The following is a 288,358-nucleotide window of genomic DNA, read 5'->3' as shown; positions in this document are numbered from 1 at the left end:
TCAGCAGTGACGTTGAAACCCATTTGATTGATGGCGCTAAACGCTAGCTGTCTGCACACCATCAAACCACTGGTGGGAGAGAAAGAAAAATTCAGTTAATCCACGGGGTATTCTGTCCTCCTGGAATCCACCCAAGTGAAAGAAACTGAGAGAAGAAAATACTGCTTTCTAGAGAATTGAGTGAATTGTTTTCCCCATTGAAGAAAGTTTGCCTACTGAAGGTTGTTGTGGGAAATACAGTATAACCAGTGGTGAGATGGCAAATGTTACAACAGACTCAGGGGAGGAGGGAGCCCTGATTTGTAGAAATTGCTCTTTTCGGTGGTATGAGTACTCTCGCCATAGCCTATTTCAAGCTACCAGCATGATGGCACTGAATGTGATGTTGGGAAGAGGTGTGCATACCATGTTACTGAGTTTGTCCCATCTGGATACAACAGATGTAAATAAATGCAAGAGCGTAGATATTAGTAAAATGTAGTAAAATAATTGGAAAGTGGAGAATTTTGAGTATTTATTGCCGTTTTAAAATATAACTTATTTAGGTGCAAGTTTATATAATTTAATTCTAAATTATGGCTGTGTTTAGTAGCCAGCGCTCAAAATTCCCTTGTGGCATTTGCAGACAAAAGACCACATTTTCCTGAGGAATTGGGCATGGGAGATAGGGATGAGAGGCATTGAAGCTTCTCTTGGGTCCAGGCCCTATTCCTAACCTGTGAAATAACCACTCACTCACTTATTCATCTTTTATTTATTCAACCAACACTTATGGAGCATCTGCCAGGCACTGAAAATATTGAAATGACCAACAGGAGTTGAGATAGACAAGGGAGCTGATTACAGGGGAGTGGAATAAGATACATGACAGAGATAGAAATGGGCAAGGTGACATGAAGGAAGGAAGAGTGACCTCTTGGACTGGGGCCCGGGGAGCTCTACTAGCCGCTCAGCCCTCTGGCTGCTTCACCAGAGGTTTGACCTCTGAGATCTTTTTAACGCGGGAGATTGTTCCCCTTATTGATACACTGTCTTCCCTCAGCTTCCAGGACACTACCCTCTCCTGATTTTTCCCCTACCTGTTAGCTGCTCTTTCTCAGTCTCCTTTGCTTGTTCCTCCTTACCTCCACGACCTCCAAACGTTGCAGTGTCCCAGCTTCCAGTCCTTGCACCTCTTCTCTTTCCTACTTCCCTCACTGGATGGTAATTTATCCAGTGTCATGGCTGTAGATCACCTCCCTTTCAGCTCTGACCCCTTCTCTGAACTCGAGACTCATCTTTCCAATTGCCCACTGAAAAACCCTACTGGATGGCTAGCGGACATCTCAAACTTAACATTTCAAATCCCTGACCTTTTGTCCTCTGAAATTGCTCCTCCTCTATCTTCCCCATCCCAGGAAATAGCAACTCCAGCCTTCAAGTTGTTCAGGAACTCAAAACCTATACAGCATTCTTGACTCTTCTCTTTCTCTAGTACCCCCCAAATCAATCCATTGGCAAAGATTGTGGACTTTATCTTCAAAACATCCAAAATGCAACCACGTCTTACCACTTCCACCACCTTCATTATGGACCAAGCCATTATCATCTCTCACCTGATATTGCAGTAGCCTCCTAATGTCTCCCTGCTTCCGCTCTTGTTCACTCCCTCACCACCTATAGTCTATTCTCAACATAGCAGCCAGAATGGGCCTGTTGAAAAATAAGTTCGATCGTTTCATTTGCCTCATAGGATTGTTGTGCATATTACAGCGCCCATCACATGGTAAACTTTCAATTTTTGTTAACTATTATTGTTGCATTTAAATTTACAGGCTATTTATTTTACTATGTGATACTATGATTTCTAATGTCAAATTTTGTTGGTTCTCAATGACAAATGGCTTATGCTTAGAAAAGGGCACCCATGTTGTAGCTGAGTAGGTCTTTAGTTTCAGAGCAGAGGAGATGCTGGGCTGCAGTACAAACAATGCCCTTGGACAAGCTGTTTTAATAATTGAGACTAATTTAGTTGTTTTATTTAGAGAGTGAAAACTTTCCAACTTAGCAAAATGAAGAAGGTCTCTCTGTCTTTTTTTCCTTTCCATTTATTCAATATCTGTGCCCATCTCAGCATTCATTTTTTAAAAGTTGTGGTATAATTTACTTACAGTGAAATTCACCCTTCCTAGTGTTCTATGAGTTTCAACAAACATGTACAATCAAGTAACCACCACCACAACTTGACCAATGAAGTTTACGTTTCTCTTGAGTAGAATAGGGATTTGTGGGTATACTTGTGTTATTGAAAAGCCTATATTTTAGTCTTTTCTTGAATAAATGCAGAACTCTGACTCTCAAATCCCTGACAAACACTGATGTAAAAGGTAAAATCACTGTATGCCTTGGAGGATCTTCTGTGTTTCAATCAATAAGAGGCGTGATTTGTAAATTAGCAAAGTCATCATTTGGTCAAATGGCTCTATTCAAAATAAATTTCAAGTACTTAAAAATAGTTTCTTGGCTTTCTATTTTAAGAATAATCAACACTTCCCTTGTTTACGTAATGATTTGCATTATCAGCATGCCCCCACCTCCCCATGAGAATACCAAAGTCCAACAGCTGGAACACTGATTACCTTGTGGCAGGTGAGGTCTTGCCATGCTCTTACGGTTACTCTGCCATGAGCAAATTGGGCCCAGGGTCTTAATCCAGGCTAAGGTGCTCCCTGCTCATTTTTATTTTTGTTTTCTCTTGGACAAGATAGTTCTTTACGGATGTAGAGAATACACTGAATTAACAATAACAATGGAAAAAGACACAAACACTGATGTCCAACACCCTGGCATAAGCAAAACCTGCCCCTCCTTAACTACCATGGTCTTTTACAAGCACAGTTACTATTATTGTTATTGTTGTTATGCAGTAGTTCTCAACACTGGTTGCATATAAAAATCATAGAGGAATTTTAAAAGCAAACAAGCAAAAATGATGCCAGGGCCTATCCCAGAACAAGTGAATTAAAATCTCAGAGATTGGGACCCACAAATTAGAAATCTTTAAAAGTCCGCTCTAACATGTCACCTAGATTGAGAACTACTGTTCTAGCTGTGCATAAAACTTGCTGGAGGTAGTCTGTTGTTGGGGGAAGATTCTAGACCAGGGGTTAAAGGTCCTATATTAGTTCCAGCTCTGATGCCAACTAGCCAGGTGAATTTGGCCTCTCTGGGCATTAGTTTCAGGACCAGGACAAGGGTGAGGCGAGTGAGGTGCACCGGGAGCAGAGCTTAAGGAGACCTTCTCAAGGCTGACTGCACTTGATCCTGACAATACAGGCCTCCTTAAATTTTACCCTCCTGGTGTCTCACTTGTCTGCCTCTAGTCCCTGATATGCTCAGTTTTCTCGTCTGCAAAATGACGAGATGGGCTTGCCTGTCTACTATCTTTCCCAGTGCTAACATTTTATGTCTCAAACCTAAAGCTTAGGCCAAAACAGAACCAGTAAAAATAAGACTCATTTAATTATCCAGTCGAGTTTGGTCAATAGCCAAGTTGACTAACTCAGACCAAAAGTACTCTTTTTCTGCAATAGGTGGGTAGATTTTCCTTGTTTTATGCTTCAGGAAGGTTATATGAACAACACTCCATCACCTTATACCTTAGTTGTGTCAACAGTCCTTAGCCCACTGGCTCTGGTGCTTTTCTTTGAGTTTTAGCCCAGGCCATCCACAAATTGCTGTGCCTTCTCATACTTCATGATGATACATTTGCTTGTGTAAATTCTCAAAATGTGTTTGTTGGTCAGGGAGCCAAGTGTGAAGGTGTACAACTAGTTGTGCCCCCTTGGGGTCATATTTATTTTATTTTAAATAACTTGACAGGAGGGCTTGGGTTGGGAGCTGCATGTAGAGATGGCTCCTACTGACTGGTGAGAGCCAACGATTAAATTTCCAAGAATTTGGTGAGCTGCAGCCATCATTAAAAATTAAATTACATAAACCTACAATCAAATAAATTATATTTAAAAACAAAGGTAGTAAATACGCAAAATTCTTAACTTCCTAATTATTTTACTATTACCATGTTCTTGAGGTTATGCCTATTGTATCTGTTTAGTATAAATACTAAACAATGGTGTGCTACTGCGCATCTCTTCCCAACTCTGCATTCAGTGACATCACGTGGGAGCTGGAGATCAGCTGCAGGCGGGTGTTTACACCATGGAAATTGGCAAGTGCTACAAATCAGGGCTTTTTCACTTAAGGATCCAGTTGTTACACATTTACCCATACACCACAGGCTTGGGTTAACTAAAAAGTTGAAAAATATACTACTTGTGATTTAATCTTGCCCCATATAAAGTAGCTTCATGTAGTGGAGACAAGCGCTGCATTGACTAGTTCTGCAAATAATTTGAGATCCTATCTCTGTTTCTCAATTTCCCCCATCTCTGAAGCAGGCAAAAGTATAATGTTTGCCCTTGTTATGCCATAAGAGTATCATGAAAACAAAAATTTATTTTAACTCTTAAAAATAGTTCTGTGGTTTACGATTTGTGGTTTAAAGAAAGGGCATCAAAAAAGCGAATATCTTATATAAACGGAAGGCATTGTTACAGAAGATCACAGAGTCTCAAGACAACAGTCAACAGATATGAAGACTGATTTTTCTATTTTCTTTAACTTAGTGTTTGACTGGATGAGAGGAGTGATAGGATAGTGTTCCAACACCCATCTCTGGAATCTGTGCCCTTTTGGGGGAAAACTTGGTACACTGATGCAGTTTTGAAGGTGGCACATTTTCGTTGTGTTGGGATACCTGAGTGGCTAAATTAACTCATGGCTAGAACTAAGTGTTATTAATAACTCAGAATTTTATGTTAAGATTATTCATTTGTAGGCATCTTTTTTTTCACTGAAAAATATGTGTGAACAAAATGTAAAGTGTAAAACAAAATTTAGCACCAAATCCTGTGATTTATTTGTTGGGGCAAAGTGGTAAGGTGGCACCTTACCGCCTTGCCCAATTCTCACACTTGATCTGCAGTTGTGAACTGAGTGTAGGCCAGAGAGGGACAATGTCTGTTCCTGATTCCTGCCCTCTTGTGGCCATTAGACACAACTTTCAGTGGTCTGAATCCCATCTGTGGGCTACAGACCCTTGGAGAGGGGTAATGTTGTGGCAAGAAGTCTCTGAATCCATTTTAACTTTCAAGGCCTTTTTTTTTTGCCTTGTCTGAAGAATAAAGAATGACTATTTTTCAAATTCATCCAGACACTGTTGTTGTGAACCAAACACAATTTTTTTTCAGTCTTACCGAATCCACAGAGTCTTTGGGTCCTCAGGGCCTCCTTATGGTTGTATCAGTTGGTCCTTGGCCAAGGGCGCCCAGCTGAGCGGGCTCATATGAGGGCTGAAAAGCAGCCCCACTCCCTTCCATGAGCCATTTGTCCTCCTTTAGGGCTGAGTCATCCATGAGAAGTGGCACCATTTTCTAATTGATCCATCTAGAAAGCCCTCTTTTACCTCAATTTCATAAAGGCATATAAGTCCTAGCAGGTGCCCTGTGGACATTATATATGTTCTCAATCAACAGATAGATATTAATAAATAACTACCAGAGTATAGGTGTCCAAGTGCTTTTGTCCATCAGAAAAAGAGATCTTACATCCCAAAGGGGTGGAAAATCCTGCATGTCATTCTCAGTTTGTCTGGATCAACATTTCCAGTTCTCCTGAGTTGTGGGGTGTGTGTGTGTGCGTGTGTGGTGGTATGTGTGTGTGTGGGGGGAAGTGTATGTCAGTGTATATATGTGTATGAATGAAGTTACAAGCTCATCCCTTAAGAGAGACAGATTAACTGGATTTTACTAGTCTCCATTCTTCCGTAGACTCTGGTGAAGATTCTGCTAATATCATGGTTGTCATGGACTCATCCATACTCTACAAGTTAACTTTTGCTGCATAAAACACCCAAAACTTATGTTAAAACAATAAACATATTATTTCTCATGATTCTGTGGGTCAGCTGGCCAGCTCACTTGGGGCTGGATGATCTACAATGGCCTTATTTGCATATCTGGTGGTTGACTCCATGTCAGCTGGGGCAATGGGGAAAAGTTGGCAATGTACCTTTCTCATCCAGAAGGCTAGCTCGGGCTTATTCATTTAGTAGTGGTAGCAAGGTTTCCAAGAGAGCAAGCTCTGATGCACAAGTAGTTTGACAGCCTCTGCTCACGTCATGTTGTTAATTCCCATTGGCAAGGCAAGTAACAAGTCCAGCCCAGAGTCACAGCAGGAGGACATGACCAAAAGGCATGGATAGAATTTGTGGCCATGTCTACAAATTACTACACTCACTGATTTTAAAGACGTTAAGGGTACAAAATCCTACTTTCAGTTTCCATTAGAGAAAAAGAACTGTTCCCTGCTCTGTCTAGAATCGTGGCTAGGTAATTTTAAATTTTCTAGTAGCTACATTAAAAAAGGTAAAAAGAAACAGATACAATTAATTTTCATAATGTATTTTGTTTAACCTAATAACTCCTACCTTATCATTTCAGCATGTTATCAAGAATTATGAGATATTTTTCTTCCTTTTCTTTTTTTCATGCTAAGTTTTCCAAACCTGGTGTGTATTTTGTACTTACAGCACATCTGAAATTGGACTAACTATATTTCAAGTGCAATAGCCACTTAGAGCATGCGGCTATCATACTGGACAGCACAACTTTAGAATATAGACTTCATTTCTTTCTTTGCATGAGAAAACTGAGGCTCAGAGAGGATAAGTAGCTTTCCCAAGGCCACAGGGCTGATAAGTGGTTGAGCCAGGATTCAACCCCAGGCTGGTTGGACACCATAGGCTTTACTTTTTCCACTACACCACACTGGCTGCTTTGACAGGCATGACTTTTTGGGAGGTGGGAAGGAGAAACCTGTATCACACCCCTGCTTTTGAGATGTAGACTATTTCCCTTTTCTTTAGCCCACTGGGTCTAATTCTATCTCTGACTTCCAAGGCCTTCCACAGTGTAGCCTTTCTTCTACTCGTTCCTTCCCACTGCTCTTCATTCATGCCAGTCTCCCTTCCCATCCTGCACGTATACCATGTTAACCTGGGAATTAGAAGACATATTTCACTCCTGCACTACCTACCCTTTGAGTCTCAGTTCATCAACTCTTAGAAATGTATGTTCTCTTCTTTCTTTCCTGGTGGTGCAGTATCTCCAGGAAAGCTGTGAGGGTCTCAGGAGCAAGAGCTGTGTCAATGATTTCTCTCTTATCTTCCCACGTAGCATTTTGTACTGTTCTTTCTTGGTAGCGGGAGCTCAGTAAGTCGGTGACCTATGTGAGCTGACATCAGAGGAAGGATCAAGGCTGCTCAAAAGAAGGATATAATGTCCCTAGGCCATTGAATGGTGGCCTCCAAGGCAACCTCTTCTCAGAAAAGGAAAGAAAGCAGCTGGCTGGCCACATGACTATGCTACGGGCACAGGGCAGCCTGGTACCTCAGAGGCCCTCAATAGATGTTTTGTTGGAAGAATGGATCAACTGTACTTCTAAGTCAAATTGAGCCTAAAGCAAGGAGGGATTGACAGACTGCTCACCACACTCACAAAACTGATAAATTCTGAGTGTCAACTTGGTGGCAGAATAAAAATGGATGTTAATGATTGACAAAAACTACTCAGCCTCTGATCGATCTTTTCCAACATTATATCTATTTTTCTATCTGAAGAGTATATCTTCCAACTTCATTTATGTTCCTCTGGTGAAAAAAAATAGCAATTAAAGACTGTTTCACTTTTGATCGATCCTTTCCAACATTTTGCCTGTTTATCTGTTTGAAGGAAGTATATTTTTCAGCTTCTTTCATTTTCCTCTGATGAATCAGTGGAGCAGTTTTCGTTCTGGAGGGTTTTTTTTTTCTGTGCAATTAAGCTGATTACTATCCCATATGGAGTGGAAACAATCGGTCTCACGTATGCTGGTGTACAGTGACCCACAGACCTGTAATTGTTTACATGTTTCTCATTTCCTTGTGGGAATTTTTAGACTTGGTTAGATAAAGATCTGACAGACTTGAACTCTGTGAACATTACAGCCTTTGGTTATCAGACATAGCTGTATCCTGTTTCGTGGGCTCCAGATGAAATAGGTATTCTAATATTTAGTATGGAATGAACTTTGAAGATGCCTACCCAGCATCCACTTCCTCTGCCTGTTTCTGGCAGCACCCTGATTTTTGCTCAGGGTACCTCCCCCCTCCCGCAGGCCTGAGGTTTAGAGACTCTGACTATGCCTCCATTTGCAGTGTGGGCTTGATTGGTCTATGTGTAATCCTGCCCCCCGCCACAGAGATTAGTTTAGGAATCCAGATCTTAGAATAATCAGTGTGTGGGATTCCTCAGGCCAAGGGGATTGGTTCAGGTGTGAGCACTTGACCAAATTCTGGCCAAGGAGACGAAATGGAAGGTTTGGTAGGAGTTTCTGGGTAAGAGGGTTCCTGCACTTAGGAGTAGTGTTGGGACGAGATGGTCCCTCTTCTTTTGGATATTGTTATGGCCAGACTGCAAGGCCAGGAAATGCTACAGTCCTTACTGTTAGCCTGAGGACACAGCCAACCGACAAAAGAGGGAGGGGCCGAACAAATCATGGAAAGGCAGATTTGGAGGCAGAAGGAACAGTACCTGACGGCTACCCGTTATCCGGACTTTTTCAGTTACATGAATCAATAAGTCCCCTTTAAGTATGAGCCAGCTGTAATGGAGTTTTCTGTTATTTGCTGCCAAAAGCATCACTACTGATATAGACAATGTTATCAAAGATACATGAATCAAAAAATAAGAACTCAGTCTTATAAAAGATAAACACAAATGTGTGAGTACATATGGAAAATAAAATACAGCTCAAGCCTGGATGTAGGATGGGCCTCCCCTCTTCTATCTTCCAAATGAAGAAATAAATTCCAAGAATCAAAGTAAGTGGCAGAACCCAAATTCCTGCCAGGTTTATAAACCCTAGATGTCAACAAAAAGCTGTACTTGAAGCACTTCCTTCAGAGAAGCCCTGCGGGCAAATTGGTCCCAGGTCCACTTTCACCTAATCGTAGCAGCTCAGCCCAGGGCCTCCTAGTCTTTTGCTATAGTTCTTATAAAATAACTGAACCAAAAATAGTTCTGTTTGTCTTCTAATTTTCTATACAAGATTCTGTCTTGATAACATTGCCATTTTTCTTTAAGCAGTTTGGTATTTCTTTATGAGGAAATGGTTAAGAAGGTAAGTTCTCCACTTACCTAGGTAGAAGCATGGCACACTGCTACAAATAGTGTGGTTAAATTCTGTCTGAACCTCACTCTCCATCCCCAAGCAATTTGTCAAGATATTTTCCTAAATATAGAGAGTTCTCCTGCCAAGAACTCTGATGGCAATTGTCAGGCAATAAAATTGCAACCTCCTGGCTACGAGTGAAAGAATGAAGGAATGGTGTCCCCCTGATAGATGACGTCAGAGTGTATAGATCTAATGGTACTCTTTTGAAGAATCTGCTGCAACCGTGGTTTAGGGTACTACTGCTTTTATCTTTTAAAAGGGTTTTGAACTTTTGGGAATTTAATAATTAGAATGGAATAGTTAAAAAACTTTCCCCAATATTCAACAGTATTGGATCATTATTTACCATGCAAGTATTATTGTGGCGCATCACAAAGTACAGGTAATACAGCCACAACAGAATTACACTTGCATCATTATTTAACCCTAAAATTTCTTTTTAAAAACTGACTTATTGGCCCAGCCCGATGGCGCAGTGGTTAAATTCGAACGTTCTGCGTTGGCGGCCCGGGGTTCGCCGGTTTGGATCCCGGGTGTGGACATGGCAGCACTTGGCAAGCCATGCTGTGGCAGGCGTCCCACATATAAAGTAGAGGAAGATGGGCACGGATATTAGCTCAGGGCCAGTCTTCCTCAGCAAAAAGAAAAGGATTGGCAGCAGATGTTAGCTCAGGGCTAATCTTCCTCAAACAAACAAACAAAACTGACTTATAATTCCACAAGCATGTAGGATTTCAGAGGAGAAAACAGTCATGGTAGCCTAGGATATTTAAGAAGATTTCAGCAGTGAGCCATGAGTAGGCCAGGTAGGATTCAGATAGGAGAGAGGGAACACAAAGGTATTCTCATCTTGGAGAATGGTGTGGACAAATGTATGGTGTTGGGAATGCATAAAGCATATTTTGGGGAACAATGAATAGACCAGTCTGGCTGGAGCAAGAATAATGGGGAATCCTTTTCAAAAGGTGATGTAGAAAATCTCAAAACATAAACTAAGAAGTTTGGATTTTCCTCCTATAGACATATGGGAGCCTAGTCCTAGACAAGGGAGAGATGAGGACTGTAGGCTTTAATAAGGTGAATCTCGCTGCAGAGTGCATGACCCTGGAGGCTGGGGCCCTTTTCAGATGAAATGATGTGGTCCATGTGCAACTGGAACAGCATGACTGAAGGAGTAGCAAGAAGAGTGGAAATGATGAGCCTGAGTGGGAGACCTTAGGAAGATAAAAAATTGAGTGCTCTTGGGGACCAACTGGGTAAGGAAGTCCAGACAGAGAGGGCATCAAAAGTGATTTTGAGGTTTGCAGCCTCCATGATGGATGGATGAAACAACTACTGGAAAAGTCAGGAAATGCAAAAAACGGGAGGCAGTATTAGGAGATAAGAAAAGGAATTTGTTCCCTGACAGACTGAGTTCCAGGTGACAGTAGGACAATGAAGTAGTACTGCCCAGCAGGCTGTTGGGAAGATGTAACTGGAGGTGAGAAGAACAGGCAGGGCTAAAAATAAGGATCTGGGAGCTGTTGCCCCATCAACAATTCCTCTTTCCTTCTGAATAGAATCCCACCTGTGTTTGGGTTGGACCAGATGGAGAGGATAAGTCACCATTGGCCTAAGTCCAAATATGGTAACTTGTTTCCCTTTGATTGGTCAAGGGATGGGCACGCAATCCAGTTCTGGCCAATGAGGCTAGGGGGCTTCTGGGAAGGATTTTCTTCCTGATAAAAAAGACCTCCATGAGGAGAAGGACTGTTTTGTTTCTATCTCCTTCTTTCCTGCTCGCGAACATGTCAGGAGAGAATGGGATTGTTGGAGAGGTGTGGCTTGAGAGATGTGGCTTGACATCTTGATGTGCTGACACGCTGATGGTCACAAAGCAGAAAGATGGTAAGAACTTTTGGTCACTGGTGCTCTTGTTGATCTGCTGGACAAAGTCTGGAATGGCTGACCTCCAGACTTCTTGTTGCACATAAGTTTATTCAATGTCTTTGTTATTGAAGTCACTATGAGTTGGTATTTTATTACTTTCACCTGAAGATATCTTAATTGCTATAGATGTAATTATTAACGCCTGCGAGAATGCATGTGCCCTGAGAGGGAGTAAGTAAGAGAAAGAAAACCCCTGGAGATATACCATTAGGAGATGATATAAAACTTTAAGGTTTTTAATTAAAAAAGCCACATAGAAAACTTATTTTAATCATGAAAACATACCAGACACACACACACAGAGCCCTACAACCTCCCTCCTTGAACCACATTTTCCACAGAGTGTATGTTCCAGACAAAAGGTCAAGAAGGAGATCAGTTTCAGTTTGGAGCTACAGGAGGGTGATGATTTCTCTAATGTGATTTGCTTCCTGTTGCTAAAACAGAGTCCCTCCAAATGAGATTGTACGCTAAGTGAGGCGTCTCCTTCCTCCTCCCTTGGATGAATTAGAGAGTAAGAGGAATCAGTCCGAGGTTCCTCACTGTGATGGACTGAGGAGCTCTATTTATTCCCTGTAGATAGTGGCCTGCCACCAGAGAGGCCACAGGCTGGAGCAAGGAGCTGACTCATGGGGTAGGGAGAAAATGGCCTGGATCTTTGACAGAGGTGAGCAGTGTCCGATTCCGCTGGGGGAGGAGGGAGAAGTTATGTCAAAGGAAGCCATATCTATTCCACTGGACAATTAATGCCATTATTTTTCTTGAAAAAGCATTTTCTCTCAAGCCATAGAAGATAATTTAGCCCCCATCTTGACGGAATGTACTAATGACTGCTAATGGATACATTCTTTTAATAAATGAAGAGGCACAAGAAAACTGTCACATATTAAACAGAGTCCCACATGTCTTATCTGAGTCTATAATGGCCCTATCAAGTGACCTATGTGAAAGAAATGTGACTCTTCGGGGGTTAAAGGAGTCTATTTTCCTAAGTGCATGTAAATTCACTGCTAGGAAGAACAGTAATTCCTTGGTCTAGCCTAGGAAATGTTTAAAAGGGGGGCATATCTCCAGTTAAATGATGCATTTCCTATTGGTAGCAAAGAAAATATGAAATAGAACCTCTGTGCACTGTGGATTTATGTAAACAGCCTCTTACCTGGCAACAGAGCCCAAGGTTCTGTCAGGTCTCTGATCCTTGGGATTTTCAGGCAAGGAGTCAAAGAGCCTGTTTAATTTGTTGTTAATTTTGTTCATTCTTTTTTTCAATACTTTCAGGGTGTTTTTTTTGTTTGATTTGGTAATTTTAAACTCTTCTCTTGGAAATGTTTCTCAAGATTCAAGTAATTCCTAGTATTCTACTGCTGAAGGACATTTCTGAAAATTTAGAAAGGATTCCAAGAAATCAATAAGAAAAAGACGAGCCAGCCCTGATGGTCTAGCTGTTAAAGTTTGGTACACTCTGCTTTGGTGGGCTGGGTTTGGTTCCCAGGTGCAGAACCACAGCACTCACCTGTCAGTAGCCATGCCATGGTGGCAGCTCATATAGAAGAACTAGAAGAATTTACAACTATGTACTGGGGCTTTGTGGGGGGAAAGGAAGAAAAAGGAGGAAGATTGGCAACATAGCTTAAGGCAAATCTTCCACCGTAAGAAATAAAAAAGAAAAAGACAGCCCAAAAGAAAAATGGACCAAAAAAAAAACAAGAACCAGAGACTTGAAGAAGAAGAACTGGCCAATAATCATATGAAAAGATGAGTGATCTATATTGTAGCCTTCTGCAACTTGCTGTTTTCAATACAACACTATGCCTCTAAGCTTTGTCCATCTGTGGTATTGTGTGTGGCAACATTCATTTTCACTGCTGTAATAATATTTCATTGGGTGAGTATTCCACAATTCCATTCTCCCTAGAATACATGTAGCATGAATCTATATTTATGAAGCTCAAAAACAGCTCAAAATTATAAAATAGACTGCAAAAGATTTACATACTTGATAGAATTATTTTTAAAAAGCAAAGTAATGATAAAGACAAATTTCAAGATAATATTTTCTTGGGGGAGGGGGAGATCGACACTGGGGATGGAATGGGAGAATATATCAGTTATCTATTGCTGCATAACAAACCATGCCAAAACTTAGTGGCTTAAAACAAAACCCAGTTATTGCACATGATTCTCTGGGTCGAGACTTCAGGCAGGGTTCAGCAGGGCTGGCATGCCTCTGTTCCACATGGAACCATCTGGCTCATTCATGTGGCTGCATTCAGCTGGGCTTGGCAGGAGGATCAAGAGAGCCTCACCCTCAAGGCTAGAGCACCTCAGACCTTTTCCGCATGGCTCTCTCTCCACGTGGTGTCTCATCCTCCAGGTCCTCTTTCCACATGGCCTTTCCCTCTAGCAGGATAGCATGGAGATCTTTACAAGGAGAAAACACTCAAGTAATACTTACATAATTAAAACTTGATGGCAATTAAAATATATTGCCTAATGAAGGAGTGCTCTGTGGTCAAATACTTTTTGGAAAGGCTGTATATGGCATCCCCTCTTGGAGATTCACAATGCAAAAATAGGCTTGCTAAAAGCTGTGAGAGGTCCTGCGGGGAGCAAAGAAGAAAGACCTTTTTTGGTGAGAAAAGTCAGAGATGTTCCATCTTCTCTTTCTTCTGGGATATGTGAAGGAAGGGCTGCTTTAGAAAAAACTAGAAGGCCTGCCTTAAGAGAACCTCCTCATCTGAGCTCTGCTATTCCTGCCCCCATCGGAGTCACTGTATAACAGCAGGTGGCCCTTTCTGATTGCCAAGGCTTACCGCACACACGTAAGGCCTGCAGGAAGTGGCCTCGAGGAGGCCAGAGCATCAATAGCGCCTCTCCCGGAATCAGGTCACCTATGTCTCTACCCCTCCCCAGTGCCTGCCATGACCTGGTCTTGAGTTAGCTCACCTTCCTGACTCCTGGCTCTCTTTTGCTTTAACCCCTTTGAGCTGTTTTGGTCAATTATCCTGACCTATTTGGACTTGTCCACCTTCAGTTTATCCTTGATGGCTGGTGACCATAAGCTCCTTAGACTTTCTTTTCTCTTTTTCCATTTATTTAATCTGAGAGTCAATCCATGCCAGTTTTAACAAACTCAAATAATACCAGAAAACGAAAGCCTCTTCTTATCTATTCCACAGTCCCACTGTCAAAAGTTCTTTCCTTCCAGATGATCTTCTACGTTTATATAAACACACACACGTATGTGCATATATTTAAACCAAATGAGTTTAACTTTGTCAATATAGTTCTGTAATATCCCTTTCTGTTTGATATTTTACCAGGTACATAGAGTCTTTCCAAGTTGGTCCATATAGACTGATGGAACTCTTTGTAATAGCTGCTGTACTGCAAACTACGGAAGTTTCTTTATTTAGCTGTTTCTCTCTTGATCAACGTCTCTGTTGCTCCTTATTTTCTGTCTTTGTAACCAATGTGGCAGTGATTCCCGCTCATACGCGAATCTCTGTACTTTCACACTAGGGTTCTGAGGAAGAAGTTTCCAGAAGAGGCAATGCTGGATCTTAGGGCACGCCTGGCCTTCCTGCCTCATTATCCTCTTCATCTTGATGTCCTAGAGACCTCTGCTGTCACCGCCTGCCTGCCCAGACCACTCCATGGTTCACCCACTCCATGGCCTGTTTTCCTTGCTCCTCCCTGGAAAGCCAATCCCTCATCTCCTGCTCTCTGAAGCTTTGCCTGCCAGCCCAACTTGCTCTCATTGTTTGACAACTGTGCCTCAATTACAGCACTTACCACATTGTGTTATCACGATTTTTCTACGTGTTTCATTTTCTCTCTAGACCAGAAATTTCCAAGGCATCATCTGACACATGGCTTGGCACTCAGTAAATGAATGAAGGAATGAATGAATGAATTCATTAGTAAATTTAATTGAACTCACACTGTGTGCTAAACACTGGCACTGTGTATATACAACTGTGAACAAAACCAGACTCCCTGCTCTTGAGTGGGCAGAGACACACCATAAACCAACAAATAATTGTAGGTAATTGGTCAGATGATGATGAGTGCTATGAAGAAAAATAAGGCAGAGGGTGGCGCTAGAGAACACCATTGTTCACAGGTGGGTGATATTTGAGCAGAGGCCTAAATGAGGTGAAAGATTGAGGCTGCTGATCGTCTGGGAAGAACATTCTAGGCATGAATGTATATATGAGTGACTGAAAGGAAGCCAGGTAGAGGGCTCCCCACTCCCTGGTGTGACAGGAGGGTTCCCCGGAGGCCAAAAGGATGGAAACGAAGTTCACTTGATTACAGAGCTTAACACAAATGCCACAGCTCGGGTTCCCCAGGAAGACCCCAAGATGAAGATGACTGTGTAGGAGGTTTATGAGGGAGTGTTTGTGGGGAAAGGAGGACAGCAAGACTGGGCAGAGGAGAAAGTTGAGCTGTGACGCAGTCTCAGCGGAGGTGTCCATCAACCCTCAGGGAGTTCTGAAGCCAGATGACCCTTCAGAGTGGTCCCAAGTTGGGGTAAGGGTGTTGGACATTTTTGCCTCACCTCAGTCAGTCATTAGATATTGGCCACCACAGGAAAGGGCACAACTTTGGGCACAGTGGCTCTCCTTAGCCATTGCCATCCCCAAAGAGGGTCACAGCTGAGGGCCGTCTGCCAGCAGCACTCCCAGCTGCTGAGGGTGAGTCCTTCATTCCTGAGGGAGTTGTTGAGTGGGTCAGCACAGTGTTCATCATCATGTCACAAGGTGGCCTGTTGTGATGGGGAGCATGGTCAACAGGCCCAGGTTCTAAGCCTTGTTGCTTTGGAGAGAAGATAAGAGGAAAAGTCGCGAACAGGATTTCCTGGGCCTATTTCCTTAGAGTCCTTTTCCTTCTCCAGCTCTGCTCAAGGGCTCTGACACCTGCAGGCTGCATTCTCGAGCTCCCAGTCAGCTGTTTCTGACCAGGTCTGGCCAGTAGGAGCCACTGATCAGACATTATAAGCAGGAGGAAGGGGGAGGCCAGTTATTTCTTTCCTCCCTCTCTGCCTTGGGCAGGATTTCCTTTAGCAGCTATGTCTCTTCCTGGCTCCAACTCCCTCGTTCATGCCCAGTGTGGTTCCAGGCTCCATCAGGGACCCTCAGCCCTGGGCTCTGGTGACACTCCTGTGATGGACACAAGATGCTCAGGTCCCGTTCAAGGAAGGACTTGCTGCCCAACGGCAGGGGGTGCAGCCAGCAGCCAGCCCTCAGCTGTCAGCAACTCCAGGGTCAGCCTTTCCTGAAGCAGGCCACATCTGAGGGGCGTGGGGCATTCAATGCCCGGCCATTTTGGCTTGATGTGGGACAATGGTGGGCAACACTCCAGATGTGGCTGAGGTTTAATTTGGTCTGCATTACTGTGTACCTTCTTTCTCTGCCATCCTGCTGCTTCTCCTTTCCCATCCCAGGGGCCGACCCCTAATAAACATCTTGCACCCCAAACTATGCTTAAGTGTGTGCTTCTGGAGGACCCGACCTGCAACATCACTCCTTCCTCAGTCCTTCCCGCCTCGAAGATTAGTGGCTTCCTGAGGTGCTAAACTCTGGGTGGCCTCGCCACACCCCGTTTGGACACAGATTTTGCATTGCCTGTGTAACCAATTCACTGCATTACATTCCCATCTATCTGAATACTTAAAAGTTCTGTTTTTTCCAGTTAGACTCTGCCTGAAATACCGAGTTTCACATCTAAATTTACGTTTACATCCTGGCCTCTCCTCCTAAGGAGGAGGGGATTGTCAAAGGGCCCCCTAACTCACACAAAAATATTAAAAAATACAGTCCTTTCCTTGGCCTCAGGGCCATCTGTCAGTTGGAGACTTGTGACATTTGGCCTGTTGAAAGAAAGGGCAGAGCCAACCATGGAGGTACAGCATAAGCAAAACCCAGCAAGCAGCAGCTGAACCATAATGCCCATGATCCTCAGACCCGGTGGCCCAGTGATGCTCCTCACTGCCACCTGCTATCAGCTGTCACCTGTGACTCCAGCTGAGGTGGGACATATTCGACGCCAGTGACCCCTGAGCTGGGCTGCAGCTTCTTTGCACTGATCTCCCTCCTTCTTGCCCATTGTCACTGTGTCTGGCTCTGAGGTTGGCTGGCATCTCTGGTCCACACTTTCCCGGCTCTCTCCTGAGGGCAGGGCTGGGACTAGGGTGAGGCCAGCAGGAGCCCAGGGTGCACACCCTAAGGAGGATTATCTCGTAGAGTTGTGCTGGTGCAGGGCGGGCAGCTCTCTTTGGAGGGGTGAGATGGGATGCCGGCACTGAGCCTGGCTAGAGGCTGGGAGTAGAGGGGTAACCCCTGTACCAGCCAGGGTACAATCAGGAGACAGAAATTGCACCAGTTTGTTTTCATGACAGAGAGGATTTAATAGACATAACTGGGTTTTTTTGTTTTTTTTTTTTTGAGGAAGATCAGCCCTGAGCTAACATCTGCTGCCAAGCCTCCACTTTTTGCTGAGGAAGACTGGCCCTGAACTAACATCTGTGCCCATCCTCCTCTACTTTATATGTGGGGCGCCTACCACAGCATGGCTTGCCAAGTAGTGCCATGTCCGCACCCGGGATCCGAATTGGCGAAGCCTGGGCGCCAAAGTGGAACGTGCCAACTTAACCACTGCACCCCGGGCTGGCCCCCTAGACATAGCTGTTAATTAGGTAACTGAAAAGGTAGACCAGGACTCTGAGGTATCATGGAGGTAGCAACTGCAGGAAGCAGCCAACGCTCCTAGGGCTAGGGCGGCTAAAGGAAGAGATTGATGTTAGAACTTAGAAACTCAAAGGTGGTCTTGGCAGCTGGGACTCAGACCTCTGAGAAGCGGGTGATACTCAGCTGGTGCTGGGTGTCTCTGAGGGGCCCCGTGAGGTTGGTTCTACAGGCCTTGAAGAAACTGCAAGCTGTTTTCAGCTGCTGCTGCAGGGCCTGCTGCTTCTGGGACCACGCTTATAGGAACAGGAGGGAGAGGGAAGCAAACTGGAGGGAGCAAGTCCCTGCCTCCTCCTCCAGCCTCGCACTTGCTCTCTAACGCCCCCTATTGGCAGGGCCTGGCAGGGAGCCGCTACAAAGCAGGAATTTGGTTTGCGGAGTCCCAGCCACCAAGTCACAAAGCTGAGCACAGAAGGTGGGTTTGCAGTTGAGAGACAAGAGCTTTGAAGAACTGACGTACCTTCCAAAGGATACATATCCATGCAGTCACAGAAAGAAGTGGCCTGTGGCCTGGCCAGCACCAGCTGACCCAGGAACACAAGTCAAAGAGAGAAGCAAGACAGCAATTCTGCACCCAGCCAGTGACTGGAGATTCAGTTTGCAAACAGGCACCAGCAGCTCAGTTATCATCGCAAGATTTCAAGAATGTTCAGTGACCGGCAGGAGCACTGCTAGAGCTACTAAGAATCTGGCAATATTGATGTTTCCATGTCTTTCTTCCTATCCAGCCCCGCCACCACGCACACACCTTGTAGACTCCTCCTTCATTGCTGTGTCTGCCCTGTAGAATACAGCTGTTGGACTTCACCCCCTCTCTCAGTGACATGCCACGTAAGTACAGTCCTGAATAAGTGGCCGTATTTGCTATCTATTGCTGCATAACAAATCACCTCCAAATTTAGCAGTGTAAAACAATCAACATTTATTATTAATAAATTAATAATTATTAATAATAATACTATATTATCTCGCAGTGTCTCTGGGTCCATTGCCGTGGCTGTGGAGCTTCCCTGGTGGGCTGCCTGCACCTCAAGGCTCACCTGGGGGAGGATCCTCAACCAGGCTCACTCACATGGCTGTTAGCAAGTCTCAGGTTCTCGCTGGCTGTTGGCCAGACGCCTCCCTCAGTTCCTTGCCATGTGGGCCTCTCCACAGGGCAGCTCACAACACATTAGCTTGCTTTTCCCAGAGCAAGACAGAGAGCAAGAGAGATAGCAAGAAGGACAGAAGTCACTGGCATTTTTAACCCAATCTCAGAAGTGACATCCCATCACTTCTGTTGTATTCTGTTTGTTAGAAATGAGTCACTAGGTCCAGTCTACACTGGAGGGAAGGGGATGACATGAAGGCATGAGCACCAGGACACGGGGATCCTTGGCCGCTGTGTCAGAGTCTGCCTGCCACAGTCGCTTTTCTCACTGTGCCTCCGGCCGTTGTGGCACTAAATTTTTAACAGATATCCGTTCTGCTTGAGAAACAAACTATGAAGACTCAGTTCAATACATGTTGCATCTCCTGTCCTAATCAAATTACACTTTAGAACAAAGTTAATTTGAGGCATGTACAACAATACACATCAGTATTATGGCACCGTACGGTAATTAGGCATCCATGGTAGAAGGCTCCTCGAAATGACTGTAATTAGTATCACGTCTGCACAGCCAAACCCATTTAACTTTTCTCTTCTCATTTGCTTAGGTCGCCAGTATCTATCGTCAGCCTCCGTGTTGATAGTTTCCCCCAGTCCCACCTACCACTTAATTACCACCCCACATGCAAACTCTGACACTCACGTAAACTTAAAAACAAAGATTCTAGATATTACCACGCGATCGTTGGCTGCCTTGTCTCTGCCTCCTTCTTCCCAGCGCTTTCCGTGTCTCCCTGCTCCCCAAACAAAAACTCCTGAGCTGCAGCAGGCTTAGGGAGCAACAATTGGATAGGGAGGCTGGGAACCGAATTTCTCAAGGGAGGTGCTGACATGGCAGAGGGCCTGGTTAGAACAGCTCAAGCCCCCCAGCACTTCAGAGTGGTCTACAGCACTGCAGAGTGGCCTCTTAAAGCAGGCTGCCTCTCATTTCCCCCTCACCAGTTGTATAATGCTTGGAGTTATTTATCAGGGAATAAAGTCTTTAAACTTTTGAGAACCACCAAAAAGTAAACATGCAAACTGAGGCAAGGGAACATATTGACATTGAATGAGCTTCAGTTATCTGGAACTTGTCAGATTCTTTCTCGTATTGATGGGGAAGAATGGGGGAGAAGGTGGGCCAGAGAGGAGGGAAGGGGAAAGAAGATACCAGTGGCAGGGGTGGAGGAACTGGTGAGCTAGAGACCTACAAGGTAGGGCTGCCAGATAAAACACGGGACATCCAGTTAAATTAGAATTCCAGAAAAACGAGGAAAAAATTTTTTAGTATATCCCATGCAATATCGGGATATACATATACTAGAAAGTATTTGTTTTTTAATCTGAAATTCAAATTTAACTGGATGTTCTATGTTTTTATTTGCTAAATAAAGATCAATCTCTCACACTGCTCTCTCATTCCAGAAACTGTCATCATCTCTCAGGATCATGTTGCTATGAGTCCAAGGGGGCTTTAGTGCTCTTGCTCATGGCCATGATCCTGGCCTTAATACTGCCCTCTCCTGCTGTTCTCTCCCTCCTGCCCCTCAGACCCCCAGGCCCCAAAGCCACTATGCTACCAGTCCTAGGCAGCTGAAGGGCATGTCACAGGAGATGCTGCATACTCAGGTGAGGTCCCCCAGCGCCCCCCATGCTCAAGAGCACTTGGTCCCCCAATCCAGAAGGCTGTGCTTCCAAGTCTCTAAGCACTTGCCATGTGAGTGGGTGTAAATCCAGTGGGACAGACAGATTTTGAGATTCTGGGTATGGGTTTAAATGTGGGCAAAACATTTCCCACTGAGAAGCTCGCATTAAAAGCGGTTTAGTTTGCCCCTTGGTGAGCAGCCTGGGAGGGGAGCTGGAGGTCTACCGCTGTGGGGTTTCTCCCCAAATCGCTCTTTCAGGTTTTATAGTATCACGGATCCTATTTGAGTGGCCAAGTTTCTTGATTAACAAAGCAGATGAAACCATAAGAAATAGTCACATTTTCGTTGTGGAAGGGGAAAACAAAATTTGGGTCTCCAAGATTTCTGATAAACCAGAAAAAAGCCAAGTTCCATTAAATGCTAGTCCCTTCCTCTAATGTGCTCGCTATCCTTCTATCTAATTGCAGGATGGGGGAAACTGTTGCCTGCTCCTGGGAGCAAGCTGTTCTCTCTGCCAGTTGTCCAAACAATGGAAATTTCCAGGATTCTTTGCTGCAGTTTTTCAAAGTTAATGGACATAGCTGACTTTTGAAAAAGCTAGCTGTTACCAGGGGCCAAGAGGAGTATGAGAGAAAAATGCTTACCTCCGGACTCTCCAATGTGGAGGAAAAATTCTGTCTAAAGAGATGAGCAACAACGACAAAAATGCCCCCCTGCTCTTTATAAATCCTCATTCTGGTTCTCACACCACAGGTTACCAGGACCCAGGTGGGATGCTAAGACAGGGAGGCTAGACAGAACAAGATAGGATCTAACCATCCGGACTGGGGGCCAGTGTTGTACCAAATGGTTCCTGCTGCCGGGTTGACCATCTTCCTCCTTCTCCTCGGCTCCAGCAACTCGGCTGTTTGCTGTTCTCTGACTCCTCAAGTCGTTTCTTCCCTCTGTGCCCGTACTCTTGCTGTCCCTTCTGCCAGCTATCCCCATTCCATTCACCTCTCCAATAATATTCAATATGGGAAATGCCTCCTCCAGGCAGCCCCCACCAGAACCCTCCCAGGTTGTGTTAGGCGTCCTTCCACTGTGTTCCTCTGCCCAGCTCCATCACTGCATGAATAACAATGTATAATATTTGTTGGTTTTGGTCTCAGTATCCTCCATGGTGTCTGAGCACCTTGAGGTCACAGACCATGTCTTGTTCATCTTTGTTCATCTATGTCTAGCACAGGGCCTGGTCCACATGAGGCAGGCAGGTGCTCAGTGGATGGCTGGATAGACAATGACTTTGAAATACTTGATAATGAGATCTAGTGTGTTGGCTGGAGCTCCTCGACTCAATCATGCCCACCTGGAGATTGTGACAATCATAATGTGCAACTGTGCACTGTTTTCCAGGTTTCCTAATGCCTGTTGCATATCACACATTTACTCAGGTTAAGAAACACCCCATAGGGGCTGACCTGGTGGTGCAGCGGTTAAGTGCACAAGTTCCGCTTTGGCAGCCTGGGGTTCGCTGGTTTGGATCCCGGGTATGGACGTGGCACCGCTTGGCAAGCCATGCTGTGGCAGGCGTCCCACATATAAAGTAGAGGAAGATGGGCACGGATGTTAGCTCAGGGCCAGTCTTCCTCAGCAAAAAGCAGAGGATTGGCAGCAGATGTTAGCTCAGGGCTAATCTTCCTCAAAAAAAAAAAAAAAAAAGAAACACCCCCTGACAAAAATGTCCACTTGCATTGTTTTTAGATGGAATCCTGTCAACCTTCTCTGATAACCCCAGTTTTCTCATGAGGAACAGAAGATATAATTGGCCGTTAGTATATACTTGTCCTTTTTTTAAAAAAAAAGTGCAAATTACCACTTAAGTCCAATTTTCTTTTTTTGTAGGGAGGAGTAAGTAAAATTAGCAGCTAAGTTGCACATGATAAAAATAAATTTTTTGTGTGTGTGGTGAAAAGGTGAGGTGCCAACTTTATGCCTTTATTCATTCAAATTTCCCTAGCACCTAATTACATGCTAGACACTGTTTTAGGGGCTCCAGACACAGCAGTGAACAAGATAGAGAAGATCCTGCCCTCTTGGAGTTTGTCTTCTATGGATGAGAAAGAAATAATAAACAAACTGAAAAATACGTAAGAAAATATCTGAGAATAGTAAGTGCTGCTCAGAGAATGAAACCAGAAGGATGTGCTGGACTGACCTGGTGGCAGGGAAGGCCTTTGTGAGGAGATTATGTTTAAGCTGATACCTAACGACAAAAATATTAGAACAAAAAGCAGGGCCAGCCCTGGTGGCCTGGTGGTTAAGTTCAGCATACTCCATTTCAGCGTCCTGGGTTCAGTTCCTGGGTGTGGACCTGCACCGCTCATCTATCAGTGGCCATGCTGTGGTGGTGGCTCACATACAAAAAGAAGAAGATTGGCAGCAGATATTAGCTCAGGGCAAATCTTCCTCAGCAACAAACAAACAAAAGAATAAAGAGCAACTTCAAGAAGATGAAATTGTGCAAAGGGCTCCCAAGGCAGGAACAAATGCAGTGTTTGATTGTATTTGTGTGTTTACCTGTTTGTCATCTGTCTCCTCCACTGAGCTGCAATCCCCACGACAGGAGGGACCATATCTATTTTATTTACCAACACATGCCCAGTGCCCAGCACAGTGCCTGCCTAGCACATAGTATGACCTCAGTATGTATTATTGACAATGAGTGAACCACTCTTCTTGCCTAAGGTCGGGGCAGTCCCTACAGGTGTGGGCCATGGGCCCGTCACTTGGGAGAAGAGAGCAAGTCAGAAGCTGGTTTCTTCGTAGTATCTGGCTGTAAGAGAGGGATCAGGGACTCAGGGACTGGGTGAGTGAGCATTACATCTCAGCCACTGCTTCCAAGGCCTCGTGTTCTGATTGCTTATTTTCCGTGCTTATGGGAATCTGAGATCAGACTTGGATGAATTCATTCTTATCACTCAGCTGCACAATAATTTCTGGGCAAAAGGAAGCTTCTAATTAAGAGTTCAAATCCCCCAGAAGCCATATGCCAAGCCACATATGTGGAGCAACCCCTGATGCCTTCCTTGGTATAAGGATGATAGCAGCTAACTGGCACGCTGCTCTGGGCCAGCCAGGCCTTTGACTCAAACGAAGCAGTAACAACCACAACAGCTGCAAAAACCCTGCTGCAGCTGCTGGCTCTAGGGACGTGTGTTATTCAGAGACCTTCTCCCACCAGCTGCTTTGCATCTTTTCTTTTATTAGGACCTGGGATAGCTAAGGTCGTCGAAGACTCTTGGCTTATTTCACTCTGTATCAAATATCTTAAAATCTACCCAAATCCCACATTAGGTGTCAGGCATTTTGCTCTCGCTCTAAAACATCTGAAAGGGTTTTGTTTCAGTTAGCTAATGCTGTGTAACAAATCACCTCAAAACTTAGTGGCTTAAAACAACAATGTCTTATCTTTTGTGGGGTGGTTCTTCTGTTCCAAGGGGGGTTAGCTGGAAGAGTGGGTGACTGCAACCATCTGAAGGCTTGACCAGGAGCCCAGCTGAGGTTGAAATGTCTGGAGTGCCTGGGCATCTGGAGTCAGATGGAGCCTGAGCGGGAGTTCAGTTGTGGCTGTCAGCTGGGGGCCCGGCTGCTTCTCCATGTGGGCCTCCTCATGTGGCTACTTGCACTGCCTCACAGCATGGGGGCTGAGTTCCAAGAGGGACTGTTCTAAGAGTAAGCATTCCAAGAGGGAGGAAACAAAAGCTGCCAGATCAATTAAAGTCTAGTCTTGCAACTGGCATAGCATTGCCTCCTCACTATTTTATTAGCCAAAGCAAAGCAGTGACAGGCTCCGTCCACAGTTAATGTGAGAGGGAACTATACAAGGGCATAAATATGGGGAAGTGTATTCCTCTGGGTCATCAAAATGACAGTCTAATACAAGTTTTAAAATTATTATTTTGGGACCTCAAAAAAATTAAGCATAGAAATACCGTCTGATCCAGCGATTCTGCTTCTAGGCAGATAATCAAAAGAATTGAAAGCAGGAACTTATATGAATATTTGTAAACCCATGTGCATAGCAGCATTATTCACAATAGCCAAAAGGTGGAAACAAGCAAGATGCCCATCGATGGATGAACAGATAAACAAAATATGGTATATACTCGCAATGGAATATTATTCAGCCTAAAAGAAGAGTGAAATTCTAATACAGGCTACAACATGGATGAACCTTGAAGACATTATGCTAAGTGAAATAAGCCAGACACAAAAGGACCAATATTGTATGATTCTACTTACATGTGGTTCCTAGGTTGGTCAAATTCATAGAGACAGAAAGCAGAATAGTGCTTAGGAGAGGCTGGGGAGAAGAGGGTGTGGGGAGTTATTGTTCAATGGGCACGGAGTTTCAGTTTGGGAAAATGGAAAGGTTTTGGAGATGGGTAGTATGATGGTTGCACAATAATGTGGATGCACTTAATGCTACTGAACTACACCCTTAAAAAATGGTTAAAGTGGTAAAATTTTGTGTTATGTATATTTTACCACAACAAAAAATTATCATTTTGAGTTTTACAAAAATAAAATATTCATTTTATATTTTTGGTACCTATTATATTTGTAACGATGTAAGAGTTGAGATGAGCTGCAGTTAACCATTTCTTTGCTGTTCAAAATGTGGTCCACAGACCAGCAGCATCAGCATCACCTGGGCACTTGTTAGAAATGCAGACTCTCAGGGCCCACCCAGAACTACAGAATCAGAATCTGTAGTCAGATAAGATCCCCAGATGTTTTGTATGCTCATTAATGTTTGAGAAACACTGAATTACTTGACATATGCTATGTTTTGTAGACATTTAATTAAACATTTATTGATTTTGATTATATAATTTTCTGTTTTGCATTTTGGAGTCATTACACGTTTTTTAAAACCCTCAAAATTTTTCATAGGATTTTTAAGACCCTTCCAGGCACTAGGCACCAGGCCTAGAGTGCCTAGGGGATGAGATTCTGCATTTCTAACAAGCTCCCAGGTGATGCGGATGCTGCTGGTCCGTGGACCACTGTGGGAATTGCCTAGGAGTGGACCTGCTGGGTCATAGGGTATGTCTATGTTTAGCTTTTGTGATACTGCCAAGCAGTTCTCAAAACAGTTAGCCGTATTCTTAATCTAAGAATGAATTCTCCTGCCCCCATTCTATCCCTTCTTAGACTTGTGACAAATCTCAACCACGGCATTATTTCTCAAATACAAGATTTACAAATTTCTACCAAAACGTTGCTGCTAACATTTCAAAATAAATAAATTCATCCATGAAATCCTCAGCAAAGACAGACTGAAAAGGAAAAGAATCCGGATGACAGCTATAATACCGAGATGCTAAGACGTTTTCCTTTGTTGCCGAGAGGGTCGGGCGCCTTTTGCAAAAGCTGCTGCCAATCAGGCTTGCCTATCTTTGCAGGGCTAATTAGCAGCACTTGGGGAGGCAAGGGGGGCAGGCGCCTGCGTGGTGATGCGAATTGAGCCATCCCAGGGCTTAGGACTAATTATAAACACAAAGAGCCCTTAAAGGCTATGATTTAAAGAAAAAAATCCCAAACAAACAAAAAAAAACCTCTTCAGAATTCTATTGCCAGCATGCCTGTGATCGCGTGGTTTGGGGGCAGGAGTGCCTGCAAAAATCTCCTGCGGCGGACTAAATCACGCAGTGCCCTCGCCCTGCGTCGCGCAGCCCTCCTCCGAAGCATGCACAGGCGAAGGGCTTCCTTTGTGTCACACAGGGGTTGGGGGGGAGTGTGTCAATTCCATTTCCAGGGGCATCCTGGCCCTAGCACGATAAACCTGTTATTCCCTTGGTCTCATCAAGCATGGAAGAGCAGACTGGGGTATTCAGGCCCCTGCAGGAGTGGGTGGGGTGGGGTTATATGTGCAAGCTTTGATCTCCCTTAGCTACACACCACAAATAATCCGTAAGGTATGCAAATCAGACCCCAGTGAATAGCACCTATAGGAAAGCAACCCATTGTGCACCTCATTGCAAAAGCTCGTCGGATCAGGTGAAAAGCACTGGGTCTGCTGGGAGAGAAGAATGAGGCTGGAACTGGAAGGCGGCTCCAGTGCCCTGAGGTCATCTGGAAGTGGCCACGCGTTTCAGGCGCGTGAAATGATTGGACGTGAGATGGAGGAATCCGACAGGAACAGGTTCCCCAGCTTCCCCTTCCCTTGGGGCGCTGCCGGGTCCAGGCCCTGAGGAGTTCTGAATGCACAACGACAGGTCCTACCGCCAGCCCCCAAGAAGAGCCCAGGACATCTGAAGGCCCCCCAAAACTGGAAGAGAGGGGCTATGCTGGAGGGAGGGGGCAAAAGGAAACGAACTATTACTTAAAAGGACGGTAGGAAGCTGTTGGCACTAGTAGTCTTGCACACTCTAGAGCAGGGTGTCTTAATTTAACCTGATCCATGGATCCTGCCGGCAATGTAGTGAAGCCTTGGGACCTCTTTGCAGAATACGTTTTTAAATGCATAAAATATAACATTGTATTAAAGTACAACTATCAAAATACTTGAAATCTAATATGGTAACAAATGTGCTTCTTTACTAACACATGAAATACCAAGATCCAGTAGTAGATTTACTACCTACAGTAGTTTTAAAGCAACGATGAGCATAAGCAATATTTCAAGATATCTACAATAACTGTAATGTAATATAAAAATATCTGTAATTTCACTTAGTGACAGTCACGGGTGCTAACATTCCTGTGGTGTGTTATCTACATCCAGAATTGAAGAAAATGTGAAATTTCAGTTACAGTTCAGTGAAAATAAAGATGTAACTTTTTTCCCCATCCAAGTTTACAAACTTCTTGAATTCTCTCTACGCACTGCCTAGGTTAAGAACCACAATGGCATAAACTGAGTTTAAAAAGATGTATTTAAGGTTATTAATAAATGTTTCCCTTGCTTCAAAAGACATAAGAGCAGCAATTGAAAATGATTCTTAGGAAAAAGTTATTCTTATAGACATTGACGTTAAAAAGATTTTAATGTCTCTTTAAATTTAATAGTTGAGTTGAGATGCAAAGATTCATTCACTCATCCATTTATCTATTAAGGACTTACTGAGCCCCTATGCTCTATGTTAAGGATAAAACCATCCATAGAGATTCTATCAAGTTTAGCTGGTGGCAGAGAGCTAGCTGTTTACCAAGGATTTGTTCTCTCTGTCTATAGAGTAGAGGTGTTGCTGGGAAGTTGCTGCTAACCCAGGGACCATGTCCCCTGTATCATGTAAGTTGGGAGTGACGTGGTGAGTTCTCATCAATGGAATATGAGTGGAAGTGATATGTGTCTCTTCTGGGTCAAGACTTTTCAGGAGTGGTCATGCCCTCTACACTTTTTTTCTTCCTCTGTCTCCCACTTGAATATTGAGGAAGTCAGTCTGGATCCCAGAAGGACTGTATAGTGGATGGCATGCCCAGCCCCCTTGCACAATTACCAAGACCCGTTTTGGACTTTACAGGGTTAAGTGATAAACTTCTATTGCGCTAAGTCGTTTGAGGTTTATCTGTTAGAGCAACTAGTGTATTACTTTCATAGAACAGACATTGCTTAGGGATGCTGCCTGGGGCCCTCCATTTCGCTACGTGTCATGGGTGGTGTGGCAGGTATTGCAGACTGGTTCACTCAACTCCCTTCCAATCCATTTGTAACATGTAAGCGAAATAGGAGAAAGCCAAAGATATTTCCTTATCTCTCAGACACCCATTTATAGTTCAGGTTTCACATGAGACACAAGTTTTGCCAAGTGGATGTACTTGTGTGGGATTTGGGAAGCAGAAATGAACATAGTGAGGTGGAGGTTGTGTTCCTACTGTTTCCACTCCTTCTTCTGGCAAGCATGGTTGTGAAGCTGCAACTACTAGAGAACCCATCCTGAGTGGCTTAAACAAACAGGAGCTGATTTTTCTCACAAAACAAGAAGTTCAGATGTAGGCAGTCACTGGGCTGGTTCATGAGTTCAACCATGTCAGGATCAGCATCTGTGCAATTCTTTCAGACTTTCCCTCATGGCTATAGGCCATTGTTTCAGCTCTAGCCATCACATCTCTATTTAAAGCAAAACAGAACAAAACAAAAACAAAGTAGAAAAGGAGAACAATACTATTATCTGCCTCTTTTTATCAAAGGCAAAAGCTTTCCCTTCAGAAGCCCTCACAGCAGGCTTACCTGTAGGTCTCACCGTCCAAAGTTGGACACGTTGCCACTTGAACAGAATTAGAGTTCTGTTGGCAAGGAAGAAGGGCGAGTAGCTACGGGGTACCCCAACCGTAGACTTAGTGGTCTTTGCCCTCAAGGAGTTAATGATGACTTTGTAGAGACAAAACATATGCAGGGGTATTTGAATAATAACGAGAGTTAAGAAAAGATATAAGGAAATAGTAACATAAGTGAAAGAGCAGACGTTTTAGGGGAGACCAAGACTTTAGGGTCTAACACGGCCCACCCTCATTTTAAGGAGGGCGAGTGTGAAGGACTTGTGTGTCTCCAGCAGGATTCCGTGGCAGCCGCTTGCTTGCTGCGCTGTGTCACGCTGGAAGTTACCTGCCAGAGCAGATGGTGTTCTGAGTGAAAGTCCAGAAGAAGGGCCCTCTGCCGGGTTGATGGGCAGGGAATGGTGAACTTGACCTGGCCCTGGACAGATAAAAAGGCAGTGCAGAGATTGAAGAAAGGGTCCTGAACACAAGTCTAGGAGCTTATTTTGTGAGTGTTTCTCTGGATGCTGGAAACAATAAAGATGGCCACCTACCTGTAACTAGCCCAGGTACCCTTAGCCTGGACAGAATACAAGCTCTGAATTTACCTTCAGAGAATAAGGGGGCATCACTCTGGACTTACTGGTGCTTGCATTTTGGTGCCAGATTTATTAACGTTAATGATCCTAATCCCATATGGAGTTCCCTGGACTGTTCAGATAATGAATCTGCCTTTATGGCAGCAGTGCTCCCGCTAATGAGGAAGGAATGTTTTCTAGAAGTTTTAATTTTAATTTGGTAGCGCTTGTGATATTGCCCCTGGATCATTTGCTGTTCAAGCTCAGCTTTAATTTTCTCAATAACATGGTTCACCACCCCATTGGGATGCTGGTCTGGACAAGGATAAAATCTACAGAAGTGTCTCTCCATCTCCTTAGGGCCTTCATTGTGCCTCAGGCTGTGTTCCAACTGCCAGTATCTGCAACTCTTGCCTGAGAGCTTTCTTTGAAACCATGGGAAGCTCCTCTGTCCACACTGCAGGCCAGAAATATCAGGAGACTGATGCTACCCTTCCTCTGGAGTAGCTCTCAGCCAGGTTTGATGAGATTTGATGAGTATACATACCCTGGCCCCTCCACCCCTCTGTGGGGTAACTCCAAGGTGTGTCTTCTACCTATTTCCTCGAGTTTCTGCCTAGGATTAAGATCCAGTTGCCCAAGGTGGTTGCTGGCTTACTCCCACACCCTTGATTGGAGACTCACCTTCCATTTCACTTTCCCATGCTCACAGCACTGGTTTCCCCCCATGCAGGCTCACACATCAAGTGAGCATTGTCAGTGTTATCAATTCACTCTAAGAAAAGCCCTGATAGCCCCGGGAACAGCAAGGGGAAGAACTCTGCTGTTTCCAGGTTTTATCGATGATGGAAAGAGGGTTCCAGCCCAGGGAGCTGCCCTGAGAGAGTCAGCCAGAGGGAGAAGTGCCAAAGGGCTGATGGACAACGAGCTATAAACAGTAATACAAATGATTTGTTCTCACGTACTTTACATTTTACAATCAGCATGAAGTTAATGCTCTTGAAACTCTCAACTCTCTGAAGTAGCTGTTATCATCTGCATTTTATAGATGAGGAAACTAAAATTCAGAGAGTTTAAGTAGGATGCCCAAGGTCACTGAGCAAGGAAGTGGCACGGTCAGAATTTAAACCTAGTCAATTTCATTTCCAAGCCTTACCTGTTAGACGGTACTTCTCCCTGGTTCATTGCTATGGGTTGAATTGTGTCCTCCCCTCCCCTCAAATTCACGTTGAAGTCCTCACCCCCAGTACCTCAGAATGTGACCTTATATGGAAACAGGGTCATTGCGGATATAATTAGTTGTGATGAGGTCATCGTGGAGTGGGCCCCTAATCCAATATGACTGATGCCCTTATACAAAGGGGAAATTTGACACAGACACTCACGACAGGAGAACACAAAGAAAGAGATGTGGGTGATGTATCTACGAGCCAAGGAACACCAAACATTGCCAGCAAACCTCCAGAAGCTGGAGGAGAGGCATGGGACAGGTTCTCCCTCACAGCCCTCAGAAGGACCCAATCCTGCTGACACCTTGATCTCGCACTGTGAGACAATAAGTTTCTGTTGTTTAAGGCACCCAGTTTGTGAGCTGATGGTATCAAAAAGACAGGGTCTCTCTACAGGGAGAAGAGGATCTGAGCAATCTTCATGTCTTAATCTGGGCCCCCTAGAAGCAGACTCTGAGACAAGGATTTGAGTGAAGGTAGTTTATTTGGGTGGCACAGGGAACACCATTACTTATTACTGTTCATAGCTCGTTGCTCATCAGCCCTTTGGCACTTCTCCCTCTGGCTGACTCTCTCTGGGCATCTCCCTGGGCTGGAACCCTCTTTCTATCATCAATAAAACCTGGAAACAGTAGCATTTCATCTCCTTGGTCTTCCTGGGGCTGCCAGGGCTTTTCCTTTTTCAGAGTCAACTGATAACACAGACATTCCTCACTTGATAGATGAGCCTGTGTGGGGGAAACCAGTGTGGGCCCAGATGGGAGATAACAGTTTTTCTGAATCAAGAGAACTCATCCCATTACTTGAGCTTGGGGATTTTCTTACACACATCAAGGGAATGATGAGAAGAAATGTCTGAGTTGATGAATGTGATACCTTGCTACCAATGTTTCCTCACTGTCCACTGTCTGGGCAGGAGAAGCAGAATGTTCTGGCACATGTAGGTAGTTAGTGGCATGGACATGGCACAGAGAGTTGGTGGCCTTGAAGTGTTCTCATTGTCTGGACAAGGATGGCCCAGCAGTGCCCTGCGTGGATCAATGATTAAAGATTGTGCAGATGTGAGGATGTCTGAGCCAATGGCAACGTGGATACAAGACAAGACCCAGAGAAGAATTCTTCCCTCACCTTTATCAACTTTGATGGCTTGGTGTCTTTGGAACCCAGAGAAAACTCTGAGGAGTGATGTGATTAGGTTTCCAACACTTGAAAGTTATAAAAAAGTAAATTAAAGAACTACTATTCCTTGCAGACTTGAGTTTGTGGTCTGAGATTTGTTCCTATCTCCCTTAAATTTTTACAAAACTGGTGTTACAACATACATTCTGTTTTATTCATGAAAAAATATATGGTGGGTATTTTCCAATGTCCTTACTCTGAGTTTATGGTATATTTCATCAAATGAATGTGTCATAATTTATTTTGTCTCTTTATGTGGTACATATATTTAGTTTCCAATTTTTTATTATCATAAACAATGCTATGGTAAATATCTTCCACATTAAACTATGTCTGTCATTCTTTTGCTGCAGTGTCATTACTCCTGCATTCATTGTATCTTTCTTATTGGTACTTAATCTCTGTCCCAATTGAGCATTTAGTTAAATTTATTATTTTGCACTTCATTATATATATTTTTAATGAAGTACTCCTCAAATTCTTTCTAAAAAAAGATAAAATACAAATAAATTCAAGAAATGACTAGAATGACCACATTTATGAAACAAAAATCAGGATGCTTATTGTGACAAAGATGAGTTCAAAAGGGATGAAACTGTTCAGATATTCTAATAGAACCATGAGGTACGGAAAGTTAATCACGGAAACCTCAAAGACTCAGTCCTTTCCATCTGTAGAATAGGGATAATAATAATGTCGTCTTTATAGGTTGTTGAGAGGATTAAATGAACTAATTTGTGTACAATACTTAATGCAGTGTTTGGCTTCTAGTAAACACTCTGTAAATATTATTATTATTATTGTCATTGATGACAGTTCAAAAATAACCATTTTTCATAAAGGCAAACAGGAAGCAATATGGTAGAGTAATTAGCTGACCAGAGGATACCGCTGGCCTCCACAAAATTTTGTGGAAATCTAGCTCTTTATTTTATCCTTTATTTAGGACTTTGAAAGGCTTATAAGAGTGCTGTAGAACTAGAGACAGCAGTGCGTTTGGGCCTCAGGATCCCAATGGAACCATGGACTTGAAAATTATGATCTCTCACTATGGCTTGCCTTTGCTTTTCTCTGCTGTCTTCTCCTCTTTCCTCTCTTGTAATGGCTGGATTTGTCTCCTACTTAGTCTACACAAAGGAACATGGCCACCAACTGGACCAAACTTTTATACGTGGCAGATTCAGCAGCTTGAAGAGAGACTCATCCATTTTCCAAAGCCCAAAGTTAAAATTTCCTAGGCGATAAGATTGATTAGCTTAAATTGGGATGGATGACTATCCCTGAATTGATCACGTGTAGCTAGAGGAGCAGGATAATGTGGTACAAACTGGCTGCTTCCATGGAAACTATGTGGCTTGGTTCTTAGAACATGAGGAAGGCAAGATCCAGAGAAGGAGAGACCGTAGTAGGACAAAGCAGTAGATGTCCAGTGTGGCTGTTCCTCCCTCCCGTCTCTTATGACCATTGACAAAGAACATGGGGCAGGCCTCCCTGAATACCCACCCGGGACAGTGGACACTGGTTACCAGCTTGACCATTACTTCACTTAGCTTGTGGACACGCCCTCCGCTGAGCTTGCTCTGTTTCCCTTTCCCTGTTTTCATTCTCCAGCCGGAAGGCAGAGGAAGGCTTGTGAGGGGTTCAAGTGAAAGGCAGTAGGACCTTTTTACAAAGCCATTGGGACCATCACTTGGAACGCTTTAGTCCTTTGCCATCCTGAGAGCAGGCCCACAGGTGCTTGGTTGTGGCATCTGGAAGAGGAGTTGTCAAGCACCAGCTCTTAGAGATGGTGTGGTGTATTTTAGAAGCCAAGCTGCTGTCAGGGAACATACGGCTTTTGTCATTTCAACACGAGCAAGTTACTCTCTGTGGGTTTTGTCACATGAATTACAGAAGGATGGAGTGTTTTCCTGATTGACACTTTAGAAGTGCTCTTTGTGACGCAGTCACAAATATTTCCAGATCTTGCTGGGGATGAAGATGGCTGAGCCGCTGGAGACAGTCTATCCATGTCACTTGACACAGTGTGCGAGGTCAGGCAGGGGTAAGTGCCCTTGTCTGGACACAAAGCCAGAGCATTATCTGCTCTGTGGGGAGGCCCATCACGCTTGGTCTGCTGGGGAGAGAGACTGACACATGTGGGTCATTCCACGGAGCCTTTTCTCCCTCACAGAGCAAAGTGGGCCTGACACTTTCGGAAGAAAATGACACTGAAAGCACTCAGACAAGGGAGGAACAAACATTCTGAATGCTTTCTGGAAAGCCCTTTCTTCATGGACTCGTGCCAATCATTATTTTACTCACGTTAGCTAATCCATTTCTATTTTTGTTCCTACTAAAAGAAAGTCAACTGTCACTTATTAAATTCCTACTGTGTGCTAGGACCAGTACCATACTGGAGATGGCTTGGGCAGGTTTATGAGAGTCAATAGTTCAATTTCTAGGAATTGTGCAAGACAGTTGTTACACATAGCCATTATTAAACATTAAATTATATTAACTTGTAATTAAATAAATTATATTAAAAACAAAGGGAATTAATACTCAAAGGGAATAAATACTCAAAACTCATCACCTTCTAATTACTTCGCTCAATTTTTCTGTTATGTATGCTTTTGAGGTTATTTGTGTCTGTTGTATCTGCATGTTGGAAATCCTGTGTGATAATTTGCTACTGTGCACCTGTTTGTTCCATTGGTGGCTCGAAACTGGCCTTGGTGGGAGTATCTACACCACAGAAATCAGCAAATGCTACAAATCGATGCTTGATTTATTGTTTTGTTGATTGTCTAGGCTTAAGAAATTGATGGAGAAACGTTAATAACACAGACTAAACTTAAAAGATATGCCATGTCTGTAGCTGCTATATTAAGAATAGCACAAAAACTCAAGAAAATATTTTTCCAATATTTGAAACTATTTTGCCAGATTCAGCACAGTTGCTAATGTCACTGGCCAGTGAGTGAAGTTCTGACGTGCATTCTTATCTCACTCTTGTCTTACTCATTAACATAAACAACATAACCAATATTCATGTCAGTTGCAACCATAGGGCGGTTATGAATACAATAGTTCAGCAAAGATCAATGACAGCATTTCATGAGAATTAATTGACTAATGGAATCTGCAATAATGAGTATTGTATATTTCATTATTATTTTTTAAATAGTATGCTATACATCCTTTCTATGAGTAAAATTTACAATAAATTCATATGTATGCACACACATTCTTTTTTTGAGAGCCATGTAATTATTAGCTATTCCTTCATGTGCCATAAATTTACTTCTCTCTTTATCTCACACTCCACGACCCAGTACAGGGGCTAATCTGGCCTTTTCTTGGGGCACTTTGTTGCAGCCCTGTTCACAGTGTATTAGGGTTCTGTATAGGTCCCTCCATTTTCTAGAACAAACATAATTGAAGAGCAAGGACTTGGAATTATTCAGCTCTGAACTTTGAGAGCTGAGCTCAGTGCTTTGTACATAGGAAGTTCCCAAAAGAATTTGGTTGAAAGAAGCAGGGAGAGCCTTGGGGGCTGAGGTGAGGAGAAAGAGAAAAGGAGGTCACATAGAAAAGGGACAATGGAGAATACTATGGACCACCTCTTAAAATTCAAGTTTCCTTAGGGTTCCTAAAGGTCTGTATAAACTGCAGCAAACTTTGACTGACCAAACTACAACTAAGAAGAACCCCTGATGAAGTGGATTTGTTTGGAGACAATCATGTGTGTAGGAGGAATGAGACGGGCCACAAGGTAATCAGCTCTCTCCAGGTATTCGACATGTGACCTGAGTGAATTCACGTCTGGGGCCAAATCCTTCTGGACAGTTTCCTTTACAACACTCATTGTACACTTCCTTGACTGTGGCAGGCACTGGATTTTCCATGAATCACATGTAAACGGAAACGACAACAAAAGCCTTGGAGAACTTACTCTCCTCCCAGTCCACATGTCCTGCTGCATATTTGGCTGCAAGTTCCTCCCCCAGCCCTTTCGGAAAGGACCTGGATGCGAGTGCTCCTAGTTGAGAGGTATTTTCAGTCTTTAAAACCTAGCCATTATTGACTAGCCAACTGAGTTTCCTGTTCAAAGAGTGCACAAGCACTCAGTTCCCCAAAATACGTATCCAGCCAGGATCAGATTTCTCTGGACCGGCCAGCCACTCTTCTAAGACAAGTAGTTGCCAACAAACTTGGAAGGAAATGAGCAGTCTCCCTTTCTCCCTCACTACGTCCATCACATTTGTCATAGCCCCCAGAAAAGCTCAGCCGGGACCTGTCCAGCCTCCAGCCACAGTCTGGTGCAGAGTAGCTATGTCAAAGAGAACAAGAAAAATCATTTACTTCCTCCTATCTTTTCCCCCATGTCTTAAGTGCCATTTATTCAATGGAGCCCCACAATAGGCAAATGAAATAGGACACAGATCCCTCGTCTCTCCCCTGAATTATTGCAGTAGACTGCCCGTTTCTCTCCTTGCTCCCTGCAAGTCTATTCTCAATTCAGAGGCCAGAGGGTCCTGTGAAGAGGCACATCAGAACATGTCATTCCTTTGCCCAAAACCCTCCAATGGCTCCCACTTCAATCAGAGGAAAAGCCAAACCTTACAAAGGCTAAAGGCTCTACAGAATTGACCCTTATCTCCCAGCCCCTCATGTATCTGATTTCCTACTAGTCTCTCCCTCCCTCCCTCCTCATCAGCCACAATAATCTTCTTGTTCCTCAAACTCGCCAGGCGTGTTCTCACCTCAGGACCTTTGCCCTCACTGTTCCCTCCACCTGGAATGCTCTTCCTCCAGATACGCCCATGGCTCACTCCCTCTCCTCCTTCAAGTCTTTGTATAATGTCACCTTCTCACTGAGGTCTACACTAACAGGCTTGGTACTGTTTAGTGCTACAAACTGCTCCTCTCCCCATCTCATTCTGTTCCTCCCCACCATGTTCTATTTTTTCCAATGGAATTTATCATCTTCTATCATTTTTTTTTGCATATTCAGATTTTATCTTTAGCTTGCATGTGTACATGCACTCACCCTGAACAAATCAGTAATTTATCACCTTCTATCACACCATATAATTTACAGATTTACTGTGTTTATTATCTGTCTCTCCTCAGTTGAATGTAAGCTCCGAGAGGAAAGGGATTTTTGTCTTTTTTGTCTATTTTGTAAGCCAATATATCTCAAATACCTAAAACAGTGTATGGCACACGGTAGAAGGCCAATAAATACTTGTTGAATAAACTACTCTCCATTTTAAACATGAGAAATATGAGGCCTACTCAAAGTCACGAACATTATTGAGGCAACTGGGAGTAGAAATCAGGTTCTCCCAAACCAGAGCCCACATCTCCATCTAATCCTGGCTTTCCTTTCACTGACCATTGGATTTAGGGGAAAAGTTCCAGAACGTCCTCTAGAGCTGAGTAGATAGATGCTCTTGGGATTTGCTGCATTTACTTGTTCATCAAGGCCAAGAAAGCCATGTAAAAGTTCTAAAATGTGGTTTTTTGGCTAAATTCATTTTCTTGAAAATATTTTTATTTGGATGATTTTATATGCATATGTCATACTTGCAGAATAAGCCTCAAGCAAGGAGTTTTTTCTTGTTGTTGTTGGTGGAGGTGGGGAGAAGGAGGTGTGGTTGAGGAGGAGGAATATAGAAACATTAGCTTAATCATGTGAGTTGCTCTAATAATAAAGCCAATGTCTCCTATGACAGAGAGTCCTGGGAAACCAAAGAGAAAATTACTTTCCTTTAAAGAGACAGACTTAATTAGTCATCGTCTCTGAATTCTCTCTCTGCTGCTTCTTACTCAGACTGTTGCTGATTTCATTTTCAGTCTAGCTGAAGGAGCATTTAAGAGTTATCATCAAAATCACAGTTTCCATGAAGTCCTCTATTGCTAGACACTGGTGTAAGCTGTTGTAGTTATCTATTGCTGCATAATAAACTACCCCCAAACTTGGTTGGTTAAAAGAGCAACCATTTAATTTGCCCACGATTCTGTGGGTTAGGAATTCAGACAGGGCTCAGGTGAGTGGTCCTTCTGCTCCAGGTGATGTCAGCTGGGATCATTCATCTGACTGCATTCAGCTGATGGCTGGGCTCAGCTCTGGACTCAAAGTCAAAATTTGCCTTTGCACACGTCTCCAGTACCTTGGTGCTCTTCCAAATGGCCTTTCTCCAGAGACTTGGTTCCCTCACAGCATGGTGATCTTAAGGTTTAACCTTAGAAGTTGGACAGCAGTGGCATCTCCACTATATTCTATTGGTCAAAACAGGGCACAGAGCCCACCTGTATTCAAGGGGAGGGGTTTATCATTGGGAGGAGTGGCAAAGAATTTGTGACGGTATTTAATCCATCACATAACCAAATACAGGCAGTCAGTCTCCATCTTTGGCTGTTTCGTATTACTTCTCTGCTTGATAAAATATGTATTTAAGGAACCTTAAACATATGAACACCCAAAATACGCATCTCCATTGTTTATGAAGGCCCCCGCCTCAGTCAAGCACTCACTTTAGGAATTTCTCTGCCTCCAACTCCAACCCTGAACAGGCAGTACTTCGCTTGGAACTAGTCTGTCTTGCCACAGAAGTTACTCCCCAAATCCGAGATTCACATTATCATAAATCCTTGCCTCAGAACCAAACCATCCCCTATCCCCATTGTTTCTGCTTCTTCTGGGAACTTGGGGGCCCTGGGACATCTTTCTAAATGCTGTATTTATTGTAAGTCCAAAGAAAGAGAAAATCTAGCTACCAGTGGCTCTGGTTTTGACATTGAAATTAAGTTTCTCATGCAAAATTGTTAGATCTGCCAAGTCAAAAAATTGGGTGAGCTGAGCAGCAATCCATTCTAAGATGGAAATGGTACCTCTGGGACCCAGCCCAAGCAAGACTAGAGGGCGTGAGCAAACTGCGTGAGCAGGGAGCTCAGATCCCGCATGTCACCCACCACGGATGCACTTGCACCCCTCCTTCCGCTTACGTCTATAGCCGCATGAGGGATTCCACAAGGCCAGCTGATAGAAGAGGAAAAAATCCTTAGCTTGGTTTACATTTGGATTGGTTCAGTATGTGGATACACGCTGAAAGTGAATCTGCTATATAACAACTGCACTCAGGGCTGGTGCTGAGAGAAAGTGGAGGGGGAATAGCTTGTTGATGAGTAGACCTGCAAGGAGTGCACCTGGTGTCCACTCTGTGCGGAAATAGAAGCAGCCCAAGATAAGAATATCTACATACTCAAGAGCAATGGCTGAGGAACTGATGGGCTGTCTAGAGGTCTAGAAGGAAAGTGACTGGAAACTTTGGAACGAGAAAGTCTAGAGTAGAGGTAGGTGGACAGAACTCTGGGAGTGGGCATAAATTGTGAAGATTTTTGTATGACATGTTAGTGTCCACCATAAAATATCCACGACAGAACAGGAATTGAAATCCAAGTAGACCAAATGCCCAGCCAGTTGACATTAACCAGCCTTTGTCACTGGCCCCCTCAGAACTGGCATGACGGATTGTCGAATAGACCCCTGAATGGAGGGGCCATGGTGGCAGAAACAGAGGTTTCACATGGACCTAACTGCATGGATTCCCACTTGAAAAGACTGATATAGCTATTGCCCCCTCTGCATGTCCAACTTGTCAGCAATAGAGACCAATGCTGAGCCCCTGATATGGTACTACTCCTCCAGGAGAGCAACTGATCATTTGGTGGGAATTTGTTCTCACAGCAGTAGATACTTATTCTGGGTGTGGGTCTGCCTTTCATGCCTGCAGAACCTCATGCAGCACCATTACCCAGTGGTATCACTTTTTTTGTGTGTGTGAAGAAGATTGGCTCTCATCTAACATCTGTTGCTAATGTTCCTCTATTTTATGTGGGGTGCTGCCACCGCTTGGCTTGTGCCAAGCTTGATTGGCAGTGCTAGGTCCATGCCTGGGCTCTGAACCTGTGAACTGTGGGCCGCTAAAGCAAAGTGTGTGAACTTAACCACTATGTCACTGGGCTTGCCCCATCACTTTTTGACTCAGAGTCATTGATGTTGTATTTTCCACATAACATTATCCTCTATGCCATCAAGAGCTTTGGTAGTATAGCATTTCTTAAAATGTATCCATAAAAAATCCAAAACCATTGATGCTGGGCTCTTTTTAAGCTGAACTTTCAATTATTATTGTCAATTCTTTTGTGAAAGCTGTGATGTGCCACCCAGATTCTCCTTCAGCAAGGAAGCACTCACCCTTCAGCTGCTGGAAGTGTTCCTGGAAGACAGCCCTTACATGTCAGTCCCCTTTTGGGATTGCCTCATTTGAAGAGGGCCACTTCACCCAAGGTTGTGCCTCCCTTTAAAAGCTGGCCAACACAGGGGGGTTTCCCCAACTTGGAACTACTGTAAAGGACCATTCCAGCTTGAGAACCCCCCATGGGTTGGTCTGAGGCCTTCATTGTGACTATATAACAGCTCAATTTCTTTCTCCACCCAATCTGCTTCCTCCCTAGGTGTGATCCCAAGGGCATTCCCTAATAAACCTTCCGCATAGTTATCTCCATATCAGAGTCTACTTCCTGGGGAACCCAATCTATAATACCCACTTTTGGCTCCTATTTTAGGAATGTTTGATTGATTGCTTCTCTCTTCTCATCTCATTCCTAAGGGTAATTACTTCCCTATTACTTTGGATTTTCTTCCAAGTTGCTGACACTTACTCATATGGAAACTTCTGATTTTCACACATAAAAGTTGGCACTTCTGATTTTCACACATAAAATAGACAATGACAACTATGTCATGACTACAAACTGGCCAACAGAGAGCAGGTGTAAGAGGCCATTGATTGTAACTCACATTCCCATCTCAGCGATATTAAAATGTGAAGAAAATTTGCATCTCTCAAGATTGCCTTTCTTATTCTCCTACGTTTCTTTTGGGTTTAAAAGCCTCAGATGACCTTATGGCTTTGGGTATGTGTGGCCTCTACTGCACAGCCTTGTCCTACTGGGTCTTTGGAGGTAGCCTCCTTCCTTGGTGGCCAAAGGCCATAGCTAGTCTGTTTCCTTGGCCTGAATTGTGCCCAGGGATTCCCTGGGAGTCTCAGGCCTCACCTTAACGCTGGCAGATCCCTGAGGTCTTTCTGTGACTTTGGAGAATGCAGCCTTTGGCCCTCTAATGTGGGTCCCTACACCTCTTGCCCTGATGAACTCTCCCACTAGCCCTCTCAACTGTCATCTGAGACCCACTGGGGTCCTGTCTTTGGGCCAGCCCTACCACCATTTCTACTCCATGGTGGTCACACCGTGTTGGCCTAGAACACTGGGAGAGTCTCCTTCCTCCTAGCGCTCCAGGGAGAAGCAGGGCTTTCTTCAGACCCTCAAACCTAAGTCCATTCTTCCCCCTTTCAGGGTTTCAACAATAGGAGGGGGTAGGACCAGAGCCCCAACTCGCATGTATCTAATTTTCTTACCCTTTCTCCAATCTTTCTCCTTCCTACCTTATGCACTTATCTCTTCAAGTATAGAAGATTGGTTTTATATCATTTCTTGTGTCTTCCTAAGTCTAGGATTCGTAGTATAAATCTCCATAGTTGGCTAGTCCTCCAAAATTGGTTCTTGATATTTACGTCTTAGTTTCTGAAATTCTGAGAAAACTTTCTTCCTTTCTTTCTTCTTCTCTCCTATTGCTCTTTCTCCTTCTCCTTCTAAAATCTCACCAAATCCTGGCCCTTGCAATAAAAAACACTTCATCTGCTGTGAGTTAAAAATTCCATTCAGCTATTTCGTTGACTTGCTTGAGTCAGGTTGTGTCAAAATATTGTCCCAGTGCAGATATATGTCATGCTTGGTTCCCTGCAGAGAATCTATCCTCTGTTGTAAGCCCATGGAACATTCACTATGTTGCTATGAGTGATCAGCTATTAGTTCATAAGAAAAATTTTAACATATTCCAAGAAGAAACCACGCAGGCCACAATCTTGGACCAAAATGCAGAGAAACCAAACGTTCAGGCCAAAACTTAAAAAAGAAAAAAAAACCAACCACACACTCCTACATAACTTTTGGATCAAAGAGAAATCAAAACTGCAATTACAGATTATTTAGAAACAATGATAACAAGAACATTACATAAGTGAAACGGCCAAGGTTGTGCCCAGAGAACAACTAGGAGCTTTAAAGTCTTTTATAGTTAGACAAGAAAAAAGAATATAAATAAATTGTTCAACTAGAAGTTAAAAAGAGAGCCAAGAAAATATGACTAAGAAAAGTAGGAAGAAGGAATTGATAAAGATTAAAACAGAGGTTAGTGGTTAGAAAAGAAAAAGATCAGTGTTTGCTAAGTAAATAAAAAGGATGTTTCTTTAAAATGTAAGAAAAAAAGAGAAATCTTTTGTGAAGGGAATCAAGAAAAAAAAAGAGGAAAAGCAAACTATGAGATGAGGACAGGCATATGACCACAGATAAAGGAGAGAGACAGATTTTATTATGTAGATTATTATGTTGAACTCTGTGCTAACAGTTGTGAAATCTGGGTAAAATGAATGATTTTCTAACAAAACATAAATGACCAAAATTTATTAGGGACAAAGAAAACATTAATATACCCATGACCATAGAAGAAATTTTGAAACATGTCAAAGCACTCCCAAAATGTGCCTAGATTTTACAAGCTAATTCCATTCAAACGTCATGGAGCACATAATTGTCATGTGATTTAGACTATTCCAGAGCATAGAAAAAGATGGTGCATGTTTCACTTAATTTTACTAAACTACTGTAATCTGGATATCAAAACCTGTAGTGGAAATTTACCATCTCAGATATGAACATAGTTCCAAGAATCCTAAACGAATACTAACAAATCAAATTCAAGAGTACATCAAAAGAACAATGTAGTATGAGTAAAGGTTTTTCAAAGAATGCAGGCATAGTTCTATATAGAAAAATCTCAGACATTGTTGGTGGGGGGATAAATTGACATGGTGTTTTGGAAGGGTAACTTGGTAGAATATGTTAAATTTAGAAGTGCATCTAATCTGTGACTTAGCGATACCGCTTATAGTGATCTGTGTCCTAAAGAAATGTTCTCATATGGGCACAAGGATGTCTACAAGAATATTTACTGTTGTGGGCTTTTTCTTTTCCTTTTTGGAATACAAAAAAAGAGAAACAACCTAAATATTCATCAGTAAGAGAGTGACTAAATCACAGTGTTACTTCCATACTTCCAGCTGTTAGAAAAGAATGTGTTACTCTAACTCTATATGGACTGAAACAGAAAAATCTTTGACATATTAAGTAAAAAAAAAAAACCAAAACAGAACTTGTGGGCTAAATCATATTATTGGATGATCCCATTAATATTAAAAAATAGAACTATATATTTTTGTATCTACATATATATACATAAATTAATGTAAAGTAGATCTTTCTGCGGAAGGTAACTTGAGAGCTGAGAATGGGGTCAATGGAGATATTGGTGGGGGCCAAAGAATGAAATTTTTATTTTTTCTGTATAGTTCTGTATTGTTTGACATTTTTTACAATGAGGATATGATCCCAACTATTACTTGAGTAACTAAAAAAAATAAAAGAATCATGTGAAAATATATGATAATTTATCTTATTAATAGCCAAAAGAGAAAAACTACCTTCTTCTTATTCCCTAAAAAAAAAAAATCCATAGTAAATAAGGAACAGAAGAAAACTTTTTAAACAAATAGGATCAATAATATCTTTCTTAAACTGATAGTCATCGTCATACTTAACAGTGAACGGCTAAAGCGTTACTTAGCAAAGTCAAGAATAAGACTTGAGAGGCCAATAACACAACCGTCACTTAACATTTTCAAAATTTTGGCCAATTCAATTCAATAGGAAAATGAAAAGGACCCAATAATCTTAGTTGAAAAAAAAGAGAGAAAAGAGGATGTGAATATTGTTAAGAAGGAATATGAAAATATTACTATTCACAGCTGTGATAATCTACATGGCAAATCCACGAGGCTCGAGAATATAAAATAATTTTTATATTCCAAATGTTTCCTGCCTGCTAGGCCCTCTGCTAAGTGCTTTAGATACATTATCTCATTTAGTCCTTATAAGAACCCTATGAGGCACATTTATTATTGCTTCTGTTTTACAGACAAGGAAACAAAGTTCCAGAAGGTTAAGCAGGTGGTAAATGGTGAGTGGTGGAGCCAAGATTCCAACCTGAACCATGTGATTCTGGAGCCTGCTTGAGATTCTGCTCATTGACTCTGGAGCCCTGCTACACGTTGTTTAAAAGCCAAAGATGTTTTTCCACGAGAACTCTGCTTATATAATAAATACATAAAAAAGCAATAGCTTTTAAATACAATATCAGTGGTTTTTATATATAGTATCCATAACCAATTTGGAAATATCAGGGAAAAACTACATTCTATTAACCATGGCAACCAGAATTATGTGTTACCAAGTAGTGCACTAAAAAAGGACCAACAGGAAGAAGACTTCAAAACTTTATTGAGACACAAAGAGAAGACTTGAATAAATGGAGAGACGTGCTCACTTACAGCTTAGAAGCCAATATTGAAAACATGCCAAATATTCCCGAACCAATTTACAAATATAATGTAAATTCCAAACAGATTATTAACATTTTTGTCAGAACTTAACGAAATTATTCTTTTTAAGAAAACTATTTAATTTCAAAAACTCATTATATTAAAAAAATCAGAAGTGTGTCATATAAAATGTTTCCTTCAAAAGTAAACGCTATAGTTTGGAACACATGTAAACATGCACACAACACACACTTGGGCACACACGCACACACACACAGACACTGACAGAACACTGCTCTTTCAGCATAATAAGGTCAAAGTGGCATGTGGAGCAGGTCACGAGAGTATATTATTAAATTTTCAGGAGTTTTGTGAGCTGGTCAATAAGCACAGCCACTACTAAAAATCAAATTACATAAACTTATAATTAAAAAATTTTTTTAAAAACAAAAAGTAATACATCCTCATCACTTCCTAATTATTTTACTACATTTTGCTATTATGTTGCTCTTATACTCCATCTCGTGTATCTGGATGATGGACAGGTTATATAGTGGTCCACTGCTGTGCATCTCTTCCCAACTCTGTGATCCGTGACATCATGGTGGTGGCTTGAAATTGGCAATGGTAAGACTATTTAACCACGGAATCTGGCAAATACTACAAATCAGGGTCTTTTCTTCTTTTCAGATTGCTGGTGTTTCAACATTTAATAGCACACCACTGGGTCAAAATTATACTGGCAGGAGTGGTATGTGTTTCATCTGTAGGCCCAGTGAGGGCTTCTTGTTTTATACACATGTGTATGTATATGTATATATATATATAATATATATATTTTTTTTTTCCAAAGGGAGAGAAAAGCTAATTACAACTCTACCTGAAAGTAGAATAAATGGGGGTGAGGAACACAGCTTTTCTCACAATCAGTCCTAGGTGAGATAAAAAGGGTTTCCTTGTGGCGAAGTACTTAAAGTTTTGTCAAACTTAAACATGTAATGAATTTTTCTCTTATAAATAAGCAATGCTTTAAATCTGCTGATCTTTTCCGTGATGAAAGTGGTGTCAGTAAAATGTACCTAAAAGATTTTTGGAAAAAATAAATACACTTGTCTTTCGGAGGCAAAGGTTATGTTTTAACAAAGTGTGAGAACGCAATAGATTTTCAAAATAAACTCACGCTTTGGAGAGTTTTGGAGAACATGAGTTTATTACTGAAAATGGATGGTGACAATTTCTCCAGAGTTATGTGATTATGAGGCTGAAAATTATGTAAGTGGGCCACTTATAAAACTCACATATCTGCTTACTTTAAAAACTTGGAAACAGAATATTCTAACATTATACATAAATCTTTGAAAATAAACTTATTTGTTAACAATGTGAAAAGGTAAAACCTTCCAATTATTTTGTGGGAACAACTGATTGACTTCAGGAAAAATGGAAACCGTCAGCTGAATTTCAACAAACACCTTTGCATAAGTGGTGGATGAGAGTGGAAAATGAATATCACTATTCATTAGGTATAGTCCACAAAGAACTTCCTCCCTTTGGTACCTATGCATGTTGGTGAAGCTGCTTTTTAGTTATTTTAAAGCCAAGCACTGAAATAATCTAAATCTACAACTAAAACCTTGGATGGCTGTATCACAAAGTGCTGAACGAAGATTGTCCGACAAATCAAGCATATTTGACCTTTGCTAAACCACATTTTCTTTTTAGTGAGAGCAAAAATATGCTGTATCCTAATAATTAAAATTAAAATGTTTCTAAAAGGTAGTTTACTTGATATTTATATTTTCCTTTTAAAATTCCCAAGGGTGGCGCGAGGACCACCGGCAGCAGCATCACTTGGGACCCCCATCCCGCCCCTGATCTGGCCTCACTGCTTTGAGTTAAACGGAGGAATTTCCTACATCCATGAGTTTTGGCATAACTAGGAAAGTAGGATCAGGGGATGACAAAGCTACTTTTCTCTTAGGCAGGTGGGTGGGTGGGTGGAGGGGGTTGGTAGTGGTCTGCTCTTCAGGTTGGAGATTTTGAAGACAGAATAATTCTTGACATTTTGAAGTAAGTTTATGTTAAGACAGACTTAGTGGGAGTAAATGGAGTACCTAATTGGTGTAAACCTCAACTTTACTGTTATAATGTCACCAAATCTTCAACTTAAATAATAATCCTAGCTAATACAGCATATACTAGTTGCCAGGCATTGTCCTAAGTTCTCCTCTTGAGTTAGCTCATCTAATCCTCCCACAGCCCTACGAGGTGGGTCTGCTGTTATCCTGAATTTACAGACGAGGATGCTGAGGTCCAGAGAGGTTATTTGCTCAAGGTCACACCGCTCATAAGTAGCAAGGCCAGGATTTGGACCTAGTTGGTCTGACTCCAGACCCCATGCTCTTAATCATTACACTACACTGCTTGGGTATAGAATGTATAAATGAATTAAATACCCACATGTCAGGGATGCATACTCAAATATTTTTATTGATGGGGAACATGATCAAAGAAACTTGGAGATCACTAGCCTAGGCGATATAAGCTCAAATGCTAGTGTGATAGAAAAACTTTTCATAATCTGGCCCCAGCCAATCTCTCCGACTGACCCACCTCTTGCTTTCTTCCCTTGCAACCTGTGCTTGGAATTCCGCCATCTTGAACTAGATCCTGGCAGCTCCCCAAATTCCAAATGCCTCCTCCCACCTCCTGCTCCTATTTGAACTTCAGGACTCAGCCCAGGCACTGCATTCCCTTTCCTAACTATCCCCTCTTCCCCCGACGAAGCCAGCCCAGGTATCTCCACTCCCAGCATTTTCTGCCTACTCTCTGTGACACTTGCTCCACTATTTTGTAAGCATCTATTCACTTGTTTGTCTACCACCTATGGGGGCAGTGCTCTATCTTGTTTATTTTTGCCTGCCCAGCATCTTGTGCAGAGCCTGGTACATGGTAGGTGCTGTTTGCATGAATGAATGATCGATGAAAGAGAAAGCAACCACTGTCCTAGGAGTTGCTCTATGACCTGTTATTTGTAGAATGGCCACCAGAGGGGGGCAGACGAACAGGGTCCAGCGAACAGCACCCATCTAGAAGAACTCGGGCAGAGAATTTAAAGAGTTACTCTGGGGCCGGGAGGGAAGTTCAGTGGTCACATAGGCCATACCCCTGCTTTAAACAAGAATTAACAAACCCTTCCAGGTAAGCACAGTGATAAAGTTTGTATTTTATTTTAATTGTTTAGAACTTTAGTCTTTAAATCAGAAAACTAGGATTTTGTTTCCAACTCTAATATTTATTTCCTTAGCTTGTTGAATCTCAGACAAGACCCCTCCTTTAGTTTCTGAGTCTGAAAAAGGGAGGGTGTACTCATTTTGCCTCACTCTCAGGGATGTTCTGAGATCCACAGGTAATAATGCTCACAAACAAAAAGGCAACATGTGAGGTGTAGTTAGAATCAAGGGGCTAAGTGAAAATAAGCCCAACCACCTTTATTCAAAGTTAGCTTTTTGAAATGTGGGTTGAAAGGTAAGGTGTCCTTCTGAGTCAGTCAGCCCGGACTCATCTAGAGAGCATAGACGCGTCGAGATTTCAAGCTGCGGATTGTTTAGATCATCTCATTAACTTGGCTCCCACTTGACCATTGCAGCCATATTGCCAGGGGCCAGCTGGTCCATCTGCATCTGGCATTATCTACACTTGGGTAATTCACATTTCTCACCACACCTGTACATCCTTAAAAATTTTTTTTTGCAAATATGCATAGATAATGTTGCAATAAATACAACACAAATTCATGTAAAAACTTTCCTTTCTGGTCACATTTAGCATATCGTATTTTCTAAATCAACAAGTATTAAAAAATACATTTAGGATAGGGTTGTACCATGTGCATACTGAACTTATGCAAATTTGACAATATGGTCTCAGCAAACAAACTTAGAAACAGCAGAACAAAAATTAAACCCCAAACTGTTGAATAACGTTGGCAATTTGGCCTCCATTCCTCTCATTGAAGGAATGCCTGGGCCAAGCATGGATTGGTAGATGTGACTGCTCCCTCTCAGTAGGTGTCCGATCTGACAAAGGTCTCTCAAAATAAGTGTGTCTCTGAATTTAAGAGTAATTTAAGGGATTTTAAAGGCGAATTTTCATACAGGCAATAGGTTTGCCTTATATTTTATCTTTAGAAACTAACTCCCCATGGAAGATGCATCATGTGGAGGTCTGCGAAATTTTTTGGCACAAAATAAGAAGTCTCAGTGGAAACCACTGATCTAGCCCAGAAAAACCTGAGACCTCCAGTGGTTCCCCAGACACTGGGGTGGAACCTGGGCCTCTCACTGTGATGCTCTTTCCGCCTACAAATTGTGTGCATCACACCAAAGGACACCCTGCACCCGGCCTGGGGCGTCTGTGAGCTCCTAAACTGTGGGTATATACAGCGACTCTCTCCCAACGCACGCAGCCCACCCCCACACACCATTACCCGTGAATCTTTGTTTTCAGGGTCCCATCTCCCTATGAGAATAGCGCCCCCTGGAGTTGTATGACATGGCGACCCTTTCCTGCTTGTCATCTCCATTCTTTCTTTTGTAGCCTTTAAACTGGAGTTAGAACGTGAGCTGGAAGAGATTCTCAAGGCAGTTTTCAGCCTCAGTCTGGCCCATCAGAGGCATATGGGAAAAATCTCAGAGGCTGATTAGCTTTCAGAAGGCCACCGGAATCTGATTTCCTTCCCTCCCTTCCCTCCTCAGAAATGTTAAGGCCAGATGCATCCTCATCCCAGCAGTACCTCACCCTCTGACCCAGCTTCTGAGCTTCCTTTTCCTCTTGGGTGACGCCATGCTTTCTTGACACTTCTGGCTTCCATTCCTTGAAGGCCAGAGGATGCTCTTAGTGGGGGATGGTTAGTCTCTTGACTTGGAGTACAGGGTGCTGGGGGAGCAGTTGACAGTAGCTGGCAGGCCTGGGAGTGTGAACAGGCAGGCCTGTGTGGGCACGGGGACCCATCGCTCACTCACCCATTCACCCTCTAAACTAAGCTCGGCTCATGGTGCTATTGGAGCTGACTTCCCTTCTCTCTGGTGGGTGAAGAGACTTCTTCAGTGAGGGGGAAATTCAACACTGAGCTTCTAGAACAACAGACTCTCCAAGCCCCAAAGGAGGCTGTAGAAATTAGGATTATCAGGGCTCCATAGGCTTCCTGACCATCTTGGATGCCAGAGGAAGATAATATTAAAGATGGTGGACGATTCCTCTGGCTCCCATGGCTGGGTAGCCTGAGCTTCTGCAGGCAGAGTTTAGTTAGATCAAGGGGAACTTGCCAACGTCGAGAGCACGTAGACATCAGAACAGGCTGTGAAGGAAGACAGTGGGATCTACTTTGGAGGTCTTTAAAAATAGAATGACTTCTCTTCCCTCTGGAATGGTCTGGAAGGACAGCTATGAAAAAACTGAAAACATGACAACCGCAAAGCTCTTTATTTACACCAACCCTTGATTTTAACCTGTTTCAGATTTGTTAAAAATCCCCACATTCTTCAATGGCCTGCACAATATTAAACACATGTTGAGGATGCTTTGCAACAAGCCCAGATACTGGAGCTCCATGTGGAAGAAGGAAATTAACGTTCGGCAGGGAATGCCTGAGAGAGATCTTTGTGTGGAAAATTACATCCAACACACAAATGGAGGTTTAAAACCCCCCACTGAGAGAATGACAGGATTTGCCCCAGTAAGTAACCTCCCACCCCTACTAGTTATATAGAACAGTCAGTAACCTCTGCCTGTCTCCCCCAGTCTCCTTCCTCACCTCCTCACCTTCTTCCTAATCTAGTTTCTAAGACCTCCAGAAGACTCTCTTGCTGGGTCTTTAATCCCCTATTGCTGCTGTAACTGGGAAACTTGGAGGCAGGAGAGTGGGCTGAGAGAGGCAGCCCGGGAGGAGTCAGGGAACCTTGACCCGGAGACTCCTTACCTCCCTCTTCCTTCTCCCAGTCACACGCTTAGACCCTTGTTCTCTATTCTTAGCCATATTTTCTGAACATGCAAAGACATGGGATCTGACAAGGACAAGTGTACTTATGGGAAAAATGAGAGGCAGTGTACTTGAGAATGGTTCTGACCCAGGGAACCAGGAATTCTAGTCACGGATCACACACTAAGCCCTAACTCAAAAACCAAGTACATATGGGGCCAGCCCTATGGCCTAGTGGTCAAGTTCAGTGTGCTATGCTTCAGTGGCCTGGGTTTGGTTCCCAGGTGCAGACCTATGCCACTAGTTGGTGGCCAGGCTGTGGCAGCCACCTACATACAAAACAGAGAAAGACTGACATAGATGTTAGCCCAAAGTGACTCTTCATCAAGCAAAAGAAAAAAATCAAGCACATACCAGTCTGCTTCTCTAGACCTTGTCAGTGTGGCAAGGATTTCACGTACAGATGAGTTCACGTGTGGATAAGGCTATGTTGGTCATGGCTTAGGGACACCAAATAGCGTGAGAACCATTTTAAGATGTTCAGCAGTATTTGGTACACGACCTTTGCTAACATCCCCACCACCCCAAAGATATTAAAGTTCCTTGCACCCATTGCCCCCGGGGAAGTATATGAATATAATGCAGTGGACAAGTAGACATCATGTAATGTTTAGCATGCATTCAACTGAAACATTTAGTGAATTATATTCATTCTGTTTGAGAGACAATATCATTTTCTTTTCAAGTCTCAGATATTTTTGAGGGCATTCAAAAACTTTTGGTGCCAGATGCTCTGCCTTTAGGATCCAGTGGCTGAAATGCCCTGGACATTGATCGTTTGCTTAGAGGACCGGAATCTGAAAAACATGCACACAGCTTTGGCATATCATCTGCAAACTCGAACATATTTATAAGTGTTATCTTACAATGAATGCTTGTGGAGGTGGGAGGGCATGTGGTGGGCTGTTGAGGGAAGGAAGATCCTCAAAAGTTTCTAGTGAGTGGAAATTCCTTGACTCATCTTGACTGTCCCCTGGCTATGAATGGAAAAAATCCAATGTTGTTAATTAAAGGGCAGCAAAATGTTCTCAGCTTTGCCTTTGTTTTGGGAACAGTTTCTGTTCTATTTTTAGGGAACTTGAATATGCATCAATGCAGATGGGTCTTATGGCTTCGGCCACCCTGCCACAGGCGTCATGGTCCCTCACCACATAGTCTTCTACCGTGAAGGTTTTCGGGGCCTTTGCCCTGTGATGTGAGGCTCTCTCAATTTGTGAGGAATGAAGGGGGAAATGCTCAGCTGAAGGAACATTTATTGAGAGCTGACTGTGTGTCCAACTGTGTGCTAGGCCCTGGGCGCTCTAATGGGGAATAAGAAAGATAAGGTTCCTGCTTACACGGAGCTTCCACTCAAGCGAGAGGTGATCAATAATAAAACAAATACACAAATGAACAAGATGATTTCAGGCGGTGTAAGTGCTATCTGGTGAAGAATCTGGTGATGTGCTAGAGAGGGATGGGGGAAGGGTGCGAGGCCACATTAGATTGCGTGGTCTGGGAAGACTTCTCTGAAGTAGCATTGTAACTGAGCCGTGAGAGCTCCAAAGGAGCCAGGTGTGAGGTCTGGGGGCAGAATCTTCCAGACATAAGAATCAGTTGATGCAAACCCCTTACGCGAGGACTTTGGCAAGTTTTGGGAATACAAAGAAGGCCAGTGGGGCAGGAGCACGGGGAGTAAACGTGAGTGCTAGGAGATGGGGTCAGACTCAAGGAAAACTGTATTGTGGGCTCTGGTGTCCCAAATGTCTTGTTCCCCAGAAGTGGGAATCCATTTCTTTGTATTCCATTGACTCCATCATCCTCATGACTCAGCTGCTTCTCTCTCTCTCTGCTTCATCGTTTGCAGCTTTCTGCTTCACCACCTCTCTCTCAATTCATTTTGCCTTAACATTTCCCTAGCGTGAGGATCTGCACATGTTGTTTAATCACTAACAATAAAAAGTGGTCCTACTGGATGGAATTTCATGCTGGGCCTTCTCATTGGCTGCTGGTCTCCCCTAAGTCCAGTTTCTCCAGCCTGGGCTCCTGCATCAATCAGTTGTGGCCAGCGTCTCAAGACCCAGAGCTTGGCAATTTATTTTAAAGGAAACTATAATGACTACTATCCTCAGGGTCAGATGTGTCTGAGCCAGAATTAAAGAGACTGAAAGAATTTTTACAAGAGGAATATTTACAACCACCTCCCAGGCAACAAGCCTAGGAGGAGGTTTGTTCTTTATAAAGGGCTTAGTGCTTAGCTACTCACTGATCCTTCTCCAGGGACCGCTGAGTCTGACACTTTACCATCCAGATCTAAGCACTTCAAAGTCAGCCATCCACATAGCCTCTTCTGATGAGCTTTCCTCTTCTTTCTGCCAAAGATGGTCACAAGTGTATCCCCCATTGCACTTGCTCTTATGCAATGTGTCCTTGCCATTTCTCCATCAAGAGGTGGAGTCTATTTTCCCTCACCTCAAATCTGGGCTAGCTGTGTAACTACCTTTAACCAATAGAACATAGCAGAAGTCCTCTAGGAGAGCAGCAGCTTCCATCTTCACCTGTCGGAACATGCCTTCTTGGAACCCAGCTGCCACACTGTGAGGAAGCCCAATTAGTCACGTGAAAGGCCCAAGTGGAGGAGAACTGAAGTCTCCAGCCAACAGCTCCAGCTGAGCTCCTAGTTGACAGCCAGCACCAACTGCCAGTCATGTGAATGAAGCCATTGAGGACCCTTAAACCATCCCAATATTCCAGCCAACACCAGTGAAGCATGTGAAACCTGGTCAATCCACAGAATTGTGAGAAGTAATAAACTGTTTTAAGTCTTTAAGTTTTAGCATGGTTTTGCGTAATAGTTAACCAAAACAGCTCCTAAATTTTCACGGCATCCAGAACCCCAGCACGAGGGAGCTGTGAGGGGACAGGAAATAGGTTATATCCCATTGCATTACACTTGGCCTTTTAGAGCTTCAGAATCAGATACAGGTGACCAGGCCTGAGGAAACAGAAAGCAAAATTTTCATTTTACTTGATAATTGCTTCTCTTTGGAGAATCATTAAAAGAGAATTCCTTTATACCCTAGCGACAAGCAGCCCAGTCCACTCTTGCTTGGGAGCCTACCCTGGTGGTGGTGGCAATTTAGGGAGAGACTGCAGAGACATCCAGGAAGGAAAGCAAGATGGCATGAGAGGATTCAGTGTGATGGGGAATACTGAGTCTGACATTTCGATATGAGGGTTTGTAATTTGATACTATTGTTTTCTATAGAATTAGAGAAATTCACATGGATGTTATGTTATTTTTTCAGATGCTAATTCTTCAAATGACGAAATGAGAAACCTCTTGCTCTCTTTCCCTTTTGCTTCCACTTTCTGCTTCTCTTTCCTTTGCTCACTCTATTCCTTTTTTTTTTTTTTTAAGAGAAGAAAGAACAAAGATGTCCAACCCATTGTTGAGCTCCAGCCTGAAATTTGGATACTTGATCTTTACCCAAAGTCAGTATTTTGGGAGAAGTTTGAACTAATTCATTCATGCACTCTTGGGTTTCAAGCATGAAAAATCCCCACAGTTTTCCACTTAAGAAGAAATAAAAAGTCCAAAAACTATGTACTGAAAAGCAACCAAATGTTGTAGGCTGTAAACTTCAATCTTGGCAGGATGAAACCATCACCAAAGAAGGAAATTCAAGTCAAGTGCAAATAAAGTAGCCAAAGCTTGTAATGTGCTCAAGGCACGTAGACCAGAGCTTGTGCAGGGCACCCAGAGGGTGAAACCCTGTGTCACACTGACTTGTCGCTGAGCAGGGCCTCTGGAAAGAGCTGCTTATCTCTGGCCTGATGATTGCGGTGGTCTCTGACTCGTCTCCTTGATTCGTGTTTGTGTGTTTTTAAATCACAAATCTGATCAGTTCATTTTCCTGTTTACAAACTTTCCTTGACACCTCATTGACCTCAGGATAAATCAACACTTCTCAAGACGCCTTAAGAGGTGTCGGGCACGCTCCAGCTCTGCTTCCCACTCTGGCCACAGCTTGGGCCACACCCGAACTCCAGTCATGCCGAACTCCGTGGTGTTCCAAGAATGTTTGTTGCTCTCCAGCACGAATCTTTGTACATGCCGTTCTTTCTGCTGGAACTGCACCCCACCCCCTACTCTTATTTGTCCACCAAGAATCAGCTCAGATGTCACCGCTTCCAGGAAGGACGAAGGATACCTCCTCTGGATTCCTGTAGCATTTGGGAGTTTGTGATGCTGTGTAATAATCATTAGTTTATGTGTGTATATCTTTCATTAAACTGTGAACTCCCTAAGGGCATAGGGGTTACTAGAGATGCTCTATAAATCATTGTGAATAAAAAATAAACCAATAGCCCTAACCCTATCTACATTTTTGCATCATGGGAAGGAGCCAGAGAAATGTAGGGTAGCAGGGCTTTGAGACTGAGGGCCTGTAAAGCTGAGACTCCAAGATCTGAAGAGAATTGTATGTCCATGCCATAATTTTGCCTAGAATTAGTGCTTCCCTGTAAAATAACTCCCACATCCACAACAACTCAACACGGCAGTGTGCTTGTTTTCAGAAGTCTTGTCACAACGGACCCTGTGTCACAGAGGTTTGGAATTTACTCATTTAATTAACAATGATAGTCTGAATCCCAACTGTGCCAGGCCTTGTGCATGTTTAAATTTGAAGACAGCGTGACTTGTTTTCCTCCAGGAGTTTGTAGTGTGGTGGGGAATTGGTAATGGGATTTGGTTTTGATTTGATGCTATTGTTGTTGTTAAGACTTCTGCAAATAAAAGGTTCTTTTGGGGGAGGGCTGCCCCAATTACAGGGAACTCAGCTGACCAATGTTAATTCTGCTCCAAAAAATGTTTTTAATTTTTTTCCACAGGAAAAAAATTACGTAAAGCTCACCCAAGAGAGTAAATGGGGATGACACTCCCCACCATGGGAACAAAACCTTTTTTTTTGAAACAAATGGCACATTAACAAATAAGTAAGAAGATATAGGATGCAGACGCTTAGAAGCAGGGAAATTCAAGCTGCAGGCTTCTGACATACCTGAGTCACAAGGATGGAGCAGACTTTTCTCCCTGGAGGCACGATCTGTCTCTAAAATCCTTGAGAATCATGGTCCAAATTCTATGTGTGGTAGATAAAATGTCCTTGAGTGAGCTATTTAGAAAGGAAATAGAAGACAGTGAGAACCAAGAATTAGTTTTCTGTCTCCTAGGTCAGGCTTCAAGTACACCTAATCATGTTCAAGGCATGAAATTGAGGCTGGGAAGGATACCAGTATATAGATGGCATCAATCAATGGACCCATGTCCATGGACCGCAGGAATTTAGGATGGATATCATGGGGCAGAATTTGACCTAGAGGCATTGGGAGGAGAGCAGAGAAATATGCCTAAAATTCTCCTCTGAGCATTGTTCACTTAGTCACCTGTCCAAATCTGAAATATCCACTTGCTTTGGCTTTTCTTCTCAAAGTTAAACTTCTGAGATCTAGAAACGTGATTAAAGGAGAACCTAAGGATCGTTGCTTGCTTTTTAGTAATAGTGGTGTTAAATATTGTTAATTACTGGCTTCATTTCTTCCCTCTTCCTCTGTCTATACCCTCTACCTCCTATATTTGTATTTCCCTGACCTTGACTTGTGGTTTGGCCAGTGGAAAGTGGGTAGAAGTGATGGTAGGACAGATCTGAGCCTGGGTCTTAACGGGCAGTACTGATTCTGCTTGTCTCTCTTGCATCTCTTCCATTACCATGAGAAAAGCTTGTCCTGGGTAGTCACTGCCTCCTCATAACAATGAATACACATGGAACAAACATGAGCCCAACATCAATGAGGAGCCAAGCCCAGCTGCACCTTCGGCCTGAAGCAGAGCCACCCAGCTAATGCCAGCCTAGATCAGCAGATCCACAGCAACCCTCAGATACATGAGCAAGATTGAATAATTGTTGTTTAAACTACTATGTGAGTTAATTTGTTATGCAGCAATAACCGACTGATACAAATAATAATAATAATAATAATAGCCCAACTTGCCTACAACTTACCCAAGGTCAGTTAGCTGGTGCCCAGTGCAGGTGGAATTCAAATATGGCTCTAAATTCTGTGCTCATAATCACCTCCTTATATGACCTTGAGAAATGAACCTAGTCAATACTCTGGTGAGTTCTTCCCAGGCAAATATTTTTACCCTAGAATACAGAGAAGATGAAAGATACACCTGTTTCTTTTTCAGATGGTTTGCAGAAAGAGGAGAGCTACAATCATCCCAGAATAATGCATCCATGAGAAAATTCAATCAGAGCCCCTCAGGTCTCACAGAGAGAGGGACAAGTATATTAAAAATAGAGAAGTAAAGGAAAGTAGGATTCAGAATTAAAGAATGGCAGGTCATAAAATAATAAAGAGGGAAAGACTGCCCAGCATTACTGCTATTGTTCTAGGATTCGCCTATCGCTTAACAGTTTTGTGATCTTCTCCATGCCTCAGTTTCCTCATCTGTGAAATAGGGATAGTGAAAGCGACTACTTCATAGGGTTGTTGAGAGGATTAAGTGAGTGAATATATGTAAGGTGTTTAGAAGAGTGTCAGGCACATAGTCAACTGTATATACATGTTAGCTTAGTGGTGCCTCCATAATTGAGCACCATCCTTAACATCCGCCTGGTATTTCTGACTCCACCACTGTAATGGTTTAGTTGTTGTTGTTGTTATAGTTTTTAAATTATTTTGTTGAATTCATGTTGTGTTTTAACTTAGCTACCAGAACTACATTTCCCAGAATTCCTCTCCCTATATAGTCTGGCCTAGGATTGCCATATAAAAAAATTTGCAGAGATTTGGAAGGTAGAAGTGAAATAGCAGCTATCATGCTCTGAAGGTCAGTGTAGGGCACAAGGTGCTGCTGCAGCTCGTTGCTGATCTGCGCCTGGTTGGCGCAGGGCAGCAGGTGGGCCTGCATCTCCTCTACTCCTTCTGGACCTCCTCCTGCTGCTTCTCCAAGTCCTAACCAGGTGTGTGTGTAGCTCCATGACCACGGGTCCCAGCTTCCAGGTGGTTGAAGTTGAGATGATGAGAGACAGATATGGGTTGCAATTGATCCTCATGGATTTCAGTTTGTCCTTGTGGATTATTGTGTGTTTCCATAGGTTCTAGTTATCCTCGTTCTTGCTCTCCCCTGCTTTATGTCCTGCTCTCCTTCCAAATTGCCAGGCCTGCCAACCTACAGCGACTTCAGGACTGACCCAACAAATGCAGAGGCAGCAGTCCTGCACAGACATCTTCACCAGCTCCCACCATTACTCAAGGTCCAATCCCCATAATCTGTGTTTTTCTATATTACTCATCATGGTCCTGCTTCCCTGTTGGAACCTTGACTGATACACCGTCCCCTGCCCCCATTAACTCATACATTGGGAGATAAGACATTGGCATCATTGAAAACTCATAGTTCTTCTTAAAATTTTGCATTTACCATAACTCTAAGCATTTTGGCTCTCAGCTACATGCCCCCTTCCCTCCCCCCTTCCCAGAACTTCTCTGTAGGAGGACTTTGAGCAACAGTGACTGAATATTGGATGCTGAAATCCTCATAGAAAAAATATTCAACTCCTGGCTTCAGGGCACTGATGGGTGGAGTCAACCACAGATTTGTCATCAGATTTCAAAGTCAAAGCAGTAGGATTTCCCTAAAAATAAAAAAAAAAACTTCTATTAACCTCAATATTGCTATTTTCACAATTTCTCAGAACCGGTCGTAGAGAGTAATACGAATGCTATGAAGATAGATCCAAATGAAATACAGAATTCATAATAAGAGGATGTTGTTACTCAGAAAAAAGGCAACCCAGTGTGCTTTGGGATGGTCTTGCAGCAATGAAAACAAGCTCAATGTTCAGTGTCAGATAAACAATTGTAGTTACAGCCCTGGAAGTTTAGGAAGTGACTCATCTTAAGGAATGGGCACCGAGTAAAGGCAACCGTTTACCTCAGCTCTTTGGTGTTTGACAAAAACATTCTTCTTTCCCTTGTGACCGCCACTGGGAGATGCTGTTGCAGCCGTGTGCACCGGCGTCTCCATTTCTACTGCATACGCCGACCGCTCTTCTGCTCAATGACGCCTTCTCTGCCCTCAACCTTCCACTGTCCTTAGGAGTGACCATTATCTAAAGCCAATGGATTTCCTCCTAGGTGGAGAGAAAATACCTCAGGAAGCCTCCCCTTGCAAGAAGGACACATTGTTAAGGGTTTTTCATCTGAGATGAGTTAGCGGAGTCTGGGGCACAACAAAGAATAGAACAGGGTCCAGCCCCAGACCCAGTCAACAAGCAAAAGAGGAAAAGGATGGAAAGGGAGTTCAGAGACTCTGGCTGGGGGCAGACACAAGGGCAAAGTCAGTCGGTGGGTCCCACAACAGGAAGTGATGTCTGGGGTCAGGGCCACAGCAAGGCCAAGGATGGAGGCATGGAGCAGAGTTGGGGCAAGAGAGGCTGAGGGCCCTTGAGTCTGAAGCTTGGGCTGGAGCTGGGGCAGGTGCATCACCAGTAGGGCTCTGTCGATTGCACTGTTGTCCTTTTTTCCTTCATTTGAGTGTGTTTCAGGACCAGGACCAAGAGTTTCTACAGCCATGGCCATAGAAGGTGACCACAGGAAGCAGTGTGGTGCCATGGAGGCATGTCATCCAGAGAAACATGTGTCCTTTTGCACCAGGACTCATGAACAACAATGTTCACAGAAGCATTATCCATAATCACTCCCAACCTGGAGCTAACTGAACTATTCCAGCTACAGAATGGGTCAAGAAATGGTGGCATATTTATAAACAAATTGTGGCTGATTTCTACAGGCTGATTTCAATAGGCATACTGTGTTGGTTTCCTGGGGCTATCATAAAAAATTACCACAAACTGGGTGGCTTAAAATCACAGAAATTAATTTTCTCACAATTCAGGAAGCTAGCAGTTCAAAGTCAAGATGTCAGCAGAGTTGGCTCCTTCTGGAGGCTCCGAGGGAGAATTTGTTCTGCCTCTCCCATAGCTTCTGGTGCTTACCTGCAGTCTTTGGCATTCCTTGGCTTGTGGCTGCACCGCTCCAATCTCTGTCTGTGTCCTCACACGGTGTTCTGTTCTCTGTTTCTCTCTGTGTCTTACTATGGCCTTCTTATAAGGACACCAGTCATTGGATTTAGGGTCTACCCTCATCCAGTATGACCTCATCTTAACTGATTATATCTGTAAAGTGACCATTCCCAAAGTGACCTTATTTCTGAATAAGGTCATATTCTGAGGTTCTGGGTGGACACGAATTTTGGGGAGACACCCTTCAACCCAGTATAAATACTATACAGCAACGAAATTGCATGAGCTACAGCTACATGCAGCAATGTGGATGAAACTCTCAAACACCGTATTTAGTGAAAGAAGCTAGACACAAAAGAGTATGTACTATGATATTGCATTATAAAGTTCAAAGTAGGAAAAACTAAACTATAGTGTTTAGGAATTCATACTTCAGTGATGATACTATAATGAAAAGCAAGTAAATGATTCCCACAAAAGTCAGGATAGTGGTTACCTATAGTAGGGAGACAGGGAAAGGGGCATGAGTGGGAGTTTCTGGCATGCTGGAATGTTCTACAGTCATGCATCGCTTAGCAGGTGCACGTTCTGAGAAATGCGTCGTTAGGTGATTTCATCATGCGAACATTGTAGAGCGCACTTACACAAACCTAGAAGGTATAGCCTACTACACATCTAGGCTATATGGTATTCATCTTATGGGATCCCTGTCATAAATGTGATCTGTCGTTGACTGAGATGTCATTATGTGGTGCATGACTGTATTTCTTGACATGGCTGGTGGTTACAAGAGTGTTCATTTTGAATATTTAATTAATCCATTTTATTTTCTGTATGCATGCTACTTTTCACAATAAAATGACAGAGTGTTCAGAAACCTCTAGTTCCAGGTTCTGCCAGCGGCTGCTGGGTCTTGGGCAAGTGGCCTCTCTGGACCTCCGTTTCCTCATCTGTAAAATGAGAAGGTTCGACACGATGATCTCTGAGGCCCCTCCCAGGCCTATCATTTTGGGTTTATAACTCATTTGATTCTCCAAGCAGTTCTGTGAGGAGGGGACACCCAACATTATGTGTACAAAGAAAGAAGCCACTGAGAGAGGCATTATGGCCTCGTGGTTATACTTTGAGAGCAGAACGACTTGGGTTTGAGTCTCAGCTCCGCCCTCTCTCTTCAACAGACCAAGGACAGATTACTTCAGCCTCTGGGCTGTGGTTTCCTCTACAAAGTGGGTATAATAAAACGACCTTCCTTACAGGGTTGATGAGAAGATCAAAAAGCATGATGTATACAAATTACCTGGCTCAATGCTGGAATCCAGAATAACACTGGTAACTGGTAGCTGGCTAAAATGGCAGAAGCCAAACGATTCAGATCAATTCAAGAAACTGTTCTTGAATTCTTATTGTGTAGCTGTGAGTTTTCACATAATATGAACTCCTTTAATCTTCACCTCAATTCTGTGAGGTCGCTTATCCTTCTGGTTTTTTTTTTTTTTTAAGGAAGATTAGCCCTGAGCTAACATCTGCTGCCAATCCTCCTCTTTTTGCTGAGGAAGACTGGCCCTGAGCTAACATCCATGCCCATCTTCCTCAACTTTATATGTGGGATGCCTGCCACAGCATGGCTTGCCAAGCGGTGCTATGTCTGCACCTGGGATCTGAACCGGCGAACCCCGGGCTGCTGAAGTGTAAAGTGCAAACTTAACTACCACGTCACTGGGCCGGCCCCTTATCCTTCTGGGTTTTTACGGATGATATTGTTGGGGCTTAGATGGAGGGAGTAAGTAATGTGATCAAAGCAGTTCTTTAGAAAGATTCCTCTGGCAGCTGTGGGGACGGAATAGAAGGAGTAGAGAAAGGGTGTGGGTGAGAAGACCTGCCTGTTGGTCAAGGAGGACCTGAACAGGGCCAGGGCATGCAGGTGTCACAAGGCAGGGTCACACTGCTCTCACTCACTACTGTGGTCAAATCTCATTGCCTGTTTGCTGAGTGAACCGGTGACTGAATGGTGTCCGAGAGAGATCTTGTGGGTGTAAGGTGGGGAGAAGACGGGCTGGTGACAACTCATTAGCTTCCAGATCAGCCTGTCACAGGGGGAGCAATTCAAGAGGAGAGGCAGGTTTGGGTGAGGTGGGGCTGCATCTGGTGTTAGTACGACACCATGTGGAGAGCCTGGCAGTCAGAGCAAGTGCTGGGTGCTCAGCTGGGGCTGGACTAGGCATGGAGAACCTGAACTCAGGTCCTCTGCTTCACGGCCCAGGGTGGTTCCCAGCTGCAGGGCCCACCCTCTTCACTCTCCCCTCATGGGAATGTTTAGTGATTGGGGGTGGGGGTGACTTTGTAATCAACCCTTCTGCTATCCTTGTTTCTATCTGGACTTGCACTTCTCACAAATGGGCCACTGCTGGTTCTTGGTCAGCGATGCCTCTGGTTCACGACTGCTTGAGGACTAACTTTATGAACAGGTCATCAAAATGGCAGAAACTCAAGTCCTCAGTGCCTCAAATCCCTCTCCCTATGGCCCTTTAAAAAAGGCAAATGCCCCAGATCACAGAGACAGCATAATTCTCCAACACGCCAGTAGGACGGACATCTTAGATGTTTCTCTCTGCGGCAGGAGAGTAGGATACAGGAATACCCTGGGCATCCGGGCAGGAGAGGGTGGTGGGCAGTGAAAGGGACCAAAAAAATGTGTTCAAAAAAAGGCAGACTCTGTACAGGCAGAGAAGATAAATTTCATAGGCCTTAATATCCTGACAATTTTCACACTCCATATTCATCTTCCACCACTTCTCATGTACTTACTTGACTGGGGGAAAAGGCCTTATGTGCCAAGCACAGTGAGGCTCTTTACAAACATCAACTCATGCAAACATCAGAACAAACCATTTTATGGATGAGAAAACTGCATCTCAGAGGGGCCGTTTGCTCATCCAACCAGTGGTAGGAAGCAGAGCACGGTGGTAAAGCATTCAGCTGTGGTGGGTTCAAATCTGTGCTCCCTGCTTACCAGCTGGGTGAACTTGGGAGAGTTACTCAACATCCTTCTGCTGCTCTTTCCTCCTCATCCTCTTAGGGTTGGAGTGAACATTAAATGGGAAGATGCATATGAAGGGATCAATGTAAACATTAGCTGTGCTCTCAACCATGCTAGGCAGTGGGTAGGCCCTGTGAGCAAAGACAATAGGGTATCCCAGATGAGCCCAAACTGGATTCAAAGTATGGCTATTTGTGGAACTGGTAGGTTGTGACTTCTTGGGGGCCTATCCCTGAGTCAATATGTACTAAGACTTGCTCTTTGGCTGAAGGAGGAAGAGGGATGAATTTCCTTGGAAGGGGTTGGGAGAAGGGCTTAGAGATGGACTAGAGACAGTCTAGGACGCTGTCTGCCCCCCATACAGCCATGAGTTGTAGAGCCTGGACGGGAGCCAGCCCCACAGCTCCATATGTCTCCATATGTCTCCTGAGGGAGAGATGCACAGGTTAGGAGCCTCTTACCCCTCCTCTCTCTCCCCTGCTGGCCCAGCAGCCTCAAAGCAGCAGAAACAGTGTCCAGAGCCAAGATGCTCACATTGAGATGACTGACTGACCCTCCCAACCCCAAGCCCCACCCTGGTGTGAAAGAAAAGGCCAGTTGGCACAATCAACAGCTATTCAGAGGCAAAACAACCATCCCATTGATCAACGAGGCTGCTTTTCTGCCAAACACTGGGAATACTTCAAGGCACATTCTAGTCAATCCTGACTAGATTCCAGGGCCAGCCAGTCTGGCTTGGTTCTCCTTTCTCTGTTTATTTTGTTCTGTAAGTGTGGAGGGGATGCATTCCATATATCTGGGTGCCCATATCTGGACAGGATATCAGACTGGACCGGCCAAAGGAATCCACTTTAAAGACCATCCATGGTGGCTAGAAGGAAACTGATGAGCTCCTGAATACAAAAATCGAGGTCTAACGCCCCATGGAGGCTTTGGGGAAGAAGACAGGGCTCATGTGGTTGGCTGGACCCCCAGTGGCAGTCTTCCTATTTCCTAGGCATGTCATTTCTCTTTGGACGTCCAGAAATTTTTAAAGCACTCTTTCAGGACTGTGATCGAATATTTGGGGAGGTCTATGGGAAGCTGCTGTGCGTGTGTCCTTGGAGTACAGCTGTGGGGGTGCTGACACTTCCATGCTGAAATGGCCCCTTGCTCCTTTGCCTGGAGACAGCTGTGCCCAGCCCTGGCAGGGGTATATTTTTCCATCCTCCTTGGTGTAAAATTCTGGGGTTTGTTTTGTGTCATTTTGGATCTTGGTAAATCAACATGCAAAGGGAAGATTAATGGAAAAACTCCGCTTCCAACTGCCAGGAAAATATTTTTCCCTTTTCATCATGAAAACAAAGAGGAGTGTCAACTGAGTGGTCTGGAGAGAAGAGGAAGCTAACGTTCCCTGTTTTAGTCCAGGCCCCTGCTCTGCCCTTTTTCCTGGGCCCCTCTCCCAGGCAGGGCTTCAATTTTTTCTCTAAGGGTCTCTCATTTGACAACCTGAAATAGAGACCATCTGCCTGCAAGTGACCTCTGTCCAGTAGCCCCTCTGTGTAGGCTACTGTCCTGACACAGGCCCACTTGATCTGTAGGACAACACCACAGCAAAGAGTCTGCTAACCACACTTTACAGAAAAGGAAATTGAGGCTCAGGGCATTAATTAGCTTCCTCAAGGTCACACAGCAACTAACTGATGGAGCTAGAATCCAAATCCAGGCCTCCTTGTCATGAGTCCTTTCTATAATGCTACACTGCCTCAGATGTATGACAGAATGGAGGAAGGAGGGAGCCAATGAATGAAGGCCTCTTCACCCTCAGATGACCTGGGTTGACCTTATTTTACCATATTTACTTCCCATGAGGCCCTCTACTCAGAATGTCTCAGGTAACTCACTGGCGGAAGACATGCAGATGCTTGCTCCTGCCTGTGAATTTGGTCGGTGACCTATGGGAGGCCCATGAGGACACAAGTAGCATTCATGAGCTAGGATAGTGAAACCACTCAGCTGTGTGACCTCACACACGATACCTAACATCTCTGAACCTACACGGAAGGCAAGAGTAGTCCCTTCATCTTGGCATTTTTCTAAAGATTAAATGAGATGTAGTTTATGAAGTCCCTGGCACCTGGTGGCATTTATTAATTGTTTTGTTTTATTTTGGCTTTATTTTAAAGACTTTAATTCAGGGAGTCTCGAGCCTGGGGGAAGGATCCAGGGTATGGACATTTTGCTTGGCGTGCATTTGTCTGGGAGTTGGTCCACAGCTTTCATTTGAGTCTCAAAATGAGTTCATGACCCAAAAACATTTGAGAACCACTACAGTCCGATCTGATTTTTGACCCATGGTTAGAAACCCCTGAGCTAAGAATATATTGAGTGTTAACATGTTCCTGGAATCATGCTATTCAAACAAACAGAAGAGGAGGAATCTTTGCCTTTTAGAAGTTCACTATTTAAATATGGACCAACTTGCAAGTGGATGCACTGACAGAATTATGCCATGTGACAAGAGATGATGTGAAGGCTGAGTTAGGTGCGTATGTGGATAAATATCAGACATGATGTGGGGGGAGCACAGGAAGGATTGTTAAATATCCACCAGCTGCCTAAAAGCAATAGATATTCACTTTTTTATTCTATTTCAATTTTTGTTTCAAGAGCATATTTAACAGCCAACTCTTAGTGGGTGCTTACTATGTGGTTGGTGGTGGGTTGTTTGTTCTAAATACTTGATCCTGTTTCATCCTTACAACCACGCTGCAGAGTAGATACCAGTATTATCTCTATTTTGCATACGAGGAAACTGTGATTCAGAGAGTTAGATAACTTGTCTAAAGTTACACAACTAGTAAATGGCAATTGTCAAAATCATGGGTTGTCCTGCGACTTTTCTTTGAAAATATCCTCATTCCTTTGGCATCTTTTTCAGCCCAGAGTAGTGAGTGTATCGTCAGGATGCTTTGGCTAAAAGTAATGGAAGTCCCCAGTTTGGGCTCTCTCTTAAACGATAGGAGGACTTATTGTCTCCTTGGCCAGGACACAGACACATGCCCATTCCTAAACCGATAACTGACAAGAGGAAAGAGATTGCCCTGATGGGCTTACTAATCACGTGCGGGTGGAATGGATATTGGGAAGTCAACTCTACAAAGTAGCATCTTTGAAACAAGAAATTCAGGGGGACTGGGCCAGCTCCTTGGTTTTTGCTGGATTGTGCCTCAGTTTTTTCATTTGTATGACAGATATAGTATTTACCCCACAGCCTGTCCTAAAGATTGAATGAGGTGGCTAGTTGGTAGGACAGCTGCAGCAGAAGCCCTGTCCTTCCCTTCACTAAGGTGGGCATGTGACCCAGGGTAAGCCAGTTAGATTTGTTTTCTGGGAAATCTGAATCTTCAACATACTGGAAAAGAAGCCTTGAAAATGGCTGGAGCTGCTTCATCCTGAGGGAGGCAGACTGAAGAGATCATCCCTCAGCTCCTTCTCCACAGACCCCAGGGCTGCCGTGGGTCCCGTCCTCTCCATTCTGTGGGCTTTCCAGTGTCTTTTTGTCTTAGGTCGTGGTCCCTAAAGCAGAGCCTGAGGTGAGGATTCTTGGCAGATGAATTATGGATGCTCTCAGGAGAAATCTACAAGGAAGAGAGGGAAGCAGCATGGGGCAGGGGAAAGAGCTAAGTAAAGAAGTGATCCCAGCTGGACCCTAGCCTCAGCCTCGTGTCTGGGGGTGTGAATTGCACCCCAGAGCAAGTCCTACCTTGAATGAAGGTGTTGGCCTTTTTGATCCCCAAATCAGTTAGTCCTTGGGCAGCTGCGAGGTGCAGGGTAATCCCCCGGGTGAGGAGGCTCCTGTTGTCAGAGGGCAATTTTCTGGAGAAGGGGACAGCTTTGCACTGTTTGTAACCAACATTCATAGGGGCTAGTGGATGAACGTGCCAGAGATAAAGAGGATCTGAGTGGAACACTGATAGCATCTATTACAATTCCCAATGTCTCCCTTTTCTGTTTAAGTTAGCCAGAGTTAATTTCTGTTGCTGGTGATCAAAATGCTCTGACTAAGGCATTCTGTAAAGAGCTTGGTAGCTATTACTATATTCCTCCTCCTATCACTCTTATTGTTATTAGATTCTCCCCCCAAATCTACTCAGAAGGTACATGGCTTCTAAAGAGTAAGGAATGAAGAACCTGCTATAAATCTTAAGTTATCAGTTCAGTGTCAGACTCTTTGTATGAGAAAAATTGCAGAGGAAGTATGAAAGCCTTTGAGTTGGTTTCTCAACATTCCACTGACTTTTAATCGGAAAGGAAAATGGAAGTAAGAAGGGAAACTAAGGAAGCGTTGGCTCTGCAACCACTTCTCTCGAGCCCCCTCCCACGACTGATATAATTAAATGAGAGAATTTACTCTTTTAAGTGGAGAGTCGATCTGTTTGGATTCCCAGAGTTACTCTGGGCCCCAAGTCGAAAGAAAGACAGGAATTAGAATATAAATATTATTTTACTTAGTGCATCAAGCATATCACCTATTCGGCAAATATATTATTTGCAATTCCCAAAGGTTTCCTAACCAGATATTGCTTTTTTCCCTGTCTGTGTAAGTATACCCTCCTATTTCATTCAAAAACACCCTACATGCCAGGCTCTGCTAAGCAAATTTGAAGACGCACAGTTGAATGACTGTGACTCAGCCTTGATGAACTTACAGACTAGAAAAGGAAATGTGAACATAAATATCCATATCTCAAAGAAGAACACAGCACATGTTCTACCCAAGAGGGGTGCAGACAAACAGCCTGCAGAGATGCAGGAGGGTCAGAGGACTTCCACTGAGGGCTCAGGGAAGGCATCAAGCAGTGGCTACATGGTACTGTGCCTGAACAGTGGATGGCGTTTGGGCATTCAGAGATAAGTCACTTATGGTGGAGAGAAGAGCAGGATCAAAGACATCAAGGCATGAAATTATGTGGGTGTTTGGGGAGCATCACGTAGCTCAGCTCAGCAAGCAGCCCTCTGAAGAAAGCTGTGACACTCCTGAGGCACCTATGAGGGGTGCCTGCTCATCTATTGCTGGTCTAGTTGAGAGACATCCATGTACACTTGCCTATGATGGAGTTGGTAAGCAAAGTTCTGTGCAAGGGCAGGCAGAGAAGGACACAGGAGTGTGAGACCTAGGGGCAGTGGGAGGGTGGAAGGGTCTGTAGGGTCTTTCCTGGGGAGATAATGAATTTGGCCTGTGATGCAAGGGCAAAGTCAGGGGAGGCCTTTAACAGGAGATAAAACCCACTGCAAAGCTGAGAGCAGGGGAAAGAGCTGGGTTTGGAGACTAAGAAGCACAGTCTGGTGTCCTGATAAACTCTCCCCTGGGCCATCCATGGAAGATCACACCCTAGGATTTGAGGTCTAGGGTAGGAGTGTAGCTACAGAATGGAATTTTGTCCATTAAGCCAATGAGAACTCTGTGGAACTGAGACCCATCAGAGCAATTCCTTTCTCAACCAAGCCTGCTGACCAGCCAAGTTTGCCTATATGTCGAATGGAGTAACCCGCAGGCTTTTCCATTTTCTGTTGCTCAAACTGCAAGTTCTCCTATCTGAGAGAACTCAGGCAAACGACTAGACTTTCTGTATCTCAGTTCTCTCTTGAAACACAGGGTTAATAACAGGATTTACTTCATGGAATTATGAGGATGAAATGAGTTAATACATAGAAGGTGCTTAGCACAGACATGTTGATCCATCTATTTATATATCAACTCCAAATTCAAGTGGTGCAACTGTGAGCCAGATTGTCAAGAGCAGGCAGCCAGAGGGATCAGATTCATCCGCCAGGAGCGGGGCACCCCGCGAGCCACAGGGAACAGCCAGCACCACAGTCCAGCTGCACACCTGGCATTCCTCTGCACCGCCGACACCACACAGGAACTCCCATCTCGAATCCAGGGACAGGGGTTAATATGTGCACAGGGAAGGGAAAAAAATGTGAGTGTCCTGTCCTTTCTCAGCACCATCACACCCAGAACACTTCCTCTCAGCAGCAGTTCCTCTTCAACCGTGCGTGCGAAAAAATAGAGTGGCTTTCTTGATTTTCTTGAAGAGTGAAAGCTCTTTTTAGAGGAGAGAGGATAAAACGATAGATGTGGAAGCATCTGAAGTGGAAAGGCCTGGGTATTAAAGGATCCAGGTTTCTAGACGATATCCTTAGGGGCTGACAGAGAGAGTATAAATGTGCTGTCAGAGGAGGTTTGTCTGTTTGTGCAGCTACAGAGAAGAGCGCATTGACATCACTAACGGAAGACGAGGGGAAGCAAGAAGTGGGTGCCCAGCGATGCTGTAAGAGGAGCATCTCATTGACTACAGTTGACGGGATTGCTTGCAGCCTTGGAGCCTCGAATAACGGAAATGCACGAGCCTCACTTTCCTAGGGGCTGGACATTGACCCACTTCTTATGGTCCATTCTCCTCCTGAGATATTTTCCCGCTCTTGAGCTGACATATTCCTTCAGAGCCCTCCAGGTAATAGGGCTAGGGCACAAATGCTCACTAAATAAAAGGCATGTTCACTCTCTGCACGTCTTCACTCTGTTACTAAAAGGAACTGGTATTTGAATCTTACATCTCTCTCCTCTGCTCCCAGTCCATCTTTTCGAAGGAGAAGCATATAACTATGGAGGCCAAACCTCCAGGTATGCAAAGTCCTGCTTTGTGCCATTTGTCCTAACATAATTATTCGCAGGGTCCCCACCCCTTTCCACTCTCACAAGGGTCCTAGTTTGGGCCATGAAGTACAGGACCACCCGTCTTAGCTTGGTTTCCCTCAGAAGAAGACACTGAGACAAGGATTCAAGTAGAAGTAGTTTATTTGGGAAGTGCAGGGAACACATTACTAGGGGACTGGAGAAGAAAAACAAGAAAAGGAGTGCAGCTACTAAGGATGACTGTTAAGCCAGCCACCACCATGGGCACCTGGAGCTTAATCTTGGGGGCAGGGGGAACTGAGAAATGGGGCCAAATCCATGCCTCAGAATTGCCCCAGCCCAGAGGCAAAGCGAGTGAGCTGGGATAGTGATACACCAAGTTCTAAGTCAAAGGGCAGCTCCCAGGAGCTGCTAATACCCTACTACTTCTGGCTTGCCTCAGGGGCAGAGTGGCCTTCTGTGGTTCTGCGAAAAAACTCCCTCAGGCACAGAGATGCAGATTCCACACTGGAAAGTCGGCAGGAGCCCACTGGAAAGTTCAAGGAATGTGGGTGGGCACCGACAGTGTACATCAGCTTACCTATAACCTCTCCCCATCATTCGGCTGGCTTTCTGCCATGTCCAAGTTCATTCACCAATAACTTCCTCCTCCTCAAATTCAGATTCCATAGACTTTCTCATCAACCTTCTCACTGGCTTCCCTGGTCCTTTTCACTACTGCTCGACTTCTCCTTCTTCAAATTCTTTGCTTACCTGGCTTTAGAGATCCTGCTTTCTCTTACTTCCTTGATGCTCTTATTGTCTTTGATTAATTGTGACATTTATCCCAGACTCTCCTCTCTTCCTTCCCTTGAGAATTTTCTACATCTGTGACTTCAGCCGTTACCTCTATATAGCTGGCTCCCAAATTAATAATATTCTCTTAAATTCATGAATCACCTTAAGCCCTGCAAAAGCCCCTTCCCAATGGAGTCTTCTTGAATCTGTGGTACTCTTTTTGCTATAGTTGCATCAGCCATAATTTCTCTCTGGAGACCCACTTTTACATCCTGGTTGCCTACTCAGTGTCTCTGTTGACATGTTCTGCTGTAGTCTCAAGCTCAGAGCTTGGTATTCCACTCTCCTTCATGCCAATCCTCAGCTCTAGAATCACTGGTTTCTTCACTGTCCCCATGAAGTCTTGTGCCACCCCATTTCCCATACAGGCTCATTTAGTAGCTTCTGCCTAAGAGAGGGCAGCTTTCCCTATTCCCTCCACTTATTCTCACAGTCAAGACTATGTTTGCAAGTGACATGGGCCCCGCTTGACCGCTGTTGGGGAAAGGAGAAAATGATTGGCTCAATGCGACAATAGCCTTCAGGGAAGGCAAGGCCTACTGAGCTTTGGAGACAACTGGAACCACGTTGCCATCGTCACCAGGCCTCTCTTGCCCTATGTCTCATCTCGGCTGCCTTGTCTCAGCCCAGTCTCCTCCACAGCAAGACCCATGGCCACCAGCAGCTTCTCCTCACATCTGCAAGCAGGACTGGCTCCTTTCTTTTGGTTCTGTTTTTCTTAAGTGAGTTCTAATTGGCTGGAATTTGGTCCCATGCCCACTCCAATGGTCAAGGTGCAGGATGCTATCATTGGCAGCCTCATCTAGGATCAATCTCAAGTGATTGGAATAGGGAAGGAGCAGTTCCCCAAAGAAAGGGGATATCTTTCCAGAAGAATAAAGGAGGGATGCTGAGAGGATAAGACCATTCTTATTATATAATTTCACCCGTTCTGAAATCCCAATTCCTCCATTCAGCCTTTTTGGGTATTCTAGCCCAGTGTAGTCTTTCTCTCTTCTGAATGGCCATCACTTTTCTTGGACATGCTGCCTATTTGTCATTTAGTCCCAACCTGTCTTACCTCATCTCTTCTGTTATTAAGAGGAGTTGCTACTTTAATATTTTATTGTTTTTAATCACCTATTTAAATTATTTTCTCCCTAGCTGGGCTGTTGTTGGATTGTAGGACTGTGTCTTAGTTTGCTTTTTATCCCATAAGACACCCGAGCATGAAAACTTACCCAAACTGGGCTCCAAAACAGTTTGTCTATTTGATTTGGTTCCTCCTGGCCCATCATCCCTGTTGAACACAGATCAACTTGGGAGGTCTAGTGGAGAAAAAATCCATGCTGAGAGTCAGGAGACCCGGCTTCTGATTGTCACATGAGCCATGAGATGTTGGCCAAATCACGACTCTCTTTATTTTATAGATTTTCCACCTGTGAAATGATGACAATAAAATGTGCCCTAACTCTTAGGGTTGTTGTGAGAACACACTGGGAGAAACAAAAAGAAAAGTGCTGTATAAGTGCAAGTTATGTTCATTCGCATTGAGAAGTCAAAGAGAAGACTTGGATGTTACTGATAAGGCGTTGTTTTCAGGTACAGTTCTTGCTACCAAGTCTGCATTTATATAATTCTTTCCTCTCCTAGGTTATTCCACTTCATGTGTTAGAAACCTGAACCAGCGGTTAAGCCAACCATAAATTTGTCAAAACTTTGCGAAACTTTAAAGAAAATGTAATAGCAAATTTTGGTTTCCAAAACTTTGTAATGGGAAAACTTCTTTCTTTATGCTTCCATTTGGCATCAAAGTGACGAACTGGCAAATTATGACCTCATTGCTAGGTGGGTTTTTTCTTTTTGGTACTTTTGACAAGTGTTTAAATAACCATGGTAGGTAATGAAGCATTGATGTAGTATTCTTTTTCAGCATCAATCTTTTTTTTTCCTATTGCTAAAGAGTCCGGATTCTAATCTCTCCTCTCAATCAAGCTTCAGAAAACCAACTGAAATTTACTCACTGCTTTCTGTGTACCAGACCTTGTAACGCACTGAGTCAAAAGGGCCCAGTCCTTGCCCTCAAGGACCATCAGTCAAATGGGCAAGACAGATGGTAAACAACTCTTTATAGTTACCTATAATTATGCACATCAAATTCTCTAAAACAGAGTATGAGTCAGGGTGGGCTAGCTGCAATTATAGACAGCTCCAATTTTCAGTGTCTCAATCTAGTAAATGTTTATTTCCTACTCACACAAAGTCCAATGTGCATGTTCCCAGTTAAGTGGCTCTTTTCCAAGTGGTGACACAGGGATCCAGGCTCATTCTGTCTTGTGAAGTCCTCATCTTCAACTTGTGGCCTCTAAGATCACCATGAAAGGCAATGATAGTGTGGGCAAAGCACACTGGACACTTAGCCACTTCAGCCTGGTAGTGACACATATGACCTCTGCTCACATTTCCTGGGTCACATTGGTCCATCCAGTCACATAATCCAACTTAGAGGCTGGGCTGCTGCTTCTCAGCAGTAACTTCACTATGCAAGAGGAACACACATCTTTGGTAGACAACTAGCTGCCTCTGCCACAGGTAGGTGCTATTTTTACAGGTGACAAAATTGAGGAGTGAAGAACTTACCCAAGGTCACACTGCCAGTAAATGGAAAAACCAGATTTGAACCCGGGTTTCTCTGATCCAAAGACCATGCTCTTGTCACTCTGTTATTCTAACTTCCTTGCCATGACTGTGTGACAGGCTCCAAGCCATGGTTGGGCTCTGCGTGCACAGTCTGCCCATTGAACCCATTTTTCTTGGTTTGGGCCAGTCTGGAAAGCTGGTCTTGTTGCTGCCTCACTTTCTGGCCTGATTGTCCTGATCCCCTTGGCTGTCACTGGAGCCACTGTCACTGGCTAGTCTGCCACAACTCTCTCCTTCCCCAGATGCATTCATGGCAGTAGGTAAAGTTTCCATCTTTGTGACACAGAAAATAAAGAAATAGGATTAGAGTTTTCACAACTGCTGTTGAAGAAGATAGCAGCAATTTGCCTACATAACCTCAGGTATCTTTGGTTATAAAGTAGTTGCATTACTTATGGTTCCATTTCCTGCAGGTATAAATGGTCAGCGTTAAAGAGCAGATAGGGCTTTAGGAGTTTGCATATAGGAGACCACTTTGGGTTTGAGCAATGGAATCAATTCATTTTGTGAGCATGAACATGTATACCAGGCTCCAATCACAAGCAACTGGAGAAATGTGTATAGCAGACTCTCTGCCTTTGAGCATTGGATGGAACAAAGCAAGGAACTGTGCTCACATTCACTCTGCCTGATGCAGATGTATGCAAGAAATGTCAGCCCCATCCACAAAACCCTGATTACATTGAGTCCTAGTTATTATGGCTATGTAACAAATTACCCCCAAACTTGAAGCTTAAATAACTATTTATTATGCTCGCAAATTCATGGGCCAGGAATTTGAACAGAGCACGACAGGGATGGCTTGTATTTGTTTCCCAGTTTCTGGGGCCTCAGATGGAAGACTCAATGGCCAATGGTTGGGATCATCTGAAAGCTCATTCATGCACAAGTCTGGTGGTTGAAATGGTTGGCTGGGGGCCTCAGTTCCTCTCCATATAGTCTCTATATGTGAATGAGTTTGGGCTTCCTCAGAGTGTGGTGGCTGGGCTCCCAGGGTGAGTATCTTATGAGAGAGAGAGCTAAGCAGAAGAGGTGTTGTCTTTTTTCACTTATCCTCAGAAGTTATCTAGCATTGCTTATGCCACATTTTATTCATCGAGGCAGTCACAAAGTCCTGCCAGGTGCAAGGGGAGGGGAGATCTTGATGGGGAGTGGCAATGTCCTGAAAGAATGAATGGGACTGGAAATATTGCTACAGCCATTTTTGGAGACACTAATCGGCCACAACTTGCTTTTATTCTGATCCTTAAATATGACTTAAATATTAGTTACGATATATTTGTTGCCCATGTGTGGGGAACTGTATATTCATGAAATCTACTCTGGACTCCAACTCTGCAGAGTAGACCACCTTGTTCCTCTTACAGATCAGGAAACTCAGGCCTAGAGAAGTTAGCTGACTTCCCCAAAGACACGGAGCTCACTTGTGGTACAGTCAAGCTGTAAGGCCAAGCCTGGCAGACTCCAAATTCCATACTCTTTCCAACAGTTCCTATGTGATCCCCGATGGGGATGACTCATTCCTCTAATGAAAGGAAAGTTTGGCAGAGGAAGCCCAGAGTGGTGGAGATGGGGGTAAAGGGGAGTTCAGATGCTTTGAATTAATGCTAGTTTCCGTGAAGGGGTTTGCTCTAATAATTTCCACCTTCCAGAATCCACACATCCTCCGAGCCCATCAAGTCAAGCCGATATAATTTAACCCTCTCTGGTTTCCCAGCAGCTGCAGTACGTTTCCTGTGATTCTCCAGTATGGATAAAATATTAGTCAAATTACAAAATTTCAGAAGATGGTATAACGTTAATGGAAAGTGAAATCTACCCTCCTCCAGGTGGGGTGAGGAGAAACTCTGGCAAGACTTTACTCCAGTGACCAAAGAGTTAATCATTCAAACCAAGATATGTTTGGGAGTGAAAAGGGGAAGAGTGTGCTGGAAATGTACTATGTCTTGATCTGGAGGATAGCGACATGGGTGTGTGCATATGTAAAAAGATCATTGCGCTGTGCTCTCAAACGGTGTGCTTTATGGATGTAAGTTACACCTCAACCACAATATCAATATGCTTACAAAATAATGATAATTATGCCAGTGTAACAGGCATAAATGAGCTCTGTCTTGGGCAAACTGGGACATATGGTCATCTTAGCCATTACCAATTGCCAAGCCAGCCTCACCGGGGCTGGACAAGCTGGTGTCTGTGCTCAGAACTGATTGATTTTCAAAGTCAAGATCTTGTAAAGTTGCACCCCCTGGATCCTCTTTCATAGTAAATGCACACAGTCACACAACTTACCCTCACACACACTCACATTCATACACACAATTTACATTCCTACACACACACAACTTTTCCTCACACAGTCACATCAGTAACACTCATACTCACATACAACTTAAACTCACACGCTCACACTCACGCTCCTACGACTTAGGCTTGCATACATTGCATCTTTACTCACACAGTATGCACACACATTCATATGCACACTCACACAACTTATATGCACACACATTCATGCTCACACTCAGACAGTGTTCACTTACACATTCGTATTCATACAAACTACAATCATACACAAATACACTCACCTCTACACTCACTCGCTACCCAGACACACATTCCCACTTCCACACTCACACAATTACATTTATGCTCACACACATTCACATTTACACTTATGCTTACACTCTTGTGACTTGCATTCACACACATTCAGACACACACACACACACACACAATACTTTATCTCAGATCCCTGAGGAGGAATTAGCTGGAACTAGAACAGGAGGCCTTAGAAGTTTTTTCCCTAAATTCTACTTTATGGGTTGTTTAGGGATCTTATCATTGCTAGATTATTTCTCTTGTGCTTATTTGTGCTTTTCTTTAAAAGATCCTCAGGGCTTTTTGTCACAAAATAAAAATTTTGAAATGCTAGTATATTGCACATAAAATTTGCATAAACACAGCAGAGATTCTTGCTAAGCCTGATAAAATTAAAAACAAACAAACAAACGAAAATAGTCCATCAATGCAAAACTATGACATTCATACCCTGATTCCCTTTCGTGTGTATGCCTTACATTTTAAACGGGGCCTCTTAAGGGGGTGGCTTTGATATTAGGGACCGAGTGCTTTATAAACTAAAAACTCCTTAAGCTGTGGTCCAACATGCCAGCCCCAGGCACTGGAGGCCTTCGGGACACAGGTCTGCTGGGCACCTTTTGTGTCCCTAATTGTGCTCATAGTGGCAGCCGCCCAAGTGGTGTCTTGGCTCCAGGCTGAATTCCTGTGTCCCAAATGAACCGGGGCAGTGTGTGGGCTGGAGAAATGCCTAGGTAGGCTGCACAGAAGTGGGCCTGAAATAGTTAAATAGCAAAACATAAAACAACACCTTGGACAACTGTGGCTGGTGGGTTGCGAGGGCAACATTCAAGTCTCCCAGAGCCACCGAGGACTCAGGAGAGGCCTTTGCTGGCTGCTTACATCTCTCACAACCCAATCAGCAGGGCAGGCTTTAAAATCTCGTCTTCCTGCAAGGCAGCAGAGACTACACAAGGAGGAAAAGAGAGGCAGAGGGCCGAGCTGCTCAGGCCGTGCAAGGCCATTCCTAGCAACTGGAGGGGCAGGCATTTCACAGCCCACTTGGGAAAGGTGGGCAAACTTCCTCAACATCCCAATAGCAAAGGTAGAATTCAAGCTACGAATATCACAGATACAGCTCTGTACCTTTAGGCCGGAACCATGAGCAATTGAAGTTGAGAGAATGGGAATCTTGAGCAATCTCAGTGTAAAAGCCAAAATACACAAAACATACTTGTTCAAGAAGGTGCCCTTCCTAGTGCCTGAAAACTGGGGATGTGGAAGGCATGGCACACGAGGGGGATCAATGAGGACTGCAGAACCAGGGGATGGAAGAAGAGAGATTGGACCAGGACGCCGATGTCCCTGCCCGCTCCTCAGCGAGGATGCCTTTGGTTCTCAGGTCGTAGAGGTTGGAAATTCATACCAGAATCACATAGTATATTAATCGCCTCTGATTAGGATTTTTCTTTCTCTGACTCTCTTTCTCTCTCTTTCTTCTCCTTATCGAGGCAGGATTAACATGTCATATTAGGCTCTAAAAGGAAACCCTTGGGCCTCCTCCACTTCCCGGGAAGCTCAGAAAGCCCAGACTTCGTGTCTGACCGCCGTCAAGGCTTACCCTCTCTGGGGGCCATTTCCCTGCATGCCGATCTCATTCTGCAATTTCCTTTGGTGACAGATTGTCCTACAAGGGTAGAATTGGAGCAGTTTTTGGAGTCTATTTGCCTAATGAGCTGGTTGGCTTAAGATTGACGGATCCAGCCTTCTTTTAAGAAGGAGATATACTCCTTTTTCTCTGTTAAAAGGGCTCCTCAAGCCTTAAAGGGTCTGAGCTCCCAAAGGTCAGTTGCCATTTTTTTCCACACACATGTACTGCTCATTACCAGGGTGTAAGAAGACCCTAAGACCCATGGCCTCAAAAAGACAAAACTACCGTTCCTCGTCCTCTCTTCCCTTTTAAGGTCAAAACTAGTCCACTAGTTCTCTCTCTCTCAGCTTTATTTTAGGGTTTTGGGCCAATGGGACCTAAGCCAAGATCCCCTTTTCCAAACTCTGAGATCTGAATTTCACAGGATCGAGTGCTGGTGAAGGTGGGGGCGACAGTAGTGGTGATGGGTTGAGAATGGAGGTGCGGATGGTGATGCTGTTGGTAGTGACGACATTGGTGTAGAGAGTAATGGTGGTGGTGCTAGCAGTGCGGGGGTGTTGATGATGGTGGTAATATCCATCATGAGAATGATGTGATGGTGGTGCTGGAGATGATGATGGCAATGAACTGTGTAATGGAGGTGGTAATGGTGGTGGTGGAGGTGGGAACGGTGGAAGGCATGATGCTGGCGATGGTGATAGGTAGTATAATAATGGTGGAGGTGGAGTGGTGATGGCAGTGATGACTGTGGTTGTCATGATGGTTAGTAGTGTGGTATACGGGATTCTATATGGTGTGATAACGTTGGTGGAGGTGGTGGTGGTGGTGCTCATGGTCAGTGGTGTGATGGTGGTGATAGAAGTGGGAGTATTAGTGGTGGTGATGGTTGGTGCTGATGTTGGCCATAGTTGGTGGTAGTGAGTACAATCAATCCTTTCCTTCCCAGGACACCATGGGGGTTTTTGTATAAATTGTGCAAATCTTCCTTGGACCTTTGCATGTCGCAAGAGGAGCAGCTTCCCTAGTCAAATAAAAGGTGATTTTCCCCATGATGGGGGTTTCTCTGGCATACATCCTCGTAGAAAGGCATGACCCGGAAGATCTGCTCAACCGTGACTTGACAGTTTCTTTTGCTGAAGAAGAGGGGAAAAAAATCTCTGGTAGGCCACTCCACTACCCATATATATATTTGTGTGTGTGTGAAGAAGATTGGCCCTGAGCACATCTGTCACCAATCTTCCTCTTTTTGCTGGAGGAACATTGTCGCTGAGCTAACATCTGGGCCAATCTTCCTCTATTTTATGTAGGATGCCACCACAGTGTGGCCTGATGAGTGGTGCTAGGTCTTTGCCTGGGATCTGAACTCGCAAACCCCTGGCTGCTGAAGTGGAGCGCGCAAACTTCACCACTAGGCAACGAGGCCGGCCCCAATACCCATTTTTACTCAGCCACAATTTCCAGTTAACTCAATTTTTAGCTGGCCACCATAAGCTGTCTATAGTTTCCATGCCATTTTGTGGGTTCAGACATCCCTTGTGAGACCTGTGCTTGTCCTAATAAAATCCCTAGTAAGTGAACCTCTTCAGATATTAAAGTTAGAGGGCTTGAGCAGGATGGTCCTCGTGGACAATTATGCAATAAGGAGGCCGATGCCCTGGGTGACAAGCAGTCCCTCCCTCAATCTCCCTCCTGCCTCCCCTCCCCCACTGAACCTGCATACAGGCCACCTTCCCTGAAACTCTTGCTGTAACTCCCATTGGTTGATTGCCTACTATGTGTCATGCATCATGCTAGGTGCTTCACACGAATTATCTCAGTGCAAATATTAACAATAATGGTATGAGGAAGGCAATATTATCCCTGTTGTAAAGATGAGGAAACCCAGGCTCAGAGAGGGGCAATAACTTGCCTGAGATCACACAGCTAATAAACGGACAAGGCCTAACACATCCTATTGGGCCTCACCTCATTGTTGCAGTTCAGTCACAGAATGAAACAGCCAACAAGGATGTTTTCAACCCAGCCAGGGTGCTTAGAGCAGCAATGGATTTTTTTCTGCCCCAAAGCCCAGCATACCAACTGGGGCCTCTTGTAAAAGACAGAAAGACAAGGAGCCACCACCGTTAACGTGAGTTTGCAATATCCACTTAAAGCTGACATTGAATTTCTGACCCCCCAAAAAAAAATATTTCTGTGACTGGAAATCAAGTCATTCAGGAATTGTTCCCAATGAAAAGATCTCAGCGTCCCTTCAGAATAAGATAGAGGAAAGGCTGGTTTGGAAGGAGTCTATGTTTTTCTATTAACTCTTATTTTAAAACAAATATTTAAAGAAATTTCTGTTTGTAACATGTTTTGTTAAAAGAAATTCCCTCTCTTAACAAAGCCCCGGGTCTTCCCTGGGGAGCCTGGGAAACGAGGTGTCTGCCAAGACTGATGTCTGAAGCAAGGTCACCTTGAAGCAAGGGCTGCTGGGTTGAGCGAGGCAGACAATGGGGCCATTTTAGAAAGCCAGGAAACACGGGGCTGTTCTTCCCACTCCAGGCTCAGCAGCCATTGGGGTTGGGGTCAAGCTTCGAGAGAGGGGAACAGTGAAGGCGGGAGCACCTTCAAGGTAAAACTGAGTGTTAGACAGCGTGACCCCAGGGAAGCCTGAAGAGAGCTGCAGCGACTGCAGGGAGGGAAGGAGGCGGGAGGTGGAAGAGAAACAGAGGGTGAGAGGAAGCAATAAAAGGACACAGCTCTTGTGGATGTGGCCGTGGGATCTGCCAACAGGGCTGACACCGCTTCTTCTGGCCCTGTGGTCCAGGCCACTGGGCTGAGAGGGAGATCACAGCTAGAGAACAGGGAGCTGCCTCTCAATGCCACGCCACTTGCTCCCTCGTACTGTGAACAAGTTGTAGTGATTACCCTGCCCGGCAAATGCCCGGGAATCAGTGACAACTCATGGGCTGAACCAAAGCTGGCATCTTGGCATTTTCTGGTGGCCGTGCTTGCGAAGGGTTTGAGGAGAGGCAAAGGGAGAGGGAGGTGCAGGGATGAATGGGTTCTGAGAGCCGTGAGTCCCAAGGGACCGGAGCCTGGAGGCTACAGTGGGCCCTCCTTGGGTCTCCCTGAACTGTGAGCACCAGGTTTCTCTTTCTCCCTCTCCAAGGGGGGGAAAGGATACAGGGGGCACTGAGTTATAGGGGACACTCAAGAAATTTTTTAGAAAGTCAGCATGGCCTGGTAGCACAGTGGTTAAGTTTGAGCTCTGCTTTGGAGGCCCAAGTTTTGCACATTCAGCTCTCGGTGCAGACCTATGCACTGCTCAAGCCATGCTGTGGTAGGTGTCCCACATACAAAATAGAGGAAGATGGGCACAGATGTTAGCTCAGGGCCAATCTTCCTCACCAAAAAAAACACAAAAAAACAAAAAAAAACACCACAAAAGTGATGTTGCCTGGGAGCAGTGGAAAGGTCCAGAAGGGCCCAGAGGTGTTTGGGGCTGTTTCCTTAGTAACTGCTCTCTTGTAGCAACAGGCAGCAGGTCTCCAGGCCCTCCTATTTCCCTGAAGAGCTTTGGTAAGCCTTTCTCAGTGTGTCAGTGGAAAATGCACTCATGATTTTGTTTTGCCAAAGATTTCACTTGTCTCCTTAGGTCATTTTATGGCCACCTTTTCCTATTTTACTACGTGCAGAAAAGCACTCAACTCTGTCGGATCTTCATCCGTACATCTGCCCTGGAATTATTCATTCATTGATTGATTTATTCAACAATTTTTGATGACGTACCTCCCATGTGCTGGGAAATTGCTAGATGCTAGGGTTACTGTTAATCATAAAATGTAACACTGATTGGGTGCATTACTATCCCCACTCTATAGGTAGGGAAACTGAGGAACAGAGAGATGTTACAGCAGTGCATGTGGTAGATCGATTCCTTGCCCTTGGGGGCTTTATATCCTAGTAGGGGAGGTGGGCATCAAAAAAGTCATGACACTGGGGCCAGCCTGGTGGTGCAGCAGTTAAGTTTGCACATTGCACTTAGGTGGCCCGGGGTTCGCTGGTTCGGATCCAGCGTGTGGACCTACTTGCTGCTTGTCAAGTCATGCTGTGGCAGGCGTTCCACATGTAAAGTAGAGGACGATGGTCATGGATGTTAGCTCAGGGCCAGTCTTCCTCAGCAAAAAGAGGAGGATTGGCAGCAGATGTTAGCTCAGGGCTAATCTTCCTTAAAAAAAAAAAAGAATAAACAATGTGATAATAAAAAAAAAGTCACGAGACAATTATTTAACTATAATTGTGATCAGTGTCATAAAGGAGATGGGAGTTTGTTATAGTCTAGGGAAAAGATGTGAAAAGAGACTGAAGAATGGCTTGGAAGAACTAAGGGTGAGGACCAGAATGAGGTGCACGCTAGAATTTAAGGATGTTCACAGGGGTCCAGGGGCCTCTCTCGCTCCACCTGGTGCTGGCCTTGCCCAGACACAGGATGTGGTGAGATCAGGGAAGTTCTTGGGAGATCCTTGGGGGAAGCACATGGCTTTAAAGTTGTCCACAGAGTTAGAGAGAAGGAGTAACTGCTGTGGTGACAACCTTGAGAAGGTGAGTGGGAGGTGCTGGCTCTAGACGGGCACAGCGACACTTCATCTCCTTTAGGGGAGGGAAAGCGGAGGGTTTGGGTACAGATAGATGCAGGTAAACTGGGAGGTTTGGCGTTGGAATACGCGAGAGTTGTCTGACTGCTTCTATTTTCTCAGTAAAATATCTGGCAAGACACTCACCTGGGAATGAAGCAGGAGGGGATGTGGGCAGTTTGAGGACAGAAGAGAAAGGCCATGGTGGGTATACTCTAGGGGGGTGGAGCAGTGGCCCGCCCAGTAAGGCTCGCTAAGACTTGTGGTCTTCATGAACTTAATGTGAGACCAGTTGCACAGTTGTACCTTTTGTTTCAGCAGGAGTCAGCTACTCAGATGGAGGTGTGGAGCGGGTGGGTGGGTGGATTTAACCTGAGCTGGGGTTTAACCAAGTTAGCACGTGGGAAGGAGAGAGGGGTAAGGGAAAGGGGGAGGTTGCCAGGCAGTGAGTATAATGATGGATCTTAGAAGGTAATTTGGGGAAAGAGAAGGGTAAGGACTTGAGGGAGGAAATGGATAAGGAAACAGTGACTTCTGGACTGAAAGTCTCATGGAGGAGCGGGCTTGGTGGATTGGAGCGGGCTGTCTGTGAGTGAGCGAGTCAGAGAGCAGGAAGGTTTCTGAGGCGGTGCTTTTATCAGTTATGACAAGGTCAGGAGATCGACTATGGGAGAGAGTGGCATTGGCGGAAGAGATCAACAGAGGTGAAGAAGTGAAAGAGTAGAGAGGCCAGGTGGTGGCTGAGTCGTCTATTTATGTGTTGAAATTGGCAAGAAGGGTTACAGAGCCAGGGTGGAGAGAAAGATACAGAGCCAGGTGCTAGAAACTTCCACGATTAAGGGTGATCACTTAGGATTGTTAGATGACAGGACCAGAGAGGGGTTGGGGTGGTCTAGTTTGGAAGCATGAACTTCAAAGCAGCTGGGGGTTTGCAGGTAGAAGGATGAAAAATGGCCTGGAAGTGGTAATGGGAAGCAAGGAGGACAACTGTGAGAGAACAAAACAGCCTCCACTTAGTGGGGCTGAAGGGGAGGTGGTGGCTTCAGGGCAGACCCCCGTTCCAGAGTTAGCCCAAGACCCTGAAGGGAAAGCTCAGGGAAGGTGGCAAGCCTCTAGAAGTTTCTGGCAATGGCAGAATGTGGGCTCTGAGGGGCCCAGTGGAAGGGTTTAGGGGCAGAGTGGCACAGAAGATTGGGGTGAATGTGTGCATGCCCAGAGCAGTATAGTAGCATGGTCTGGGGGTAACAGCTGCTCCGGGGGACTGAGATATGTGATGGTCTGTAAAACAGAGATGAATTTTTTGGAGGTGAGGGGGACAAAGTGCTAATAGCTCTGCCAGTAATAATTTATGTATTTTTAAAAAAAATTATTTCCATTTATAATCCTTCAATTGCAAGTGCTGGTAGGAAACATCCTCTCTTCAGCTCCCCTTGGGTTATAGTTTTCCCGAAATTGCTCAACTGTGCCCTTTTCTGTGGATTTCTCCAAATCCCCTGTTCCTTGGCCTCTGCCCCTCTGAGGGTCACACCGTCAGGATGAGCACAAGGAAGGAGCTGTGTTTGCAGGTTTGTGTGGAAGTCGCCTCATCCAGGGCGTCACTCTCTCTCAACACCCACGGAAGATGTCATCCTGGATCTTCGGGCCATGGTGCTAACCAGAAGTGGTGTTGGAGGTCCAGAGAGTGAGCTGGTGGGAAAGATCTGGTCAGAATAGTCATCGCCATGCCCCACAGTTCCCCTCCTCTCGCTCAAGTTCATTTTTCCAAAACATTTTCCCCTAATGGGCAGGAGAGGAAGCAATGGAGGAATTTTATATTCAGGATCTCAAGCAAATTTTTATGATTTTATGATTCTCCCCTTTGTCTCTTTAGCATTGGTACGTTTATCTTGGGGCCAGGGACCCTTTCCTTTTGGAGTTTCTGTCCTGCACTAAAAGGATGCACGTCAGGAGTGCCAGGGGAAGAGAGCTGACAGAACCCCAGGTGAGGTTTCCTGGGGCAGCAGCTGGTGGGCGAGGCAGGCAGCTTTGTGTGGGTCTGTGAACCACTGCCAACTCACTAATGTAAAGATCGTGCATGGGAAAGAACGAGGTAAAGTCATAGAAACCGCAAATGCAATCAACATACAAGGACCAAAAAAAGCTGGTCACAGAATGAACACTCAGGACCAGCTTAACACCCTCAGAGCCTTCTACCGACAGCTGTTTGTTGAATGTCTACGAGAAAGAGAATGCAGAGATGAGTGCAGCGTGCAGGGGCCTCCACTGAATGTCTTGGAGCGACAGTTGCAGCATCCATCGAGTTTTAAAATGTCATTAATCAGAGTGACCCCAGTGAGTGATTACCTCTAGCATTCAGGAGTACACCTGCACATGTGTGTGCATGCGTACACGCACACACACGCACACGCCAAAATGCTAGAGGCAAAGCTGCCGAATCTGACTCATTTGCTAGAGCTCCTGGTCTAATCATAGCTTGGCTTGGGGATGAAAACGTAAACAGGGAGCTGGAACAAGATCAAATACTTCCAGTTCTGATAATCTATAGTTTTAACAGCAAACTTTGAGTTTGCATGTTGTGAGTTTATGTGTGTGGGACAAGGGGAGGAGATGGGAGAGGAGGGAAACGGGTTTTGATAATCTCTTTCTTGTGTTTAGCACCTTGCAAGTTACAAAGCTCTTTCATCCACATTATCCATTTGATCCTCACAGTACCCCTACGAGGCAGGTGATTCCATGTCCTCTTTCTGGAGGAGGAAAGCGAGGTGCCAAGAGTGTAATCTCTGCAGATTCAGAGCAAGGTCTGGGGGCTTCAGCCTCACTGACTTTCTCCCTCTTCAGCTGTAATAATGAAAAAGTCAAATACGATAAATTCTTGAAAGACAGTCACTAAACCTGGGAAAAACTCCATTAAAGGGTGTTGGGTGAATTGATGAATTTTACCCAAGCTGTTTACACAAATGCCATTACCAACTTTTGGAGATTCTCATTTGTTGCTAAGAAGCCCATAGACAACAGACTGTGGATCTGAGCTGAATGTTCAGTGCACCCTATAAGATTCTTCATTTTCCAGAACATTCTAAGAAGGGGTTAATTCATGAACGCTAGAAGGAACCAACTTAAACCAGCTGAAACAGCTACTGAATCAGCCATAAAATCAAGTGGCTGTTTTTGCCAACCGTGCCCTGACTGCCACCCTTCACAGGAGCCTATGTGCCTCTCCCCAGAGAAACTGAACTGTTGGGAATTATCCACCATTCTTGGGGTTGGATATGGCATGTCAGTGCCTCGCCACAGCGTGTCCATCACTAAGGGCGTATCTCCAGGTGCCCTGGCTGTCTGTTTGGCTTCCAACACAGCTCAACCCTTTAGCTGCACAGACCTTGCCATGGGCCATCCTGGGAACTGACCCGTCTTGGATAAAGACAAGTCTTGCTGTGGGTTGGAAGTAATTTAAATTAAAAGCTGCCCTGTGGGGGAAACCCTATGAATCCTCCCAGAAAGAAAGGCATCTTTTTAATTCGTGACCTCATTCTCAGTCACTGGCTTTCCACTTTTCTTGTTTGTCTTTGTTCCATCCTAGCCTTAGGGAGTGGCACACCACCACATTTGCATTCCAGCCATAGGAAGCAGAAGATGGAAGAGTTGCTGGCAAGGGCGAGGAAGATGGCCCCAGACGACTGGGGTGTGGTTTAGGGGAGCTGGAGTGGAGATTGGGACCTGAGGCTCTGGCCCATCACCTTGATGGAGGAAGCCCAGCAGAGGTGAGGGAAAGGGGGCTGCGGGGTACTCAGATGCCCAGCTTGCACCAAGACTGGGCAGCAGGCAGCAAGACTCTGCTTGAGCTCCCCTTCGTCCAGAAGCTGCAACACCCTGCTTCCCGTGGTTGGGTAACATCCTTTGGTCTGTGCTTCCCACGGCTGAGTGGGGCCTGGGAAAGGCAGGGGCTGAGAAATCTAGAGGAATGAAAAAAACCATCTCAAATTATTTCAATCACTGAAAAGGAATGATAATTATGTAATGTAATAGAGATGTTAATTATTGCTACAATGGTAATATATAAACGTGCCAAATTAACATGTTGTACACCTTAAATTTATATGTTATGTGTGAAATATATCTCAACAAAAAATTATTTCAAAAAAATAAATATAACAAGAAACACATCTCACTTCTCTAGGAGTGCGTGACATTGTTACAACACCAGGCTTCTCCCAGCCTGACTTTGCCAGCGTGGAGGGCCAGCTGTCTCCCTGGGAGGGGCTGACACAGCAGCCAGGAAGGACGATGGCGGGAAACAGGAGGGAGGTGAATTCGGTGATAGAGATGGTGTAGGGAATCCAGGTGGGACAGAGACAGACAGTGGTTTCTCTTCTCTGGTGACTGTCATGCCTACAGGCTGTCACCAATTCTGGGAGAGGAAAAACGTAACATGGAGCTGCAGAAACACGAGCACTCAGAGTGGGCAGACAGGAACAAAGTCTCCCCGGGCGCAGGGAGAAACATGGCACCAGACTAGCATGGTAGCCAGTTCAATATGGGAAGGGTCTCAGAAGGCCAACGTCTAGGTTTCTAGCCAGGTCCGGTCACCTAGAAACTCCTCTCAAAGTAGCTTGAGGACCAGCATCTCCCAGCTGTCTGCCCTCACCCTCCACTCTGCTCAGGTTGGTGACCACGGAGCCCCTCTAACCTTTTGCCTTTCGATGCTTCCTCCACCTGCCGTGGCCTCCATCCTCCTTTCTCCATCTCCAGTGTGGCCCATTCTTTAAGGCTCAGCTGAAGCCCCATCTCCTCTTATTGAGCTTTCTGCCTCAGTTTCACATCTGCAATATGTGAGTAAAGATTCCTATGTACCTCATGGGGTTCTTGCGTGGGGAAAAATGAGGCCAAGTATATGAAAACACTCTTTAAACACTAAAGAGCTGTGAAAATATGAGAAAGTTATGTTTTATTAATAGTCATTGTAATTATAACTAGAGTATATTCTATGTACCACACAATGAATAATTTACATTATATATCAATATTTCACTTGCATTAGCCTTCTTAGCTAGACGGTGAACTCCTTGAGGGCAGGAACTCCATCCTGTGTCAGTAAAGACTTGCTTCTGGCCACGTGTTTCTGAGAACAAGGTAAGTACCACATTGGCCAGTTGACTGATTTCTTCCCTCCACCAGAATAGCCTGCTTCTCAGATAAGACAGAGAACAGAAGTCCAAGAGATCCCTCACAATGCTATTCAGGGGGCTGATTTACTCTCCCAACAGTGTAACTAAGATTAACTGGATTAGTCTCTGTTTGCCCTAGGTAAGGATCCCAGCTTGGAATTCAGCATGGTGGCTTGGTTCCAGAAACAATTATGCCAATAATTGCTGCATGACCTTTTATGATCCAAATGCATGGCCTTTTATGATCCAACCTCAGAAGTCACATAGCATTACTTCTGCCATACTCTGTTGGGTCGAAGCAATCACAAAGTTCCACCCTGGTCCAAAGAGAGGTAACATGGAGCCCCACTTCTTGATGGGAGTGGTAAGGTGGTAAAGTTCTAGAAAAGAGTTTGGCAAATATTTTCTTAAAGGGCCAGAGAGTATTTTAGATTTGCATGCCGTATAGTCTCAGTTGCAACTATTCAACTCCGACGATGTACCAGCCGTAGAGAAAATAGATATGACTGCTCCAGTAAAACTTTAATTACAAAAACTGGCAGTAGTCTGCAGGCCATGTTTTGTCAACCCCTATTCTAGAAAAACATGTACAATGAGAGATGTTGTAGCCATTTTTGAAAAATACCATCTGCCACAGTCTACCCTTTGCTCTAAAGGAGAGATAATTCCTTCATATCATATTAATGTCACAGGTTCTGGAAAATTCTTCTGAGTGGGCCAGGGATCAGGCTGGCTCACAGAACCCTGGGAAACTTGAATGACTTTTTGACCCTGCACCACATCAAGGAGGTGTCCCAACTCCAGCTGAAAGCTGATCCGGGCCGATGAAACCCTTCTCCCTCTCTGTTTCCCCTCCTTCCCCGTTGCCACTGCAGAACATATCCTAGGCCCTTCTCAGGTGAGACAGAGGAGCTATGCTTCCTTTGCTCCCAATTTGGACATCGTCATCTTTGGCGGTCCCCAGGAATCTGCTCTGCCTCTCCGGGGCTCCTGGCATCCTATGGCCTTCACCTGCCAGCCAAGAGCCCTGGATCTGGAGTTGGCTCAACATCTTGCCACCAACAAGATTGCTTGGGTCCTCCCGTGAGGTCAGAACCAGACGAAGACCAAAGCTGCAGAAAGATAAGGTGAAACATTTGAAGGCTGAAAAGCAATGTGGGTCTTCACCAGCTTGTCAGGGGATGCAAGATGCTGCTCTCTGTCACCTGTCTAACCCAGACATGAAAGGGGACGGAGAGTGGCCAACCCAGGAACCTCCAGGACTCTGCCCCACCCCGTGCCCCTGGATGGATTGCTGTATCTGCCAGAGTACCACCCAGTGCTCCCTCTTACCCTCCCTCACATAGCTGCCTTCCCAGCTGAAGGCTCAACTCTGATCCTTTTCCTCAGTGAAGCTAAGAAAGAGAACTCGTTGGTCTCCTCTCCCTCCATCTGTCTCAATGCTGCTTTAATTCTGTTTTCTCTATTCTTTCTCCCATCCTTCCTCTCTCTTTTATCCCAGCACACACTCAGACACACACATTCACTTTTTTCACACAAAATGGCTAGAATCAGAGGCCCAAAGACTGCAGCTAAACCCACAATAACAGACAGGAACTGATGACTTTAAAAAGCCCCGATGTCGAATTATGTTACTGCTGAACACAGACCACAAACAGGCTGCTAATGAGCAGCCAGGATGGAGGTCTCAGGTCGTCATGTCCCGATTCCTGAAGCCTCTTGACGCTGGACCACACTTGAGTGACGGAGTGTGGGCAGCCGTGCCAGGAACACCTCCGACCACGTTATGTTTTGAGATTGGCCCCAGGGGAGGGAACGCTGGAACTGAAACTCCCTACAAACTCGGGGATTTGTCTACTTTCCTTCTCTTCCCCTAGGAGTTCCTGTGACAAACTGACTTTCTTATTTGACTAAATACATTTTCTCCTACATCTGATTATACCGGAAAACATATGCAAAGTGGAAAAGACCATGCAATTTTTCCCATACAAGCCTGTGAGCGAATGGGTCCAGGAAGAATGGAGACAAAATTTAGCTTTCTTTCATGTGGGCTCTTGGGACAAGGGCTTATAGATACCGGGATCTGGATCTCAAACACAAATCTATTGCAAGCCAAACATGTATGGAACATGCCTTTCACAGTAACGACCACGCCCCCTCCCCTCTCCAGGGCCCCAGTTCCCTCAGTGGATTTCACTCACAGACGGCAACGATTTATTGAATCATTTTGGCTCAGGCCCGACAAGCAGGTGCTGCTGTTGGGCTGGCAGGAAAAGCAGCCTCATCTTGGAGCGGGATGGATGGGACCTGGCATGATGCAGGAGAAGGTCAGAACGTGGACTCCTCCACTCCACTCCAGGCTCTCCAGGGATGCTGTTGCCAGGTGCAGTCAGAGGCCCATACCTGTGGGGGAGCCAAGATGTTTAATTACTGGGACCTCACTGGCACTAACTAATCACAGTGCCTCTGCCACATGGGCTCGAAGAAGGTCTCACAGGCTCCCTCCTGTGCCAGGCATCAACCCTTTGGTTGCTGTATTAGTCTGGGTTCTCCAGAGAAACAGAGCCAGTAGGGTAGATAGATAGATAGAGATAAAACCAATACATATATAAAACACATATGTCTCCAAACCAAAGACACAAGGGATTGGCTCATGTGATTATGGAAGCTGAGTGCTCCCAAGAGCTGCAGGTGGCAAACTGGAGACCCAGGAGAGCTGATGGTGTAAGTTCCAGTCTGAGTCTGAGCCTGAGCCTGAAGGCAGGAGAAGACCAATGTCCCAGCTTGAGACAGTCAGTCAGAGAGAAGTTCCCTCTTCCCTCGTGATCAAAGGCCTCTTTGTTCTATTCAGGGCTTCAACTGATTGGATGAGGCCCACCCACATTAGGGAGGGCAATCTGCTATACTCAGTCTATTGATTCATATGATAGTCTCATCTAAAAACACCCTCACAGACACGCCCAGAATAATGCTTATCCAAGTATCTGGGCACCCCAAGGCCCAGACAAGTTGACATAAAATTAACTGTTATGGTTGCTGAATTGAGGGAGTGGTCCAGGGTGTCTTCGGGGAGAACTGGGAAGTCCTGGATGGTGGTAGGCACTGGCCACTGGGTATAGTGATGACTTACTGACTAGTATGGAAGTATTTCAACATTTTAACACCTAGTTTGGCTATATTGTTGTGTTCCAACCGAATAACAGCTCTGCCTGAACATGCTGTGTGCATCAGCCCAGGTCAGTGGTTACAGATTTTCCTGCTCCCTATGTAAAAATCCCCAGAACGTCTTGGAAGCACCAATAGCTGTCTTGGACTTAGTTAATAAGATGCATCCATAGCCAAACCAGGAGATGCAAAGAGCAAAGACGGCAGAGAATTCATCTGGGCTGCCGTGGCAGGAATTGCCCATTTCCCTGGGCACAGTGGTGGCATCTAATAGCACAGGTGGCAGCTGTGTAAGTGTCTACCACGTGGCAGGTGTGGCTCTAACTGTTCTCACTTCTGTTATGTCCTCAAGCCCTGTGGTCGGTCAAACCGAAGTCTGAATCCTCACTACCTGTGTGATCTTGGGGACCTTCCTTAGTGTCTACAAGCTTCAATTCCCCCCTCTGAAAAACTTGCATGATGATAATACTTACCTCACAGAAAGTCACGGGCAGAAATGAGGATTTGGGCCAAAAAAAAAGTTGAGTCTGGGCTTTTCCAGAAGATCATCAAAATATCCCACTGGACTTGCCAGAGTTCCGATCTTATACTAATGATGTCATCTGAGTCCAAGAATGGGGGCCTATGAGCACCTATTGGTGGACACCAATTTGCAAAAAGTGGAAAGGTATTCTCTTTGATAATGAAGTGGTGTCCTGGAGTTTATTTCAGTATCCTCTGAATTTGGTTATAGTATGCACTAATTTCCTGGCCTGTGATCATCTCCAGGTGTTCTAACAAAATTGAATGTCTGAACCTGCAAAGTTTAGAACCAACGCTGCAGGGCACCTCGCGGAGGTGTGGCTCGTGTCCTGAGCCCAGCTTGAGGAGCCAACTGGTGCTGATCCGTGAGTCTCTGCCTCTCTAATACCGTGTCTTCTGTCTTCCTCCTCTCTTCTCGCTTGTTCTGTCTTGCCCATTTTCCTTTTTTTCCTTATCTTCTTTATCCTTCTTTCCTTTCCCCCTTCAGTTCTGTCTTATTTGCTACTATGAGAATTTAGTCAATGTCTCTTCTTCTTCTCCTTATTCTATTCACCTTCTTTTTCCTTCTATCTCTCTCTCTCTATCTCCCTGTGTGTGTGTGTGCACGCATACACAGACACCAGTTGCTAATTGTCGACTGCACCTTCCACTTTCAATACATCTAGAAGATGAAGACAAACTGCAGGAAAAACTTATATAGATACCATTTAGTACACAAATACTGAAGGTTACTTTGTACTTTTTTACAAATGAACTTTGAGAAATGAAGGGCACAAGATATGATTATCTTGATTATTGTTAGCCACTCTTATCATGGCTCATCTCACTTCTGCACACCCTGACATTTCCCCAGAATCCCCATACATCACCAACAATGCCCTGCGCCCCCAAATTAAAGCCATTCTTTGACTACAATTGAAGAGAGAGGGTAAAGGATGGAATTCTGGGCCACTGAGCTGTGGAGATGTGTGTGGAAGGTAGGCAGCTATTTATATCTCCTCCTACTGTCCTGCCTTCTGAGGGACTTCTTTTGGCCTCTTTGGGGTGTAACAGACATTGAGTGGCACATTCTTACATGGCTAACTTTGCAAGGAGTTAGGTGAACCTAGAGAATTCTGTGGAAGGGAGTGGAGCCCCAGGCAGCCATCCTGAATAGAGACAGCTAACATTTTACAGCTCCATTAGATTGCAAAACATCTTCACCTTCAGCCTAACGACCTTGGAGGGTCTGCCTCTGCAAGGGGAGGGGGCGCGTTATCCCTGTTTTAAAGATGGAAAATTTAGGCTTAAGTTTTTCAGCCAGGGTCATCCAAGAAGCTGATAAGGAATGAAAACTCAAACCCATCTCTTCCAATTCCAAATATTCTTCTAATGCTCCTTCAAGTGTATTACTTGAGATTAGACCAAGTGTAATATCCCAAGCGGTGGTAGTCAAATTTCTTTGGCTACACAAAAGCAATTTGGCAAGGGGCATTCACCCCATCTCCAACAGTTGAGGTCCTCTGATTCCTCTAGAGAGAACACAGCAACACCAAGGTGTCAGAGAATAAGGGACTCCGCAAGTGTCCAGCACAGGCCCAAGAAAAGAGACCTGGTCTCAAGCACCATGTTGTGTAGTCACTCATCAGACGTCCATCTCAGTCTGGTGAAATAACCCTCAAGAGTCTTCATTTTCCTCTTGTTCTGATTCTGAATTTGCCAATCTTAGAACAAATTTAGGTCCTCAGGGGCCACAGTATTGGGAGAGTGGAAGCCCTGGTTGTGGATAGGAGCCGCCCAATCCTTGGCCTGGGGAGCTACAGCATAGATTTGATTTACATCACTATCTTCCTATTTCTAGTTCATTCTAGAGCATCAGCATAGTTGGGTCCCTCAAACTCAGCAAGGATGGAGACCGCTCACTCAACAGTCACGAGATCACCAAGGCCAGCTCATCTCGAGGCCTGCCAGGGCTCAGCAGGCAGGCCTGCGGGCAGCCGGGCCTCACCACCACCCTGTCATGCTCAGCACACAGTGACGGTGTTTCTAACCACAGCAACCTGGAAGCATGAGAAATGGTCAGGATTAAGCAAACTGTGGCAGAGATGGCCTGAGTTCACAGATGACCCCCTCGAGAGGGGCAGATGAATGAGGTGCTAATTTGACTTATATGATGACTGTGTAGCAGTAGGAAAAGTGTCTGACATGGTGCTAAATAGGAAGAAAATCAAAGCCTGAAATGATAGTGGCACATAATTAAACAACACTAAAAAAGTATGTACGCATCAGGATCAAGACTGGAAGAATGGAGATGTGAAAACAAAACCAGTTGATTATTACATTCTGAGTGAAAGTGTTTTAAGTATTTTTAAGGTTTGCATTAGGCAGCTGTTACTGTGATAATGCTGTATGACAAATAACCCCCAAACTTCTAATGGCTTATAAAAACAATTACTTATGCTTGCCAATTGGTTTACAGGGTGATTATAGGCTGGATGTGGATCAGCTTGCCTCAGCTGTACTCACGACTTCCGGTCAGGTTCAGGTCTACTTCACATAGCTTCATTCTGAGACTCTGACTAAAGTCACCATGCTGGCCTGGTGCATAACTTTCTCATTGCAGGGATCCCAAGATCAAGAGGAGCAAGTGACAACACGAGATGTCTCTTAAGGTATTGTCTTGGAACTGGAATGTGTCACTTCTGCCCACACTCCATTTGCCAAGGCAAGTCACGTGACCAAGCCCAAGATAAATGGGATGAGGGCGTGTACTCCACCCAGCGCAGGTGTTGAATTGTGTCCGCCAAAACTCGTATGTTGACATCCTAACCCCCAGTACCTTATAATGTGACCTTATTTGGAAATAGGCTCTTTACAGAAGTAATCAAGTTAAATGAGGTCATGAAGGTGGGCTCTAATCTAAAATGACTGGTGTCCTTATAAAATGGGGAAATTTGCACACAGAGGCACAGACAGAGGGAAGACAAGGTGAAGACAAAGAGGGAAAATGGCCTTTTATAAGCCGAGGATAGAGGGCTGGAGCAGATGCTCCTCTCACAGCCCTCAGGAGGAACCGACCTGCTGACACCTTGGTCTTGGGCTTCTAGCCTCCAGAAGTGTGAGGAAATAAATTTCTGAGGTTTAGGCTGCCCTAGCAGACTAATACAGAAGCCATGGCAGGAGAGGAAAGGAAGGAAGAATTAAGGACAGATAATACAGTCTATGACAATGTTATTCCACTAATCATTTTATATTCAAATTATAATAATATAATGAAGAGCCCCTTGAAAGTCCTTCTTTCATGAGCAATAAGTCTATAATGATAACAATAATAACATGTCACAGTAACAACAAAACAATTAAAATGCAAGCACTACCAGATGCCAAGTATTGTTCTAAGCTCCTCTCTCAATTTAATCCTCAAACCAAAATAATATCAATTGTTGTCTTCAACTTAGAAATGAAGGAACTGAGGCCCAGAGAGGTTAAGCCACTTGCCTAAGCTCACCGAGCATAGTGGTAGAGCTGGGAGATAGACCAAGAGAATTCTGTTTCCAGAGCTGGACCCTAACCACTCTATTATATGCCCTCCTTCACACTCAAAACTGTATTTTCTCTCCCTTTGGGGCTCCCTGATATATTTTAGTGGACTGTCTACATCAGGCAGGTGATTTTTATTTCTTTTTTTTTTTTAAGATTGGCACCTGAGCTAACAATCATTGCCAATCTTTTTTTTTTCTGCTTTTTTACTCCCCAGATCCCCCCAGTATATATAGTTGTATATTTTAGTTGTGGGTCCTTCTATTTGCGGCATGTGGGACGCCGCCTCACCACGGCCTGATGAGTGGTGCCATGTCTGCGCCCAGGATCCGAAAGGGGAAACCCTGGGCCGCCGAAGCAGAGCACGCAAACTTAACCGCTTAGCCATGGAGCCAGCCCCTGATTTTTATTTCTTATCACAGGCCACAATCTTTCATGCTCTAGCCTCTACCTACCTCTTTGGTCTCATCTCAAAGCACTTTCTCCTTCACTCTGGCTACACTGCCCTTCTTTTGGCTTCTGAGTAAGCAGGCTTGACCCCACCTTCAAGTCTTTGCACTTCTTGTTTCTTCTGCCTGAAATACCCTCCTCCATATCTTTGCCTGGATATGCTTTCTCGGTATTCAAGTCTGAACTTAAATGTGATGTTCCCCAGAACGGTCTCCTCCTGCCACCCCGCCAAGGCAGCTCACCCCACCTTAGCCACTCTTCCTCTCATCACATTCTTTCATTTCTAGTCACAGCTCTTATCAATATCTCAAACTATCTTTAAGAGTGTGTCGGTCTATGCGTTCATTGTCTATTTCCCTCTCTCCAGAATCCCTGTGAGAGAAGGGACTTTATCTTGTTCATGACATATTCTCAGTACATCGGGTGGTTTGTGGCACAGAATAGGTGCTCAGTAAATATTTGTTGAGTAAATGAATAAAGTTCTCACTCTGCCATGACATTAAGTGGACTTTCTAGAAGCACCTCGTCTCCAGGTCTCCCTCTGTCTTCTAGACAGTACAAGGATATTTGGAGACATATAATCCACATAGAGGCAGAATGATGCTCCTGAAGCTAAATTTTACTTCCAAGCAAACACAGTCTTTGAGTCTTAGTCATTGTGGTTGGAGGCAAGTGAAGTCATCCATTCCATCCAAGAAGAAAGACCAGAGCGAAAATAGTCATACAAGATGCATGAAGAACAGATGTCAAGTCGAGTTTCCACTGCTTTGGCTTCACACTGATAATTTACTGTATTGGATGAGGTTGAATAAATCTGAGCCTGTCTAGAGAAGGTGCTACTTCACTTGTCTGGGTTTGGATTAGATTTGGGCAGCCGAGCCATCTAGAGAGGCTTAGGTGCCAAAGGTCTGATCTTTACTTGGCTGCAAGCGCCTCATTGCTCTGTCGCCTCTGCTTTATGGGCTGGATGTCAGTCCTTTTGACATTGTGTGGGAGGAGATGGACTCTGAGTTGGTTTCTGTGAAGCCATCCAGGGGACTGAGGTGAGGGGATAAATCACTGAACTTCTGAAGCATAGCTTTAAATACAGTCCAAAGGGTCTGGGCTGACTACAGGACGTCTCAGACTGTGAGTCCTGAGACTGTTGGCTGATGATCCGGCTGCCAGCATCCCCAGCCCCCACCCCAGCCAGATGAGAGATGCTGCTTCCTCTGTGCGGAGGCGGAGGAGTTGGTGGCTGAGTTGAGACTGTCATGTCTGCCATGTCAGACCTGGCCTCTGTTTTGGAGTGACTTGTTAGACAGGAAAGTCACTGGTGATTTAGACGTTCAGGGTATCTTTCCTCAAAGGACTCAAGATTCTTAGCAGAATTTGATAAATGTTGAGGTTTTGTCTTGATGGAATACTAGAATTTGACAATTTGAAGATTACTTAACTTTCTGCAGAGAATAGATTCATCTACTTTTGGTGATGGCCAGGATCGGGGGAAGGGAAAGAAGGAGTTTTGGGCCCCAAATCTCTGTCACTGTGGAGGGATGCCAATACAAGGAGCTTGGGACTCAAGGACTGATCTCCCAGTCTGAAGAAACCCACTCAAGAGAGCTTAAGTTCAAAAGAGGAAAATTTAAATAAGAATAACGTTTATCATTCTGTAAGGGAGGCTACTGACATTAGCAGACGTTCATCTCTCTGTTTCTACGATCATCTAAAATTTTTTCCCCCCAAAACCCCGCAGTACGTAGTTGTATATTCTAGTTGTAGCTCCTTCCAGTTGTGCTACTGGGACGCTGCCTCAGCATGGCCTGATGAGTGGTGTCATGTCCGCGCCCAGGATCCGAACCGGGGAAAGCCTGGGCCATCGAAGCAGGGCGTGTGAACTTAACTACTTGGCCACGGGGCCAGCCCCAAAATTTTTTAAATTAAATTTTTATGTGCTTAAAACTTTTGATTGAAGTGTAGTATATAAACTGAAACGTGCACGTAACGTAAGCGTACAACTTGATGAAGTTTTACAAACTGAACGCACCTGTGGAACCAGATCAGGAAACAGAATTACCGCCAGCGTCTCAGAAGGCCCACTCTCCTTTCCACTCACTATCCCGCAAAACCAACACTGTCCTGACCTCTAACACGTGGATTAGTTCAGGGCGGCCATGAAGTAGATGTTGAATGCTTCAAAGTCATCTCATCTCAAGATAAACGTGTTCTCCTCCTTCTAGTTTTACGGCTATTTATGTATTTACTATTAATTACACTTACTGTTAGACCTCCATGTGATAATAAGTAACATAACTCAACTGGAATCTCACCTCCTGCTTAAGTTCTGCTGAATTAATAAATTTATCCCTTTCTATTACTACTAATAAAAATGTTAAGACTTCCACCGTGTTACTGCACGGCAGGTATTGTTCCGATTACTTTACATAAACGGACTCCTTTATTCTTCACAATAGCCTGATGTAGTATTTTTATCATCCCATTTTATAGCCGTGAATGTCAAATGTGCCCTTAGTCTTGCTGCCAATCACACAGTATTTCCTAGTTCATTTACTTTGCTACACAGTGATTTCATATCCTTTCCTCTCTTCTCAAACCTCCAATTCCATCCCCTCCATCCTTACCCTTAGCTGAGGGCCTAGTTTCCCACTTCACCATCAGAGAAGAGCTTCCATGAACTCCCACCAATGCATCTATCTGCCAGCCTGCCAGCATCTGCCGTCCTGCCCAGTAATACAGCTGGATCATCTGTGCTCCACTAGAAAGAGATCTCTTTGTATGGGAATTCCTGATCATTTTCCTCTACTCAAGGACCTCACACTGACCATTTGTCTCTTCTCCTTTATATTATTAATTTTTCACGATCTTAAGGATCATTCTTATTCGTACAAATATGCTGTTATTCTCCCATTAAAAATATCTTCTTTTGATTATATTTTCTTTGTTTCTCTTTGCAGCAAAATTTGAAAGATTTTTCTAAACTGATAGAATCCAATTCCTCTTCATCCCTTCTCTCTTAAACCACTCCAACCAGGATTTTGCCCCTGGCACTAAACTAAAACTGTGCTCATCAAGGTCAACATGACCTCCTTGTTGCTAAATCCAATACTTGATTCTCAGTCCTCTTTCTTGACCCATTAACAGCATTGGGCACAGTTGATAATTTCCTCCCCCTTGGTTCTCTTTCTATACTTGGTTTCCACGCCACTGCACTCTTCTGGTTTTCTTCCCATTTCTCTGTTTGCTCCTTTTCCTGCTCCTTTGCTGGTTCTGCCACTTTTCTCTAACCTAACATTGGAACACCTTAGGGATCTGTCTTTGATCCTTTCCTTTATCTATATTCACCCTCTTGGTGATCTCATCCAGTCTCACGGCTTTAAACATCATCTATATGCCGTGACTCATGAATTTATATACCCAGAACTCTCTTGAAAACTCCAGAGACATTATACACAAAGGCTGTCTCAATATCTACACTTGGATGTCCAATAGACATCTTGAACCTAAGGTGTATGAAATTGACTTTGTGAGGCTATGGCAGTAACACACAGACACACTTGTCTTGCGACTGTGAGGAGAGCTAGGATGGAGACAATGCTGCTGTCTTTTGGAAGAGTAGAAGATGGAAGAGTCAATGTTCTTGAAGACGTTGTTGGACCATTCTAGTAACTGGCCTGTGACTGCTCTGATTATAGACTTCTTGTTGATTAAGATCATAAATTATTTTTTGAGTTAGTTTTTTGCTATTTGTGGTCAAAATCAGCCTAATTTATTACACAGCCCAAACTGGAGGGCAATTTAATGGAGATGTCAATATTTTTGTTCCTAATTGTCTTCCTTAATTGGTTCTTCATTAAGAGACTAGAGACAATGCAAGTACTTTAACGAGAGGAACATTTAAACAAACTCTCTGTAAGAGGCCACCTGAGATTCTGTAGGGACACTTCTTTCTTGTTGAGGGAAGATATCTTTTACTTTATTTCCTTCACTAACAAAATGCTGCCAGTTAATGTAATGAGTTCATGTCAAGGATACGGCTAATGTATTGGGTATGTAATGGGGCTAGTGTCATCCTGGAGTGGGAGCTTCACATATGAATAAGGATTTATTCTAAACTCAGTTTTCAAATACTCCTAGTCCCTAAAGTGAGTGGGACAAGTTCTAAGCATCAAAGTTAGGGGTTAAGTTCTAAGGATGGGGCCTGGTGATATGATTCAGGAATATAGATTGGCCACTAGCTTTAGAAAAAGATATTGCTAAGGGACTATAAGATGAAAAACAGTCCAAGACAGCAATGAGAGTATAGGAAACTTGAGCTCAGCACCTGGACCCTGGTATAACTTTTCTGGAAGCAGTTTGGCAATGTGTATCAAAGACCTTAACAATGTTCACATCTTTTAACTCAGTAATTCCACTTTATTGGAATCTAGAACAAGGAGATAATCCTAATGAAGAGGAATGACATCATATCCACCCCCATTCTCTTTGGTTCTGCTCTTCTTGGATGCTCAGCTAGAACCATTCTCAGCTAATTTGGCAGCACTTATTACAAGAGTAGCTGAAGACAAAGGTGAGAGGGCCTTAAGAAGTCAATAGGAAGAATATGCATTTCTCATTTGAGTCTACATTCTGTGCTCTTGGGGGAAAAAATTATTGCTTGCTGGGTGAAGTGTGCTTTCCATTAGGTAAATCGGAGGAAGCTGGCTGGTGCTCTTGTCGCTGGAAAGGCTGAATGTATTGTGAGCATCCTGTTACACAAGGTCACAAGACCAGAACCCTCCTAACCACACTGTAGAGCCTGTGACTCTTGCGTATAGCAAACCTCTATTAAGGTCTGACCCAATCGGAGGCACTAGGGTTTAGAAGACACAAGAAGAGACTGAGCGAGGCCTTGGAAGTGGAGTGTGGGTGCACGCGAGAGACAGGACCCCCTTGTTCTCCAAGCAGCCTTCTCAGTTACACTACTTTATGACTCCAGGGGCCTTGAGTTGTCCTCTGTGCACCTTCCTCACAGCTTAACTGGAATATTGGTGTGTCTAAATAGGTGCCTACCTCATCCTCTCAACTCTCTCTCAACTTCCTGGGAACTCATGGGAAGTTCTTACCATGTGCATGAAAAACATTAAAGCTCTCAAAGGCCTTAGGGACATTTGGAATTTTAGGATCTCTTCCTCAATGTCCCTTTCCATCTCCTGTCTGGGATTCCCACTGGTGGAATAACTCAACGTTAGAGGTTGGAATTGACTGAGGTGAGTGTTGAATTAAAGAGGGGCAAGTGGAAACATCTGAAAAATCCAGAAACTTTGGCTCAGGAGGTACAGGAATGAAAAAAGGACTCATTGATTCCAGTTAAGGAAGAGAAACTCCTAATGTATCAGGAAAGGCATCTTTCCCCACTAGTTCCCAGAGGAGGAATGTGGAAGACACTGGACATCTGTGCATTGGCTAGAGCTCCAAAACCAGCCCACTCACCCTTCTTGGCAGCATCCTCCAGACTCCCCATGTGGTAACACAGTAGACATGAGGGCCACCACAAAACTATGCTAGTCGGGGCTATAACCTCCCTCTCAAAGATCTCAGGTTTCTGCTTGGAATTGGAACATTCCTAAATGATAGGATTCCTTCTTTCCCTACCCTGGGCAACTTCTCCGTCCACCACAGAACCCACAACTTGGTACATACAACAGCCCCAGGGTTTTCTCCCTAGGAGGTTCTACTCCACAAATTTAACTCACATATGTTCTCCCTAGGATTGTCAGTGAGTCCCAAAAAAACAGGATTTGAAGAAAAGTATGTGGAACTGCAATAAACTGCCTCTAGAATTTGGAGACAAAGTCAGGAAAAGAGAAGACTCTCAGATAGGAACTAGTACAAATTAGTAAAAATGGAGGAAAGTGGCCTCTTCAGAAGACTTCAGATGGCTGTACGACATAGCCTCATCAATTTATAGACTTTCAGAGGTAGAAGGAACAAGCCTGTGAAAGTTCCTGGGTAGTGTCTGGCACATCTCAGGTACTCAACAAATGCTGGCATTTTTTTGGTCTCTTCTAGCCCAAAACGCATCTGAGATATAAACCATTTTGGACCTCTCTGCTAGAATCTTCTTGTCTTATAGTGAACACAAGTATATTTCCCTCCTTATCTTATATCTATTCCTGGAGACTTTACAGAATAAACTTTATCTCTTTTCACCATGACATACTTTAAAACATTTGAAGGCAGCCATTCTGTTTCTCAAATATTCCCTTCAATGTAAAAGGCTCCAAGATCCTCAACCATTCTCCTTCATGACTTGATTTTGAGGCCTTCATCATCCTGTTCACTCCTTCTGAATATACTTGTGTTTGTCTCTGTCCCTCCTGAAAGGGGACCATGAACTGGACACTATACTGTGGAGGAGTGTTAAACAGCACAGACAAGACAGGACTATCACATTTTCTCATTGTTATTTATGCAAGCTGGCATAAAATTTGTTTCACTGTCTAATTTGTTTTCAGAAACTATGTTTCTATAACTCATACTATCTTCCCATCCATAAAAATCTTCACAGATTTTTAAACCATTTTTTTCCCTTCCATAAGTGGAGATTGCTAATTGTTCATCAAAGGCTGTTTTCCTCCTCTTCCATAGTAGTTAGACACATGGCTACTCAGCTAGAGATTACATTTCCCAGACTCCTTTGCAGCTAGCTGTGATCATTGACTACATTCTTGACAGTTAGATGTAAGTGGAAATGATGTATTCAGCTTCCAAGTTTTAGCCTTTGAATATTGCCTATGTGTTTCTCCATGCATTTTTCCTATTCCAAAAGCTGGAACCTGAACAGGCCTGTGACCAGGCTGCAAACATGCAGTTGAGGACCATACTCTAGGGGTTGGTAAAACCACAAGATGAAGGAGACTGAAGCCTGAGTGATCAGTGGAGCAGAGACTTGGCCAACCATGACCTTTAACATTGAGATTTGTATTAGTCAGCCATTGACGTAATAATGTTGCATAACAAACAACCTCAAAATATCAGCGGCTTACAACAAAAATATTTATTCTCAGGACCATGGGTCTGCTGGTCAACTGTAGTTTGGCTGATCTGGGCTGGGTGCCTCTCCAGGCTCTGCTCCAGAAGTCTCTTATCCTCACTGGACCAGTGGTTACTCAGAGCACAGTCTTCTCTGGCAGATCACTGGAGTAAAAGAGGATGAGCTGAAACATGTGATATCCACAAGTGAATAAGTTATAGTATTTATTTATTTTTCTTAGCCCTCTAGCACCTCATTACTTGCCACATCTCCTTAAAAATCCTCAAATATGGTCTAGTAGTTTCATTCTTCTCAGGACTTTGGGATATATTTCAGAAGACTTAGCTCGTTTTAGAGTATCCAGGAGATCTTCTATAATTTATTTACCAATTTAGATCTTAAGCTTTCAGCATCCCAACTCCAAAGTCACAGGAGAGAATCTGATTGGGCCAGGCTAGCAAATGGCTTGATTTCCCCTAGGTCAGGTGTCCATTCTGTTCCAATCATCTGTGACCAAGGAGATAGGAGCTTGAAATAAAAACATGACAACCTAAATTCATTTCTTTGGCAGGGTCTGTGGATGAAAGGCAACTTCAAAGAAAAGGATGGGGCTAGATCCACCCCTAATCACATGGAATTTCAGGGACTTCAAAGTCATAGGCCACACATTGGGTCATGCATCCTTACCTAAGCAGTAACCACTGGGGAGACTCAGCCTGCACAGCTGCCCTTCTCTCTTGGGGTAGACTGTTACACTGGTGGCCTCCAATGAGCCAAACCTCGTGGTGTTTACACCTTTGTGTACTTCTCTCCCACACTGACTCTGGACTTGACCATGAGACTTGCTTTGTTCATGGAGATGTTAGCAAAGTGATACCAAGAGAGGCTTGGTAAATGAATTCACATTATCATGTGAACTAGAAGCCAACTGCTATGCTATAAAAAAGCTTGGGCTAAACCACTGAAGGGCAAGAGGTCCTGGAGGAGGAGAGGCTGTCTTGGATATCCCAGACCCAGCCACACCCCCAGCTTAATATAGCCCAGGAGTGACCTCAGCTATACTATGTGGAACAGAAGGACCACTCAGCTGATACTAGTCAGTCACAGAATCATGCAAATAATAAATTGCTCTTGTTTTAAGTCACTGTTTTGGGGTGGTTTATAAGGCTGCCAAAGATAATTGAGGGCTGGCCTGGCAGCATAGTGGTTAAGTCTGCACGCTCTGCTACTATGGCCTGATGTTTATGGGTTCAGATCCTGGGCGTGGACCTACACACTGCTCATCAAGCCATGCTGTGGCAGCATCTCACATACAAAGTAGAGGAAGATTGGCACAGATATTAGCTCAGGGACTATCTTCCTCAGGCAAAAAGAGGAAGATTGACAACAGATGTCAGCTCAGGGCCAATCTTCTTAGCCACAGGAAAAAAAAAGATAACTGAAACATGTCTTCCCTCTAAAATTTCCTTAGCCATACTCATCTGGAAATCCAGATGTCTGGCCCAGGACCCTTGGAAAAATTTTCTGGCACTGGGAACGTAGCCAAAGGGCCCTGGGAAGGAAATCTGGAGACGTCTTCATTCTCTACTGTCCTCCTGAAAATTAAGAATATTTTACCTACAAGTCCTGAAAAGAAAAAGAAATTTTTAAACCATGAGGCATAAAATTGTTTGACTAACTAAGGGATAAGACCAGGCTCTCACATAGTGCCTCATGCTCCTTTCTTATACATTTTGTTTCTTCCTCAATAAATACATCAACTTTAAGAGAAGGCCGTAGATGTTTTTGGTCCTGCTGAGACACTGAGAGAAAACTCCCTTCGAATGCCTCCTGTTCTATTGCCCAGTCTCCTGTGAGGTGGCCCAATGATAATGGGTATGTCCCAAATTCTAAAGGGGAAATTTTCCTGGTTAATGCCAGAGAAAGTTACCCAGAGAGGTACAAATCACCATCTTCTGAAGTCGTTAAAAATAGTACTGGGTATAACATCTCAGGAATAGTTTGGGTTTGTCCCTGGCTGAAGGTACGTGAGTTCCTAGTATCCCCAGTTGCTTACTGATTCCATGACACTAATTCAGGATATATGGTTCCGAGTATTGTTAAATGCATCAAGAGATTTATATTCCCAACCACCACGACCAGCATTTACAATCTCTTCTCTTTGAACATATGTCACTGAGCAAGCTCTGAACTTCACCCAGAACTGAATTTTCATTCATTCATTGAACGAATGTTTTATTGGGTGGCTACCCCATCTGGATGCTCAGCAGGGAGCAGTACCACGGCCCAACAGATCCTTGTTTGAGGCTGGCCAGCATGTATTCTCTCCTTTGGAAGAACAAACCAAGCCACTCTTTTTTTTTGAGAATGGGAGATTATTTCCTTTTTGTCTCTCCCTCCCCACACCAAGGGTGAGCCCACGATCCAAGCCAGGCCAGTTAAATATTCTCACTCTGGATTTTAAATCAAAATACATTAATAAAGAGGCTGAAAACAAGTTGGCATTTGGGACTCTCACACCTCAATCAGGCTGTTTTTGCTAGAACATTTCCTGTCATTTTAGCTTCCTACTTTTTAGAGGTGCCTTTCCTTGCCTGTTTCCAAGTCCTGTTCTCTGGCCTGACCATCAACTCCAGATGTCCTTCTAACAGACTCCCTTTTTCTTAGATTAGCCAGACTGTTTCTGTTGCTTTCATCCAATACACCCTGACAGAAGAAATGAATGAAACAAACCTAATCCAGCTTTTAGAGCCTATCAATTTGGTCGGGAAGACATACACTAAACAAATGTAGAAATATGTATGACAAACACTTGTGAGATAAATGAACAGGGTGCTATGAAAGAGAATAATAGGATGATCTAATTGAGATTGTGGGGTCCTTCAAGGCTGCAGCCAAGATCTGAAGGATGAGCAGGCGTGGACAGACAGAAAGTGGGGGAAAGAGGCTTTCTGGGAGAGGACAGAGAACAAGGACCCTCAGGCAGGGAGAAGTTTGTTGCATTCCAGGAAGGAATGGATCCTGGTTTGTTTGGGGGGAGTGGCATGAGCCAAGGCTGGAGAAATGGGCTTGGGCCCAATTGCACACAGTCTCGTAGATTGTGGAGAGAACTTAAATTTGATTTCAAGACAGTAGGAAGAAACTATTGGAATGTTTTAAGTCCATGAGTGACATGACCTGATTAGATTTTTAAACAACCCCTCTGGCTGCCGCATAAAGAGTTGCCTTGGAGGACAAGAGACGGGAGCTCTTGAGTGGTCTGGGAGGGCGATGATGCTGTTGAGGGTAGAGGGTAACAAGCAAAGTCCTCTTGGGATTTACAGGTATTTGTAGCAGAACTTCTTGTTCCAGAGTATGACTGCCTGTGAGCAAGGATGGAGCCCTGCCTCGTTTCTACATCCCCAGCAGTACCTAAATAGTTTGCGCTTCTGAGGAATTTCACAATTTACAAAGTGTCTCTTTATCCAAATCTCACTCAATCTTTTCAGGAGTCCTAGGGGTTGTTGAAAAGAAAGTAAATAAGGCCTGAAAGGAGAGGTCAAATGGCCAAGGCACACAGTTGATAACAACCAAGCCAGGACTCAGATCCTACTCCTCCTCAGTACGACTTGCTGCCCCTAGCTCAGTGTCTAACCTATAAATTGTAGAATCCTCAGAATTGTTTGCAGGTCTGAAAATGAACTGAGACCTTCTCCACTGCCCTTTGGTGGTCAGTCCTTGTCCCACTGAACCTGGGCTCTGTAAGGCGGCCTTAGAGCTTCATTTGCCTGCATCCCCATCACTCACCCTGTGGCCACTGTCAGGCTTTGCCCCGCACATGCCAAGCACTCTTTGGCCAAGTCGTAGATTCCTATCACCCTTTATCTCGTTCTGCCTGGATCTCCTTCAATGCTCTTTGAATCATTTCTGTTGTCCTTTCCTGGAATGCCTACTTCCCTTTGCCTGGATTAGTGTCTGGACTGGCAACATTAGCATCACTTGGCAACTTGTTAGAATGTAAGTTCTCAAGCCCCACCCCCGACCTTTTGAATGAGGAACCATGGGGGTGGCCCAGCCATCTGTGCTTCAACAGGCCTGCCAGGTGATTCTGATGCATGCCAAAGTTTGAGAATGACTAGCCTAAATCTTTCCAGGAACAACCCCTGAAGCTGCAGACAGCTGAAGTCAGTGAGGGTGTGTTTTCTATAAACCCAAGTCAGGGGCTGAAGTCACTGATGGATCTTACCCAAGCTCTGGGCCCACATGAGCCCACATGGCTGAAAGGTGATGACAGCTCCAAGCTGAAGAACCTAATGAAGATCTAAGGGGTCTTGGTGGGACTGGGCTCTGCTGATCTTTAACCCCTTGCTTCTGTGGACTACACCAGACCTTCAAGGAGGAGGCCTGGAAGAGAGTAAAGAAGGCAAGTTGTCCAGCCCTTCTTGCCTTCACCCTTTGCACTCATGCCTCCTCTCTCCCCTAAACATTCGCCGAGCACCTGCAAGTGCCTGGGACTGTGACAGGCTCAAGGAATACAAATTAGAGCCTTCTTGGAGACAGGGATCAGTCAGGTAGATAGATGGCTACAAGGAACATTAAGAAGTACCCTAGCGGGGGTATATATTAGTCAGCTTGGGCTGCCAAACAAAATACCACAAGCTAGGCGGCTTAAACAACACAAGCTCATTTTCTCACAGTTCAGAGGCTGCAAGTTTGAGATCAAGGTGTCGGCAGGGGTGGTTTCCCTGAAGCCTGTCTCTCGGGCTTGCAGAAGGCCACCTTCTCGCTGTGTCCTCTCCACATGGTCTTTGCCTGTGCATGTGCATCCCTAGTGTCTCTTTTTGTGCTCTAATCTCCTCTTCTTATAAGGACACCTGTCCGATTGGGTTAAGGCCCAACCATACGACCTCCTTTAGCCTTAATTACATCTTCAAAGGGCCCGTCTCCAAAAACAGTCACATTCTGAGGTACTGGGGGTTAGGGCGTCAACATATGAATTTATGGGGGGACAGCCCTTGACACAGGGTGACCAGAATTCTCCTCAGTGGAGCAGGGAGCAACTGCATGAAGTGGTCAGAGAGAGTTTCCCAGAGAAGGTGATATTTAAACTTAGTCCTAAAACATGTTTCCAAGTGGACAGGGAGTTGGGAGTGAATTCTGGGCAGAGCAAAGTTACCGTGAAAAGACAGGGAAGTGGGGCCATCTCGATGAGCTTGGAATAGGAAATATTGCACTGTGGCTAGAGTGTGTAGTCCATGATGTTGTATTTCGCTGCCCAGGTCAGGTAAGGTAAGTGGCCCAGTCTAGAGTCCCCAGTGGCTTTGGCTAATGCATCAATTGGGTTCTTTGGTTACAGGAAGCAGAAACTGACTCAAGTTAGCTTAAGCCAAAATGGTGCTCCAGGGACCACGCATCAGGAACTGCTTAACTACACTGACAGGGTGATCCCATTGAAATGAACAAGCTCTGACTGTTTTCTCTGCCCTTGGGACGCTCCACTCAAAATTCAAGAGCCTTATTAAAAACACAGATAACGCCAAGTGTTGGGGAAGATGTAGAGCAACCAGAAATATCTAACAATGCTTATGGGAATGTGGACTGGTACCAAAACTTTGGAAAGCTGTTTCACAATGTCTACTAAAGGTAAACATACCTACATACCCCATGACTCAGCAATTCTGCATTTTCGAATATAAGAACTTTTTGGGACACTTGAAGGAATTAGATTGTACCAAGCTATTGCACTAATTACTTGCTTTTCCTTTAGCATCATCTCCTCTCAGTCCTCTCTCATATAATCCGGAGGCATGCCAGTAAATACACAGGGTTTCTGTTTATGGTGAACCACCTCTTCTCCATAGCCAGTTGTACCCTGAGCATAGCACACAAATCACTCAACTCCACATACTGACAGTTTTCATGGAACAATGGGTATGCTCATCATAGAAACATAATAATTATAGATTTCTTACATGGATAAAAACTTGACAGCAGCACCTGATGGGTTCTCTGTACACCATTGTGCCTCAGGCAGGGGTTGAAGATCACTGAGCTAGTCTTTGTATCCAGCAGGGGCTAAAGTACATATCATAACATGGTATTTGTTGGATTGAATGGAGTCCCCTTTGATTTGCTTAGGGCAGGCTCTGCGTGACTTGTCTCATTGGTCTGATTCCAGGCTGGATAGCTCGACCACTGCTCTGGTGACTGCTCTGCTCAGTTGAAAAGTAAGGTTCAATCAAACCCTTTGCTCAATTGAAAAATGATGTTCAGTTTGCCTCTTCTGACTTCTTGGCCAATTTTTCCAGCCTTTAAGCTAAAATCTGGGGCAGTTGTCCTGTATGTGCCATTCACAGGACTTCCCCATTATGATCATTTTTGGAGTGGCTGGGCAGAGCAGCATGCCTGCCGTTGGTTTAGACGAATATACAGTAGATTCCTGTTATTTGTGGTAGTCACGTTCTATAGTTATGAGGAACACTGCCTTTGGGAGTACTGACACATCACTCCTAGGAGACATACATGCACGTGCACACAAACACATTTCACATAGATTATAATCCTAAATCTTAGAAACAATTTGTCCTGGTAGATTCTATTTTCTTTATTTTACAAAAGGGAAAACGAAGTTTAGAAGTGTTTAGTGACTTGCCTGAGGCCGCCCTACTAACAGGTGCCAGAGCTGGGATTCAAACTCTTTTCATTGGGCCCCAGAGTCTGAGCTTCTTGCACTACACTGTGCTGCCCCCTACCAGGTCCACCTTCTGGTCACCTCTGTACGAGAGCTGAAACAAGAGGGCAGAGGGCCACCTTGGCCTACCATAGCTAGGAAAGTGCACATTGGGCAACTCACATTTTTCTCTTCTCTGCACATGTCAGCAAATAACTATAAAAGCACTGCAAGTATTTAATTTGGGGGTTACAAATAAATTTTAGCGAGTAGGTGCTATTTGCAGATACAGAATCCGTGAATAATGAGGATCGACTATATATTGTTCATATTCCTCATGAGAACTTAAATCTTGTATGCCATCTTTCCATCCCTGCCTTTTCTCCCCACAATATGCTATGTCCTCAGAACTCCAAACTTTTCAATAGTCATTCATTTTTATTAATGATTTCCAAAAAATGACATCAAAATGTACATCTACAACAATCTTAAAGAGACAAATAGACGTGTGTGGACATATGAGGCCACATTTGACCTCAATGGGCCCAGCCAGCACCATCCTTCCTGGCTTTGTGAGGACCTTGAAGGCATGGCAGACCAAGTGAATGTCTGTGGCCCACATTATTTGGCCTTTAGAATAAATAGGGAAAGTGAAGTACCAACTTTAGGCAAGGAATTGCACTGCGTGGAAACATATGGGGCTGAATGAGGGTAATCTGCCCCGAACAGACAGAATATTCTGCTAAGGCAGGGTAATTATTGTGGGATTTGGGGAAACAAAATAATGTCCCAGCACTTGTATCTTGATAAATTGTACAATAATTCTCATACCGTTGTCCTCTGCCCTGTCCCTTCTATTCCCCTGTCCAATTTCTTTTCACAATGGAATAGTAATTGTTTCTATCTTATGGGAATTAGAAACGTCTTTTTTGTCACAGTATGTTTTTGACCTAGTCAGAAGTAACACACCATCACATCCTCAATGCTATTGGCTACATATGTTGGCCCTATCCAGAGGGGAGGGGACTCCCCAAGAGCATGGAAGCCAGAAAGCAAGAATCACTGGGGTCATCTTGGAGGCTGGCTGCTGCAAGTGCTACCCTGAGTTACTCCTGTGCTCAAGGACTGTCCCTGGTTCCTTATTGCCCAGCGTCATGGCACCAGTGCAGAACCCCACTGAACCCCTTTTATCAACCCCAGTTCTCTAAACCCCACTTAGAAGCTCTGGGTCGTGTGAGGTTTTTGGCCTGCTGCTCCACACACGTCATCCCACCTTTGCCTGCGCCATTCCCACCAGCCTGAAGCATCCTTCCTACTCCTCTTCACCAAGCCAAGATTGTCTTCCTAGAGTTCCGAACAGAGAGTAGGGACCCCTGCAAGCCTTCTGGGAGACCACTTATCTTAGTGGAAGAAGGAGCCAGGCTCCTAGGCTTGTTCCAGTGATGAACCTTAGTGGTCTAAAGGGAAAGACAATGCAGAGCCATTGTGGCGGGTGGGGGAGAAGGAGGCTGCTGTCCTTCAGATTTGCCCTCAGCCAAGTCCCTTGGAGGTTTATATCTGAGTCCTGAAGAAAACTGAGAAGCTGGGAGCAAGGAAGCACTTTAAGAACTGCTCTCACCACTTGCACTGTGAGCCACAAGGATAAAAGTCACATGGAGTTGGTCCTCGTGTAGCAAAGTGTGATTCTCAGGGCACTGGAGTCACTAGCAAGGACAAGCCAGCACAGGGTGCATACCCTGGGAATACCTTCACAGGCACTGTGGACATCACCAAACAGAGTCAGAGCAGGACTGGGGAACATGGTGGGAGCCACAGGGTGGCCAACAGGGCTTTCCTGAGGGCACATCTGAGACATCCTCTGTGGGCTCCCAGAAGCGATTGCCTTGCAGGAGGCTGGAAGTCCTGAGAGAGAGAGCTGGATAGACGTGGGTTTTCATTATTCATGTGATTCCACTTTTACTCCCTGGAGGAGCCCAGGCTACAATTTCTCCAGCTGAGGCTGACAGAGTGTGGACAAGCTCCTCCCCTTTTAGAGTTTCAGGAGGTTTGAGAAGAACTAGGGAATTGTGAATGATGCTGGGAGCCCCTGCTCATTTAATTTCAGTAAACAAACTCATCCTCTGCATCCTCCGAACAAAACCCTTCGGAGGGGTCCCTGTGTTAATGACCGGGAGAAAGCAATGTTCCCAACGTAAAAGGAATTCTTCCTCAAAGGCAGGGGTAAAAAGGAGTGGAGGGGGACCAACTCTACCTTAACCTCTGTAAGCAAAGGTGGAGAACAGGATGCGTGGCATTTCTTCGTGTCATTGAGGATAGAATCAGCATCTTAATTTATCATCTATGATAACAACGGTGAGTTGCCATTGACTGAGCTGGGTCACAAAGAGCCCTTAGCTCCCAAGAGATTTTAATCTAGAATGGAAAACTCTCACAACAGTATTTGCGGAGTGAGCTCCAAGGTGGTGGTGGCGGTGGGGCGGGCAGGAAGTGCAGGGGCCTCAGACAGTAAAGGTGGTGGAGTTCCCCAGAGGGAGACACCTCTGGATTCAGGGGTCCTTGGGGGGAGGGGCAAGGGGACTGGGTCTTAGGGGCAAGTTTGGCAAGTGGAGGAGTGTGGAGGGCGGAAGGGAAAGACACTTTGGGCCTCATGGGCAAAGGCACAGAAGTTTCCCTTTTCAGCCCAAATCCAGTTCATAAAATCTCTACTAGGGCCTGAGAGATACTCAGCCAATGCCTTTCTTTTGATGTGAAAGTGCAAATACTGGGTCCAGCTCAGGGTGAAAACTGTGTGTCTCCCCCGCCCCTACTTTGTTTCCATTAACTCATTGCACACCAATCAATGACAATTATGCTTTCAGGCCACTCACATGTTGTAACCATCCGACTGTAATAGCAAATACAATAAATCTCCACTGTGACAACTAAATATTGATTTTCTTCTGCAGAAATCTTGTCCCTCTGAGTCATGAAGCTGCAGATGTGAAGCCTGCTCTGGCAGATCTGCTAGGCCATGCCAGGAATGGGTCAGAAACCATCCTAGAAAGAATGTGTTCTTCAGATGTTGTGGAACAGTATGGCGGCCATATAGAAACTCCAGACCTAGTGGGTGGCACTTGAAGACACGCTAGATGGCAGTGGGTGGGAGGTTTGGGATGACAGCAAGGCCCAGGCATTGGGAAGTGATGTCCATGTCTACCAGTCACCGATTTTCCAAAGGAATGAGCGTGTGTGGGATTCATTTGTGCTATGAGCGTGTGTGGGATTCATTTGGTGTTATGTCTTGCCTTGTCTTTACCGTTACTCATCAGGCCAAGGTGTGTTGGGCCCTCCCCAAACAGGGCGAGGTCCAGGGAAAGCCCCTCTGTATGTACCCACACTGGGTTGCAGTGCACATTAAGGAGGAAGCAGTCCCACCCACCTTTGCCAAGGGGAACGTGGAGAAGAAATGTGGTTAGAGGCTCATGGTGTGCACGTGAATGTTTTCTACTATCAGCCACTTGGGAACTTTATTTTCCTTTGCTTCAATTTTTCCCTGAGTGAGTGCCTAGTCATGGTGACTTGAGGTCAAGGTGCCCACCTCATCCACTGGACACGAGTCTGGGTTTCAGCTGTCCTTGCCAGAGACACTTCTTGTTATGGGTTCCAGGAGCCTGTGCATGAGCCTCCACAGTCCCATGGCGCCTCACTGGTCTGAAATGGCTCTGTGTACCACCAGTGTGGGGTGCAGGAGGCCTCAGCACCTGTGTGAAAACAAGTGTGGGAGGGAGGAGGGGAAACCACCAAACTGCCTGCCTCCCACCTGGCTTGGCGTCATTCCATCTTCTGGAGCCCAAAGACACCTGAGTGACACGGTTCTGAAGCTAGATTATTCTGCCTCTTTCCTAGCAGCCTGGAGCTCCAAGTGGAGATGATTTGTCCTGAATGAAATAATTTTGATGGACACAGTTTAGACTCTTAAAAATTATAAAATGCAAACAAATAATGTCATTTCTCCAACTGTAATAGAAATTTTCTTTCCTACATTGTTTTTCTGTTACTTAAATCCTATATTCCCTCTTCTATTAATTGGAAAGTCAGTGGGATCTTCTCCCATGCTCCTGGCTTCTGGTTGGGTTTGGCCAATGAGGACCCCTGGGAGGAGATGGGAGTGAGGGAGGATATTTGTCCTTCCAGCCCTCCTTGGGGAGTCTCTGTGGGCTGCTTGTCCCTCAACAGAAGGTCACAGCTCCTGTCAGGAAGCCCTGGTCACTCAGTCCTTTCTTTCTCTGTATTCTGATATGTCCACATTTACCAGTCCCTGATAAAAGTCTTGTATAGAGTGGATTATAAAAGAAAAATCTTTATCACATCCTACGAGGCCCAGCCTGATCTGCCGTGCTCACCGCTCTATTCTCAACTTATGCCACTTACCCTTTTGCTCTCTAAACTTCGGACCATCTATCCTTTTCGTTTTTCAAACATGCCAAGCTTGCCCCTACCTGGGGTCTTTATACCCGCTGACCCCTCTACCTGGACTGCTTTTGCCTCATCCTCCACTTCGACAGCATCTGTCCATCCTTCAGGTCTCAGGAAATGTTACTTCCTCAGAGAGTCCTACTGGACTCCTCAGTTGGGAATATATTTGAATGCAAGTTAGAGAAAACTCAACTTGTCTAGCTTAAACAAATAGGGGTTTATTTTTCTCATTTAAGAGGTCAGAGGTACACTGTTCGGGGCTGATGCAGCAGCTTGACGACGCTGTCAAGAAATAGGCTCTTCCAGTCTTTCCATCCTGCTAGCCTTAAAGTACTTGGCACACCGCCTCATGCAAGATGACTGCTGTACCTCCAGACATCACTCACATATTTCAGTCTGATAGGAAAAGGAAGGACAAAGAACACATGCCATTCCAGCTGGGTCTGTCCATTTCTTTTTTATCAGAAAAACAAAATTTTCTAATAAGGCCTAGCATACAGACTTTGACTTTCATTTCATTGGTAAATGACCTCCCTACAACCAATCACTGATCAAATGAGAGGTCAGTCAAGTTCAATAACTGATTAGAACCACTTCAAGTCATATCCAGGGCCCAGGAAAGAGATACAAGGATTTCCAAGTACCTGAAATAATGAGTCATGTTAGTAACAAATGTCGGTTACACACCCTCCCTGACCATCCAGCATAAAGGAGGCCTTTGTTATATACTCTCAAGGCACTTCCTGCAATTTGCCATTATATGTGCATTTATGTGTTTACTTCCTTAATGCCTAATTCCACAACTAGACTTACAGCTCCCAGAGTAGAAGGTACTATTCCTGCTTTGTTCACCACTCCGCAACCAGCACAGCACGTGGCATGTGGTGTGCTCTACAGACATATTTATTGAATGTAAAAAACATCCTTGCCAAAGAGGTCATCCAGGCAGCACATAAATAGCTCCAGTGACGGGAAACTCCTTCTCTCCTTTGGCAGCACATGACGTCTGTGGTCAGAAAATTCTTCCTTATGTTGATTTGATTTCTGTGTCTTTCATCCCACATAGAAAACTAGTCTAATCTGTTTTCTCCACGGTAAACCTTCACACACTTCAGGATACCTATTTTATCAGGTCTGCAACATCCATTTTTATAAGCACATCCTGTAGCAGGGTACCAACCAAGCTCTCCTCTACCCACCAAAACTTGCATCCTTTCTATCCTCAAAGCAGCCAAATGGATGAGAATCAGGGGTTCAATTTGCTTGTGTGCAAATTTCTTTCCCCGAGACAATAATAACGCTTTGCATCCTTCACTGTCATTTATGTGTAGTAGACCAGTTCTCACTTGAGATTTTTTCAGAGCATTCACGTTTTAGCCTCATTTCCCCAAGTCTTATGAACAAATAATAGCCAAATTCATTGTTGCTCAAAAAAGTTGATACCAAGGATGGGTTTATGGAAGTGTCTCTGGACAAAAAGAATTTTCCTTAATTACTGCTTTGTGGTAGCTAACGTCAAATTCACTTCAGCAAGATGTTGGCTCTCCGTTCGTGGGTGGTGTATTAGTCAGCAACCACTATAATGTGCTGCATAACAAACTACCCCCAAACTGGATTTAATGCCTGTGACTTGACCAAGGTAGCTCTACTTCAAGCTGAGGATCAAGTTTACATCTGCCCCACATGTCTGATTCTGGACCTGAGATGAAGGGACAGTGGTGACCTGGGGCATGATCTCTCACGGTAGAAGGCCGAATCTCCCAGAGAAGCAGGTGGAAACGTGATGACCCTGAAGACATAGGCTTGGAATGAGTAAATTTTATTTCCGCTCCCACTTCATCAGCCAAAAACAAGTCACATGACTAAGTTCAACATCAACGTGCGTCAGGTATCCTCCCTCCAGGGAGCTGGGGTAAAAGGAGTGAATTTTTGCTGGAAAGTAATCTAATCCACCACAGGTAGTCAGGGGAGGGCATCAGCCTGGGCAGGATCCTGGAGGCTAGGGTCCCCTCAAGTAGAGGTGCGACCCTAGGGAAGTTGGCAGTGGATAGATCCAGAGAAGGAAGCAAACCTCGTCTGAGGGAGGGTACAGAGAGTCAGAGCTGGAGCAGTCAAAATGGTGATGAAGTCTAAGAGGTCAACGATGTATCCAAGAAGAGCAGGAGCCTGAGGAAAGACACAGATGGATCCAGGATTGTAGCCTGGGGAGCCTGCGGCGTTTTGAGAGGTACAAGCTGCCTAGTGTGAGGGTATGTAAACCTGATGGAAGGTTGTAAAAAACACTCCCAAGATCCATTCCTACCCCTCCCTCCATACAGTCCTCTTCTTCACGTTTCCTCTCCTTTCTTCTCTTTGCACTTCTCCCTGGGGTCCACTCTCTCTCCTTCTTACCTAACCCTATCTTCAGACCACATCCCTTCTCCAATTACCCATGCCCCTTCTCCCAAAAAGGCCCATGAAGGCTTCCCTATGACACTTGGGCATCCTTTGGAGAACTGATCACTTGCAATTTGTGTGAGTGAAGCTGCACAGCTGGCTGGTGTGTGACTCTCTCCTGACTTGGATGATGGGGATGGAGAGGCCCTCAGAGTAACGAGCTTGCAGAGGCCCTGATGTCAGTTAAAGCAGGACTGGAACCACCACTGTTGTTTGGGGACTTTCCAATTCTACTGCTGCATGGCACATCACTCTGAAGCTCAGTGGCTTAAAACAACAAGCATGTATCATTTCTCATGAGTCTGCGGGTCAGCTTGGGGTCAAGGACTGGAGGCTGGGTTCAGCTGGGTGGTTCTGCTGTTCTCTGTTTGGCTCACTCATGCACAGCCAGTTGGGGGTAGACTGATCTAGGATGGACCTATTGGAAGTGGCCCTGGTCCATAGGTCTGTCTTTCTCCTCCTGGACTAAGGGTGGACCCAAGCATACCCTTCTTAAGGCAATTTCATGAGTGCAAGAGAACAAGCAGAGATGCTTACAAGGCCTTTTGAGGCCTAGGCTCAGAATTGGAATACTTTCTGTAGTTTGGGGGTCACCAAGGCCACCCTTAGGTTCACTAGAAGGAGTCACAGAACTCAGCAAAGCTTTTATACTCATAGTTATTACAATTTACTATAGCAAAAAGATATAGATTAAATCAGCAACGGAAAAGAAGCTCATAGGGCAGGGTCCAGGAGACACCAGGGGCAAGCCACTAGTTGTCCTTTCCCAGTGAAGTTCTACAGACAGTGCTTGTTTCTCTTAGCAACAATGTGTAACAACATACTTAGAATATCGTCAACCAGGGACATTCACCCAAACGTTGGTGTCCAGGGTTCTTATTGGAGTTTGGTCACATAGGCATGGCTGACTGTCTTGCGACTGGCCTTAGTTTCCAGCCTCTTCAGGGGTTAAGCTGATACCATGTAGCCCAAGACTCCCACCAGGAATCACACTGTTAGCATCACCATCTGGCCTGGCCCAAGGCCCCCAGGTAAACAAAGACCCTCTTATCAGGCATGATATTCTGAGGGTTCAGAGGTTACGTCCCAGGAACCAGGACCAGCCCACAGCCAAAACATCCTTTAAAATGTGCAGGGTTTGGACCACTCAGACTTGCTGAGTTAATCCTTTACTGCACACCATCCCTTCTGTCTCATTCTATTGGCCAAAGCAAGTCACACAGCTGAGCTCAGAGTCAGAGTGGGAGGGCACCACAGATTCTTAGCAAAGGGTGCAGATGCAGGAGAGGTGAAGAACCAGGGCCAGTAATGCAATCCACCAGGAGGGCCCTGTCTGGGCTGAGGGCTGGGCCGCACGAGGGCAGGCATGGTGGCCTGTCATGGTGTCATCGCTCCTAGGACACGACACCCGTGCTCACACCTCCATGCTTCCTATGTGCTGTTCTCCACTTCCCCACAACCCCTCATCTACCTGGAAATTTCCAACTCAGGTTGTAAAATTTCCCTCCCTGCTGAAGCCCTCCCTGACCACCCCTGGCAAAGGCGGGGCCTCCTCCTGCGCTGATGATGGTCAAGGTCGTGCATCATGGTTCTGCCCTGCCCAGTGCCAGAGATGGGGAGACGGCACCTTTACTACCTTCTTTCTGATTCTCCCCCTATCCTCTTCTCCTGATCATCCTCAAATTCACTTTCACCCAGGATAATGATTTACCCAGCCCCGGAGACTCCCTGGCCCAAACATCTGCTTATATTCCGGACAGACGTGCTCTCTGCCAGGAATGGAAAGTGCCGATCAATTCTTCTGACGGCTGTTTCCAGGCCCCGGTTGGCACATTACACGCTCGGTTCTTCTCTGACATGCTGAAGCTATTTCCACTGCAACACCGAATTAGTTAGACTGCTTTACAATCCACGCCCCATTGCCCAGGCTTGTAAAATGCTTTATGAGCAAATATATTGCCTTCTCCTTGGTGTCTGCGATGTGGAAGTTGCATTGCGATAAACATGGTCTGAATCAGAGCAACTCCCGGGCCCGTCTCAAAGCAACACCAAGCCACCTGATTATTTTAGCTGGTCCTGCAGATGTTGACTGCCTCTGCCCAAACATCACCTCCTCCATGAAGCCTGCCTTAAATGCTTAGTGGGAAGTGACTTTTCCCCAGTCTGGAATCTCACAAATGTCTTCAAACACATTCCTCCTGGTGTTAATTCCTTTTCCATAAGTGCTTCATCTCCTCCCCCGTGTCATAGGTAATGGAAGGCCAGGAACCACGTGTGTCCCCTCCATGGGACCCAAGGCGTAGTGCACAACAGTTTCCGTATAAATGTTTGATGAATGACTGTTTAGTGATAGCTGTAGATGGCCCCAAATAGACTCAGTTTCTAAAAGTTAGGTCTAAACTGGAAAGAGAAAGAAGAGCTCAGATGAGCTGTGTGTCCAACCCAACCTTGTAGGTCCAGAGCCAACCAAGGCGTGGGTGGGAACAGCAGACCACCCCACAGGGATCCTGAGGGGGTACTTAGGATGCTGGGAAGGTGGTCAGCAGAAATAGGGAAGCTGACTGCAGGCTCCTTGAGGGCAGGAATTTGCTTTTAAGTCACTTTTATATCCTGAGGACTTAGCAAAATGCTGCCCATCAGAAATACCGAGAGCAAACAGCCGGGAGCAAGGAGCAAGCCCAGGCCACAGGAGCACACAGTAGGAGGCACTACAATCTGAGATGGGACTGAGGCCAGCGGGTTCTGAACAGCACGTTTAAAAGGCCGACGTGCGGGTGGGAGAGTGGGCCAGAGAGAGGCTGGTGGGTTGTGTTTCTTTTCTGCACCCTCCAGGGCTGGCGCTGTGGTCTTGAAGCAGCAGCCCACCCCCCGGCCAGGCTCCACTGGCTCCCACAGCACCGGGGCTCCAAATCACCCACTTGGTGCCGTGTTCACAGAGCCACGAGCAGCCAGGGGAGGTGGGGAGGAGCCCCCGGCCCTCTAGAGCAGGGTTGTGCAGACTTCAGTGTGTGCATGGATCCCTGCGGAGTGTGTTAAAATTCAGACTCTGGGTTGGTAGGTCCGGGGTGGGGCCTGAGGTTCACATTTCTCACGAGGTCCTTGGTGATGCTGGTGCTGTGGTCTGAGGATCATATCTGAGTGGTGAGGGGCCAGCCTAGCAGTGGTTCTCATTATGATCATCTGGTGGAACTTCAAAATACCAATACCTATTGCCAACAGGTGGGATGGCTGGCCTGCCATCAGGTCAGCGGGTCTCCAAGGTCAGCCCCTGGGCTGGCAGCATCAGCATCAACCGGGATTGTGAGAGATGCAGACTCTCGGGCCTCATCCCAGACCTCCTGCATGAGAAACTGCGGCAGTGGGGCCCACCAAACTGGGATTGTTTTTTCTTTTTTTTTTTGAGGAAGATTAGCCCTGAGCTAACATCTGCTGCCAATCCTCCTCTTTCTGCTGAGGAAGATTGGCCCTGAGCTAACATCCATGCCCATCCTCCTCTATTTTGTATGTGAGATGCCTGCCACAGCATGGCTTGATAAGCAGTGCGTAGGTCCGCACCCAGGATCCGAACCGGTGAACCCCGGCTGCTGAAGTGGAACATGCAAACTTAACCACTGTGCCACTGGGCTGGTTCCCAAATTGAGTTTTAACAAGCCCTCCAGGTGTACACTCAAGTGCGTGAACCACTGCATTTTTTTTTTTTAAAGATTTTAATTTTTCCTTTTTCTCCCCAAAGCCCTCCAGTACATAGTTGTGTATTCTTCGTTGTGGGTCCTTCTAGTTGTGGCATGTGGGACGCTGCCTCAGCGTGGTTTGACGAGCAGTGCCATGTCCGCGCCCAGGATTCGAACTAACGAAACACTGGGCCGCCTGCAGCGGAGTGCGTGAACTTAACCACTCGGCCACGGGGCCAGCCCCAAACCACTGCATTTTTTGCCTCCTGCTGTGATGTAGTGGGAGGTACAGAACATCACACAAAATCCCCTATGTGGCATTCTTGCTGGAAATATTTAACCTGAATCTAATCACAAGGAAACAGTGATTTTTGTCAGGCTTGGTAACGCTGGGTGGCTGTGTAACAGAAGGTCCTTTTTCTTAGGGGAGGCAAACACTGAGGGGCAAAGAGTCAGGTGTCTGCAGCCTACCTGTCAACAGTTTGGCTAAAGGGAAATGTGTGTGTAGTAAGAGAGAGACTGTGGGTGTGGCGAGATGTCAATTGCTGGTCAATCTAGCTAAGAGGTTTAAAGTAATCCCATGAACTCTTCTTTGAAATTTCCTCTATTTTTGAATTTTAAAAAATAAATGCAGAAGTATTAACCATGCTGAGCCACGCCTCTACTGTTTTCCGATCCAGTTGGTTTGGGGTAAAAGCTGACTATATTGCAAAATCTGCCCTGGTGATTCAAATGTGTAGCCAGTATGGAGAACCTCGATTCTGGGGAAGTTTCCTTAAACCTTAGTTATAAAAGTACCCGCATCAGAACCCTCTGGGCTGCTGATTTAAAATGCAAATCTTGAGCCTCATTTATGCACAGGAATCGAGACCTCTGGGGCAGAGCCTCAGGCAAGCACCATGGAGGATTCTGATGCTAATATTTAAGAAGGTTATTTGACATCCTTTGTGGAGTATTGGTCACTAGTCCAGATTGTTCCAGGGCCCAGGAGGTAAACTGAAGAAGTGAAGCCCACTGAGTACTAGGCAATAGGGAGCAGTGGGATGAAAGCCCAGGGAATGGGTGCCCAGTGTAAATCTCCAGCTTCTGACGGACTGTGGCAAGAATGGGATGTCAGTGATGCCGTTGCCAGATCTTTCCTTTGCTTTTTTTCAAGAGACATTAGAAATCTAAAATTTTTAATCTCCCAATCTTAAAATGTTGGTGACTTACTCAAAAAATGTTTAAACACCATGCAAGCTAAACAAAACACTCCTGGAGGTAGTGTTCAGCCTACTGACCATTCATTTGCAACCTCTCACGTGGACTTAGCTAAAAAGTCAAGATACTATGAAGTCCATGGTTCAAGGCTTCTAGAGCTCCTCAGAGAAAAATCGCACAGCCCGCATCCTGATCATGATGCCAGGTCCCTGAACAATGGCCTCCTCTGCAGGAATCTTCCCAAATACCCAGCCCACAGTTCCTCTATTGTTCTTCAATGGCATGGTGCGTCCACAGTGTCCTTTCTGGGGAATTAGTGGATTGAGAGAGGAATATTTAGCCAAGGTGAAATTCCGGCTGAGAGCTCAGTGGCACAGCATACCAAGTGGCCCTCAGCCAGCAGCCCAGAACCCACTGGTGCTCCAGGACATTTTCTTGGACCGCAGTGCCTCTCGTTCACTGGAACCATTACAGAACAAACAGCTGGAAAGCTGCTCACCGAGCCTGACCTGGGGTTGGGAGAGGAGGAGAACGTGTGTGAACAGCACTTTCATTCCAAAGGGTTTTTGCCCTTTCTGGGCGCTTTCTGTGGCTCCCAATCTAGCAACCATGCCAACTGCCCATCAATCCTGGGTTACGAGGCTCTGGTCCCAGCAACTCCACTCCCCTGCTGTGTGAGCTTGGTGTCACAGCCCCTGTCTCTGCACCACCAGCTCCTCCTTTGTGGAAGGAAACTATTGTCACTGGTTTTTCAGCAGCAGAACTCCGTTTTAAAATTCTAAGGAAATTTTACAGCAAAACCCAAATATATAACAAAAGCGATACAGCGTTCAATTCTTCCAAGGTTGATTGGAATGTGTTAATGTTGGCCAAACCCCGCATGCAGCCATAAGGTTCCAGATAATAGAGTTTGAAAACTATGGTGTTTGCTTATTTTCAAGTAATTTTTCCAATTTAGAGATTTGCTTATTTTTCTTAATTGGAAATGCCGTGTGTAAGGAGTTTATGAGCAATTTCCTCTAAGTCTCCCATTTGTTCATATCGTATCTACAGCTCTAGGTAAGGCCACTTCTCCAAGGCGTTTACTGAAGCCTCCTGGTTACACAGACTGTGCTAAATGCTATGGAGGGAAATAGCCATGGCCTCCAACTCTCAGGCATCAGGATTATAAATCCTGGGAGGTCAAAGAGGATCTTGGACAGATTCTAATCCTATATTTATCACCTATTCTAACCCATGGCCTCTTTCTGATAAACATAAAAATCTCACAGACTGACAGTTTTTGATATAATCTCCACCCTCTGCTTTGAGAAAGCTTTGGTCCAGCTTTGTTTTCTATAATTTATGTTATGAGAAAAAAAGGTATTGTTTTTTCATGTTCCAAATAAAAATTCTATAATAACAGTGCATTATTGACTTTGTTTTTTCCAAAACACGCACATGCCACACCAAAGAATGTGACATACTTTTGCTCCCCTCTGTACCCCCCATTCATTGAGAAAAACTGACCCAATTCATTCTTCCCCATTTATACTTGAGCCTTAACTTCCTCAACTAAACTGTGAGGACATAGTATGGGGAGTGGAGTATGGGTCGGGGGATTGGTGGGGGGATAGATGACACAAGATTAGCCTTGAGCTGGTAATTGTTGAAACTGGGTGATTGATATATGGAGATTCCTTAAATGTTCTCTGCACTTTTGTATCTTTTGAAATTTTCCATAATAAAAAGGTTAAAATGAAGATAATATGACCTACCTGTGGGTTGAAATTGAGCATTTTACCCAATTGCAAACCTTGAGGCCCTTTGAATGGCATCTTCATTTGCTGCAGCTGCATCTGACCTTGGTTCCAACACTGCATCTCCACTCCCTGATGACCCATTTTGTTATACAAGAATCTCACACTGTACCCCCTGAGGACAGATGAGGAATTGCAGTGGCCCAAATCCCAAATTGAAGGAAGCCCCTGACTCTGGTACTTATTGCCTCACCAACTCTTGCTAGCAGCAGATGGAGCTGGTCCTGGCCACTGAAAGTTCTCTCCAGCCCCAAGCGCAGAGGGTTAACACTCTGTCCCTGGAATGACTGAGTTTCCCTTTGGTCACCGTTGTCTGTCAGGCTCATGCCTTCCTGATGATTCAGTTGCCGATCAATGTGACCATGAATTTGTGTTTTCTGAGTATGTGGTAACTGACTCAGAAAACCAAAAATCGAGAACTGGTCACACTTGGCTTCTCCATCTAGGTTGAAATAACTCACCTGTTTCCTGAGTGGTGGAGGAAAGGCTTCTGTAACAAGGTGCCTCAGAGGATGGGCAGCACAGCCTCCAGAAAAAACAAATCACAGGCTGCTACTAAAGAATCTGTGGGACTCAAGCACAGGGCAGAGGGGCCAGGGCACCAAAAGGACTGACACGCGAATAATCAGTCTGTGACAAAATGGCTTCCAACGAATTAAACATAGGAAAATCTCCTTTAGAGAGGATAATCCTATTGGATCAACTTGCAAGATTTTTCCAGCCCCCTTCTGCCTCTTGGAGCTTCAATTAAAAGCTGTTTCGCAGATGGCAATTTCTGAGTCACAAAGTTAGACTCTCTGGCAACCATGTGTGCTTTTGGTTTCCCAGGGGATCCTGGCCACATACGGCCCTGGAAGAGGTGTGAGAACTCTTTCTTGGCACACAGTAGAGAGCTCTCTCCCACCTTAACATACAGATGACAGGCATTTAAATAGAACCGTCAAGGGCGATTAAGATTAGTAGGGAGGATGTTCCAGATCATTCAGGACTTTGGGGGCTCTGGAAGTCATACTGTATCAGGGCCAGAAAAGCGTTTGAACATCATCTAGTACAATCTCTTCTTTCTACAGAAAGGGGAAACTGAGGCTCAGAGAGGTTATGTAATCTATATAAAGTCACCCAGCAAGGGAGGGGCAGAATCAGCACAGTCTCATTCTTATTTACTATAGAGACAACTTCTCTACCTACTTTAGGGGCTTAATTCATTGCCTGATCCTTTCCTTATACTCACGGAGCTCCCAAGGGATATTTTACCAAGGATCTGACAAATTGGTCAAGAGAGGGGCTCAAAAAGTTCACTTTGTCCACCTCCTGCTTTGTTGCAGGACAAAACCAGGACCTGCCGAAGTGGAACTTCATTGCTCTTTTCTTCAAAGCTTTCGACCAGTGTTGAAGTCACAGCTTCTCTTGAGCGCCGTCAAAGAGAAGCAGAGCTGGACGTGAGTTAAAGGCCGTAAGATGGATGTTATTCAGTGCTACTGCAGTAGAGGAGGGACCTCAGTTCAACCCCACTGAAGCAAAAGGCAGGCTTCCTACATGCTGCGGTGGGCTAGAGGAGAAGCACTGAAGGACGGGGGTGGGCGGTGATTGACTTGACTAGGCCTCCTGTGTTTGCGTGTGGAAGTTAGGCTCCCCTCTCCCACAGAGACTGGGAAAGAGGAGCCCCATCTTCCTTGGTGATTACATTTCAAAGTGATGGCTCCCAGGTCCTTGAGAAAAACATTCCTGGCTTGCAGAAGATACATCGCAAAAGGATGGAGAAAGAATTTACAATTGCAAGTTTTCAAAAATAAATGCTTCTAAGAAAAGGGAGGTCAGGGTCTACAGTCAGGTTTTAGAAGAAACAGTAAATTCTTTTGGCAGCGTTAAGCTTTCTCAGGCAGGAACTTAAGGAGACCAGGGCTCTCAACCTAGGGACACAGCCTTGAGCTGTGGGAAACCATGCTGGTGTTGTTCAAGTCTCTTAATGTCGAGGGTGGACAAAATCATTTGTGCCTAGAGTCTGCAGTTCTCATAGGCCAAGATTGAGGCCTAGTTGAGAGGAAGGCTCAGAGGAGCTTCTCTCAAGTTTGGTCAAAGACAGAGTTTTTGTCACTGCTGATGAGACTTCCGCCGTCCTGACAGTCAGGAAGTCAATTCAAATATTTTCCCATGTCTCACTATCGTTTAAGGCTATTTCTTCCTGTTCTTTATCATGACTGGAAGTTGATTCGTGTTCTACTTGGAATGGCTCTTCATACATTTATAATCAATCTTTCCCAAACTGGATTTTAGGTTGTTTGAAGACAGAGTCCATGTATTATATTTAAAAAAATCTTCCAGCTGGCCCACTGGTGTAGTGGTTGGGTTCTCACACTCTGCTTTAGTGGGCTGGGTTTTGCTAGTTCAGATTCCCAGTGCTGACCTATACACTGCTCATCAGGCCATGCTGTGGTGGTGTCCCATATACAAAGTAGAGGAAGACTGGCACAGATGTTAGCTCAGTGAATCTTCCTCAAGCAAAAAGAGGAAGATTGGCAACAGTTATTAGCTCAGGGCCAATCTTCCTCACCAAAAAAATCTTCCATTGTACCTTGTAAGTAGCTGATTGGATAATCATTCATTGACCAAAATCCCAGATTATATTCCATTTTCAATGGTGCTAACCAACATTCTAGGGCCCATATCCTATTTCTATAATCATCTCTATGATTTTTTTTTCTGATCCCTCTTCCAACATGGGAGGTCGAAATAAGGCTCATCCGTTCACCTCTGTACATTTCACAAGCACATTCTCTTTCAAAAGGTCCCCAAGAGTTCAATTCATCAAACTTTTTAGTGAGCATAAGCTATAGGCCAGACAAACGCTGTCCTGGGTCCTGGGGAGGAAGAGATCAATGGGTTAGGGCTTCTGCTCTCAAGTAGAGTGGTGGGGAGACTGACAAATAAATCAATGATTCCAGTACTCAGTGAGAGGCTCAGCAATAGAGGTGTGTGCGTAAAAGAGGGTCCCTAAGTCAGTCTGGGTGGGAAATGGTCGGGAAAGTCTCCCTAGAAGAGACAACATCTGCTTGGGTTCCCTCAAAGCAGAGCCTGAGAGGGGAAATCTTGGACCACTGATTTATTGAGGGAGATCAGAAGAAACCTGTAAAGAAATGAGGGAAGTCAGACAGAGCAGGGGCAGAAGCTAGGCAAGGCTGTGGTTTCAGCTAAAGCCTAGCCTCAGTCTGATCCCAAGAGGATATCTGGAGGGCATGTGAACTGCACCAGAGTCATCCTTCTTTGAGTCGAAAAGGCCAGACTTTTGTACTTCTTATCAGTTAGTCATTGGTTACAGGCTGCTCCTGGGTGGAGGGTGCATAACCTGCTACATAATTCTGGGAGAGGAGGCTCCTGTTGACAGAGGACAAGTCTCTGGAGAAGGGTCTATCTTTGAGCTGTTAGAAACCAACACTCACAGTAGCTAGGGGGTGGGTGTACCCATCCAGCTAACAGAGATCTGGGTGGGGTGCCACCAGCCTCTACTACAATACCTGAACTGACTCTTGAAAGAAGAGAGTGGTTAAAGTTGGGTAATTGATGTCTACCCATCTCCCACCTCAAAGGAGACTCGAGATATAGTCACTGGAGAAACTGAACCAGAGGATGGAAGAGGTCTCGGCTCCAGATACACAGAAGGATGACCAGGGAAGTTATGTGACATTTCAGTGGTTCCAAGTCACAAGGTTGTGTGACTTTCTGCCCCAGGAGTAGGAGATATTGATCAACTCTTTGCAGACCCAGGTCTTTGAAGAGGCATTTGATTGGTTCACCTGCAGTCCAAGGCTGGAGAAATGCAAATACAGTCGTTCATAACTCTGCAATTGTTTACACAGCCTGTCACTCTCACTGAGGCCGCCAGCTGGTCTTGGCCTTGAATCCATCTTCTTCTAGCCAAGCCGGTTGCTCAGGATCTTGAGTTCTGCCTGGCGTTCACAAATTGACAAATTGATGTTTTGTTCTGTTTTTCTCCTTTCTTAAGGATTTATTTCCTTTTGTAAAGACGGGCGCCGTTGTAGCTTTTCCCTGCCTCTGGGACCTCAGTCTTTCACATGTTCTCAAAATAATAGTTAAGTGTTTTGCAATAACACTCGTCAACTTCTTAAGTCGCCCACTTTGCTGGTTTGGATATAACCCTTTTCCTCTATGGAGTTTAATTTGACACATGCTTTTCCTCCTTTGGGAGATGATACTTGTTTTGTTTTGTTTTGGTATGTAATTATAGTTAAATCTTTTATAAATGCATTAATGAAGTGGCGTGAATCAAGAATCTACTCTGAACCTAACTCTTAAAGGTGTCAAAAGATTTTTAAAAGTTTTTATTGAGATAGTGTGTGTGTTAGTGTGCACCCACATGTGACTGGATGGATGATAAACTGAAAACTTCAAAGCAGCATCCACGCTCCGCAGATGTTTTGTATAAGCAGCACACCCTTCCTCACTCTTCTAATAATCAAAATAATTTTTTCATATCCTCAAGAACTGTTCTGATTTTCATTTTCACTTTGGTGGTATTCCCATGTACCAGGCTGTTATATTCATCCATTCATTCTGTAAACATATTTCAGAGCACCTGTTATGTAGCAGCCACTGTCAGGTTCTGGGAATGCAACAGTGGACAAGGCACTCAGGTCCTGGCTTTCACGGAGGTTACAGTTTAGGATGAGAAACAGACATGCAGCAAATCATTTAAAAAATATTTATACAATCACAATTGGGACAGTTTTAAGAAATAAAAATATTGTGGTATTCTGATTATCTATTGCTGCTTAACCAACCATCCCAAAGCTTAGTCTTAAAACAATGACAATGGGCAACATGTTGATGAGCACTCCACAGTGATAGCTCCTACCTGCTCTAGTTGACATTGGCTGGGGTGGCTCAAAAGCTGGGCCCTGGAATCACTTGAAGGAAAACCCACTCACCTGTCTGGCAGTTCATGATGGCTATCTGCTGAGACCCCAGCTGGAGCCATCAGATGGAACATATATGTGGTCTCTCCGTGTGGCCTGGGCTTTGCTACAATGTGGTGGCTGGGGTTCCCAGGGTATGTCTCCTGAGAGAGAACAGGATAGAAGCTATATCATTAATGCGGTCACAAGGTGCTGCACGATTTCAAAGGGAGGAGGGAGAAATGGTTCCCACCTCTTGATAAGAGAAAGACACAGTTTCGGAACAGCATGTAGGATCAGATACAGCTGTGGTGATTTTTGAAAAATATAATCTCTCATAAGTGGCTATGAGAGAGCTAAGACCTCAATAGAAAGATCTGAGAAGGGATTTTTCAGCTGGGACCTGGAGGACAGGGAAAGGAGCCGTGGGGAGAGGAGCATTCTAGACAGTGGTTCCTGGCTCAGAAGGAGCTTGGCTGTAGGGAGAACTGAATGAAAGACCGGTGCAGCTGCAGCACAGTGATCAAAGGCTCATGACAAACAACTGGCAACAATCAGTTTTTTATTTATTAAACTTATCGGCATAAAAGAGCAACATCATTTATTATTATCTTCTTTCATGGTTCTGAAGGTAGCCTGCGCTCGGCTGGGCAGCTCTTACGAGGGTCTCCCATGTGGCTGTAGTCAGATGATAGCTGGGGCGGGAGCTGTCTCGAAGCCTTCCTCACCCATGTGTTTGGTGCCTGGACTGGGAAGACTCCAATAGCACAGCTGGGCTTCCTCACGGATCGCTCACTCTCTTGCTCTTGCTCTCTGGTTTCTCCACATGGTCCCTCCAACATCGCAGCTCTTGGTAGCCAGACTTCTTACAGAGTGGCTGACACCTCCCAGAGCAAGTATCCCAAGGCAAACCAGAAGGTGCCTGGCCCTTTCTAACCTAGATTTGGAAGTCAGGTAGTGTCTCTGCTGCCACATCCTGTTCATCCAGGCAGTCATAAAAATCTACCTGTTTTCAAGAGGAAGGGATAGACTCGATGGTAAGAGTGTCAAAGAACATGCAGACGTATTTTAAAACCGCCACACTGGGGGTGACCATATAACTCACTATCCAAAGCAAGACATTTTTGAGAGTGAAAGTGGGTGCGTTTCAGGAATGACCTGGGACTGTCCTTGGTAAACCAAGACATATGGTCACCTCTTCTACAGTATCCACCAAGTTCTCTTAAATTCCTTTGCTTTCTGACATTCATTGTGTCATTTTTCAACATATTTTTTACTCATTGAAATTTGTGTTTTAAAATTTACTTTCTGTTTCTTGATAATTTCTTGCTTCCAGATCATGAATATTATCTTGAGGTTGCTTTTTCATAATGAATCTAGAACTTGATAACTACGAATCTCGTCCCACAGTATCTTTGACGCAGACCGGGACAGCTTCTAGCACTGCGGACTTAGGTCGCCTTCTCTCTCAGATGAGAGAAACCCTAGCAATGGAAGAATTTGCTTCAAGAAATGCTTTTTAAACAACCTCACTTTTTGGCGAAGTGGTAAAAAAACACAGTGATGAGTCATCAGTTGAAATCAAATCCTTCATCCCAAAAAAGTGTTTTTATAAGAAGTGGGTGTTTTTTCCCTTCTCCAAAGGCAGACTGCATAATAATATTTGGTGCTTCTCTTTTCTGAGGAATATATTCCATCTCAGTGGAAATTGACAGCTTCAGACTTGAGCCAATAACATTTTATTTTCAGAGCTGTGCCTGATACCCCCTTCTCCACGGGTCTGCTTTTGTCTTCATCCCTAAGAGGAGTTCAGCCATGGACCATTCCACACCGACACAATCCCTCTTTTCTTCCCTTCCCTTCAGCCAGCTATTAGCCTGTTTTTCTGAAGATCCTGGAGCAGAGTGAATGCCCAGAGACAGTATTTGGACACAGCACCCAGGTGTAAACAAGCGTGGAAGTTTATTGTCCTTTGAGTCCAACCACAGTCAGCCTCTCTCTCCTAATCCCAGTTCCCCATTCAGGAGCCTTCATTCCTTTCACAGATCTCCAGCAGAAAGCATTTTCTTTCTGTTGCTTCTTTCTGAAGACTCTATAACTCTGTGTCATTACTGAAAGAAAGTGGTGTGATTCATTGCTGATCCATGAAAGCAAACATCCCATTCTGTTCCATTTGTCTTCTTGGAAGCTTCCATAAATATCTCCTTGCTGGAAAACAAAAATGCAAAACTTTGATCCATTTCTGTTCTAGACTGAAATACACAGGAAACTCTCATGAGTCCTGAGCTACCGCCTGAGTCTCACAAGTTAAAAGGGTGTTTAAGAGAGACACAACAAGAGAGTTCCAGCTAGGAAAACTGAGGAGGATGAGTTAAAAGAACCATCAGTGGGAGCAGTAGCATCCAACAGCCACGAGAACACAAGCAGGACTGGACTCAGGTTGGCCCAACTCTCCCTGTTTGCCTAGGACTGAGGGGGTTCCTGGGATGTGGGACTCTCAGTTTTCCAATCTAGAAGGTCCCAGGAAACAAGATGACTTCGTCACCCTAACTGGAGTTCTCTTCCTTATCCAGAAGCTACCCCCACTGTTGCGGCAAACAGGTAGGTGCTGCTCTGGAACAGGAGCAGGAGGTAATGATGACCCCAGGCCAGGGCCTGGAGGGGAAAGAACAAAGCCAGAGGGACAGCCAGTCATTTAGGCTTCTAGGTGCAGCGTACTGAGGGATGTTTGGGATAAGAAAGTGGCAGTGTTGAAGGTGAACAATACTGTCAATGGCTCAAAGGCTACGAGGCGGAACTCCACTCTGTAAGGAAGGGATCGCTCAACTTCGTAAAATGAACAGGTTCCATTGGCGCTTTTAAGGTCCCGTCCAGGCAGCCTTCCAAAAGAGTCCTTGGGAGTTAGGGGTGCTCTGGGCCTCTAGCCAAACCCCAGGACTCCACTCCAGTTTCTCTCACAGGCTCCGGGCCCTCCCTCTCCATCTATCCCCAGTGGCAGGGCACTAATTATTCAAGCTTCCTTTTTTGTCCTCACTGGCCCTCCGTACGCCATGCTACTTCAAACCAAGAGAACAGTCTGGCTGTGCTGCCTGCCCCGCTCTGATGTAACAGGAGGGGGCGGTTAATACCTCCATGGAGTCTCCGGGTCCCTACGCTCTTCAAGAAAAATGACATCCAAAAGTTGAAATAAGGCAAAAAAGATGCATGACTTTTATTGTTAAGCCTGCCTCGGGGTCATTTGATTTCTAGTAGGATGTACCTTTGACTCACTATTTACTCGTTTCTTTTTTTAAACATTGGCACCTGAGCTAACATCTGTTGCCAATCTTCTTTTTTTTCCTTTTCTCCCCAAAGCCCCCCCGTACATAGTTGTATATTCTGGTTGTAGGTCTTTCTGGTTGTGTGACTTACTATTTACTCTTAATTCAATATTTTACAACTCTTTAAGATGAGCTATTAATTTGTTGAAAACCATTAAGATATAAATAGTTTTTATCCAATAGTGGTACAAATGATTTTTTTTCCTGTAGAGAAAATGACTTCTGTTTGATAGAGAAGATACAACACAGAAGGTTATAGTTTTATCGCCTTGAAGAAAAAGAACCAGCTTCATATCTAACGTAGCAATCTTATTCCACATTTTTTTCTTTTACTAACTCTCTCTCTCTATATGAGTTCCTCTTATACACCTGATTCTCTCATTAATGAGTTAAAATAAAACTTTGACATGTACTCATCATGTATTTGTATGAGAATTATGTTTTTTTTTAACATTTTAAAAATTATACTTTGGGCAGTTGCCCCCACCCACACCTCTGCTTTTGGTTCCCTTGGAGCCACAGAAATGCAGTTCTAAGTCATAAGTCCTCTTCATCTTTCTGTCCTTCAAACACTGACGACACCCTGGGCCTCCCTCAGCGCTGTCGTAATTGGCACTTTTGGGTAAAAATTCTTTTAAAAGGGATTACTCAATTGCAGAATTACAAATAATAGCAAAATCTGAACACTAAAATGTCCAGCAATAGAAAATCATGGTGCATCAACATTCAATATTACGCAGCGATTAAGTGTAATTGTTGCCAAGAGCATTGCAGCAACATGGAAAATGCTCAAGCAAACACGTGGGAGGACAGAATACAAAATGTGAACTGGAAGATAAGACAAACGTGAAAATATCTGTGAGGAGGGGCTATTAGGAAGGTTTCTCATTTTTTTTCCAAATTTGACTTAACATGGTTTTTGTCCTTTCAAGGAAAGAAAAATGTAAAAGAGAAAATTTAAATCCCTAGCAAGGAGAACATTAGTATTATGTGATATTATTGAAAGGCCATGGATAGTTACCACTAACATGGTTATAAAACTATGGTTAGATTTCATCAAGTAATTCTCCTGAAATCCCCTCAAACTCACCCATTCTATCACCCCTTCCCCTCCGAATGCTTAGGAGCTCCAAGGTCACTTTCAATCCTATCACGCTATGTGACTAGGGCAAGGAAGTCAAAGACCTGAGACAACAGATGGCTTGGTGGGTAGGACTTTGGAGGCTGAGCTTCCAAAGCTTTATGAGGACACATGGGACCTCCACACTCAGACTCATGGACAGGGATACTGGCAGCCCTGCCCACAAACCCCTGGAAGGCTCTCAGGTCCCCTTCCGGGGCTGTCAAGTTCTGGGCACCCATCCCTGCTCTTAGGGCACTGTCCCTGGTGCCGAAAACTCTACCTGACTCACCCAAATCCACTCTTGGGCCAGAGTGGCTGAATATGCACCCTCTAGACCCAAAACTAGACCCAGAACCCATATCCCTTTGCCTACCCTGCCTTCCCACCACTTGGAGCATCCATGCCTGGCCACAGAGAGCCCTTCCTAACATGCATGTGGCGCCTAGCTGTCTTTCTGAGAACGACCTTTTCCTCCCCGCCCTCTTGGAGGAAACCACAAAAACAAAGCAGGAGCCAGCTTTGTTCCAAGGGGAATGTTTTCACTCTGCTCCCACTTCATGAAGCTCTTTGGCCCAGAACACAGGCAATGAAGCATTTATGAGGCTTTCCAGAGGTACCCACGCAGTAGGTCCAATTACCTGCCAGCTCCAGCCTCACTTGGAGGTGGTTTTGTTTCTCTGGCAGCTGATATTTTTAAGCTGGTTCATCTTCTAACTGCGTGTATTTACAACAGACTTCACTGATGTTCCTTAAAAAACTCCCTCCTTCTGAGTCCCCAACTCAGTCTCTGTTCAACGAATCAGACTCATAGTTGCTTGATATATTGGTGTGTTGTTAGGTATTTTTCAAGCACAGATCCCAAGCATAAGCTCCTGATGCGCGGGGACATATTTTACATTTCTTTATAGCCCAGCAGCTAACATGATGCCCTGCACAGAATAAATGTCTCTTAGAAAGTTGGAAACAACCCAAATGTTCAGCAATAGGAGAACGGATAAACAAATTGTATGGTTTATTTGTACAACGGAATACTACTCTGTAATAGAAAAGAATGAAGCACTGGCACGTGCAGCAACATGGTTGAATCTCAAAAATATTACACTGAGCAAAAGAAGCTGGATACAAAAGAGTGTATACCGTATAATCCCATTTATATGAAGCTCTAGAACTAGCAATGTTAATCTATGTGATAGAGGTCTGTTATGGACTGAAGGTTTGTGTCTCCCCCGAAACTACGTATGTTGAAGCCCTAACCCCCATTGTGGCCATATTTGGAGATGAGGCCTCTAAGGGAGGTTATATGAGGTCACAGGGAGGGGCCCTGATCCTATAAGATTACTGTCTTTATAAGAAGAGACATCAGAGGGTTCACTCTCTTTGCACACACAAAGAGGAGGTCACAGTGAGAAGGTGGCCATCTGTAAACCAGGAAGAGGATTGCACGAGGAACAGAATTGGCTGGAACCTTGATCTTGGACTTCCAGCCGCCAGAACCATGAAAAAATAAATTTCTGTTGTTTAAGCCCACAGTTGTTCTAGCCTATGGGATTTCATTATGGCAACCCAAGCTAAGACAAGATCAGAATAGTCGTTACCTCTGGGGAAAATGACGTTGACTGGAAAAGAACACAAGGGAGCTTTCTAGGGCAAAGGAAATGTCCCACATTTTGACAGGATGGTTGTCACATGGATATTTACATATGTATGTACAAAAAAGTATTGAGCTGTACAGTTAGGATGTATGCATTTTACTGTAGTATGTAAATTGTAACTCAACAAAGAAAACATAAATAAAATAAATGGAAAAAATGTCTGTTGGTAAGAATGATAATCTCCTCACTGTGACTCATGCCCTTTGACTGATCAACTCGGGATGAAGGTTTATCAAGCACCCACTGTGGACAGATTCTTGCAGTAACCACAGGAGTAGCAAGAGATGGGGGGAGAAAAGCAACCGCAGCCCCTAGTTCTCAGGGAGCCTTGTCAAGCTCCAAAAGCAAAATATGGAAGTCCTCAAGCCACAGCCACTAAGCCAAATTGTACCAAATGCTAACAGCTCATTAAGAGACTTATTGACACTCGGGAAACCACATTCACTCCGCGTGCTTCCACTGAGGCAGCTGTTGCCTGGTCCCTTGGAAAACCAGCCAGACCCCAGATCTCCTCAGCTGCTGGCAAATACCACCAGGAAAAACAAAAGAGAAACGGGAAAGCGGTGCAGAAAGTCTTAATGAGGTATTCAACTGCGCAATTCTGACCTTAAAGACTCTGTATACTCAAGCAAAAGAAGCTGAAAAACTGTTTACGCCCACGTTTCAGCAGTCGGCTTTTCTGTAGTGTGCAGCATTAATGGAGTTGTCAGCACCTTGGGACAAAAATGAGAAATTTTTCTCCAGGTGGTTCCCACTGCTTTCTTTTCAGGACTTCGGCAGTGTTAATGAGATGCAGTCAGACACCACAGCAGAAGCATTGCAAACTAGGAGCAAGATCTACATGCACCCTCCCAGGGAGAAATGTGCCATTTCTTTTGGTGATACCAGGCTCTTTGTAGTTAAAAAAACAAAAGTTGTTTTCATAAAATCACTGACATTCTAGACGACATAAATATGTGGCACATGTGCCACCTATCTTCCCTCCTGTGTCCTTAGCAGACATTGTTAATTGATCACAGCACTGTTAATTACTGAACTCAGTTCCAGACTCAGTGATGTGCTGGACCCAGCTGGTACTAGCTCATGAGAGCCAATTGTTAAACTTCAGGAATCTTGCTAGCTGGTTCTTAAACATACTCACTCTTAAAAATTAAATTATGTAAACTTAAATGAATTATGTTAAAAGAAAAGGTAATGCGTATTCACAATTCATCACTTCTTAATTATTTTACTACATTTTACTGTTATCTGTATGCCTGCGTTTATTTACATATATGGCATCTGGAAATACTATATACTGGTGTGCTACTGTACATCTCTTCCCAACTCTTTGTTGAGAGATAATGTACTAGTAGCTTGAAATAGACTACAATGATAATATTTGCCTCACAAAATCAGCAAATCCTACAGGTCAGGGCATGCTTCTCCCTTCCCTGGGGAGAGCCAGTTGTTAAACATCTACCAGCACACCATCATCATCACATGTCAATATCAGATGTCAACATCAGATGACAAGAGACCCCGGGGGGGAGGGAGGGGCAGACCATGCCAATCAAATTCCTACAGCCTATGATGAGGGAAGAATTGTTGGCCACTGTGCCTCTCCTTTGGCATGGAAAGATGCAACTCTGAACACTCATGGAGGAGATCAAAGCAAAGAGATGGAGAGAGCCCCTAGATCCAGCCATATACGAAGCCAACACTGCTGCACTTTTTACTAATGTGAGACTTGCTTAGGGGCATTGTTTTCTCACTCTCACAAAGTGACCATGTGAACTAGCAGCTTGGCCCTGGAGGGACGGGTAAGTGTTTGCCCTAGATCCTTCCGTGAGGATGCCTGAAGGAGTCATTCAGGGACCACAGACCAAAGTCAGTGAAAATCAGAAGCAAATACGGGGTGGAGGGGCTCGGTAGAAGTTTGGTATTCGGAAGGCTGTGAGACCTGAGAGTGGTGCGAGCCAGGGTGTGAGGCTCCAGAGCTGACCTGGGGGTTCTTCCTAGGCAGCCTTGCCTGGCTGCAAGGGGTGGCAGAGGCTAAAAGATCAGCAGAGTGCAGGCCCGGGGCTCAAAGGACTTCCTCACAGGAATCATAATGGAGATACTTTTAATTTCAGGCAGTGAAACACATGAAGGAGAAAAATCCCGACAATCGGGGACCAAATTGGGCAACTGTAGGCTGAGCACAGTGGCTTGACCTGCCTCCAGGGTCAGCTACTCCAAGCTGTTCCTACCTCTCCCTTTCCTTGTTTTCTCTCTATTTATTTTGACTTAAAATTTCACCTCTGCTCTAAAATGCTGGACCCTTGTCATTCATCAGAATCACCTAGGAGCTTCTCCTGAAATGCAGATTTGGGGTCTGTGCCCCTTGGAAATTTGATTGAGAGGTTCTGGAACGAAGCCCAGGAATTGTCCAGGCTTGGAGTCCTTTAGATAAAATTTCCCCCATTTTATTGTTGGTTTTTTCCATAATGGCACCCCTGGTAAAGGCAGCAGAAGACAATTTGTTGGGGTTGCCTTTGGGATGGGGTGGCAGGCAGGACTGGCTGCATAATTTGCAGGGCCCAGGGTAAAACAAAAATGTGGGGTCCCTTGTTCAAAAATTATTAAGGATTTCAAGATGGTGACAGCAGAACGTTAAACCAAACATGGACCCTTCTGAGCATGGTGCCCTGTGTGGATGCTTGTGAGCCCAGCCCTGATAGCAGGTCACCATTTCCCTGTGGGGATCCTGTGTTATCTGAGTATCTGTAACCAGCGCCTGCCCATCTGATTTTCAAGGATGAAGTTTCCAGGTGAGAGGCAGTGAATCTTGAAGGTCTGTGTCCTGACTTTGGGGGAGAGCCATGGTCCTAGAGGGTTCCAGAGGGCACATCATCAGGGCTTGGGGAAGTTCTATTTCCTCCCATCCCCAGAGGTTGCAGAGCCCCTGCTGGGGCCCTGCTGGAATCTGGAACAGACACAGAAATATCTCAGGGAGATAGGAACAGAGATACAGGTAGAGGACCCCACATTTTGTAGCCCAGCTTGAAAGGAGACAACAGTTGACCAAATAAACATGGAGAGGACCACAACCTACTCTGCCTCAGAATCAGTCTTGAGCATCTTAGGTCTGACTCTTTCTCTATGATCCTGTCACCTGATAAATAAATGACAAGCAATAGGATATATTGGAGTATATGAAGAAGTCATTTTGGTGTAAAACTAGGTTGGCCTGAATTTGTTTTTCCAAAAGGGGCTGGTGTGGCCGTTGAGTGTGCATTGTATATCTGCTTTAAGCATTTGCTATGGCTCAAAGACGAGAACAAATGTCCTTAAGATAAAGATTCAACTTCCCCCACATTGGCATTTCCTTAAGGATAAGCATCTCTCCCTAGGCTAGGAATTGATTGCTGTGCTCAGCTGTGATCACCCAGCTCAAGACAGCAGACCTGCTACCTGCCATGTGAATTGCTGTGCTGACTAGGGAATCTCGTGACTTTTCAAAAGGGACATTCCAATCACTTGTGATACATGCTCTTTGACAATATATAACGATTGTGTACCCGCCACTTCCTTGGGAAAGGAAGGCCCCAGGCTAGTCCTCAGATCTGACTCATAATAAACTCACCCCAATTTTGATTTATAGATTGGTTATGGATTATTTGTGTTGATATTTCCCAGTATAGTCATGGCAGGATTTCGGAGAAACCCACCGGAGACCACCTGGAATGTACACTGAACCGGCATTTGGTACCAATAGGGGCCCATTGAGCCGCCCAGGTCACTGCATTCTTTAGGTGACCCTGGTGAGTTCTCCTGAGAGCCAGACCTCCTTATTTTAAGTCAATGGTCCAGAGTTTATATGAGCTGTTTCAAACCTTAAGACTAGATGTCTTAAGGGGGTACCGGTACATATCCTAGGTAAGAGGAACCTAGGGGGAATTTCCTAGGCCAGGGGAGCCAAGAGAGAACTTTGGAGTGAGTGGGGCAGGCTGAACTTTTAAATCTGACTTTAAATTGAAAAGAATTGTGTTTATGAAGTCTGAACAAACTGCTTGATAGAGAAATGAGAGACTGAATGTGTTCAGCTCCGAAGAAAAGGGACACTGCTCCTCCTGGCCGAAAGATGTTCTCAGTGACTGAGGACCTCAGTGGGAGTGTTGGAGGATCGAATGCCTTATGATGTGTAGCAGTCCCGTACAGAACTCCACTATCATTCACGGCAATTAAAGGCTTATCTGGGGAAGCTCACATGAGGGTTGGTCACCCATGCTCTGAGCCCCACGGCAGTTTTAGGCTGCCAGCAGGAGAAACTGAGGCAAGTAAGAGAGTGTTTATGACCTTTCTTTAGGGAGTAACACTCACAAGCAGCATGCTTCTGATCCGCTACACTGTCCTTAGGAATTGTTCAGACTTGACAGCAAAACAAAACTAAAAGAAAAGCTGGGAAATCGAGCTTCTAAAAAAGCCCGACCAATTCCTGAATGGATGGCCTCCCCTCTGAACTCTAATTGGCTTCATGCTGTGACTTGCAAGTGCTTAACAAAAGGGGACTATTCCCATCCCAGATTCCTAAGACTGAAAGAAAGAAAAAAATGGGAAAAGAAGTTTTTGCAGACACAGTCTGCTATAAAAGCACCCTTGCCCCAAAATCTAAGGAAAATCTTTGCTGTATCTATCTGTTGTTTATGTGTGTGGCTATATACGTATGTTATAAATGTGTGATATTTTACCTCTGGATGGTATAATTTCTAAAGAGCTCTATTCAACTGACTTAAAGTAAGTGCTTAGAGAAAATTTTTTTCTAAATGCAACTAACCCAAATGTCTTTCAAGTTAATGTGATATGAAATAATCTTTGGTGATTAAAAGCTTGTTTCAATTTGTTGGTTTGATTAAAATAGGCATGCTCTCAGAGTTATCAGCATTGGATATGATGCAGATATGCAGCCTTTATTCTACATTTATTGGTCAAATAAGTTGATGTTAGCTCTATTACAAAACTGCTTAACAAAAATAATAACTTAAAATGACAGTTGATTTTGTCTGATGTCTCAAAGCCTTTACAGGTTGGAAACAGGTAAACTATTGGGAACAGGTAAATTATTGGAAACAGGTAAACTAAGTAGATGTGGAAAAGGTACGAGTGTTGGGTGAACTTTTTAACAATAATTATATGTTGTGACATGGGTATTTAAGATAACTTCCAAAACTTCTCTGGTAACTTGAAACTTTGAAGTTTTGCTAGGTTAATTTAAAGGATGAAAATTCACTGAGTATCTAGATCATTTCCAAATAAGATAAAATATTAGACACTAATTATTAAATATAGTTTTACCTACTTTTGGCTTCTTATAACAAAGAAATTAAAAGGTGTTCGGATCTGTTGGTAAACATGGCTTGTATTTTATTAAAAGACTGTATTATGAAGTAATATGTTTTTAGAAATGATAAAAGGTATTTATAAATTTGCCAAGCCACAGAATGCTAATGTAAAAGACATTTTATAATTGCTTACTTCTTAGTTTTCACTAAAAATTAAGGTTTCTAATATACAGATGGCCAATAGGCACATGAAAAGATACTCAATGTCACTAATCATCAGGGAAATGCAAATAAAAACTACAGTTAGATATCACCTTACACCCATTAGAATGGCTATAATCACCAAGACAAAAAATAACAATGTTGGAGAGGTTGTGGAGAAAAGGGAACCCTCATACACTGCTGGTGGGAATGCAAACTGGTACAGCCACTGTGCAAAACAGTATGGAGATTTCTCAAAAAATTAAAAGTAGAAATACCATATGACCAAGCTATCCCAGCAGTGGTATTTATCCAAAGAACTTGGAATCAACGATACAAAGAGATTTATGCACCCCTATGTTCATTGCAGCATTATTCACAATAGCCAAAACGTGGAAGCAACCCAAGTGCCCATCAACTGATGGATAAAGAAGATGTGGTATATATATACAATGAAATACTACTCAACCATAAAGAAGACAAAATCATCACATTTGCAGTAACATGGATGGAACTTGAGGGTATTATGTAAAGCAAAATAAGCCAGACAAAGACAAACACCATATGATTTCACTCATTTGTGCAAGACAACAAACTTACAGACAAAGAGAACAGTTTAGTGGTTACCGGGGGAAGGGGGTTGGGGGCTGGACACAATGATGGAGGGGAACATTTATTTGGTGACTGACAAATAATAATGTACAACTGAAATTTCACAATGTTATAAATTATTATGACCTCAATAAAATAAATAAATAAGTAAAAAGTTAACATTTCTAGGGGTTAAAAAATTCTAATATATGTCATTAAAACTACTAAAAATTGAGGAAAATATATTTGTATTCAAGGAAAGATGTATGTTTTCAATAAAGAAGGTATAAAAAATGGAAATATTTCATTTGTTTTGTTAAGAAAGATAAATTTGTCCCAAAGTACTAGGAGGAAAAAAGAAAGGCATGGGACAAGTTCTGAATGTAAAGAGAAAGTGACAGAAAGTTGACGGAAGTAAAACCCTGAGCAGTTTTGTACATGGTCAAGTCGACTAAGGTTGAAATGAATCTAAGTAAGTAAATGAGTTTTAATACAAAAAGTAAGCTGCTACAAGAATTAGAATTTGGCTTTCTCTCTTGAAAGAGATAACTTTCTTAACTCTCAGTCTGCTGTTGATAAAGAGATTATAAAAGGTTTTTCTTTATTTTTGAGTCAGTTTACCTATAAGACAGAAGATCTATGTTTTGTTAAAATAATTTCCTGTGTTCAAAAAGACTGAGGTCTCTCAATTAAGATTTTTGACTGTTTTCACTCTCCATTTGCCCTTGACTGTTTCTTTGTCACTTTGGTTGAATGGATAACTAAGCATTGTTTCACAGCAACCCTGGTTTCACGGAGGCAAGATCAGCAACTCCTTGATCTTGTTTGAACAAGCATTTTAAAATCTTTGGATATTTTTACAAACTCCCCATAATTTGTATCTTAAATTAAGTCTTTATTTTGACCTTATTGTTTGAGAATTTTCAGAGGACCCCTGAGACTTTTCAAAGAAATTTGTTCTCTCTTCCTGTAAAGGAGCGGATACTACTTAGGCTTGTTTGGTATGCTAAATTGCATGGGAAGCATTGTCAAGTAAATGATGATAAGCCTTCTTAGGTTATATTGCGTAGGTAAATATTATTCACTATTTTAACCCTGCCATCTTGCTTCCAACATCACAAGAGGAAAAGACCACAACTGCATTCTATTATCTAATTTGGTTTACAGATGAGTCTTACTTAAATGACATGCAAGGATGCTATCAAGCTGGATATGCTGTCCAGCCTCAAGAATGCTCACTACTTTCTATGAACTCTGCTAACCCAGTAAAAGATTTCCTTCCATGGGCTCAAGAAATCACCATGGAAGAAAAGAAATAAAGGTGGCAACAAAAGGGGAAAACAATACTTTTGGAAACCTTCTCCCACAGTGGCTTGTAAAGCCTATACTTCTTGGGCTATATGCCCAAAATATAATCAAGGGAAACTACTTCATGAATCACAAGGCTACTTTCCCCTTCCTAAGGGACCCTTTGAGGTATGGTAATTGGACTTTGGATAAAAGTCCATCTCAAGGATAAACATATCTTGTAATGATCTGTATGTTCTCACGTTGGGTTGAGGCCTTTCCTTCAGAAGAGCAATGGCTTTAGGCAAATTATTATTGAAAAGGGTAATTCCTGTTTGAGGAATTCCCACCGAGTTACACAGTGACTGGGGAACTCATTTCACTGGACAAATAATTAGATCTATTTGTAACATTTGGCCAATAATGCAGCATTTCCACTGTGCTTACCATCCTCGATCCTCAGGATTGGTGGGAAGAACTAATGGCACAATCAAAACTCAATCAGCAAAGGTTTCAGAAGCATTTACTCTCTCATGGCCAAAAGCTCTTCGGTTACTGCTCCTTAATCTTAGATTTACACCTTTTGGTAAACATCAGCTGTCTCCTTTTGACATAATGATAGGACAGCCTATGCAATTAGATGAGGAAATATCTTATTGTCAAGGTCTCATTGAGACACTTAAAAAAAATGAGATATTGGTAGCTGATTCTTTTCACAGAGAGCTCCCAGACCTTAAGGATTGTGGACTATAACCTGGAGAATTTATTTATCAGAAAAGGTATCAAATAAAAGACTCTTTGCAGCCCTATTGGAAAGGACCATACTGAGATGAGAAGACGATAGCATCTGTTGTAGACAGCTGTCCCAAGACTCCGGACCAGGTCTGTATTCCCAACCTTATATCCACTCATTTAAACCTTTGTTATGCTTAAACTGTATACCTATTTTATAGTTGTTCCATTTAAGGTTTCAAAATACTATCATACTTAAAGTAAGTGATTGATTTGGGACAGACTGGTCTTGAAGGCCAGGCATTTATTGGGTAGCTCCTAATGCAACTCAGTGGTTATGTGGAACAAATCTCTGACCTTGGCTGCTGCCTGGATGGATAAAACACTACACCCCGAACTTCCCTTGGAAGCAGGGAAGGACTCACACTGAGCTAACACCTGTTGCCAATCTCCTTCTCTTTAAGGTCAGATGGGCTCATTCAGTGTTCCACTCGTGGCCTCCAAGTGGCTATGGTTGTTCCTTCTTTGTCATGTTATATCACATCCACAGCTCTTAATGATAGTCAGGTAGGAATAGCCTTATTAAATACTAAAATGTCTTTAATGAAAAAGGCTGTCCTTCAAAGTAGAATGGCTTTAGATATTTTAACTGCATCCCAAGGTGGTATACACAATTGCTCAAACTGAATGCTGTGCTTTTATACTTGATGAATCTTCCAATGTGTCATCTCTGCTAAAGCAGATGAGAAAACAGGTAAATGCCTTAAGAGATCCTACACCTAGTCTTGATTTGTTTGGTTGGCTTCCTTCCAGTATCGGTTCCCTGTTTCGATCCAGATTGCAATTCCCATTTCTATTACTTCTTGGAATTCTTGTACTAATCATAATATTCAAACTAATTACTGTTTTCTTTACTCAGTGTTGTAAGACTGGCATGCAAGCTAGAGCAATGGTTGCTCAGTGACTTGAGATGGTCAATTGATCTTATAACCCTGAACAAATTTCCTTTTCTGATAAGAGCTATGCCTAAGAACTCATTTTAAACTAATGTTTTCAAAGATGAATTATTATCATTGTTACTGTGCTTGTTCTGTAATTGTGAACAATGTAAACATAAGGAGTCATAGAGAAGCACATGTTCAACAATCTAAAATTAGTTGAAAATTATATAACCTATGAAATACTTCCTCTGTTAATATATATCTCTATGCTTGTCTGACTATTTACCCCTATTGTGGATAACTGGGAAAATAAATGAGATAAAAGCCTATAACTGAAGGACATGATGGACCCAGGGCAGGCAGCAACCACCCTTGTGCCAAGGGACAATATTTTGATCATCAATGCTTTCTATCGAAAGATTATAGATCAAAAGGGGAAAAATGATAAATAAATGACAAGCAATAGGATATATTGGAGTGTATGAGGAAGCCATTTGGTGTAAAACTAATTCGGCCTAACCCTGTTTTTCCAAAAGGGCTTGACATGGCCATTGAGCATGCATTGTATACCCGCTTTAAGCATTTGCTATGTCTCAAAGACGAGAACAAATGCCCTTAAGATAAAGATGCAACTTCCCCCACATTGGCATTTCCTTAAGGACGAACATCTCTCCCTAGTTTGGGAATTAGTTGCTGTGCTCACCTGTGACCACCCAGCTTAAGACAATAGATTTGTTACCCGCTGTGTGAATCGCTGTGCTGACTAGGCAATCTTGTGACTGTCGTGTGGTTTTTCTTGTGTGTGTGTGAGGAAGAGTGGCCCTAAGCTAATGTCTGTTACCAGTCTTCCTCTTTTTATCTTCCTCTTGCTTGGCTTGAGGAAGATTGTTGCTGAGCTAACATCTGTGCCAGTCTTCCTCTATTCTGTATGTGGGATGTTGCCACAGCATGGCTTGATGAGTGGTATGTAGGTCCATGCCTGGGATCCAAACCTGCAAATCCCAGATCACTGAAACAGAGCGTGTGAACTTAACCGCTAGGCAACTGGGCTGGCCCCTCATGACTGTTGTAAAAGAGACATTCCCAGCATATGTGATACATGCTCTTTGACCGTATATAACCACTATGTCCTCCCCACTTCTTTGGTGCCCTTCCTTGGGGAAGGAAGGGCCCTGGTTAGACCTCAGATCCGGCTCATAACAAACTCACCCAAATTCTGATTTACAGATTGGTTATGGATTATTTGCATCAACACCCTTTCCACTCTATGATCCTGCCTTCAGAAGAACTCAACTCAAGAGGGTGACAAACTCATCCCAGTTTATCTGGAACTTTCCCTGTTTTAGCAATGAAAGTCCTGTGACCTGGTTAGCCTGGGTTAACCAGGATGGCTGGTCACCCTACATAAACCAAAGTCACAGCAAATGTCACAGGGGGCCCTATTCTGAAAGGGCTCAACTCATTCCTGTGGGCAGGTGTCTTCCAAGACTAATTGGCTAGGTAACAACAATCTGACACAGCGGGTCAACTCCCTTACTATCTCCAGGTACATTTCTCCTCAGGGTTCACCAGGATCTTCCATCACTCACAGTCAGATATAGCAAGGGCATCTTACTAACTAGGGCTGTGGCCAGTGATTGCTAACAGCTGCTTTTGGTTTTTCGACCTGAAACAGCCCCCTCGGTGCTCTGGTCCCCATCTTTGGCTCTATGTTAGAATTCTCTTGGGGGCTGAGCTTCAGTGTTGTTCAAACCTCCCAGGTCAATCTGGGATGCACAGCCAGGGTTAAGACCCACTGCACTAGGACCTAGAACACTGGGGCATTGGATTGCCCCTTTGTCCAAAGCAGTTTTTTGAGGAAAATCTTGGCTCTGCCCAGGGTCTCCTTCAGTCCATCTCCCTGCAGGAATGGATGGGCCTCCACTCAGGCATAAAGCCTGGTTTAAGCAATTTTTTAACCCCAAAACAATATCCGCCCTATGTTACCTTTTCTTGATTGTCAAAGCATTTGGCACTGCCTTTACTGATCAACATAGACATTTTATCTCCAGATACTTGCCATTTAAATATTAAAACTCTGAATTCCAGGGTTCATGGACAATGACCAGGAGGATCTATGGGTTGTTCAGTTGGAATGTTCTTCTGTGGATCCTGTGAATCTGATGACTAATCATGTTTCCTTCTTTCCATTGGCTGCCAGAAGCTCAGAGTGGCTCATTTTTAGCAATTCATAGACTTGATGACATACACTTCATCTGCTAACTTTACTTCTGGTTTCATCTTCCTCCCTAAACTTACTTTCCCTTTGACTCAGTGTCCTTAGCTATTTATTCTGTCCTATTTAATGGAATGTACACACAAACTGCCACAAATCCTTTCAGAAGGAAGGCTTAACATATAAACAGATAAAATGCAAATGATAATTGCTATTATTAGGAAGAGGCACAAACAATATTGGACAGACTCTGCAAAGCAGATCATGCTGATTCTCACGATGCAAGGCTTCCAATCTGTGATGCAAATCGACCTCTTCAAAATGCATGCTTTTCCCCCTGACTCGTGCAGGACAAGTACTAAAGCCCAAATACATACCCAACCGAGGGATGGCCCTTCAGCCTTCTCTCTGAGACTGTCTTCCGGCCTCTCCACACTATCCCAGCTGAGGAGCAGACAATTGCCTCCAAGAACACACTTATCCTCCCCAATCAAGAACGCAATTATCCTGATCGGTTTATAAGCTCAACTTGGCACTCTATGAGTGATTTCACTGCGGGGTTGGAGTGCTACTACACTCAGTTCTAATTAACTTACTTGATTTATTTATAAAGTTGATGAGGGGGCCTTTTGAAATCAATATGCAAATATAATTTAAAACATAAATCAATATTTTGAGCCAAGAGCATGGGCATTTTTTTTTTTTTTTGAGGAAGATTAGCCCTGAGCTAACTACTGCCAGTCCTCCTCTTTTTGCTGAAGAAGCCTGGCCCTGAGCTAACATCCGTGCCCATCTTCCTCTACTTTATATGTGGGACACCTACCACAGCATGGTTTGCCAAGCGGTGCCATGTCCACATCCTGCACCCGAACCAGCGAAACCCAGGCTGCTGAGAAGCAGAGCGTGTGAACTTAACCACTGTGCCACCGGGCTAGCCCCAGAGCATGGGCATTTTTTTTCCATTAAGGTTATGATAGTTAACAACCTTGTGAAATTACAGTTGTACATCATTATTAGTCATGTTGTAGGTACACCACTTCACCCCTAGTGCCCTCCCCCCACCCCCCTTTCCCCTGGTAACCACCGATCAGTTCTCTTTGTCCATATGTTATCTACCACTTATGAGTGGAGTCATACAGAGTTCGTCTTTCTCTGTCTGGCTTATTTCACTCAACATAATACCCTCAAGGTCTACCCATGTTGTTGTGAATGGGACGACTTTGTCCTTTTTTATGGCTGAGTAGTTTTCCATTGTATATATATACCATATCTTCTTTATCCAATCATCAGTTGCTGGGCACTTAGGTTGGTTCCATGACTTGGCTATTGTGAATAATGCTGCGATGAACATAGGGGGCATGGGACTTTTGGAATTGCTGATTTCAGGTTCTTAGGATAGATACCCAGTAGTGGGATGGCTGGGTCATAAGGTATTTCTAGTCTTAACTTTTTGAGGAATCTCCATACTGTTTTCCATAGTGGCTGCACCAGTTTGCATTCCCACCAATAGTGTATGAGGATTCCTTTTTCTCCACAGCCTCTCCAACATTTGTCACTCATGGTTTTGGATATTTTTGCCATTCTAACAGGTGTAAGGTAATATCTTAGTGTAGTTTTGATTTGCATTTCCCTGATGATTAGTGATGATGAGCATCTTTTCATGTGTCTATTGGTCATCCATATATCTTCTTTGGAGAAATGTCTGTTCATGTCCCCTGCCCATTTTGTAATTGGGTTGTTTGATTTTTTATTGTTGAGTTGTGTGAGTTCTTTGTATATTATAGAGATTAACCCTTTGTCAGATAAATAACTTGTAAATATTTTTTCCCAATTAGTGGGCTGTTTTTTTGTTTCAATCCTGTTTTCCCTCCAGAGCATGGGCATTTTTAAGGAGAATGCAGGGTAGTCTTAAACACCTGAAGTTATGGCTCTTTGTGGCTGATGACTTGGTTCTCCCTGGGGTTATATTTGCAGATGCCAGAAACTTGGTTATTCCAAGAACTCTCTTGTTCAGAAAGTAGGGAGGCTGTGTAGGATGTTCAAGATTTCTTCACTTTCCTCCAGCTGCATGACTATTCAGAGGTTCTGTATAAATGGCTCAGGCAAAATCTGCATGTTATAATGCATGTCCAGCTTCCATCATAGAATCTTAGTGCCGAAAATCTCTGGGGAACATCTAATCTAGCCCTTTCCTTCTGCGAATAAATAGGAACTTGTCCAAGATTACACAGAGGATGAGTTGCAGAGTTTGGACTGGGATCCAATCTCCATAACACCTTTGACCATCCCAGAATCAGGTGCATACACCTCAATTTCAACTTCTAAGGCTCTAAGACAACCTAACAAAGATTTCCTCCAAACTCTACCTCTGTCTTACTCAAGCTGTTCAAGGCGACTTCAGACGACTTCCTTCTCCCAAGCACTGCAAAATTGCCTGGGGGATCTATGTCTCCAACTGTCTGAATACACTCTGAACATGAGGTTCCTGCAGCAACAAGAGTTCTCTGTATGGGAATCCAGCCCTGCCTGCTTTCTAAAGTCAGGGAAGGCCTACATTTCTGCCTGCCTCACTCTTGCTTATTAGCAAACCACTTTTGTCAAGAGTCATCCCCAGCCTGTACGCTCTCCCTCAGGAATCATCTCATGTTTTCAAGGAGATTATACAAGGTTTTCAAAAACCTCCTTTAGAGACCGTCCCACCCTTACAAAGTGAGACGCAGCGCAAAGAACATCCAAAGAGTAAAGCCGGCTCCACCCTCCACCCCCCATCTTGGGGACTATTGAACCCAATGTCTTCCTACACCTGAATGTCCTACAGCACCACACCCCTCCCCTTCCAGGCACTGCACAGTGCTTAGGGAGAATTGGGTGCTGAACTGACAGCATCTGGATCATATCAGATCTTTAAATGTATTTTCTAGTCTTTCCCCGAGGGCTAAGATTGCAATGCTTATAAATTCATCTCCTCCCTTCCCACTTGGATTTTACACTGTAGATGTTCACAGACTAGCTGTTTCCAATGTCTTCCCATCTCAAAGGCATATAAAAGTGGAAGAGCTCGGGCTCAGCCAAGCTGCCAAGAAGTCACGAGCTGTAGGCGTGTGACCCATTGTTTGGGTGTTCAAGATTATAGTAACACTGGCTGGAGTTTATTTCACACATCTACCCTGCTGTCTCCGGCTCTGATCCAGCCTACAGAGGGAGGCAGAAGCTTTTTAAAATAATGATAAACAATGAGGTCATAGCTGAGAACAGCCAAGCCTTCCTTGACCCAGCCAAGAAAAAACAGTCTTAGTGGCTACAGAAGCCCTGGGGGGTCACTATGAGCATGGTTTGTAGGACCAACACAAATTGGGAGATCCACTTAAGGTAATGGACTAGAATTGAAGAATCTCAATAATAGTCCCAGATTGTCCTTTCTCCTAGGTTCTAATCTCTAGGACTTAATGCAGTGCCTGGCACATAGTAGATGGTCTGTAACCCCAGACAACTTTCCCTATTAGCCTCTAAGTTCCAGTACCTAAAGCAGTGCCTAGCACATAGTGGTGGTCAATAACCCCAGCTACCTTTCCTACAGGTCTTTGATTCCAGAATGTAACTTGGCACCTAGCATATAATAGGTAGTTCAGTTAATGTTGGTTGAAGGACTGCGTTCATAAATGAGTAAGCAGATGGACAGGTGCATGGAAGGCAGGCAGGAAGCAAGGGAGGATGGGAGGAAGAGAGGGAGGATGGGAGGATAGATGGATGGATGTTATTGAATCTCACTTAAAACTAACAAGTCATAAAAAAAGAAGGCTCAAATAAATAAAATCAGAAACAAAAGAGGACACCTCAGAAATACAAAAGATAAGAGAATACTATGAAAAGCTATACGCCGACAAATTGGATAATCTAGAAGAAATGGATAAATTCTTAGAAACATACAACCTTCCAAAACTGGAGCAAGAAGAAGTAGAAAATTTGAATAGACCAATCACCAGTAAGGAGATCAAAACAGCAATCAAAAACCTCCCAAAAAATAAAGTCCAGGACCAGATGGCTTCCCTGGTGAAGTCTATCAAACGTTCAAAGAAGACTTAATACCTAACCTTCTCAAACTCTTCCAAAAAATTGAAGAGGAGGGGAGGCTTCGTAACTCATTCTACAAAGCCAACATTATCCTGATACCAAAACCAGACAAGCAAAACACAAAAAAAGAAAATTACAGGTCAATATCACTGATGAACGTCAATGCAAAAATCCTCAACAAAATACTAGCAAATCGAATACAACAATACATTGAAAAGATCATACATCATGATCAAGTGGGCTTCATTGCAGGGATGGTTCAACATCTGCAAATCTATCAACGTGATACACCACATTAACAAAATGAAGAATAAAAATCACATGATCATCTCAATAGATGCAGAGAAAGCATTTGACAAGATACAGCACCCATTTATGATAAAAACTCTAAATAAAATGGGTATAGAAGGAAAATACCTCAACATAATAGAGGCCATATATGACAAACCCACAGCAAATATCATTCTCAATGGAGAAAAACTGAAAGCTATCCCTCTAAGAACAGGAACCAGACAAGGATGCCCACTGTCACCACTCTTATTTAACATAGTATTGGAAGTCCTAGCCAGAGCAATCAGGCAAGAAAAAGAAATAAAAGGGATCCACATTGGAAAAGAAGAAGTGAAACTGTCACTCTTTACAGACGACATGATTTTATATATAGAAAACCCTAAAGAATCTGCTAAAAAACTTTTAGAAATAATAAATGAATACAGTCAAGTCACAGGATACTAAATCAACATACAAAAATCAGTTGCATTTCTACACACTAACAACGAAGTAGCAGAAAGAGAAATTAAGAATACAATCCCATTTACAATTGCAACAAAAAGAATAAAATACCTAGGAATAAACTTAACTAAAGAGGTGAAAGACGTGTACACCGAAAACTATAAAACGTCGTTGAAATAAATTGAAGAAGACACAAAAAAATGGAAAGATATTCCGTGCTCTTGGATTGGAAGAATTAACATAGTTAAAATATCCATACTTCCTAAAGCAATCTATAGATTCAATGCCATCCCTATCAAAGTTCCAACAACATTTTTCACAGAAATAGAACAATGAATCCTAAAATTTATATGGAACAACAAAAGACCCCAAATAGCCAAAAGAATCCTGAGGAGAAAGAACAAAGCTGGAGGTATGACACTTCCTGATTTCAAAATATACCGCAAAGCCATAGTAACCAAAACAGTGTGGTACTGGCACAAAAACAGACACACAGATCAATAGAACAGAATCAAGAGCCCAGAAATAAACTCATACATTTATGGACAGCTAATATTCAACAAGGGAGCCAAGAACATACAACAGAGAAAGGAGAGTCTCTTCAATACATGGTGTTGGGAAAACTGGACAGCCATGTGCAAAAGAATGAAAGTAGACCATTATCTTACACCATGCACAAAAATCAACTCAAAATGGATTACAGAGTTGAATGTTAGACCCGAAACCATGAGACTTCTAGAAGAAAACATAGGCAGTACGCTCTATGACATTGGTCTGAGCAACATATTTTCAAGTCCCATGTCTGACTGGGCAAGGGAAACAAAAGAAAAAATGAACAAACAGGACTACATCAAACTAAAAGCTTTTGCATAGCAAAGGAAACCATCAACAAAATGAAAAGACAACCTACCAATTGGGAGAAGGTATTTGCAAACCATAGATCAGATAAGGGGTTAATATCCAAAATATATAAAGAACTCATACATCTCAACAAGAAAAAAAAACCCAACAACCCAATTAAAAAATGGGCAAAAGATCTGAACAGAGATTCTCCAAAGAAGACATAGGATGGCCAACAGGCATATGAAAAGATGTTCAACATCATTAGCTATCAGGGAAATGCAAATCAAAACTACAATGGGATATCACCTCACGCCTGTAAGAATGGCTATAATTAATAAGACAGGAAATAACAAGTGTTGGACAGGATGTGGGGAGAAGGGAACCCTTGTACACTGCTGGTGGCAGTGCAAACTGGTGCAGCCACTACGGAAAGCAGTATGGAGTATCCTCAGAAAATTAAGACTAGATCTACCTTATGATCCAGCTATTCCACTGCTGGGTATTTATCCAAAGAACTTGAAAACACAAAGATATAAAGATACGTGCACCCTAATGTTCGTTGCAGCATTATTCACAATAGCCAAGACTTGGAAGCAACCTAAGTGCTCATCAAGGGACGAATGGATAAAGATGTGGTATATATACATAATGGAATATTACTCAGCCATAAGAAATGATGAAATCTGGCCATTTGTGACAACGTGGATGGACCTTGAGGGTATTACGCTAAGTGAAATAAGTCAGAGGGAAAAAATCAAATACCATATGATCTCACTCATAAGGAGAAGATAAAAACAAAGCAAGGCAAACACATAGTAACGGAGATTGGATTGGTGGTTACAATAGGGGGATGGGGGGAGGGCAAAAGGGGGGATTAGGCACACGGGTGGTGATGGACTATAATTAGTTTTTGGGTGGTGAACATGATGTAATCTGCACAGAATTTGAAATATATTACAATGTACATCTGAAAGCTATATAGTGTTATAATCCAATGTTACTGCAATAAAAAAAGTTTTAAAAACCCAAAAAATTAAATAAATAAATTGTGCAATAAAAAAAACCACTAAGAAGTCAAAACACTCGGCTCCGTTCCTCACCAGGCAATCCCTAAAGCTGTCTAATCCTTACTCTAATTGTTACAAAGTCCTCCTACTGATTCAGCCCAAAACTGCCATGCTGTAACTTGCCCATGGCAGTTCTAATTTTCTCCTCTATGTCTTCCTGCTCTTGCTAGAGGATCTTTCCCAAAAGGAATCAGACCTTCCTGTCTGTATTCTCTCTCTTCGTTAGCGTTGGAAACTAGCAAGAAACACCATGGGTTTTTAGATGCGGAATCACAAGAAGGGGGAAGGTTTTAAGAAATCAACAAGACTTTATTTCCTCTAAGAATCCGTCTCCTCTGGTTTTCCCAGGCATCCGTGGAACAATTTCTTTGAACGGACCTGGGTCTGGGATCTTTGATCCCTTCACTAAGAGCAGGCCTCTTTATACCCAGATGGCAGCCACAGACCACTGAGGTCCGTGGACACTTTGTTGACCTCATAATGTGTCAGTTAGCTAGGCTGACCTACATTTCCCAGAATTCTCTTTCTTATATGTTTTCAGTTAGGGTGATTATATTGTTTTTCCCAGTTTAGATATTTGAAAGGATTCCCCAGTCTCCACAGCGTATTCTCACATGAGACTTGTATTTAAGGCACAGAATACAGTGCAGGGAGAGAAAGAGAATGCAGGGAGGCAGTGTAGGTCCCAGAGACATTCTGCAGCACCAGGTCTGTGCACAAGGGCCCACTCTTTGTCCACATAGACCACACTGAATCTCTAAATTGAATGGCCAAGATCTGTGCTAGGAAACTTAGCTTCAGGAGAATTCCCTGAAAAGAACTAGGTGGCTCTTTAAGTAGTCAAGCCAGGCTTAGCCACCTGGCGAGGCCAGCTGCAAACCACCAGTGAAGATGATAATTCTGGGGCTTGCCGGGAGAGTTTCAGTCCTTAAACAGCATATCATATGTCCCACTGCCCTTATCTTAGTTATAAGTCACAAATCAGACATTCAGGCATCCCCAGAGGTAAAGATGGAGCTGCCAGTATCTCCACAGTGGGACATAAGAGAGATCCTTGGGAGATCTGGAAGGCAGAAGGGAAGCAACAGATGCTATGGAGCTCACACATGTTGTGGCCGATTTGCTAACTCACCACATTGGCATGAAGTGGCTGCTGGGCCTGTGACTGCTCTACCTTGCCCTGGATCCTCTTGCAGCTTGTCTGCTCCTATTTCTGGGCCAGGTGTCTGTGTTTAGCTCCATGCCAAGGGGCCCCAGCTTCTGCAGAATACCATACCACCGCACCACCTACCTCAGAGGCAACCAGAATTGATACGGGTTTAAACCATCCTTATGGGGTTCCAGTATTTATGGGTTCCAGCTTGTTCTTGATCTCCTCTATTTCGTATCTTTCTTTCCTTTCTAACTGCCTGTCCTGTGGACTTCAATTTCTGGCATCATATGTGAAGACAACAGCTTTACAGGGACTGCTTAACCAGCTCCAGTGATTATGTAAGGCCATATCTCTGCAACAAATCCCCTAAATGTAAATCCCTATCTTTCTATGTACCTATCTACCTGACATCTATCTATCTATCTATCTATCTATCTATCTATCTATCCACCTATCTAATCTCCTAGTGGTTCTGTATCTTGTGTTGGCTCCAGACCCCTGACTGATTAGGTACTCTGCCATTCCCCAGGAGCACAGCCATTGGCTTCTCCCTCTCTCTGTGTTGCAGAAAATGCCGAATGGTGGCCAATTCCCTAGGCTCTGCTTCTGCACACACTGCCACTTGACTCGCGAGTTCCTTCTGACAATCTCTATTCTATGTGCAGGTGGAAGGCTGGGCAGCCAGCACTGTTCTCAGCTATGGAGTGGGCTGATGGGCTGTGCAGACTAGCAGATGCCAGACGAACAGCCAAGTAGGCTCGGCTAATTTCTCACAAGAGGGAAAATGCCAAAACAGTGACAAGAAATTACTGGAAAATTCCACTAGCCATGACAAATGGAGGTCCTTGGACATCTAATAAACCTCGACGCAGGAGAATGAGGCGAGCTTGCTTGACAGAAACAGAGGTGCCTCGCCACGCGGACATCAGGGCAGACTTCTAGGCATCTCTTGGCATTCCCAGAATGCCTTAGAGTGCACACGAGATAAAGATATGTTTTCTCCGGGCTCATACTCAACAGGTGGGTTTTGCACATCTTCTAACAGAGAAGTTGCAAATTGACAGTCCGTGGGCTGACATTGGCCTGCTAACATGTTTTGTTTGGCCTTAACAGTGTATATTACAATTTTTGAATTTATTGCCAACTTTTACTAATTGGGGATTTCACATTTTAAAAAATCTAGATTTCCCACTTTTCTTGAAAAAAATCAGAGGATTTTGCAAGTATAGGCCTATCTTCCCACATGGTAAAAATTGGCCGGAGCTGAGTAACAGCCATTCTTGTCAGACAGGGATAGGAACTCTCAGCTCACACAGTACCACCCAGCCTACTGTTCTTGCTTATGTTACCTGCTTGGCTTCTGGAAGCATCTAAGTTTACAAGCCCTGGTCGTCCCATCTGTATAAGATGCTCGTATCCTCTCCCACTATAGTAGAAACCCAGGCTGGACTTCAATTGCCAGCGTCTATTCCTCGTTGCCTGAGGACTTGCTTTGGCAGTCAGACCCTCTGTCTGCTCCCCAACAGGCCATGAGTGCCCCTTCCCAGGGGTCCTCAACTGATGGGAGTTCGGATCACTCTAATGCACATGCTGTGCCCTGGCTCCCAGAGGTCCCCAACGATGTGGAGCTCTAGGTACCCACAGTGGTAGCTGCCTTAATGACATGCCCTTTAAAGGCTCCTCATCCTCCCTATCTCCCTTCTCCTCTTCCCGACCAGTGGCAATTTTTTTTTTTTGCCATCTGAATAAACTTCTTGTACAGTTTATAGTACAATAACAAGAATTTGTAGTAGTTACGTTCTGTAAAGTTGCCATGAATGCTGACTTTGCAGATACTGAGCTGTTGCTCCCAGGGGAAACAAAGAGTTAGGTTCCTGTGAGCCTCTGCTCACAACGTTTTGGTCAACCAATCAGTGCAGAACCTTGTTCTATGTGTTCATGTTCAAGGACCCCTTATTTAATGTGTGCTGTCGATTCGTTGACATTGAACCCACAGCCAAGAGCACTACGACTTGTGCCTGAGCAAAGCTCATCTAAGACACGTATTTTCTCCATCAGCCACATCGCAGCCTTCTTGCATCTAGGGACACTAGACAGCACTTCAATACCAGGTTTGGGGGCTGTTTTAAACAGCAGAATCGCCAACACAAAGCACAAAAACGTGAAAAACCTGGCAGTAAATAGACCGTGAAAAGGACACTTGCTTACGATATAAGAGCTGAAACAAGAAGGCAGAGCGTTGCCTTATTTGACCTCAGCTTGGAACGTGCACATCATGTAACTCAAATTTTTTGTCACTCTGCACATGTCCACAAATGACTGTGAAAGGGCCATGAATGTTGACTTTGAGATTACAAAGAAATTGTAATAGCAAGTGGGCAATTCACAAATACAGAATTTGTCAATAATGAGAATCAGCTGTCTGTTTAGAGGCAGAGTCTGCTTCTAAAGGGACCCCAAGTGAAGACAACATCATAGAAGTGCTTTCCTCCTCAAGTAATTCAGGGGCAACTAAGAAATGGGAAGAAATATAAAACAACCGTTTTCAGGAATTGGCCATCAGGTAGCACAGGATAGTGATCCCTGAGAGAGGGGAAACAAATGAGGTGAGCCATATGATTTCCCCAGAGCATTGCCTAGAGACTGTTTCCAGGCTGTGGTGCAGGAAGGAGGAACCCACTTGGAGCCTGGAGGTGGCCCTGAGTTAAGGAGACAGAGCTGGGAGACTGCGGAGGCCAAGGCAAAACACTAGAGAGCTGAGAGCTGTGCACAGAGAGAGCTCCAGAGATCTGCAGATCTCCCTGAGTCTTCATAGGAGCTCTGATCAGAACACGCATGTGAGCAAATGACCCAAGGCCAGGGAAAAAACTACCTGGAAAGAGCAGAAGGAAAAATCCTCGGAGTTCGCACAGTGTTCCCACCAGCCTGAGTGGAATACCTCATAAATCATGGAGCATTAACAGAGCACTCATAAGAGTCTTGCCTCAGCAGTGGGGAAAAAATTGGCCCTCAACTAAAGACTGCTCAGAAGATCAAGTCGTTTCCAACCAAGTGAACTAACTTCCAGAATAAAGCTCAACAGTATTTATAGAAATACAAAATATCCAACATCAAACAAGATAAAATTCACAACATCTGGCATTAAACTGAAAATTACCAGGCATGCAAAAAAGCAGTAAAATATGACCCATAATGAGGAGAATTAATAGAAACAGATCAAGAAATGACACAGATGACAGTGTTAGTAGACAAGGACATTGAAGTCATTAATATAACTATCTCCCATATGTTCAATAAAGTAGAGAAAAGATTGTTGAGACATAAAAGATATTAAAGAGGTCCAAATAGAACTTCTAGAGATAAAATTAGAATGTCTGGGATGAAAAAGGAAAAATACACTGAATGTGATTATTAGGAGATTAGATACTGTGGAGGAAAAGATGACTTAACTTGAAGACATAGCAATAGAAATTGGAAACAGAAAATGAAATTTAGAGAGAAAAAAGCGAAAGATAAGTTGGAGGCTTTATTAGAGTGTGGCTTCTAATTGCAGGTCATTCAAATCTGTCCCTGCGACCTGACTGGGAGGACACAAGACCGAGAAGCTGGACCAGCGGCACATTTCCTAGATACACTGTTGGTAGAAAGGGCGCCACTCCTGTCACCGCTCTGACTCAAGATGGCTTCCGGCATGCCCCAGCTTTCTTCTTTCAGGCCTGAGAGACTCAATGGGTAGCTGCTTCTGTCTACTCTACTCTTAAGGTATTTTCTTCCCAGGAAATGGGAAGAAATGACTATGAAGTTTCCTATCTCTCCAGGTCTTTCCTCCATTTTTGCCCTCCAATAAACACAGGCACTTTTTAGGACTTGCTACTCATTAATGATAAATGGACAGGAGACAAGAATAACAAAATGAAAACAAAATAAATGTCCTAAATATCACACTAAGTATAGATCTTCTTTCTACCAGATGGTAAAATATAAAAATGGGGTTGGGTTTCTCTTTCTCAACAGACATCTCTGAGCCCCTTCTCAGATGATACTAAATATACTCTGAATAAAGACTGGGACCCTGCAGAAATGGATATTAAAGCCTCAATAAGATACTGTTAATTTTTTTATTATTAAATATCTCAAACATACTGAAAATAATATAATGGGCACCCACATATTTACATTCCAAGTTTTTAAAAAGATATGTTGTCATATTGGCATCAGAACTCTTGTTTCAATTAATGTTTCAAGTTACAGATATAGCTAATACCTCCTTTCCCCACTCTGTTCCCTTCTTTCTCCCCATTCTCAGCACTATTCATCTCTTGAAGGGGTTGTTCTTTTTAATAATTTTTGTTTTACCACATATGCATAGTATGTGGTACCATTTTGACTATTTTAAAAAATCACATAGATATCATACTATGATTTTACAACTTTTTCACTCAATATTATATTTTAGAGATTTACTTGTGCAGATTCATGTAGATTTCGTTCACTCATTCTAACTGCTTGTATAGGACTTCCTCATGTGACATTATATGGACATTGGGGTTATTTTCTATTTTTTGCTATAACATGCTTCAGTGAATAACCTTGTACATGTTTTTTTGTGAACATATATAAAAGCTTCTCCCAGAAGTGGAAATGCTGGGTTGGAGAGTATGTGCGTTCTCACCATTACTGGATATTGCCAGAATCCTCATCAAAGGTACCAGTTTAGACTCCCACAAGTAGCATCTGAGCAGTGCCTTCCTCCCACATCTTTGACTGAATTGGTAGTATCAAACTTTAAAATTTTTTATCAATCTGTATCTAGACTTTCTATTCTGTTCCACTGATCTGTTCCTCATTCATATACCAGTACTACACTATTTAATGATTATATCTGCAAATCTAGCTATCTCATGAGAGGGATTTCCTTCTTTGTTCTTCATAATTATCTTATCTATTCTTGGTTCTTTATCCTTCTGTACTAATTGTAGGATAGCTTGTGAAGATACATGGATTTTGAATGTAAAGACAGTGAATTTACAAATGAATCTGAGGAGGATTGACATCTTTATGATATTGAGTCTTTTCACCCAGGATTATGCTATATCTCTCCAGGTTTACTTTTATTCTTTCAACAAAGTTTATAGTTTCCCCCATAAATTTTGTGAGATTTATTACTAGGTATCTGAGAGTTTTTGTTGCTGAGACACCATTTTTCGCTTGTCAGGTAGGTAAAGACAAAAAAGGTTAACAACACTCTATACTGGTAAAATTATGGAGAAGTAGGCATTCTGATATTTTATTAGTGCAAGTGTAAATTAATACAACCTCATTGAAGTACAATTTGCAATAGCTCTAAATTTTTTGATGCATGTTCTATGTGACCCAGAAATTCCATTTCCAGGAATTTGCAAATATATGCACATATATACATGAGATTTTGTGTGTATAGGGATATTTAAGGCAGCATTATCATAAGAGCAAAAAGTTAGTAACAACCTTTATGTGTATTGGTAAAGACTGGTTAAATCAATCATTAAATAGTTTATTCATTCAGTCAAATACTATGTAGCCATTAAATAAAATGAGGCAGCTTTATCAATACTTACGTGGGAAAATGTCCAACATTTTAAATTTTTTTCTTCTTCCTGCTTTCTTTATGTTTAGTTTGCCCTTCTTTTTCCAGTTTCTTAAGGTGGTAGATTAGGTTATTGATTTGAAATTTTTCTTCTTTTTTAATATAGGTATTTATAGCTATAAATTTCCCTCTAATACCGCTTTATCTCCCTCCCATAAGTTTTGGTATATATCTTTACTTTCATTTATTTCAAAATATTTTCTAACTTCTTGTGTGATTTCTTCTTTGATTCATTGGTTCTTAAGGAGTGTGTTGTTTAATTTGAATATATATGTGAATTTCTCCATTTTTTTGTGTCATTGATTTCTGTTTTCATTCCATTTTGGTTGGAGAACATATTTTGTATGATTTCAATTATTTTAAATCCGTTGAGACTTGTTTTATAGTTTAGCTTATGGTCTATCCTGGAGAACGCTCCACATGCACTTGAGAAGAATGTGTATTTTGCTATTGACGGGAGAAGGACAGTGATACCTCTTAAATTCCTGTCTTCTCTTATCCTACTCTCTCTTCCCTACAGTTATTTCAGCGCATCTCACCCTCAAACTTGAAATCTCTCACTTTTGTGCCTAGTCCACAGGGATTTCTTAGTTTTTTTGTGTTTTTCCTTTTCTCTCCTCTTTCTTGCTCTTTAGTTTATAGACCAACTTAGCCTCTCTCGTGGTGGCTCTACCTTCTCCTCCTCCTCTTTATTCCCCACTTTTTCTATCATTCAGATTCTCCCAGGACAAAATAGAACGGAGAACTGACCCAAACATAAGAATACATTCCTTTTCTATATGGCTCTTTAGTTTAGTCTCTCTCTATCCATTTCCCTGAATCTACATTACAAAAAGTCCAGGAACCAAGTTGACAGGGAGAGAATTCCACATATGATCAGATCTCTCCATATGGTTAAAACGAGCTGGTGAAGACAAAATTTTTCCTTCTATAACCACCTTTCACGGATCACAGACCCAGTGGGAGATCCCTGTAAACAAGTCTTAATCAACTTGGTACGATTATCCTTCGTCCTCGAAGTCACCTGCTGGAAATTCCTCTTAGCTCCGTCTAGGTCTAACAGAACCAAGCGCAAGGCTTTGACAGTGGCCGTCTCAAAATTGGAATCAATTTGATTTTAATTCATTATTAACACACTACTCCTAGTCCTTTGAAATCATAGCACCAGCAGGTGCCAAGAACACAAGATCTCTCACAGCTTTCTAAGACCTTTCAGCCTGTGAAGGGGTGGAAAGGTAATTGCACTTTTGCCGTTTATCTCCAGACTCAGAGAAATGTCACACCTTTACATTTTATTTTGCTTTCTTAATATTTACCCAAATATTAGTTTGTACACGTCTCTATAATTACTCCTAGAACAGTATATGGTTGAAATTATTTGCAAAACTGTCTTCCTGGCCATACCTTGCTTATCTTTTTATCTTCTGTGCCAAGCACCTTGCCTGGGACATAGTTGGTGTTTAGTAATGTTTGCAGAACAAATGGAGACAATACAATAACAAATACACCCAGTAGGGCTTCACAATGCTTTTCCAAAGGAATAATTATAGGTATCACAAACTTAACATACCGGTAACATAACTCATCGTCTATGTTCAAAATCTGTTCCAAGCCCTGTGTAATTATTCTTCCAAGTACTGTCTCAAAAGTTTGGCAGCCTCTTTAATCCGTTCAACCCCACTTCCGGTCAGTGCAACTACCTGCAAGGCTTGTTTCAAGTGTACACTACAAATGCTCATGTATGCACGCACGCACGCACATGGCTACACGTTTCTAATTTGACTACAGAGGATGGTGCATTCACCCTGCTTTCTACACCAGGACAGGAAGTGGACCTTTATTCTCAGAATTAGAGGAACAATGAAGGGCAGAGATGCGCTGCCCTCTTAGATCACTCAGATCTTCAAGACACCTGGAACTCAAATGGCAGGATAAGGTTTTGGAGGTACTAACTGATGTGTTTTGCTCTCAAAATGTTGATTTGTGTCATGGCCAGCGCCCAGGTCTAGGCCCCCCAGAGAGGCAGCATCAGGGGTGCCCTTGCCTCCCCATCACCCTGTCTGGCTGGATCCACATGGGATAAGCTTAGTGTCCAGGACCTCCCTCCCAGTTTGACCTCACCTGGTATTACTGAGCGGTCTCCTGGGCAAAAGGGGTAAGTTTCTGAAAACATGTTTTTTCAGAATAAAAGATGTTACCTTTTAAAATACATATAATTCATGACTTGAAAGCAAAATAACAGGATTTTTTCCCCCACATTTTGTTAGAAACTGTTTTTTTAGTGAAATTGGGTGATTAGACTCAATTCCAGAATACTGTCAGTGTCACTGGGATTAACTGGGTTTTTAAGACAGGGTGGCTTTACAATGTCAGACATGGCCTTTGCCCTTCAACAGATTATTCTAGGCGTAATATAGAATATACTGAAGAATGTTTCACTTAGGGTCTAAGAGAGTACCGATTACGTAGTTATACGCTTTATTGCAGAGAATACAGATCAGGAAACTTGTCATAGTCAGACTTAAATAAAAAGAACAGAAATAATCTTGCTGAATACTATAGGAAGTTATTTTTCTCAGCAATTACTTTACGCCACAGCAGAAATCCAAGAAAGAGATAAAGCGTTCACGCTGTTTGGCATCTCCGTCTGAGTTTGGATTCCCCTGAAAGCAAACCCTGAGATAAGGACTTGGACGTACGTAGTCTATTTGGGAAGAGAACTCAAGAAGCACAAGTGAGGGGGCGGGGAGAGAAAGATGAAGAAGGGAGAAAATGAATAAACGCTGTGCTGACGAGCAGGTTGCCGCTGCGGACAACTGGGACCTCAGTCCTGCTAGGAACTCTTTCAAGAATTATGCAGACCATATCTCAGAATAGTCTCATGGAGCCGGTTCAGTATTATCTGATGAGGTATTTATCCACCAATTTCCTTTCCCTTATGATGGAAGTTGCTTAATGATTGAAGTTAAATCCCCAGCACTTCTGGCCTGCTGGGCATGAAAGGTGTGCAAGCTCCATGATGCTGGAGAAACCCTCAGGCAGGCAGGAGATGCAGGCACTTGAGGGGGAAGCTATCTACGTGTCCACCTGCAGCCGCCCATGAACTCAGAGCTGGGATGAGGGCGTCTAGAGCAGTGAATCAACCAGGGCTGCTACAATCTCCTTGGGAATTAAAAAAATGTTAAATATATTTTTTAAATCTCCTAGGCTGGGAGAGGAATGGTTGAAGGGAAAGCAAAGAGATCTTCGATCCCCATGGGTCCCTGAAACGTGTCCTAAGCCCCTCCCCTAAGCCAAGTCTCAGGACAGGAAGTATATATGATGGTAAATGACAGAAACCCCAGAAAGAGGGGACCAAAGTCCCCATCTTCAGGTACAACCCAGGGCAATGGCAAAACCCCAGTGTCCTCTTCAACCAGCATGGGGTGGGAGTAGAAGAAAAGTCTCATGTGGATTTAGGCAGGTGGGTGTGAGACAGTCTCGCAGAGTTCCCCATGTCCCCAACAAGAGTAGCATGGAGTTGTCACAGGAAGCCTGTGACCCAAGAGGCCTTGTGTTTAGAGAGCAGGTGGATGCAGCAGAACCTCTGCAGGAAGTGTCTCAGGGCCAGACGGGAACAGGGCCCTTTCAGAGGACTCTGGCATAGATAGAGGACAAGGATGAGGACAGGTGTGCTCCACCCCAATGCCCGAGCCCTGTGTAGCACCCACAACTTAGACTCTGCCCCAGGAGAGTGAGGCGATGGAGAAACCTTGAACTTCCTGAGACTGGCTCCACCACTGAGGAGAATGTGGGTTCCTAAGTTCTGTTTTGGCAAAGATAAAAACCGCCTTCTGGCCTTGCACATCTGAGTCTGGGCCCTGCAGTTTAAACACACAAAACTGAGCTGCCTTGCTTCCCCCTCATGCTGAAGCAGAACTTATCTTGGACCAGAGAGAAGCAGCTTGAGCTTGCATCTCTTCCTCATCTTCTTCAAGGAGATGGATTCTTTCTGAGAGTGCTCTTGAACCTTAGCAGACACTTGAAGCATCTGGAAGGCTTGTTGAAACACAGATGCCTGGGCACACCCCATAAACTCTGGCTCAGTGAGTCTGAGAATGGCCTAGGAAGGACCTAGATTCTTGGCCATCTTTGCATTTTTGAAGATGGACCTGCCAGTGATGGTTGGGCACAGAAAGGGTGCCTACCTACAAGCATCATGGATGCCAGTCCTCCCCAAGTTAGCCGTGTGTAAAGACTGCTCCGTGTCAGGGCTGGCCATGTGGTAATTAGACACTTTGGTGCCCCAGTCAGCAGCACTGTTCTTCCCCATACAATCCATGCCCAGAGGGAGCACAAGGAAAGCAGAGCCGTCTGGGTTGTATCAGAGCACCAGGAAGTGGGGTGGGCCACCTCAGGCACAGTCTTTCAGGTGGCCTGAGGGAAAGGAGGAGGTGGAGTTGGCTGTTTGATATGTGGTGGCATGTCCTCCCATTTCCTTTCTCCCCTTTCTAAGGCCAAACATAGATACTGATCCCAGGTGTTATCTTATTGTCAACAATTTACTCAGTGCGTATGTATAGTGTACACCAGATCTCATCTCTGAGAGCCATTTATTTGACATGTGTTGCTGAGCCAGGTGCTGTGCTAGGTGTGGGAGAGACAAAGACAGAACCACTGTTCATAAGGAAGACCAAAAAGCAAATAGCCATCGCCGCATGTTATAACAAAGTCAAACAGAAGACACTCCTGGTAAGTGCCTCGGGGAATTGCCTCATCGCCCTCCTTGCTTCTTGCTCTTGTTTTCACCTGAGCTTAGGATGGGAACCAGACTGGTGACCAGGCTTACAGCTGTCAATGGCATCTTCTTGAATTGCCTGGGCCAGGTCTCCCATTGCATGGCAGTGTTTACTTACAAGCTCGTGTCCCCTGTTCCCTCAGTGAAACCTCTTGGTCCCTGATTTGTTCAGGCACTTTAACCTGCTACCCAAATGAACTGAAAACTTCCAACTTTTTTCTAGGCAAATAGCAGACTTTTACACACCAAAGGTGCTGTGGCCTGTGACAAAACAGGCAAGCGAAAAGCTAAAGCAAGCAACATGCAGAAACCCCAGTGACTCTCTGACTGGGGTGCTCACTGTCTCAGCTCTCTGAGCTTTGAGCCTAGATGGATGATGCTCCAAGCCTCATGAGGGACCAGAGGTCCGCATCTGGGTCTCCACCAGCTCTAGCTTATCTTAAGCTGGGACTGAGAACCCCAGGCTAGAGCCAAGCCAGATCTAGTCCTGAGAGGAGCCTTTCTTCAGGGTTGTCTCTGTCATGGGAAGACCAGGCCCAAGACCCTGGACTGAGGAGGTAGTATGACACAGGGAAAGAGATGGAATGAGAGAGAGAATGGAAGGACAGAGGGAGAGGGAGAGTGGAGGGAAAGGAGGGAGGGAGGTGGTCAGGTGAAAGGAACTGTACTAGTTTTCTGAGCTGCTGTGACGAAGTGCCACAGCCTGGGTGGCTTAAACAACAGAAATTTATTTCCTCACAGTTCTGGAAGCTAGAAATCTAAAGTCAAGGTGTCAGCAGGGTTGGTTCCTTCTGAGGGCTGTGAGGAGAATCTGTTCCATGCTCTCCCCTGGTGTCTGGTGGTTTGCTGGTGATCTTTGCTGCTTCCTGGCTCATGGATGCATCACCCCCATCTCTGACTTCTTCTTCACATGGCGTTCTCCCTGTGTGCATGTCTCTGTGCCCAAATTTCTCCTTCATATAAGGATATCAGTAACGTTGGATTAGGGGCCACCCTATAACCTCATCTTAACTTGATCATCTGCAAAGACCTTATTTCCACATAAGGCCACATTCACATGTACTGGGGGGAGGACTTCAACATCTTTTAGGGGGACACAATTCAACTTATGATGGGAACACAGGTGAGAAAGAGAGGAGGAGGGACCCTGATGATGGGGCAGGTACCACAGTCCTGTGTGTAGGCCCTTCTCCCCCAAAGAGCCCTGGACAGGGGCAGTGTAGCTCCCGTGTAGCTTTGGGCAATGAGTAACAGACAGGATGTCCCTCAAGGAAGTCTCGTTTCTGAGGCTGAGAAGAATAAGGTAGAGGTGGAAAAGATTTTTGTGTTGTGTTTGGGGATCCATGACTTGCTTGGTTTGTTTCTGAGCAGAAGACATAGAGAAGAAAATTCCAGCTACATGAGGACAGAACTAGGAGACAGGGTTGTAGACTGAAGATGCGTTGCTGACATCTGGGTGATAAAGGGAGGATCAGGCTATGAGATGGTATATGAGCAGCAAAGTAACACTCCTGCAAGCCAGGAGCTGAGAGGGGGCAGAACAGCATGCAGGTGGGACGTGGCCCTGGTGGCCTGGGGTCAGGAAAGCCTGCTGCTCCCCCCAGACCTGGTGACTTTCAAAAGCCAGGGGATTTGTGGGGAAGTCTGAGTCCTGTGCTGTGGGGAGATGTAACACTTATTACATTGCCCAGGAGAGGGGCCCCTTCCTTTAACTGTGTAATGGACACTTTGGTGGGGAGGCCATCAGGGATCCGTTAGAGTGAGTTTCCCCAGGACTCTGGTGGGAGTCAGAGCCAAGGGCAGCACGGCCAAGCCCCTCCGTGGTAGTCATGCCAAGATGGTCCATTCTGACCCTTAACCATCCCAGCAGGTGTGGACCAGTTCAAGGGTTTTTGAGGGACCTCTGTCCATTTGAAGAGCACCTGGAATTTTACGTCCTTTAGGGCAGCCTTAAAGTATCAACCTGGGATTATGGGCTGTATAGAGTCCTTTTAGGGCTGATCCAAATCTCAGAGTCTCAGGGGACACACAGACCTTGTTGACTTGAATCAGAATAGCCATCTAGTTGTCTCTATATTCATTTGACAAACATTTTTTGAATGCCTAGTTTGTGCCAGACACAGGGCCAGTCTCTGGGGAAACAGCAGTGGACAGAACCCCTCCCCATGTAGGGTTACCTTTTGGGGTGAGGTGGGGGCATAGACAGTAAAGGCCTGAGTATCTTACTTGTTGAGTGTTGAGAAGAGCCACAGAGATTCTCAAAGAGAGCAGGGGACGAGGATGGAGAATGCCACACGTAGATGGAGGGGCTTCTGATGCCAAAAGGTGGGCCAGGAGAGGCCCCACTGAATAAAAGACAATCAAGTAAACACGAAAGTGAAGAAATAAGCCACGTGGCTGGATTTCCAGGGCAAGAGCGATCAAGTGGAGGGTCGTACAGATAAAGGCCGTGGAGTGGGATGTGCCTGGAACCTTCGAGGCCAGTGTTGCTGGAGAGGGTGGGGGAGGGCGCTCTGCCGCAAGGGTGGAGACTGTGCACACTCAGTTCTCTGACAGCCTCCTGGAATTGAAGCTTTCTATCTCATTATCCTCACGAAACTGAAAATGTCCCAGAAATTCTGAACTTCATCTTCCAGGGTGCCTGCCTCTTGAACCTGAAAGTCGCACAACTCCCACCCCCAATACACCCTGATGTGGGATTTGGAAAATGCAGTCTAATCTAGAAGTTTGCAAGTGGCATTGGGGCACTGTGCTGGGCTCTCAGCAGAGCAAACTCATGTAACCCACCATGTCACCTCTGACTCTACAGATGGCTTCGAGGACCACACACACACACACACACACACACACACACAGGAAGAAGCAAGTGAGTCAAAAGGAAAAACATTTTTTTCTATAAGATGTTTAGGCTCACATTCTAAGATCAAAATCAAAACGGAAACAATTAGCAATTTGCTTCAGGAACCCCCAATGTCAGTTGTCCCCACTCCACTCCTGGTTACAGGACAGCCTTGCTGCTTTACAGCTGTCAGGAGAAACCCACCTCACAGTGATGGGTAGGTACCCAGAGTCAACCTGTTCCAGCCAGAAGCCAGGAGCCCGAGCGCTCTGAGCATGCTCGATTCCCTTCTCTCTCCTGTCCACATCGCTGCCCCCGGATCTTGGGTCTCACGGCCTCAAACGTCTTCTGTGTGCCACTGGTGTCCAACTTCACATCTGAGGCCAGACCTCTCCCCTGACCTCCAGCTATCATACATCCAGCTGCCTCCCCTTCAGCTGCCCTTGGCTGTCTAAGACATCTCCAACATCGCATGTCCCAAGCTGAGCCACTGCTCTTCACCTCCTTTTCTCTGCTCCCGGCTTTCCCCATCTCAGTTGATGGTAACTCTACTCTTCCAACTGCTCAGGCAGTTGGAAACTTGAAATCATCCTTGACTCTTGTCTTTCTCTCATACAAGACATCAATTCATTAGCAAATCCTATAGGTTCTTCCTTAAAGTATGTCCAGAAGGGGACCTCCTCTCACCACCTCCACTGGTACCAGGCTGGAACACGTCCTCACCTGTTCCCACTGAAGTGACACTTTCATGGGCCTCCCTGATGCTGCCCTTTGCTCTCCCACTGTCTCCTCTCAGCACAGCAGCCAGAGCGAGCCAGTTAGAATCCAAGTCGATCGTGTCTCTCCTCTGCTCACCACCCTCCAAGGGCTCTCATCTCACTGAGAAGAAAAGCCAAAATCCCCAGCATGCCCTGCAAGGTCCTACCCGATCTCCCCTGCCCTCTTTCCCCTCTTACCCTCTCATTCCATTTCCCATCACACTCCACTTGCCCACTCTGTTCCAGCCACCTGGTGCTCTGCTGTTCCTGAAACAGGCCAGGCACTCCCTCACCTCAGGCCCTTCCCGTTCTTTATCCTCTTTGCCCAAAATGCTCATCCCTGGACAGCCGCCTCGCCCTCCTCCTTCCCCAGGTGCTAACTCTCCTGTGAAATCTCCCCTCTCCACTCAGCGTCAGTTGTCAACTGCCCGCCCTCGCTCCCAGCCCCCTTTCCTGCTCTGTTTTTCTCCTTGGTTCTTATCACCATCTCACCCACTGTATGTTTTAATTGATTATCTATCTGTCTGTCTCTCCCACTTGAATGTAAGCTCCAAGAGGCACAAATTTTGGTCTGTTTCATTCATTGCTGTACTCCCAGTCCTGAGAATCGGTTCCGCATAGTAGCTGCTCATTAATATTTGTTGGTTGAATGAGGAAGTTTTCTGTCTGAAGGAACATTCCACGCCTCTTCCGACGTCCCTCCATCACTGGCCAGTGCATCATAGGCATTCAGATGCTCCTGTGGGCAAAAAGGGCTTAAAAGAGCCTCTCCCATAGCTTCCCTCATTTTCAGAAAGACAAGGACAGTGGTCCTCAGGAAGGGAGGGAGAGTCCTGTCCAGCTTTATGGATCACCTGTGGGAGGCTGAGGATGCAAACAGCCAGCCAGCTCCCCGCATTTACGTCACACGTACAGCCTTTCTGAAGTCGGGAGGGAATACTCTGTCCTGCCCCTTTGGGTGGGGAAAGAAGTCATCCTATGAAGGAAATTCAAATCCGACCTCCTGGAATGTTCCTGTTTGGGTTTGGTGCCAGCAGTGACGGCTTTTATCCCCCCTACCCCACCCCCGCCCCGCCCCGGAGTTGTGTTCCGTGTGGTTGTGCAGAGCCTGGGAACAGTGAGGGCATTAGGACCAGGGGCGAGGCGCACGCCTGGCTCCCGCGGTGTCTGGCAGAGGCTCTCTGGCTGAGCGCAGAGCTATGTGTGAAAGGAAACCAGGCACCGCCTGCCGGCTTCACATCTGTTGATCTGACCTGACTTGCAGCATCCAAAGGAGCACGGCTGTCACCTCTGCTGGACTGAGGACCCACCAGCTCCCCCCAGACATCGCATAGCAACCTGACCATTCGTGCAAGGGGGGAAACGAAATACACGGGACTAAACCCCTGAGCAGAATGGAATAATGATTTTTTTTCCCAAGGAGAAAAAGGGGGGCAAACAATTCCATTTGAAGTCCCTGTGAGTGGGCTTTCAGAAGGCAATTAAAGAAATCCACTCAGAGAGGACTGGGTGGGGCTTGGGTCCTGTGACTTTCTGACTATAAGCGAAGCCAGTCTTACACCCGCTGTTGGCAAAGGTCAGATGGGAAAAAAAGGAGCAGGTTAAGTGACGATCAAAGAACTTCCAGGTGGAACCAGGAACCCAGGTTCTGCTGCCAGCTTGAAGGAACCTGCAGCAGGAAGAGAAAGTGAACTTGAACATGACCTGTTGCATTTGGCAAGTTCCAGCAACATGCTCCTAAGGAAGCGATGCAGGCATGGACCATGCAGACTGCAGTTCCTGCTGCTCCTCCTGATGCTGGGGTGCGTGCTGCTGCTGGTGGCCATGCTGCATCCTCCCCCGCATGCCCTGCACCAGGCTGTCACAGCCCAGGTCGCCGAGCACAGCCCTGAAGCTGGGTACCGCCTGAACTTTGGGGAATCCCAGGAATGGGTGCTGGAGGCCGAGGATGACGGCCAAGAGTATGACTCCCTGGAGGGCCTGTTGCCCTTTATCTCGCTGCAGGAGGATCAGCTCCTGGTGGCCGTGGCCTCACCCAGGGTCAGGAGGAACCAGAGCCAGGACAGGAGAGGTGGCAGCTACCGGCTCATCAAGCAGCCGAGCAGGAGGCAGGACAAAGAGGCCCCAGAGAGGGACTGGGGGGCCGAGGAGGAGGACCAGGAGGTATCTGAAGATGAGCTGACACCTCTCAGCCTGGAGGAGGCGCTCAGCGCCCGCATCCCCCTGCAGAGGGCGCTGCCGGAGGTACGGCATCCGCTGTAAGTAAGGCCCTTGCTTCCCTTCCCTGGTACTGGAGTGCAATCAGCAAACACCAGGATGCGAACTTTCTGCACCCTGCCTCCTCTGTCCTCAGGGCAGCACTTCTCAAGGTGCGGTCCAGGGACCAGCAGTGGCAGCAGCATCACCTTGGGACTTGTTAGAAATGCATAGTCTCAGATCCCATCCCAGACCCGTGGAGTCAGAAGCCCTGGGGGGTCCAGTGGTCTGTATTGAACTAGCCCTCCAGATGAGGACCACTGTCCTAGAAACAGAAAAGGAGGAACTTGTACTTGTTCCTTCTCTTCCCCATCCCGGGTTCTTGGCCTCCTGTCTTTGGATTATGGGGTCAAACAGCTTCATCTATATAATGCAGAGGGGGCTTGGAGCAGACACTCTCCAAGGCACTTCTGACTCCAGTGCCTTTCAAGACTATGGCTGTTGTTAGTGTTTGCTTTTATTTTGGATCAAAATAACGATTGCAACTAACATTTTTGTGGCTCTTGCCATGTGCCTGGCGTTCTTTGAAAAGCTTCTCATGTATTAACTCATGAAGTCCTTACAACTCTGTAGGATGGGTGCCAGTATTACCGTCATGCCTATTTTATAGGTATGAAAATAAGGAACAGAGAGGTCAAGTGACTTGCCCACAGTCAACCAGCTAGTAGGTGCCAATGCAGGGATTTGAATCCAGGCAGAAGCTCCAGTCTACCTGAACCACCACTCTATGCCACTAGACTAAGGGGACAGTTCCAGTGCCCAGGAGCTAGAATACTGTGCTGATGCAGCCTAACCTAGCTGGGTGGTCCCACTCCTAGGAGGCAAGCTGGGAGTGTGATGACATGCAGGCTGTGCCCAGGGGAATGGCCGGCTCATCTGGTACACCCCCTGCCGTCCCACACCATCCCCATGGCTGGCCACAGAGGAGGGAACCTGGTTACCAGCATCCAGGGGCAATGCAGCTGGGTGGTTTGGTGATATAGGTCCCTTCCCTATAAGCCACCGCTCTTCGCAGAGTCTAGAGAGTTCCCGGGTGAAGATCTGTGTGGAGCAGGAGTGGGAGCAGGACCACTTGCTCCTTGGATCCCTGGGGGAGTTCCTCTCAGCCTGGCTGCCTGGCTCCTTGGCCACTCACTGTCTGGGTCATGTGAATGCTGGAGAGCGGAGCCTCCTGAGCTGGTGTCCCCAGTGCCCCACACACCTCTCCCTGGTCCCAACCCTGCTGCTCTGACTCCAGTTCTTGGCCTAAGGAGCTCTTTCCAGGAAACTCGTAGACCCAGCCAGGCCTACCCCGTTGCAGTTTTGTGGTCTCTGGAGTTTTAATTCACAACATGCATTCCAACCGGAGATGAATGGTCATTGATGCCATGTGGGGAACCCCCAGGTCCAGGCACACAGTTGAGAAATGACTGCTGAATTGAAGGAGTATATAGTTTTCAAATTCTTGGATACATCTTTTCATTGGCCTAGAGCAAGGATGAGTATCCTCATCTGCCAATCAGAAACATTGCCTCAAGCAAGAGGGTCTCTGGCTACCAAAGGTGCTGGTGTGTATGTGACCATGAGTGTCTGCATTGTGCATGTGTGTTGTGCATGTGCATATATGTGGGTGCATTGTGTTGTGTGTGTTAAACAGTGTTGTGTGTAATGCATCATGTGGTGCCTGAGTGCCTGGTGTCTGTGTATGTTGTGGTGTGATATGCACAGGTACAAGCTGTGCATTGTGTTGTTACATGTGCATGTGTGTTGTGGATGTGTTAATATTTATGTATGTATGTATGTCTATATGCATTATGTGTGATACATGTATGCATTGTGTATGTTGTGCATGTGGTATGACACACATTGTGCATGTGTGTTGCAATGTGGTACTTGTTTTACTTAGGTTTTTGTGGCACATGTGTGCATGTATATTGTGTTGTGACTGTGTTGCATGTATAGGATGTGCTTGTGTATGTACTATGTGAGTGTACTGCATGTGTTATAAACGTATATACATTTATAATGTACTCATGCACATCACATATGTTGTACATGTGGTCTGATGTGCACATGTACTGTGTTTGTCTGTACATGTGCATTGAGATGTACTGCTTGTTTTGCACGTTTATGTGGTACATGTGTGCACATGTATTTGTGTGTTGCACATGTGTATTATGTGAGTGTTGCATGCGTGTTACAAATGTGTTGTGCAAGTGGTACACATGTACATGGGCAACTGTGTTGTGTGTGTTATGCTTGTGGTGTGAAGTACATGGGTGTGCATTGTGCACATGTGTGAATGCATGGTGCGACTGTGGGTACCTTTTGTGTCCTGTGTGTGAGGTGCACATATGTGTGTGTATGCCACTTCTGTGGCGGCCTCTTCCAGTCAGGGTAACAAACTCATCTCTGTTTGCCTGAGTCTTTCCTGTCACAGAAACCCCTCAGTCCCAGGCAAACTGGACACTTGGTCCCCCCACTCCCAGCCTGCCTGGTCCTCACAGCTCACCTCAGCCTCAGCTCTGTCCCGAGGTGTGTGGCGCCCTCTGCTGGCCTCAGGCTGGCTCTGCAGCCTGTGAGCCCAGGCCTAGGCTCCCAGACGCCAGTCTCCCATCCGCGCTTCAGGCCCTGGCTCCCCCCACTTCCTGGCACCTCTCCAGGATATATGTGGGATTGTCTGCAAAGTGAGGCAACAACCCTCACCTTCCCTCCGGGGTGGCAGGACTCTCCTCCTCCCACTGCTTTAAAACTGGGCCAAAATACAATTCATAACACAACAGCCAGGTCTTAAAGCACCTGCTCTGGCGAGTTCTACACGGCTGCTTTCCCGCAAGGGCCGGGAGCATGCCAACATCCACTGGCCGCCTCCCTCGTATCACCAGTGCCATCAGCGGCCCCAGAGCTTCTTGCAAGCCCACCCTTGACTCCTTCCCAGACAAGCCCCCCGGCCCAGTTCCTGCACCAAACCGGCCTCAGGCCTTCTCTGAGTGCCTTTAGGGTCATTGCTGGAGGTCGGTTTGCAAAGGGGATATGCGAGGATAGTTACTAATAATGCAAGACCAAAACAGAAAACAAAAATCAGTGTGAAAGAGGTCAAAAGGCAGTTTCTGGAAAGAGAGGTAAAATTACAGTGAACTCAGAGCACTTACTACGTGCTAGGGACGCTGCTAAGTGGTTGTCATTCCTTTAATCTTCATAATAAACAGATAAGGTGGGTAATATTATCATCTCCATTTTATGGATGAGAAAACCAAGGCCCAGAAAGGTGAGGGGACAGGGGCCAGGTCACCCGACCGAGTGTGTCTGACACCAGAGTCATGCTCTTAACCACTGTGTTGTACTTCCCCGGCAAGTCACGTGGTTTGGAAGCATTTCAAGCTTTTCCATCTATAAAATGGGAGAACTCACACTGGTCCACAGGGAGACGCAGAGGACGATGTTTATCACAGCGCCCTTGGTGGCACTGAGGAGTTGGAAGCCACCTGGGCATCTCGTCACATGGCGCTGGGGGAGCTAGACGCAGCCCAGAGATACTTGGGGGGCAGGGGGGAAGCAGCGAGAGACTCAGTGAACGCTACCGATGGAGGGGGCCCTTCCAGGGACCACGCTGAACGATAAAGATGCAGAAAGAGGTCCGTAGCACATCGTGAGGGAACGTGTGAACTCTATGCGCACAGACAGCCCATGCTTTACAAGAACAAATGAAAATCAATGGAATGGCTGTGCTGTGGGGAGGGGAGGGTCCTGGGGGCAGGGGCAGGGACAAAAGTGAATGATACATAGATGATACACGATGGAGCCACAGGCTGAGGAATAGGATTGACTCAGCCCTTCAAAGCTGCTGTCAAGAGGGGGGGCAGGGAGAAACAGCCTTGCCCGTTCAGCCTTGGGTGGCATCAGCAGCTTCCACAGCCCTCCCAGGCGCAGCTCTCCTTTGATCATCCTGGCTTCCAGCGCAGGGCAACTGATGCCCAGGATCAAAGAGGCTCCCGACTGGGAAAGAGCTTTGTAATCTCTGTGTCCAGGCAGGCAGTGGCTCTCAGACTTGAGTGTGCGTCAGAGCACCTAGAGCGCTTGTTAAAATACAGATTCCTGGCCTCCACCCCTGCAGTTTCCGACTCAGTAGGTCCAGGGTGGGGCCCAAGAATTTGATTTCTACAAGTTCCTGGGTGACGCTGATACTGCTGATCTGAGGACACTTTTTACGCCTAACAGGTTGGACAGAACGAGCTTCTCAAACTTTAACACGCAGGCAAATTGCCTGGGCATCTCATTAAAATGCAGAGTCTGACTTAGCAGGCCAGGGGTGCACTCCAAGATGCCACATTTCTATCATGCTCCCAGTTGGTACCAGCCCTGCTGGTCCACAGACCACACTTTTGAGCAGCTACATCGCTGGTTCCTAAAACTATGTGCATATGAGATGCCCCCATATTGCTTGTTAAAAATGGAGATTTTCACACCCCATTGCTAGAGCTCTCCATAGTGCTGAGTTGAAGCCCTGTGATCTGGATTTTTAAAAGCTGATGCTAGACAGTTTGGGGACTCAATGGTATAGACAGTAACTGGAGAGATAGTAGAGTTCTGGAAGGTTCCATGGAGAAGGTAGTACTGGAATTGGAAAATAGAGAACAGAGACAGAGAGGAACACAGTTCCCTTCATGATCTGGAGTTTCGTACAAACATAAACATCAGCTCAGCTATACCTGGCTTTGTGCTACCTGCTTGTATCAACTTATAAATTGCATTTATGGTTTGACCCATGTTTCTCCGGTTTATATACCCACGACTGTGACTAAATCATACAGCCATAGAACAGTGGACCCAGGGTTGAATTCTGGCCCACCTCTTACTGTGTGACCTTGTGCAATCACTCAATCTCTCTGAGCCTGTTTCCTCAACTGTACAATAGAGATGATAATAAACCCTCGCATAAGGTTGTAGATCAAATGAGACAAAATGTGTGATGATTTTCCTCCCAGTGTTCAAGTCCAAACTGAAGATGCCTTTGTCATATTCTGGAATATAGGGTCTAGAAGTGAGTTGGAAAGATGGAGGAAAGCTGGAGCAGGCAGCTGTGGACATCGCATTATTGTCTTTTCTCTGATCGAAGAATTACTTTCTGCTCCTGTGGGCTGCTAAATCGTCACACACTTGGCAGCACTGTGGAATTATCCGGAAAGTCTTAGAAACTACTCATACCCAGGTCTCACTTCCAGGAATTCTGATTTCCTTGCTCTAGGGTGAGGCCTGGGCATCCCCAGGTGGTTTTGCTGTGCAGCCACAGCTGAGAGGCACTGGGTGGGCGGTGGCATTTCACAGCCAGTGGGGAGAGAAAGGAAGCACTGTCTTCTTCTTTGTTCCCTCCCTCCTGCCCCGAGGCCACTTTGCTGGCAACTTTGTTGTCCTGGAGAAGGTGGTGTTGCAATCCACAGGTCAGGTCGGTTCCGCCAGGCACTGAGCCACCCCAGAATGACTCCCTGCCCGCTCTGTTGGCTGGGATAGCCTGGGCTGCAAGAGAGAGGAGACAGCTGCCGGGGCATCAATAAACCTGAGCGGGTGGGCACACCCCTGAGCGGGGGTTGAGGGTGAGCGGGAACAGGGACAGGCTGGGGCAGAGGCAGTGCAGGAGCTCAGCTCATCCCCTCCCCAAGAAAGGAGGGAAAACCACCCAACGTGGTCAGTAGGAGTGCTGGTCCAGGACCTGGCCGGCCATGTCACAAAGGGAACCCACAAGCACCAAGCTTTCAGCCCTCGAGTCCAGCGTAGCCATGGCCGTGGGCAGAGCCTCCTAGGATGTCCACTCTGGATCCGTCCACCTCAGTGAAGTTGTGGTATAGACAGGGCCGAGATCAAATATACCCATGGCAGCCAGTGCAGTAGGGTTTCGCTTTGTGCTTCGCTCTAGCCCTGGGGATTAGATTAGAGGTGGTCAACCTACGTCTTATCTTTTTTAATTACTAGGGAAAATAGGTATTATTTACCCCAGTGCCACTCAAAGTATGGTCCTCAGATCTGCAGCATCAGAAATGCAGAATCTCAGGCCCCACTCACACCTACTGGATGAAAATCTCTGTTTTTTAACAAGCCCCCTTGATGATTTATATTCATGTTAAAGTTTAAGAAACACTGATGAGGCCATTGGTTCACAGCCCTGCCTGCACGTTGGGATCAGCTGGAGAGTTCTGCAAATCATGGCGCCCAGCCTCCACCCCAGACCAACCAATGACATACAATTCACGGGCTCACTCTCTAAGTGATTCTAATGTGCAGGCAGGCTGAGCACTACTGATCAGGCCCTTTCAGGTGAAAAGGAACAGAGACGCTCATGTTATGGCAGGTGGCGGGGTTACTGCGAGTCTGCATAGGAAGTAAGGGACAGGAACCATCCAGGGAAGATGCAGGAGGTGCAGGAAGTGCAGGAGGAGGACAGGAAGGAGGCCCACAAGCCACAGTACTCCAGCAGCTGTTCTCCCCAGCACCTGCTCACTTTGCCCTCATAGCAACTGATCTGTTAATGTCTTGCCACTAACAACCACTGTCCTCCACTCAAGCTGTGGTCCAGGGACCACCAGCATCAGCATCGCCTGGGAGCTTGCTTACTAGAGATGGAGAATCTTAGGCCCCACCCCAGACATCCTGGCTCCAAACCTGCATTCATGGAGATGCTGGGTTATGTGGGTGCACATTCACGTCTGAGAAGCGCTGGCCTACCTCTTGGCTTCTACTGCCTCATCTTCAGCTTACTGCCCACTCTATGACCTGCTACTAACACTGACCCTCTCTGCATGTCTGAATATCAAACTCCGAGGATCTGGAAGGTTCACCTGGCCACTATCTGGAAGACGTCATCCCTGTTAGGGGGATCTATTACACCCAGATGCTTCATAGGCTCTGGTCAGTGTTGAGACCAGTGACTTCCAGTTGGTGCCCATCTTTAGTCCAGAGCAAGGGAGTCAGGATCACAGCAAAGCCCAGGATGCTCGGAGCTCCTCAGAGAGAGTCTATGAGACTTAGAGGACCTGCACAAAGAGAAGGGGACTGTGTGCACCTCGTGTGACTTGTCCCCACTGTGGGGAATGACAGGCTGGCAGCATGAGCCTCAACTGCAGGCTCCAGCCCTTCCCACGCCTCTCTCCCCTCCGTAAGCTTCATTGTCCATCCCTCTAAGGGATCATCCCCAGGCTGTGTCCCAGCCCTTCCACCCTGAGGCCTGGCCTGGAAATTCATCTTCCCAAGATGAACTCCACCAGTTAGAGACCAGATGGGCTGAACATTGGGATTTTCACAGGATGTAAGAAATTGCCTCTACGGTATTACTCTCCTGTTTATTTAGAGAACCAGCCTATACACTTCTTGAGAGCAAGAACAGTGTCTGCTTTCATTCATTGAACAAATATTTATTTAGCAACTATTAAAGGTGAGAAGGTGAGCAAGACCCAGCCCCAACTGCAAGGAGCTTTGAGTGCACTGAGAGATGCAGACAGGCCACCAGGCTGGTACATGGGTGGGCTCAGGGCTGACATTTGGAAGCTCACCTGAGTGAGGGGACTCTGCTGATTTGGTAGGAGTTGGGGGTCAGTAACCCCAAAACAGCTTTAGAAAAACCGGCAGAAACTCTTCTCCTCTGGCCTGGTGAGAGGAGGGTGGGAGCGTGTTTGCGCCACAGCCAGGCCATCTGGCGCAGTGCTGTGACTCATTCTCCTCAGAATCGTCATCCAAATGCAAGTTCCGAGTTCACAGGGGATCCTGGAGCTGCAGGAAGAGGGCGAGCATCTGCATGTAAACGCACCTGGGCTTTCTGATCTTGGAGCGGGAAGAGACAAAGCCAACATTTACTGAGCAGCTCTCTTGGGCCAGGATGGTCCCCCTTTAACCCAGACAGCACGCCTGCACCAAGTCATCAGCACCCGGTGTTGGCTGATTAGGGGATGTAAATAGCAGAGCCAGGATTCAAAGCCAAGTTGATTCGGTTCCAAAGCCCTTGGTCTTTCCTTCCCCTCCTGCAGCTCAGAAGACAGACAAACGAGGTCTGGGGCTCTGGACACTTGTGTGATGTATGTGAACAGAGATGGTACAATACTCACCCTATAGGGTTGAAGGACAAAGAAAGTAACCCCATTTTTTCATAAGAAAACCAGCATTTCTTCATGGATCCTTTTCCGGAGAACCTGGCCACATCGGGGCTCTGCTTTACAAGGTCCAGAAGCCATTTCTGTGTCCCGCCTCGTCGATCCCTCAGCACAGACAGGGCAAGACGAACGCGCGTCTCCACGACAGACAGACTCTGAGGGCGCAGAGGCGGAGGGACAGCCTAGGGCCCCAGCATGGCCTGCTGACCTTTTCCACGTTTGTTTGTTTACCTGCCCGACTCCCTCGAAGGATCTGAAGATACATCGTCAAACAGAATGTTGCTAGCGCTATAATATTCAGTCAAGGTAAAGGGAGATAGACTTTGGAATACCTTTCCTGCAGTTCCTGGTACTCGTCAAGCCCCTTCCCACCGCCGGGCCTGATCGGAGGCTGTGCCATCTGCGAGGAGCACCGTTCCCCGCCCATGCTCCTCCTCTCCTCTGCGTGCTACCCACCCTTCAGGTCTTGGCTTTCGTCTCACGGCCCTCACTGTCTCCTTGGAGCGCTTGCTACAGCTGTCGAATAATTATTTAGTTATCTGTTTAATAGGATATAAGCTCTATGACGCCAGAGACTAGCTTGGTTTGGGTTCCCCCACAGCCGACCTGAGATGAGGACTGGTTTCGCAGGTGGGGCCCCGGAGCGCTGATGGGGCCTGGGATCAACAGAAGGCAGCCTCCGGAAGGTGTGTTTTCCTGGCGGTTACCACTGTGCGCAGCTAGAGCTCAGCCCTGCGGGGGATCCGGGAGACGGTGGGGGACATGCACCTCAGCGTACCCCCCCCCCTTCGGGTGGAGGTTGCTGGATATCATCCCGCCAACTGTTTTGAGTCACCGGCTGAGGGCAGTGCACAGGAGTGGGTGGGGGGTTAATTCTCCAGCTCTTCAGGTCAGCGATGCTCAGGGAGAGCATGTCCCACAGTCAGAGCAAGCCCTCCAACAACTGGAAGTCAGGCTGTCCTGTATTATAATGACGTGACCCAAGGGGCTACCGGCAGAGGCACCGCAGATTCTGCTTCAAGGATCTTGTCTATTTAATTCATTTTCAATCCTCACACATAGTAGATTTTCAGTAAATATCTGTTAAATGACTGGATGGAAAGATGGAAGGTCAAGATCAAAGAGAAAATTGGAATGAAGATGGACAATCCACAGAACCCTTTCAATGACTAAATATCCTATTTCTTTACTCTGAGCTTCTGGGCAGCCAAATTGAATAAAGAAACACAATAGATATCATGATTCTTATTGCTCACAAGGAGGAAACACGCCAGGTTCTCGGAGGAGGAAAAGTTTTTCCTGGCACTTGTATCTGACAGGAATTTCCCTCCCAAGCTGCTTAATGGGGATGTAAGTGATAGAGTGGACAACATCCTCAACAGGTTCCCTGTGTAATAGCAGCAGGTTCACAAAACTGATTCTTGTACTATTCTCTGATGAAAGCTGAGAGCGTGCTGCCCAGCATGACTCCACATAAGTGAATTTCCAAGGTGCCCAAGACAGTGGGATCTAAGTACGGTGCTGTCTGAGGACCTTAATGAATCAGTGTGGATGGTCCAAACATGTGACAGAACCGATCTGATGCATTGCACATTCTTCAAATAATCCTCCATCATTGTCACTTTGATCTAGACACTTGAACCCAAGCCTTATGACTCTGAATCCAGAACATTGTGTTAGCACTTAGTCCAAGATGGCAATATATATATTTGTTAAGAGCAATATGTTTAAAGTCAGACCGACCATCAGCTATTTGCTGTGTAACTTTAAGCAGGTCACTTAAGCTCTCTGGGCTGTAATTGCCTCATCTTTAAAGTGGGAATGTGTATCCATTATCTAGTGCTGCATACACACCACCTCAAAATTTAGTGGCTTAAAAAAAGAGATAAATTGGGGGCTGGCCCCATGGCCAAGTGGTTAAGTTCGTGCGCTCTGCTGCAGGCAGCCCAGTGTTTCGCTGGTTCATATCCTAGGCGCGGACATGACACTGCTCATCAAGCCATGCTGAGGCAGCGTCCCACATGCCACAACTAGAAGGACCCACAACGAAGAATATACAACTATGTACCGGGGGCTTTGGGGAGAAAAAGAAAATAAAAAGAGAGATAAATTGGACTTCATGAAAATGGAAAAGTTTTGTGCTTCAAGAAAATGAAAAGATAACCAGAAGTGGGAGAAAATATTTGCAAATCATATATCTGATAAGGGATTTGTACCAGAATACATAAGGAACCCCTGCAACCCAACAATAAAAAGACATCCAATTTTTTAAAAATTGGCAAAGGATTTGAATAGACATTTCTCCAAAGAATACATTAAAAATGGCCAAAAAGCACATGAAAAGATGCTCAAGTCAGTAGGGAAATGCAAAGCAAAACCACAATGAGACAGCATTTCACCTCCACTAGAATGGCTAAAATAAAAGACAGACAACAACAAGTGCTGACAAGGATGTGAAGAAGTTAGAACCCTCACACATTGCTAGCGGGACTGTAAAATGGTGCAGCTGCTTTGGAAAACAGTTTGGCAGCTTCTCAAATGTTAAACATAGAGTTACCATAAGACTCAGCAATGCCAGTCCTAGGTATATACTCAAGAGAATTGAAAACATGTTCACACAAAAACTTATGCATGAATGTTCATAGCAGCATTACTCATAGTAGCCAAAATGGAAACACTCAAACTGATGGATGGATAAATAACATGTGGTATATTCAAACAACGGAATATTATTTGGCAGTAAAAAGGAGTGAAGTACTGACACATGCTACAACATGATGAACCTTGAAAACACTAGGCTAAGTGAAAGAAGCCATTCACAAAAGGCCACATATTGTATGATTCCATTTATACAAAGTGTCTAGAGTAGGCAGATCTATAGAGACAGGAAGTAGGTTAGTGTTTGCCAGGTGCTGGGGTGGTTGCCTGGGGAATGGGGAGTAAGTGCTAATGGGTAGTGGGTTTCTTTAGCGGGTGATGAAAATGTTCTGAAATTAGATAGTGGTGATGGATGCACAACCTTGTGAATATAGTAGAAACCACTGAATTGTACACATTTATATAAGGGTGGATTTCATGATATATAAAATATATCTCTATAATCTTTAGCTAGTCCTCTAAAGTAACTCTACTTGTTATCCTCATTTTACAGATGAAGAAATCGAGGACTAGAGAGGTATCCAGGCACATGGTGGCTTGCAAGAAATAATAATAATTAACATTTATTGAACTCTTACTACAAACAAGGCACTGGGCTAAGTACTTTATGTGTATTAACTCATTTGATCCTCCAACTACATCATTTTACAGATGAGAAACCGAGGTTAAGTAAATAGCATACTCAAAAAGGGCTTATTGGAATCAAAAAGATTGCAAAAATAAGAATCAGTTACTCTAGGGGCTGGCCCCACAGCCAAGTGGTTAAGTTCACGCGCTCCGTTTCGGCAGCCCAGGGTTTGGCTTGTTCGGATCCTGGGCACAGACATGGCACCGCTCATCAGGCTACTTTGAGGCGGTGTTCCACAACTAGAAGGACCCACAACTAAAATATACAACCATGTACTGGGGGGATTTGGGGAGAAAAAGCAGGAAAAAAAAGAAGAAGATTGGCAACAATTGTTAGCTCAGGTGCCCATCTTAAAAAAAAAAGGAATCAACTACTCTAGATGTAATGGGTCTGTGGATCTGGAAATTGTTGAAAAGAAGGATGATTATCAGAGAGCTTATGTCACTTGGTCAGATGAGGGCAGATCCAGAATTTGAACTCAATGCCAAGGCTTGATCTCTTTCCACTTGACATACAGGCTCTTCCTAAGATGCCCTAAACTGACACAGTTTTTGAGCAAGGTGGATGGAGTTGCATTTTGGCTGCTCTTGGGGCATCGCACGTCACACCCTCCTTCTCCACTCCACGCTATGACCTGGGCCACGGGTGTAGAGAGGGCTCCGTTTGCCCATCCTCATAAGGCTCGGTGCTGCCCACAGGCTGTCAAAGCCCATCCTGGGCTGACGACCATGGACTCCTGTAAGTCCATGTATTCCTGCTTTCCACTGGTGTCTGGGGGCTCACAGCCTGCACCATCCACAGGCCCCTCCTCCTGGTCATTCTACCCACCAGAAACAATTAATCCCTGGCTCCTCTGAAAAACCTCTAACAGGCCTGAGACACAGGCCTTGCCAAACTTCTGTTTATAATATTTAGGGCTGCACTCCAGAGCCATGTCAAATGTATTGGGCCTTCTCATAACCCACAGGATTCACTCAGAGCCCACAATTGTGGCCCTGGAACACTGGATTATTTCCGTGGTTAGTTTCAGTTCTTGTCTCCCATCAGTTTTGCAGTTGCCTGAAGAGATGCCCCAAAGCTGTCTGTTTATGTCTTGAAGGCTGTGTGAGCTTCTTCCCGTGGAGTGGGCGAAGAGTCCTTTCTGAGCTGAGGCCGGCACATCCACCTCCACAGCTCGGGAAGGCATCTCGCTCAGCCTTGTAGCAGCTTTCAAAAACCCACTTAGCCTTTCAAAAGCCCCAGCAACCTATTGGGTTTATCCAGGCACACTCCTTGCCCATTCTTCGGTTTGCCACCCTCTCTCTGTGAAGAGAGAGCACGGTTCTCTCTCCACAAAGCCTGGAAAATCCTGGAGCAAGACAGCCGGACAGAGAGGAGGGGAGTCTTGTGAAATTCTCTTTGAAACCCTTTCTTCTCTGGATTTTCCTCTTCCCTTCCCCCTCTCCTACCTGAAGAGGGCCCCAAAGAGTTCAGAACACAGAATTTCAAGGCTGGAGGAACCTTAGCGATCCATCTTGTAGTAATGGTACATCTTCTAATAATGGCAGCAAACGCATGTATGGTGCTTGCTCCATGCTGGCCACCATCCTGTCGATGCAGGTAATCCATAACCAATCTATAAATCAGAATTGGGGTGAGTTTATTCTGAGCTAAAATGTGAGGACCATATAGCCTGGGAGAGTCCTTCCACAAAGAAACAGAGCATTCCAAAGAAGTGAGGGTGTACGGGGTGGTTATATACCCTCAAAGAGGATATTTCACGTATGATTGAAATATCCCTTTTACAGTAGTCACAAGATTGCCCTGTCAGCACAGCGATTGAGGGACACAGCAGGTAGTAGGTCTGCTGTCTTGGTGGGTGCAGCAGGAAGCAAGTCTGTTGTCTTGAGCTGGGTGGTCACAGGTGAGCACAGTAATAAATTCCTACTCTAGGGAAAGATGCTTATCCTTAAGGAAATGTCAATGTGGGGAGAAAGTTGCACCTTTATCTTAAGGGCCTTTGTTTTTGCCATAGGAAATGTTTAAAGCAGATATATAATGCATGCTCAATGGCCATGTCAGGCCCTTTTGGAAAAACAAAGTCAGGCTGAATTAGGTTTACACCAAGTGGCTTCCTCGTATACTCCAACATATCCTATTGCTTGCCATTTCTATTTGTCAATCCTTAGTGCTGTAAGAAGTGCGTCATCTTCACAGCAGCCCTACAAAGTACTACACTCTGAGGAGACCAAGCCTCCAAGAAGCTAAGCGCCTTGCCCAGGGTCATTTACACAGCTAGGAAGTAGGGGGCTCCAGTGCCCACAGCCTGAATCATCAGGCTAGACCACTGCTCTGCAGAGAATGTTCCACAAGGCCAAAGAGAGGAAGTCGGTTGCCCTGGGTCACCAGCTATTAGGCAGAACAGGAAGCTCTCCTATCTCCTGCCTTTGAGCAATGTGCAAAGAGTGTGGGCTTAAAGAGCTAGAGTTTCAATAAGAATCTCTTTCATTACGGATCCCTACTATGGTCCAGGGACTGTGCTAAGTGCTGGTCCCTTACGAAAGCTTTGAAGTGGGTGCTGTTGGCGTTCCCAGTATGCAGATAAGGAAAACCGAACTTCCGAAAGTGGTTCAGGAGGCGTCTTATGCTGTACTGTAGGGTGGTTGTTTAAAGATAGCTATATTTAACAAAGATGATACACAGGCTCATTACATCTTATCTTTTTCCAAGATAGCTATAAAATAGCCACTGTCCATTGAGTGCCTATAATTATTCTCAGATTCTCCCAACAGGCCCAAAAGGTGAATATTGTTATCTTTATTTTCCAGGTGAGGAAACTGAGGCTTTTAAATATTGAGTATAGTACCCTAGGAGACTTAGGAAGTGGCAGGGTGAAGAGTCAAGTCTGAATATGTCCAATTCCAAAGTCTAAGCTCTTTTGGCCATCTACTACAAGGACAGACACGCACACACGCGCATGCACACACACGCCCCCCCACACTGTGTTGTTTATGGTCCTTATATGCTACGAATTCAGGTGGAGAAAGGGGCCAGACCTTTGGGAAGGCATGGCGCTCTTCTGCCTTGAGGGGACAGACTTTGGTCCCTATAGAACTGTACCCATGGGAGTTCCATATGCAGCCCTCTCTGTCCCCAAATTCCTCTCCTATCCGAGAGAACAGTCAGCCCCCCAGCAGTTGCCCAAGTAATATTTTAGGGTTTTTTTGTACATACTGAATTCACTGAGGCAAGATTTCTTTTCATGACTGTCTGAGGCCCCAGTCCCAGGATCTCTGAATTTGCCTATACCCACAACCGCAAAGGAAATGGAGAGAACTCAAGGAAATTTTGAATCTGTTTGAGAGCCGGTCTAGAGCAATTCTGAGGGCAGAGTGGAAATTCTCAAAGTCTGGTGGGTGAATTGTTGGAGGAGAGGTCCACCAGGGCATGGGGAGAGAGGAGGGGGAGCGAAGCGAGGGGGAGGATGGAGGAGTTAAAGAACTCAGCAAAGGCTGCGGCATGCACTGGGGCACTCAGTTATCTTCCTAAAACCTTATGGGGAACTGGTTCCACTTTAGACATGTTATTTGAACAGCCCTGAAATCAGACTTAAGGATGCTTCTAAGGACACTGTCATCCATTTAGAGACTTCTTTCTGAAGTCCATAGGAATTTCCTTTAAGAATTAGTGCTAGATGTAAAAACTGGTGAAATCCAAATAAAGTCTGTATTTGAATTGATCGTATTGAACTATGTCAAATTCCTGGTTTTTATCACTGTGCATGGTTATGTAAGATATTCTCACTGGGGGAAGCTGGGCGAAGATAACACAGGAACTCTCTGTACTATTTTTGCAACTTCTTGTGAGTCTTAAACTATTTCAAAAAAAGAAATAAATCATTTTTTAAAAAGTACTAGAAAGAGCATCGCTTTCCCTAAAAAATCTGGTATGCAACGTCTCTGATGGTGACAGTTCTGCTGCAGAATAAATCTCCCATTTTACTTTGGCTACCAGAAAGCTCAGAGTCAAATTTAAAATTTATTCTAGAAATACCAAGGCCCTTATGGCCTATGTGTTTATGGTCTTTTTTCAAAGGTTGACTTTCTACAGTTACTTAGATTTCCCTTCTCCTGACTTTTCATCCTTATTTTTCTTTCACCTTGATTTTATTGTACACATTTCTTGTGAGTGACTTCAAATCCTTTATGGGAAGAACTAATGTATAAATACATAGACTAGTAAAAATAATTGGCACAGCTAGTTTATGGGATGGTCAACTTTTTTAAAAAAATTATCTAGGAATTCTGTTTTACTGTTATCTTAAAGCACTTACCTAGTATCAGCTCCCCCTCCCCCATAGGATTTTGCACTGAGAGTCTTGTGCAGGTTTCCGGAGCATTGAGAGTTTCAGCCTTGGTTAGGACTCTGCCAGGCAGAGGGACACTCCGCTAATGAGCAGCACAGGCTGATGCCATGTCAGATGGCCTTTCCGTTGTCACCCTGCCTGCAGTTCCACCATCACAGATGTGGATGTGTTGGAAGTCTGGGATCCTCCAGACAACCCCTATTCAGATGCAAATACTCCTCTGAGGATGGACACAGTTTTGACAGCTACAACCTAGAAAGAAGTGCTTTGGAAACGCATTTTAGGAAAGTGACTTTGTGGACAATTATGAGCCACATGCTGCTCGATGTATTGGGCTGTTGTTATAATTCCTTCCACTGTGGGTTTAACTCTCAACAGACCCAATGCAAAGCAAACACAAAGCATCCTCTGCACCTTGAGAGGAGGAGGGAGCCAGACAGCCTCCCAGTGGAGGTAATGCCACACACTCTGTCCGTTCATCCAGGAGCCAGCAGAGTGGAAAAGGTGTGATAGCTCTGAAGGTGTGATACCTAGCTCTGCCACTTACTGGTAACGTGGCCTTGGATGTGCCTTGCTTCCTTTCTGAGGCTGAGTTTCCTCACCTGTAAAATGAGGGTAAGATGGCCCACCCACAGAGTTTTATGGGGTGAACACGCAGTAATGTATGCAAAGGGCCTAGCATGGCATCTGGCAGGTTCTTGGCATTCCCAAGTGTTCAATCCTTGCCCCTTATTCAATAATAATATAATAATAATAATAATAATAATAAACATTTATTAGGTGCCACATGCTGTGCTAAGTTGTAGGAATACGAAAAATAAAGAAAATAGCATCCCTGCCCTTAAGCAGGTGACAATTAGTGTTCATAGGACTCTTACCAGCCTATGTAAGGCTCACAGAGCCCTATGAGATGGGTAGTATTGCCATTCATCCCCATTTTACAGATTAGGACAGTCACCTGCTCAGAATGGGGGTGACACCTCTCAACTGCTACGAGAGGTGTGGATGAAACACTGTCAAGAGCTCTTAGGCTCTGAGGACTGGGAGGTAGCAGACAGCACTCCTGTTGGGTGTCCTGGGCTCTCTGTCTGGAAATTGTCAGAAAACACAGTGAGAGCTGTTGAGTTGGGAGGAGCAGCCGCAGCCCGGGTCTGGGGAGTGAGTGAGAGAGGGCGGGATGCTTCCTGCGGCCTTCTCTTCCTCAGGGCTCCCTGGTTCTCTTCCCTGCAGGTGTCTGCAGCAGCATCCTGGGGACAGCCTGCCCACAGCCAGCGTCATCCTCTGCTTCCATGATGAGGCCTGGTCCACGCTCCTGAGAACCGTGCACAGCATTCTCGACACAGCCCCCAGGGCCTTCCTGAAGGAGGTCATCCTGGTGGACGACTTCAGCCAGCAAGGTGGCTGTGGGCTTCTTCCAGCCTCCCTTGGGTGGGCCTGGGCCCTGTGGGGGGTCCCAGGCAAACACTGGGGTTTGGAACCTGTTTAGACAAGGTTCCCAGAAGCAGACCTCCGATGGGAATTCAGGTGCAGGTAACTTATTTGTGAAGAGCCCCCGGGGGCAACCAGTGAGGAAGTGGGGGCAGAGGACAGAGAAGGCAGAGCAGCTGGCACAGCGAAAGTCCCGGCAGGACCCCATGGGGTTTCCCCCAGGCCCCAACCTCCACAGTCCGATAAGCTTCTCCCCAAGACGCTCAAGACAAGGGGGTGGCCATTCTGAGTGCTTCCTGCCTCCTAGACACTGGGTGGAGCACATGTCACATATTAGTCATTAAATCATTTGAATGTGCATCAGACTCACCTGGCAGGCTTGTGAAAACGCTGACTGCTGGGCCCACCCCCAGAGTTTCTGGATCTGGGAGTGGGCCCAGGAATCTGCATTTCTAACAAGCTCCCAGGTGATGCTGATGCTCCTGGTCTTTGGACCACACTTTGAGAGCCACTGCTCTAGTCTTTGGCTGGGGCCAGGGGTCTGTGTTTCTGGCTTAACTAAATGGCCTGCAGAGGCCCCCCTGGCCTTGTGGGAAGATCAGACTGCACGGAGGGGAGCTGAGTGTTCACTCAGGTCTGCAAAACCCTTTTCTAAGGCGAATGAGAGAGGATGGGATAGAGGCCAGGTGCCTCTGTCAGTTCTTCCTGAGGGCCTCATGTCAGGAATTTGCCCCACCTGGCCCTGGCACTGAGTCAGACTAGCAGGAGGCCCCAAGGGTGTGTGGGGTTACTGAGACCCGTCTGGCTGCATATTAGGCAGGATGAATAAGCAGGTCCTGGGCTGGGCTGGGTTGGCCAGAGACTCCCCAAGCCCTCGGCTGGGGCAGAGTCCTCCCAAGAGCACACTTATGGCCCCTCCCCCATCAGCTGATGGACTGTGCTGTCAGTGTCCCTCAGGAGACTTCCCTTCTCCTTGTGTGTGTAGAAGCAGAGGAGCTGGGTGCCAGGGATGTGGGCTGCCTCCCATGTCCTCAGCTCTTTCTTGTTCCCTTTAGCCATACTTGGAGGGTGGCTTTTGGCCTCATAATCACAATGAGGCTGCTCTACCTCTGGACATCACATCCACATTCCAGGAAGGAAAAGGATGGAAAGCAGATAGGCAGAGGCTAGCCAAGTGTGTCTTTTTAGAAAAAATCAGTGAATCAGTAGTTTTTCCAGAATCTTCTCATCCATTATATTTCTACCAGAATTGGATCAAAAGCCTACCATTAGCAGGAAGGGAGTCTTGGCAGGTGAGTGCTTTTAGCTGCCTGAACAAAATCAAGTGTCTGTTAGTAAGGTGGAAGGGGAGAATCAATGTTGGGGAAAATGACTAGCAATGCTCCACGCGGTGGCATCACTGATGGGCTGGTTCTCAGACATTCAAGTTCAGAAATTTGAACAGCTTCACTAACAGAGGCCCTTCTCTAGAGAATGGACTTGGAGCTCCAAGCTTATCAGAAAAATAATTCCAAAGTAATAGACCAGTACAACATTTTACCACTGAGAAATGCAACAACCCAGCGATTGGGAATCCTTATATCCACCGCTCAGGACAGTTTCCCCTGAAGAGGAATCTCCCTGGGGAGCCACATGCCACTAAGAGGGCAGCTTCCCAGGGAGTCTGTGGGCCTTTGGGTGAGGCTGCCAGAGCCTTCCCTGCCTTTCTGGAGACCCAGCTACCACTGCAGCCAGGCTAGGTGTAGCCCAGCCAAGACCGCCTCCAGGCTGGAGAATAGGGGTATCTCGCTCTCTGGCTCAGTTCTCTTCAACACACATGTATCGAGTGCCTACTGTGGGCCAGCCCTGTGCTTGGGGTTGGAACAGCAGAAATGTACGAGGGAAGTTCCCTGCCCTTGAATCTTACTCCAGTGGCTGGGGCCTCCCCATTTCCAAGACTTCACGAGGACACTGCTTCTCTGCCAACACATTATTCCTTCCATCTCCACTGGCTTGTTCTTGCAGGTGTGTGTGCTTATGCGCACACCTGTGCGCACACACACACACACACACACACACACAAACAGTTACCTTAAACACAACACTTGAGAAGCTTCTCTTGTTCTTTACTGCCTTCTCCTTAAGGCTCTTTCTCTCCCTTGCCCTATAGAACCACTGTTCCTCAAAGAGTGTCTAGATGCCTGGTCTCAGTTTTCCCCTTGCAGTTTCTCTCTAATCCACTGCATTGCCCACTCAGCCCCCCCACTGCCATGAGACATCTTTGGCCGGCACCACTGATCTACCAGTTGCTGAATTTGACGAGCCCTTCTGTCTTTGACTCCCTTGACCACAGTCTCAGGTTGAGTTCCCTAGAGTTGGAGCCTGAGATGGGGATTCACGTGCATGTGATTTTGGGGGGCTGTACTCTCAGAGGAACCCTGTAGAGGAGTGGGCGAAGCAGGAGAGGCAGAGGAGGCGGTTGAGCCTCGATGCGGTTTCAGATGAAGTCCAGCCACGGCCTGATCTCGTTGGGAGCTCTGCACGTTGTAAACTGCCCCTCAGGGTGTGTCCTGCCCTGAGGCAAGGGGGCCAGCTTTTGTACCCCTGCAGGTGGGTCATGGACTCTGGGCACGTGGGGCCAGGGATGGCGTCCTGCACGACTCCCTGGTACTTTCAAGAGAGGCAGTTCCAGTACCAAGGGCACATCTCCAGGGAAGGATGTAACGAGTCAGCAGCTAACCCACAGCAGCCGGGGCGAGCCAAACCAAACCGAAGCCGTAAAGGGGCCCAGGGCACCTGTGTAGGGCGCCAACAGGGCCTCGCGGCTGCATTTAGGAAAGGTCAGCACATCTTCTCCTGTCCTGGTTTTATGACACCATCCTTCCTGGTTTTTGATAGAGAGAACCCTGACCCAAATTAATGAAGCAACTTCCATCTTAGCAACAAAGACACTGTAACAATGTATGTGATTCTCCGGACCCTTGTGCTCACACAGCTCCCAAGAGAGAATTGCCGACAATGATCCTAGAGATGGCCTTCACAGTCTCACTGACTGTGGCATCTGTGACCCCACTGACCACAACCCTGTTGATTCCAGGACAACTCAAGTCCGCTCTCAGCGAATACGTGGCCAGGCTGGAAGGGGTGAAGCTGCTGAGGAGCAAGAAGAGGCTGGGCGCCATCAGGGCCCGGATGCTGGGAGCCACCAGGGCCACCGGGGACGTGCTGGTCTTCATGGATTCCCACTGCGAGTGCCACCCGGGCTGGCTGGAGCCCCTCCTCAGCAGAATAGCTGGTGACAGGTAACTCAGCCCCGGGGTCTGCAGACAAGAGGTGGGAGTGGCAGAAATAGTCTACTCCCTCCGCCACTCACGGAACATCTGCCCACCATCGCAAGAGTGCCTGAGTCTCCATCATTAGAGAGTGATCTCTTCCTTTTGGCTTTTCAGATGTTTGAGTCTTTTAAGAAGTATAGAGAGTTAGGGTCTTCCAACCCATCTACCTTGTTTCACAGATACAGGAACTGAGGCCTGGAGAACAGCTTCTATTAAGTTGCAAATACCCCTGGGAAGGGTAACACCTTATCATGGTTGTCACTACCTTTGATGAAAAATCAGCAATTTTAATCAAGATTGTAGCATAACCTGGGGAAAATCTCTAAACTTTGTTAGGCCATAGGTTACTCCCCCGTATAAAGAAAGCCTCAGCCTCTGATTGCTAAAGTTCCTTCGAGAGCTAGCATTCTTTGGTTTTCCGGTTTATACGAGGGGTCTCTAACTTTCTAACCAAGCCAGCCCTGGGGAATGTGAAGCTGGAGAGGGTTGCATCGCACACCCCATAGTCAAGCATTTAAAATCTTTCTTTGACCAGTTCTCCTTTCTCCCTTTCCTGTCTTGCTGTCACTCTGTCCCCTACTTCCTTGATCCACTCAAACAGTTCCTAACATGTCTTGTCAACTGTTTCCTTCAATCTGACTATCCCACTCAGGAAAACCAAAGCCTGATGGCCAGCCCGCCTTGGACCCCTTCAGGCATTCCCCTGGGGCTCGTGGAGGCCTGTCCCACAGTGGGAGCTCAATAAATGGTGGTTTTGATGGTGTCCAGCCAGATAGGGCTGGTGCTGGGACCAAGCCTGTGACTTCTGTTCTTGTGCTCCTTCCTGTGGTAGACGTTGACTGTCTCGTCTGAAGTTGTGGATGACCACCTATAAGAAAAACATTTTGAGGGGCTGACTCCGTGGTGTAGTGTTTGGGTCTGCCACGCTCCACTTTGGCAGCTGGGGTTGGTGTGTTCAGATCTGGGGCGTGGACCTACACCACTTGTCAAGCCATGCTTTGGAGAGGACCCACATACAAAATAGAGGAAGATTGGCAACAGATGTTAGCTCAGAGCCAATCTTCCTCACTAAAAAAAAAGAAAGAAAGAAAAGATTTCTGGACCAGGGAGTAGAGGAGTTAGCATTCCACCAGATGGTGGAGATTTCAAGCAACACAAGGTAAATCATTACTAGTCCTGTGATTCCTTTGTAATAAAGAAGAACGATCAGAGCTCAAGTGAAATCAAGAAGGATTAATTTTGCCCAATTCCAAGACACAGATTACAGCCCACTCATGGTTCACATCTCATGAGAAAAGGAGACGTGTGTGAATTCAGCACCAGAAGTAGGACAAGCAAATGCACAAACCCTACAAGGCTGCCATCTTGGATTCTGTTCTCAAAATCACAATGACTGTGTATCACCAGAGCAGGACCTAAAATTGGTCCTGCCTGTTCCCTGTCAAATTCCCATCCTCTGTATCACAGATGGATGGCTCTCAGAGAGACCTTTAGGATCATCTAGTCCTATCTCATGATTTCACTATTGAAAAAACCTGAGTTCCAGGAAGGGCAAGGAGACCCCCCCAGGGTCACACAGCCACTTCACAGCTGGGCTCTTCTCTATGCTTCTTTTATGCAGACATTTAGGAATTCAGTAATTAATAATATTAAGCCTTAAGTACGTGTGACCCTAGCAGACTTTTTTCATACAGTGTCTTCAATGACCCCCCTGTGAGATACCGCAGGCAGATTTTTGCTTCCCTTTCACAGAAGAGAGGATTGGGACTCAGAGAAGTAAAATGGTGTGAAAGAGCACGCAGAGATTTTGTAGCTGAGTCGGGTGTTCTGACGCCGGGTCCACTGCTCTTTTTATTGTATACGAATTTTTTATGAATTGGAGAAGCTGAGCAGGGAGAGACATTTAGTCATCCCCACCCCCACCCTGGTTGTGACATGTGTTAAAACCTTGATTAGATCGAGTCCCTCGTGTCTGCTTCTCACATTGGCGCCACCTTCACAGATCTGGAGATTTCTCACTGTAGGCTGAGAAGGACTTGGCAATGCCTCAGTGTCCTCAGCTAGGAATAAAATGGGGCTCCTGAGAAGCCTTCTGTGGTTAAGAGGGATGAGTCTGTGAAATTCTAATTTCCTGGGTTCTTCCCCTCCCCTCTTTAGTAAGCTTTCTCCCCACACCCTCTCTCCCTCTCATTCTCTCTGTCTCTCTCTGTCTCTCACACACACGTGCCCGCACACACACACACACACACACACACACACACGACCTCTGGTCCTAGACCCATGCTGGCTTGGCTTCCTCTTCGTGTCCCCCTCTTCTGTGATCTGACCATCTTTTTGTCATCCCACACCTCACTCACGGCTTCCTGTGCCCCCGGCGCTCTCTGGGCCCCGGTTCAGCTTGCAGTCCTTCAAGAGTGAGGCTCTGAAAGAAGCTCCCTCTCCCGGGTCTGAGCTCTCCTCTGTTCCACGGCGAGGCCATGTGAGCTGTGCTGGGAGAGTGGCCCCTTCCGAGGGGTTTTACTCCCCAGTGACTGCTCAGGTCCCTCCTCTCGGCTGCCCCGGCAGCTCCCCTGTGTCAGGCAAAGCTGTAGAAGCCGCTGGGCTGGGCTCCTAACAGCTGCTGCTCTTTGAGAGAGGAAAGGGGCCCCAGCTGCTTCTGAGGCTTGTGGCAAGAGACACTGTGTCACCAGGAGAGGACCCATTGCCCCCAAAGCAGAGAAAGGTCTTTAAGAGCTTTCATTAAAAAGGTGGCGTGGGACGGTGAGTAAACAGTGTAAAAGACATGTCAACTATTCAGAGAGTTATAATTTTCTCAACACCCTGGTCAGAGCACTCAGGGCCTGATTACTAGCCCTGGTTCCCTGCCCCTGCCCACAGAAAGGGTCTGCTGAGAGCCACATGGCAACTTGGTATGAATCAATAAAAGGAGTCCCTTCCTCGTGACCCTTTACTCCCATTCCTCAGACAATTTGTCATAATACACTCATTTTGTTAGAGCAAGACACTTTAATGCTAACTGCCAGAAAATTTAGAAATAAATATGCAGATTTACGGTGTCTGTGATATTTGAGGCATTCTTTAGGATTGGGCAGTGCACAATCCACATAACTGTACATAGCAGCCCCAGACAGAGTGTCTGTAAGAGCAATTGTTTTTAGGGCAGTCCTAGGAGGTAGTGATTGGTGGCTGGCTTCTACATAAAGTAACAAAGATGAAAATCAAGAGTAGCTGTCATTCCAGCTGCCAACTGCCTTGTGCTGATTTCCAGCTCTAGTCCCCAAGCCAAGGAATGAGAGTCATGGCTCGAGAAGAATGAAGATTTCCAAGGGAAAGTCGGCAGCCCTTAGTGAAGCGCTGAGAGGCAGCGCCGTCTTAGGGGGGATCCTGGCTCAAGAGGCTGCCCACACTGTTTCCCACTTGAAGATTGGTCTGGACCCCCATCTTAGAGACGCGTAGTTCCTAATGTCACCTAGAGCTCAGCCAGGGCTGAGCCTGCTCATTGGGGAGAAGCAAGGCGGGGCGAGGAAGAGACCACCTCCCACCTCTCTGCCCTTCAAGGGGTCAAATGATTGAAGCTGAGTTAGCTTTTGAATATCTGGATGGCAGTTTATTAGTTGACCTCACATATTTCAGTTAACCCGTCTTTGCTGACAGCTCGACTGCCTCTGTTTGTCTTTTGAAACCCAAACGCTTTGACCTCCTGGAGCTAGAAAGACTTGTGAAAGGGTCAACCCTGTGTCTGCCTGAGAGGTAAAACCTAGTTCACGAACAAGAGAATGATGGAGTAAGCAGACACTTGTAGCTCCTTTCAAGCCAAACAGGGCAGCTTGGCTATGTTGCTTTAAGTGATTTCCAAGAACACCAGACACATGTGTAGGTATGAAACCCAAAGCTAAATATAAGAGTGTTTGGGTTTTTTTGATCACTCTTTTTGAGTCACTAGACTGCAGTTACTCCCCAGTTCAGCCCTGGTTAAGCAGCCGCTATGGTCCATGGGAATAAAAACCAAGACAGAAAACCTCTTTCACTTCATTCATTGAGATTTTATTCTTCATCTCTATCCGAAATGTACTCAAAGAGGTTCATGATTAATCACTTATGTGTCTGGTTAAAATAGAAGGAAAAAGAGATTTCAGAAAGGAAAAGATGGTATTGGGAATCAGAGGTAATACAGTTATCACAAGTGAGCTTTATATACGACTCTGAGCTTCCCGCAAGACAGAGCAAAAAGTGAAAGTTGATGAATTTTAGAGTTCTCCTCAAGAAGGACACGGCTCGGAGGTCTAGGACAAATTGATTGTGTGGATGCTTGAATGCAATTTCCTTTCTCGTCCCGTTATGATTATTAAGAAGGCACGAATTTGACGAGATTCTTCAGAATTCAGCCACACGGCTTCCCTGGCTCTTAATTCTGAAATTCCACAAAATGCTTTGCCAATAGCCAAACCCATTCCATCTGCTCAGTTCATTGTGCAGTAAGTGGAGACTTGGGAGGGGGCTGGTGTCCTCCTTTCTTCCTTGATCTTGCTTCTCACTTTTCCTAGGTCAATGCAAGGTGTCCAAAAATAGTGGAGACCCAGACAGATTAAGTTTCCCTTCCCTTCCAGAGGGAACAACGTGAAAAGGGAAGGAAAAGCCCATCAAGATCCTTGCTCTAAATATAAACCCCATGACTCCTCATGCCAACATCAGTCACTTAAGGCCACAGATTAAAGCAGATAATTGAATCCCAGGACCACCCTGGCCCTCTTTGTATGGCCTGGGCTTATGCCAGCCCTGGCTGACTCTGAGATGAAAGAAACAGAGATGGAAATCCATAGGAGTGTAAACACAGCCTGGCCGGCATCTCTCCTTCCAGGAACCACGCTTGTCTTAGAGTGATACCTTCCAGCCACCCCCGAGTTCAGGCCTGATCCATTCCATTGCACAGATTTTAGAAGTAACAGTCTTGAGAGGCCAGAAAAGATGGGATTGAGATATTGGCTAGGTGGAGAGCAGCTCCTGGAACACCTGAGCGGTTGCCTGCTTAGTTCAAAGGTGAAGTTTCTGACCTGTGCCAATTTCCCACATGACCTTCTCTGAGGTCGTTTCCCAGGCCGTGCAGAAAAAGGGGGATAAAATACAATCCCAACAGCATCAGTAAGTGAGCAAATACACATAGACTCAGGACTTGGGTTTGCTTGTAGACACCATGTGCTAATATTAATTTTAATAATGCATTTTAGTAAGCCCAATATATCCAAAATATTACCATTGTAACATGTAATCAATATAAAAATTACTGAGGTTTTTACATCTTTTTTCATACTAAGTCTTCTGCATCCAGTATGTATTTCACCCTTATGTCACATCTCAAGTTGGACAGACCACATTTTAGGTGCCCGATCGCTACACGTGGCTGCTGACTGCCATACTGGGCAGCACGTGTGTAGAGTGTGTTTCTGTCCCCTAGCAAGCGAATGGTTTGTATTCCCTAGCTGATTCCACCATTCTTTCCAGGAGCCGGGTGGTGTCTCCGGTCATAGACGTGATTGACTGGAAGACTTTCCAGTATTACCCCTCCAAGGACCTGCAGCGCGGGGTGTTGGACTGGAAGCTGGATTTCCGCTGGGAGCCTTTGCCGGAGCGTGAAAGGAAGGCCCTCCAGTCCCCCATCAGCCCCATCAGGTGAGGCCCCGTCGCACAGCCGGCTTTCTCCCTTGGCTTCCTCAGGGTGGACTGGGCGGCCAGCCTGCTTGGGATCTAATCCTGCCTCCCTTAGTTTCCTAGCAAGTTCATTAATCTGTGCCTCAGTCTCCTCATCAGTAAATTGGGGATGACAACAGGACTTGCCTTAGAAGGTTGTTGTGGAGATTGAATGAGTTAATGGATGAGAAGCATTTAGAGAGTGCCAGGCGCTCAGCTTCAGGTGTTATTATTGTCGTGTTGTTACATTAATGGAGTCCAGCACAGCTCTTCCAGGTGGCCGCCATGGACGCCCTGTGGGACAGGGACAGAACCTGAGCTGGGATCTTGATCCAGCTCTGTCTAGCCAGGCAACATGGGAATTTCCCTCGCCTCAGGTACTTCCTCAGTAAAAAGGAAGAATTCGGCCAGGTGAATGCTAAGCCACCATAACTCTCCAAATATTTCCAATTTGGGGGGTTCTTTGGTTTGATTTTTGGACATGTTTGATTTTTGGACAATTATTCTATTTAAGTAGATGTTCTAGATATCTTCTGTTGCGCAACAAACCGTCCAGACTTAGTAGTGTGAAACTACAATAGTTTGTTAAGCTCACGGACTCTGTGCGTCGCGAACTAGGAAGGGAGCACGGGGGGTTGGTCGTCTCTGCTCCATGGTGTCTGGGGCCGCAGTAGGGCTGTTCTTTACTAGACGGGAAAGGCAGGAAATGGCTCAAGAGCTGGGGGCTGGAATACCCTAGAGGTCTGTTCACATGTCTGAAGGTTGATGCTGGCTGTCAGTAGGGACATCAGCTGGAACGGTGCTGATCTCTCCATGAGGTCACGGCACGTGGCTAGTTGGGGCTCCCTGCACCGTGGCGCTGGGTTCTGAGAGTAAGTATCCCAAGACAGCCAGGTGAAGCAAGCTGTGTCCCCCTCCCTCTTTAAAAAAATAATTTATCGGGGTGAATTTCACATAACATAAAATTAACCGTTTAAAAATGAACGAGTCCGTAGCATTTAGTTCATTCACAATGTTGTGCAACCTCTGCCTGTATCTGGTTCCAAAACGCTTCCATTACTCCAAAGTAAAATTCCTTCCCGTAAAGCACTGTCTCCCACTCTCCCCTCCCCCAGCCCCGGCAACCCCCAATCTACTGTATGTCTCTATGCATCCATCCGTTTCAGACATTTCATATAAATGGAATCATCCAATATGTGACCATGTGTGTCTGGCTTCTGTCACTTACATAGTGTTCTGGAGGTGTGTTTCCCCTTCTACTGCCAAGCCTCAGAGTCACCTAGGGTCACCTCCACCATAGTCACAGGCCCACCCAGGCTCCTGCGAAGGAGACGTAGACCCCACCTCTCAGTGGGAGCGGTGTCAATGTCACCCTGTAAGAAGAGCCTGTGGGACAAGGGATCTGGTCGTGTCTGCCTTTGGACAGCGACCTTCATCTGCCACAGTCAGTCTCCATCATATACTGCCCACCACCAACCAATTGTCCAAGTCGTTTCTGACAGCCTGGTACAGGGACACGGAATGAGGCATTGGGCACAAACAGGCCTTCCGAGGGTCTGCCCAAGGGAGTGTAACTCTGGCAGCAGATGTGTGATAAGCCACAATCTTAGATATGCAAAAAATAATTCTCTTTACTTTGTAATAAAGACTTCGGTAATTTCTTTCTTGACCCCTCTTTCTACCTAGTGGCAGAAAACTTCCAGGCAAACTAGTCAGATTCAGTGATTGCTTAGTCATCTCATATTTATCTTTTTAAAAATGTTTATGCTTTTTTTTTTTTTGCTGTGGAAGATTGGCCTTGAGCTAACATCTGTTGCCAATCTTCCTCTTTCACCCTCCCCACAAAGCCCCAGTCATAGTTGTGTCTCCTAGTTATAGATCATTTTAGTTCTTCTATGTGGGATGCTACCACAGCATGGCCTGGTGAGTGGTGTGTAGGTTTGCGCCCAGAATCCAAACCAGTGAACCCCAGGCTGCTGAAGCAGAGCACGCGAACTTAACCACTTAGCCATGGGACCAGCCCCTGTCATCTCATATTTAAATCTATCATCCAGGTGTGTCCCCCTTTCTGGTCTCCCTGAAGTTGATTTTGAGCCCCAGGCTCCTGTGGGGACAGCGTGGGTGAGAGGGAGTGTCCCGCCCTGGGCTCAGGGTGTCCTGCATCGGTGTGCACCACAATGTCCCTTCACTGGCTGTGGCATCTGGCCAGGGGTTGGCAGCCCTGCCCGCACGAGAATACACCCTCCATGTGGTAACTGCCAAAGTCCCACATCGGGATGCAGGAAGAAAGAGGAGGACAGAGCCTGACCGTTTCCCTTTGTTCAGGCCTGGTGCTGCCTGCCTTAGGATATCTTGTTTTAACCAAGGCCTCTTCCCAAAGGTCTTTCTACAGGGACTCAAGCCAGAGGGTAGGGAACTCTCAGGACTGGCCCCGTGGCCCTCCCTATAGGAGCAGGACCTGAGGAGGGGGTATAAAGGGCCCAGGCAGTGACAGTCTCTTTTGATAAAATACTGGGGGTTTTGACCTGGTTGCTTGGCTCCAGTCCTGCAGTTAAAAGCATCAAATCCACTCTCTCGGCCACTGGAGCTCCCACCTGGTGAGCCTCTCTGATGTGCTTCAGTTCTGACTGGTCTGTTCCGTCTTCTTTCTGCCCAGGAGCCCTGTGCTGCCCGGCAGGGTTGTGGCCGTGGACAGACATTACTTCCAAAACACTGGAGCGTATGACCCTCTCATGTCACTGCGGGGTGGTGAAAACCTCGAACTGTCTCTCAAGGTATGTCCTGGACCAAGGGAGGACCCAGGGGGGCTCTCTGGAGTGGTGCGTATGGTCACAGCTCGGAGGCAGCATTAGAAATGCCGCCGATCAGGGATAAGGCTGTGGGCAAATTATAAAGTCACTAAATGTGGAGTGTCAAATCTCCTGTTTCTTCCCCTTTCCCATCTCTCTTGTACCCTACCTTGATCTTACCCTCAGCTTCCCTCGTGAACTCAGTTATCAAAGCTGCCCCTAGGAAAGGACACAGTATCAGTCATCTACACCTTAGCGCAGAGGTGCCAGTGACTTCTCCATCACCCATAGGCCAAAAGAGATACCAAGCAATTCTGTGTAATGACCAGTCTGGTCCAAACAACTTCATAAGCATTTGTCCTAACAACTTAGCTCCCGTTAGGCACTGCACAAGTTTTCAAATCTTGGTATCAGATTGGACACCACCACCCTTGTTTCCTGTTTTCATTTTCATCTTTATCCCCAAGTGTGGACTGCAAGGCTTCCCGTCAAATGCCTTCCAGGCATCTGGGAGCAGGCAGGAGGGGTGGCGGAGAGCAGGGAATGCTCCTGAAGGAGGAGAGACTCTGTTGAAGGAGAGCTTGGTTTCATCTCCGCACACATGGCTCTGGTGCCTTCACAGCAGGAAACTGCACAAGCTTTTAGAAGTTCCCTGACCACCAGGGACACCCTTCTCCCTGAGGAAGCCGCTTTGGGGAATAGGGGTGCTCATCCGCGTGGCCGCATCTCTACAAGTGCTAAGTCTGAGCCTGTGTTTCAAGGCGGGGGGCACGTTCAGGAAGTTGCATGGGGTGGACCACTTACCTAGCCAATTCGGTCCCAGGACAACAGTCCCTCTTCTTGCCACCTTGCCACTCCCCTGCCCAGAACTCCCAGATCTGGAAACTTGCTGCCCCCTGAGGACTGGAATTATCCTTACCATTTGTGCTCATGATTTCCTGAGGGGTCCCTCACTTCCCACGTTCTGGGAGTGGAGCGCACAGGTGTTTGCTTTCTCTTTTGTGGCAGGCTTGGCTCTGCGGTGGCTCCGTTGAAATCCTCCCCTGCTCTCGGGTGGGGCACATCTACCGAAATCAGGATGCCTATGCCCCCCTTGACCTGGAGGCGACCCTGCGGAACAAGGTTCGCATTGCTGAGACCTGGCTAGGTTCATTCAAAGAAACCTTCTACAGGCACAGCCCAGAGGCCTTCTCCTTGAGCAAGGTAGGCAGAGAGCCCAGCAGGGGCTTCTGGACCCACCACAGGGCCACCAGCTGGAGGCTGGGCCTGGGAGTGTCTCTCGCTCCAGCCTGGAGGAGAAAATAGAAGCTTCTGGCTTACCCTTCCCTTGAGTTGCCCCTCTCAAGAGGCTCCCCTACCTGGTGGGGCTGTCCTCGGTCTCTCCAAGCATCTCAGGGGACGTCACAGCTGGTCTCGGCCTGGAACCCCCTGATGTCTGTGGGTTGACATCCATGGGATGCGATCCTTCATGATGGGGCCAGAGGAGAGATTGGGTGGGGGTTGTGATGAAACAGGTCTCAGAGGGCCCTTTCTTCATGGGCAAAGTGCTCAAGACTGTGAAATTACCTAAGACATGAAACAAATGTAAGTATAGAAATAAACATAAAGGATCCAAGACAAGCCAGAGAAAAATAAAAATTTTAAACCTTTAATTAAATGGCCACAAAAAGTGCATTTTTGCCTGGTCAGCTCCCACTCAGCTCAGTTCTTATGGAGGGACACAAACATGCCATTTGACGTGCGACAGGAGTTCGCATCAATGTTTGCCGCCCTGGGACTGGGAGCTCCAAGGTAAGATTTCCAGGACCCACAAAGGTCCTGGGACAGCTTCTACAAGCCCTCACCAGCCACACTGCTGGCTATGGCACCTTCTCTGATCCACAAATGTCCCTCTCTGTTCTTTTGATGACTTTCCCAAGGAGAATGGCACCTCCTACTGGTAAATGAGAAGATCTTTTTTTTTCTTTTGAACGTTCTCGTTAATTCTTGTTTTGGAAGTATCCTATTGCTTACTTCGATGTCAGGATTTAATAGCTTCTCTGCCTCCCCGGAGGTATTTGAAAGCAGGCATTTACTTTCAATTTAAATAGCTAAAGGTTAATTTTATTCTAACAATTTCTATCCTTCCATCCCCTTTCCCGTCCACCCCTAAAACCCTTAGGTGGATTTTGAGATACAGAAATGCTGGGCACCCAAAGGACAAGGCCGGGGTTTCACTGCTGGAGGAGCTGGCATTCTCTTGTTTTCTCCTCTCAGGCGTGGTTGTACAGAAGGGGAAGTTCATTGTCATTTGAGGTCGAACAGGGGCCGGGTAGATTTGCCAGTTTGTCTCATCACCACAAAAGGTGAAGGTGCTGGAACGTGCATGAAGGAATGTTTCTGCTTTGGTAGCAAAGTTCAGACTTGGAGAATGGCTGGGGAGGTCCCAAGTGAACACTAAGAGTGCCAAGAAGTTATCCAAAAGACTTACACGAATTTTATTAGGGGAAAGAGTAAGAGATCTCTCTGGTTTAATGGTGGGTAACTATGCTGAATAGACAAGAAATTCCTGCCTTAGAGAAGTTGTTCTCAAACTTTCTGTGGATAAGACTCACTGGGAGAAATGGTTAAAATGCAGATTCCAGGGTCTCCACCCCAACCTATTGAGTCCTAGTCTCTGGGGTAGGGCCCAGGGATCTGCATTTTAATAAGTTCCTTGGGCATTTCTGAGCCAGGTCCTCAGGGAATCATACTTTGAAGCATGTAGAGAGCATTTCAGTATGACAGACTCAGACTTACTTTTCCTGATATTTCCATCTGAGGATGAACAGAGGGAAAAAGCAGAATGAAACCAAGCTCACTTCACTCAGCCTGTTGGGCCAGTGTCTAATTGCCAGACTAGAGGCCACCCCATTGGAACTCTGATGTGGACTTCCTGTTCCAGCTCCCTCTCTTTTCCTCTTCCCATCATCCCAGGAAATAATTATCTCTCTATCTTTTTTTGTTTTTGGTCCTTCCAATCCCTTCTAAGCATCTCTTTCTTCCCTAAAAATATCCAGGATTTACTACTAAACTTGTGGGTAGGGTTCTTTGTATCTTATTAATACAGCTAAATACATAAATTTATACTAAGGTGTTAAGGACCTACCTTGACATCCATTCTATATATTGTATTATAAAGGAGGATTGCAAGGAAAGGGGATAGTGTAGCCCAAAGAAATGATTCATTAATAGAGGATATTGGGCACCTAGAGGGGAAGAAATGCAAGCTTGCCTTGTCCCCACCCTGCACCCCACAATTTACCAGCTTACTTCATCTCAGTTGCCCTTGGGTCAGTTCCTGCCTCCATATGGCCCATCATGGTGGTGCACCACACAGACCTAGGTGCAAAGCCCCACCATTTTGCTGGCTTCCACAGAAACGTCATCAAAGCACAGACATCATGGTCTTTGTAGAGCGAAGATGTAAGGGGTTGTGGGAAGGGAGTGGCATCACCCAGCATGTTACTGGTCCCACAACTCTCTCTAGGGAAGACCCATCCTGTTCTGTCCCTTCCAAACCCTCTTCTGTCAATGTGTGGCCTTCCCTCCTTTCTGTAGCCCTAGGGAACTGTGGTCTTGGCTCCTCCTTCTGTCCCAGTCCTTCCGCTTCTTCCCAACCACCTCTGTCTCCCCCACCAGCACCACGTGAACTCTGGTATTAAGCAGGCTGGCTCCATCTTGCTGCCCGTGCCTTTCTCCTCCCCCAGGCTGAGAAGCCCGACTGCACAGAACGCTTGCAGCTGCAAAGGAGCCTGGGTTGTCGCATGTTCCACTGGTTTCTGGCCAACATCTATCCCGAGCTGTACCCATCTGAATGCAGGCCCAGGTTCTCTGGAAAGGCAAGGCATGCCCCAGGGAAGCGGAGGAGGAAGGGGAGGGGGGCAGCTTCCCAAGACAGAAATTGGATGTTCAGTTGCTCTTCCATGACCCTGGCCAACCTGTCCTGAGCTCAGTGGGGCTCGAGGCTTCCATGCCCGCCCTGAGGGAGGTGACTGGGTTGCCCCATAGCCCATCCTAGGGCACTTCATCACGACAGGTACATCCTGCCTCCTTCAGGAGGCCTGTCCCTTAGGATCAGCGGCTTCAGCTTGACCTCACTCATTTTTGTGGCCTGAACCTGGCACCTTGAGCTACGCTCTTGAGAGGGAAGGAGAGCAAGGGCGCCTGATAGAGGGTGTCTTTACGAGGAGGGCGGGATTCACTTCTGTGTGGATGTCCACTTTCAGCTCCACAACACTGGACTGGGCTTCTGTGCAGACTGCCAAGCAGAAGGGGACATCCTGGGCTGTGCCATGATGCTGGCTCCTTGCAGTGACAGCCGGCAGCAACAGGTAGGTGGTCAGAGTTCTCCGGGTAACAGCCCGGGACCTGAGAGAGGTCTTTCCTGGGATGCTCCTTACTTCCCTTTGGGGCATCTCCTTTCAGTGGTTCTATGTCCCTTGACTGCCCATGGTCCCCCTTGCTGACGACCCATCCTAGCTCTGCCTGCCCTGCCCCCGGCTGCAAGCACAGACATGGACCGTCATCAGAGCATATGAGTGTCTGAGCCTGAGGGAAATGGAGAGGCTGTTTAGCCAATGCTTTCATCTGACAGATGAGGAAACTGAGGCTCAGAGAGTAGCTAGCCCAGGAGTTGCAACACAGATGTCTCCAGGGTCCAGGCAGGTAAAGGGAATGAGCACAGTGAGCTGGGTGGAGGCCATTGTGACTGAGGAGCTCATGCCCCATCTGAAAGGACAGCTGCACCTGCCCAGCCCCAACAAATGGTTTTTGTTTGTATGAGAGTAAATCCAATGTTATAAGATCACCCAAAATTTTAAAAAACACTGGAAATCCAGAGTTTATGGAAAGCTCCCTATTTAAACTAAAAAAACTATAATCAGAAGTCAAAGAAAACCTGTGTGCAGGTAAATTTCCACCATCTGGACCAGCCAGAGATCATCAGCCAACTAGAACCAGAGATGGGAAGTGGGTCCCCTGAGCGGGCACTGTCAATGCAGAAGCACTGAGGGAGCCACTGGAACGGGAACTGCTCCCCGTGCAGCGGTGCCTCCGACCACCTGATGGGACTCTACTGTCAAGTCTCACGACCTCTGGTGCTGAGTCCTGGCCCAGTAGATGTGTTGCGACTTTCAGGCATTTAAAGGCGATCTATGGGAGCCGAAGTTCCCAGAGGGGGAACTTTATCGCACCACAGGAGCCTGGGGTGTGTGTGTATGTTTGTGTGTGTGTGTGTGTGTGTGTGTGTGTGTGTGTGTGTGTGTGTGAAATAGAGAGGGAGGGCTGAATTTGGAGCAGACAGGCCTCCTGGCTTCAGGGCACCATCTGCTCCTCTTGCCAGAGGAGCTTTAAGCACAGATGGAGTCACTGGCTCCAGGTTTCGGAGCAGTGGCCTCGTTCAGAACATTTCCCATGCACAGAGCAATTTGGTCTGTGAAATTCCTTCCATAGCAAGGAAGGCTTTCATTCCATGGTCAGAAGGAAGGCAGAGGGTACAAATGCCCCTGGAGAGAGGAGGGAATGGCACATAAGCTCTACTGGGATGCCAGGGCTGGCAGGAGCCTCTCCCCAGAGTGGAGGGCTCTGACTTGCTTGGGAGCACGAGACAGCACTGAAGACCAAGTCTGTGGATTTCCCTGAGGCCCCACTCTGCAGCATGGCTGGACCCCTCAGTACACAACAGGAATGAGGCTGCCCTGGTGACAACAGAAGCTTATGGCCCAAAGGGCAGCCACAGAGAGATGTTGAACATGACTTGCAGGCACTCTGCCCACAGGGAGAGGCCCCTCCTTGAGCCAGAGTTCCTGTTCACAGTGTATATGGCCCAACACAGTACAGACTATTCGAAATCAATGCTACGCCTACTAGGGATGGGTCAGTCTAGTGGCTTGTCCATTCCCTGGCCGTAGTTTTTAACCCTTTTAGGTTATATCTTGAGGTTGCCATATGGGGGCAGGATCAGCTCCTGAACCAAAATTTGGTTCCGCTATTGAGACTGATGACCCCACACATGCAACAAGAGAGACTGAAAAGCACTACTGTTCACTTAGTGAGACTTTCTTGGGAAGAGCATGGCATGCTCACAAGCAGGCCTGAACCGGCCCAAGGGAGCAGGAAGGGGCGGTGGCTTTGGTTCCCGTGTGGGTTGGGCTGGGCCGGGTGCTGGCTTCCAAGCTCAGGCTGGGCTTCTCTGGTTTGAACTTCCCACCAACAGTAGAGAAGGGAGTTCCAGGGCTTTCTTATGAGCTCGCCCAGAAGTGGGGCAAGAGGAGGAGGAGAAGCAGTGGGGCTTGAAGCTCAGAGGTCACACATCAGCCACGGACTCAGACTCTTATTACAGTTTACTTGCTTCCTTTAAGAAGTTGATGAACTCTCAGGACCTTTCCCCAAGAAAAACACCACACACCGCACACCACACAAAATTTTAACAAGTTCCGGGGGTTCATGGATGCCTTGAGGCCCCATGGGGGTCTAAAATTCCTGGTTCATAACCCCCAGAAGCTGAAGGAAAGAGGCAAAGGGTGGAATCCTGCCTCTTCCTGTAGCCTCTAGACTGGTAGACTTAACCCCTTCGAGTGTCCTAGGAGAGAAGAAGAAGGTAGAAGTCAGCAGAAGGCTCTAGATGCAGCAGGGACATCCCAGCATCCATGTAGGCCCCTTGGTCATCAGAAAGGTCTCTTTATATCTTAGGGTATATCTTCTCTTCAAAATTTCCATCATGGAATAACTTCCCAAGGTGGTGGGAAGCCTCAGTGATGCTGGCTGAGGGTTGGTGGGTCCACTTCTTGTCGCAGCTTGGATGCTGACCTAGAAAGTCTAGCCTGCCCCCGATCTCTCTCCTTTCAGCATGTGACTGGGGCCTTTGCATTAGGCTGTCATATCCCAACGGCCTCTGTTAAACATAAACAACAAACTATCAGTTCCTGGAGATGTTGATCAACTGAGTCAGGTGAGGCCCCAAGAACCTGAGGCAAAACCCAGAACATCTCCTGGAAGGTCTTAAGTCCAGCCCTGAGGAGGACCACCGGGGGCTGCACTTGGCCGTGCAGGCCCTGGGATCATGGGGGAAGGCCCCGGGCCTGCAGGACACGTGGGGAAGCAAATGCTCAGGATCCACTTGGCCTCTTTCAGCTTTGCCCTTTACTAGTCTTCCAGAACACACTGACAGGAATTCACATCTGACACAGGGGAGGAGGACATAGATATAAAATGCCAAGTGAGGAAGCTGTGTAATGCGGTGGGAACAACTCCCCACTTTCTAGCCATGTGATATCAGGCAGGCGTCTGAACCTCTCCGAGTCTTTGTTTCCTCACCCGCAACTGTGGATAATGAATCCCCCTCATGCAAACAGACTGTTAGCTTTTTGGGGTTTTGATTCTTGTTGGGGAGAAGGGATTAGCAAGGACTTCTGTACTCAGCAAAACTGTGAACTAGATACGCCGAAAGCACCTAGATATGCCATATAAAAAAATAAGAAGAAACACCCTCTTTTGTGCATAAGTAACTGAGTTTAGGGCAAAGAGAATCTCCAGGGGCAAAAAATCAAGAGGCAACTGAAAATAGAGCCACAGGGCATGGGCCAAGTGACCCACCTGGGGTGAGGGGACAGTTACTGTCAACCTCAGGAATCCAGAGGCATTGGTTTCATGCAGGGTGAGCGATGAGATCCCACCTTCAGGCCATGAGAGAGGAGAACTGGGAATGAGGCTCCCGTAAAAAGCCAGCTTTGAGTGTCAAAGAGTAGCCTACTTATGAAAAGTTTGACTAGAAAAACCCACCCACCGACACAGGAAGATGACAAGGAAGCTTGTCTGTCTCTACAGGGTCTTTGCGTAGGAGAGAATTACTCTCTCCTGAAAATTTCGAGGCATCTCATGTTGGTTTAGGGTTCAAATTTACATGAACTGTGTGGTCTGGGAGTCCTCAAGCAGGACTGGCTGCCTAATTTGTGGGGCTCAGCGCAAAAAGGAAAATGTGGGGCCTATACTTCGGCAAGTTTGAGAATTTTGAGACAGTAACAGCAGAGCATGAAACCAAATATATTAAAGCAAGAATATTAAGCCCTTCTAAGCAGGAGCCTCCATCCAACTGTACGGGTCACAACCCTGTGTCCCAGCCACAAAATTAACATAAAAATTAGTTCTGGCTGCGCTTGGCAGGAACAAATGGAAAGTGGGCTTCTTACAGTTGAAGGCCTGCAAATGTGTGCACAATCCAGTACCACAAAACACCAGAGGAAGTGACAACCACAAGCGAGAGTCAGTGGACCCAACAGACAGCAGGAAAATCAGTTACAGGGCCAAGAAGAGATCTTCTCCAGAAAGAGATCAACTTGGGCCCCAGAAGTATTCCTTATCTGTGCTTCCATCAGTACACTCACAAAACACACAGCATGGCCTCGCCTATGGGGCAGTAAATAGAGTAATGGAGGAACATGCTAGAATGCATAAATATGAATGCAAAAGAAGATGGAATGTTCAGATGCCAGGGCTAGTCTAGTATCATATTTGCGGACCTGACTATGAGATACGGTCTTGCTGAACCCATAGAATCTGAAGATTGCCCCTAGACCTCAGCCCTATGGTGAGCTCTCCTTCCCTCATCTCCAGGTTGGGGAGCATCTTCTAGCTATGCTAATAACCCCTGCCTCTGTCCCAGGACCTGAAGCACACTGGCAGGAAGGAGATCCGCTTTGGCAGCCCACGGTACCTGTGCTTCGATGTCAGGAGAGAGCAGGTGATTCTTCAGAATTGCACGGAGGAAGGCCCTGCCATCCATCAGCAGCACTGGGACTTCCAGGAGGTGAGTAATCCATTCACAAAGGGCTCGGCAGTGTCACTGGCTGGCACTGTGTCCCAGGCTCTTTCAAGGGGTCGAGTATTACTTTACAGGCCTGTGCCTCTGTGTTGAGCTTAGTGGCATGGCACTAAGGCCTCAGGGGGAGGTAAAGCCAACCTTGCAGCAAAGTTGGGCCGCCAGCATCTTGAAATGTACCAATTTGCCATGTTTCTGTTTTGCTCTGACCTTGATCGTGGCAGAGAGAGGAGGCAGCCTCTTTTTAAAGTTTATTAGCTCAGATCACAAGTAGGACCATGGAGCACGTTACAGAAGCAGTCAACCACCTCGGTGGTGTGGTTTTAGGAGCAATGGAAAAGCCCTTCCCTACTCTATCACCAAAATAGTTGTGGCTATAGATATCATCCTCTTCCTTTGCAAGTTCCTGTGAGCATTTCATCGTTTTAGTAAGACTTTGATTCCTATGACCCCAGAGAGAAGCTCTGGATCTTTTCCAGAGGTTATGTATCAATAAAGAGGAAAAAGGAGGAATGCAGGTGTTTAGGGAGAGTGAGTGGATCCCCCATACAGCATTGGGATAGGAAGGTGACAGTATCAACAGTAAGTGTCCATACATAGCTTTGCACCTCAAATCCTTCCTGAAATGAGTTAGGGTATAAATACGCAAGCAAATAAGTACACACATTTTTAATTTATTTTGTGTGTGTGTGTGTGTTTGTTTTGTTTTGTTTTTGAGGAAGATTAGCCCTGAGCTAACATCTGCCACCAATCCTCCTCTTTTTGCTGAGGAAGACTGGCCCTGAGCTAACATCCATTCCCATCTTCCTCTGCTTTATATGTGGGACGCCTACCACAGCATGGCTTGCCAAGCGGTGCCATGTCTGCACCCGGGATCTGAACTGGTGAACCCCAGGCTGCCGAAGCAGTACGTGCGAACTTAACCGCTGCACCACTGGGCTGGCCCCCTACACACATTTTTAAAAATTTTCTTTTCTTCAATTTTTGCTTGGGAATAAAGAGGGTAAAATAACTAAGCAGAACTCTGTGCATTGGTACTCTTAAAGCAGGCTGTGAAAGAAGAACATCATACGGTGGAAACTTAAGCTGAACTCACAATAAGCAGTTGAGAACAAAGCTCTTGGAGCTTTGATACCAAGTGAACCCAAGACTCAGGGGCCCAAATGCTCAAAGAAGTCTTAGACATCAAGTTAAGGTCCTTTATGAATGATCATAAAGGATCATTCTAAGCAAGTCCTCTGGATAAGATATGTTTTAGAAACAGCATTGAAAAATAATACGTAAAACATTAGTGACTAAAATGTACCTGGCATCTTTTAGGCATTAAAAAAATAAGACTTCAAAAAAGTATTATCATTTGGCCATAAAAAGGAATGAGGTACTGTTCATAGCAGCTCTATTCACAACAGCCAAGAGGTGGAAGCAACCCAGGTGTCCAATGATAGATATGAATGAATAAACAAAACGTGGCATAAACATACAATGTATTGTGATTCAGCCTTTAAGGAAGGAAATCCTATTTGCTACAACATGAATGAACTTTGAGGACATTACGCAAAGTGAATTAAGCCAGTGACAAAAAGACAAATCCTGTATGATTACACGTAAATGAAGTATCTAACGTAGTCAAATTCATACAAACGGAACGTAGATTGGTGGTTACCACGGGCTGAAGAGAAGGGAGAAAGGGAAATTGTTGTTTAATGGGTACAGAGTTTCAGTTTTGAAAGATGAAAAAGTTCTGGAGATCTGTTTCACAATGTGAATATACTTAACACTACCAACCTTTACACTTAAAAATGGTTAAGATGGTAAGTTTTATGTTTTGTATTTTTACCCTATAAAAACAAGAAAGGAAAAAAAGAAACTAGGTACTATTTTATGCAACAGCATGGATGAACATTGAAAATATTATGCGAAGTGAAAGAAGCCAGTCACAAAAGGCTATATGTTATCTGATTCCATTTAGATGAAATGCCAAGAATAGACAAATCCATCAACACAGAAAGGAGGTTGGTGATTCCAAGGGCTGAAAGGAGGGAGGAATGGGCAGTGCCTGCTGGTGGATAGTGGGTTTCTTCTTACCGGGATGAAAATGTCTGGTATTCGACAGTAGTGATGGTTGTGTATACTTTGTGTATACACAAAAAACCACTGAATCGTACAGTTTAAAAGTGTGAATATTATGGCATGGGAAATATAAATCTAAACTAACAAATAAATGGACATTATCAGTATTGTTGATTATGGTTGTTTAATAATTGATTTCTTCTTGAAAAGGGGATGGCTACATTCAACATTAAATCTGGTAGATTTTGAACAGGAAGCAGCTGTAGTCTTCCAAACATGACTGACTGGCCTTTGGTGGGTCCTAGAGAATCTGCTCTCTACTACAACCTGGTGGCAATCGTACTAAATTGCTGGCTTAACAGAGGGCAGAAGTTAAATTCAATCCTTTTAGAAGCAGAATTTCAGAGGTACAGCAATAACAGTGACAGTCACCAATACAGCATAAAGACTGAATGTGCTATATACACTGGCATCCTCCTTACCAGAGCTCTCTGAGAAATGGCATGATTACACACCACAATAAAGATAATTAATTAATGAACCCAAGGCTCTGAATGATGCCTAAATTTTAGGGCTACCTAAATTATATTTTATATTAACCAAAATACTAGAAAATGCTGCTTACCAGGCCAGTTCACATTACCTCTATTATTCGCTTAGTGATTAGCACAAATCTTAGAAATATCTTTCTTTGCTGACTGATTGCTGGGGTCTGACTGGTTTTCTTTTTTTCCTTTTCCTCTCTCTTTTCAGAATGGAATGATTGTCCACATTCTTTCTGGGAAATGCATGGAAGCTGTGGTGCAGGGAAACAATAAAGATTTGTACTTGCGCCAGTGTGATGGAAAAGCCAGCCAGCTGTGGCAATTTGACAAAGTCAACACTGTGGACGAAAGATGAAGGACAGTGTCAGAAGGAAAAGAGGAGTTTGGCCATCAGAGTTCAACCCCAAGGGAACTAAAAGAACATGTGTATTTCGTGGAGCCGACCCTTTTGTGTTTGTGCTCCTTGTGATAGTAGAGAAGACGGCTCCGTGGATGAATATAAAAATGTCTCTCCTTCTCACATCTTATTTCATTGGCTGCTGGCTATTTTAGAAAAAGGAAAAAAATAATGGGCTCATTGTCTCATTCTCTTCATCACTAGTAGATGATCATTACATAGCACAGAAGATTCTTCATTTTTTTCCGTTGAGCACTTAACAATTGCTTTTATCTCTGACCAAGGAAAGGGGCCTGGACATTCTCTGGCAGCACCTCCAGGATATGTAAATCCAGTCTACCGATTTATTTCCAATGACCTTACCTTGGATTGTCTGTGCAGCCAACCATGAAAATTAAAGTGCAAAGAGGATAAAAACGCCTGACATCCCAAAAACTTTGGATTAAGCTTATTAGGAAAAAATTCACATTCATTGGTTGAGCCATAGCTCAGAAGAAGAAAGGGAAGCGTCTGAGAGAAGAGTAAGGTTGGAGGGAAGATGGAAGAGAGCATTAGCCCAATTCTCCAGCTCAGTCTAGCGTCTGGAAAGAGGCAGCAGACCTGGCATAGGATGTTTTCATATTAATGAGAATTTCCTCAGAACTTTCTACCTCCATTCACTCTGCCCTAGCCCTTCTCTAGCGTGGTGAACCACAACCAGATTCTCATGCAATGTGTTTCTCTTTAGTCATTGGTGTTGGAAGCATCACTCAGACTGAGCGTTCACACTAACAAAAATGTATACAGCTCAGAAACTCTCCTGATGCCCTCTTGCAGGGTTTGCATCAACTGGATCAGAAATAGCAACCTTCACAAACAGGCAAAACTCCCTGGAAGGGAAATGCCAGTGTCTGAGCCAAAATTCTTATGAGAAGAAGCAGGGTTAGGTGTTAATGTCCATGAGGGTTCACAGGGCCATCTCTGAGCTTGCAGCCTGTCTGAGACACCCAAATGTGCCCACAGGTTGAGCGTTCACAACCATGGAAGAACACACCTCCACTAGAACAGAGCCAACACTAACAAGAGTGGAACGACTCTCCTTGCTGTGACCTGGCCTACCTGGTTTGACCATAAGTGTTGCTGAGTGGGGTTGGTTCTGCTATTAAGAAGACACCATTCATGCACATTTCTCTTTCAAATAGAATTCATTCTCCACGTGGTCAACTTAGAAACCTCCTCTCAAAGATGCTGATCTCCTTTGGGCTATCTCAGAACACAGTGTGTTTCAAATGAGAAAAACTAAGTAGGAAGTGAGGGTTGCCAGACAATACCTATCATAATTACATATTCCTTCTCCACCTTTTCGTCAATGACCCACTGCATTTCTCCTTCCTCACACTACCCTCTAGACCTGTGTTAGTAGCCACTACCCACATATGGCTAAATGTAAATTCATTAAAATTAAAGAAAATTTAAAACTCAGTTCCTCAGTTGTACTGGTCACATTTCAAGCACTCAATAGCCACATGTGTCTAGTGGCTACTGTATTGGAGAGCACAGACATAGAACATTCCATCATTGCAAATGATTCTATTAGATAGTGCTGATCTAGATAGATTCATCATCCCATGGAGAGAAGAGATTCTAGCCACTGTCTTCTTCCATCAGACTTGTCTATATTTGAAACAAATTCCCCTAACATCCTGTGGCTGAGATGGAGCTAAAAATTCTCAGATGGCAACCTTGTAAAAGGCATTAATGGTTGAGAAGGGAAAATTAAACAAGACCTCTATTTTTTTTTAATGAACTTTATTATTGGTATTATGGGTGTTTAAAGTTGCTGCAATAAATTAATATAATTAAATAAAAGGCTGAATTCAATTGTATAAGTTGTGTTTGACAGTAATTAAGAAAAGGACCCAGATGGCTTATTGCTTAATTGGTTGAACAAAGCAAGAATGTAGTGTTTCTTGCTTCCTTAACCATCCCTGTGATTTATTTCTTTATTACAGAAATGGCTGTCAACTCGGTCCCTGGCTGGTACTTACAGACCCTTAATTTAAAGAAAACAGATGCCTCTATTTGGTTCTAAATGATATTCAACCTTTTCCTCATAGTGGAACTGCGTTGTTCAAATTTCCTTCTCTATGAACTTCGCTTTGATATTATCCAAAACGACCAATGTAAAAGTAGAGAAACCTGGCAGTTGGAAGATTTGATTCCCAAAAGTTTGATCTTCACTTGTCCACTTGAATTTTATGATAGGAATTCATTGTTTGAGTTTCAAGATTAGGTTCCAGCATCACCCCCGCCAAGTTCACCATCACTATTAAGTATCCCCCTGGGGGGATAGAGAGTTTTCAGCCAGCAGTCTGGAGTCCAGCACTCTTATGCTATTTCACAACAGTAAGAGCAGATGTCATCCCTGGAGGGGCCCTGATCTATTTCCTCTTTGGTCTCAATGCCATAGATCCCACTGGCCAACTCAGAATTCCAACTCCCATAGACATCAAAAAGTCCCACAGGTCCACGATGACAGGGCTGTCACTGCACCAGAACTTGACATTATTAGAGGTCATGTTATTATGCTCATCCTGAGAGGGTTCCATTTTCTATTAGAAAGGCCAGTTTCTACTGGAAAAGCCAGTTGGACACCAAGTGATCTGTGATCAGTCACCAGATCTGGACAACTCTATATATTATGTACACTATTTATGCTTGTTCTGTAAAACCTTTTTTAAAAATGCAACTTATTTGTGACTACTTTTGGCCAAAGCCCAAAGCGCCTCCAAGTCCTGCCCTGATTGTTCAAACGCCTTGATTTAGGCATAATTCAAATGATTACATTAAGCACAATAGCCAAGGAAGTGATATTTCCAGAATTCTAGAACCATCTGCCATTTCTGTATTAATAACAGTCCCTCCAATCTCTAATCTCCTTATAGTTTCAACCCCTTCTTGCACAAAATGTGCTCTTTGGATATGGAAGTGTGTCCTTAGCATTGTTTCAACATTGTGACGATTTTTACTGTGGGAGTTCTTTCCACAGGTCTGGGATGTTTATGTTCTCTCATCACCAAAGGCAATAATACCAATACATAATACCAATACATTAGGCTATCACAACATATAAGCAGCTTGCCTGAATTTATTTGGCTTAAAAGTAGAATCATCATGGGGCCCGCCTGGTGGCGTAGTGGTTAAGTTTGCACACTCTGCTTGGGCGGCCCAGGGTTTGCTGGTTTGGATCCCGGGCGTGGACCTACCATTGAATATCAAGCCATGCTGAGGCAGGTGTTCCACATACAAAATAGAGGAGGATGGGCACAGGTATTAGCCCAGGGCCAGTCTTCCTCAGCAAAAAAGAAGAGGATAGGCAGAGGATGTTAGCTCAGGGCTAATCTTCCTCAAAAGAAAAGACAAAGGACTATCATGCTGACTTCACCCCTAGAGTGATAGTTTGCAACTCAGCCCAAACATATCAGATCATGTTTGAATATTAAAGTTTCCCAACAATTCCCAAACTGTTCAGCAAACTCACAGTCCACTGACATTCCAGAACCCACGACAAATGCTAAAATGCTACAGTTCTCTCTCTCAGGAAGAGGACAGGGTCAATTCTGCTGCAGCTTGGGCTTATGAAAGCCTTTTACCTTTTCAGTAAAGCGCGACCAGAGGGTAGGGCACCCCTTATTGAGAGACCCTCAGGAAGGCACTGCTGATCATTCTCCTTTAGGAAAAGGCCAAGGGTGGCATTGCTTACTGTTTGGTTTAAATAAGATCCAAGAGAGCCTGAGTAGCTGTCTTTAAAGTCGTAACCTGCCCAGGTGCACCAGTGCTGACCCTGTTCAGAGGGTGGAGAAGTATCTGTTGTGTGGGAGCTGGGCAGCTATTGGATTAGCCAGTGCAATTCTTCAGCTCTAGCCATGCGACCACAGTGGGAGCTATCTAGTTCCCACCACATGATTCCACCCCCTTCCTCCTGCTGATCGGCTCTAGGGAGGATGTCTGACCCAAGTTGAGTCAATCAGCACATTCCCCAGTAATTTCGTTACTGAGACTAAGAAAGCAGTCTTTCTACAAGAGACTTAAGAGATGATATGAAAATGTATGAGCTCTCAGCAGCCTTGGTTTCTGTATATGGCCCTATGAAGCAGATAAATCCAGTCTGGAGAGAGAGAATTAAAGAGTAGGGGAGGGACCGGGAGGCAAACATCCAAATAGGAGCGGAGGAAAGAGATGGAACATCTTGATAGTATTCAAGTTGCTGGTTCCAGTTTGTTCCTGAGGTCTTGCTGGATCTCCGTCCTCAGAGTCCATGAGACATCCCCTAATATGTTGTTTAATCCAGTGCTCCTCAGATTTTATTGTGCTCACAAATCACCTGGGGATTGTGTTAAGGTGCAGATTCTGATTCGGTGGGTCTGGGGTGGGGCCTGAGATTCTGCATTCCCAATGAGCTCCCAGGGGATACTGATGCTGCTGATGTGCAGACACTCTCTGAGCAGCCAATGTTTAAACTATTCCAATAGTTTTCTATTGTTACTTGGAACCAGGAGAGTCGTCACTGGGCCAGATCTTGGACTATTCTCTTTTGCTTCTCAAAGATCTCTTTCTGAATCCACATGGTAGGATGGTTTGATCCTGTATTGTATAGGACATCACCTCTTGTTCAATGTAATACAGCCATTTTTAATTCATTCTCCTCTCTTCCCTCAGCACTCTTCCTCTTTCTCATTCTACTAGTTCTACTCTTTTGACCAGGGGAGTTCTTTACCTTTTTTATTGTTTTTGCTGTTTGTTCTGTGGTTGTGTTATGCCCTCCTCGCTTTCCTTATCTCGCCCTCAGCTTCCCTCTTTTTCTCATCTCTGAGCAAAGCTACTTTTCCAACACCCATGTTCTTGTGGTATCTTTTATCTCATTCTCCTTTTTCCTCTGTCCAGCCCTCTATGCTCCTCCATCACCAAGTCCTACTGGCAAATCTTGATGGAGTGAAGAGAGTCAGTTTCTTCAAAGAATTTCTAGAGCACTGAGTAAATCAATTAATTGCTCAGATTTCCAGCTCTTCTCAGCCTCAGCTCCTCTCCTGGAAGAATCCAAAGTGTGAAAGAGCAGAAAGACCATTTAATATGGATGTGGGATGAAAGAGCTACTAGAGGTGCTGCTGGTAGTGGTGGGAATATGGCCCTTGTCTTGAGGAGGCCGTTGGGGTTCTGGCAGGTAGGTAGCCCTCTAGAGAGGATCTACATAGATGCAGCTGCAAGGGGCCCTCTGGAGATGGGCCAGGATCAGTGGCCTCTGAAAATAGCCACATCTAAGAGCCAAACATGAGATTAGATGATCAGAAAACAAATCCTGCCAAAGCTCAGAATTTGATTCTCTCAATCCTTAAATTAAATCTCACAGTAAAGTTAAAGTACACTTAACTAAGAAAGGGACGCCACATTCACCCATCAACACCAGAGTCTGTGACATAGTGTTTTGACCCCGCCTACCTTTCTCTGGTCTTATGGCTTCAGTGTGCTCCTGAAGAACTTCCAACCATCAGTATTTGCATTTCTTTGCCTGAGGGTTTTTCCCAAAGCCAAAGAAGATGGCCTTATGATGTGGGGCAGGCCAGACATGCCTTGGAAGTCACCCCACAGGACCAGCCCTCAACTGATGACTGACAAGAGTTGGAGTATAAATACCTCAGCTTCCTCACCTCTCTGGGAGGATAACTCCGAGATATACCTGTTCTACAACATTTCCTGGAGTTACCAGCGAGATTCAGCTCTAATCGCCCACAGTGGTAGCTGGCTTGATAATACATCTTTCATTGGCTGCATTCCCATCCATAACTCTCTACGGGTGCTTCCTAAGCTCACCTTCCAGATAAACCACTTGTACTCAAATTCTTATCTCAGTGTCTCCTAATGGGGAAATTCACCCTAAGACACATGGCCTGGCCCATCGTAAGCTTCCATCTATGAGAGGTATTTTGCTCATCAAATTCCACTCTTTGTTTATCAGTAGTCCAGTCCTATGCACCAGATACCCCTACTCCCCTGAGTTGAACTTACTCCACCAAACTGCAAGACCAGAGTGTGGGCTTCTGGGCAGCTGTGTCCTGGGAGAAAGAGACTGAGGAAGGGGCAAGGTGCTCAGTCGTTATCCCAAGCCTATCAATAATATTAGACATTCTTCCTCCCTAGGGAAGAATGAATGAGAGGCGGAGAGAGGCCACAAGTTTGCCATTAATTAATGTCCCTTCTTGTAGAAACCTGAAGCCTAGGGAAGCAAGGTTCCTTCTGCATCACAAAAACATTCCCTCTCATATTCCAGTTATTTTTCAATAACTGGTACATACCAGTGTTAGAGGATGTACAGGTGAACTACGTAAGTCAGGAGTGGAGAGCATGATTGCTCTCCATGAGAAAGTGAGGGGAATTCAGATATGAGGTGGGTATTGAGGAAGAGATGGGCCAAGCAATATGGTGAATACCTAAAGAGCAAGATGATGGAGGAGGTATTCCTATGGGAGCAGAAGGGGTTGCCAGAGGGATTTTCAGAGTTAGGTGTTTAGTCTTCAATATAAAGTTGTCTGCCTTATTTCCATCACCCCAAACTTTTAGCCAAGACTTCTGCACTGACTATTGTGCACTATGTTGGAGGATGGGAATCAAGGAACAGGGCTGAACCCCTGGCCAGGACAGAGAGGGAAAAGAGCAGCCTTTGCAGGTTGGGTAGACACCAGTGAGACTGGGGGCTCAGTGGAAGTGGAAGCAGGGTGACATTGTATAGAGAAGAATTAACACAAATTCTTGCCACACACCACGACAAAGTGCCAATCAAGATAAATTCACTTAGGTAAGATAATATTTTTAAATTATATTAGTCTATGAACTAGAGTGAAGACCAGCAAACTTTTTCTATAAAGGGCTAGATAGTAAGTATTTTTGGCTTGGTGGGCCCTATGGTCTTTGTCACAACTACTCAGCTCTGCCATAGCAGCACAAGAGCAGGCATGGACAACAATAAATAAATGAGCATGGTTGTGTTCCAATAAAACTTTATTTACAAAAACAAGTGGCTGGCCAGATTTGGCCCATAGCCATAGCTTGTCATCCTCTGGACCAGAGTACATGGCCTAAGTGCAGAAGGAAATTAATTACAGATTCTTTAAAAGCAAACAGAGAAATATTACCAAAGAAATTATAAGCTTGAAAAATACAAAAACAAAGTGTTTCTTTACTATAAATAAGAAAAAGCAAAGTAAAAAGAGTGGAATAATGTATAGGATATGTTATTATTATAAGCAGGATCCAACCCTTTTTAGAGAGAAATAGGAATAAACAAATAATTTTTTACATCAAAATACAAACACACTGTAGCCCATGGTCTTTTTTCTTTGGGAGGCATACAGCTTCTACAGTTCTTCACTGTTAACAGAAGTTGGGCAGAACAGGCTTTCTTAAGGAGACCACAGGTGACAACAAGAACATCAACATGGAAAGGAGGGCTGCCAAGAAGCAAAGAGTAACTCTCAGCATTTTAGTCGTACCCGTAGGATTAAACTACACTAACAGATAAAACCTGACACTCAAGTTTCTATGTTATTGCTATGAAGAAACTCACAAAGGGCAATGCGCACACTCCCCTACCCCGACACAATTCTCTTGCAATTGGGATGTGTAGACAATCAGATGCAAGCTCTTGTGTGGGGCAAGAGCAATAATCCCTGTGTATTTATATAAACCCAGATCCCTGGCATCAAGTTTGCCAGACTTCAAAACACAAACAGCAGGAGTCAAGCCAAGTAAAGGGACTTCCAACAGCAGGGCTTGAGGCCAGGGCTGTGCCAGGCCAACAAAGCTCATTCCTAGTCCTCTTAAGCCAACATGGGCCCATAAAACATGTTAAAGCCCAGACCCAGGCGTGCCTCCTGCCTGTTATAATCTATGCTTGGGGCTGCCAGTCCATCATGCCCCTTCAAGTGTCAATGTTGGCATGTCCAAGTCTGGCTCCAGATAAAACGAACAGCCTGAGGCGCCTCCTCCTCCCCACACTCAAGGACAGTGTCAAAGCTGTCCAACCCCATCTCTATTCCTCATCCTATTGATCTGCTCACCACACTGCTGACACCACTTGTCATTGTGCAGTCAACCTTCACCATGCACAAGGGACAGGCAGCTCCATAGCTCTGGATACCCAGATGGAAGACACAGCTGAGGCCTACTGACTTCTATTTTGGAGAAATCTCATTTTCCCCATGTGGTCAGATGCTAATGTAATGAAGGATGAAAAGCCCCTCTTCTTACTTTTCATTGGGAACATTATTTTCTTCTTCAGTTGACTCTTTGAGAATATCCTTGACCACTCTCCACGGGAGGCCCTTGCACATAGCTCTCGGTGGTGGGCTGGTTTGCTTGGTAGTGGAGCTACAATTGTCTCCCTGAGGCTCCAGCTCTGTGCCCCTGACAATGACACTCCCTCACAGATTCGTTTGAGCAGTGGCCTTCCCAAGTGATCGGGTCTCAGCACCCTCCTCCAACACACCTGCCACTTCCTCGCATAGCTTCCCTATGCAGCTGACCCTAGCCTAACAGGTGGGATCCAGATGGAAACATGATACTTGTTGCCTTGAGATTGCTCTTGTCCTACATTGTTTTTCAATATGGCTCATGGTGGAATTATACTCCAGACTGAGTGATAGGCTTTTTAGCATAGAGCCATGGTCCATACTTCCTTGTTTCCTCCTTAGCACTTAGCACGGGGCTGGATGCGTGACTCCAGGGGTTCTATCATGGAAGAGAAAAGAAAACAAGATTTGGGATACAGAAAAATGAAATTTCAAGAGTTAGGAGGAAAATCAAGCAGGAGAATTTTGGACACTAATTGGGCAATAAACAATAAGACCTCTGAATGAAGATATGTACCCATCGTCAGAAATAACAGTAATAACAACCACAAGTGTTACGTCTGTGCTAAGTTCTTTGCTCACATTATTTCTTCTGATATTTACAATAGGCAAACAAAGTCAGTACCATTATTATCCATATTTTGTATTATCCCTTTCTATCATTGAGAAAAGTGAGGTTTACGTAGATGTAATTTCCCCAAGGCATTACAACTAGAAAGTGACGCAGCTGGATCACAAACCCCAGTCCATCCGGTTCCGGCCTTCACTTTTAGCCTTTACATTTTATTGTATCTTAGCATTTGTGAGTGAAGAAAATAAAGTAAAACAGTGACCTTCCCAATGGGAATGGATGAGAATAAGGACCAAGTTGTTTCGGGATCTACCAAAATCAGAAGCATCAGTTTGGATGAGTTTAGGTGCAAGTGACGGAATAACCAACCTTCAGGGGCTGCAGAAATAAAGAGCTTTAGTTACCTCACATGCCCAATCCAAAGGTAGGTAGTTTGTACTTGGTACAATGGCTCACGGATGTCATCTATGACCCAGGCTCCTTTTAATCTTCCGTTCACCATCCCTGTTGACTTTTGATTCTGGGATCTCTCTCCTCCATGGTTACAAGATGGCCACCACAACACCAAACATTACATCCTTGCCCCACTATCCCAAATGGGAAGGAAGAGAGTCAGCAAAAGGAAGTGCTCGTCTAACACCGTCTCTACTCAGACAGCAAGATCTTTCCCAGAAGCCCCCCCAGCAGACTTCCCCTTCTATCTCATTGGCCAGAACCATGTCATATGGTAACCTTTGGCAGCAATGGAGGCTGGAAAGTGACTAGGAGGGTACCCCAGAAAATGGGTAACGGGCTGATCACACTGCCACCCAGAACCTCCCTGGGTTCTGCGAGTCAAGAAGATGGGTGGTTGACTGATGGGCGGCCAGTCACAGCATCTGCGTTAGGGGGATGACTCCTCTCTCGGGCAAGACTGGGCTCTGCATTTTTAAAATCACTATGAGATGAAAATGGCAGGCCACTGAGACAGAGATCTATAAAATTCTGTGCTCACATCTTCTAGACATTATCTAATCAGCTCCTGCCGGCTGCCCAAAGGTAGGAATCTTAGTTGCTCCAGAACCAGCTCAGTTTCCTCAGTCTGGGGAATGGGGAAAGCATGAGGGTGCCTGCCACTGGATCTCACCCTCTACCACCAGAGTTGGTCAAACACTCTAAGAAGCAAAGGTGTTTTAATCACTTTTATTACACACCTTCTGGAAAAACTGTGGCCCCAAAGTACCACTGAATAAAACTCTTCCTTTATTCTTTTCTCTGAGAAGCAGGTTTCTATTTGCTTTCTAAAAGAATCATAAAAAGCAAGTCAGCATGGCTTATAAAAGTAACGGGGGGAACTTCCCATGGGATTTATAATGATTTGCCTCCTTTATTGTATTTCATATGGGAGTATATGGTATAGGAAGTTGCTTGGGAGTTTTGCTAAAACAACAGTTACAGCCTGTTAACCCCTCTGCTCCCCCTGAGAAGGGAGGAGCCACTGTCGGATAGTGCCAAGGGGCCTTGGGGTCTTCTCAAGGCTTTCTCATAAGGCAGGGGCTTAAGACAAAATCCTCCAACTCTTTGCTTCTAATCCTCTCACTCTTGGTCCACTCAGCAACCACGGAAGGTGACAGCATCTGGCTGATACCCATGAGGGCCGAGTTGGAAAGGCCAAATCCTTTCTGTGCTCTGACAAATCTCAACGGCTGGGCTCTAGGCGGTCTGCAAGGCACAAAGGTAAGTTCTGAATGACATGTTTACTGTTAGCAACCCAGATTATAATCCTCTTTCTAGAGTGAATTCTAGACTCTTAGGGTCACTTCCCAAATGAAAAAAGCTATAAAATTTTTTGAACATTGATTATACACCAAGGATGCTTCTAGATCCTTGTCCCACATGTTTTCTGACCTGTAGCTTGGATGACCTTGATGTGTCACCCCTGAATCAGAAAATTGCAAAATATCATCTTCGCTGCATATGATGTCAGCACAGATGGGACAGAGTTGGATGCGTACCCTCTGGTTTCTGGACGGGCAGAGATATTTAAAAAACAATTCCAGGAAAGCAAACAAATGTGCCTTTTGATCCATTTACCAAGTGGGACGCAAAATAGACCTGAATATGTAAATGACAATTATTTTTCCAAAATTGTTATGGGGACATGCCTAGCATTCCATGACCCTTAAAATACATATTTGTGAAGTGATAATCCACCTATGTTCTCATAATTTCCAGGTGTTTCTCTAGCTTTGATTCCTCTCTTAAACCTCAGATTCACTCCTTCGAGCACCATCGATCTACCCCGAGCTCAAGTGATCCTGCAAAAGTGCTCCCCTGCTGGAATCCCCTCCGCTTCAGAATAAGGCCTGGCTGCGAGACACAGCCTGCCTACAAGGTGCTTCCTGACCTGGCCTCCACCCTCTGGACTCACCTGCTGATACTCACTGCACCATCTCTTAACACCAAACTATTTGTATCCCCCAGTACGACACTCTTTTTTCTTGTCTCTGCTTTTGTCATGCTGTTCCCTCTGTCCAGAAAGCCCTTCTCTCCTCTCACCAGCTTGTTCTCACCCATCGTGCAAGACTCAGTTTGGACATCACCTCTCCACAGAGTCTCCCCAAAGCCCCAGGCTGGGCTAAGACCCCCTCTTCTGGGGCACTGTGTATATAATCTGCCCGAACATGGACCAGCCTGTATTAAAATGATCACACACATTTCTTCCACTAGACTAAACAAATTTGCCCATCATTTTGCCCAGAGTCCCTTGCACAGTATCTGACTCTTGTTAGGCATGTAATACATGCCTGTCCAACTTGAACTGAAGTGGTAACAGCATCATTCTTTTGTGTCTGGAGTGAAGCAGAGTGAAAGTGAGAAAAGAAAAGTTACAGAACTTAAACTCAGACACCCAGAAGCTCTTATAAGAGGGTTTTGCCCTGATTACTTTTCAGTCTTCCAGAGTCTTTGGACAAGGAGACAAGGATTTTCAGTAAACTAAAAATTTTTTTAAAGAATCCACAAATCTAATTCAGTTACATGAGAACCAAAGGAAACTTTTAGTAAAAGCAGAATCACCTTTTTTTTTTTTTACAATAGCTCATAAAGGGACACAAATCAGGTCAGCCAGAGTGTGCTGACTGGAAATGGACTGAGTACAAGTCATTGCTCTAGATAAGGAGAGCAAGGGGAAACACTTCAAAGTGCCTGGAAGGGAAAGCCATGGAAGACAGCAGTGCAGAGACAAGAAGCAAGCCCTGCTCACCCCCCGCCCCCAGCTCCCCCAAGGCCTGGCATTCTACCTCGAGCTGTGGGTTTCAGAGCAAACCAGGGAGGCGGGGACACAATGAGGACACTGGTTAAAATTGGGGGGAGAGGACAGCAATTACTTAAGCGTGGGAGCAATGGATTCGCTAGGAAGTGTGAGGTCTTCATGTTGCAGCAGAACAAGTGTAGCAGGAACGGATTCAGTCCCCACACTCAAACACATTGGCCTTCCGAGCTCCATGGTGCTAGGCGGCAGAACTCAGTCCCGGTGAACGTAGGGTTCCTTGCCCTGGACCTGGTCTGAGTCCCCGGGGCTTGCGCAGCGTCAAGGCGTCAGAGGCCAGGTGGGCATCTGCTCTTTGGTTTACACAAGTGGCTTCCGAATCTTCCCCATGAATGTCTGGAAGGTCCCTCTGTGCCAGCTTTCTCTCAGCTACATTCATCTCTCGTTCAGGGTCTAGAAATCGTGCTGCTCCCTGAGCCTCTCTGGGGCCACGGAGACCCGGGGGGCGTGTCCTGCCCCTGTTCTCATCTCCTTGGTACTCCCAGGGGCCGGGAAGTCATCCATTACGCTGCTGCCTGCACCACACTGGGCAACGGGCACACCCTCTGCCCACACTCACCGCACAGCCACCCTGGCTTCCGTGCCACGCTGAGACCAGGGACATGCTGGGGTCTTGCCGCCTCCTCAGGTCCTCCCCGGAAGCCACGGATTCACTCTGCACTTGGTGAGCTGGGCTGGCCCAGCAACCTTCTCCAGGCCCAGGCCAGCGTCTGACTCCTTTGCTGCTCTGCCCACCTCTAGCTAGACACATCCATTCTGAGACAGCCAACAGGACTGGGGCATGTGTGGAAGTTTTGTTTTGGCTCCTCAGGAGAGCTTCAGAAGCTGTGGGAATACCCCAAGCCCCTCGGAACCCAGGCTTTCACATTCCCAAACTTTCCTTTGAATTTTTATTTTGGCCCTGAGGCAGTAAATGCTATAGAACAGGTGGGGCCTGGGCATCTGTGTTTTTTAAGGATCTCCAGATGATTCTGAAATGTAGCCAGGATCAGGGGATTCTGATGCCCTTGCAATATAGCCTTATCAGGTGATTGTCCTTCAACAATTGCAGAGGCCACAAAAAAACTAAACTTTATATTCTTCACAATGTGAAGAGAAACTAGGGGCTGCATCATTTGAGATTCTTTGGATTACAAGCAACAGAAAATCTGACCCAAACTGGTTCAAGCAAAAGGGGGAAGTAATAGATTCATGTAACTGGCAAGTCTAGGGATAGCTTACCTTCAGGTCCAGCTTGATCCAGAACTCAAAAGGGATCACCAAGATCCATGACTCAGTCTGGCTTCCTCTGGTTTAGTTTTATTACCTGGTCCCCTAAGATGGCCACTTGACGGTTTTCGACTTTCCCCATGGCCACAGGAATTCCAGACCTCACATCCTCCTACTATACTGTTCTAGTGCTCTATTGCTACATAACAAACTAGCCCTAAACTTAATGGCTTAAAACAACTATTATAGCTCATAATTTTATGGATTAGGAGTTGGGTTCAACTAGGTAATTCCTCTGCTTCGTGTGGCATCAACTGGTGTCACTCGGTTGTATTCAGCCGGGGGATGGTCTAGTCAGGAGAGTCCAAAAGAGCTGTACTCACATGCCGAGTCCCTCGGCAGGAGCGACTGGCAGGCTGGGCTCGGCCGGGCTCTCCTCTCTCCATGTGGGCCCAGGGCCTCACCCGTGGTCTCTGCAGCAGGGCAGGCGGGTTTCTTACACGGTGGCTCAGCAGCCCCGGAGATCAACGCAGGAGCTGCCAGTCGTCTTAAAGGCCAGACTTGGATCTGATAGAGCACCCCTTCCCCTATTCTCCACTGCTCAAAGCAACCACGGATCAGCCCAGATTCAAGAGGAGGGGACAGAGTAACAAAAAGTGTGCTGCCGTCTTTAAACCGCCACCCCAACAGGCCAGCAGCAAAGACTGAGTCAATGTTCCAGGATCCCCAGCAAAAGCTCTGAGGTTCATGCTGACTAAACTGGCTTTGGGAATGTCCCTGTCCCTGAGCCAATCTCTATGACCAGGAGCTTGGGAAATTTTGACTGGAGCTGGGGGTGGAAACAATCCCAGCCAACACAGGGCTAAGAAATTCTGTAGAGAGGAGATGGTGGTGGGTGGGTCCTGGGGAGGTGGGTTGGTTTGGGGTAACCCAAGAGCAGACCTGAACAAGGCCTTGGATGCAGGAGCTTTCTTGGGGAGGTGACCCCAGGAAGCAGCAGTGAGGGAGTAGGGAGAGTGGGACAGGGAGGGAGGGAGAGCCAATGTAAGGGCGCTGCGAGCAATGGGGCTCAGTCTTCCTACTCTGACATGCCTACAGAACATTTTCCAGAATGGTCCCCCTGAAGGGCAGCAGGCGGGGAGGTTTTTCCACCAGTTCCCCTCCTTTACTGGTTGGAGGTTACCCCTGGGGGCGGGGCATTAACTCCCTCCAATGCACCTTGCAGGCTGCACTTGCAAGAGCAGAGTGGGCTCCATGGCAGAAAAGTGGGGAGACTTGGCTTTGACCTTCACATGGTACAATATGAGTTTGAGCCTGCATGGAACTGTCCCCCAGAGCCGAGGCTGAAAGCCAAGGAGGGCCCGGGATGCAACACTGGGCACCAAAACATCTGCTGCAGAGCCAACCAAGAAATGCCCCCCACAGGGTCGGAGCCCAAATTGCCTCTCCAAATGGCTCCCAGGGAGCACTTCAGCCACTGATGGAGACCCAGAAAGCTCCTCCTAGGCTTTGGATCAGTGCTGGCCATCTTCCCTTTGGGACTGTTGATGTCCACTAGTCAAGACCACCAGGATCACACCTTTTGTTGAGCAAAGTTGGGTTTATTGGCGCTTGTGGCAACGAGGGAGACCACATGACATGGGGAACCATGGATGTCCCAGTAGGAAAGTGCTGAAAGAGGCTTATGAGATCAAAGCTTGGGTTAGGTAATTTTGAGAAGGGTTCTAGGAAGCATAGTCTTGCTTTGGATTGGGAGCTGTCAGAAAGTGGGGCAATTTTATGATTGGTGTCTTGATAATTTGTATCTAGGAGGTAGTGGGAGAGCAGAGCCGGCCTAAAGCTGTAACTGGCAACCGCAGACATTTGCCAGGAGAGGGGGCTCTCTGGTCATTTTTGAAGTGTGCCCAGTGTTGTTGCTTTTGTCTCTGCTCACACATGATGACACTGTGGTCTTGTTTTTGCCTCACTCCATCATGGTCACGGTGAACTTGTCTGATGTTGGTGTTCCGTGAAATTGTGTATAAGTCGGGACCGCAGCCTAGGATGGGTGCCGTGCCTAGTGCTTAGTGCCTTTTTCCTTCTCAGGTTTCGTATGACACAGGCTCTGTGCTCTCATAAGAGCAATGGGTACCCTCATTAGCCCAGCTGCACGGCTCTCAGCAAGAATCAACTCATGGCGTGCAAGGGGCAAAATAGACACAGACCGACAGACCCCTTCCGTCTCTAGGTGTGGCTGGAGACCTTTGAGTGGATTTTCTCTCCCTCCTCAGTCACTCACAGCTGCGATGCTCGCGATTGAACCTCAGAGCAATGCCAGCAACAAGGAGACTGACAGGGCTCGCCAATCCACGTCCTGCCATTTGTTTGAGGGTAACAAGGCATGATGGTGACAGCTCAGATTACACTCCTAGACACAGAATCCTTAAACTAAATGAGCCTGGCTGTCAGGGAGGAGAGTGACAGGCATTCCACGTGTTGCAGACTCTGCTGCTGGTGGTAACCATCACAGGAAAACTTTAAATGGGACTTGCATCCTGGAGAGCAGTTTCTGAAGCAGTGTTTGTGCGTGGCCGCTTAGACGTTAGAACGTTCTGTAAGACACTGCTGGAGACACCTCTGGTGCCTGCATCACTTGCCCTCAGGCCACCTCTGTCTCCAGTGGCAGCTCCTGGACAGCTCTGTGTGGCTCTGATTCCCTCAGCCCTGAGATAAGGGTCTTCTGCATTCTGCCCCAGGGGCTTCTTCCTGGCTTATGGGGAGAGTTAATACCCTCAGGGCAACTCTCAGTCACCTAGGGGACAGGAACCAGTGGATAGATGCCCCAGCATTCATCTTTGGGGTGGAGAAATCTAAGAAGCACTCTGTACACTTCTCAGAGAGGTCCTGCAGAATCAAGCAGCAACTTTGATAACATGTCCTTGTATTGGCTTTTCCTTCTTCCCCATCTCATTTCCTCACTCCCACACTCCTGCTTCCCAGGGTCACCTCCCACATCAGACACCTGCACCCAATCCTTGTCTCAGGCTCTGCTTTTAGGGAAACCCAAATGAAACCACACAGCTTGATGCCAAGTACATTCGTTCTCCACCCTAGGGCCACAGAACTAGAACAGGGTCCAGCCATCCACATGCCTCTGGCAATCCTGCCACTGGGCCCTTGGCCCTGCTATGGGCCTGGTCCTGCATCCTAACACATTGAGCAGTTCTTTCCGGTTTTCTCCAAGGGGTCAGCCTTTCTAGCAGGCACCTTTTGGTGGCACGTGGCTGAACTGCACATTAAACGAGCTCAGCCCTGCGGAGGCAGGGGAGAATCATAGAATACTGAAGCATCTCATGTAATTGAAGGAAGGGTCAGACAACCAAACTACAGGGAGGCAAGGGAGCGGCAGCCACGCCACTGGCTTCTTCCCATGGAGAGGACTGAGGCCCCAAACAGCTCAGGAGGCCCAACTCAAAGAGGACAAACGCACAAACACTGTAAGGCACAGATTTCTGTAAGCTCCAGGAAGAAGCTTTGTGACTCTTGTTCACTGATTAACCCAAGTGCTTAAGATGTATCTGCAATATGGTGTAGTGTTAATAGATCTTTGCTGAATGAAAGGAAGAAAGAAATAGGAAGAGGAGAAGGTGGGAAACAGAGGAGGTGGGGTGGGGGAAGGAGGTTTGGGGTGGGATGGACGATGAAATTATCTAGCCCTCAGCTCTGGACGGACGCTGCTCTTTCCAGGGGTCACGGCTGGTGATGCAGTCCCGTTATCCCTCCCCTCGGAAGCCTGCTGTGGTGGCCCGCTGCTTGGGACAAAAATCCGACCTGCCTAGTGTCACATGCAATTCCCTCACAGCCCAGCCACGCCCGCCTCTCCTTCACACACTGTCCCCTCAGGGCACACCGTCCCGCGAGCCCAGGGCCATTCTGAGGGACCTGTCCTGAGCCACCATCACTGTTCCTCCTCCAGAGAAAACATCGGACACGTTCCCAAAGGATTTTAAATTAGTTTTATGGGGAAAACATATTATAGCAGAGCCCAGGGGGGAGTCACGGATCCTGAACACATAGTAACACTCTTCCAGCCCTGGAGGGGAAAGCAGAACATCATAGAGCTAAAAAGAAAAGTATTTCTATCAATGAATACAGCAGTGGAAGGATGATAGGAGTAAAACATTTTAAATAAAAATTAGAGGGAACAATTAAAATTGTATCTGATGAGTTGTGTGGCCTGAGGTTCGTAATTTTGCTGAGAAAACTAGAGAAGTACGAAATGTCCGTCTTCCAGTGTTGCTGCTGCTACGTACTCTTCCATTATTTTACCTCTTCCGAATGCAGCTTTTCATGCCTAAATGCATTTGAACAAGAGTAAATTTTGGATGGATTTGGACCTGGGGTGTGGAGGGTATGTTTTATTCTCCAGCATCTGCAGTAGTGTGTGTGTGGGGGTTGTGTGTGTGTGTGTGTGTGTGTAAGACATTCTACTATACTGTAGGATGCTTGAAGACAAAGTCTTATGAGCCATGGCATAGAAACATGGTTCAACAAATATGTGTTGAATGAATGCATGAGAGAAGAGAAGGGTAGTGACTGTTGAGCATGGAGTATGTGTCTGAGCCTGTGCAAGGCGCTTAGCACATGTCATCTCATTTAATCCTCACAACCACCCCGCAAGGTGATTTTCATCATTCCCAGTTTATAGAAGGGGAGACTGGCTTGCCCAAGGTCACAAGACTAACAAAGGATTCAAATTCCACAATGTCAGATCTCAACGCCCTTGCCTTCTACATTGTAAGGCTGCCGCCTGAAGTGAACTTGCGCCATCTAGTGGCAGAACTAGAACAGGCACCAGGTCGGCCTACAACATTATTAAAGCTTTAGTAAGCGGCACGCCCTGGGAGAGTTGGTGAAGCAACAGACTCGTCTGTGTCCCATTCTACCTCCAACCCCACGACCGAAAAATGACAACAAAAGTTAATGGCACCATAAATACTAAAGAAGAACAAATAGTACCAGCATGCTTCAGGGATGTTAAAAACCACTGGGCTGCTGGGCATACCCTAGTGGGGTGCAGAGATTCAGAGAGGAAATCCTATTTCCTCTTAAGCAGCACGAGCTTGAGTAGCTCAAGCACCACTGAAGATTCCAGCAACTATTTTAACCATCCATTTTAACACCCATTATGTGAAAGATGAGGTGAGCACAGGCGTCAGCCTGGGGTTGTAGCACCTAACCCCTAACTCTGAAACCTCTGTTATGGGACTTTCACATTTCTTCGTAATTGTTGATTGAAGAAACAAACAAATAACTAGCTACAAGTGTGAATCCCTCCAGATCAGCGTCTGCTTCCATTTCCCCCTAACTGCAGCGCCTGGCATGGCATCAGACACAGGGCAGGCGTTCCATGAGCAACAGGAGCACGCGGTGCACGCCGCCCTGTGGGAGACCTCGGCGCAGTACCACGCAGACTCCCCCACAAGCTGGCAACTAGACTGACGAGGTATGATTTTTAAAAAGGTAAAAAGTAAGCCCCTCATTCAAATTATAGTGAGCATGTACCAAAGATTTATTAACTCATTAATGAAGGAAACCACAGAATGGTAAAGCTGGTCCAAAAAAAGAATGGCAGAGACTGGTAATCAGTGAAAGACGGAATGTTGAAACAAGATGGTGAAATTAGATAATGTCTTACAGGACAATAGACCATAACCTTTGCGAGTTTTATTTTCTGTTGGGTAGAAATTGTCTGCATCTGTTCCAGGCTAAAATCGCTTGAAACTTTCTATTCTTCTACAAATTAACATCTAACTTCATAGAGAATCTGAGCCCTAATCAATAATAAGTAGGAAGCCAAACAGGGGTGTGTCTCTACAGAGATTTAGGTGATCCTTGGGCTTGTCCTGGTGGGCAACGCTCCAGTGTGGTATTGAAAGGACCTTTAGCTATCCTTTTGCTTTGTTTCCAGGTTTTAGATGATTTCTTAGCAGAAGCATTGGCTGGATTAGTCCTGAGATGTTTCCAGAACAATGGGAATCCTCATGCTGCAGGGACTCTCAGAAAGCACGTAAGACCTTTGATTTTGTAGGTGAGGGATCTGAGGCTAGAACAGCTGTCACTAGAGAATCAGTGCCATCTAGGGGGACTCCAGGATAGTGCCGCTCTCCAGCGCAGGCGCCCAGACATTCGGCCTCAGCCCCCTCTGTGCTCCTAGGAGGCCCCCAGTCTTTTTCTCATCAAGCTCCCAGGCAAACCTCCCCCTCACCCCCCACCCCATGCTCCACCCCTCCACACACACCTGGTACCCTGGCCCCATCACCCACTTTCCTACACACCCAGGGATGTCCATACCCCTCCCCTGCTTCACCTTCCAGCTGCCCCCAACTCAATCCTGGGAAAACTGTTAAAAAATAATTCTCCGCAAAATGGTAAAATCATGACTCTCATACAGACATAAAAATGAACATGTTAAAGATTTTATTTAACTTATGAGGGAACAATTTTATTTTACTCATGAGGGACCAGGAGATGTTATAACCAGTTCAAAGGAGAATCCAAAAAACAGACACGTTTATGGATGAGTGATATTGAAACAAATATGTAAATGGAGGCAAAACTTGCCTTTTCACACAGTGGGAGGGCAGACCATTGAAGCTTTACCAGACAGTCCAGAATGTGCTCATATACGGACGAGAATGATCTGCGTGGCTGTCAGTTGCCTACAACTGCAGAGATGCAAAACAGCTCAAACACCGTGCGAGGCTAGACTCAGGTACCTGGAGGGGTGTGCTCTAGATTAAGACAGCTTTCTACTGACACGCAGATCTTGTTTTCTCCACACTGGGAACACAGAAGCCCCTCACCATCCCCCTGCTCCTTCCAAATTTCCCAGGCTTTCTCCAACCCCAATCTGCTGCCCCCACAGTGACCCAGCACTGTTTTAACACTGAAGGTCTGCCTTGTGCCCACAAGGCCCGGCTTGGGCTTGGCGGCGACACTTCCCATGCCACATGGGTGTTCCTGGGAACAGCATGGTGTGTGCACACAGCACTGAGGCCTCCACTCCTCTGTGAACAGCCGGTGATGTTTGGGTGATTATAGCTCTCCAACCCAGTCATTAGCCATCTGCCCAGCCACCCATCCCTTCTCTCCTGTTGCAGTCCCACCTCTTGTGTTTTCAGTATTTTTTAGGGAAGGGTGGCGTTCTGTTTCTTGCTGTCTGTTGACAATATTCATTGAGAAGATACTGTTCAAGTTACTGTTTGCTGCCTGTTCCCCCTCAAAGCACACGAGAATTTACTCTACCCTAAAAAAGATTATAGGCACCTCAGCCAGAAAGCAAATAAACATTCTCACAGTCTGTTGCATGTGCTTGGGCCCTCCCTCTCTCACTCTCTCTCTCTCTCTCTTTCTCTCTCATGCTCTCTGATGCTTTCTCTCTTTCTCTTCCTGATTCTCCCTCTCTTCCCCTCCTTGAGTTTCTGTATCTGTCTTTCTTTCACACACGCAAACACATATGCACACATCTCATACAAGAGCACATATAAAATTACAGGTAAGGATTTTGAAATACAACACAAAGTGAGTACAAAGAAGTGCCGAGAAGGAGCAGTGTGGACAGGCTGGAGTCGCCTGGGGTGAGGACTCCTGGCCCAAGGAGCAGCCCTTCTCTGAGTTGCGTCTGGAGCAGGCACAGTGCAGAATGCTGGGGACGCTCGGCCAGTAGTGCCTTCAGCTCCTCGGAGGAAAAAAAAAAACAAAACCCCAAATCATCATGAGAGGAACAGAAATGGAAATGAGGCATCTCTCTGGTTTTATCTGAAACAGGGATGTGTTTTTAAAAGCTTTGCTTACCTCGGCTTGGTGATGAATTCTAATGGCCTCAGCCCAGTTGCCTCCGCACACACACCCCCACCCCCGTGGAGGCGTGACAAAGCGCTCTCCTCCAAGATGCTGTTATTCCAGTAGCGTCTCTCCAACAATGGAGCACGCAGGGCCTTGGAACCAGTTCCCGGACTTGTGAATGAGGCAATGGGGCAAGGGAGCCACAGACAAAGCCCGAACAGGCACTAGGCTGGGAGGGCACCCCTCGGTGTGTGTGGGGTGGTGACAGGGCAGGGCAGAACTTTCTGGCCACTTTGGAGGTGTGGAAGGCAGACTGATGAATAACAGGTACCATTTCCCACTGGCATCACTGTGCTTCGCGCACGGCAGGTGCGTAACAAATATTTATTAGATGAGTAATGGCAGCAAATACTTTCTCAGCACTTTCCACGAGCCGGGCGCTGTTCTAAGTGCTTCGCTCGCATTAACTCACTGTATCCTCCCAACAACCCTGTGAGACAGATGCTGCGACCCTCCCATTTTACAGATGGAGAAGTCAGGCAGAAGGAGGTTAAAGTGTCCGAAATCAAACTCGGAGAGACAAAGCAAGAATGTGTGTGCCTGTGGAGCACGTGCTGGCTAGGAGCTTACCTTCTTCACGTCATTCAGTTCTCCCAGCAATTCTATGAAAGAACATCATTGTCTCCATTTTGGAGTGAAAGAAACTGAAGCTCAGAGAGGTTAAACCATTTCCTAAAGCCTCACAGCTAACAGGACCCAGGATTCAAACCAAGGACAGTAGACACAGCAACTTAGTCCTCCCCGCACTGCCCGCTCCGGTGAGTTGTCAGGCTGTCAGGAAGCAGGCTGCCAGCATCCAGGGTCGTCCTGTATGCCAGCTGGGTCCCAAGTGACAGGTCCCTGACAACCAGCATCGCAGTTGGGGGGTCGGCGGGGCAGCTGTAGAGGGGAGCAAAGGCCCCATCAGCCCCCTTCCAGTCATCTGGGGGTCCACCATTGGTGAAGACAGCAGTGCGCCCTTCCTCTGAATGGGATCAGGGGTGACAGGCCTGCAAAGGGGACAGGGACTCCAAGAGGAGGCAACTGTGGAGTTTCTCCCATCCTGGAACCAAGGGAAGAGGAAGGACCCCGGGTCAGGCTGGGAGGCAGACAAGGGGCACTGGGGGACTGGGATCCAGGCCATTTTATCCCATGTGTGCTGGACCTCTGGACCCTGAGAGGGCCTTAGTCATACAAAGATCCATTCTCTCAGAATTTTCCAAGACTTTTTTTCTCTCTTGCTTTTTTAGTGTAATTCATTTCTGTCAATTATTTTTGTTTACAGTAACAAAATATTGGAATAATCCAACTTACAATAATAAGAGAGTAGTTAGAAGTCCAAGAATTGGTGGACTGTTTATAGAAACTGTGCTAAGTTATGAACAGATGTGCATGGAGTGATTTCATTTTTGTAGAAAAAAGTACATGTGCACATGTGCACGCATGTGTGTGTGTGTGCTGTGTGTGTAGAGAGAGAGAGAGACAGACGGAAGGAACTCAAAGATCTGCACCAAGGGAATACCTGGTAAGGTATTCACTGAGTTCCCGGGGAAACTGGGATTTAGGAGTTCTCGTTCTTTATTTTCTTTCATTTGCCTGTGTTTTGTGATTTTTCTGTGATGAGGATGCATTTCTTATAGAATGAAACAAAACAATAAAGAATAAAATTCTATTGTTGAACATTTAATTTGTACCAGTTGACCCATTTTTAAACATTTATGTCCTTCCTGCATTTTGTCATTAGAAACAATATGGAACCAGGATTATTGGCAGACAATGAATAAGAGATAAAACATAAAATAACGAAAAATTGTGAAAGTTGTCCAAAAGTGTATGCATGTGCAAAGCAGTTGTCGAATGTCTCATGATGTAACACAATTACTAGTGCTTGAAAGAATGTTGACTGGAATATAAGCAGATATTGGTTTTGACCAAATTCTTCTCTGAAATTGTCAGCTGACTTGCTTTTTGAACCCAAGTGTAAGCCCCAGGTTTGGTGGGAGGAGGTGGTTCTCCTTGTTTGTCCCTCGTCGGCTTCGTTCTTTCAGCCACTGGCCACCCCTGCCTCTTGCTCTGTCCCTGTGTAGCCCCATTCTTCCATGTCTGATTTCCCACCAAGCTTTTGCAAAAGGCACACAGGCTCCCAGCATGTGCCGCCCGCTTCCACCACTAATTCATGGTAGGACTTGGGGCTCCTCCCCAGCTTCTTCTAGGAAACTGCAAGGACTTTTTTTGTTGTTGAAAGGGCAGGGATTTGAAATCTCATGTGAGGCAAAGCCTTATAGCACGTAAAACAGAAATTTTACTTCATGGACTTTTATAGGAGTAACACTTTCAGGGTTATCAGTGAGTCTGCCATACTGGAGGCGTAAGGCCATCCAACTCAGGCCATCTCAGAATAAGCCTATTGTCCCCTCTCCCTTCCTGGGCGCTATCACTCCTGGGCCCCTGGAAACTAGGCAGCTGCTCTCCTCTGGCCTGGGTCTTAAATGCCGGCAGCCCGGGAGCGAAAATCAGCCAGAAAGCCAGCCCCTCCTCCCCTCTGAGCCCTTCTCCTCCAGAGGGGTGCTTTTCCCTTGGCTCCTTCACTCCACATGGGAAATTCAAGTATTTTTTTGGTCCTGTTGGGGAAATAAAACAATCCTGCCAGGAAAAAGACCTCTTGGGACCAATACAGAAGAGAGAGCAGATACAACTTATCACTGGGTAAGAACTTACAGACTCACACGCATGTAAGGCCACGTGAAAGTGGCTGTGGAGTCTGGACAGAATCTCACAGGAATTTATGCAGTAAAGTAGAAGGAGCAAGGAAAACTTTGCCCATCTCCTTGAGAGACAAATGGGTGGGCCTTGTGATGGGCACCTGTACCCTTCAGTGACTCCTGAGTTCATTTCCATGGTATGTGTCTATAGTCCTAAGAGTCAGAAGGCCTTCAACCTTGCATTATAAAATCAAAAAGTCGGGCCTCTTCTCAGGCCTGTTATGTTTGCAAGAAGACTCCCTAAGAAGAGGGCAGTGGGAGTAGGTGCCTCTCTCCTCGAAGAAAGTATCCTTATTTTACCCTTACAGTCCCTTCTGAAAAATCACCTGTATTATTCCCCAAAACCACCTCCTTTCCAACAGAACTTCAACAGTGATCTCTCCTCCCTTTTCACTTCGTGCATCACTTGGTGGGAACTCATACAGTGCATAGGGCTTACCAAAAACTTCATGTTCACTATCCCAGTTGATTTTCACAACCCGGGGAGGTGGTTTATCATCTTTATTTTACTGATGCCGAAACAGACTAAGCAACTCTCCTAAACTTGGTGTGCGGGGAGCTGAGACTTGAACCCGGGTCTTTGATATCAAATCTCTCATCCTTTTCACCCTGTAAGAACATATTGCCAGGACATTCTAATGCAGAGAAAGAAAGAAAGGTAATATAAGAAGAAGAGGAAGTTGGGAGGGGCCTTTTATATTTCTTTAGTATATGAACACTGTGCCACATTCTAGAACAGACCTGTCCGATGGAACTTTCTGTGAGGATGGAATGTTCCTTACTTGAGCTGTCCAATATGGCAACTACAAGCCACAGCCACGTGTGTACAAGGATACTTGAAATGTGATAGTGTGACTCAGGAATTGACTTCATAATTTTATTTCATCTTAATTAATTTAAGTGTGAATTTTAAAAGCCACATGTAGCGAGTGGCTACCATGTTGGACAGTACAGCTCTAGAACGCAGAACCCTGCTAGATGCATCTCGAAATATCACCGAGGCCAGTAACCAGCGGGCCCGGTTTGCCTCAGCTCTCGGCGTGAAGGTCTCGCAGATGTCAGCTGCCTGGACATCGACCTGAAGCAGGCTGCCCCTCGGGAAAGAGAACACATGGGCTCAGAGAGGTGTTGGCTGCACGGGCCCTTCTACAAGCTGGCGTGGGCTTGGGCTGCACACTATGTGTGGTGGGGCTCTGCTCCCCCGACAAGTCCTGGCCGCTGTCAGCTCATGATTATTTTAGAGAGTGTTTAGTTTCCCTCCACTCCTTCTCTTCCAACTGCCCTTCCCCAAGCCCAGAGCACAGCAGCCATCCCGAGGTTGCCCCCTCAGGTTTGCCAGGACAGCTTCATCGGAGAATAGAAATAGTCATTCGCCTGCTCAAAGTCACGTCAGGACAGAGCGAAGAGAGACCTTCAAAATCATTTCTTCAAAGCCTTCTGTTTTACAGCTGAGAGACCAAGGCCCGGAGAGGTGACCAGTACTGTCCTTGGCCTCTTTGCCCAGGACACTGACCCACTGAGCCCACAGATGGGGCAGGAACACGTGTGCAAGCGAGAAGAACAGGAGCCATCTGGCCGAGGTCAGGCACTCCTTCTGCCTCATCGTGTCCATACAGTAATTTCCTAAAATTGATGATGAGTAAGGGGTATGTTTGGCAAAGAGAACAAAGTTTTCAATCTTTTAACTGCCAACACACATATTTAGGTCACTTATTGGTAAAAAAAATTTCCATCCTGTTCTTAAAGATTCTCTGTAATATTATTCTATTTTTATAAATCCCCCTTTGCACAGAGATTAGGCCTAGCTTTTATAAACAAAAAATTCTTGGACCATATTTATTGATTGAATGGCACTCCACATACATTTTTGAGGAGAGTAACTACTAATAATTTTAATCCTTTTCCAAGCAGAAAATCCTTCTTCACATCTAACTTCACTGTTTTCTTCCCTCTAACTCAGCATGCTATGCTGAGTTCGTAGCCAAGCCAGATGGACAAGTCATGAGCAGGCTACATTTTTCTAAGAATATATAAACTATATCTGGCAGACTCTGTTCGAGGTCCAAAGTTCAAGGTTTTAGGTATGGCCATGCAGATCACACAAGACTTGAAGTGAGAGCTGTTCACCTGATTTGAAACACTGCAGATAACAAACTGTTGGACACCACTGAAATGTATCAGGGAATTTAGTTGCAATAAAAACAGTCAAAATGAATCATCTCCAAGTTCCAACAACCAGGAAACAGACATGTCAGTAAGGTGGGTAGTCAAGGCCCCCATGGGTATTAACATCCCACTTTTAATGACGCCGTAAAAGCACGTGGCCCCATTTCTCTCTATAATTAGAGCTAATAAATATCTGCAAGTGGATATTTATGGCAGACTTTGGAAATATTAACCTATTATTACTAGAGTTATGACGTTCTGAATTTCAATGTGAAAAACGCAGCCAAAGCCTTGCTCGTCTCAAAAGGCAAATGTAGCAAAAATTAATCCTAGGGGACTGTTGTCTGATGTCTGGCCAGCAAGATGAGAGCAGCTGACTTGTTTTAATGTTTCAACTGCTTCCATTTTATCGCTTGGAAATTTTTCAATTATTCAAACACTGCCACAGAAGAAAGAAAATGGGATTCGGAGTCAAAAGAATTGGATTGAAATACCAAGCCTGACGCTTAATGACTGTGGTAGATGAAATTACTTTTCAAAAAGATTCACTCCTTCCCTCTCCACCACCCCCAGGGGAGAATTTATTTCCCTGCCCCCTTGATCTTGGGCTTGGCCACATGACTTGTTTTGGCCAACGGAACATTGGCAGACATGATGCAAGCAAAGACTTGAAATGTGCATTGTGTGGTAGGAGCTGGCTCTTGCATCTCTGTCCAGGCTAGTCGCCTGGTCTGAGGAAGAGGGGAGATGTGGGACGAGATCCAGACCCAGACTGCAGTTTAGAGCCCCCCAGCCAAACCCAGCCAGGATCAGCCAACTCCAGCTAACCCACAGACACATAAGAGAGAATAAATTACTACTGTTTTAAGTTTTGGGGTAGTTTGTAATGCAACAATACCTGATCGACACATTGGCAAACATTTGATTTCAGTTAACTTGGGGATAATGATATAAACATTATAGTGTGATCTAAATGCCATCATGCTATTATCATTTTACCTATTTAAGAACAAATAGAGCGTCTCACCCCTGCTTTGGCTTCCCCAACATTTTATATGGTGACAATTCAGCTAAGCTGGGACCACAGGACTACATTTTCCAGAATTTCCTGCCCTGTACGGTCCTGGGTTAGCATTGACCACAAGAAATTTTGGGCAAGATTTGGAAACCAGACATAAAGCAGCAGATGTGTTTTATGCTCTGAGGTTTGGAGCAGGGTCCGGGGAGCAGTGGGTGCTCACGTACATTGCTGCTGATCTGCTAGCTTGCCTTGTACTGGGGCAAATACGCAACTTCATAGGGAAGGGCACGAGCTTCCTCTGGAAGTCACCTACAGCACCAAGTTTGGAGGTGGTGAGAGGCAGATGTAGGTTCCAGTTTGTATTTTCTCTTGTTCACACCAAGCTTTCTTTTCTGACTACCAGTTTGGCTGACCTATAGTAGCCTCAACGTCATATGCAGAGGTAGCAGCCTTACCTTGAGGCCTCCACTCGCTCCTGCAACCACATAAAGTCTAATCTTTATAGCAAATCCTTCATTCTCTATCACTCATGGTTCTTCTTCTCTGGATTGAACTCTGACACACTATGGCTGAGTTCATTGTCATTTTAACCTGTAAACTCAGGCAAGCTCCCCAGATCATAGTCTTGGGTCATTTATGATGGAGCAGGAAATATGTAATATTAAACTATTGTTTATTGAGTCCTTACTATGTGCAAACACTGTGCTAACTGTTTTACATGTATTATTTCACCTAATCTTACAAAACGGCCCGAATTCCCCATGCAGGCTGGCTCACTCTTGTCATCATCACCCATTGGTAGTTCAGAGATACCTGCTAGCTACAGTAATTCCAAGTTCTGCCATTTGGGATTGTAGACTAGGACTCAATGCCCTCTGGGGTGACCCTGGGTGGCCTGTGCTGCCCTCATAGAAAAAGCCCGGAACACATGTGGTGCCCATTAAGGGTTTTCACCCTCTTTTCCCTACCCTCAGTCTTGGCAGTAATCTTTGTCCGAAGGTACAAACTCTGGCCCTATCTGAGAACTCACTTCCCTTCTAAGAATGAGTCTGACCCCAAATCTCTGCCTACTGACTCGGTCCTGTGACCATGGTCAGGTCTCAGATGGAAACTGCTTGCCTGTCTCAGTCCCAGGTGCTGACCCACTGAAGCAGTGCTTATGGCTCCATGCCACCTATCGGCATGCCCCAGCCCTTACTAGACATTTACCTCTATTTAGAGCCACTTCATATTGAACCCTTTCCCCCATCAAATACCCCTCATTTGCCAGGACTGAGGTGGCTGTCTTCCTGGATACCTCTCCTATTTTAATTATTTTGTGAGCTAGGGGATAGTATTTTTAACTGTGATTTCTTTTCCACATGTTCTTCATTTTAAACCCTTAAGAAGGAATAATTTGTAAAGTTTCCAGTCGAGAATGTAATCTTGAGCAATTTGCTTTGTAGGAAGTAGGGAATGGTAGGCATCCTCAAGTGGAGTTAAAGAAGTTCTAATTACTTACACCTGCATAAGCTGTCACTTTCCTAAGTGACGTTTTCACAAGTCTGCTTCATTGGCATCCTTCAGGTCTCAGAGAAAGTGCCAGACCTGAGAGCCTTCTGTCTACCCTTTATAAAGGCACCTGCTGCAATTACACTGTCACATCCCCTGGTTTCTTTCCTCTGGGCCCCAAGCACAGCCTGTGATCTTATTTTCTCTCTTCTAGTTGCATGTAAGCTCCAGGATGGCGGAAACCCTACTTGCTTTCCTCACCTGGTACCTAGTATGTGGCAGGCACTCCACAAACACTTGCTGAATGGATGAATCCATTGAGCAACCCCAGGAAAGAGGTACTATTATGGTCTATATCTCACAGATCAGGACAGAGATACAACAAGATTAAATCAATTGTCCAGGATCACGGTGGAGGAACTAAGATTCAAACTGTGTCCTCACCAGAGCTGGGCTCTCAAACCACTGCACAAATTGGTCATTAGCCTTAAATAAAGTATCAAGCTTCTTTCCCAGCAATAAACTGAATTACTCACCTAAGAATGTCAACTATCTTTGCCTTACTGCCACTTGATTCAAAGCTATTTTTTTTCCATTAACAATAAAAATCCAGAACTGAAACCCATGTGGCCATACTGCAGAAACAGTGGCAATTTCTTTCCTATTTAAAGACTCTTTTGTCCATACCAGAAACCTACTTAGAATGTCCCAAGGCAGTTAAAGATTTCTACCTCATATAAAATCACATCAAATCCTTTTAATACAAAAAGTTGGTATTTACGGGAAGAAAAACTACATGAAAGCAAATGGATTTGAATGATCTGATTTTATTTAGCATGCCAATACAACTTATTCTAATAAATTAATATGTACAGTTATAAAAAACGTTGAGTGCTAAGAAAAATGCTTCTAAATGTGCACACTAAAGTATATGCAGAATCCTTTAAATCGTTGACTTTATAATTTTCAATCTCAGAAGTGTGGTAACATCTAGTTACCGAAGAAGAATGGAGTCTCTCTCTCTGTAATTCATGATTTAGATAGTTTTGAGTTTAAAAAGGTTTCAATTACCATTTCAGCTCCTGCGAGCTATGAGGCCTGAAATGACAGCACTGAGGTCTGGAAATCACCTCACCCAGTCTCCTAATTGCACAGATGAGGAATCCACCGGCCTTGCCAAAGATTACAAAGCTGGTGAGACAGCCTGGATTACAAACCGGTCTCAGAGGTGCTCTGATATGTTTGTTAAACTGAAGAAGGCACAGATTACAGGGAACTCTAGTCATATCTGAAAGACCCTGATTTTACTTTCTGCTTAACATAGGACTCAATCCTGATGTGTTCTTTTGTTGTTAACAAATTTAGTGACTCAGTTGCTTTGGAAACAAAATCACTCCCATTATTGCAGAGGATCACTGACTGTCAGGTGCCATTTATGCTTCTGTTCTCCTGGGATGTTTGGACTTGGGCAACTTGTCTTCCTGCTCTTCCATGCTCATAGCAGAACCACACTGTTCTGTTCTGAATAGAAATGCTCGTGTCTGTTCTGGTTTAAAATTCATCATCAGCTAAGGGAACGAATGTTACGGACACCAACCAAACCATCAAATTTGAGTATGGGAGCGTTCATTTCTCTTTGCTGCTCATTCCCACAAGTCAGCACATGGCCTGCCGTTCATCTGAGCCGTTACTGGTTCCAAAGCAACTGTGGATTACTTCTGGGGCAACAGGGTCCCAAATAGCAATGAGATTTCTCATCACATCAAGAATATGCCATACAATGTACCACACACTTCTGGCATACAATTTTTGGTGACTTATGATGTCTCAGCCTAATGGCTGCACATAGCCATGCTGCTGGCAGGTAAAAAAAGGCCACTCACTTGTTTTAACTTAAACCTCAAAGAGTGTGTGCAGCCCATTTATCAATCGGTAATAGAATGTTCATGTTCTGGCAAGCTATTTTTCTAATTGCAGGAGCCAAAACAACCTGCCAGACATCGGTGAGTTTTTTTAACTTTATATACACACAGCAAGATTGTGTACAGAAAGGGAATTTTTGAATTTCCATGTAAGTGATTCTAATTTTTTGCTACTCTCCATGCTGCAGCAAAGGATGACTGATAGCCTATCTCTATATATCTCTTTTCTCCAGGGCAACATTTCTCTGTAAGAGCTAATCTTTGGTGTGGTTGCAGCTTACAGAGGCTTATTAGATGTGCCCTCGGGAGCATACTTATTTAGAATAGGCCTCTCATTTTCAAGTTCATCCTCAGCAAGTATAAGAGTTGTAGAAGCTTTACCTTTTAGGAGTTGTGGCTTGATTTTGCAGCAATGCTGAAGTGCAGCTGCCAGCCATGAAGACTATCTAGAATGCAGTTTCATCAGCCTTGCCTACAAACAAATAGACAAATTAGAACCCAGACACAGAAATATTATTTGCTCTGACCTGGGAAAACCACTCAAGCGTTTAATTTACTAAGTTGGCATGTTTTTCTCCTCTCATTCTGTTACCGATTTCACTTCCTTTGGCTGCTTTTCTTTTTATTCTGTCCTTATTTTCAAGGAACATGCAGAATATCGATAAGGTAACTCCATACTCTTTGACCATTTCACTTTTCGACTTTTCTTTCTTACTAACTTTTAGCTCTGGAAAAATTGTGAGCTTAGTACATTTTCTCTTTAATATCATGATCAGAACTCAATGCATGAAGTATAACGGAAATGGCTTGCTTACCAGAACATGAACTTTCTAGTAATGGCAAGCCTGAGAAGGCTGGCTTGGTGTGGGAACTGAAAGTGCAGTACTGACAAGACAATGCATTTTCTCAAGTTTAGGATTGCAAAGCTGATGTCAAATTTCAAAGAAAGGGCTAATTTTAATAATCCTAATAACCAACTCAAAAATAAAATCCCTCATTTTATTAAGGAATCCTAATGACTTTGAGGTAGATGATGCTGTTATCAGATAATGAAATAAGTGGATGTAAGATGTAAAAATAACTAAAGGAAAGAAAATACTGAATTGAAATTATCTTCCTTTAAATTCAGATGGAAAATTAAGAACACTTCCAATTCGAAGTTCGAAGCACAAAATCCAGGTACGTCATGTTGTGGACTTGCTTCTTTAATTGGAGATGAACTCGGTAGCCGATGCAAAGAATCCACACTCTAACGGAACAGCAAACTCAAAAGGGCTGCCCCATGAAGAAGCCAGCAACTATGCATTTGACTTTTTCCAGCTTGGCTCATTCCCAGATGTTCAGGATTTAGATTCCTGCAGTCTTCAGCATTTAACTAATTCTTTGTTGGTGGAAGGGGCTGGGACTGTTTCTCCACACATAAACTGATCCTGAGACAGAACAAGAAATTACCTTAATCATAGAGTGTCTGTGTCACAAATGCATCAATAGTAAAGTTCCATTTTGTTACAGAATCAATCCAGCTCTGTTAATTTAGTTTTTCTATTGTTATGTCACTTCATCCTTGTTCAAAGAGTCAATGTCGGGAACAGAATTATAATCTTAAAAGTGCATCAGTTTTTAGTCTTGAATTCCTATTTAATATAAAGCACCTTATCTTATAAACAAACATGCTCATCTTCACTACAAAGCATCTACTTCCCAGAAATCACATTTATAAAGACATGTCACACCTTTTAAGTTTCCGTATTAATTACTACGTACACTAAAACTTCTCCACTTCAATATTTGGCCATTCAAATTCCTGTCTTCTTCAAAGTAATTACTCCTTCCAACTAAAAGGGATAGCTCTTTATGCGTTTCCCAGCATACATAATCTGTAATGTTAGCTACCTTGTAAATGAAGTTCAATCTCTGATTATTTATCCTGGCGTATGTCAGCTACCACAAGAAATCTGCCCCCAGGTCACCCTCATCTCCTGCAGTCTGACCCCAGAAGGATCAGCCTGTAGTCCATCCCTCGCACTCTCTCACTCCTGCCAGCACCCAGAACCCGCTCACTGTGCTCTTTGGAATCTATGGTCCATCATTAACACAATACTCCATATTTTCAACCTCTTCTTTAAAATGTCCCTGTGCCTTCTTGCTCTAAAGTAGTGCTTCTCAAAAGGTGGTAGGAGGGGGGCATTGATTTTCTCTTCAGGGGACATTTGGCAATGCCTGGAGATACTCTGGATTGACACAACTGGGCGGGGGTGAGGGGTGCTACTTGCATCTAATGAGGAAAGGCCAGGGATGCTACTAAACACCCTGCAATGCACAGGACAGCCTTGTACAACAAACAGTTATTTAGCCCAAAATGCCCATAGTATTGAGAGTGAAAAAAGGTCATCCCCGAAGGGCAGTTTTCTCTGTAACCCTTCAAGAGCTCTGTGTGCTCTTAGGGCCCCAGTACCACAGAGACAGGAGGAGTGGCTGGTCGCTCCTTTCTGCCACCATTCTCTTTTCCTCTTTGAAACCCACCCACTTTGAATATAATCATGAGACTGTATCATCAGTGCTCCTCTCTGTTGCTGTCGCCTACCCACCTTGAATCCCTCATTCCAACCCCTCTGGGACCTCCACTGTATTTATCCTACCCCTTTTCCAGCGCCCTTCACTCCCTTAATGTTTTCTTTACCTACTTTAAATTCCATGGTCAATTATCATAATCGCTCTGCTCTCACTCCTTCCTAATCCCTTGGCAAAGCCACAAGCCTGGTTAAATCTAACTTCCTGTGTCTCCATTCACCCGTGTAGCTGAATATCTACCACCTTAAACCCTCTCGATCCTCTGTCACCACAGTTACTGTCCCATGTCTCTGCTCCCCTTGAAAGAAATGTCTACACTTGCTGCTTCCTAGTCTTCTCTCATCCTCTCCAACAAGCTTTACACCATCAGGCTCTGTCTCCATTATTCCATTGAAACGGCTCTTATCACGTTACAAACGGCCTCCACGTTAAAGCCCACAGTTAACTTTCAGTTGTCTTTCTATGGGAGCGGCATCTGACAAGGCTCTTCACCTCCTCCACCTCTTCTCATCTGGCTTCCAGGAGACGACACTGGTGGTTTTCCTCCTTCCTCAGCGGTTGCTCCTTTGCAGCCAGCTTTGCTGACTCCTTGCTTCCCTCCCGGACCTTTATATGTTCGAGTGTCTCAACTCAGTCCTTTCTTTTGTCCATCTCTATCTTCATTCACAGCCCTGGTGATCTCATCCAATCTCATGGCTCTAAGTGCTATCAATATGCTGACACTCCCAAATTTACAGCGCCGGCCAATCTCTCTTTGAACTCCAGACTTGCATATCCAAGTGCCTCCACACTCACTCCACTTGGATGAAAAACAGGCCTCTCAAACCTCGTATGTCCAACTCCCACCTCACACCTGCAGGCACCTCCCCATCAGTTGATGGTAAATCCATCCTCCCAGTTATGAAAGCCACAAACGTTGAAATCATCCTTGACTCCTCTCATATCTTACATCTATCGGTAGGAAAATCCTTATCCTTTAAAGTGTATCCAGAATCCAACCACTTTTCACTACCTCCATTGCTGCAGCCTGGTCCAAACCACCCATCTCCTCCTTTGATTAGTCTAACAGCTTCCTAACTGGTTTTCCTGCATCTATCCTTGCTCCCTCAGTCTACTCTGAACACAGCAGCCAGAATCACTCTTTCAAAACTTAAGTTGGATCATGGTACTCCTTTGTCCAAGAATCTTCTGATGGTTCCCTATATCATTCACCACAAAAGCCAGAATCCTTACAGCGGCCCACAAACACCTTTGTGATCTGCCCCACTCCACTAACTTCATGTTGGACAGCTCTCACCCTCATTCATTCTGCCCAGGTCACACTGGCCTCCTTGCTGCTCCTTGATAAAACCAGGCATGTTCCTGCCTTAAGCCCTCTTCACTGCAAGTCCCCTTTGCCAGACTGCTCTTACCTGGCATAGTCAGGGCTCCCTTCCTCATCTCTTTCAGTCTTTGCTCAATCAGGCCTGCCATGATCGCCCTATTTAAAACCGCCACCTCTTCGCATACCAGCACTCTTCATCTCCCTTACCCTGTTCTCTTTTTGTTCCAGAATACATTATAATAGAAGAATAAATCAGTACACTTCTAAATTATAGCAGGTTTCTCTTGTGGGGCTAAGTGCCTTATTCCCACCTTCCCTATACTCATTTTAAAGTTCATCCTTAAGAATGTTAAGCTCTGTTACATGTCAATTATATCTCAAAAAAAAAAAAAAAGAAAAGAAAAGAAAAAGGAATGTTTCGCTTCTTACTTAAGACTCTATTCAAAGTACTGACCAAAAGTTGGGGTGGGGCGTAATAACATTTATTTGTTTTCCATTGTCAGTATCCTTGGGTGAAATACAATAGGACAACCAAAGACTAAAATGAAATTGTAAAATCGCAACTATGACATATCTCAAACAAGATAATGCGAAGTCCTATGCATAAGTCAGTAAGAAATACTACACAATTCCCTTCTATATATAGAAATATATATTTATGACATCTTGTATAAATAAAAGAAATACTACACAGTTCCCTTCAAAATAAGTTTAGGAGCAATGAACAATTTTAATTACTTATTAAATAAAGGAGGAATAAAGACTGTCAATTAACTTTTAGAATTATTTTTTTTCTATTTAGTAAGTAATAATTTTCACTAGATACAGAGCAATTTTTCTTATTGACCTCTCCAAAGCTAAAACGAGTTAACTAATTTGAGCTTTTAAAATTTCAATTTACAATATGGCTGTTCATTAATGGTTTTTAAAATCTGTTTTAAAAAACAGCCTTTTCCTAACACACTGCTAGGAAACATTCTTCTGCACTTATCACAGACAGACTGCTCTAGGTCCTTGCCTCAAAACTCTCCCCCCATTTTTTCAAATCCGACCCCTTACTTTGTCATAAATCACTTTGATAATGAGAGAGCAGCTAGGACATGTTGCCACGTCTTCCCCGTTCTCCAAATCTTCCTGTAACAAAATCAAACACCGTGTGGTCAGCACAGTCTTCCTACTGCAATCTCCTCCTCCCAAACCCGCCCAGCCCTATAGGCAAGCTCCTTTGAGGCCTGCCTCCCCACAAGGTATGTGAGGGCCAAAAGGGCCTTCTGAGAAAAATGCCAACCCCACGTTTCCCTGGAAGCGTCATCTGGGGGAAAGACCCAGGAAGGTTAGTCAAGGTTCAGGCGCCTCAAAACCCCAGGGAAGACAAAAACGCATCCCTTCCTCCAAAGAAGCATCCCAGGAAGTGGGACCCTAAGTGGGGGAGGATGGCGAGAAGACAGATGCTCCCCCGCCATCCACACCCACCCCCCGGGTCTGACTAAAGGCCAGAACCATGTGCCCGCTGACAGCTCAGAGTATCAACTTTGGGGGATTCAGAAACAGGATAAAAAGGGCGTGGATAACTAAGAGTGTCACGCGCGACGGAACGGCGGAAGGCAGACGGCAGCGACAAGGCGCCTGCTCCGATGAGTCGCAGGGCGGGAGTCGGAGGTTACCTTGGTGATGCAGAAATTATCCCCGCACGGGCAGGGGTAGAAGTACGTCTCCGAGTCCTCGTCATATTGGAAATCCTCGATCTCCACCTCGTCGTGAAACACCGCCATTGTCCCTGGAGCCCGCAGACGTCTATGGCCCTGCCGGCCCACGCCGGCCCCTGTAGGTCCAACGTTGCGGGCGCCGGCCCAGGCGGGCGTTGTCACCACGCACCGGCGCAGGAACGACCGCTTCCGGCGCACAGACAATGACGTAGCTCCGGACTTGGAGGCCAAACGGGTGACCGGGTAGCGGTCACCATGGAGATGCCTGAGCTACGGGGCGGAGACGCTGGAAGATGGCGTTCGCAGCTCAGTGGCGTCGCGCGAGGCTCCGCCCATCGGGCGGCAGCGACCAATAAGACGTGGGGATGGCTCGCGCTGCTTCTACGTCACGTCGGCGACGCCGGAAGCTCTCAGGAGTAGGTGGCCGAGTTTGGCCTGGATCCGTGAGCTAGCTCCTCGCGGTGGCGGTGCGGAAGCCCCTTACTGTGGCTGTGGTTGCCCTGCCTCACGCCCGCGGACCTTAGAGAGGCCTTAACCTGACCCCGCGGAAGGCCGCAGCAGGCCACGGTAGCATCGACTCGGCCCTCGGCGCTCCTGGGGAAAGGGGGACGCGGGAGCAGCTCAGCCTCCCGGACCTCCCTCCCTGCCTCCTAGTGAGGACGAAAAGCTCCTTTGGCATTTTGGTTCACCGAGTGACCTTGAGCTCAGGCCGACGCCTAGCTTGTAGTTCCTGGCTGCACTTGGCTGTTCAGGTACATCCCCGCCTCTGCCTCACTCCAGATTATCTTCACATGCCCTAAATTGTGTCGCTGAAAGGACCCACACCTGGAAGGCAGAGATAGAGTTCTAGTCCCGTGTTTCCCAGGCGTATAACGTTAACTACAGTGATTTGTAGTAGTAATAACATCAGCTTTTATTATTGGGAGTTTGCAGTGTGCCGGGTATTGCGGTAGGTATAATTCTCCCACCAACCCTGGGAGTTTAGATATTACTCCATTTTGTTAATCTTCAAACTAAGACACACAGAGTTGGGTATCTGGACCAAGAGCACAGACCTAGGAAAAGAAGAGCCTGTCTGTCCCCAAAGCCCGGGAACAAATTACTTAATTTGTATGAACCAGTTTCCTCTTTGTAAAAGGAAGAGCATCAGCTGGCAGGGTTACCACCGTGAGGCCTGTGTATACCTTACAGTGAAATACGAATAAAAGGTGGTTTGTATTGAACGCAGTGTTGGTGCCCGATTTGGTACAGCCGGATTCCATGGGGTATTGCTCCATTACTAGGCATTTATTCACATCCTGGTGGAGAAAGCATGCTGTGCAATGAAAAAAGCGCTACAGAACTGCAAAGCCGAAGATCCGGGCTCAGAATCTGACTGTTTCTAACTAGCTCTGGGAGCTGGATGTTTACATTTTTTGGGTCTTATTTCCTTTTCTGACTTAAAAGGCCTTGGATTGGAGATGATTTACAAGATATCTTCAGATCTAACATTCGACTTTTGTGTGGAAATTATGAGTTTTATGCAGTTCAGCAATCACATATACCGTGTTTATTTTTTATTTAGATGTATACATAACAAGCACTTATGTACACATTCCTATGCTTATTTATGTGCACAGACTCAAATATTTGCATGAAGTTGCCAATTTTGTGCACACTGAAGTGAAGCTCCACGTAGTTTAGCTCTTTTAAGACTTGAAAACCTAACGGCAGAGAAGTCTGAAAAGAAATCCAGAAATTACGTTAAACGAGTTCATAGAGGACGATTTCAGAGGCCTCGCAAACACTCCATTTTGTATAGTTGGAAATCTACCCAGCCCTTGGGAAACCTTTGTTAAACTTCTCGAGGGTTGACTGGGATGATTCTGATCTGTCTGAGCAAAGCCCACACAGTTCAATGGCTGCTCCCTGTATCTCTGTAGACACAGACACTTCCCAGGTAGCCTCTTGGAGACAAGAGGACGGGAGAGAGTCTCCAGTGTCAATTCTCTATTCCCAGTGATCATTTTGAAGTTGGGAACCATATTTAGTTCTCCAGTGCTTCTGAGCATATGCACCTACAAATTAAAGAGGAGCCATTTTCAAATGTTCAGAAATGGGTGCAGTCATATTTGGCTCATGGAAGTATAAATTGGTAGACCTTTTAGAAAGCCATTTGGATCTATCAAAAACAATTTGCTGCAGCCATTCTGGTGGCATAGTGGTTAAGTTCATGCACTCCACTTTGGTGGCCTGGAGTTTGCAGGTTTGGATCCCAGGCACCGACCTAGCACTGCTCATCCAGCCATGCTGTGGTGGCGTCCTGCATAACATAGAGGAAGACTGGCACAGATGTTAGCTTAGCGACAATCTTCCTCAAGTAAAAAGAGGAAGATTGGCAGCACGTTAGCTCAGGGCCAATGTTCCTCGTTAAATCAAAAATAATTTGCTGAGAAATCTTAAAATCTGAGGTTAACAGTCCTAAAAGTTACAGGGATTGTTAGGTAGTTTTTCTTCATAATTTCTTTGTAATTTTCCAACTTTTCTTTGAGTATATATTACCTAAAATGGAAAAAGAAAAACTAATGAACCAGTTAATAATAATTGACACTATGTGCCAGGCACTGTACCAAGTGTTTCACATGTGTTATGTCTTTAAAACAGCCTACTGAGTATAGGTATCATTAATCCCATCTTCAACATTGGGAAACTTGAAGTTTAGGGGCCAAGAAACTTACCAAGGGTGGCAAAGCTGATAATTGGCAGTAGCTATGGCAAGAACTGAGATCTGTCTGACCTCCAAACTTAGGCTCTTAATTAACTACGATGCCGTTTGTGATGAGATGGTGCTTGAAGTAGAGCTGGATTAAAACAGTGCTGGAGCTCAGCAGACTGTAGAGATTTTCCGCTGGAGCAGTGCTGGTTCCCTTGAGACCTAGATTTGGGAGTCTCCTTGGCCTTCCATAGTGCTTTCACCCTGCTGTCTGTTGGCCATCCTGCTTGTCTGGCCTGAGGTAGTTCCCTGTGTGGTTCTACCCAGTTTGAGTTCATACTGTGCTGGAGAGAGTGAAACCATAGCTGCACATGTGATGCAGGCTTTTTATTCCTCTCAGCACTTTTAAATAAAACATTACGAGTACTAAACTTTGCATTTATTCCTAAAAGGGAATTGGAAACATTTATAATGAGACATTTTTGGACCCTGAGAGCATGACAAAAGCAGATTTACTAGTTACTAAAGGGTCACTTGAGATCAGATATTTATGGTTTGGGTTTTTAAAAAAAATTTTTTTTATTAAGTTCATAATAGTTTGCATCAATGTGACATTTCAGTTGTATATTGTTTCTTGACTGTCACCACATAAGTGCTCCTCTTCACCCCCTGTGCACATCCCCCCCCCCCCCTCCCCTGATAACCACTGAACTGATTTCTTTGTCCATGTATTTGTTCATATTCCACTTGAGTGAAATCATCTGGTGTTTGTCTTTCTCACTCTGGCTTATTTCGCTTAGCATAATTCCCTCCACGTCCTTCCATGTTGTTGCAAATGGAATGAATTTGTCTTTTTTATGGCTGAGTAGTATTCCATTGTGTATATATATGTATGTATATATACATATACCATATGTTTATCCAATCATCAGTCGATGGGCACATGGATTGTTTCCATGTCTTGGCTATTGTGAATAGTGCTGCAGTGAACATAGGAGTGCATATGTTACCTTGGATTGTTGATTTCAAGTAGTTTGGGTAGATACCCAGTAGTGGGATAGCTGGGTCATATGGTAGTTCTATTTTTAGTTTTTTGAGGAATCTCCGTACTGTTTTCTGTAGTGGCTGCATCAGTTTGCATTCCCACCAGCAGTGTATGAGGGTTCCCTTTTCTCCACACCCTCTCCAACATTTGTTATTTTTAGTCTTAGTGATTATAGCCATTTTAACAAGCGTAAGGTGGTATCTTAGTGTAGTTTTGGTTTGCATTTCCCTGATGATTAGTGATGTTGGACATCTTTTCATGTGTTTCTTGGCCATCTGTATATCTTCTTTGGAAAAATGTCTGTTCATGTCCTCTGCCCATTTTTTGATCTGGCTGTTTGTTTTTTTATTGTTCAGTTGTGTGAATTCCTTATATATTATGGAGATGAACTCCTTCTCAGATATATGATTTGCAAATATTTTCTCCCAATTGGTGGGTTGTCTCTTTGTTTTGATTCTAATTTCTTTTGCCTTGCAGAAGCTCATTAGTCTGATGAACTCCCACTTGTTCATTTTTTCTTTTATTTCCCTTGTCTGAGAGGACATGGTATTTGAACAGATCCTTTTAAGTTTGATGTTAAAGAGTGTACTACCTATATTATCTTCCAGGAATTTTATGGTTTCAGGACTTATCTTCAAGTCTTTGATCCATTTTGAGTTTATTTTTGTGTATGGCATGAGATAATGGTCTACCTTCATTCTTTTGCATGTGGCTGTCCAGTTTTCCCAACACCATTTATTGAAGAGACTATCTTTTCTCCATTGTATGTTCTTGGCACCTTTGTTGAAGATTAGCTGTCCGTAGATGTGTGGTTTTATTTCTGGGCTTTCAGTTCTGTTCCATTGATCTGTGTGCCTGTTTTTGTACCAATACCATGCCGTTTTGATTGCTATGGCTTTGTAGTACATTTTGAAGTCAGGGATTGTGATACCTCCAGCTTTGTTCTTTTTTCTCAGGATTGCCTTAGCAATTCGGGGTTTTTGGTTGCTCATATGAATTTTAGGATTCCTTGTTCTATTTCCATGAAGAATGTCATTGGGATTCTGATTGGGATTGCACTGAATCTGTAGATTGCTTTGGGCAGTATGGACATTTTAACTATGTTTATTCTTCTGATCCACGTGCATGGGATTTCTTTCCATCTCTTTATGTCATTATCAATTTCTTTCAGTAATGTCTTACAGTTTTCATTGTATAAGTCCTTCACTTCCTTGGTTAAATTTATTCCTAAATACTTTATCCTTTTAGTTGCGATTGTAAATGGAATTGTATCCTTGAGTTCTCTTTCTGTAAGTTCGTTATTAGAATATATAGAAAAGCAACTGATTTTTGTAAGTTGATTTTGTACCCTGCAATTTTACTTTAGTTGTTAATTATTTCTATAATTTTCTGATGGATTCTTTGGGGTTTTCTATATATAAGATCATGTCATCTGCAAACAGCGAGAGTTTCACTTCTTCACTCTCGGTTTGGATTCCTTCTATTCCTTTCTCTTGCCTAATTGCTCTGGCCAAAACCTCCAGTACTGTGTTGAATAAGAGTGGTGATAGTGGGCATCCTTGTCTTGTTCCTGTTCTCAGGGTGATAATATTCAGGTTTTGCCCATTGAGTATGATGTTGGCTGTGGGTTTGTCATATATGGCCTTTATTATGTTGAGCTAATTTCCTTCTATCCCCATTTTGTTAAGAGTTTTTATCATAAATGGCTGTTGGATCTTGTCAGATGCTTTCTCTGCATCTACTGAGATGATCATGTGGTTTTTATTCCTCAATTTGTTGATGCAGTGTATCACGTTGATTGATTTGTGGATGTTGAACCATCCGTGTCCCTGGTATAAATCCCACTTGATCATGATGTATGATCCTTTTGATGTATTGCTGAATTCGAGTTGCCAAAATTTTGCTGAGTACTTTTACATTTTTGTTCATCAGCACTATTGGCCTGTAGTTTTCCTTTTTTGTGTTGCTCTTGTCAGGCTTTGGTTTCAGAGTGTTATTGGCCTCGTACAATGTGTTAGGAAGTGTTCCATTTTCCCTAATTTTTTGGAATAGCCCAAGAAGGATAGGTATTAAATCCTCTCTGAAAGTTTGATAGAATTCCCCAGGGAAGCCGTCTGGTCCTGGGGTTTTATTCTTTGGGATGCTTTTGATTACTGTTTCAATCTCTTTCCTTGTGATTGGTCTATTCAGATTATCTGTTTCTTGATTCAGCCTTGGGAGGTTGTAAGAGTCTAAGAATTTATCCATTTCCTCTGGATTATCCATTTTGTTGGCATATAGTTTTTTGTAGTATTCTGTTATAATCCGTTGTATTTCTGTGGTGTCCATTGTTATTTCTCCTCTTGCATTTCTAATTTTGTTTATTTGAGCTTTCTCACTTTTTTTCTTTGTAAATCTGGCTAGGGGTTTGTCAATTTTATTTATCTTCTCAAAGAACCAGCTCTTTGTTTCATTGATGCTTTCTACTGCCTTTTTTGTTTCAATAGCATTTATTTCTGCTCTGGTTTTTAGTATTTCTCTCCTTCTGCTGACTTTGGGCTTTGTTTGTTCTTTCTCTAATTCAGTTAGGTGTAATTTGAGATTGCTTGTTTGGGATTTTTCTTGTTTGTTAAGGTGTGCCTGTATTACGATGAATTTCCATGGGGCTTTTGCTGCATCCCATGTGAATTAGTATGGTATGCTATAATTTCCATTTGTCTCCAGCTAGTTTTTGATTTCTTCTTTAATTTCTTCAATGATCCATTGCTTGCTCAATAGCACGTTGTTTAGTCTCTACATCTTTGTCCCTTTCTCAGCTTTTTTCTTGTAATTAATTTCTAGCTTTATAGCATTGTGATCAGAAAAAATGCTTGTTATTATTTCAGTTTTCTTAAATTTATTGAGGCTTGCCTTGTTTCCCAACATATAGTCTATCCTTGAGAATGTTCCATGTGCACTTGAGAAGAGTGTGTATTCTGCTGTTTTGGATGGAGTGTTCTATATATGTCTGTTAAGTCCAACTGATTTAGCATTTCATTTAATTCCGCTGTTTCCTTGTTGATTTTCTGTCTGCATGATCTATCCATTGATGTGAGGGGGGTGTCGAGGTCCCCTAGTATTATTGTATTATTATTAATATCTTCTTTTAGGTTTGTTAATAGTTTATGAAATTTGGTGCTCCTGTGTTGGGCACATGGATAATTATAAGTGTTATTTCTTCTTGATGGAATGTCCCTTTGATCATTATATACTGCCCCTCTTTGTCTCTCTTCACCTGCCTTATCTTGAAGTGTATTTTGTCAGATATAAGTATGGCAACACTTGCTTTCTTTTGTTTACCATTAGCTTGGAGTATTGTCTTCCATCCCTTCACTCTGAGCCTGTGTTTGTCATTGGAGCTGAGATGTATTTCTAGGAGGCAGCAAATTGTTTGGTTTTGTTCTTTAATCGATTTTGCCACTCTGTGTCTTTTTATTGGAGAATTAATCCATTTCGGGTACTTATTGATGTATGAGGGCTTAATGCTCTTTTTTTATCACTTGTTTTCCAGTGCTCCTACATTTCCTTTGTTTCTCATCCTGTGTGTTTTGGTCTACTCATTGAATTATGAGGTTTTTATGATGTGTTTCATTGTTTTCTCCTTATTTTTTATTTGTGTCTCCTGTTTTTTTGTTTAGTGGTTACCATGAGGTTTGTATTCAAAATCTCATGTGTAAGATAGTCCATTTTCTGATGGCCTCTTATTTCTTTAGTCTAAACTGATTCAGTCCCTTTCCTCCTCCCCTCCTGTTTTTCTCACATCTTATTCCATCTTGTGTTGTGAGTTTGTGATTAAAATGGCAGGATTATCTTTGTTTTTGGTGTTTTCCTTCCCTTTATCTAAATGCTATACTTGAGTATTTGCTATCCTATTCTGATTCTGTCTGCCTGTTTATCTTCTTACTCCATGTTTTGTGACCCCTTTCTCCCTTTTTTTTTCCCCTCAGGTATGAGGGCCTTCTTGAGGATTTCTTGGGGGGGGGGGGGGGGGGGGCGGGGATTTCGTGGCTATAAACTCCCTTAGCTTTTGTTTGTCTGGGAAAGTTTTTATTTCTCCCTCATATCTGAAGGATATTTTTGCTGGATAGAGTATTCTTGGCTGAAAATTTTTGTCTTTTGAAGATTTGAATATATCATTCCATTCTCTTCTAGCTTGTAAGGTTTCTTCAGAGAAATCCACTGAAAGCCTGATAAGGGTTCCTTTGTAGGTTATTTTCTTCTGCCTTCCTGCCCTTAGTGTCCTTTATTTGTCATTCATTTTTTTCCAGTTTTACTACTATATGCCTTGCAGTATGTCTTTTTACATTGACAAATCTAGGAGATCTAGAAGCCTCTTCCACACCGATTTCCCTCTCTTTCCCTAGGTTTGGGAAATTTTCTGCTATCACTTCCTTGAACATGCTTTCTGCTCCATTCTCCTCTCTCCTTTTTGAATGCCTATAATTCTTATGTTGCATTTCCTCTTTGAGTTGGATATTTCTCGGAGACTTTCTTCATTTCTTTTTTGTCTTAGTTCTCTCTCCTCCTCTGTCTGGAGCATTTCAACATGTCTTTCTTTGATTATGCTGATACGCTCCTCTATGATGTCCACTCAAACGTTCAGGGAATCTGTATTTTGTTTTATCTCTTCCATTGTGTCTTTCATCTCTAATATTTATGATTGGTTCTTCTTTATAGTTTCAATCTCTTGTGAAGTAGCTCCTGAACTTGTTGCATTGTTTCTCTACATTCTCTTTTACCTTGTTGAGTTTTTTGATGATAGCTATTTTGAATTCATTGTCATTTAGGTTACATATTTCTGTGTCCTCAGGACTGAATTCTGGGTACTTGTTTTCTCTCTGGTCTGGAGATTTGATATAGTGTTTGATATTGCTGTAGGAGATAGGTCAGATCTTTCACATCCTGATATTATTTGGTTGCATTTACTGCCTGTTGCCACTGGGTGGGGGTCAAGAGCCACATATTCTGAGCCCTCTGCCTTCAGTGGAGATCCCAGGCAGTGGAGCTGGTGCAGAGCAGGTTGGGGAGGGGTGCTTTCTCCTGCATGCTCTCTGGGCTTCCTCACTCTGCTCTCGTTATCTGCTCTCCTGGGGTGTTGGCTTGATGCGGTCACCCCCTGTGAAAGCTCTCGCCCCAGTAGAGGTCTTCTTTCTAGGCTGCATGGGCCCTCGGGGGTCCTTGATGTTCCTGCAAATGAATGTCCCCTCCTCTGTTCCTTCCATCTCTAGCCTTCTATGGTCGCAGATTGCAGTCTTTAGAGGAGGGGGCAAAGTTCTCTCTTAGCCCATTCCAGCTCCTCCAAGGGGGGCTCCAGCCTCTCTGCCCTCCGTCATATGGCTGCATGTCTCTCCAACGTTTTTGTGTTGTGTTAGGATGTCCTCTGTTGGAGTATGGATGCCCCTTTTAGTTGTATGTTGGAGGGGAGAGAATCCCAGGCAAGTTCTCTCTGCCATAATGCTGACGTCACTCCTTTAAATTTTTTTAATCGTAAAATGTTAACAGTGCCAATCTGGAAAATACCAGTGACCAAAATTCTTAGCATAAGATCAAATTTAGAACTAGGTCATAACTATGTAGTAGAAACTGTATTTGATGAGTGCTGTTGTACATCAGGCCAAGGGGAGTTGTTCATTGGCAATATCAAACCACTCCCTCTTGTTTGGCAGGGAGGAGAGAGGTAGTTAATGTATTTGGGATGATTTTTAGTAGCATTTTTGCTTGCCAGGTTCTTCCATAGACATTTATTCCTCTCAGCCGTCCAGTGAGGTGGGGTTGGCATTCTCATTAAAAAATGGTAAGAAGTGACTGGCCCGAGATCAGAAAGGAGTAAGGAGTCAGATCTGAGCCCAGTTCCACTGATTCCAAGTCAAGCACTCTGTAATTGCTTGTGTACCACTAGGGTTCCCTTACCAAATGCCACATGCTGGGAGTCCCTTTGCTTCCCCAGTGGCAGGTGGGATTCTAAATCAGCAGGTGCCGTGATGGTTCTATGAATTTACTTAATTTCAGTGCATTACTGCTCTCTGAGGCATTCTTGACTTTTCTCATTCTCTCCCCTCATCCAGCCTATCAGCAAGTCATAGGGCTCTAATTCCAAAATATATTCTGTGTTTGTCTACTTCTGTCATCTCTGTGGCTTTCTCCTACTCTAACCTTAGACTGGAGCCTTCTCACTGGACTTCCTGCTTTGACTCTTGCCTGTCTGTGAGCCATAGCAGAGCAGTCTGAGCGACCCTTTAATGTAAATTAGATCCCGTCCCTCTCCTGGTTTGTTCAAACCCTTCAGATGCTTCTCGTTGCCCTTAGGATAAAGTCCTTCCCCTTGCCACAGCCTGGTGTTATGTGGCATGTGTCTGCCTGCTTGACTTCATCCCTTATCGCGCTCTCCTAGCTCATTGCTCTCCAGTCACACTGGCCGAGCTTCCTGCAAAACACCAGGCTTGTTTCTGTGACTGGGCCTCTGCCGCAGTGCTCTGCCCTCTGCATCTGCATGGCTGCCTCTTCCTCATCTGTCAGGTCTCAGCTCAGACAGCTCTTGAGAGAGAGCTTTCCTGATATTCCCCCACCCACCCCATCACTCTGTTTCCTTCAGCACACTCTTTGTCATCTGTAATTGTCTTCTTGATTATGTTTACTATTTTCTGTCACATACGCTGTAGTAAAAGCTTCATGATGGCAAGGGCCTTGTGTCTGGTTCTTTATTGTGGCTTCACGGCTTAAAATAGTGCCTGGCATGGAGTAATCGTTAAATAGATTGACTGTACTTTTTAAAAAGAAACCAGTATAGTTCATTTTAAATCTTAAATTTAATCTGTTGCTTATAGTAATTTTTTTACTGCTTAAATGGAGATGTTTTACTTAGCATTTATGATTGTTTTCTATGTTTCAGAAATAGAGTTAATTAAGAAACTTTTGGTGAGGTAACGTCTGTGAGGATACAAACATTGATGGAATATTCTTTTGTATATGGTTTTAGAAATTACTTATGTTAAGTTTCTATAGTTAATTAAATACATTAACTGACTATATGAAACCATTGGACATATTTCAAAAAATGGGTAGGTTTTTTTTAATGCCTTATTACTTTGGATGGCACTTTAACACAATTTAGTAAAAAAATACCCTTCTTCTTTTTTTTACCAGTAGGTGGCCCTCTCGGTCATGGTTACTATTGTTACAAAACCAGATTTCAGAATTTTAAAGACAACGGCTTTTTAAAATGAACTTTTCTTTGTTTTCCAGTTTAGTTGAGCAGTAGACCATGCAAACAGTCTACTCGTGAAAGATATATCTTATGTGGGGACAATTTATTTTAGCAGTAGTTGTCTAAAACATTGAGCAGAACAATATTTCCATAGTTACCTATATATCACTTACATTTTATCAGGGAACCTGGCCTTAAGTGCCATGTAACTGTATCATTCTAGCCATTGGTCTGGACTTTCATGGGATGGATATCCTAAGAAACAGGGGTTAAAGACAGACCAGAGAAGATGAAAAAGAGAAGCGGTGAGAGAAAAAGTGAGAAAAGAAAAATGGAAATGTGAGAAGGAAGAATTGATGGAAAGTGAGTAATTGAGAGTAGACTTGCTGTGGGGAGATGCCTGCTGGTTAAAATGAGCCTTGCCTTTTGCAATAAGAGAGAGCCCTTTTTTAACAGTTTCCCAAAGCATTGTTCTCATATGTTGTCTCTGCCATTGCAGGAATTTTGTGAGAATTGCAGTATGTGGAACACTGTTTGTGTTCCAACCAGTGAATATCCAAAGAACTCAGCATAATACCAGGACCAAAATATTGCATGTCAGTCAGTCAGCCATACACTTAAGGACTCCTAAAATCTCATGGACTTCTAAAGTAAGTTTTCGTTCTTTCTTTCAATGATTAGTGCACCATTTTTGGTTTAGCACATTTGAAGGAGAGAAACTACATTTAGTAGTCTTGCATGAGTTGAAAGAGGCCTTATGCTTTTTTCATTTACTAGAGAGAAAAATAGCAAGTAGCATGTTTATCCACAGTGATGCCACACCATAGTATGGCAAGAAATGGATCTTTTATCTCAAGATTAGTTACGAAGCAGTGGCTTTTTGATATGATTTGGTTATAACTGAATAAATCCCATGTGACTTAGAGCGCCACCTGATTGATTTACTTGTATTTATTTTCTGTCTTCACCGTCTAAAATATAAGCTCTCTAAGAAGATCTTTGTTTTGTTCATGTCTATATCCCCAGTGCCTGCCACATAATGGGCTCTTAATAAATATTTGTCAAATGAAGGGCTTAATTAATGAATAAGGAGCAGGAATATAAGCACACCTAGCTTAAGTATTTTTCTAACACTACCTTTATTACAATTAATTTATATAGTGCCTTCCCAACAACTTAGAAAAAAAGTATGTTCACATTTATTTTTGTTTATTATCAAGGTAACTAAGATTGGAAAGGACAGATAGAGCAATATGACATGTTGAAAGTGGGCATCTTAGGCAAAGAAGCATTTAAAATTGGCAGAGGAAAACAGAATAGTAGGAACCAAAAGTATTTATCATCTGACTCCCAATCAATGCTTTTCCTGATAGGCCAGTAGTTTTTAGAATTTGAAATGTTGGGAACCTTTCTGACTTTTTGTTTTTTTAAACTTTTTATTGAAGTATAACTTACAAACAGAAAGGTACATAAATCCTAAGGGAACAGTTTGATTAATTTTTTTATTAAGACAATTCTTTTAGAGCAGTTTTAGGTTCACAGCAATATTGAGGGGAAAGTACAGAGATTTCCCATACACCCCCTGTCCCATAGATGCATAACCTTCCCCATTATCAACATCTCCCGCCTGAGTGGTACATTGTTACAGTTGATGAACCTCCTTTTACACATCATAATCACCCAAAGTCCATGGTTTACATTATGGCTCACTCTTGGTGTTACATGATCTGTGGATTTGGACAAATATATAATGACATTTATCCATCGTTATGGTATCATACAGAGCATTTTACTGTCCTAAAAATCCTCTGTAGTTTGATGGATTTTTACAAAATGAAAATACCCATGCAATCAATATTCAGATTAAGAAACAGCATTGTCACTCCTGCCTGTCCAAGGGTAATTACTAATTTCTCTAACTTCATAAATTAAAGTACAAAATAACTTCTGTACTTTATAAGACCATAGAATATGTGCTCTTTTGAGAACTTCTTTCATTCTTTTCATTCAGTGTGGTATTTGTGATGTCCATCTCTGTTACTGCACGTACTTGTGGTTTGCTCCTTCTCCTTGCTGTGAATCTCAGAAAGTGTGTCTGCCCCTTGCACTTTATCTAACAAGGAATATTAAAGCCTTACATGGTGCTCTTTGAGTGGAATACAATTGTCAGGCCGTTAGAAAATCTGCTCTCCTTTTCTGTAATAGCATAAGATTAGTCGTGTGAACTTGGTCAGAGATTTTGGAAACTAATAGAGAACATAAATATTTGATGGCACCAGTGATTACATACATATGTACCAAGGAGATCAGATGAAGCAATGCTAAATAACGGCAGAAATTTTGTCAGGGTGAAATTAGGCCCTGAATTGCTTTGCTGTTAGATAAACTCATAACAGCACCAAAAAAAATCCAAACTCTTCTTCAGTGGCCCCTAACATAGTCTATTTCTCTACTTTTTCTTAAAGTACAGTCATGCGCTGTATAACGACATTTTAGTCAACAATGGACCGTGTATATGAGGGGAGTCCCATAAGATTAGTTCCATATAGCCTAGATGTGCAGCAGGCTATCCCATGTAGGTTTGTGTAAGTACACTCCGTGATGCTCACACAACCACCAAATCACCTAACACCACATTTCTCAGAACATGTGCCCATTGTTAAGTGAAGCCTGACTGTATTGTAACTTTCAGTTTATGTTTACCCAGGAAGCGCCATGGCCTGTGCTGCTGTCGGGGTTCCTGGCTTGTTTCGAGGTTCTGTTGGAGCCATCTGCACTCAGGCTGCTTTGTTGAGGTTGACACCCAGTGCTTTGCGCCATCTTACTCTAAGCAGGTGAGTTATCTGCCTCCACTGTCATTTGAGGTTGATTTTCAGAGACCTGACCGGCTGATGGTCGTGGGAGGCCTACGAAACTCGCCTATGAAACTCCTGAAGGCACATCATAACATCTTGTTTAAGTGTGCATGCCATTAGCAGATCGTTAAACTTTAGTTAGATGTACAAATTTTCATTGACCATTTTCTAGGATCCACAATGTTATATTGTATTTTGGATAGTCATGATATTACAGGGGAAACTAATTTAACTATTTTATGAGAATAATACTTAACCTAATTTTACTTTTTGTTAAAGCATAATGAAATCCAAAAGGAAAACTGATCACTTGGAGAGAACAGCAGATGTCGTGCGACGGGAGGTTTGTATCTTTGGACTCTGGCGGGTTTCTCTGGCTGCACTGTTAGGAGTGGCTTACGGAGAAGGCGTTAGATGAACTGGATCCTTTTGAGGGACAGTCAGAAAAAGTTCGTTATTTTTCTGTTCAGAACTTTTCTGAACAGGGCATATGACAACTGCTTTGAAAAGATGAGTGAAATACTCAAATTTTTCCCTTTAAACTTGGAATGAATGGATTAATTTTTGACGAAGGGAGTATAGCAGCAATTGAGGGAACTCTCTTCAGAGGAATAATGTTTAGGTTTTAGAGCATACATTTTATGAATAGCTTATCTTGTCCTTTTCTGTCTTTTTTTTTGGCACCATGTCTCAAAGTCCTTGTTCTTATCCCTACCTTAGAACGAGTTCTTATTTCATCAAGGGAGAAAGCACTAACCGCTGAGAAAGGAAGGTGGACGAGCTGTTTTTACCCTTCCCACGCGCAGATTTTTCCAACCATGTTCAGACTGTAGAAAGCTAATCCTTCACCTGAAGGGGTGTCAAGGGCTGGAAATAAAGGGTCCTCACCCTTCACCTCAGTGAGTAACCCCATTCTCTTTTAAAAACGTAAATTGGATAATTGATTCTGCTTTTTTGAGTGATTCTTCACATATTTGGATGTATTTAGCTTAGTGTTGTAAGTGTATTTAAACTACTAGCAAAAAAACCTCTATGTATTTCATATAAAGAAGGATTATACGCTTGTATAAACATGGTCAGAAATGCATTGTCACAATAGTTTAATTTTTAGTATTATGAGTAGGATATACTTTGGTGTAAAAGAGAATTGCTTAGGCCCCACTTTTTAAGCTAATTCTAATTTCAGAAAATTGCTTTGGGACTGAGGGTGGTATGTTTGTGGATTCAGCTTTAAGCCAACGTTTTTTTGAAAAGTCTGTGTAAAATTAGTGTAATAGATTATGAATGTGTGGGAAAGTACACTTTTCTCACTGATGATAAATCTTAAAATTTTTTTTTTTTGGTTCAACATGCAAAAATGCTGATTCTATAAATGTGAGATTTGTTAGTATTACTGTTTAAAAAGTGCAACCTTGCCAGTTTGGGGAAAAAGGTGGTTTATTTAACGGGCTTGGAGTACACTCTTTTATGCATAGTGTTTTGAGGCAGATAGACTTAGAGCAGGTTTGGCAAACTTTCTGCAGAGGGCCAGATAGTAGGTATTTTAGGCTTTGTGAGCCGTACTGTCTCCGTTACAACTACAAAGCTCTGCCTTTGTACTGTGAAACAGCCATAGACAACATGTAAACAAATTGGTGCGGCTATGTTCTAATAAAACCTTTTTTACCAAAACACCCAGATTTGGCCTGTGAATCATAGTTTGCCAATCCCTGAATTAGAGTAGCATTTCAGAATTTTGCAGGACAAAATTATTGAGACTTTTGGTGGGTTATTTGGAGCCAAGTTTAGGAAAATTACACAGAAAGTTAATGTAAACTCTAATAGTGTGATTGAAATGCTGAGAATTTTAATGCCTGGAAGTCAGAAAATTACAGGGATAATCCAGCTATGGTACTACCTTGGTGGAAGAATTTTCCAGTTGCAACTCCTCTCCTTCTCTTCTGTTTCTGATTTCCACTCCTCTCCCAAGCAGAATGAGCACTGGGAGCTGGGAGGAGCTGGATAAAGCTAGATGATGTCTGGGGCCATGACCTTGGCCAGCTAAGATCATCAGGGGGTCACCCGAGTCCCTCCAGAGGTACATCCTAGCCACAGAGCAAGAACTCAACCTTGGAGCTGTCGAAATGAGCAGCACCTTGGGTTGGGCCATAACAGAACTGGGTCACCTTCTCGTGGTCTCCTCTGCCGCCCTGCCTTTAATTTGTGCTGCAGCTACACTTTACAGAACTCCCCACTGCTCATCCGCCCTTCAGTTTAAGTCTGTGAGGTAGACTAAGGATGCGCATATGCGTTTTACAGAGGAGGAAGCAGAGCTGAGGAGATATCTAATGGCTTCTCCCAGGGCCAGAAGGCAGCTCCAGTATAGGTCTCTGATTCCTAAGGCAAAGGACCCTGCTGTCCCTTCTGGGGTGGGTAGAGAATGGAGCACTCACCCACCCAGGAATGTCCTTTCATTATTGGGAATTGGGTTCCCTTTGGAGAACTTACTGAATGACCATATTATGATGTTAATGATTCTTACTTGGGGCTGTAAATGTAACCAGTCTGGGGTCGCCCAGATTCTGGAAACTGAGCTCTGAATTGAATGACAGTTGACTGTTTGTGTTCTAGTTCATATTTTCTTCTTAAAGATCAAAGAATCAGCAGTCTGGGTAACCTTAGAAATGTCAAGGAGATAAGAGTGGAAATAGTGTAATGCAGTAAGGATTGTGCAGGCAAGACTGAGATTTCACTGGAGGGGTCACTCCATGCTTGGCCTCTGTAGGGGGCCAATCCACTGAGCAAGATCTACTCTATTCATCAATTTGATGGGAGAGTTTGGTAATGAAAGAATTTTTTTAATTACTAATTCTTATGGATTCATTGGAAATATGCCAGACACTAGGCTGGTTCTGGAGTTGCAGCGTTGAAAATGATAGATAAGTCTCCGACCTCAGATTGTAGTGGGACTCTGATCAGAAGAAACTGATTTTATGTACCTAATTGATTTTGGAAAAACCATAATCCTTTTTCAGTTGTACTAGTTTGCTTCTTTGATAAGCCTGTGTCTTATCCTGCAAATGTCTCGTGTGTCTTGTTCCCTTTTTGTTTACAAAGCTCTCAATTATGCAGTAAGTTGTTCCTTGATTCTCCCAAGCACCCTGGGAGGGAGGTGTAGGGATCCTCAGCCTCGTTCCACGGTTGGGGAGATGACAACTTCAGAGATTTAGATGGGGCGACTCTGCTCCCTGATTTGCCTGGGGTAGTCCTGGCTTGTGCCTCTTGTCCTGGTGTGATGATCAGTAGCACCCCCTTTCACTCTCACAAGTGCCCTGTTTTGGATGATAAATTACATTGTCGGCCTAAGTTTAAAGGACTCATTCAAGTAAGTAGAGGACTCAGCCCTTGAATTCGCATCTTTGCTATCAAATTGCTTTTTCCTTGTACTGCAACAAAAGAATGTGACATATGATTTAGACAAAGTTTAACTGAGCAACACAATGGAAGATAAATTTCACATATCCTCGTCTCTGTTCCAAATCAACACTTCACTTTAAGTGTTCCTGGGCGTAAGAAAGGGGGACTTACTGTTGGCACAGTAGTTTGCTAAAGTCAAATGGCTGGGCTCTTGGGGCAGAGACCTCTGGGGATCCTATGGGTCCCAGTGCTAATTATTGAGTGCTGATAATCTGCTTGACTTGCGGTTTTGCTGAGGCTTGGGTTTGGATGGGATGGGCTGCTTACCCAGAGAGCTGGGCCGTGTCCTGAGTTTAACCCTTAAGGTTCTCTGCTAGTCATCACGTGCACATTTTGGGAAGGTTGTATGCTGGAGTGGCCTTCTTCAACTGGGAGGTTTGGGGGTGGGCATCTCATTAATATGAAATGTTTCCCAACGGTTGGACACCTAATTTGCTTTGATTATCAGTGAGTCTTTTACAAATTATCCAGCCTGGGACGAGCAGTACTTGGCATTCCAGCCTCAGGACGCTGTGAGCTCCGACAGAGCAGCCTGTGAGGAGGGCGGCTCCTTGGGCACAGGCCCAGTTCAGCAAGGCCGTGGCCACAGTATCTCACAGTGCTGACGTATCATAGGCACTCAGTACGTGTTTCAGTGACTAGAATAAACCAGTGTTAATCCCCGCTCTGGGCTGATTCCCTGCACTGCCTTGGATGAGTCGGTTTGTAAAGGAGGAATGGTGATGATACCATCTCAAGAGATGAGATGCTGGTGCAAGTGTCCTGTACAGTTCTATACAGCTGGGGGCTGTGAAAAATGAGGATTTGCCTATACTGTTACTTCTTAACTATGCCCAGCACTTAAATCTTTAGTGTCTAAAATGTATAGTGTCAATATATATGTTAGCTTTTCATTGACATACTGTATGGTTTTTTTGTGAGGAAGTTTAGCCCTGAGCTAATATTCGCTACCAGTCCTTCTCTTTTTGCTGAGGAAGATTGGCCCTGAGCTAACATCCACGCCCATCTTCCTCTATTTTATATGTGGGACGCCTGCCGCAGCATGGCTTGATAAGCGGTGTGTATGTCCACACCCGGGATCTGAACTGACAAACCCCAGGCCACCGAAGCAGAGCATGTGCTCCGCTACGCCACTGGGCCAGCCCCTCACTGACATACTTTTGTTCGATAAATTAAGTAATCTGAGAGGCCAAGCTCTTTTCCGTTTTTCCTCTAGAGTTTCCAGTCAAATGAAGTGGATTTTATTTTAAATTTAGTGGACATGCATTGAGTCCTTGCTGTGTGCCCAGCCCTGTTCTAGGTGCAGAGAATACAGCAGTGTGTGAAGCAGGTAAAGCCCCTTCTGTATGTGGAGCTTCATTCTGGTGCAGATAACCTAGAGATTGTTAGATGTGATACATGCAATGAAGGAAATAAAGCAGGGTAATGGGGTCATGGGAGGCAAGAATGGCTGAGGGCAGGTGTGCTATTTTAAATCGGTATGTAACATTTGAGCTGAGACTTGAATAAGGAAAAGAGCCAGCTGAATAAGGAAGATAGCCAGCCACACGCATAGCAGAGGACTAGCAAGAGCCAAGGCTTTGAGGCAGGAATGAGCTTGGTGTGTTCAGAAGAGAGGGCTAGGAGGAGAGGTAGGCAGGGCCCTAGTTGTATAAACTGCTGTGGGCTTGGGTAAAGAATTGGGATTTTACTGTGCTTTGACACCAGGTATGAGGCTACTGACAGTCCCAGGAGAGGTGATGGTGGTTTTGACTAGGGTGGTGGTAGTGGGGATGGGGAACAGTGGGTGGCTCTAGGACAGTAGTAGGGCTGAGGGGATTCACAGATTGGGGGGCTGGGGGCGCGGAGGGCAGATGCAGTTAGTGAAAAAAGGAAAGGAAACCAAGATGATTTCTAGCTTTGGGATTTGAATAATCTGGGTAGATGATGATGGTGGCATATGTTTGCTGAGATGGAGAAGAACAAGTTTGGAGGAGGGGAAATAAAGAGCTCAATTTTGGAATAATATGGGGTGGGAGGATGGGAAGTGGGTGGAGTTACAGATGAAATGAAAGAAGATTAGCCATAAGTTTTATCAACTCATATAAGCTGTTGAATCTGGGTCACTGTTACATGGAAATTCATTATACTATTTTTACTAGTTTTGTATATATTTGAAATTTTCCGTAATAATAAAAAGGAAGAAATTTTGGGAGATAAAAGAGTTCTGTGCTGGATGTGTTGTTTGAAATGGAAATTCAAATCACCAGTTGGGAGTATGAGTTTGGAGTTCGCTGATGGAAATAAAACGTTTAAGCCGTGTAGAGAGTAGGGGAAGAGGGCCCAGGACTCAGCCTGGGGTGTGTCAACATTTAGAGGTTAAGTAGAAGAGGAGGGGCCGGCAGAGGCGAGGGAGAAGGGATGGCCATGAGGCAAGAGGGAAATCAGCGGGTGTTGGTGATCAGCAGGATGTTGGTGAAGCCAGGAGAAAAAGTGTTTCAAGGAGGGAGTGGCCAACCAGCTGAATTCTGCTGAGAGGTCATCATTGGTTTTAGCAAAATGGATAGTAAGTGACCAAAATGACCAGCTTTAGTTCATCACTGGGAGTGAAAGCCTGATGGGATTGTGATGGAGAGAAATGGAAGATAAGAAAGTAGAGCCAGGACCATATGTAACTCTAGACAATTTTTTATGTGAATGGGAACAGAGAAATGGAGTGATAGCTGGATTAAGGGTAAGGCTTGTTTTGTTTGTTCTATTTTGCGAAGCAGCAAAGCAGTGGTCAAGTGCCTGGATTCAAATCTCTCCTTTGCCTCTTACTAGCTCTGGGACCTCAGTTTTCTCTTGTATAAGGTGGGGATAATAATACCTGCCTTCTAGGGTTGTTGTCAAGATGGAATAAATCAAGGTATGTAAATGCCTGGCACATGGGAAGCGCTGCACATAGGTGTTTGCTGCTGCTGTTGCTTCATGTGAGGTGGGAGATCCGAGTGCTCGCCTGCTGTCTTGGAGCGGAGCAGGAGGGGGTGATGCGTGAGAGAGGGTACCTGCTGCAGTGAAGGCTTGAGAGGGCCGTGAGGAGACTCAGCCAAGTGGACGGGTTAGCCTTTGGTAGGAGCAAGGAGAGTTCATCTGTCATTCCAGGAGGTAGTGTTGATGGGCGTAAGCCACTTAAATTGTACAGGTGACAAAATTTTGTGGTCTTTGCTTGCCAGTAAATCACTTAGAAAACCAGTTTCTTTTAATAAGATTCCTACTCATCAAATTGGTAGTCTGACGCAATTTAAATAACATCCCTGGGCATTAAAACATCATTTTCCATTCTTGATGATGACTATATTTTCCTTCAGCTCTGAAATTCCCTGTGCCCTAACTGTATTTTTGTGTCAAGTCATCTCTAATCTTGGCTTTGTCTAAATTTTTAAGCCAGCAAATGAATGAATGGGAGTGAACCAGAGGCAGCCAGCCAGATTTCCCAAAGAAAGACCTGTTCCCTGTACCAAGATTTTTGCAGCAGCAATAACATCAAAATATCCTACATAAAACCAGCTTTTTAAATCAGCATGATGGAATTTCCTTTTAGATGTTAAGTCCGCCAAAGCATTAAAAATCTGTGCTAGTAAAAGTTGGCAAATGTATTATTATTTTATTGAACAGTAGAAGAGTCTAAATGTTATTTTATGGAAAACTTCACTTCCTGCCATGTGTTTTAACTTAGGACATGGCTAGTTGAGGTTTCAGTTGCAAAATCTTTTGATCCATTAAGTATGAGAGCAAGTACAAATGTTAAAACAGAATTTCTCCTTCATGTTTTGCTTATTCAGTAAAAGTAAAGAAGGCGTATAACAAGGGCCCTGATTACAGATCCTAAGTGTATGAAACTAGCTTCAGAATAAAATAGAGACGCAACCTTCAAAAAGATTTTGCTAATGTTTTTAATCCACATTCCTAGAAATCTTTATATTGTGTAGAGTATTTGTATTAATTAAACAAAGTGTTATGAGGGAGACATGTCTTTAAAAACCATGAATTGTGTAAGGTGTTTTGTGTTGCCAGTTAGAGCAATTTTGCCCAGATTATTAGGACTAATAACAATAGTAAGCATATTACTTTTTATATTAATTCCAGTAGGCATAAAGCATCTGGGAACATTTTTGGTCATAGAAACTATCCAAAAGAAAATATGACTTTTTCAATAGAATATATAACTTCTTTTCCTTCTTCGTTGAATTTCATATTTGGACGTTGGCAAGTGACTGGTAATTTCATTTCATGTAGTCTGACATTTGATTGTGAAGTATTCTCACATGTTTCAGCTGAAACTCTGTACCCGCCCCCACCCCCGGCCATGATTATGAATGTTGGTTTCCCTGCCACAAGGTGACTCTTTGGGATGTGTTTAAAGCTTATACATAGCTAGTTTTGTTAATGAATCTGACAGATGCCAGTTAAACTGTTATAAATGAAATAATCTACTGCTTGGCTATGTTTTTACAGATTATCATATTGAAAGAAAATAATTAATGTTTTTAAAATAAACACTTCTTTTTTTTAAATGTAAAAAAAATGAGAATAATAACGTAATGGAGAGACCCCTGATGATTCTTACTACCTGTCTTTGTACTAAGATTTTTCAGATGGAGTGTGTGGCAAACAGAGGAACCTTCCTCCTCTGAAGGAGTCCTTGCTTGCCCTGACCTCTCCCAGAGTTTCCAACCTGAGTCTAGATTTTCTGTAGTGGTTTTTTCCCTTTTCTTTTTAAACAATAAAAGGTTCCTGAACTTCTGCTAACCTTTGTTCTGGAAACCAATTTTAAGTGACTGTAACTTAGAATTTTCATTCATTCTGCAAATATTTACTGAACCTTACTATGTGTTGGGCCCTGTGCTTGATCTAGGGAGTTGATACAGATGTAATGGCATGTATAATAATAAACGAATAAAGAAGAGCATATCATGTACTAAGTAAATCTAAGAAATTAATTATAATTAATGCAATAAAATACATTATAATTGACACTTAATGAGAATTTACTATGGCCATAAGTGCTTTGCATATATTATCATTGAATCCTCCCAACAAGTCTCTGAGGAATAGGTGTTGTTATGCTCATTTTATAGCTGTGGGGGCTAGGTAATGTGCCCAGAGTCACTTAGCTGGTAAGTAAGTGGAGGAGCCAGGATTAAATCCTAAGCAGTCTAGCTACAGAGCCCATGCTAACAGCCATACTATGCTGCTACCTTTCATTTTGCTGCTTAATTGCTTAAGACGAGCAAATGGCATTAGATATCATGTCTGATGAAACAGCTTATGGGAGCCGAGAAGCTTGTTTTGGAGAGGGTGGGCGGAATTAGGATAGGTAGAAGGTCAGTAGTGGAAAATCACCCCCACTTGCTCTCAGGGAGAGGAGGAAGGGAGTATTGGCAAAAACACAGAGAAAGAGAGAGGCAGGGGACTTCGCAGGAGAGACAGAAAGGTAGAAAACTTGAGGAGACGCATTGAGATGGTGAGGGAGAGCACCAGCTCTCATGGGAATTTTCCAGTGGATTTTTAAGGATTGTCATCCACTGATAGTTTTATTAGTCCTAGTCCTGTGGGATAAAAGGTGCTGAATGAGCTAGCATTAGGGTGGGGGGTTCATTGACCTTGACAGGTTTCCAGGGCACCTTTAGGTGAAGTCGTGAAGGTCACACCATCAAGGAGAACAACTGTAGTCAGTCACCTGCTACTGATTGGATTTGCTGCCAGAGTGGAGTTGAACGGAAGCAGGAGGTTGAAGAGTCATGTGCTTTTTCCCGTTGTGAAGATGTTCCAGATTTAGGGAGGAAGAGAAACCCAAAGGCAGAAGAAACAAAGAATGAATGAAGTAGAGACGTTTTGAATTTGAGGGGTACTGAGGTATGGATGGCACTTAACTGAAGAGTGCCTGACTCAGACCTTTTTAGGATTTTCTAGAAATCAGATACATCATGCAGAATAGTGCTTCTCAAACTGCTTGGAGGGAAGGGCTGTTTTGTTGTTTTAAGGTTGTGGACTGTTTATATTTTGTAAAATATAATAAAAAATTAAAACAGACATAAAGAGTACAAACCCAATTTGTTTTCTATTAGATTCAACAGATGAACAATTGCTCTGTGAAATCGCTAAAGAAAAAAAAACGTTTCTAAATGCTTACTTTTAATTTCTGAAATTAGGTTATCCTGGACTCCTTGTAGGCTGAGAACAAACATAGGCTGCTAGCTGCCGGGGGGCCTCGCTTTGCCTGCATAGTGCTGACAGTGAGCTTAGGCTCAAGGGCTCCAGTTCCCCCAGCACTCCCCAGGGTGTCCAGTCCAGTCCAGGCACGTGCTAGACATGCATCAGAGAAATGCTTGTTAAACAGTTTCTTTAAGAGATGAGTTTTGTATGCAGAATAAAATTCAATTCGTGTGCTTTATCTTGTTTTGCAATTTCAAAAACCACATCTTTGTAGATTTCAAAAAACCTTAGTTACCAGAAAACCACAATTTGTTCCTCACATTGTGTACACACTCACCTCAGCCACAGTTGCTCTTTTGGCTCTAGGTCGTGTCAGCAGCTAAGGTGTGTGGAGCTGCCTATGAGTCGCCGTCCGTGAAGAGGCTCCGCCTGCTTGTTGCTGATAAAGATTTTTCCTTTAAAGCTGGCCAGTGGTAAGTGGCTTTTCTGTTTCCTAAGTGTTGTGTGTGTTCAAGAAGGTGCAGCAGAAAGAAGAGGTTGTTTTATCTTCTGTGGCCAGCAGTTCCTCCCATGGGGTAGGAATTCTAGACCGTGTGTTCAAGGTGAGCCTCTTTTGGCATGGAGAATCTGATTCCTTTCCCAGCCTCCAAGCCCACCTCAGTTTTGAGCCCATGGCCCTCTCTCAGTCATATTTAAAACTGCTGCCTTGAGTTTTCCCGAGTGAAATGAAGCAGCTAGTTCTGTCCATGGACCCGACAGCTCTGATAACGGCTCTGATAGTTAGCATTCTGCAGCAATGCTTGCTAATAGAATGCACTGCCATAAACTAATCTGCCTGAGTTATGTGTTGCTAGGGATTGATACTTTTTTAAAGATTAGTCTTCTTTATGTCGGATACAGAGTAGACGCAGCAGTCTGCAAAAGAGAATAACTGGTTATGTCACAGAGCCGACCACCCTCTTGACTGAATTCTTGCTTCACTCATACCTTGTCTGGGTTGAGTTTAAATATCTTGCTGAATTTATTATCAGGATTCCCCCATCAGGGCCAGACCACACCACACAGATCATGAGTCTGCCCCATTCCACTCTGAGGACTTCTCGGTATGCTGTCCTAAAGTTCCTGCGAGTGGCCTCACTGAGCTGCAATTTAAGTTGAACTGTAAATAAAGCAACTTGTATTTCCTTAGGAAAGGTGTGTTTGGGTGTATGTTTCCTTTATTTAAATAAAGCATTCATTTCTAAATGAGTTTCTGGCATGTCAATCTTGGTAGTATTTCTTAGGAGTCACTTGACTAATTTTGGCAGTCCATCTGGAAATGTGGTTTTGTTAGAAGGAGGATGTGTGATAATAGCAAGTGTGATAATAGCAAGAGTTAGCAGTCTTGTGTTAATAGTTTGCCTTTGAATTTAGAACTAGAAAACAAGATGCTGATTGCAATAATTTGCGTTTGTGAAGCAATTTACTGCAATCTTTGCACATGTTCAGTGATACATATTAAATGCATTTGGGCTGTTGTAGGGGGGTGGGCAACATTTTTACCCTTCAAAAATAGTTTAGCAGTTATTACATTGAGAAGTGGAAACTTTAATTGTAATGATCTGTTTTTCCATTTTTTCCCTCCGTGGAAGTGTTTGTATACCGTGTACATTGCTGTCTCTGAGCCTTCAACTCTGAGTTGTGCCAAGACTCTGACCCATCTCCTGATTAGAAGAAGCCTGTGCATTGGTTTATAAAATGCTGCTACCGTGCTGTGTCTGCAGGTGTGTTAGCAGTCCCAAACTGCAGTTACCTGTTAAGAAAGATGTCTCATTCTCTAGTGATGTGAATAGAAATAGGATCTTGTTGTGATTCCAAAATAAAACTAATCAGGGTTGGAGTTACGTATCCTCTATGAGGGAACAGATTTGGTCATTTCACTGACGTTAGGACTGGTTTTAGTCTGTGCCCGGCCCACTCCTGCTTTAGAGGGCAGACGTGCAGGTGGTCGTCTCTAGCTGGTACGGGTGACCCTTTCCCTGCCAGGTGTCCATCAGCACTCATTCCTGGCACCTGGATCCTCCCCTTTTGAAAGATTGCACCCTTTTTACCAACTCACTGTATGGCTCTGCGGGCTGTGAGTTCTTTGGATATTTGACTGCATGGTTACAGAATGGCCACTTGCTTAGCTTAGTTGGGTCCGCTCCTTCGTTGCGGTTGCTGGGAAGGCTTGTGCTCTAGGCTCTCAGATCACCAGCTCGGTAGTTACCTGCATGTGGCGCTTTGGGGAAGATTGCAGGGATTAGGGAGAGAGGGAGTGTGGATGTGGCTGCTGTGCAGTTTGTGTGTTTGGGGTTATGGGGTGGAGTGCTGCTGGAGATAAAGGACAGGGTAGCTGTTGGGCTCACCTTTGGGGTAGGAGATTGGGCATGATCCCACGCTTCTGGATTCTTGACCAGTGGCCTCCTCTAACACCTGCCAAACTGCGGGAGAGGCTCCAGACCTGCCTATAAATAAATAAAGGAATGCTCTAGAGCTTTGGGCACAGATCCCCAGGTAGACACCTTCAACACAGAGCCAGATTGGCCTCTGGGGTTCTTCCCATGCTGCACTGTGTTCTTATTGGGCCCTCCAGAGGGGACTGTTTCCTGTACCAGGAAACCAGATCCAAGAACTCAGGCAGGCGAATCCAGAGAGAAAGGCCTAGGGGAGACCCCCTCAAACCCTTTCTCACTCCGGCGGGGCTCAACCTCTTGGGCTTCGCTCATCAGCGGGTCCACCACTTAGCACCAGCTCCCTGGTGAGTCCTGCTCTTGACCTTCTCAGAATTCTTCCTCCCTGGGGGTGGAAAGATCGGCACTACGTCTTGGGGCTGGAGTGTGCCAGCAGCAGTCCTCATGCAGTGTGTGAGTGCCCTGAGTGGCCAGATTGAGTGTTCCTTGTGGCATTCACTGCTGTGGGCCAGCTCCATCCCCCGAGGGCAGCTATGTCACAGTGTCAAAGGCCTCGTGCTCTGGAGCCTTCTCTGCTCCCATGTGTGCTCTTCCACCTGCCAGCTCTGTGATATGGCAGCTTCCTTCTTTCTCTGGGTTTCAGTTTCATGTTGTTCAAGAGGGAACAGTAATATTCCTGTGTCTTGGAATATGTCAGATGTTCAGCACAGTGCCTGATGTTTAACTTCGCTAGTTTTTGGTTTTTGTTATTGCCAGTGTTTCACTCAGTCATTTAGATCATTGGTGCTGGTGAGGCCCAGGGGACAGATGCCAGTTCTTATTTCCTTGGCCAGTTCCCCTGCAGTCAAGTTGTTGACTGGAAGAGTGCAGGCCAAGTAGGAGCGAGTGCCCGCACATCACTGCAATGACACTACCCAGGCCGCAGTGAGTACTCGCTCCACATGGGCTGTGCACAGCGCACCACCCGAGGGGAAACAAGGTCAAAGGGTTTTGTAGAGAAAAGTGTGTCTCTGACTTCATATAAGGTAACATAATTTTTATGCTTGAAAGTGACTTTGGGCCCTACTAAGAGAAGGAAGATACTAAGAAGAAACAGATTAGAGGAGAAAGATTAGAGAAATCAAACTCTGCCCCTACCCTCTCGACGGGCCACTGCGTTGTAGACAGTATGCAGTCCGCACGGCTGTATTGGCAGCCCTGACTCACACGACCACGCACAAAAAGCACGGCGTTCTTTGGCATCATTTTTCTGTGTCTTCCTCCCTTGCTTGTCTGGTGAGCGCTGTGTGTCTTAAGACTCCTCTGTGAAGTCTGTCTTAATTCTTTTACCACTGGTAGAGCTGACTACTTCCTCTGCTCTCTTCCCCCTACCTCCCCAAGCAAGTTTTGTCATAGTTTATTTAATCATATTTATTTGTTAATTTTCCCCCCAGTAGAGTGAGTTTATTGAGGGCAGGAACCAAGACGCATTTGCCTCTTTACCTCCAACAGTGACCACGGTGCCTGCACAGAGTAGGCAGGTGCTGGCTGCAGTGTTTGCACAAGGAGTGAGTGTGGAGCTCTGAGGACTGTAGCTGAGAACGAAAGTTTTGGGATCTCCTGGTAAAGCATTGTCATTTGGCCACGGTTTGTGCACCTGCTGTGTGCTGGGCTCTGGGGCTGCATCTGTGGACAGGACAGGGCTGCCAGGTGTGTCACTGTTAGATATGGATATGTGTGCCTCACTACAGAACTAGGCTCTTCCTCTCAGTTCTTCATATACTCACTCATCTGGGTGCAGTAGGTGCCTCAGCTCGTGACTCCAGGAGTGCTAATCCTGCAAAGGGCATTTTTAAAGGATGTGTGTGTTTTTAAAACTTACTTCTTGCACAAATATTTTATTAAATATGTATTGTGCATATTTTCTTAAATCCATTCAGATGAGATTTTTATGTTATTTGAATTCTGTAGCATTTAATGGAGTCCTTTTTTCTGAAGGTAGCTTTCCAATGTTTCTAGAGAAGAGAAATTCTCTTTCACTCACCTGAGAAAATGGTCTGTATCAACGTCAAGCAGCAGAGGGTGCTATAGTTCAGGAGATAAAGCAGCAAAAGTAGCTCATTGATATATTTATTTTTTTAAACATGGACACAGTGGAGATGCTATATACCTCCTCTTTGCTAGATTATAGCAACTGGGTTAATAAATGTCAACTGTTTGCCTCTTTCAATTTGCATCTTGTCTGAAATGAAATGAAATAGAAATTAAAGTGTTTATGGAAAAGAGTCCAGTGAATATAGGCGAAAGTAGGCTAGGGACCTTTTCTGGAGTACTTCCAGTCCAAAACTGATTGTTAAAACTATAAAAAAATGACCAATATTTAAGGCAGATCAGAAGAGAACACCTTTAAGGTCATAGATCAAATCAGTAGAGAACATCGTGTGCTTTTCTTGTAAGCCTACTGGTAGGAAAACAGCTGGGGGAAATGATACTTTTGCTCTTTGATGGCTGAGAAACATCTAGATTGGATGTACAGGTTTCTTAGACATGGGGATGAGAATTTTTTCCCAGGTTCTAGTAAACCTCTCTTTCTTTGGCATGTAACTGGGTTTGTTGGATTTTCTAAAATCCTCACCAAAAAAGAGTTTTTGTGGCATAGGATTATCGAAGGCTTGAAATTCACAAGAGTCCTAACTATAGGAGTGTGGTTAGAAGAAAAAAGGAAACACAAGACTTTTGGACCCTAGAAGGCCACATCAGCCAGTGAAAGAGTTTTTGTTGCCTTTTCTTTGGATGTACTTTTTAAAAACTTTTATTGAGATATACTTTACATATCATAAAATTCATCCATTTAAAGTGTTCAATTCAGTGGGTTTTAGTGTATTCACAGAATTGTGCAGCCATCAGCACAAATTTCAGAACATTCTCATCATCCCAAAAAGAACCATGTAACTGATATCATTCACTCTCTATGCTCTCGCCCCCTCAGGTAACCACTGTTCTGTGTTCTGTCTTTATGGATTTGCCTCTTCTGGATGGTTCATATCAGTGGAAGTATATGATACATGATCTTTTTTGTGACTAGCTTCTTTCACTTAATGTAATTTCAGTGTTCATCTGTGTTGTGGCATGTGTCAGTACTTCATTCCATGGTATGGACTACCACAGTTTGTTTATCCATTCGTCAGCTAATGGACATTTAGATTGTTTCCACTTTTAGGCTATTATCAATAATGCTGTTATGAACATTCATGCACGTGTTTTTGAGTGAACATGTATTTTCATTTTTTTGGGTACGTACCTGGGAGTGGAATTGTTGGTCATATGGTAACTGTTTAACATTTTCAGATGCTGCCAAACTGTTTTCTAAAATGGCTGTACCATTTTACATTCCCACCAGCAGTGGATAAAGGTTCCAGTTTCTCCAGATCCTGACTAATACTTGCTGTCATCTTGTTGATTATAGCCATCCATCCTAGTGAGTGTGAAATGATAGCTCATTTGTGGTTTGATTTGCATTTCCCCAGTAAATAATCATGTTGAGCATCTTCTCATGTGCTTATTAGCTATTTATATATCTTCTTTGGAGAAATATGTATTCAAATCTTCCTCCCATTTTTTATTTGGGTTGTTTGTCTTTTTATTACTGAGTTGGAAGAGTTCTTTATATATTCTGAATACAAGTTCCTTTTCAGATATATGATTTGAAAATATTTTCTCCTGTTCTGTGGGTTGTCTTTTAACTTTCTTGATAGTCTCATTTGTAGCACCTAGTTTTTAATTTTGATGAAGTCTGGTTTCTCCATTTTTTCTTTGACCCTGTGTTTTTGTGTCATATCTAAGAATCCATTGCCATGAAGATTTACTCCTGTGCAAATCTTCTTCTAAGAGTTTATACTTTTAGCTCCTACGTTTAAGTCTATGGTCCATTTTGAGTTAATTTTTGTATATGGCGTAAGGTAGGGATCCAACTTCATTCTTTTTGCGTGTGGATATTCAGTTGTCCCAGCTCCATTTGTTGAAAAGACTATTCTTCTGCCATTGAATTGTATTGGTACCCTTGTTGAAAACCAGTTGACTTTAAATGTAAGGGTTTATTTCTGGACTCTTAATTCTTTTCCATTGATCTCTATGTCTGTGCTTCTGCCAGTACCACAGTGTCTTCATTACTGTACCTTTATAGTAAGTTTTGAAATCAGAAAGTGTGAGTCGTCCAAATTTGTTGTTCTCTTTTAATCTTGAATTTTCATATTAATTTTACAATCAACTTGTGAGTTGCTACAAAGAAACAGGTTGGGTTTTGATAGGTGTTGCATTGAGTCTGGAGACCAGTTTGGGGAATATTGCCATCTTAGCAATATTAAGTCTTCCAATCCATGAAGATGAGGTGCGTTTCCGTTTATTTAAATCTTCTTGAACTTTTTCAGTGTTTTGTAGTTTTCAATATATAAGTCTTATACTTCTTTTGTTAAATTTATTCCCAATTATTTTATTCTTTTTTATGCTATTATAAATGGAATTATTTTTCTTAATTTCACATTTAGATTGTTCAATGCTAGTGTATAGAAATAGTTGATTGTTATATATTGATCTTATATCCTGCAACCTTATTTGAACTTGTTTAGTAGTTTTAATATCTTTACAGTAAATTCCTTAGGATTTCCTGTATGCAACATCATATTATCTACAGCTTCTTCCTCTTCAATCTGGGTGCTTTTTATTTCATTTTCTTGCTTAATTGCCTTGGCTAGCCCCTCTAGGACAATGTTGAGTGAAAGTGATGGGAGCAGACACCTTGTCTTGTTTCTGTTCTTAGGGGGGAACCTTTCAGCCTTTCACCATTAAAGATGTTAGTTATGAGTATTTTGTAGATGCTCTCTATCACTTGAAGAAGTTCCCATTTGTTCCTAGTTTATTGAGTATTTTTATTGTGTAAGGGTGTCACATTTTGTCAAATGCCTTTTCTACATCTATTGAGATGATCATGTGGGTTTTGTCCTTTATACTGCTGAATGGTATATTACATTGATTAATTTTCAGATGTTAAACCAACATTCTATTCCCAGGGTTTTTGCATCTGTATTCACAAGGGACATTGGTCTGTAGTTTTCTTGTGATATCTTTGTCTGGTTTTGGTATCAGAGTTATACTGGCCTCATAGAGTGAGTTGGGACATATTCTTTTCTGTTTTTTTTTGCAAGAGTTTGTGAAGGATTAGTATTCGTTCTTCTTTAAATGTTTGGTAGAATTCACCAGTGATGCCATCTGGACCTATGCTTTTCTTTGTGGGAAGTTTTAAAATTACTAATTCAATCCTTTTAGTTGTTATGGGTCTGTTCAGATTTTATTTTGTTTTATTTTTTTGCTGAGGAACATTTGCCCTGAACTAATATCTGTTGCCAATCTTCCTCTTTTTGCTTGAGAAAGATTTGCCCTGAGCTAACATCTCTGCCAATCTTCCTCTATTTTGTTTGCGGGATGCTGCCACAGCATGGCTGCCAATGAGTAGTGTCCATCCTTGGGAACCGAACTCAGGCCACTGAAGCAGAACATGCTGAACTTAACCACTCAGCCATGGGGCCAGACCCCAGGTTTTATTTTTTCTTGAGACCAATTTGGTAGTTTATGTCTTTCTAGGAATGCATCCATTTCATGTAAGTTATCTAATTTTTGTCTCATAGCTCATAGAATTCCCTTCTAATCTTTTTTTATTTTTGTAACATTGGTAGTGATGGCCCCTCTTTTATTCTTGATTTTAGTAATTTTCGCTTTTCTCTTTTTTTCTTAGTCTAGCTAAAAGTTTGTCAACTTTATCTTGTTGCCCACTTTTAAAATTGCTTCAGCAATAATGATTTATTTACCTTTCCTTTTAGGGTCGATTTCTTTATCCCAGGAGTCTCTGTGGTTGGTGGTTTCTCAATATGCTCCAGCCCCAGACTGCTAGAACAAGAGAGAATGATAGATTTGGCAGTGAAATATACAAATCACCCTCCTGCCCTCTGGATTCACAATCAGGTGAGCAAACTGCCCATTTAAACTTGGAAATCTGAGCATCTCTGCCTCCCACAAAATTTGTGTTCAGCTCGCTTAATCTACGTAAGAAACCTAGGCCTGAGTGAAAGGGTACATGCTCACAAAAGAGCTCCCCCTACATCCAGAATTCAGACTCCAGGAAGGTCAAAGAAGCAGAATCTTTTTGATGCATTAAGGATGACTGAAAGATATTTGGGGACCTGGAAATATCCTCTAGGTTACCAAACAATATTCAGTTTATACCACTTTAGAAACAAAACATTTTACTTTATATGTAAATTTTTGAAAATTGGCTCTGTATGTCATGTAAATGGTAAATCTGTAAATCAGATTATTTTGTCCTAGCCATCCTAAATAAAGGAAATTAAACTATTCTTCTGTCATTATTTGTAGGGTTAACAATCTCTGAGCACATACTGCTGGTGCCCAGAGCTGAGCACTGCTGAATCCATGGTGCCATTGCCTCTCCATTTCAGTCTCTTGAGAATACTTCCCACAGGGTTCTGAGAGAGAATCCACGTTTGCTGCTAATAACTCATGCTTCCCCATAGGACTCAGCACAATCCCACGTGAAGGTTCCTGTTCGTTACCTACTAGAACTCTGCTAACAAAGAATGAGCTCAGAACAAATCAGTTATTTGTCTTCTTAGTTTTGACCTTTGTCCCCTTGTTACTGCCATCCCCTTCACTTTGAGAGGTGCCTTCTATGTTTACTAGTACCCCTGTCCCATCCCCGGCGTTTTCTTATCCCCTTTACCAAAAAGGAATGTACCAGTACAAATATGATTTAACAAACAACATTCTCCCCTTATTTTCCTGGAAATGATGAAGAATCAACAAAGGCAAACAGAAAACAAAAACGCTAATAACTTTATTTTCAGCAGAACTTGGAAACACACTCCAGTATACTTTTCAGAGAACTGTTATGTTCACATAGGAACCTCAGGGGAATAAGTAGAGGAGGGAGGCCAACGACAGCAGATCTCATAGAGCACCAGCCAGATAGTGTGGGACTGGGAATGGGGCGGAAACTTACAGCCTCTTGTGACTTTGTTAAATTAACATTTGCTAAGTAGAGCCCCAGGGTGTTGGATGATAAGCCGGTTCACCAGAAGACCACATGAGAAATGGAATTAGAGAGGTTTATTATCACACATCCTGGAGGAAGTGCAGGGCATGCCTCAAGGTCCCACATGGGGAGATCGAGGCAGGGTGCAGGCAGAGAGAACAACAGGACCTAGGGCACATGCCTTTATTAGAGTCCGTGGGTAGAGTGCTTTGGGGTTCCCAGGCAAAGGCCAGATTGGTCAATTCAAACCAAAAAGAGTAGGGTTTTAGTAAGATCCATGGTGATGTTGTCTAAGGGGCACACAGGCGGAAGTCTCTGGGGGATAGGGGAGACTGTCGATTACAAGGGCCATTGGGGAAGTCATATGAGGAACTTACATTTACTTGTCACTCTGCAAGTGTGCTTGCCTGAAGAGCTAGTGTCAGTTTAAGGTCCCCACAGGCCACTTCACTGAACAAAATGGATAGCAAGGCAGCAATACCATGGAGTAGCTTATCCAAACTCTTGGCATAGCCCATGTCTGCAAAAGAGGGTGTGCAAACAAGGTTGAGTTAATCGCCACAGAATTCCCACCTGGATGCAGTTAGGTTCAGTTAGGAGACAGGGTACACAAAGAATCATTCAGACAAGCCATATTTGTAGGAAGCGATATGTCCTCATGGCTGAAGAGAGCTTTTGTGTTGTGAAAACCAGCTAGCTTAGGACATTCTCTTGGCCCATCACCCAGAATAGGACCTTCTTGCAAATAGTTGGTCCCCCCCCCCAAAAAAAATCCCGATTCATCTCAATCTCATGAAAGAAATCAAAGAAGACATGAGTAATTGGAGAGACATAGTATGTTCATTGATTGGAAGACTCAACAGAGTAAAGAAGTTGGTTCTCCTTAAATTGATTTATAGATTTAACAACACCTATCAAAATCCCAGCAGGATTTTTTTTAGATACAGATAAACTGATTTTAAAATTTATATGGAAGGGCAAAAGAACTAGAATAGCTAAAACTGTTTTGAAAAAGAATAAAGTGAGAGGAATCACATTACTCAAATTTAAGATTAAAATAAAGCTACAGTAATTAAAACAGTGTGGTATCGGTGAATAGATAGACACATAAATCAACAGAACAGAATAAAGAGTTCAGAAATACACTGACACACATAGGCCCCTTTGATTTTTGATGAAGGTGCCAAAGAAATTCAATGGAGAAATGATAACCTTTTCAACAAATAGTGCTGGAACAATTGTACATCCATATGGAAAAAAAGAACCTAAATCTCACACTTTATATTCAAAATTAACTCAAAATAGTTTGTATATCTAAGTATAAAACATGAAACTGTAAAAATTTTAGAAGAAAACATAGGAAATATTCTGAACTTGAGGGTAGGCATAGACATGACACCAAAAGCAAGATCCATAGACGAAAAGCTTGATATGTAGGACTTAATCACAATTAAAGACTTTTTCTGCAATAGACACCGTTAAAAGAATTTTAAAAAACAAGCTACAGACTAGGAGAAAGTGTTTGCAAATTAGATATCCAACTTGTATCTAGGACTTGTATCTAGAATATATGAAGTACTCTCAAAAGTCAGCAAAAAGAAAACAACAAACAGAATTTTAAAAGAGGCAAAGGATTGAACAGACATTTCACTAAAAAGAATATAAGGATGACAAATATGACAAATAAGCAATGAAAAGATGTTCAATATCATTAACCATTAAGGAAATTAAAACCATATATAGTGGGGTATCTCTACGGACCTTTTAGAATGACTAAAATTAAAAATACTGACAATACTAAGTGTGACCATATATGTAGAACTCTCTTATATTGCTAGCAGGAATGCAAAATGCTACATCCATTCTGGAAGACATTGGGCAGTTTCGTATGAAATTAAATATACACTTACTGCAAGACCCAGCAATACCAATCCGGGGTTTTATCCTAGAGAAACGAAAGCTCTGTTCATGTAAAAACCTATACACAAATGTTTACAGCAGTTCTATTCATAATTATCAAAAACCAGAAACAAACCAAATGCCCCTCAGCAGGCGAATGGATAAACAAACTGTGCTACATTCATACAGTGGACCACTGTTCCGCAGTAAAACCGATGAACTGTGGAGGCGCAAAACAACTTGGGTGAATCTCAGAGGCATTGTGTCAAATGAAAAAAGCCAGGCTCAAAGGTTACGTATTGTACAATCCCATTTATGTCACATTCTGGAAGACAAAAATACAGTGATGGAAAACAGATCAGTGGTTGCCAGGGGTTAGGGGTGAGGAAGGGTATTAGCATACAGGGATAGTGCAAGAGAGTTTTTTGGGGGGTGATGAAACTGTTCTATACTTTGATTTGGTGGTAGTTACACAGATCTATGTATGTGTTAAAATTCATAGAACTCTAATGCCAAAAGTAAAAAAAAGGTTTACTCTAAGATAAAGGTTAAAAAGATTTTTAAATTTCTAGGGACATAAAAAATATTTATTCTTACGGTTTGCATGTCAAGTTGTGTCTGTTCAGAATAACCCCCACTGCCCGCCTTAGCGTTTCCACTGTAGGTGTATCCTCAGGTTTTTACCTTCCGACCTTCCGAGTCCTTCCTTTAGTGTGGCCTCAGCTGCCTCATTCCTTTTTAGATTCTCTTTAGATTTTACACTCATTACTGTCTCTAGGCTGCGTCCTAAGTCTCTAAAATATGCCGCTGGGGTTTGACCAGCAAGGTGTCCATGTGCCTCATGCTCAGTGTCACAGTGAGCTTAGCCATCCCTGCTCCCAGTGCCATGAGCCCCCTCCATTTGTCAGCCTCCCACGTGACCTGACCTGGTCCTGGTCCACAGCCCCTGCTTGGTTTCATGCCTCATTGGCATTTCAGTGAGGGAACTTAGTCTTAGAGGCTGTAGAAGATCTCCAAGTGGCATTGCTTGAATGCACATCCTAATTGTAGTGCCTGCTCAGCTCTGCCCGGCGGGAGTCGCAAACAGCCTTTATGGAGTCAGATTTTTCTTGGAACCATTCTGAGGTGGCTATTTTCCTCCTGAGGATTTGTCTTATTAAGTTATTAGAGTGGACAATGGGGGCACGTGAATGTCTGGGTGGCAGCAGGCTGCTCTGTTGGGACATGGGATAAAGTGCCATAAACGTCTTCCTTTATTTTATCTGCTTTGGCTCAAGCTCCTGGCAGGGTAAAGGTTGCTAGACGGCTATTGTGTGCTGGGCTCCAGTTGCTGTGGAAAAGTTGTTTATTTCACAAGTAGAAAATCTATACCCAAATTAGATACATTGCTGTGTAATTGAAGGTAATGCCCTTTACTCACTTCCGTATTATACTGCATGTACTGTGAGTCTCATGCTCATGCCACCCTGGCAGTTTTTATTGATCAACAAAAGACAAAGATGGCTTTTGATTCTTTCCAGATGCTAGCAAATTAGAAGATAGACCCACTGAAGATTATTTTGTCACTAAGGAGACGACAGGCTTCTTGAGTGTTATCTTTCCCTGGGGCACATTTTCTTGCCAACTTCAGGGTTGAAAATACTCTGGTTTCTAAAAACAATAACCTAAAGACTTTGTTGTCATTATTAAGCATGCTGAAGATGACCACTGGAGAAAATTCTCTCTCTCTGATTTCTTAGTCTCTTTTATTCTTAGATTCTTAGAGATAAAGAGCGAAGTATAGAGGCAAGCGGGGGTGGAGGGGGGAGCACAGAGATGAAGTCTGTTGTCATTGTTAGGAAGAGCCCCTCGGATCATAGATTCTGTCCGTGGGACTTGGAAGGAAGGGGCATTTAAAGCACTTCGGTAGCCCGTGTAGCGAGTCCTAGATTGTAGTTACTCCTAACAGAATGCTCCCCTGCTGCTAATTTCTTTTGTCAAAAATGAAAACCCACTTACCATCCTTTATGTAAAAAATCTCCTACATATTTAAAACAGTTAAGTTTAAATAGGTTTTTTCCCCTCAGAGAAAGGATTTCCATTCATCCAACAGTCCTTTACCAAAAAGGACCTGCTTTGTGAATTCAAATAATTTTCCTTTTTTCTTAGGTTTTCTCTAAGATTAACTCTACTTTAAGCTGTGGAGTCCCAGATTAAATTGCTGTCAAAAAGTACTTGCTGCTTACCTGCCATGCAAGGGGCCAAGGTGTGAATGCCAAAGATTTGTTCTTCAGAAAGCACTTGATAACGTTCATACTTCTTAGGAGGGTGTTTATCTAGTTGATTTAGGTCAAGATTGTGTGATGGAATAATCCTGTGCTCTTAGGATAAATTTATTCCTAGGGTTTGTGTTTTAGTGACAGGGAAGAAGGAAGCTGGCAGCCCCAGCACTTTTCCTTCCGTGACCAAAGACCGAAATACCCTCTTATATGGAGTTTGATGCCACTAGAGACATCTGCCCCGCACTGTGTCATGTGATGCGCATCTCAGCTCTGTGAGGACGAGGGTGGTACCCATTTTTCAGATGCACAGCAGAGGCTCAGAGAAGTGAAGGGGCTTGCTGGATTTCAGAGGGGCTGTGATTAAAATTTAGTCTTCTCACTCCTAGATCAGTGGGTTTTTCTCCAAACTAGGGGTTCTCAACCCTGTCAGATCCAATGCTCCCTTTCTAGAACTATCTTGAAATGAAATTCAAAGTTAATGAATCAATGCATAAAAATTAAAAAAAAATAACAGTTTTCAAAGGAGAAATAAAGGAAAGTGATTCGTAATCAGAGACTGTGTATTTCAATATATAAGTAGTTGGGCATATCTAAGCTAGAAGATAGAATGAAGTAGATGGCTGTCTGCCAGCATAGAGTCACTGTGAACACGCTGTCTGCAAATGCAGATGGTACAGGTGGTCGTATGGTGACAGAACCATACACACATGTCACAAACTGGGATGTGGTTTTCCAGAACAGTGAATGTGCTTGGTGAAGTTCTGAACCCAACCCAGTACAGTCTACATGGCGGTTACATTCTGGAAAGTTGGGTCAGATCTATGCACAAAGTACTTTGAATTTTTTTCTAAAATGAGTTAGGGTCTGGTCTCAGATCATTGCAAACCAGTGTTCGTCCTACATGTACGTCCCATGGGTCATTCAGAGTCTGTGGGGGGCAGTCCCGTGCATTGCAGATAACAGTGTGCTGCTCAGCTGGCTCTTGGAGTCAAAAAAGCCCTGATTGGTAGCATTTGCTGATTTCTCTGCTGTTAGTACTCCTACAATGGCTGATTTCAAACTACTAGTAGAAACCGGCTCACAAAATGCCTGCAGATTTAACCATCAGCTTAGTAGCAGCCAGCCAGCTCTAGCACACCACTCTTGCTGTGCCCTCTAGATGCCACTTGGGTTCCCCAAATCACTATAAGAATAAAATAGGGTCACTGCAAGTTTCCAACGCCCCCTTCCCCTGCTGGGGCAGTATCGCCCCCATGGAGAACCAGTGCATTCAGCTCTGATGGTATTTCTGGTGTAATTGACCCCACCAAACAGTAGAGGCCTGACCTGGATGGGTGTACATGGTCCTCACCCCCTGCTGTGACGCCTCTGGCTGCCTGTTTTTGCTGCTCCAGGGAGAAGCGAACAGTCCTGAGCAGTGCTGCCGTTCTGGCCTCAGCCTGTGGAGCAGGTCTGCCACCAGGAGGAAGCCCCCAGTGCCTATGCTCCCCAGCCCTGAGGAACCAGGGCAGCCACAGTGCAGTGACACTTGCCCCATCCTGCCTCTCTCAGCTCCATGGCTTTGGTCAGAACACAGGAGCACCACTCAGAAAAGGAAACTCCCACTTCACAGCTGTACCCTGAGTCCAGTGCCTCTTTCCACAACCCAGTTCATCATCTAAGAAGTTAACAAATGGAAAGATGGCTGAAGCGAGCCTCCTTTTCTCATACTGGAGTGGCTGTGCAGTATGGATCAGCAAGGTGGAGTAGCAAATGGCCTGTGTAATAGACAAGTGGAATCAATTCACAGGGCTCTGGGAAAATTGAGAGCAACCTGTAAAACTGGTGCTACACACTGATAAAATTGCAGGAGGTAGATGTAGTCAGTTTCATTAAAGAACATTTGGTTTAAGACCTGTGCTACAAAGGACTAAAGGATCTTTTCTTTCCTGCCTTAGTGTACACTTGACTCTGAAGTGGCCGTGAGAGTGGGTGGAGAGTTCTTCTTTGACCCGCAGCCTGCAGACACCTCTAGAAACCTCGTGTTGATTGCAGGGGGCGTTGGAATTAACCCTCTGCTTTCCATCCTACAACACTCGGCAGATCTCCACAGAGCACAGGCAGACAAAGGAAGTGGATATGCGATGGGAACAGTGAAACTCTTCTGCAGTGCAAAAAATACCAGCGAACTCCTGTTTAAGGTAAGGGAGAAATGTGTGTTTCATAGCTTGCTGTAAGCAAACTTGTGTCATGGTATTCCTTGTCCATGGAACTTTCTTCTCTCAGTTCTGTCTTCTCTGCACCGGTTCAAACAAAAGGCTTGACAAGGCTTAATTGTGTCCAAATGAGAATTAACGAACACTCTTACCCCAAACAGTTAAAACGGCTCGTGTTGAGGAGGCTCCCAGGGGAGTGACAGGATAGGGCAGGTTTGGTGGGCTTGAATCCAGAGGTAGATGAACTGAAAAGTCACCAAGGCCCTGAGATTCCAAGTCAGGAGACCTGCAAGTGGGCTCGTGTGTCACAGGAGTAGGTGAGGCGTCCATAGTTTGGACCCAGCTGGGTAAATGAAACCCCCATCAGTCGCATCTGTTGAAATTAAGAACATTCAGGAAGGCTTTCACTCGGATTGCTTTGCAGCTGCAAGGATGTGAACAAAAGAACAGAAACAGTTAAAAGACACAACTGTGGTCAGTGAAACTGCTGCTTAATTGCCAATGCTTGAGAAAAAGGAAAAAGAAAAAACTCCCGGGGCGTTAGTAATATGCTGGTTAGCATATTCAGATTTCAATTAAAGCCAAATAGCCCTCTGTACTCGGACGCTCTGGCCTGCTAGGCTGCAAACAATATCTCCCTAAGTAGAGCGCGAGCGACAGACGTGTACAGAATGGGAGTCGAGGTTCGGCGTCAGTGGTTGTGCACATCTGTTTTGATTTTTTAAGATTGTAGTGTGACCAAATATGTTTGACATTCCAGAAGAATATCCTCGATTTAGTAAATGAATTTCCTGAGAAGATTGCATGCAGTTTGCATGTTACCAAGCAGACTACACAAATCAGTGCAGAACTCAAGCCATACATCACGGGTGAGTCCCCTGAAGATGTTTTGACTATCTCCACACAGTTATTTGGCGGACACGCCAGCTGATTGAGCATAGATGCCTTATTGCTGGGAGTTGCCGGCTGGGAATGTCACTACCTGGGGAATTGAGAGATGATTCATCATGGAGAAATAAAGAGAGATTTAGTTGGTTTTACTTATTATATACAGGTTTCCTACTCCCCACATTAAAAATTTATTTTCCACATTTTTGTGGAAATGATCTTTGCATCATCACTGTAGCATGCATACAAAGAATTTATATTCCAGCTTTGACTGAATGGATTCCATTTGCCATTAATGGCCATTTAAATTACTCGTGGTTTCCCCTGCTTGGAAGGATTTTTCACAAAACAGTTTATTTACTTTGTTGAAGGCAGTTTTAAATCTCTACCAAAGATCAGTGAGCTGGCTGGCTGTGTCCGAAGGGTGCGTTATGCTGAGCTTCCCACTTTACTTGCCGTAGTTTAGGAAACCTGGAGATGTACCCTCTGCTCGGGTCTGGCCCCAGGAGCCAACAGGAGCCATCATGTGAATGACTCTAGACTCATTAAGCTTGAGTTACTGAAAATATACACTGTTGTGGTTAGTCCTTACTCATTTCAATACAAACATGTCTGGCTTAATTTGGTGTTTATCTGTTTTTTGGTAGAAGGAAGAATAACGGAGAAGGAGATAAGAGATCATATTTCAAAAGAGACTTTGTTCTATATTTGTGGCCCACCTCCGATGACAGACTTTTTCTCCAAGCAACTGGAAAACAGCCATGTTCCCAAAGAACACATTTGCTTTGAGAAGTGGTGGTAGGGAGTGGGCACAGACAGAAAGGAGAAAGCTGTGAGATCTGCTGAGACAGTAACAGATGTTGTGTTGTAGGATTTGTGGCAAGATGAACTTACCTCTGCTAAGGCTTATTTTTTAAGGCTGTGAACTAAGTGACCAGCTGGAGAATAAAGAAGAGCCAGTGACAGACTTAAATGATAAACTTTTTGCAAAGACTTCATTGATTAAACTCTTTTTTACTATATTGACTTTCTTTTATTAATAACTATTTGATTTTCTCATGATGTACTTTGAATTGGTCAATATAGATTTTCTTTCCCCTTAGGGAGAAAAAGGACATATATTTACATTTAATCTTATGAAAATGTGGTTTTTCCTGTGAAAAGTGGGCTATCGTTAAATTATTTGACAGGAACTATATATCTTACATTCAATAAACTGATAATTTAAACACATGCTTAATAATTTTATGTTGAAAATTCTTTATAGTCTAATGTCTTCGTTTACCTTACTATGGCCTACAGCCTTGTTTCTTTGGACCATCAAAGTTGCGTTTGGAAATAGAAAATTGTTAGGAAAACTGCCTTAGGGAATTGAATATCCAGCATATTTGCTTAATTTTACTGAACATCCTAGGTGCGTATACCCTGGCTAATTGTTAGTTTCTTCTTAGATGAAGCCTTCTGTGCTCTGTGTCTTGGCCGACTGCCTTAACGCTACGTGTGGGAGGCGGCTTCTTGTTTGGGACAAAGGCATTGGGGACTGCTGTGTCCATGTTGAATCTGCCTTCAATGGCTGGGCTGGCTGGCTGGTGAAACATGCTTAGGAGTGATTAGGGGGTACAGAACTGTTTCCAAATGCTGCTTCTCCACCTTTTTATTTCATTCCTTTGCCAGGGTTGTTTCTGGCACCAGCAGCTCCTCAACACATACTTGTTGAATGACTGAAAGAAAGCACCTAACATTTAACTCCTTGTCAAGCCTGAGGTTAGGAGGCAGTCCCCAGGATGGGTAGAGAGGATGGTGGAGCCTCATTCCAAGGCTGCTCTGATGAAACTGCTAGAAAGCAGACTGTAGTTCTTAGCTTTGTTTAGATTTTTAAAAATCTAAAAGAAATCCATGGGCTAAGGCCAGGCCATCCTTTCTGTGACAGGCAGGCTCGGGCCCAGGACTGCCTGCTTGCAAAACACTGTGAGGGTACAGGGGGTCTGGGAAGAAGGACAGATCAGTGCTGGGGACCCAGGAGCTCCAGCTGCGGAGATTCTGTTCTGGAGCTGACGAGAGAAGACAGCTTGTCCTTCTAATCTCTGTGGCTGCAGGCCTCACAGGGACTTTGAAGCTTAAATGCATAATTGGTTTGCAGGGCCTGCCAATGCTGGCATTGCCATTGTAGCCTCTGCTTGTTTTGAATTTTGTGAAGTTTAAAGCAGAAATTATTTGTCAACTATTCAGATCCCAGATTTGAATTCAGCAGGAGGAAAGGAGGGCCGGTGACCTGATGGGAAAATCAAATTCCATTCAAGGCAGTGATCATCAGGAGCGTTTGGGAGGTGTAGAGAGTGTGAGAAACTGACTCTATGAGGAGCCCTGAGTCAGCAGGTGGCTGAGGCTGGGCTTCAGGGCTGAGTACTCACGGGGCACAGGAGCATAGCACAGTGAGATTCAGGGATGTGGGAGCAGCAACCTCTTGTGCCAAGCTCCTTCTCTTGTACCAGCTGGCAAAGGCAGCTGGCAGGGGAAGAGACAGAAAGGTATGGAGAAAGTGCCAACCTTGGGCCTTTTGTGTTGGGAGTGGAGGTGCAGGGTGATCATCTTCAGTGCCACATAGGATGGGAGCAAGGTGCTGCCCACTGCCTCTGTCCAACCAACACCACGGACTCCGTGACTGCTGTTGTCATAGAGCAAGGCCCACCTGTCCTGGGGATTCCAGCTCCGCCCACCACCCTGCCAGCGACTCACTGTCACCATCTGCACACTGTGGAGATGGGCCAGGTCATGACCTTTCCCTAGACTATAGCTCCTTCTGATTCTGTTGTTTCTGGTGCTGAGTGCTGAACAGTATTTCTGCTCTGCTGGCCCGG

The 288,358-nt window shown here is 44.7% G+C and overlaps 3 protein-coding genes across 5 annotated transcripts; 2 read left to right on the top strand and 1 right to left on the bottom strand.

Moving 5' to 3' along the window:
* Positions 1 to 167,063: 167,063 nt before the first annotated feature.
* On the top strand, positions 167,064 to 210,862 carry GALNT15 (polypeptide N-acetylgalactosaminyltransferase 15). Its single transcript, XM_046639973.1, has 10 exons — positions 167,064 to 168,190; positions 185,164 to 185,330; positions 188,438 to 188,642; positions 194,175 to 194,342; positions 197,017 to 197,134; positions 198,158 to 198,352; positions 200,878 to 201,009; positions 201,397 to 201,501; positions 205,830 to 205,973; positions 208,809 to 210,862. Exons 1-10 carry the CDS (start codon positions 167,664 to 167,666, stop codon positions 208,953 to 208,955), a joined length of 1,908 nt encoding a protein of 635 aa, XP_046495929.1. The 5' UTR covers positions 167,064 to 167,663; the 3' UTR covers positions 208,956 to 210,862.
* An 18,093-nt stretch (positions 210,863 to 228,955) lies between these two features.
* On the bottom strand, positions 228,956 to 245,478 carry DPH3 (diphthamide biosynthesis 3). Of its 2 annotated transcripts, none has more exons than XM_046683112.1 (3): positions 245,256 to 245,478; positions 244,651 to 244,725; positions 228,956 to 230,188 (listed from the first exon to the last, which is right to left on the bottom strand). In XM_046683112.1, exons 1-3 carry the CDS (start codon positions 245,361 to 245,363, stop codon positions 230,000 to 230,002), a joined length of 372 nt encoding a protein of 123 aa, XP_046539068.1. In that variant the 5' UTR covers positions 245,364 to 245,478; the 3' UTR covers positions 228,956 to 229,999. The 2 variants fall into 2 exon arrangements, with proteins under 2 accessions (XP_046539068.1, XP_046539076.1); XM_046683120.1 differs by lacking the exon at positions 228,956 to 230,188 and adding an exon at positions 238,583 to 241,126 and having other exon boundaries at positions 245,256 to 245,475.
* A 227-nt stretch (positions 245,479 to 245,705) lies between these two features.
* Positions 245,706 to 286,711, top strand: OXNAD1 (oxidoreductase NAD binding domain containing 1). 2 transcript variants are annotated; one of them, XM_046646685.1, is made up of 9 exons: positions 245,706 to 246,049; positions 256,756 to 256,906; positions 258,964 to 259,090; positions 259,391 to 259,454; positions 269,111 to 269,217; positions 277,029 to 277,170; positions 284,355 to 284,597; positions 285,373 to 285,481; positions 286,148 to 286,711. In XM_046646685.1, exons 3-9 carry the CDS (start codon positions 258,972 to 258,974, stop codon positions 286,300 to 286,302), a joined length of 939 nt encoding a protein of 312 aa, XP_046502641.1. In that variant the 5' UTR covers positions 245,706 to 246,049; positions 256,756 to 256,906; positions 258,964 to 258,971; the 3' UTR covers positions 286,303 to 286,711. The 2 variants fall into 2 exon arrangements, with proteins under 2 accessions (XP_046502641.1, XP_046502647.1); XM_046646691.1 differs by lacking the exon at positions 256,756 to 256,906.
* The last annotated feature ends 1,647 nt before the right edge of the window (positions 286,712 to 288,358 follow it).

Source organism: Equus quagga, chromosome 1 (genome assembly GCF_021613505.1).
Source record: "Equus quagga isolate Etosha38 chromosome 1, UCLA_HA_Equagga_1.0, whole genome shotgun sequence".
Taxonomy (NCBI): Eukaryota; Metazoa; Chordata; class Mammalia; order Perissodactyla; family Equidae; genus Equus; species Equus quagga.
The sequence above is the reverse complement of the archived record's forward strand: the minus strand, read 5'-3'. Positions and strand labels throughout refer to the sequence as shown.

Excerpts from the sequence above, each read along its gene's own strand:
- GALNT15 (XM_046639973.1), top strand. The coding sequence starts at position 167,664 with ATGCTCCTAAGGAAGCGATGCAGGCATGGACCATGCAGACTGCAGTTC. Across the intron at positions 185,331-188,437 it reads GGACGACTTCAGCCAGCAAG|GACAACTCAAGTCCGCTCTC; the intron begins GTGGCTGTGGGC and ends TGTTGATTCCAG. Across the intron at positions 198,353-200,877 it reads AGGCCTTCTCCTTGAGCAAG|GCTGAGAAGCCCGACTGCAC; the intron begins GTAGGCAGAGAG and ends CTCCTCCCCCAG.
- DPH3 (XM_046683112.1), bottom strand. The coding sequence starts at position 245,363 with ATGGCGGTGTTTCACGACGAGGTGGAGATCGAGGATTTCCAATATGAC. Across the intron at positions 244,726-245,255 it reads ATAATTTCTGCATCACCAAG|GAAGATTTGGAGAACGGGGA; the intron begins GTAACCTCCGAC and ends ATTTTGTTACAG. Across the intron at positions 230,189-244,650 it reads TCAAAGTGATTTATGACAAA|GAGCTGAAGGCACTACTGGC; the intron begins GTAAGGGGTCGG and ends TTTTCCTCCGAG.
- OXNAD1 (XM_046646691.1), top strand. The coding sequence starts at position 258,972 with ATGGCCTGTGCTGCTGTCGGGGTTCCTGGCTTGTTTCGAGGTTCTGTT. Across the intron at positions 277,171-284,354 it reads CCCTCTGGATTCACAATCAG|TGTACACTTGACTCTGAAGT; the intron begins GTGAGCAAACTG and ends TTCCTGCCTTAG. Across the intron at positions 284,598-285,372 it reads CCAGCGAACTCCTGTTTAAG|AAGAATATCCTCGATTTAGT; the intron begins GTAAGGGAGAAA and ends TTGACATTCCAG.